The sequence below is a fragment of the Haliotis rufescens genome, unplaced genomic scaffold (genome assembly GCF_023055435.1).
Source record: "Haliotis rufescens isolate VD_foot unplaced genomic scaffold, xgHalRufe1.0.p SCAF_17, whole genome shotgun sequence".
NCBI classification, from domain to species: domain Eukaryota; kingdom Metazoa; phylum Mollusca; class Gastropoda; order Lepetellida; family Haliotidae; genus Haliotis; species Haliotis rufescens.
The window spans coordinates 29,299,989-29,555,081 of record NW_025963857.1 but is presented as its reverse complement, the minus strand read 5'-3'; the positions used below and the strand labels follow the sequence as shown (position 1 = coordinate 29,555,081).

The 255,093-nt window shown below is 41.9% G+C and overlaps 11 protein-coding genes across 14 annotated transcripts; 7 read left to right on the top strand and 4 right to left on the bottom strand.

Moving 5' to 3' along the window:
* Window positions 1-21,814: 21,814 nt before the first annotated feature.
* Window positions 21,815-65,186, bottom strand: LOC124119447 (protein FAN-like). The gene is made up of 32 exons (XM_048397853.1): window positions 65,105-65,186; window positions 63,060-63,158; window positions 61,107-61,185; window positions 59,906-59,961; window positions 59,029-59,122; window positions 58,657-58,770; window positions 57,429-57,481; window positions 54,301-54,433; window positions 53,740-53,811; window positions 52,737-52,845; window positions 51,977-52,070; window positions 51,317-51,399; window positions 51,128-51,207; window positions 49,554-49,644; window positions 48,245-48,308; window positions 47,742-47,844; window positions 47,074-47,143; window positions 43,870-44,001; window positions 43,679-43,721; window positions 41,262-41,455; window positions 39,750-39,849; window positions 38,109-38,167; window positions 36,706-36,773; window positions 34,835-34,902; window positions 33,533-33,594; window positions 30,115-30,176; window positions 28,396-28,452; window positions 27,448-27,583; window positions 26,049-26,087; window positions 24,562-24,664; window positions 23,846-23,955; window positions 21,815-22,918 (listed from the first exon to the last, which is right to left on the bottom strand). Exons 1-32 carry the CDS (start codon window positions 65,140-65,142, stop codon window positions 22,830-22,832), a joined length of 2,754 nt encoding a protein of 917 aa, XP_048253810.1. The 5' UTR covers window positions 65,143-65,186; the 3' UTR covers window positions 21,815-22,829.
* A 205-nt stretch (window positions 65,187-65,391) lies between these two features.
* LOC124119435 (dolichol-phosphate mannosyltransferase subunit 1-like) lies at window positions 65,392-72,938 on the top strand. Its single transcript, XM_046481927.2, has 9 exons — window positions 65,392-65,536; window positions 66,240-66,339; window positions 66,735-66,768; window positions 67,909-67,985; window positions 68,452-68,477; window positions 68,786-68,881; window positions 70,163-70,231; window positions 71,775-71,889; window positions 72,792-72,938. The coding sequence occupies exons 1-9, from the start codon at window positions 65,436-65,438 to the stop codon at window positions 72,894-72,896; spliced, it is 723 nt and encodes a 240-aa protein (XP_046337883.1). The 5' UTR covers window positions 65,392-65,435; the 3' UTR covers window positions 72,897-72,938.
* A 2,227-nt stretch (window positions 72,939-75,165) lies between these two features.
* On the top strand, window positions 75,166-92,826 carry LOC124119446 (RING finger protein 212B-like). Of its 2 annotated transcripts, none has more exons than XM_048397852.1 (14): window positions 75,166-75,487; window positions 75,974-76,103; window positions 77,228-77,289; window positions 77,686-77,760; window positions 78,001-78,057; window positions 78,690-78,757; window positions 84,549-84,606; window positions 85,779-85,798; window positions 86,625-86,686; window positions 87,524-87,599; window positions 89,988-90,012; window positions 91,024-91,111; window positions 91,838-91,889; window positions 92,671-92,826. In XM_048397852.1, the coding sequence occupies exons 2-14, from the start codon at window positions 75,995-75,997 to the stop codon at window positions 92,723-92,725; spliced, it is 807 nt and encodes a 268-aa protein (XP_048253809.1). In that variant the 5' UTR covers window positions 75,166-75,487; window positions 75,974-75,994; the 3' UTR covers window positions 92,726-92,826. The 2 variants fall into 2 exon arrangements, with proteins under 2 accessions (XP_048253809.1, XP_048253808.1); XM_048397851.1 differs by having other exon boundaries at window positions 75,170-75,487; window positions 91,021-91,111.
* Window positions 92,827-97,085: 4,259 nt separating this feature from the next.
* LOC124119432 (protein arginine N-methyltransferase 7-like) lies at window positions 97,086-119,040 on the top strand. Its single transcript, XM_046481922.2, has 14 exons — window positions 97,086-97,445; window positions 97,901-97,937; window positions 98,643-98,792; window positions 99,348-99,456; window positions 100,328-100,440; window positions 101,478-101,698; window positions 102,355-102,538; window positions 103,647-103,774; window positions 104,093-104,219; window positions 110,921-111,001; window positions 111,188-111,325; window positions 113,645-113,881; window positions 114,764-114,918; window positions 116,475-119,040. The coding sequence occupies exons 1-14, from the start codon at window positions 97,279-97,281 to the stop codon at window positions 116,713-116,715; spliced, it is 2,088 nt and encodes a 695-aa protein (XP_046337878.2). The 5' UTR covers window positions 97,086-97,278; the 3' UTR covers window positions 116,716-119,040.
* A 1,554-nt stretch (window positions 119,041-120,594) lies between these two features.
* On the bottom strand, window positions 120,595-133,872 carry LOC124119652 (phosphoenolpyruvate carboxykinase [GTP]-like). Its single transcript, XM_048397261.1, is given in 12 exon segments — window positions 120,595-120,848; window positions 121,019-121,131; window positions 121,873-122,035; window positions 122,175-122,265; window positions 123,875-124,001; window positions 125,207-125,254; window positions 125,257-125,380; window positions 127,073-127,290; window positions 128,390-128,491; window positions 131,466-131,669; window positions 132,083-132,267; window positions 133,847-133,872. Coding segments are annotated over 12 exon segments (1,545 nt in total). The 3' UTR covers window positions 120,595-120,704.
* Window positions 133,873-133,882: 10 nt separating this feature from the next.
* LOC125381071 lies at window positions 133,883-135,588 on the top strand. The gene is made up of 2 exons (XM_048397260.1): window positions 133,883-133,992; window positions 134,925-135,588. The coding sequence occupies exons 1-2, from the start codon at window positions 133,883-133,885 to the stop codon at window positions 135,586-135,588; spliced, it is 774 nt and encodes a 257-aa protein (XP_048253217.1).
* Window positions 135,589-137,896: 2,308 nt separating this feature from the next.
* On the bottom strand, window positions 137,897-151,664 carry LOC124119646 (phosphoenolpyruvate carboxykinase, cytosolic [GTP]-like). 2 transcript variants are annotated; one of them, XM_046482237.2, is made up of 10 exons: window positions 151,509-151,664; window positions 145,688-145,948; window positions 144,663-144,847; window positions 143,452-143,655; window positions 142,398-142,585; window positions 141,301-141,514; window positions 140,600-140,804; window positions 140,370-140,473; window positions 140,070-140,165; window positions 137,897-139,504 (listed from the first exon to the last, which is right to left on the bottom strand). In XM_046482237.2, exons 1-10 carry the CDS (start codon window positions 151,550-151,552, stop codon window positions 139,050-139,052), a joined length of 1,956 nt encoding a protein of 651 aa, XP_046338193.1. In that variant the 5' UTR covers window positions 151,553-151,664; the 3' UTR covers window positions 137,897-139,049. The 2 variants fall into 2 exon arrangements, with proteins under 2 accessions (XP_046338193.1, XP_048253807.1); XM_048397850.1 differs by lacking the exon at window positions 151,509-151,664 and adding an exon at window positions 150,270-150,409.
* Window positions 151,665-191,545: 39,881 nt separating this feature from the next.
* LOC124119650 (small nuclear ribonucleoprotein Sm D1-like) lies at window positions 191,546-194,568 on the top strand. The gene is made up of 4 exons (XM_046482245.2): window positions 191,546-191,696; window positions 192,257-192,333; window positions 193,151-193,348; window positions 194,261-194,568. The coding sequence occupies exons 1-4, from the start codon at window positions 191,683-191,685 to the stop codon at window positions 194,347-194,349; spliced, it is 378 nt and encodes a 125-aa protein (XP_046338201.1). The 5' UTR covers window positions 191,546-191,682; the 3' UTR covers window positions 194,350-194,568.
* A 475-nt stretch (window positions 194,569-195,043) lies between these two features.
* LOC124119649 (probable arginine--tRNA ligase, mitochondrial) lies at window positions 195,044-211,751 on the bottom strand. Its single transcript, XM_046482244.2, has 18 exons — window positions 211,592-211,751; window positions 211,005-211,102; window positions 210,079-210,169; window positions 207,753-207,833; window positions 207,126-207,226; window positions 206,443-206,582; window positions 204,957-205,033; window positions 204,588-204,687; window positions 203,829-203,902; window positions 202,731-202,834; window positions 201,513-201,626; window positions 199,347-199,407; window positions 198,430-198,634; window positions 197,952-198,129; window positions 197,395-197,490; window positions 196,610-196,684; window positions 195,632-195,695; window positions 195,044-195,184 (listed from the first exon to the last, which is right to left on the bottom strand). Exons 1-18 carry the CDS (start codon window positions 211,625-211,627, stop codon window positions 195,098-195,100), a joined length of 1,782 nt encoding a protein of 593 aa, XP_046338200.2. The 5' UTR covers window positions 211,628-211,751; the 3' UTR covers window positions 195,044-195,097.
* Window positions 211,752-214,136: 2,385 nt separating this feature from the next.
* Window positions 214,137-234,813, top strand: LOC124119679 (aspartate aminotransferase, mitochondrial-like). Its single transcript, XM_046482272.2, has 11 exons — window positions 214,137-214,277; window positions 216,480-216,636; window positions 217,269-217,397; window positions 218,697-218,756; window positions 220,243-220,316; window positions 221,768-221,855; window positions 226,787-226,855; window positions 227,871-228,057; window positions 228,890-229,055; window positions 230,112-230,262; window positions 232,332-234,813. Exons 1-11 carry the CDS (start codon window positions 214,192-214,194, stop codon window positions 232,452-232,454), a joined length of 1,290 nt encoding a protein of 429 aa, XP_046338228.1. The 5' UTR covers window positions 214,137-214,191; the 3' UTR covers window positions 232,455-234,813.
* Window positions 234,814-238,155: 3,342 nt separating this feature from the next.
* Window positions 238,156-254,795, top strand: LOC124119662 (beta-1,3-glucan-binding protein-like). Of its 2 annotated transcripts, XM_048397294.1 has the most exons (13): window positions 238,156-238,300; window positions 239,593-239,694; window positions 240,991-241,113; window positions 241,634-241,836; window positions 242,550-242,624; window positions 243,693-243,753; window positions 246,410-246,577; window positions 248,575-248,742; window positions 249,622-249,699; window positions 250,966-251,068; window positions 252,252-252,323; window positions 252,874-252,991; window positions 254,522-254,795. In XM_048397294.1, exons 1-13 carry the CDS (start codon window positions 238,195-238,197, stop codon window positions 254,735-254,737), a joined length of 1,593 nt encoding a protein of 530 aa, XP_048253251.1. In that variant the 5' UTR covers window positions 238,156-238,194; the 3' UTR covers window positions 254,738-254,795. The 2 variants fall into 2 exon arrangements, with proteins under 2 accessions (XP_048253251.1, XP_048253252.1); XM_048397295.1 differs by lacking the exon at window positions 248,575-248,742.
* The last annotated feature ends 298 nt before the right edge of the window (window positions 254,796-255,093 follow it).

The window sequence follows — 255,093 nt, the reverse complement described above, 5'->3', positions numbered from 1 at the left end:
CTGGGAGGAATTCGATCGACGTGTACGTCAACGTCAGAACACGCCGCAGACACTCCCACAACTGGTCATCGCAATACAAGCAGAATGGCGCAGAATTCCGCAGGACAGAATTCGTACACTTATCCAGTCAGTGCCGAGGAGATGCAGAGCCGTGATCGCTGCCCGGGGCGGTCACACGAGGTACTGAGTTTAGCGCACCCTTGTGGCCTTATGTGACATGACAATGATTTTCAATGCCTTTGCACAACGACAACATGTGACTATCGAGCTCCAAAATTTCATATTTGTATCTATGATATTAAATTAAATATATCGATTTTATTAGGTACAATACATTTCCTAAAAAACTACCTGTGCGTTTCATTTTTTGAAGAGTGTATATAAGAATGCGCGTATGGCTTGAAGTACGGTCAACGAATCGATTTTTGATTTGACTTATGTCTTGCATTTAAAAATATACCCAAGTCAAATGTGTTCAATCGTACTGTATTATACTGTAAGTCCCGATGTGTTTTCAACAGCATCTGGAATATATATGATATATGGGGGAACTATACGTGAATCATTAGGCAAACGAGTTGACAATTCTTTTAGCTATGCCCGTTTGCCCTTAGACGGAACCAAGTCGCAAAATGGCCACGAGAGGGGCACGAGTCGCTGTTCGGCTTGTCCCGGAATAACACTCAAATCGCTGAACAGGCCGAATTCTCTTTTCGTTGGTTACGGAAAAGGGCGAGTGGTTACGATCTCACCCTTCATGCCCACACAGACCATAAAACGTATTAAGAACGGCATTAGATGCGGACAATCCGCACGACACGTCTGTCATGGACCTTGACTGAATGAATGTTGATTGATGCCGCAGCCAGCCAGTCAGTCACTATCACGACGGCCTGTACATGATTCAGGACGAAGTAAACCAGTGGTTGACAACATGAGCATGGGACCACACCATCTGGTAACGCTGGTACACAGTCAACCACATTGTAAATCCACCAGTCCTCATTTAATCCGCTCTTGCTCTGGGGGTCCTTAGTCTTTGAAGTTGATCAATCTCTATATTTATCCTCTTTTACTGAATGTCTTAACCTGTTCGCTGAACCGAGCTGCAGTGTCATTTCATGGCTTTTACTTACAAAGCACGGGCAGCAATCAACTCAGACGTCTTGTTACTCAACAACAAGAGCGTAATACTACCCTATTCACACCTTACCTGCGTTTCTTTCGAAATGATGATGATGATGATGATGATGATGATTATAGTGCTCAAAATTCTCACCATAAGGCCTGCTCAAGGTCTATATAATTACCCCGGTCAATGGACCAGTGTGCACTCAAGTTTTATTCTCAGCTCCCTGGAGAGTATTCAACCCATGCTTTGTGAGGCGCTAGAAAGGTATAAGATGCATAACCATCTCTTCTTACCGGGTGCCTATTCACTGCTGAGTGATAAGAGGCATATGTCCGCAGAAGTCACTTGCAGAAGAAGACAGCACATGTGCCACATGTGCTTCAGTGTGGGACTGGACCGAAGCCCTAAAATCTTTCAAGAGTCAAGCTGCCGAACGCATCGAACTTTTCGCCTACTCTCCGGGTCCGACGTTGTCCACCTGATGTGGGAATGTTTGGGGTTTTGTTAACAGCAAAGGTCAACAGTAATCGGCGCATGCGTAGATTAATTCACTTACTACACGTGCGAACCATAAATCGAAAACATTATCAATATGTCGCATTGTCGCGTTGTCACGCATTTTAACGCCCTTTACCCACATTTTTGAGTGGGCGACAATGCGACATATTTTTACTTTGAAAAATTTCGCGTTGTTGCATTGTCGCCCTTTGGTAAAATAAAAAGGTTATTCAAAGTGCGACAAAGCGACAAATGGCCAAAATGTCGAGTTTGTCGCATTGTCGCGCCTTGGTTCTTGTGACCCCTTTTTTGTTTTAGTCAAGGCGACAATGCCGGAACGAGACAATGTCCCTTCTAGGATTCCAAAGTAATCGGACAATAAATAATCGAGCCTCGATCAGGAAAACTAGTGACTTAATGTACAAACAACGATCCAACGCAGTCAGTCCAGGCACTGAACCTGGCCAACCGATCCACCTAAGTCTGAAGTTACGACAGAGAATGCGATCCAGGAGAACTTAACCTCACGGGAATCCCCACAGCCGTACACCTGAATGAGAGTGACCTGACTCATTTTCGAGGTTTGTTTGTTTGTTTGTTGTTTAACGCCGCACTCAGCAGTATTCCAGCTATATGACGGCGTTCTGTAAATAATCGAGTCTAGACCAGACAATTCAGTGATTGACGCAATCCACGCGATGATACTGTCCAAGGGCGTTGATTCGGCCCTCGGATGGTAGCTCAGGGTGATGACGGAAGACAAAACTCAGGGGTGAAGTTTAGACGACAGCAGCCATATTTATTGTTGATGGTTGAAATGAGTCGAAAAGGTACATGTTGATAATAACGTGACAGAACGCACACCGGGACCTAGTGGCCAATGTTCCCGGGTGGGAGAAGCGTTCTGTCACTTACCTTCTGGCTGTCTCTCTCGGCTGTCTTCCTGACTGACAATGTCAGTCGGGTTTTGTAGAGCGAGGTATTACGTAACGTGTGGCAAGGTCATTGTCCCACGTGTATGTATAGACGTAAGATCCGGCGACGTTAGGAGGTGTTAATTGAAAATTATAGATAGCCCTGGAGATTAAGGGTCCTGCCCGGAGGGGCTTTTGATAAGAGGGGATACGTCGAATGTTTGCTGAATATATTAAACAGACAAAGGGCATAGAAATTTCGGTGCACTTGGAAACATATTGAACCAGTTAGGTATTTAGATAAATGAAATGTAAAATAAAAGTATTGAAATGGTTTGCACTATTTTAAATAAAAGTATTGAAATGGTTTGCACTATAACAATACCATGACATGCGAACCTAACCCCCCCCAATCCCGATACTCGCCTCTTACGACAAGCATGGGTTGCTGTTTCATTTTAGAGGTACAGTTGACACGCCGCTGAATTATAGATTAATGAGGCAGAATAGATTCCAGAACCCAATACTTGTAAGAGCCGACGAAAACGGGAATCGGGTGGTAACAGTGTGTGATCAGCTGTCTGATTGTGTGTTACCGTTTCTCCCGCGTGATTAGCTGTTCTTGTATCAACCATTGGTTCTTCAAGTCGAGGCTCGATTATTCACAGCCCGCCATGATATAGCCATACTGTCCCTGACTGCGGCGTCAAACAACACTCCCTCACTTATCCTACATAGCAACAAACCACATATCATTACAGTGTGGCAGTTCAACGTTTTACAACGCTACACTGCTAGCTGTGTTTGCATGGCGTTTAATGCCACACTCAACATCATTCCCACTAAATCAAAGCGGCCTGTAAATAACTGAGTCTAGTGCCAAGTGTCATGTGGTGACACTAACTCATTACGTAATTATGGTAATCATTATTTGCAAAAACTGATTAACATATAACGATTTAGTTTGAAGTGTGTCGAATGGCTTGACTAACACAAGCATGTTCATTTGAATTCATAACCCGATATAACGCGCTGTTTAACCCGCGACCCGTGAAGATCCGGTGACTATGCTTGCCGTAAAAGGCGACTAACGGGATCGGGTGGTCAGGCTCGCTGACTTGGTTGATGTCAGTCACTGGATTATCTGGTCTAGACTCGATTATTTACAGACCACCGTCATAGAGCTGGAATATTGCTGAGTGCGGCGTTAAACAACAAAAAAACAAACAAACAAAGTTTAACCCGCATTGCGATTAAAAAGAAATGTCACATTTCAAATCTCCTTCAAACGGCTGCACATCTACTACAGGGTGAGGTGAGGTGAGTTGAGTGAGCTGAGTTGAGTTGAGTTGCCAGTTTTATAGTGCTCGACCACAGAGATACCATGCCGCTGTTTAACATGGGTACCCCACTCAGACACAGTATACTCACCCCGAGCTGACTAGTCCTTCCACACTCCAGGCAGACGCTCTACCCACTACACCCCAAAGGCGGTCCACTATTGGGGGTGATCATTACCAAACGTGTTATCATCATAACCGTTTCCGGTGCATACCGGATATTGACAGGTAAAATATGACTTGTCCAGTAAATTCAAAGGCTGTCGTGCCCTTTGTCCGGTATTGTGTACCTTTTCAGTTGTAAGAATTAGCTGACCTCTTTCAGTTAGCCTATATGTCGGAAATAGATCACCAAACAACATAGACGGATATATTAACAGAGCGAAAAAACACTGGACATTTCGGTCTAACATAAACATCAGACAGATGGATTATCGTCATTGGTTGCTCTGTGTAGTTTTACCGACCTCTGATTCCTCGGCACTCCTTATAGGAATAACCTAATGAGATCGTAATGTGCCGACATAATCCGACTGGTCCATGGGACTCCTTACGAGGACATGGCGACTGGTAAACTCAGACAATGGTGGAACATTTCGTTGGGGAAGAGAGTGAGTGAGTGGGTTGGGTACAACGCCGCTTTTAACAGCATTCCAGTCATATCACGGCGTGTCAGCTTAATGTGGGAGGAAAGCCCGAAGTGATGCAGGTCTCAGACGTTTACCACTTCGGTGAAACCCAAGAGCACGGGTATGGTGCTGACAAACCTAGAAACATAATCGTGGCGAACCGGGATTCGAACCCACAATCATAGGTTTCTGGCGTGCAACTCTGCACAGCGAATCGCGGCGCCTTAGCCGACTGGGCCACCCGTGTCCACGTTGGGGAAAAGAAGTAATCTGATAACTAAAGATGCAAAAAGTCGAAATCATCCTCAATTACCGAGTGTACTGTCTCTAACTAACCCAAACGATATCTCGTCCATGAGATTAATTTAATTGGACGGCTGTGGTGCCATTCAAATAGGGCTCTAACCGAAGTTACACAGCCACAGTGATCTAGTGAATACAACGTCTGCCAGGAGAGCGGAAGGTTCAATTCACGGCCACGTCATACTAAAAAACGGTACGTGTTGTCACCCTGCCTGGTGATCGACATTGTGGGGATAAAACAAGGACTGGTCGGCTCGGAGTCTATGCACGTCGCTATGTTAGTTTAGTAATTTCAAACGCGAAGTTAAACCACATTTCATCTCACCACTAAACGAAGCATTTTTTTTTTTATCGTAATACTAATATATTGCAGATATTATACACTGGATTATCGAGGATGGGTCGGAATGAAACTGACAGGCAAAATTCAGCAATGTATTTTTTGTCCTACTAGACCCAATGACCGAAAGATAAAACACAAACACTCACAAAACACAATATGATAAAAATATATATAATCAGCATCTTTAAAAAAAAGTATCAAAACGTTACCGGGGCGGTCGGGGAGCCTAGTGGTTAAAGCGTTCGCTCGTCACGCCGAAGACCCGGGTTCGATTCCCGACATGGGTACAATGTGTGAAGCCCATTTCTAGTGTCCCCCGCCGTGATATTGCTGGAATATTGCTAAAAGCGGCGTAAAACCAAACTCACTCACTCAAAACGTTACCAGGTTGAAAACAGTCGCCGAAACACTGCAAACTTAAGGTCCAAAACACAACAATGATACCCGTATCAAATCCATCACCATCGGATAAACATTTCTTGTTTGTTTAAATTTAACCACCATCAAAGAGTATATACTTTAAGTCTATCTTGGACACACCCGAGCAAACTTTAGAGGTGTTACGGTAACCGTAATAACAATCACGATTGAGCTGTTGTGTTTGGCACGGTGCGTACCTGACATTGATAGTACAGGAAATCGCAATATGTCGCCTTCTTCATCTTTCCTTACACGTCAGTTTGGGTTTAATGGTAAATGTTTTTAGTCTGCATCTTCGCTAGACCTCACACCAGGAACTCCGGTTTTTATCTTAGACCATCTGGCTTTTCTATATGTTTTTACAGCATTTTACGTTATAGGACGTTCTTAGCATACATCAATCAAAGGTAGGGTAACGCCCTAAGGTAACGTCTTAACGTGTTCCCTTGATAGTCTTTAGATTGGGAGGAACAAAGGGAAATATGTGAGCATAACAGCTTTTTCACATGTCGGTATCCCTACGCGTGCACCGGTTTCAAAACCATGAGTAGTTAGCAGTAAGAATCCGTGACAAGAAATAGTTCTGACAAAAGAAGGAAGCTAACAGACATATTAGTAGCAAATGAGTCATAAATTCCCCTTCTTCATTTGCAGGAATTATCTTGAACCAGGGATCGTAATAACAATCACGTGACACAGAGCACAAAGAGGTGATGAGTTTAACCTGTGTTCCAAAGGAGGGGTCGATATTTTCAAACTTAAAAAAGTCGCGATGGAACAGAGGAGGTATAGTTTAGTTTCCCCCAGGGCGTTGATTCCTCGGATAACTAGAAACATAAACAATGTACTCTGTTGACAAAATGCATGGGCCTTTTATCATTAATACTTCTAAAGTCGAATATATTTTCAAAGAAGTCTTCTCTTTGCGTATTTACATATGTTTTTCACTTGATAAAAAACATCAAACAAACATGCAAAGATACAACCTTTATAAAGAAAAAAGGAAGTTCCTGACTTCGCAGCGAAAACATGTTTTTAATCAAATTAAACATGTTTCTTTATGAGATAACACTGTGTTATCTGCTCCCAAGGTGTGGGAAGCGCTCTCAAATAATGGCGTTATGACACAGACACCTGGTACGCCATGCATCCCCGGCCGACTAGCCTCATCAAACTGTCAAGTAACCAAAGTTATTGTTTCCTTGGCTTATTAACAAAGTAACAAAATGCTGTATGTGAATGATATTTCAGCTTAATTTCAGAGACAGTTATATTCACGCTGAGTGAGTGAATGGTGTTTATGTCCGATTTCAGCAATATTCCAGATGATTCTTGTTTTTATATGTACCCGTACATATTCCGGTTTTTACACAAAGAGCATGGAGAACAACAAAACTATTACAAAAAGTCCACCGTGGAACTAAAAGTAGACACGTCGAGGCTTTTAGTGCCTTTTACCGATATTCTCCATTAAATGGGTTACGAGCTGACTAACTGAAGGCAATGGGTGACTTGCCACAATATCACGGCGGCCAGTAAATAAATGTGGGCCGGGAAAGCCGGTGACCGAAAACATGGACAAGAAGCACCACACGAATCTGACCACTTGATCCTATTTATATGGTCACCTCTTTCGACCAGCAGTGTTGTGATCGGGACTTCAGTATACACATTTGTAGTGATCTTTCGTAATATCAATATACGAGTGAGTGAGGCCATTTTTGCCAATTATCAGCAATATCACGGGTGAAATGCATGAAATTGACCTCGCACGATATGCCCATGTCGAGAGTCGAACAAGGGTCTTCCGCGTGAAGAGTATGTGCTTGAACTACTGGACTACCCCATACGGACAGTGTATGACAGTTAATGAAGGTGTCAACCCCTTTTCGTCTGGAGGATGTCGTCTGCTGATATGTTTATCTGGTACGCCATTATTTCAGTGTTTTAATTTGTTTTTGGATTGTTTTTCCTGCAAAGCGTGACATATCAATACAATATTTAAGGGGATTTGGGTTGGCACGCTCAGTTAATCCGACACAAATCGATGCCCTATGTTAAGAGTCAAGTGTGCAGCGTGTGCCCTTACTCTGTGTAATTTCAATAACATCAGATCGTTATGTTCGACAAAATAGATCTGATGGTCAGGTTCAGTGGCTTGGTTTACTGTGTGTCATCTTACCCTGACGGCAGGGGTCGTTGAACACATTATTGATCACTGATTTTCTCTGCAACAGGCACCATTATTTACTGTTCCTTATAAGTTTTGATTAAACAAAATAGTGGAAAAAATCGCAAACACACACAACCTTAGTACCCCGACAACCAACGCTGACAACCAATCTTTGGAACCAATCTTTGCTACCAACATTGACATTTCACGTACCAACCTCGACTACCAATATTGACAATATTCCGCAGGTTCCAGCCTCAGCAACCAACTTCAGGTACCACCCTCAGCAACCAACTTCATGAACCATCCTCAGCAACCAACTTCAGGTACCAACCACGACATACAGCCTCGCGTACCAACCTCGACAACCAACACTGTCGATAAACCCCAGATACCAACCTCGAGAACCAACACTGTCGATAAACCGCAGGTACTAACCCCGACAACCAACACTGGCAATTAACCGCAGGTATCAACCCCGACAACCAACACTCAATATAAAGCCCAGATACCAACCCCGACTACCAACACTGTCGATAAACCCCAGATACCGGCCTCGACAACCAACACTGTCGATAAACCGCTGATACTTACCCCGACAACCAACACTGGCAATTAACCGCAGGTATCAACCCCGACAACCAACACTCAATATAAAGCCCAGATACCAATCCCGACTACCAACACTGTCGATAAACCGCAGGTACCAACCCCGACAACCAACACTGACGATAAGCGATAAAGCGCAGGTACCAACCCCAACAACCAACACTGATGATAAAGCGCAGGTACCAACCCCGACAACCAACACTGAGGATAAAGCGCAGGTACTAGCCCCGACAACCAACACTGACGATAAGGCACAGATATCAACCCCGACGACCAACACTAAATATAAAAAACCCAGATACCAACCCCGACAACCAACACTGACGATAAAGCGCAGATATCAACCCCGACGACCAACACTAAATATAAAAAACCCAGATACCAACCCCGACTACCAACACTGACGATAAAGCGCAGGTACCAACCCCGACAACCAACACTGAGGATAAAGCGCAGGTACCAACCCCGACAACCAACACTGAGGATAAAGCGCAGGTACTAGCCCCGACAACCAACACTGACGATAAAGCACAGATATCAACCCCGAAGACCAACACTCAATATAAACCCCAGATACCAACCCTGACTACCAACACTGACGATAAAGCGCAGGTACCAACCCCGACAACCAACACTGACGATAAACAGCAGGTACCAACCTCGACAACCAACACTGACGATAAACCGCAGGTATCAACCCCGACAACCAACACTCAATATAAACCCCAGATACCAACCCCGACTACCAACACTGTCGATAAAGTGCAGGTACCAACCCCGACAACCAACACTGACGATAAGCGATAAACCGCAGGTACCAACCCCGACAACCAACACTGACGATAAAGTGCAGGTACCAACCCCGACAACCAACACTGATGATAAAGTGCAGGTACCGATCCCGACAACCAACACTGAATATAAACCCCAGATACCAACCCCGACGACCAACACTGAATATAAACCCCAGATACCAACCCCGACTACCAACACTGACGATAAAGCGCAGGTACCAACCCGGACAACCAACACTGACGATAAGCGATAAAGCGCAGGTACCAACCCCAACAACCAACACTGATGATAAAGCGCAGGTACCAACCCCGATAACCAACACTGACCATAAAGCACAGATATCAACCCCGAAGACCAACACTTAATATAAAAACCCAGATACCAAACCCGACAACCAACACTGACGATAAAGCGCAGGTACCAACCCCGACAACCAACACTGACGATAAAGCGCAGGTACTAGCCCCGACAACCAACGCAACAAACACTGACGATAAAGCACAGATATCAATCCCGACAACCAACACTGAATATAAACCCCAGATACCAAACCCGACAACCAACACTGACAATAAAGCGCAGGTACCAACCCCGACAACCAACACTGACGATAAAGCACAGATATCAACCCCGACAACCAACACTGAATATAAACCCCAGATACCAACCCCAACAACCAACACTGACGATAAAGCGCAGGTACCAACCCCGACAACCAACACTGACGATAAAGCGCAGGTACTAACCCCAACAACCAACACTGACGATAAAGCGCAGGTACCAACCCCGACAACCAACACTCAACATAAAGCCCAGATACCAACCCCGACAACCAACACTGACGATAAAGCGCAGGTACTAACCCCGACAACCAACACTGACGATAAAGCGCAGGTACCAACCCCGACAACCAACACTGACGATAAACCGCAGGTACTAACCCCGACAACCAACACTGACGATAAACCGCAGGTACTAACCCCGACAACCAACACTGATGATAAAGCGCAGATACCAACCCCGACAACAAGCACTGACGATAAACCGCAGGTACCAACCCCAACAACCAACCACAGACACCAAGCACGCACGCACACGAAATCGCACACACACATACACAATTATGGGCTGGCGTACTGTTTGTATGTTTGTTGTTTTACGCCGCATTCCAGTTATTTGACGACGGTCTGTAAATAATTGAGTCTGGACCAGACAGTCCAGTGACTGACATTATGAGCATCTATTCACGCAATTGGGATACGATGACACGCATCCACCGAGTCAGCGAGCCCGACCACCCGGTCCTGGGGAAAAGGTGTTGTGAAGACTTCCATTCAGAGAAAAAGAGATGTAAGTCTTGAGTGAGTGAGTGAGTGAGTTTGGTTTTACGTCGCTTTTAGCAATATTCGAGCAATACCACGGCGGGGGACACCATTGTACCCATGTCGGGATTCGAAACCGGATCTTTGGCGTGACGAGCGAACGCTTTAACCACAAGGCTACCCGACCGCCCCTGTAAGTCTTGAAGCAGCTGACACCGAATAATAATCTGTTCCAGTCCCCAACCCGTACACACCCCTACAGCCCACACCCTACACCGCTAGACCTCTACACACGTCACACACTCACGAATACCAAATGGTCGGTACTAGAGCTTACACCCCCGGTTTCAGGTACAGGGCTGTAGCGAGACGCCCCCAGTAAACCCACGCCTGGCTGCAGGTATTCCCAGAAGTCTTTAACATACAACTAATACGTTTACAACTATTTTGCTCCTCTGGTTTTTGAATTGAGGAATCTTTTCAAGTTTTACGAGGAAGACTGAAATACCACTTTAAAAACGGCCGGTGTTTATCTAACTGGAACTGCTTCATGGAACTAGTTAAGTACGCTATGGCGATGTTATCAAAGAGCCCCAGAAGTAACCAAACGTTTGGCGTTTTGAACTACGATTTGTAAAAAAACTTTGGTTATGTGTTACATTTGTTACATTTTATGTCTAAAAACTGATTCTAGTCTTATTGCCCAGAACAATGGAGTCTTTTATTCCCCTTGCGGTTGCTTGTCGAGATTGGTTCCCGGGGGTGGTGCCTGCGGTTTATTGTCTGCTTTGGTTGGCGAAGCTTGTACGTGAGGCTGCTTGTAGTGGGTGGTGCCTGCGGTTGGTTGCCGAGGTTGGTATCTGCGGTTTATTGTCAGTGTTGGTTGCCGAGGTTGGTACGTGAGGCTGCATGCCCAGGGTTGGTATCTGAGGTTTATTTTCAGTGTTGGTTGTCAAGGTTGGTACGTGATGTTGCTTACCAAGGATTGGTATCTAAGGTTTATTTTCAGTGTTGGTTGTCAAGGTTGGTACGTGAGGTTACTTGCCCAGGATTGGCACCTGAGGTTTATTGTCAGTGTTGGTTGTCAAGGTTTGTAAGTGAGGTTGGTTGCCCAGGGTTGGTATCTGCGGTTTATTTTCAGTGTTGGTTGCCGGGGATGGTACGTGAAGCTGCTTGTCGTCGTTGGTACCTGAGGTTTATTGTCAGTGTTGGTTGCCGAGGATGGTACGTGAAGCTGCTTGTCGTTGTTGGTATCTGAGGTTTATTGTCAGTGTTGGTTGTCAAGGTTGGTACGTGAGGTTGCTTGCCCAGGGTTGGAATGTGAGGTTTATTGTCAGTGTTGGTTGTCAAGGTTGGTACGTGTGGTTGCTTGCCCAGGGTTGGTACCTAATTTTAATTGTCAGTGTTGGTTGTCAATGTTGGTACGTAAAGCTGCGTGTCGTTGTGGGTACCTGAGATTGGTTGCAATGGTTTGTACCTGTCAATATTGGTTGTCTGTGTTGGTGATCGAAATTAGTACCAAAGTTTGTGAGTGTCGGTGGCAGAGATAAGTACCTAAAATTGGTTGTGAGGGTTGGTTGCCGAGATTGGTACCTGTGGTTTATTGTCAAGAGTGGTCGTCAAGATTGGTGCTTGAGATCGGTTGCCAATGTTGATGGCAGAGACTGGTAGCAAAGATTGGGTGTCAGGATTCAATTTGGTTGTCGAGATTGGTACATAAAGTTGCTGGCGGAGTTTGGTACCTGAGTTAGGCTACCGAGATAAAACAAAGAAACTGCCGTGAATCCCGTTTCATGTCTGGGCACTATTGCAGAAACAGTAGGTGCCACTTCCGGTCAGCCCGTGCTTGGCTACTGCGTGTCCGGCTAACAACGCACCTGACGGCAGACACTACACTTCTGTATTTCCTGAGCGCCACCCCTTCCTCCCTGGAAGAGGATAACACTGAGACCGCTCAAGGGTCTCTTCCGGTTCATGACATGACAAACCGGAAGTACACTGACTGCCCTGGTGTAATGTCGACCCGCACGACGCACCTTTCTCCACATGTTTAAGATGTTACATCCACATTATCCACTTGGATTATCATTGGTGCAAGTTTCTAGGATCTGACACTCTCAGGACGGCTAACGACCTCGTCTACCTCAATGTGTTATAGCCTTTTGCTGCAAGTGGGTCGAGTTCGAATAATCGTGTCTGTGTTTTCACTTAAATCAGACAAGCACAGTTAAATCCGGACTACTCAGCTTCTCAAAATAACAATGTCTTAAGATGATTCTTGGTTTTCATTGCCTTCAGAACAAATGACCTCAGGTGCTGTTAAGCGAGGATACAGAGCAAGTCTTTGTGGAAGTGTTGTTCCCCGCTGCGGTTGGAATCTTAACAGATTTTTAGTTTACTGTAATTTGAAAATTATTAAATAATTCTGTCAACATATGGTATGCCCTGATACCACAGTAGTAAGGAGTTTTTAGATTATCATATTACACTATCGCATGGCTAATCTTCCACTATATAAAGATAAAGCTATTTTGTAGTGTCAACATATGCTTTCTCTGCTTGTGTGGACCTGTGTGGATTTGTGTGTATGTTTGGACCAGATTGTTCGTGTGAAGTTGTGAAGGTGTGGGTCTATGTGAGGTGAGGTGAAATTGGGTTTAACGTCGCGTCCAAGATTATTGCACATATATAACGACGTGCATGCACGTGTGTGTGTGTGTGTGGTGCTGCTGCTTGTACTAGTCCGGACTGATGCCGATTTATAGTGCTAGCTCACTGAAATACCATGCCGCAGTTTAACATGAATACCCCACTCAGACACAGTATACTGACTCCGAGCCGACCAGTCCTTGTTTTAGCCCCTTAATGCCCCTTAATGCCAAGTGTATGCACTTGTGTGTATGTGTGGAGCTGTGTGTGGGTGTGGAGATCTATGTGTACGTGTGGAGATCTGTGTGTACGTGTGGAGCTTTGTGTACGTGTGGAGCTGTGTGCATGTGTGGAGCTGTGTGTACGTGTGGAGCTGTGTGTATGTGTGGAGCTGTGTGTACGTGTGGATCGTTGGTGTACGTTTGGACCTCTGTACGTGTGGAGCTGTGTGTATGTGTGGAGCTGTGTGTACGTGTGGATCTGTGTGTACGTGTGGAGCTGTGTGTACGTGTGGAGCTGTGTGTACGTGTGGAGCTGTGTGGAGCTGTGTGCATTTGTGTGTACGTGTGGAGCTGTGTGTACGTGTGGAGCTGTGTGTACGTGTGGAGCTGTGTGCATCTGTGTGTACGTGTGGATCTGTGTGTACGTGTGGAGCTGTGTGTATGTGTGGAGCTGTGTGCATCTGTGTGTACGTGTGGATCTGTGTGTACGTGTGGAGCTGTGTGTACGTGTGGAGCTGTGTGCATCTGTTTGTACGTGTCGATCTGTGTGTACGTGTGGAACTGTGTGTACGTGTGGAGCTGTGTGTATGTGTGGATCTGTGTGCATCTGTGTGTACGTGTGGATCTGTGTACGTGTGGATCTGTGTGTACGTGTGGAGCTGTGTGCATCTGTGTGTACGTGTGGATCTGTGTGTACGTGTGGAGCTGTGTGTACGTGTGGAGCTGTGTGCATCTGTGTGTACGTGTGGATCTGTGTGTACGTGTGGAGCTGTGTGTATGTGTGGAGCTGTGTGCATCTGTGTGTACGTGTGGAGTTGTGTGTACGTGTGGATCTGTGTGTACGTGTGGATCTGTGTGTACGTGTGGATCTGTGTGTACGTGTGGAGCTGTGTGTACATGTGGAGCTGTGTGCATCTGTGTGTACGTGTGGATCTGTGTGTACGTATGGAGCTGTGTGTATGTGTGGAGCTGTGTGCATCTGTGTGTACGTGTGGAGTTGTGTGTACGTGTGGATCTGTGTGTACATGTGGAGCTGTGTGCATCTGTGTGTACGTGTGGAGTTGTGTGTACGTGTGGAGCTGTGTGTACATGTGGAGCTGTGTGCATCTGTGTGTACGTGTGGATCTGTGTGTACGTATGGAGCTGTGTGTATGTGTGGAGCTGTGTGCATCTGTGTGTACGTGTGGAGCTGTCTGTACATGTGGAGCTGTTTGTGCGTTGAAAGATGACTGTACGTGTGGTTCTGTGTGTACCTGTGCATCATAGGTGTACGTACGGAGATGTGTGCACGTGCGGAGCATGGGTGTACGTATGGAGATATGTGTACGTGTGGAGCTGTTCGGATCTGTGTGTACGTGTGAGCTGATTGTAAGTGTGCATCATGAGTGTACGTGTGGTTATGTGTGTACCTGTGCATCATAGGTGTACGTATGGAGATATGTGTACGTGTGGATCTGTATGGATCTGTGTGTACGTGTGTATCCACATTATCCACTTGGATTATCATTGGTGCAAGTTTCTAGGATCTGACACTCTCAGGACGGCTAACGACCTCGTCTACCTCAATGTGTTATAGCCTTTTGCTGCAAGTGGGTCGAGTTCGAATAATCGTGTCTGTGTTTTCACTTAAATCAGACAAGCACAGTTAAATCCGGACTACTCAGCTTCTCAAAATAACAATGTCTTAAGATGATTCTTGGTTTTCATTGCCTTCAGAACAAATGACCTCAGGTGCTGTTAAGCGAGGATACAGAGCAAGTCTTTGTGGAAGTGTTGTTCCCCGCTGCGGTTGGAATCTTAACAGATTTTTAGTTTACTGTAATTTGAAAATTATTAAATAATTCTGTCAACATATGGTATGCCCTGATACCACAGTAGTAAGGAGTTTTTAGATTATCATATTACACTATCTGTCCAGATGTTCCGGACACCCCTCCCCCAGCTTTGAAAACCAAATTAGTATGCTGTAGGCAGTCAATTGATTGAGAGTGGATTTTGATATTGATGGACCCCTCTCTTTTAAAAATGCTGGACCCGCCCTTGCTGAGATATGTGGACCTTCATGTTCAAATGCTCATCAATCCCTTTAATTCAATATATTTACTTTTCGGAACAAACAAACTGTTTACTTATATTTTCCCTCGAAAAATTCATGGAATTCAAGATGTTTATTCTCGGGCATGCCACTTTTGAGACCCAGATCGATTAAGTTCACCCTGAATTATTTATTACATGTAGATGCGCGAATAAGGTTAAGACATTACTTCTTAGGCAGCTGCGATTTGAGTGTTGAATGAAAACCCACGACAGTTTTAGATTATTATATTTCACCCCAGTAAAAAATAGTTACGAAATTGAACACCGTTCGCACTCGACACGGCAGGTGCGGCGACTGCGGTGAAATGGGGGTTAACATCGCGTTCAACATTGTTACCATTCCGTACTCGTGCTGGTTTAATAGTGCTAGTCCACTGAATACCATGCTGGAGTTTAACATGGATGCCCCACTCAGACACATCATACTAACTCCGAGCCGACCACTCCTTGTTTTTTCCCCTTAATGTCGAGCGCCAGGAAGGGTAACAACAAGTACCATATTATGGCGTGGCCACTGGATCAAACCACCACCTTCCACTCTCCTGACAGACAACCAATCCACTAGCCCACAGAGGCGGTTCGAGCAAACGGAACGTTGATAAATCTTTTGAAATTAATGTTTTGTATGTTTATATGATGTCATGATTATAAATTAGTTATTGTAAATAAGTTTTACACGCGTTGTGTTGAGTAATTATGTGTTTGTTTGAGGTTTTGAACGCCAAACTCAGCATTATTCGTTATATTATGGCAGTCTGTAAATAGTGATGGATATTATGAGTAACGTACTACGCCCTTGGGGTACGATGGCACGTGACTCTCGACCACGGGATCCATTGAGACGCCTCGCACGACAAGCAAAGTTAGTGCCAGAGTGAGTTGGGTTTAACGCTGCTTTGAACGTAATACAGGTCTCCACGTTTACCACTTTGGTGAAAACCCACGAGCAGGCGTATTGTGCTGACAAACCTGGAAACATAATCGGGGCAAAACTGGATTCGAACCCACGACCATAGGTTTCTGGCGTGCCCATGGAACGAAACTCTGCACAGAGAAGACGACCGAGGCACCCGTTCCCCCGGTCACTCAGAAAAATCCCATGCGATAGAGCTTGGATTCAGAATAAATCACAGGAAATGTATATGTTCTTCTAGTCTTCTAGAACCCCATTTTATCCATGGGGTGAGTGAGTTGTGTTTAACGCCGTTTGGCACAGTATTTCAACTATAGCACGGCCTCCCGTCGGCTTTGTGGTGAGGAAAGTCCAAGGTGATGCAGGTCATTTACCACCAACTTTGGTTTGGTGTTAACAAACCAATTATCATGTTCATTTTGAAACTGGGATTCGAACCCCCGATCTTAGGGACCATGGGACAAACGGCGCCTTAGTCGATTGGCCACTCGTGTCATTCCACCCAATGTTTGTTTGTTGTTTTTACGCCGCACGCAGCAATATTCCACCTATATGACGGCGGTCTGTAAATAATCGTGTCTGGACTACACAATCCAGTGATTGACATGAACATCGATCCACGCAATTGGTATACGATGACATGCATCAACCAAGTCAGCGAACCTGACCACCCGATCCCGTTAGTCGCCTCTTACGACAAGCATGGGTCATTGTAGTCAGCTGTTGTCCAGGGGACATTGTACTGTCGTGGAATCGAACCAACGACTGTTGCAAGGAGATCCAGATCCCCATTGTGACATGATTATGTTCGTTTGGTTGTCTTTCAAACGTCACACTGAGCACTATTTCGGTGTTTTAGGGCGGGCGTAGATTATGGAGTCTGGTCCAGACACACCGGTGATTGACCTTTGCGCACCGTTCTGTGTCGTGGAGTTAAGATGACACTTTATCAACCAAGTTACCGACCCTGACCATCCGATCCATTTAGTCGGGCCTTGCGTCAAGCATAGGAAATCAGTTCAAACACGGAATCACCATTAATCTTCCAACGTATTTGTGTATGCCCCGATAGAACTCAAATAGTTTGTGTTGGTAGATAGCTTAAATAAGATCGAAGATTGACATGAGATCGGCCTTGTTCACAGACACACGTTCTGTCGCCCGAGTGCTAGCCTGCCATTTTACTGACGTTTCACTTCCTTCGGTGTTGGTCGAATAACTACAACTGGATAATCTGATCAACAGTTAACATTTTTGGATGACAACAAATCGCGATCACCCCCCAAGGATCATAGTCACGTCAAATTTGGGACGTAAACCCATCACCAGCTGATTTGGACGAAACAAAACACTGCAATGTGAATTTAAACCACTGAGCCACACATTCCCATAAGTGAATTGCAGAAAAATGAGAGAGAGAGAGAGAGAGAACTATCTTCCTTTGGTTTGAAGAACCACTGACCTTCTCCACTAAACCACAGTCAGGTCTCATCTTTAAGTAAAAAACCAAATGCACAAATCTCAGTAGTGCTAGTTTTTTTCCTTATATGGCGTCATCTCTGTAACCATATCATCTTTTACAACAAAAACAGATGCTCCATTAGTGATTATATCAGCTTATTTATTGATCTCCATATGCTAAAATATATAAACCTGGTACAAGTCTGCTGAAAGACATCCACTTGTGAGGGAACACATGATGACATGTACCGTGATGCAGTGAGTGAGTGAGTCTGGTTTTACGCCGCTTTTAGCAATATTCCAGCAATATCACAGCGGGGGACACTGGAAATAGGCTTCACACATTGTACCCATGTCGGGAATCGAACCCGGGTCTTCGGCGGGACGAGCTAACGCTTTAACCACTAGGCTACCCGACCGCCCCTACCGTGATGCATACACACCAGTCATGTTCTACGTGCGATGGATGAAGAAACACACCATATTCTGGACAATTAATTATTGAGTATCATTAAGTTTAATGTTTGATACGAGTTTGAAAAAAGAACATTCTACATGAGAATAATGAAGAAACACATCATATGCTGAAGAATTAATTATTTATGATATTATTGACTATGATAAAGTTTAATGTTTAATATGTGTTTCAAAAAAGAACATTCTACGTGAGAATGATGAAGACACACACCATATTCAGGAGAATTAATTATTTATAGTATTATTGACTATCATGAAGTTTCATGTTTTCTATGAGTCTTAAAAAGTACAAGTCCATCATAACCAATACCAAAGGGAAACCTGAAAGGTTACAAGCTCCAGGGGTTCGCGGTTTGAATTTTGCCAATTTCATTGGTTAAATGTCATCCATAGTTCCGAGATTAAAAACATTTGAGTCCCTGCAGAGTTTATGGCAAAAGGTTAGGTCAGCAAATAGGAATTAAATTTGGCATATATATAATTTGTATTAGAGTGACAATCACTATCGGACAGCTGGCAATATCCCCCTACCATACTTTGCCAATAACAATACCCTGTTAATCCAGACACCTCTCTTGCTAAACAAATTGATGGGGTGGATGCAAATCTAGGACTTCAGTAAGAAGGGTTACCGGACAAACAGGGTGTCACGATCTCAAACAATCAACCAAGATACAATGAATACAAGGATGAGTTATTGACAATGAGCAAGCACTAGTGGCACGATCCAGAGTGGGGTCCACAGTCAAAAACACATTTGGGACCCCCTGAACATACAAATAAAACTTTTTACCGAATACAGATAAATCCTACCCCTAATTATCCAGCCCAAATTCTAAAGTTAAGAATTCAGAATTTGATGACCCATCCCCCATCCCACCCCTTATAAAAGTCCTGGATCTGCCATTGGATCATTGCCATCGTTTCAAAGAATTATTCCAAGTCATTAAATAATACAAGGCTAATTTCAATGTGTGGTATACGTAACATGTTGAAGAGTGGGTTTACCCAGCCATATGCACTATCATATGTCGGGACATCATGTGGGAATCGACCCCATGCCTTACATGACAAGGTTGTAGCACTAGGCTACCCCATCGCAACACAAAACATAGACTAAAAGAATATAACACAATCTAATTGTTCTTATCCCCAACACAAGGACAGGCTCTCCACATCAAAGCCATCATCTATCCTTTACAGGTAGTACAGACTGTGTTCCTCTTTTAATACATACAGCCAGGTGTAGTCGCTATTTGTATCTGTATCCCATCACAGCCTGGTTCCAGCAGGGGATCTGACCAATGCGGGATCAGATTATATCACACAAATGACACTATTTCTCATGCACATTGTGCTACAGCCTTACAACTATCACTCTACACATTGCTTCCATATAAGGCAATGTAGGGTTCGCACATGATTGACTTCCATGAGATGACAGAGCCTTGATCCGTTGATGTTTCACGACTACACTGCATTTCGGCCCTGTGTATTTACGAATTGACTTTCACTTTGTGTGAGTTCATTGGAGTGTGAGCAGTCATAGAATGAATGTCCGATCTTGCTATGTTTGGATCTGCATTTCTTCGATTTGTTCACTAGGATGGGTTGTAGCGAAGATATTCATGAGACAATCATCAAGTCAAACTCTCTTATGTTTCTCTATGTATGCTAAAACGCTGAGTTCAAGTATAAAGAGTCTAAATGATCAGAAAGAACGCTTATGCATGTTTTCGTGCTAGGGAATTCCCAGGGGTTTCCCCAGGAATGTGGAAGTAGTCTGTCCGTGTTTATGTCATTTCAAGAACACAGTCTCCTGAAAAACGAATGAACGTCAAATTGTGTTGTTTATACACTAATAAACGTCAGTTTTGCAGGTCATGTCCCCGACCTCTCGTCCAATGGAAAAGACGTATATCGTGTAAACTTCCATTAAACAATCATACATGGATGATGGAGGAATGCAGTGTATACAAACCTGTGAAGTACTGACGAGGCCTTAAGGCGGAAACAATTCCGACATCAGACGCTGTCTGAAGTCACAGCACTAACTCAGCCTTCTCAAACAGGGCCGCAATAATTCTTTCATTCATCATTCAAACACCTTCAAAATAAAATACATGGAAAGATTGATGAATATCACAGTGTATATTGTGTGAAGAGAGAAGGAAAAATGATTAACATGGGTTATCAATTTGTTGTCATAACAAGTGTTTTACTCAGCCAATCACGGAAGACAAGGTTCAACAGCTGGTGCACCATTTCAGTGAGTGAGTGAGTTTGGTTTAATGCCACTTTGAACAGTGTATCAGTCATGTTACCGCATGACAGTTTGATAGGAGAGGAAAGCCTGAAGTGATGCAGGTCTCCGACATTTACCACTCTGGTAAGGCCCTTGAGCACGGGTATGGTGCTGACAAACCTAGACACATAATCGGGGTAAATACGGGATTTTAACCCACAAACTTAATGGGGGCATTTCTGCAAGGGAATTGATGCACATTCTTAGATGACTTAGGCAAATGCATCTCTTCACTACTAATAAAGTCACTACAGGATGTTTAGATTTTTCAATGGATGGTGAATTCTTTGAGACATATTTGGCCTTATAAGTGAATATTTAAACACAAATCAATTATCCATAATAAACATAAACATAATTTCATTAAGTAACAATTACCACTTACCAAGGGGCTATGTCAATTGTTTGCACATTATAACCAATTGCATCTACAGGATTTTATTGTTAGATCTTGCCTCCTCGGAATATTTCAATAAAATTTACACAAAACAGAACTTACTGATGCCAGATCCAGGATTTCGAGAAGAAAGTTCCGAATAAACCTTTTGTGATGTATATTTTTTAGTTGATTCAGGTTGATTTCAAAAGCCGAAAGTGGAATAGGACTATCATTCTCCCTGGATTCCATCATCTGAGTAAGTTGCTTACAACTCATACAGCTAAATCAAGATGGAAGACAGATCAATCTTATTACTGGTAAAATAGATCTTTTACACCGATATGATATGTGACTGTGTGGAGATTTGACAACCCCTCTACAAGAGGATGCGTTGGATGAACATTCTTATCAGCCGATCAGCATTCAGGCTTCTATGTTCTCAGTTCAATGAACGAAGAACAATCTCATTAAAATCAGATCTTAGTTTTCGCTACCGCTAAAACATCCCATTACGGGTCACGTCAGAACAACCTTTCGCAAACTTTGACCGATCAATGAAATGAATGACAAGAAATAGACATTAGCCAATCAGAAGGCAGCTTTCTCTAGCTTTACGGCGCTAGGTTCAAACTGGCGACTTCGCTTCGAAACATATTTTGACATATTCTCGATTTAAAAAAATCAAAACTGTTAAAAAGAACATTCTGGAATGGCTCACAGATGGCCTAGATTCTATGGATATAATCATAAAACCCGTAACTGTCGTTTGGAATACCTTCTGTTCAATATTTCGAGGTTGCATGATTAGAAAACACATTCCGTCTGTCACTTTCATGATCTGGTAAGCGAGGCTCCGATTGGTTGGATGAAAGGTCGTTCTGACGTGACCTGTAATGGGATGTCCTCAGATCTTTGTTCAGCGATAACGAGAACTAAGATCTGATTTTAATGAGATTGAACGAAGAATAATCATTTATTATCTGTGTACAAACGAAACTGCCATATACACATCAACACCAAAGTGACACTTACATTCTAAAAAGACATGGAAACTTTTGACACAGCCCCTCACATATACTCATATTCCAATAACCAATATAATACAATAGTAACACAAAATAAAAGCAATTTATATCTTTTTACAAACAAATTGAGATATAACCATCAGCATTAAACTGACCGGTACAATGTACATTTGGAAATGATATGGTTAACCTTTGATCCGGCCCCTCACATATATGACACATAAACATATTAAAAATATCATCCAATGGTCATCATATACAATTTTTGTACAAGCAAAAAGAGCACCAGTGGGATATGTTAATGCTGTATCACACGCGTATCGGAATGTTGTGATGATGGCAAAAATTCAACAGGATAACAAAGGGTATTAGCAGTATTTGAGAAACCTTGATGTCTACATCCTCGATTATCATATTTCAATAAAATCATAATAAATACCTTGGACCCATTCTCAAATATAGCTTTGTCATGGACGTGCCATCTTTACATCCATCCTTCCTCTCTCTAACTTATCACAGACTAATTTGACTGGAGGGCTTTTTTAGCATCATGCTCTCTAAATCAAGCTCTTAACAAAGCTATCATAGCCAATGGATCCAGAGAATTTATCAAAGTGGAATGGAAATATAATATCCTGGATAATTAAGGATGTAGATCAAAGACTAAAAACCATATGCGAATTTTGGACCTGATATTTCTCAAACCACTGTGGAAGAAGATCCACATATTGGCCTTCAGAGGATCCCCAGAGAGCTGTTTTGATCACCTACGATCCCAGCACTTCAGCAGTTGTTGGTGATCCGTCTAGCCACTGTGGGACTAGTTATCCACACTGCCACACTATGACAGTCTTGTCATATCCTCCTGACAACAGCCTCCCATCCTCAGCAACATCAATACTGGTCACAGCATCTACAACAGAGTTCAGTCTCAGGATACCCATTTCTTGAGTGAGTGAGTGACAGGTGACCTATTCTATACCGGAATACCCACAAGAAGACCAGCATAGGAAACTGGGGCCCTATTCTACCCTGGAATCCCCACAGAGACAAGAGTGGGGCACTAGGGACCTATTCCACCCTGGAATCCCCACAGAGACAAGAGTGGGGTACTGGGGCCCTATTCCACCCTGTAATCCCCACAGAGACAAGAGTGGGGTAGTGGGGACCTATTCTACCCTGGAATCCCCAAGGAGACAAGAGTGGGGCACTGGGGACCTATTGTGTCCTGGAATCCCCAGAGACCTAGAATGGGGCACTGGGGACCTATTCTACCCTGGAATCCCCAAAGAGACAAGAGTGGGGCACTGGGGACCTATTCCACCCTGGAATCCCCACACAGACAAGAGTGGAGTACTGGGGACCTATTCCACCCTGGAATCCCCACACAGACAAGAGTGGGGCACTGGGGACCTATTGTGTCCTGTAATCCCCAGAGACCCAGAGCGGGGTACTGGGGACCTATTCTACCCTGGAATCCCCAAAGAGACAAGAGTGGGGTACTGGGGACCTATTCTACCCTGGAATCCCCACAGAGACAAGAGTGGGGTACTGGGGACCTATTCCAGCCTGGAATCCCCACAGAGACAAGAGTGGGGTACTGGGGACCTATTCTACCCTGGAATTCCCACAGAGACAAGAGTGGGGTACTGGGGACCTATTCTACCCTGGAATCCCCAAAGAGACAAGAGTGGGGTACTGGGGACCTATTCTACCCTGGAATCCCCAAAGAGACAAGAGTGGGGTACTGGGGACCTATTCTACCCTGGAAGCCCCAAAGAGACAAGAGTGGGGTACTGGGGACCTATTCTACCCTGGAATCCCCACAGGGTTGTCTTACCTTGATGAGCCTTTGACTGGTGAAGTAACTGTCCCTTGTCCATGTCCCAGACCTGCACGAAGCCTGCACTGTTCCCCGACATCACCAGGCCCCCAGCCCACTGGAGACATCTGAAACAACAGAGGCAATGTGCCATCAGACCCGACCCGGCATGTGCAACATGCCGAGGTAGGACAATTCAATTCAAACAACCAAATCTTGGTTCTTGGAAGAACGAGTCTTGGCTGATACCTCAAGCATTGAAAATCCATATCGCCCTCGAGAAGTGCGCTAACCTATACAGAACACAATCATCTGGAGGGTGAGGTTTCCGGACTACTGAGGTTTCACAGTACTTTCACTTTATATTCACTGTGGGCATGGATTACTTCACAATGTCTGTGCTTCTGGCAACATGACTAGAGAACAGGTGGCTGACAAGTGTGTGTTGACATGTTTGTATTGGGTGCACTAAATATGTGGAAAATGGTACAAAGTTTCCAGACGCAGAAAAGTGGGAGCTTATGAAGAAAACTATCAAATACTGCTTTTAAATATCACAATGACATGCCCTACAACTCCACTGGACCTATGTTTCATAAAAAAAATTAATCTTTCATCCCACCTAGTCTGTAAGTAGGTCGAGATTGAAGGGAAGCAACTATGATTATATGTGTTATTTGTGTTTTCTCAAGCTTGCACTAATTTTCAGGTTAAATATTAAAAAGAGTCCTTACAGTATTTCATCTTGGACATCCTTGGTGAAGATCTCGGTGCCAGTTCCTGTGTCCAGCACTTTGATGTAGTTGTCTTCCCCACAGGACAGGATCCGTCTCACATCTAGAACACACAGACACAATACACACATCTAGAACACACAGACACAATACACATTATCTATAACACACAGACACAATACACACATCTAGAACACACAGACACAATACCCACATCTATTACACACAGACACAATACAAACATCTAGAACACACAGACACAATACACACATCAATACGAACAGACACAATACACATTATCTATAACACACAGACACAATACCCACATCTATTACACACAGACACAATACACACATCCATAACACACAGACACAATACCCACATCTATTACACACAGACATAATACACACATCTAGAACACACAGACACAATACACACATCTATAACACACAGACACAATGCACACATCCATAACACACAGACACAATACACACATCTATAACACACAGACACAATACACACATCTATAACACACAGACACAATACACACATCTAGATCACACAGATACAATACACACATCTAGAACACACAGACACATTGCACACATCTAGAACACACAGACACAAAACACACATCTATAACACACAGACACAATACACACATATATATAACACATTTACATAACTGCATTTGCAGACACAATACAGAGTTTGCAGACACAATACAGCATTTGAAGACACAATGCAGCATTTGTGGACACAATACAGCATTTGTGGACACAATACAGCATCTGTGGACACAATACAGCATTTGTGGACACAATACAGCCTTTGCAGACGCAATACAGCATTTGTGGACACAATGCTGCATTTGCAGACACAATACAGCATTTGTGGACACAATACAGCATTTGCAGACACAATACAGTCTTTGCAGACACAATACAGCATTTGTGGACACAATACAGCCTTTGCAGACACAATACAGCATTTGTGGACACAATGCTGCATTTGCAGGCACAATTTAGACTTTGCAGACACAATACCGCATTTGAAGATACAACACAGCATTTGCAGACACAATACATAATTTGAAGACACAATGCAGCATTTGAAGACACTATGCAGCATAAAAGGACTCTTATATATACTCTGCCCTTAAGGCTACTTTTAACCAAAGAAAATTGTTTGAGTACATCAATCTTGTACGATGTTATGCACATATCATTTGTGCAAGCGCTTAAGGAAATCTGCTGGATTGTTTTGTGTTTTGTGGTTAAGAAGTGCACCTTGCCAAAAAGGATTCCCACTAAGCCTTTTCTTTGTTTGGACAATTAGATTTAATAACAAAGATAATAGAAAAAGATAAATACTCCAGACCAGCGAGCAGCCTTAAACTACAGAGTGCGGAAGGTGAATGTTATGCCAGACATAGTGGGCAAGGAGTACAATATTAGACAGGGGTGTATCATAGGTGGATCAGTTACCTGGACTGATGAGGACAGCATTGATTCTCCCATGATGCACTGTAAATACAGGAAAAACACTGAAGAACCACCACTGAGGGCTGCATGTACTATTGTTGGAACATACTGGGTCCAATATTTATATATTCATGATATAAGCATATTTAACCCCACACAACATACCGGTAGTGCCAATTCCTTATCTCTTTAATCCTATAACACAGAACCTAAATCATGTCTCTTTAATTAGGGGGCGCTCTCCACCAGGTCGCCATTTAGAGTTACCTCCCTTCAAGACCTCACTTTCCTCTCATTTGAAAACTGTGCAAATTTCAGATTGGGGAAGGTTGGGTGATCTGTTGTATCAGGATAGATATACTAATATCATAAATATTCTAGTGCAAAGGTTATCACACAGTTGGTGGCTGTGTTTGTAGTTGCAATGCTGGTCTGTCGGTAACCTGGACCAGAATATGTCATGGACTAGACTTGAGGCCTCCTCAAGCACCCCATCTTCACTAATCTGTCACCTGTCACATGCAAAGCTATGCTTCATTGTTGATTACCTGTGTTGGATACAATATACATAGAATACTAAACTCGCTCCCTTGTAAGACCAATTTTTATGAAATGAGTGAACAGTTGTGATATCTGACGAGTGAAAGCTCATAAAATTCATAAAATTGGTATTTCAAGGCAGCATGTTCAGTATTTTATTTATTACTTGCCGTTTATAATTTTGTTTTAAAATTTAACTGTTGTGTGTGAATAGGCAGACATCTACATGATCCACAGCTTACTCCAATTCAGATAAAAAGAAGAATGCTTCAAACAAATAAAAAATTGATACTTATTAATCAAATACCATACAACAGCCCCGCTTAAGAATTCAGGCATCCGTTCCACAAAGCTATCATGACACTAAAGTTACTGTTACTCCCATACTTTAACATAGACTTACAATCGCCTCGTGGAATGGGGCCCTGCACTAAAAAGTTACAATCACCAATGATGTAATTTGTTGCACCAGCTAAAACAGCGCCATGTGACGTCAGCCTAGCCACAGGGTTGTTGGGGTCATGGAGTGTGCATAAGCTCCTCTCAGTGATGTATCATCTCTACACGCAATGTCATTGAAAAAGCCCAGGGATGTTGGGAGCTTTCAATAATTGTTAGTGAAACTTGTTCCCACATTACCTTAACATGCATTTAGTATTACACAATGTGTAGTACAGCTGTATGTTATTAAACGGGTGATCTCTTCATAGGCAGGTAATAAATGATGCTGAGGGATCGGAACACCTAGTCACCTGTGTCCTCTGCAAACACTTTGAGACCTTCATTTACTGGCCTTTGGCTAGCATACTAGTGTTAATTACTAATTCTGACAGTGTTAGTCATGACTGTACTCCTTGTGCACCTGCTAGTTGGTTGCTGATGTACTGAGTGTAGAGGTCCCACACACACAGATGGCCATCCTTGGTGCCCGTCACCAGCAGGCGACTCTCGGCATCCAGGTCCAGACACGTCACCCCCTCGTCATGGTCCAGCTGGCCCTGCAACATAGACGCAGTCACACTGACCATTCCACATGGCTAGGGGTAAACAGAAGACTTGTGGAACATTAGTTGAAAGTTTGTTTGTTTGTTTGTTTACTTGTTTACCGCTGCATGCAGCATATTCCAGCCATATGATGGCGGTCTGTAAATAATTGAGTCTGGACTACACAATCCAGTGATTGAGTGAGTGAGTTTTTATGCCGCTATTTATATTTTTATTTATTTGTATATTTTTAGCAATATTCCAGCAATATCATGGCGGGGGACACAAGAAATGGGCTTAACACATTGTACCCCTGTGGGGAATCGATCCCGGGGTCTTCGGCGTGATGAGTGAACGCTTTAACCACTAGGCTACCTGACTGCCCCTTATCCAGTGATTGACATTATGAGCATCGATCTATGCAAATGACCATCAACTAGGTCAGACAGCCTGACCACCCGATCCCATTAGTTGCCTCTTATAACAAGCATGGGTTGCTGAAGACCTATTCTAACCCAGATCTTCACTGGTCACATCAGTATAAAGAGAGAGATGAGTGACAAGCAAATGCTTGACCCAATAAAACTACCCTACTACCCTACCACCCTACCACCCTACCACCGCTACCACCCTTCCACACTACCACCCTTACCCAGGGGAAAGTCACGTGACAATTTCACGTTTTAAGCAAATGACCATTATCATATAGTAATAGATTCTATGAGATGTCAAAATGGTGTGAGTGCACCCTTTTCGATAACTGCTCGTGACATAGAAATTGTTATTTTGGGTCTTGAACCACAACCAATGTGGTTCCCAAACTCACCAGATATTTGGCCGATGAGAGAGCCTGGCCTTGTTCTGGTTGTGGCAGCTTCCAGATCTGTAAACAACAGCACTGTACTTGTACATCATCCACAGTAGTGGACAGTTGACATAAGTCAGCTCTTTTACAGTATCATGTAATTCAATGTGTCTGACTCCACGCTATAGAGGCAGTGTACAGGGAGCCTGACGTCCATACAATAGAAGCAGTGTACAGGGTGTCCGACCTCCATGCTATAGAGGCAGTGTACAGGGTGCCTGACCTCCATGCTATAGAAGCAGTGTACAGGGTGTCCGACCTCCATGCTATAGAAGCAGTGTACAGGGTGTCCGACCTCCATGCTATAGAAGCAGTGTACAGGGTGTCTGACCTCCATGCTATAGAGGCAGTGTACAGGGAGCATGACGTCCATTCAATAGAAGCAGTGTACAGGGTGTCTGACCTCCATGCTATAGAGGCAGTGTACAGGGTGTCCGACCTCCATGCTATAGAAGCAGTGTACAGGGTGTCCGACCTCCATGCGATAGAAGCAGTGTACAGGGTGTCCGACCTCCATGCTATAGAAGCAGTGTACAGGGTGTCCGACCTCCATGCTATAGAAGCAGTGTACAGGGTGTCTGACCTCCATGCTATAGAGGCAGTGTACAGGGTGTCCGACCTCCATGCTATAGAGGCAGTGTACAGGGTGTCTGACCTCCATGCTATAGAGGCAGTGTACAAGGTGTCCGACCTCCATGCTATAGAGGCAGTGTACAGGGTGTCCGACCTCCATGCTATAGAGGCAGTGTACAGGGAGCCTGACGTCCATACAATAGAAGCAGTGTACAGGGTGCCTGACCTCCATGCTATAGAGGCAGTGTACAGGGAGCCTGACGTCCATACAATAGAAGCAGTGTACAGGGTGTCCGACCTCCATGCTATAGAGGCAGTGTACAGGGTGCCTGACCTCCATGCTATAGAAGCAGTGTACAGGGTGTCCGACCTCCATGCTATAGAAGCAGTGTACAGGGTGTCCGACCTCCATGCTATAGAAGCAGTGTACAGGGTGTCTGACCTCCATGCTATAGAGGCAGTGTACAGGGAGCATGACGTCCATTCAATAGAAGCAGTGTACAGGGTGTCTGACCTCCATGCTATAGAGGCAGTGTACAGGGTGTCCGACCTCCATGCTATAGAGGCAGTGTACAGGGAGCATGACGTCCATTCAATAGAAGCAGTGTACAGGGTGTCTGACCTCCATGCTATAGAGGCAGTGTACAGGGTGTCCGACCTCCATGCTATAGAAGCAGTGTACAGGGTGTCCGACCTCCATGCTATAGAAGCAGTGTACAGGGTGTCCGACCTCCATGCTATAGAAGCAGTGTACAGGGTGTCCGACCTCCATGCTATAGAAGCAGTGTACAGGGTGTCCGACCTCCATGCTATAGAAGCAGTGTACAGGGAGCCTGACGTCCATTCAATAGAAGCAATGTACAGGGTGTCTGACCTCCATGCTATAGAAGCAGTGTACAGGGTGTCCGACCTCCATGCTATAGAAGCAGTGTACAGGGTGTCTGACCTCCATGCTATAGAAGCAGTGTACAGGGAGCCTGACGTCCATTCAATAGAAGCAATGTACAGGGTGTCTGACCTCCATGCTATAGAAGCAGTGTACAGGGTGTCTGACCTCCATGCTATAGAGGCAGTGTACAGTGGCAATGGTACAGAAGACAGTCTTACCTTCACCGAAGAGTCCCACGAGGCTGTGTACAGGGTGCCAGACCTCCAAGCTATAGAAGACACTGAAAGCACAGATTTAATCTTCATATGATAGAAGACAAAAAACAATTCGCTTGCATGCAGCCTATTTTTTCAGTGACCTTAAAAGTATGATCCCCAAAGGCAGAATGCCCATTTGGGCTGAGAGAAGAAACATGTTGCTAAAACACAAGTAAGTATGAACCAAGATCCTTTAAGTTCAACACAAAGGTAAATATTCCTCTGAGAGAGCTGTGTTCAACATGACTTGGTGAATCCCCTGAGGGAGGTTATGCATGTGGTGCTAACAAATCAAGTATCATAAGAGTGAATTGGGATTCGACACTGCAATCAAAGGATCCTATATATGCAGGAATTTGGCCTGGTTCCCCCCAAAACAGAAATGTGTTAACATCATATCCTGCAATGTGTTTGTACCTAGTTTACAGCATATAACATGCAAGCTCCATGTCAATGCATGACACGTTTGTTAACCTCCCAGTATAGAGCACAAGCAACTAGGCATCAGTGTAAGGAGCTTGGTTACAAAATTTTGAAGTAGATGTGAAACAGTCCATTGACTGGCTCTTATCTTCTATGAACATTACAAGTTTATTATCCAAGGTCCAAGGTCTGGCGCCTTGTCCACACGACCAAGAGTTAAATCCCATCACCAAGCTGACAAAGCAAGGATGTCATCTGTTGGATGACTCCATGCCCTGCTACATACTCTCCTGTCAACAGAAGGCACGTCACAGGCTGCATAGAAGGGTACCAAGTTTTGTTCAAATTTGACATTAACGTAATCAGCCCCAGTCTGGGCGCCAATGTCCTGTGATGGGATTAAAACAACAGACCGGGCACAGATCACATGACCAAAGAGGTCAACCCACGTCAGCAAGCTGACAAGGTAAGGATGTCAAATTCAAAATCATGAAATTAATGTGAGTGTGAATTAAATGCACAAAATGTTAGTTGTCTTGGTTTGCACTACTTAAACATCGCAATTAAGTCTCCAAAATGACCATCGACAATAAGGCAGCCTCACTGTACACTTTGGATAGCGGAAATACCAACTTCAATATGAACACAAATACGGTATACAACAATGTCATTCAAAGAATAGGAATTACACAATAGGCATGTGATAAGTTATCACTGCTGGGGTCAAGACTTCTACCCACTCGTGTCAAACTAGGCATCACTGAACACTCCAGCAGTAAAGACAGACGCCACCCATGCAACACTTCGTCAGAGGCTGACACAACCCAATGCGCACCGATAGGCTTCATCACACTCCTCAGATCTACAGCCTTTGTCTTGTCATCTGCCTTCCAAGTTTGTTGATACTGGTGAACTGTTGTTAGTTAAATTATTTTATTGCCTTTGAACTTCCTTTATGGAAAACACCATTATTGCTTTTGGGCTCTTAAGTAGTAAGCAGTGCTATTTGCTGTTTGAATTGATTAAGGTAAGGATATCATTCCATTTGGGATGGGGGGGGGAGTCGCATTGATATTGAGTCACATTTTTGGCTAGGGGTCAACAATCGTATAACTCCATGCTCTGCTACACTGACAAGACAAGGATGCCCCTCCCCGCTACACTGACAAGACAAGGATGCCCCTCCCTGCTACACTGACAAGACAAGGATGCCCCTCCCCGCTACACTGACAAGACAAGGATGCCCCTCCCTGCTTCACTGACAAGACAAGGATGCCACGCCTCCCTACACTGACAAGACAAGGATGCCCCTCCCTGCTACACTGACAAGACAAGGATGCCCCTCCCCGCTACACTGACAAGACAAGGATGCCCCTCCCTGCTACACTGACAAGACAAGGATGCCGCTCCCTGCTTCACTGACAAGACAAGGATGTCACGCCCCCCTACACTGACAAGACAAGGATGCCCCTCCCTGCTACACTGACAAGACAAGGATGCCACGCCTCGCTACACTGACAGACAAGGATGACACGCCCTGCTACACTGACAGACAATGATGCCACGGCCCGCTACATTGACAGACAAGGATGCCACGCCCCGCTACATTGACAGACAGAGGATGCCACGCCCTGCTACACTGACAGACAATGATGCCACGCCCTGCTACACTGACAGACAAGGATGCCACGCCCCGCTACATTGACAGACAGAGGATGCCACGCCCCGCTACACTGACAGACAGAGGATGCCACGCCCTGCTACACTGACAGACAAGGATGTCCCTCCCCGCTACACTGACAGACAGAGGATGCCACGCCCTGCTACACTGACAAGACAAGGATGCCCCTCCCTGCTACACTGACAAGACAAGGATGCCCCTCCCTGCTACACTGACAAGACAAGGATGTCCCTCCCCGCTACACTGACAGACAGAGGATGCCACGCCCTGCTACACTGACAGACAAGGATGCCCCGCCCCGCTACACTGACAGACAGAGGATGCCCCACCCCCGCTACACTGACAGACAAGGATGCCCCTCCCTGCTACACTGACAGACAAGGATGCCACGCCCCGCTACACTGACAAGACAAGGATGCCACGCCCCCCTACACTGACAAGACAAGGATGCCCCTCCCTGCTTCACTGACAGACAAGGATGCCCCTCCCTGCTACACTGACAAGACAAGGATGCCCCTCCCTGCTACACTGACAAGACAAGGATGTCACGCCCCCCTACACTGACAAGACAAGGATGCCCCTCCCTGCTTCACTGACAAGACAAGGATGCCCCTCCCCGCTACACTGACAAGACAAGGATGCCCCTCCCTGCTACACTGACAAGACAAGGATGCCCCTCCCTGCTACACTGACAAGACAAGGATGCCCCTCCCTGCTACACTGACAAGACAAGGATGCCCCTCCCTGCTACACTGACAAGACAAGGATGCCCCTCCCTGCTACACTGACAAGACAAGGATGCCCCTCCCTGCTACACTGACAAGACAAGGATGCCCCTCCCTGCTACACTGACAAGACAAGGATGCCCCTCCCCGCTACACTGACAGACAGAGGATGCCACGCCCTGCTACACTGACAGACAAGGATGCCACGCCCCGCTACACTGACAGACAAGGATGCCACGCCCCGCTACATTGACAGACAAGGATGCCACACCCCGCTACATTGACAGACAAGGATGCCGAGCCCTGCTACACTGACAGACAGAGGATGCCACGCCCTGCTACACTGACAGACAAGGATGCCCCGCCCCGCTACACTGACAGACAGAGGATGCCCCGCCCCGCTACACTGACAGACAAGGATGCCCCTCCCCGCTACACTGACAGACAAGGATGCCCCGCCCCGCTACACTGACAGACAGAGGATGCCCCGCCCCGCTACACTGACAGACAAGGATGCCACGCCCCGCTACAGCTGCACCACATCTCTCACCTGCATCATCATGGCCATGAAGTGTGTCCAACACCCGGCCGTACTCGATGCTGTAGAAGTAGCTGAAACACACAACAAGGACACTCTGATGTCACCGCTAGAAATGATGTAAGCTTCATCAAATTATAATTCTAAACACTCAACATATTCAGCACATAAGCTTTTTTGACACCTTGTTCATACTGAGTGACCTTCACCTTCAATGCCATCCAATAATGTCAGATACATTCCCCAGGAGTATGTAGAAGGCATGTCAAGTCTCATTGTTTGTCACAAGCATGCGGTTGAGAAAACCAATGACAGTGGGTTGCCTAACTACACAAGTCATAACTGAAGAGGTGTAATGAAAGATCCAACTATTGATGCATTGCAATTTCCCATGCACTGATGGTAATCCATCGTTGACAAGTGAATAAAAAAATCATCAATGCTACATGAAATACACTGCCCCTATAGCATGGAAACTAATTACTTACATTTCCAAAACAGACCTTGTTTAAACAGACATGGGAATACATTGCGAACATATTCATGTGCTTCTGTTAGATACATCGTCGTAACTTCACAGATTTGTATACACTTCGCTCCTTCATCACCCCAGAATTTGTTTGTTTTTGTTTGTTATTTAACGCCGCACTTTGCAATATTCCAGCTTTGTGAAGGTGAATACATGAAACTTTTATTTATGGATAGCAACTTCTTTTATTCTTTGTCACGACGTTACAGGGCTACTTCTTGCTCCTTCATCAGTTGCTATCCATAAAAAAGTGTCATGTATTCATGTTCTTCCAACCTATAAATGCCTTAGTATCAAAGACTTTATAGGGCAGTAAAAAATCAAGTCCAGACCAGATAATCCAGTGATCAATATTGTGAGCAACAATCCACGGTTGGGGTATGATGACAATGTGATCAACCAAGTCAACCAAGATTGTATCAAAATTATAGAATTTCAGCTTTGACACAGGTGTGTGGGTCGTCTGAGATGCCACAATTCGTTGTGCAGAGTTGTATCCTTTAGTTGCTATCTAATCTCAGTTCCCCCTGATTATGTTTCTAGGTTTGTCATCACAATATTCATGTTCAAGGATTTCAACAAAGTGGTGAATGTCTTAAGACAGCATCATTTCGGGCTTTTCTCCCACATCAAGCTGACATACCATGATATAACTGAAATACTGTTCAAAGCGATGTCAAACCAAACTCACTCACTCACTTATTTCAGCCTTAGATTTCAATGTTCAAACAAAGAAATAGCCTGTTGTAGTCATGGAGACAGGAGGATGAGGCACAAGTACTCACACATTATTGTCCCAGGAGCCCACAATGATGGTCTTGTTGTCTGGCATGGCTAAACAGGAAGACAGGGCCTGCAGGAGACAAAGAAAGGATCAGAGTGTTTCTGTTTCTGTTGCTCATACTTTCATGGTCAACTTTTCATGCAAACTTCCGTGAATTAGAATCAGTGTAAATAGTGAAAGGCAGTTTGCTGTCAACCATCACCCAGCTTCATTTACAGTTTGATGTCTTCAAGGTGAGATGTGTTAGTTATATGAATCTCAAACAGCCATCTGTGTCATTCTGCTTGTGTTAGTTATATGAATCTCAAACAGCCATCTGTGTCATTCTGCTTGTGTTAGTTATATGAATCTCAAACAGCCGGCTGTGTCATTCTGCTTGTGTTAGTAATATGAATCTCAAACAGCCATCTGTGTCATTCTGCTTGTGTTAGTTATATGAATCTCAAACAGCCGTCTGTGTCATTCTGCTTGTGTTAGTTATATGAATCTCAAACAACCGTCTGTGTCATTCTGCTTGTGTTAGTTATATGAATCTCAGACAACCGTCTGTGTCATTCTGCTTGTGTTAGTTATATGAATCTCAAACAGCCGTCTGTGTCATTCTGCTTGTGTTAGTTATATGAATCTCAAACAGCCGTCTGTGTCATTCTGCTTGTGTTAGTTATATGAATCTCAGACAACCGTCTGTGTCATTCTGCTTGTGTTAGTTATATGAATCTCAAACAGCCGTCTGTGTCATTCTGCTTGTGTTAGTTATATGAATCTCAAACAGCTGTCTGTATCATGTCTGCTTGTGTTAGTTATATGAATCTCAAACAACCGTCTGTGTCATTCTGCTTGTGTTAGTTATATGAATCTCAAACAGCCGTCTGTGTCATTCTGCTTGTGTTAGTTATACGAATCTCAAACAGCCGTCTGTGTCATTCTGCTTGTGTTAGTTATATGAATCTCAAACAACCATCTGTGTCATTCTGCTTGTGTTAGTTATATGAATCTCAAACAGCCGTCTGTGTCATTCTGCTTGTGTTAGTTATATGAATCTCAGACAGCCATCTGTGTCATTCTGCTTGTGTTAGTTATATGAATCTCAAACAGCCATCTGTGTCATTCTGCTTGTGTTAGTTATATGAATCTCAAACAGCCGTCTGTGTCATTCTGCTTGTGTTAGTTATATGAATCTCAAACAGCCGTCTGTGTCATTCTGCTTGTGTTAGTGATATGAATCTCAAACAGCCATCTGTGTCATTCTGCTTGTGTTAGTTATATGAATCTCAAACAACCGTCTGTGTCATTCTGCTTGTGTTAGTTATATGAATCTCAAACAGCCGTCTGTGTCATTCTGCTTGTGTTAGTTATATGAATCTCAGACAGCCGTCTGTGTCATTCTGCTTGTGTTAGTTATATGAATCTCAAACAACCGTCTGTGTCATTCTGCTTGTGTTAGTTATATGAATCTCAAACAGCCGGCTGTGTCATTCTGCTTGTGTTAGTTATATGAATCTCAAACAGCCGTCTGTGTCATTCTGCTTGTGTTAGTTATATGAATCTCAACCAGCCGGCTGTGTCATTCTGCTTGTGTTAGTTATATGAATCTCAAACAGCCGTCTGTGTCATTCTGCTTGTGTTAGTTATATGAATCTCAAACAGCCGTCTGTGTCATTCTGCTTGTGTTAGTTATATGAATCTCAAACAGCCGTCTGTGTCATTCTGCTTGTGTTAGTTATATGAATCTCAAACAGCCGTCTGTGTCATTCTGCTTGTGTTAGTTATATGAATCTCAGACAACCGCCTGTGTCATTCTGCTTGTGTTAGTTATATGAATCTCAGACAACCGCCTGTATCATGTCTGCCTGTGGCGGCATGAGGACGTACCATGCTGGACAAGTTGACACTGCGGAGTTGACGCTGTTCCTCCAGTGAGTACATCTTCAGTAGGCTGTCTGCAACAACATGGGGCACATTACTGACAGTTCTGTAGCATCACAGGTGCACATAACTCACAGCTTTGCAACATGAGAGGGGCATATAATTCACAGTCCTGTAACATCACAGGGGCACATGACTCACAGCTCTATAACATGAGAGGGGCACATGACTCACAGCTTTGTAACATGAGAGGGGCACATGCTCTGTAACATGAGAGGGGCACATGACTCACAGCTCTGTAACATGAGAGGGGCACATGACTCACGCCTCTGTAACATGAGAGGGGCCCATACCAAACCAAGTTTGTATAAGTTTATCATAGTGCTAAACAACTGAGATACTATGCCGCAGTTTAACATAGATACCCCACTCAGACACAGTATACTGACGCTGAACCAACCAGTTCTTGTTTTTAGCCCCTTAATGACAAATGCCAGGCAGGGTAACAACAAGTACCATCGTTTAACATATTTTGGAATAACACAGACAGGAATCCAATCCTGGACCTTCCGCTCTCTGGGCAGATGCTTTACCACTAGACCACAGTGGCGGTCTGTTATTTCTGTGACTTCATGACATAAAATGTTCCATTGCACTAAATCAGAATCAGTTGTGCAGACACCCACCTTGTAGAGAAGATGGAGTGTGCAATGAAGACCATAGCTGCTATGATTGGATGACATTGTTATGAAGATTTTTTTGCATCTACATCCACCCAGCAATAAAAACCTACCGTATTTTTCAATATTTTGTCGCATATTTTTAACATCATCACTTATGCTGCATGTTTCGATACTTGCATATGTTCAAGCAGGTGACATTTGCTGCAGAACTTGGTTGGTGTGTTTAGCTTCCTGTCCTCGGAAATCGAGCTGGGAGAGCTTGCATATTTTGTGATTTTACTGCAGCTTTCAGGCCAGCCTATGCATACATATACATTGATTGGCTGTTAAATGCCTAATTACATCTCTTAAAAACATAACATTAGCCTAGTCTTTGGAAAAACATATATACAACTTCAAGTGTCACTGATCTAAGGGGAGACAACTCTCAATGGGCATCCAAGACAAGTCAGACTTGTTGTCTAGTATTTACATATATGTCGTCTCCATGTTTGTTTGTTTGTTTGTTTGTTGTTTAACGCCACACTCAGCAATATTCCAGTTATATGACGGCGGTCTGTAAATAATCGTGTCTGGACCAGACAATCCAGTGATTGACATCATGAGCATCGATCCACGCAATAAGGATTGCAAACCCCGGATCTTCACGGGCCATGTGCAGGCACTTGTTATTTAATCATACTCTTGGTAAAACTATAAACTATCTGGATTTGAATAATGCTTTACCTTGTGAGACTGAGAAAACATTCTTCCCATCAACTGAGAGCTTTGCATCAGTAACAGCACTGAAACCAAAATATGATCCTGAATCACAATGTTGTAACGTTCAGTCTTGCTGCGCATTAATCACGACACCCAAAGGGAGAGGTAGCGGATAAGAAACCTTTGAAATATTGGCTTGAAAATTATCAGACATGTTCAAATTTCTGACACTAGCCATTTTACTTTCTTACACGTGCAAGTTTTGGACTTCTCACATGATCAGAAGTATGGCTAAAAGGAGGGGAAAACTTCACATGAAAATCTAAGTATGAGCAAGTCCAAGATGAATTCTTGCTATATGTTTTTACTGTTTTCATCTACATTTCCTATTAAATGCAATTTGAGCAAAGACCCAATATTAGACAAAATGCTTCCTTGAAGGCTTCTAGAATTAACCATTTTGCCATATTTTATCCTTATGGATGCACTTAGGTTTTATCATAAGTACAAAACATACAAGTCTGGAAATGAAGAAAGTCTAGTTACAATTCGTAATAACAGAGCTGATAACTTTCCAAACAATTTCTAAACATTTTGATCAATCAAAATATAATCAGTTAAAATATGCAGATCCAGTGGGCCAATAAGTACCCTTATTCTTCCTTGTCCGTTCTCATACAAATGATTCATAATTCTATATACACCGACTCACAAAATGGTGCTTGGTTGTTGATGGCAACATATAACGATCATTATGAGATTAAAAAAAAACACGAGAAACAGCTTCCCACATTATGAAAGTGGATGACTGGTTTGTTAAATCTTTATTAGAAATAATAATGACTTTTTCAATATAATTACAACGTTTTTCATCTTATATTTTTTAATATCCCGCGAGTACCGGCACATGTCTTTCAGCCCGACTTCGCAGTGTTTTTTGTCTTTCAATTCCTGATTCGGCTTATCTGCGGGTCATATCATTTTCTTTCGTATTTCAATGGTCAAATTAACACCTCGGCTTATCTACGGGGTCGGCTTATCCGCGGTCATATACGGTACAACTGGTCTTATTATTAAAAAAACATATTAGGAAATCTTTTCCGATTTATTTTTCATCTGGTAATTTCACAAAATGTGTATCAGTGATGCTATAAACTGTACTTAGCTTACTGCTATGTTTTTGCATAAGAGCAATTGATTAAAAAAATATATTCAATTCAACATCAAATTTATTCAATTTTATTTTCACATTCCTGATTTTAAGGGCAAGTGGGTTCAATAAACAAGGTGATGAAAAAAATACCACCTATATGTCTGGTAGTGCAGGATGAGAAGATAGGGGGTGCTAATGAATTTAGTGACCAATGGTCAAGTCTTTCATAGGCATTTAGCATTAAGTGTTAAACTTAACTCAATACACCTACAGTTATCTGAAAAAGGGGCAAGACGTAGCCCTGAAATGTTGTTCCAAACAATAAAGAATTTGTTATCATAGTGTGTGAGTTCAAATTTAACATCACATCGGCAATATTTCAGCCATATCGACACGAGTTGTTATCCAAGTTTCATGACAATAACAGCTGTTCTCAGTGTTCAGTTAACAAAAATCATACACAAAACAACAATATGGAGAACTTAAAACTGATGTGACAACAACAGCCTTACTCCTTATGCAGGGTGTACTTGAGATGTGTTTTGATTTTGCTGAAGTCGACAGTTTTGATGACTGGTTCAGCCACCTCCAGGCTTTTCTCCATGGAGGACTCTGAAACCAACAATCATGACAGTCTGTTATTCTCAATAAATATCACATGATTCTCTTCACTTTTCCAATGTTATGCCATAGGCCATATATAGATACGGTCTTTGGTTATGCCAAAAAATATTTTTGTGCAATGTTTTTGTGACATCCCTATTAACTGTTGTACAGTTGCTTCCTGATGGTAACTGTACAGTGAGTGAGTGAGTGAGTCTGGTTTTATGCCGCTTTTAGCAATATTCCAGCAATATCACGGCGGGGGACACCGGAAATGGGCTTCACACATTGTACCCATGTCGGGAATCGAAACCCGGGTCGTCGGCGTGAAGAGCGAACGCTTTAACCACTAGGCTACTGGACCGCCCCTTAACTGTACGGCGTCATTGTCACAAAGAATGACATGACAGAACAGCATTTTTCAGTTTTTGTTCTACAGCACTCAAGAACATTAGAGTGCAACATGTGCCTGTATTCTCACTGAAGTGTTAGACTGAAGTGTTAGGCCCTTGTCGGGCACTTAATTGAACCAAGACAAGGTGTGGTCCATATGATGGAATATGACTGGAACCAGACATTTTATCATGCCTCCATGTCAGAATGACGAGATCTGATTGGTCCACCTGATATTGATAAAATACTATGTATCCCGCCTGCGAGGGAAATAAATTTTGGAGAGGGAGAATAAATCCCTTATACCCCGCCTTGGGGAAAACAGGCTGCAAGCAAATTTCTCAGTGGGAGAATAAAACCCTTATACCCACTTCAAAGCAAAAAGCCGCACACTTTTACTAAGTCAATGAAAGTCACATGACAGCACAAGTTAGCCTCAGCTCCATCGAAAAGCTGTTTTCTATCAATTTTGAATTTGTTTAAATTCTTTCACAATAAGAGATAAAAACATGTCGTAAGATATGTAGCAATATCACTTGGGGTACATGGGGTTTTATGCGTCCCTCTGGCTCATGGTAAAAAACTATCGGGGGACGCATAAAATCCCTCGTATCCCACATGATCCTAGTATTCAGTGTTCCCGACCCAGTCATCATCTTGACGTTCACAAATATCTCTGTCATCTGACCCGATATTCAGCCCTAAGTCTGCAATAAATGTCAGTAAGCATTCTCAAGCTGGAATAAAAACATTCCCAAATCATGTTGCAATAGTTACAAATAGCTATTGTTTTGTCGTGTTCATAAAGCTGACTTGTACTACATGGATATCAAGGCCAGTAAAGAGGAAGAGGACTTAATGCATTGAATGCAGTCTTGAAATACAATGTCAAATGCCTCCAAATTTTAGAAAATAAGAAATGTAAAAAAATCCCAATTTTGAACAAAATGACAATTTTTTCTTCATTTGCTTGCATGGGGCACTTAGTTGGGAGTCCTACCCAAACCCCAGCTGGAACATGAACTCACCTAATGAACGTTTGTCTTTGTTAGTGTCAGAGTCTGCCCTCGCTGCCACATGTGCCTCCAGTGTGGGGACCGGGCGGGGCACCGGTGTGGTACACAAGCGCCTGGGATGTGGGGTGGTGAACAACTGTTTGGGGACCTGGCCAAATTCCATGATTTGTGTCTCCAGGCCTGCCCTCTCATTAGGGTCCTCGATACTGAAGCAGGTAGAAAAAGTGGCGACTATTATTTGATTAAAGAAAAGCGTGACAAGTTATGTACATCTTCCCACTCTCTCTCCCCACCTTTAATTTCCACCTTCTCTCCCCCATTCTCCAGCACTCTCTCCCCAAATTTCTACACTCTCTCCCCACCTTCCTGCTCTGTCCCTACCTTGCCCCTACTTTACCACTCTCTCCCCACCTTTCCCCTCAGCCTCCCTCACTCTCTCCCCCCATTCCCCCTCTTTCCCACACTCTCTCTCCATCTTCCCACACTCTCTCCCCCTTTCCCCACCTTCCCACACTCTCTAACCTCATTCCCACCCCTTTCCCCACTCTCTTGTCACCTTCCCCCACTCTCTCCCCCTTTTCCCCCACTGTCTCCCTGCCTTCCCACACTCTCTCCACCTTCCCACACCTTCCAACACTCTCTCCACGCCTTCCCACACTCTCTCCCCCCTTTCCCCCACCTTCTCACACTCTCTCCCCGCCTTCCCCCACCTTCCCCAACTCTCTCCCCCCTTTCCACACTCTCTACCCGCCTTCCCCTGCCTTCCCACACTCTCTCCACCTTCCCACACTCTCTCCACCTTCCCACACTCTCACCACCTTCCCATGCCTTCCCACACCTTTCCACACTCACTTGCCACCTTCCCCCACTCTCCCATCTTCCCCCGCTCTCTCCCCCTTTTCCCCCACTCTCTCCCCACCTTCCCCTACTCTCTCCCTGCCTTCCCCCACCTTCTCACACTCTCTCCCTGCCTTCCCCCTTTTCCCCCACCTTCCCACACTCTCAGCCCCCTTTCCTCCACCTTCCCACACTCTCTCCCCCCTTTCCCCCACCTTTCCACACTCTCTCCCCCCTTTCCCCGCCCTTCCCACACTCTCTCCCCCCTTTCCCCCACCTTCCCACACTCTCTCCCCCCTTTCCCCCACCTTCCCACACTCTCTCCCCCCTTCCCACACTCTCTCCCCCCTTTCCACACTCTTTCCCCTTTCCCCCACCTTCCCCAACTCTCTCCCTGCCTTCCCCCACCTTCCCCAACTCTCTCCCTGCCTTCCCCCACCTTCTCACACTCTCTCCCCGTCATTCCCTACCTTCTCACACTCTCTCCCCACCTTCCCCAACTCTCTCCCCGCCTTCCCCGCCTTCCCCCAACTCTCTACCCACCTTCCCCACCTTCCCCCAACTCTCTCCCCACCTTCCCCCAACGCTCTACCCGCCTTCCCCACCTTCCCCCAACTCTCTCCCTGCCTTCCCCCACCTTCCCCCAACTCTCTCCCTGCCTTCCCCCACCTTCCCCCAACTCTCTCCCCGCCTTCCCCCACCTTCCCCCAACTCTCTCCCTGCCTTCCCCCACCTTCCCCCAACTCTCTCCCCGCCTTCCCCCACCTTCCCCCAACTCTCTCCCTGCCTTCCCCCACCTTCCCCCAACTCTCTCCCCGCCTTCCCCCACCTTCTCACACTCTCTCCCCGCCATCCCCCACCTTCCCCCAACTCTCTCCCTGCCTTCCCCCACCTTCCCCCAACTCTCTCCCTGCCTTCCCCCACCTTCCCCCAACTCTCTCCCCGCCTTCCCCCACCTTCCCCCAACTCTCTCCCTGCCTTCCCCCACCTTCCCCCAACTCTCTCCCCGCCTTCCCCCACCTTCCCCCAACTCTCTCCCTGCCTTCCCCCACCTTCCCCCAACTCTCTCCCCGCCTTCCCCCACCTTCCCCCAACTCTCTCCCTGCCTTCCCCCACCTTCCCCCAACTCTCTCCCTGCCTTCCCCCACCTTCCCCCAACTCTCTCCCCGCCTTCCCCCACCTTCTCACACTCTCTCCCCGCCATCCCCCACCTTCCCCTACTCCCTCCCCCTTTTCCTCCGCTCTCTTCCCACCTTCCCCTACTCTCTCCCCACCTTCCCCCACTCTCTCCCCTACTTCCCCTACTCTCTCCCTGCCTTTCCCACCTTCTCCCTGCCTAACCCCTTTTCCCCACCTTCCCCAACTCTCTCCCCACCTTCCCCAACTCTCTCCCTGCCTTCCCACACTCTCTCCCCCCTTTCCCCAACCTTCCCACACTCTCTCTCCACCTTCCCACACTCTCTCCCCCCTTTCCCCCACCTTCCCACACTCTCTCTCCACCTTCCCACACTCTCTCCCCAAATTCGCCCACTCTCTCACCGCCATCCCCCACCTTCACGCTCCCTCTCCCCACCTTCACACACCCACCTTACCTGTCCAAGTCGATCGCTCCCTCATATGTCAGGTAGAAGAACACTGTAAAACAACAAACAATATGAGAAAACCAAACGCAGGCACATATACAATAATTGTCTCAAAAGTAGCAATGAATGAATTCAAGAAGAATTACACATATCAGAGCGTCAACAACATGACTTATTTCTCCCGGGATTATGCATCTTACAGTTGTCTGCCTTCTCTGCCTCCTCGCCACGCTGCTGGAAGCCGAAGATGAGGTCGATCCAGTGATGGATGTTGGAGGACACGTACTCCGACTCAAGAGCATCCTGTAGCTTACGGACAAAATCTGCTGGACCTATGAAGACAGACCAGCTTGAGACATGTGCATAATACACAAACACATGATGAGTACACAGGCTTCACCTGGATCTGTCTATTTATAATAGAGATAATCTGGGGGTCCATGACAAGAAAATAAGCAGCCAAGGGTAATCTACAGGCTAGCCCCATGTGGCACACCAAGCTCCACTTCCAAGAGTGTGTTGTTTCAATGCCCACGTCAGCAATATTCTGGCAATATGATGCAGCCTGACCAGGCAATCCAGTGGTTGATATTAAGAGCACCAACCCATGTCATCGAGGTACGATGACATACCATCAAGTCACCTTGTTTGACCACCTGATCACTTTATTTGCCTCTTACGAAAAGCACAGGTAACTGAGGACCTATTTTAACCTGGAATCCCCACAAGAACTTCACACAGACATTGCATTGCACATGGATTGAAGCCTAATGCTAATTGGTGATATGCTTGTATGTAAGTATATTGTGTGAAGAAAGTTTCAAAGATAAACATTTTTGAAAAATTGAATGGTCAAGACACAGTTGAGTCATACAGTCATGGGGTTTCCATGGGACTTGCAGTGCAAAATTTTGCATCCATTCTTAAGTTTTACATCTTCAAGCAGCTGTATTTTGTATCCAATAAAATCATGTAACTGATACATTTTATTCAACCTGATCAATCCATTTGGATCATAAATGACAGAGCTGTCCAACTCCTTGTATGATAAAGAGAGGGCTACAGTCTCACACCTTCCTTCAGGTACACATGTGCAAACATTTGCACTGATACAGGGTTAGACAAGGCCAATAATGTGCTACTCCTTGTATGATAAAGAGAGGGCTACAGTCTCACACCTTCCTTCAGGTACACATGTGCAAACATTTGCACTGATACAGGGTTAGACAAGGCCAATAATGTGCTACTCCTTGTATGATAAAGAGAGGGCTACAGTCTCACACCTTCCTTCAGGTACACATGTGCAAACATTTGCACTGATACAGGGTTAGACAAGGCCAATAATGTGCTACTCCTTGTATGATAAAGAGAGGGCTTCAGTCTCACACCTTCCTTCAGGTATACATGTGCAAACATTTGCACTGATACAGGGTTAGTCAAGGCCAATAATGTGCTACTCCTTGTATGATAAAGAGAGGGCTACAGTCTCACACCTTCCTTCAGGTGTACATGTGCAAACATTTGCACTGATACAGGGTTAGACAAGGCCAATAATGTGCTACTCCTTGTATGATAAAGAGAGGGCTACAGTCTCACACCTTCCTTCAGGTGTACATGTGCAAACATTTGCACTGATACAGGGTTAGAAAAGGCCAATAATGTGCTACTCCTTGTATGATAAAGAGAGGGCTACAGTCTCACACCTTCCTTCAGGTGTATATGTGCAAACATTTGCACTGATACAGGGTTAGAAAAGGCCAATAATGTGCTACTCCTTGTATGATAAAGAGAGGGCTACAGTCTCACACCTTCCTTCAGGTGTACATGTGCAAACATTTGCACTGATACAGGGTTAGTCAAGGCCAATAATGTGCTACTCCTTGTATGATAAAGAGAGGGCTACAGTCTCACACCTTCCTTCAGGTATACATGTGCAAACATTTGCACTGATACAGGGTTAGACAAGGCCAATAATGTGCTACTCCTTGTATGATAAAGAGAGGGCTACAGTCTCACACCTTCCTTCAGGTATACATGTGCAAACATTTGCACTGATACAGGGTTAGACAAGGCCAATAATGTGCTACTCCTTGTATGATAAAGAGAGGGCTACAGTCTCACACCTTCCTTCAGGTGTACATGTGCAAACATTTGCACTGATACAGGGTTAGAAAAGGCCAATAATGTGCTACTCCTTGTATGATAAAGAGAGGGCTACAGTCTCACACCTTCCTTCAGGTGTACATGTGCAAACATTTGCACTGATACAGGGTTAGAAAAGGCCAATAATGTGCTACTCCTTGTATGATAAAGAGAGGGCTACAGTCTCACACCTTCCTTCAGGTGTACATGTGCAAACATTTGCACTGATACAGGGTTAGTCAAGGCCAATAATGTGCTACTCCTTGTATGATAAAGAGAGGGCTACAGTCTCACACCTTCCTTCAGGTATACATGTGCAAACATTTGCACTGATACAGGGTTAGACAAGGCCAATAATGTGCTACTCCTTGTATGATAAAGAGAGGGCTACAGTCTCAAACCTTCCTTCAGGTATACATGTGCAAACATTTGCACTGATACAGGGATAGACAAGGCCAATAATGTGCTACTCCTTGTATGATAAAGAGAGGGCTACAGTCTCACACCTTCCTTCAGGTATACATGTGCAAACATTTGCACTGATACAGGGATAGACAAGGCCAATAATGTGCTACTCCTTGTATGATAAAGAGAGGGCTACAGTCTCACACCTTCCTTCAGGTATACATGTGCAAACATTTGCACTGATACAGGGATAGACAAGGCCAATAATGTGCTACTCCTTGTATGATAAAGAGAGGGCTACAGTCTCACACCTTCCTTCAGGTATACATGTGCAAACATTTGCACTGATACAGGGATAGACAAGGCCAATAATGTGCTACTCCTTGTATGATAAAGAGAGGGCTACAGTCTCACACCTTCCTTCAGGTGTACATGTGCAAACATTTGCACTGATACAGGGTTAGAAAGGCCAATAATCTGCTACTCCCACGAAAAGTGAAAATTCTGGAAGGATTACTGTTCAGACAAAGAAGGTCTCTCAGGTATTGTATATCTGTTGGTTTGTTTCTTTGTTTCTTTGTTTGTTAAATGCCACACTCAGAAATATTCCAGTTATATAATGGCAGCCTGTATATATTCAAATCGGGACCAGACAAACCAGTTATAGATGCTGTCAACAACAATCACTGTGGTGAGGTACAATGACATGCACTGATCCAAATCACCAAGTTGACCACCTCTTACTACAAGCCTAGGTTCCAACAGGGTGGGTCTGGACTAGATCTCAGACAAAGAAAGTGTTTGGTTTATTTCTGAAAGCAGAATTATCTTTTATAACCATCATGGATGCTACTCACATGATGCCCAGGGAGGCAGCTCTACATCGGCGACAGGGCGACCGTCTTGTTTGATGCCAAAGTTAATGATCTGAAAAACGAATATTTCCTTTGAACAATGAATCTTGTTTCCAATTGCTGTCATACAAAATTCTAATATGAACACCTGACAAAGCAGCTCATTCCCAGACGAGTCAAAATCAGGAAAGATTACACTTGACTGTAAGTCTAGTTATGATCAATAAACCACTTTTGTTTGTGTTGTTTTGTTTGTTTGCTGTTCAGGCCCTGGAGACAACAAGCCCTTACTGCAGACAACCCCTCTGTGAACAAAGAAGTCTGTGGAGCCGTTATAGTCTGTCTTACAGACCCTGATACAAATATATATCAAATACAGCCCATGCAAGTCTATAATGTTTGGCAAGTCTAGATCACTGCAGTATCAGGATGAAGAGAGTCACTGGGCTCCTTTTTATTATATTTTTATTAAGATAACTGAACAAGTGTTTTTTTTATGTACGATATGTTCATTTCAGAGACTAGATTTTAGTCTAGAGCCGTTATAGAACTCGGGTATCAGCTCCTTGAAGCCAAGTGGAGACAACTCACCCCTTTATGAACAAAGAAGTCTGTGGAGCCGTTATAGAACTCGGGTATCAGCTCCTTGAAGCCAAGTGGAGACAACTCACCCCTTTATGAACAAAGAAGTCTGTGGAGCCGTTATAGAACTCAGGTATCAGCTCCTTGAAGTCAGCAGCTCCCTGAAGGCAGTTGTTCCAGGTGTCTTGGAGGCTAGGGAGTACATATGCACATAGACAACAACATATACGAACTGAGGAGGTAGAGACTACAAGTCTTAAGTGTAAAAGTGTTGTAAGACAGGGCTCCAGGTCATAATTTTTAGCCGATGAGTACTTACGCACATGTTGTCTTCCACTTTGGGTTTTGGGTATTCAGTATATTTTTACACATTTTTCCATTGATTATTTTTAAACCAATTGTGTAGTGTACACTGATATTCTGCTATTTTACACGAACATCTCCTTCCAACAGCACAAGTTTTGTATGGAGACGGGTGGGCATTCCAGCAAGACAATGATCCAGAACAGAGAGCGAAGTATTCTCAGGAATGGTTTAACAAGCAACATTTTACACTACAGTCCAGACCAATTGAAAATTGCAAGATACTTACAGGTTGAACATTCTGTCTGCATGGTCAAACTTCCCATTCTGTAGACAGAGCACATACTCCGGACCTGACAAGGGCAGAACCATTGTTGTAACCTTTTAACTATACTGAAGATGTTATGACACGTATGGACATGTATGGTGAGGTGAGGTGAAAAGGAGTTTAACGTGGCGTCCAAGATTATTGCACTTATATAGCGACGTGCATGTACGTGTGTGTTTGTGTGGCTGCTTGTACTAGTCCAGACTGATGCCGATTTATAGTGCTAGCTCACTGAGATATTATGCCCCAGTTTAACATGAATACCCCACTCAGACACAGTACAATGACTCCGAGCCGACCAGTCCTTGTTTTAGCCCCTTAATGCCGAGCGCCAGACAGGGTAACAACAAGTACCATCTTTAAACGTCTTTTGGTCCTTCCGCTCTCCGGGCGGACGTTCTACCACTAGACCACTGAGGCGGTCCCGACAATCTTATGACATGTATGGACATGTATGGACATTACCAGGCCCATTAATTCATCCTTACTGATACAGATTGACTTCCAGACTCCTTATGATGTCCATCCTTAATGCCCTTGTTTGTTTGTTTGTTTGTATAATGCCGCACACAGCAATATTTTAGCTATATGACAGTGATCTATTCTACCCTGGATCTTCATGGGTCCATCCCAGCAAGTGTAGTCAATGAATAACAATAATACCAGTGCATTTATAATCTGCCAAATTCCATTCACTAAGTGGATACACGTTACGCCACATTATTATTATCCATCAGTGGATCAGTGTGGCCTCGATTTTCATTCTCAGCTCCCTGGGGATCATATAACATACTGTGAGGCGCTAGAAGGCTAAGAGTCACATCACCATCTCATTGTAATACATCTGGAATTTCTTTTTCACATTTTGATTGTGTAGTAGGTGACCAGGTGTTTGTGCATTTGTTGTTTAATGTCACACGCAGCGATATCCCAGCTTCCTGATGGCAGACTGTAAATAATCGAGTCTGGACCACTCGATTCATGAATTTACCTAGGTGATAAGTCAGCTATCAGACCCAAATGATTTAATCAAGGCATAGACAATCATATCATATGTACCCCAAAGAAATGCTCTGCAATACATCTGTAAGATTCACTGCTGGTGAATGTCCTGAATGAAAACAACACTTTCTTTCCCTTCCCAACCCCCCCCCCCCCCCCCCCCCCCCATTGGTATGGCGTGGCCTGGGATTGGACCATCAAACTTCCTCTATCCAGGCGGACGCTGTATCAACAAAAACCTGGAGGGCTGACAAGATGAAGGACTTACATATTCTGGCAAGGAAGAACAGCACATATCCTGGAGTGGAGTAGTGGGAGCCGTACATGAACCGCGGCTCCGGCATGTCAATGAACCGTTCCTGGAACACATCATCATCATCATCATCATCATCATCATCTGCTCTCTGACACAGCAGCATCACAGAATGGCACATTGAAAGCATATGAATACATTACCCATAGAGACACTGTTTTTCCAAAAAGACACATTCATTAAGACTCTCTACCCCTTTTCTAATCACTCACCCTAATCCTATCTACCAATTCACCCTCATCCTAATTGCTTCAAACAAAATGATGGCAACAAGTCAAGACGATCTGATCGAAAGTCAAGATCTATATTGTAATAAAACAGCCTAACACTGCGAAGTGCATCAAACCACTTGAGCACCTTGATGAAAAGGATGAAAAGATTTGCAAAATATCTGTTGACGTCAGTTGGCGGTACACATGCTTTGTAAATCCTTCCGTCGACCAAAATCTGCACATTGAAATCCATGTTGTTTACAAACCAGATGTTTAGTTCATTATGCGATTTTGGTTGGACTATGCATAGATTCGTTAGTCTAGCCGAAATATTACTCCAGAATTCCAGCCTAGTTCTGCAAGAGTGGAAACCTCGGGAAAATGCCCCCAGCCCACCCTCATCCATCTTCCCGAGGCAAGCGTGTCCACTAGCCTATATCAAAGCCTAGTTTCTACATCTTCCCGAGGCAAGTGTGTCCACTAGCCTATATCAAAGCCTAGTTTCTACATCTTCCCGAGGCAAGCGTGTCCACTAGCCTATATCAAAGCCTAGTTTCTACATCTTCCCGAGGCAAGCGTGGCCAATAGCCTATATCAAAGCCTAGTTTCTACATCTTCCCGAGGCAAGCGTGGCCAATAGCCTATATCAAAGCCTAGTTTCTACATCTTCCCGAGGCAAGCGTGTCCACTAGCCTATATCAAAGCCTAGTTTCTACATCTTCCCGAGGCAAGCGTGTCCACTAGCCTATATCAAAGCCTAGTTTCTACATCTTCCCGAGGCAAGCGTGGCCAATAGCCTATATCAAAGCCTAGTTTCTACATCTTCCCGAGGCAAGTGTGTCCACTAGCCTATATCAAAGCCTAGTTTCTACCAAGGCCACACCAAGGCCACTTTTCTTGGCTCGACCCTGGCGCCACCTCGCATAGATCATGATTGTGCCCCTTGTAATGAAAACGCGATATCCAATCAGATTGCTGTCACAAAGATGGCAACTACCATAGGCGATGACAATATCGATCAGACAACAAAAACATTCGCAACGTTATCCCTGACACAAAAACATAGGCAATCGTTGGGGGATTTAAAAGATGTAAAAGACATATTCCAGGGGAAAATCACTTTCATACGAAGGCGAACCAGTCGTGGAGGTTGATTTTGTGAAACCTTCTCAGATTTGACTATCGATATGTGCAATAGTCCAATCATATTTAGCACAGGAAAGTGGGCTTGATGTGGCAAGGGTGGAAACAAGACTTCGATGAAAAGGCTAGGGGACGTGCTTGCCTCGGGAAGATGACCCTCATCCACCAACTCACCTTGATCCTGTCCAGCCTCTCCTGGTTCAAGGCTCCGATCGGCTTCTTCAGATCGCGGTAAACTTTCTCATCTTGCAAGTCTGTGGAGGAGATGAGAGACTGTCAGATCCAAAACAGCAAGAAACTACAGCCAAATACAAATGAATGCCAAGACTCAGATAAGACACCAAGCAGTAACTCATGACTGACCTAAATGATCGCTGGTGTAGTCGGATATGACCCATGGCATTACTGGATATTGCGTCAAGTCATTGAAACTGCGGTCCGCCAAACTGAAACATATCAACATGGCACCATTAGCATTTCAAAGCCATCTCATCTTAGCAACTGATCATTGTATTCTTGGGGGCCTGGTTGTTTGTTTATTCATAAAATAAATGTCCAGGTGACACGTCGTCTTGTGTTTCTGTTCGTTCCCTTGATGTCCTAGTCTAGTCTTTCATCCAGTATCGCGTCCTGTCCAGACAATGAATATAAACAACCCATCTACAACATTACCAGTCCTATTATAATTTTCATATTTTCTATGCCAAAGTGCCATGATCAGATTATCTTGAAAACAGTTAATCATTCTGATGTTACTTAATCATTAATAGGTCAACGTCTGCGCTTTACACCACACTCAGCAATATTCCAGCTATGTGATGGGAGGTTGAAAATAGTCAAGTCTGGACCAGACAATTAAGTGATTAACATTATGCACAATGATCCAAGTCATTGGGGTACGATGACATGCAGTCAGACAAGTCAGCCTGCCTGACCACCTGATCCATTAAGTTGCCTCCAGTCTTACGACCAGCATAGGCTGCTGGGGACCAATTTAAATGCAGAATCCCCATGGGGGCCTACCTGTTGAGATAGAGGAGGTAATCATAGTTGGAGATGTAGCCACTCTGCCACCGGAGCGTCATGTCCTCTTGTCCCACCTCGTCAAGATGCAGGTCTGCAACACAGAGAGGACATGTGGGCTTAACACAGACTTGAACTGTACTTCGCGTACATCACAGCATGTCAGCTTAATGTGGGAGGAAAGCCCAAAGTGACGCAGATCAAAGACGTTGTTGACTCATCTTAACTTGCTGTTGTAGGATGTGATCATAAGGCTGGTGACTCTTACCCTGCTGTTGTAGGATGTGATCATACAGTTGGTGACATGTCTAACCCTGCTTTTGTAGGATGTGATCAAACAGCTGGTACCTTGTCTTACCTTGATGTTGTAGGATGTGATTATACAGTTGGTTTCTTGTCTTACCTTGATGTTGTAGGATGTGATCATACAGTTGATGATTTGTCTAACCCTGCAGTTTTAGGATGTGATCATACAGTTGGTTTCTTGTCTTACCTTGATGTTGTAGGATTTGATCATACAGCTGGTACCTTGTCTTACCTTGATGTTGTAGGATGTGATCATACAGTTGATGATTTGTCTAACCCTGCGGTTGTAGGATGTGATCATACAGTTGGTTTCTTGTCTTACCTTGATGTTGTAGGATGTGATCATACAGTTGATGATTTGTCTAACCCTGCGGTTGTAGGATGTGATCATACAGTTGGTACCTTGTCTTACCTTGCTGTTGTAGGATGTGATCATACAGTTGGTGACTCTTACCCTGCTGTTGTAGGATGTGATCATACAGCTGGTTGCGTATCTCCTCTGTCTTGAAGGATAGATACAGATGTGTAACTGGTGCATTGTCACTACAGTAGATCTCCAAACCCTGGCACAGAAAAGACAAAACTCAATATTTCCTACCTGAATGATCCTGCTTCAGTTCTAAATGTGTGTGGAATGAACATCAGCATCAGATTATCTGACATCCTGACAACATTCTGTTGGTATTAAGTACACTTGCAGTAAGGAGAGTTAAGGTGATGATTTGAACTGAGGTTTAACATCACGTTCAATTTTATTGCACTTACATATCGTGTGTATGTGGGGGGGCACAGGTGGCCCAGTTGTCTAAGGCGCCGCGATTCGCTGTGCAGAGTTGCGTCCCTTGGGCACGCCAGAAACCTCTGATTGTAGGTTTGAATCCTGGTTCGCCCCGATTATGTTTCTAGGTTTGTCAGCACCATACCCGTGCTCGTGGGTTTCACCGAAGTGGTAAACGTCTGAGACCTGCATCACTTCGGGCTTTCCTCCCACATTAAGCTGACACGCCGCGATATAACTGGAATATTGTTAAAAGTGGCGTTAAACCCAACTCACTCACTTGTGTATGTGGCTGCTTGTACTAGTCCGGACAAATGCCAATTTTATAGTGCTAGCCCAGTGAGATACCATGCCATAGTTGGATACCCCACTCAGACACAATATACTAACTCCGAGCCGACCAGTCCTTGCTCTATTCCCTTTAATGCTGAGCGCCAGGCAGGATATCAACAAGTACCATCTTTTAACTTCTTTTGGTATGACATAGGCATGGATCGAACCCCCAACCTTCCACTCTCCAGGCAGACTTTCTATCCACAACACCACAGAGGCAGTCAAGGATTAAGGTAACAAGGATTATGTAAACACTGTTTCATGTCAAAGCAAGCAACCAGCTATCACAACAAATTATTTGTCTATTCCTGCAACAAAATGTGACTTTGTTTTTGAATCTGCTTACCAGCTGTCGGAGCAGGTATCTACGTCTTATAAGCCTCTTGATTTCTTTGAGTCTGATTTTCAAAACTGGCCACTGAAAAAACAACATTCATTGGCATTCAAGTATTGTTAAATTGCAAAGTGGATGATGAGAGACCCACAACTCTTAGATAACACAAACGATCATTGCATAATTCTCATCATTACTTGACACTGTGTCATCACCTTCTGACAGGGGGTACCACCATTACACCAGCTTCTGCCATCACAGACACACCAAGGCTGTAGTTAACTTTTTTTGACGGGGGGGGGGGGGGGGGGGGGGGGGGGGGGCAAATATTTGTACAAGTATCACTTGTCCCCAACTTGTATTTTCATAATTCAAATAAAACTGTCTAAAACTTACTAAAACGGAAACACCTGGTTTTATTTTTCACCAGAAATAATTATTTCTTTTAGGAGTACATCCTGCTTAAAGACTCAAATAGAATGACTTGCGTTCTAATTGCAGATAGAGTACATCATTCATGCCAGGAGTTTGGATAATTGTCATTTCAAAATGTTGAGTGTTTAGGCCACCAACCCTGTCAATGTTGTTGAATGGCTGGAAGTAGAGTCTGGAGGAGGTCAGCATGATCCTGCCGGGGTTCTTGGCCAGGGGAGTGTTCCTGTCTCCCTGCGTCTCTAGCACGATCTTCTCATACAGGTCCTCCAACCTGCAGTCAACACAACACACCACATCATACATGCCCTCCAGCCTAGAATCAACACAACACACCACATCATACATGCCCTCCAACCTGCAGTCAACACAACACACCACATCATACAGGTCCTCCAACCTGCAGTCAACACGACACACCACATCATACATGCCCTCCAGCCTAGAATCAACACAACACACCTCATCATACAGGTCCTCCAGCCTAGAGTCAACACAACACACCACATCACATAATACAGGTCCTCCAACCTGCAGTCAACACAACACACCACATCATACAGGTCCTCCAGCCTAGAGTCAACACAACACACCACATCATACAGGTCCTCCAGCCTAGAGTCAACACAAAACAACACACCACATAATACATGCCCTCCAACCTGCAGTCAACACAACACACCACATCATACATGCCCTCCAACCTGCAGTCAACATGACACACCACATCATACATGCCCTCCAGCCAAGAATCAACACAACACACCACATCATACATGCCCTCCAGCCAAGAATCAACACAACACACCACATCATACATGCCCTCCAACCTGCAGTCAACACGACACACCACATCATACATGCCCTCCAACCTGCAGTCAACACAACACACCACATCATACATGCCCTCCAGCCTAGAATCAACACAACACACCACATCATACATGCCCTCCAACCTGGAGTCAACACAACACACCACATCATACATGCCCTCCAGCCTAGAATCAACACAACACACCACATCATACATGCCCTCCAACCTGCAGTCAAAACAACACACCACATCATACATGCCCTCCAACCTGGAGTCAACACAACACACCACATCATACATGCCCTCCAGCCTAGAATCAACACAACACAACACATCATACATGCCCTCCAACCTGCAGTCAACACAACACACCACATCATACATGCCCTCCAGCCTAGAATCAACACAACACAACACATCATACATGCCCTCCAACCTGCAGTCAACACAATACACCACATCATACAGGTCCTCCAACCTGCAGTCAACACAACACACCACATCATACAGGTCCTCCAACCTGCAGTCAACACAACACACCACATCATACAGGTCCTCCAACCTAGAGTCAACACAACACACCACATCATACATGCCCTCCAACCTGCAGTCAACACAACACACCACATCATACAGGTCCTCCAACCTGCAGTCAACACGACACACCACATCATACATGCCCTCCAACCTGCAGTCAACACAACACACCACATCATACATGCCCTCCAGCCTAGAATCAACACAACACACCACATCATACATGCCCTCCAACCTGCAGTCAAAACAACACACCACATCATACATGCCCTCCAACCTGGAGTCAACACAACACACCACATCATACATGCCCTCCAGCCTAGAATCAACACAACACACCACATCATACATGCCCTCCAACCTGCAGTCAAAACAACACACCACATCATACATGCCCTCCAGCCTAGAGTCAACACAACACAACACATCATACATGCCCTCCAACCTGCAGTCAAAACAACACACCACATCATACATGCCTTCCAACCTGCAGTCAACACAACACACCACATCATACAGGTCCTCCAGCCTAGAGTCAACACAACACACCACATCATACATGCCCTCTAACCTGCAGTCAACACAACACACCACATCATACAGGTCCTCCAACCTGCAGTCAACACAACACACCACATCATACATGCCCTCCAACCTGCAGTCAACACAACACACCACATCATACATGCCCTCCAACCTGCAGTCAACACAACACACCACATCATACATGCCCTCCAACCTGCAGTCAACACAACATACCACATCATACAGGTCCTCCAGCCTAGAATCAACACAACACACCACATCATACAGGTCCTCCAACCTGCAGTCAACACAACACACCACATCATACATGCCCTCCAACCTGCAGTCAACACAACACATCATACATGACCTCCAGCCTAGAATCAACACAACACACCACATCATACAGGTCCTCCAACCTGCAGTCAACACAACACACCACATCATACAGGTCCTCCAACCTGCAGTCAACACAACACACCACATCATACAGGCCCTCCAACCTGCAGTCAACACAACACACCACATCATACAGGTCCTCCAGCCTAGAGTCAACACAACACACCACATCATACAGGTCCTCTGGCGTGTAGTCAACACAACACATCACATCATACATGCCCTCCAGCCTAGAGTCAACACAACACACCACATCATACAGGCCCTCCAACCTAGAGTCAACACAACACAACACATCACATCATACATGCCCTCCAGCCTAGAATCAACACAACATGCCACATCATACAGGTCCTCCAGCCTAGAATCAACACAACACAACACATCATACAGGTCCTCCAGCCTAGAGTCAACACAACACAACACATCACATCATACATGCCCTCCAGCCTAGAGTCAACACAACACAACACATCATACAGGTCCTCCAGCCTAGAATCAACACAACACACCACATCATACAGGTCCTCCAGCCTAGAGTCAACACAACACAACACATCATACAGGTCCTCCAGCCTAGAGTCAACACAACACACCACATCATACAGGTCCTCCAGCCTAGAGTCAATACGACACACCACATCATACAGGTCCTCTAGCCTAGAGTCAACACAACACACCACATCATACAGGTCCTCCAGCCTAGAGTCAACACAACACACCACATCACATCATACAGGTCCTTCAACCTAGAGTCAACACAACACACCACATCACACCACACATGCCCTCCAACCTAGAGTCAACACAACACACCACATCATACAGGTCCTCCAGCCTAGAGCAAACACAAATATACTTTATACTTGCACATGATTTTCACACCAACCACTTCATTCTCCATTATCAGTTCGACACAATGATGTTAATACATTTATATTTGCAGACAGACACCATTAGATCATGTAGTGGAAGAAATAGGTAAATGACTCACCAGCTGGTGTTGAACTTCACCCTTGACTGCCTCGACAAAACAATGGCATTTATCTGCAAGAGTAATCATTATTGCCATCACACATGACCAACACAAACCAAGACATCACACCAGCTGGGCCTTTAAACAAATAAAATGGTGCCATGACTGTAGCTCACCTGGATATGTAGCCAATAGTATAAAAAAAATGTCAAATAAGATAGCCACTAAAAATTGCTGTCAGCATTGATATTTAAATATTTTCTGAATAAATACTCCGGACTAAAAACTGAAACTAAAAACTAATGATCAAAACTAATCTAACAACAAAACATGATGTCATCATAAGGAGAAACATGAGAAACATACCAAAGTTCAGTTCCTTAAGTCAGGGGAGAAAACTTGGGAGAAAAATTTTGAGAAAATGCAAGATCATGGTCATATAAAGGTCAAACATTAAACTTCAGTAAAATATGGTTATAATGAACACGCTTATAATGAACTGACGGATATAACAAACTTACTTTTTTGGTCCCAGCTATTTGCTGTAGTTATGTTGTATATATGATCATAACGAACTACGGTTATAACAAACTAAAATTAGTAGTCCCTTTGAGTTCGTTATGACCGTAGTTTACTGTACGGCGAAAAATGTGTGTTGAGTCCCACAATTAACTGAATAAATACCAAATTGCATTATATTTGGTTAAAAAAAGACAGAGTAACAGCCATAAATAGAGTTTCATTTGTCCACTGGTTGGGACTTGTATGTTGAGTCCCACTACGAACTACACATGCACCAAATTTGAATACAATTTGAACTAAAATGGCTGTGTAAGGGACATAAATAGTTTTTCAATATGGCTGCCACGGTGACCATTTTGAAAATCAGATTTGTCCCTCTTGAACAAATTTGTGTGTCATCATTGGAAAGAACAAGCATGTGAAGTTTCAGCTTCAGTGGTCAAGTGGTTTCTTCGAAGAAGATTTCTACAGTGCGACAAAATTAATTTTGAGGAATATAGGAGCATGGCCAAAGTGCAAAGGTCAATTAAAAGGTCAAAATTTTAAATATTGCAAAACAAACAAACAGGTATTTAGCCTCTTTACGATCTACACACATACCAATTTAATTAAATTTTGAACAAAAATGGGCATGGGCATAAATAAGGTTTGACTGACATGTTGAAAATCAGATTTGAACCTCTTGAACATAGGGAAGGGGACCCCGGGGGGCTGGTTGACGTACCATGTGAGACTGGTCGGCTGGCGGGAGGGTGGAAGCTCTCTGGAGCTGACAGAACAGCGGCAGGCAGTCATCCAGGGTGGCGTAGTTCAGGGAGAATCGGTGTTCCGCTGAATCCTAACAAACAGAGCACTCTTCATAACTGTCAACACAGTCCATGTTTTCATAATAATCTGCACAGAATGCATTTTTATTGCTACACATTTATTTAAACCCTTTTTAATGAGCATACAGTGTCAATCTTTTTGTAAGATGCTTATTGTATGTCATGCCCTAACTTTCATGCAAGTTTCAAATTCTTTTCCGTCCTGATCCTGATCCATTGTTTAAAGATATAAATGAAAGGTGGTGTGAGAAGACCTGGCATGAGCCTACCTTCCTGAAGACAAAGGGTGCTATGATATTCTTCTCCTTCATCTCCACAGCCTGCTCCGACACCACCTTCAGCACCCGGTCCTTGATGTCCATCCTGTAATCATGATGATGAAGACAATGATGATGATAGTAGTGATAGTAATACAGTAAATACATTTATGATGAACTCAAAGGGAACACTTATTTCAGCTTGTTATAACCGTAGTTTGTTATAAGCATATAAACAGCAAATGGACAGGACCAAAAGATCAGTTCATTATATCTGTCAGTTCATTGTAAGCGTGTTCGTTATAAACATATTTTACTGCAGTCATAATATCAATAAAGTGAGTGAGTGAGTTGGGTTTAACGCCGCTTTTAACAGTATTCCAGTTATATTGCGGCGTGTCAGCTAATGTTGGAGGAAAGCACAAAGTGATGCAGGTCTCAGACGTTTACCACTTCGGTGAAACCCACAAACATGGGTATGATGCTAAAACATAATTATGAAACATAATCGGAGCAAACCAGGATTCAAACCCACAATCAAAGGCTTCTGGCGCAACTCTGCACAGCGAATCGCGTTGCCTTAGCCGACTGGGCCACCCATGCCCCCATATTAATAAAGAAGGAGAAAACTAAGAAATATTATTATTATCATCATCATCATCATCATCATCATCATCATCATCATCATTATTATAAACTGCATGACATCATAACCAATGGTAACAGATCAGTAAGCATTCAAATTAGATTCTCATCTCGATGGGAAGTGTACAGCCCAAGATGAAATCATAACCTTGAAGTGCTGCATTAATATTTCCTCGGTCAAAGAATTTTTTCATTCTCAGCTTCCTTGGGAGCTCCCTTGCCAATTAATATAAACTGTTCTTACTTTGAAAATAGTCCTCCGGACCACTCATCAATCGTTGTGATGCACCGCATCGGGAACTGAAAACATAACTAGGGTTAGTGTGATCTGACTCAAGGTCACAAGTAGTGGTCATCCATATGATCCATGTCTGGTCAGATCAATAAGATCAATAAGACAAATAAGTCAATCAAGAATCCTAAAGATGGATCTTGTTCTGACAATACTGCTTGCAGTGAAATCTTGTACAGGTTTAACTTGCAAGACCAGGTAGTTATCAGAATGGGTTAGACATAGTAAATTTTGCTTATTGAAAACTGATATAGAACTAAAACATGAATTGAAACATTGGCAGGTGTATCATATATCACATAGTCGGGGCTATACAAAACTTGCACCTGTGCAACCTACTATTGAAAAATGCAACCTTCGGTAATATTTATCTCTACATACAGCAAGAGCATGTAAAACATTTTCAAATATGTGTCTGACTAACCCTTACTTTTACACCCAACAATGATCTTTGAACACACTCAATACCTCTAGTGAGTGAGTGAGTGAGTATGGTGAGCCACTTTTGGCAATATTCCAGCAATATCACGGCGGGGGACACCAGAAATGGGCTTCACACATTGTACCCATGTCGGGAATTGAACCCGGGTCTTCGACATGGCGAGCAAATGCTTTAACCACTAGGCTACCCGACCGCCCCCTCAATACCTCTAAGCTTTATGTACCATACTACATTACTAATCCCTGTATAGTGTGTAATTTGTCATGTTTTCTTGATCCTTTGCTTGCATCTTAGTGATTATGAAGCATGATATTTTAAGAGACTGCACAGGCCACTTGTAAGGTTGTCATTGATTCAAAATGTTAATATTGAAATACTGATTCATATGTTTGTTTGTTTGTTTGTTTGTTTGTTTGTTTGTTTAATATTCCAGCTTTATGGTTGCGGTGCTCACATGATTTGATGCATTTCGCAATGTAAGACCCGTTTTATCAAAATAGAGACTTGGCGCCGCTATGTTGTTGAAGCAAATGCAAATGATACGAGAGGTGGAATCTGATTGATCCATAGGAGAGGCTCAGAAGGGACATAACTCATAATAGCCACCAGTGACGCTACGATCGAGGCCAGGGATTCCAGCCTGGTTCGGCAACGGTGGACACTGGACTTTTATAGTCGGTTAACTCTCTTGCCTCAGGAAGATGCACGTACCTTGATAATAGGGAACTGTATGTCCTTCGGGACGAAAACAATGGACTTGGAGCACATCTTGAGATGTCCCCTTTGTTTCCTACAAGAGAATGAACATTATCCTTTAACACTGCTCAAATCACATCAAGTAGGTTTCTCCATAAGCTTAATATAATTGTGTGTAGTAAGAGAGGAATATGAGTTGTACAGGGAGTGAATGACCTCTGCCTATTCTATACACCTTGTAACCTCTCTCTCCGAGGGGAGGAAGGTTTTACTAGATGCAAATGTTGCGTCCTATACATACAAAAATTAAGAACGAATGCAAATAATATCCACTGCGAGTCCCAAGAGATACATATTGGAATGATTGAGTGAGTGAGTATGGTTTTATGCGCTTTTAGCAATATTCCAGCAATATCACTGCAGGGTACACCAGAAATGGGCTTCACACATTGTACCCATGTGGGGAATTGAACCCAGGTCTTCGGCATGACAAGTGAATGCTTTAGCCACTAGGCTACCCGACCACCCCAGGTATGATTGAAACTAAGGAAATTTAAGCATGTACGTAAGATTTATCAGACGTTTCTGTTCTAATAAGCAATACAAACATTGTTCGGACAGACCATGTCCATTTTAGTTACTCAATCATTGGACATAAGGCTTCACACATACAGTTGGTACAGTTGTCGCCCTGGGACCCCATTTTTATGCCTGGGACCCCAAAAGTTCATCACCAAGAGTTCCTGGGACTTGCAACTATTCAGACCAAGGCAAATCCCTGGATCAGGTTGGCAGTGTCAGAACTGCAAATTTCACAATAGCATTGAAATAGTCAAAACACTATTGTGAGTGAGTGAGTTGGGTTTAACGCCGCTTTTAACAATATTCCAGTTATATCGCGGCGTGTCAGCTTAATGTGGGAGGAAAGCCCGAAGTGATGCAGGTCTCAGACGTTTACCACTTCGGTGAAACCCACGAGCACGGGTATGGTGCTGACAAACCTAGAAACATAATCGGAGCGAACCGGGATTCGAACCCACAATCATAGGTTTCTGGCGTGCCCAAGGGACGCAACTCTGCACAGCGAATCGCGGCGCCTTAGACGACTGGGCCACCCGTGCCCCCCAAAACACTATTGTGACACTATTTGACAGTATTGTGCTATCTTGATAAATACCTGTACCACCCCACAGTGTGAAAGTCCTTGCATTATTTAACATGATGGCATTATTTAACATGATGGCAAAGCCGAGTGTGTGAGTAAAGTCAAACACAGCAGATTGCTACCTCTGATTATTGTCTGTCATATGATCAGGAACGTATTATTTTGTCTAAAGGACATCCTTGTTTCTACACGCAAGATGTGCATCTTACCATGTTTATTAAAGGAAACACTTGTTTCTTCAAGCAAGGTGTATTTCAAATGGATGACTTACAAAAGTGGGGGTCCAGGGGACCCCCAATAACAAATTTCATAGGCAATATGAGGGTCCTGTAAAGTAATGAAATGGTGTAGTATACTGTACGTTTTGATAATTGCTTCAGAGCCTGGAATGAATCAATGATCACGTAGACAGTGGTCTTGATTGATATATGAAATGACAGACACCCTAACTGCTCTTGATGAGCTGTAGGTACAATAAATATTATTGTGTATCCCTCGGGACGAAGTGTATTCTTTTTCTGCATCCATTATGTACAAATATTTGTACATAGGAGTAAAGCCCTGAGGAAATATGGAAAATAATTAACATTATTATTATGTGCATGAACATTGTGGCCCAGCATGCTTGTCAATTATTGATATCATAATAGACACACAGAAAACAGATAACTGATCAATCTTACCATCCTATCACACTTTTTTAACAATGTATTCGAGTCTTTCTTCCTTCCATAATATATGACAGGGTAAATGGTGTTAGGTTAAATAACTACACTGAAACATTATGTCTAATGTGACCTCACCTTCTGATAGCATCTTGTTCTGATAATCCTGCTGGGTAATAAAACACACTGAAGTCCTCAAAGTAGATCTCTCCAGGTTCCAGCAGGAGGAGGGAGAATCTAAAATTGTATACAGAAAAAATACTGTTTACAATACTAAAGCAAACTACCCCTGTCTACTGTGACTTCAGCCACAAGTCAAATACAAACTACATGTATATATTAAAGGTTTAATGATATTCCTATCAACACAAGTCACAAAACCTGAATTACTTAATCAATGCCGTTTTTGTACTTCTCTGTTTCATGTGGCATGCTAAACAAGGAGTGAGTGAGTATTGTCAGCTGAGATAGCACAAAAAACAACTATGTTCATGGTGCACTTGGTTCTTCAAAAAAATCCATTGAGTTATATAACAATGAGCAATCAATCAACTTATTATTGGTTAATCCTTTGAACGTACATACATGAATGTTCACGCCCAGGTGTGGTTGTATTCCATCTGCTTGAGTAAACCTACATATATAAACACTTACTTTTGACAAATCCATTTCGCAAGATAACACTGATTAATCAATGTATTATTAGTTAATCCTTTGATCGATGTTATTTTGCTACACAACTGATCATTCCTCTCTTGCTGGGCTGACACAGGCATGTTACATAACATGTAATACATTCACCACATCAGACCTGGATTAATAACCCAATCTTAGATTGAATAATTACCCCAGACACAAGACATGCTAAGTGGGGACCCCTGATTGCTATCCTTGATTCCCTCAGAGGCAGAGATGAACGTTATTGTGTGATTTTGCAGTCTTTGTGAGGTAATCTGAGTGGTTCTACCACTAATAATATTGATGACTTTATCTTCGTGTTTATTCTACATCCGATAGTAAATAGTATACAAAAACCATCCAATGGGAAAACAGGGTTTTATTAACAGCCTCAAATAAATCAAATGGTTATTTTTAATAGTATGTGTCTATGCACAAGCGATATTACATGATATAATTGAGTATCAGCCTATGAAACAAGGAAATGGGATATAAATCAATCACAGTCATCTTATCATCCATGCATTAAGGAATCCGAGCATGCTTTCACTACAGAGACAATTTACTTTTATCAAAACATAACCATCAGGCAGTGCCAGACAAATTCTGCTGTCAAATTATCAAAATTCTGCGGCTAAAATTACAAAACTCTAAATTCTAAGTAAAATCATAACCATTTCCCCCTAAAAAATTGATACAAAATCATTTTTCGTAAACTCGAAACCAAATCCGAAACAAAATAATTCCACAAACCATCATTACAACCAGTCAACATTGGATAAAAAAAACAATAATGCAAACAAATACACAAAGTGTCACTGATACTAAGGTTAGATGTAAACACTGTTTATGTAGTCATTCAGTTTTATTGTACGATTCATACTTTTTAAGTATGAATCACTTGTTAATTGTTTTAGCATCTTTTGAGTGAAAAATGTGAAATAAAAGTTTGAAAATAATGAAAATTAGTGTAATGATTGGTGAGAAAGGAGACATTTAGAATTTGTTCTGCAGTTCCTTAGTAAGTTATATTTTCTGCAAATCTTCATGCGATCATGGAATTGCAGAATTTGTTTAAGAATGATCATGGGTATTTCCATTTAATGGCATCCAATGAGCTTTTCAAACCCAGAATTTGCACAGGGTGTTATGGAGATTTTAATTTTGTAAAATAATAACCGGACTTAAATTTTACTGATATTAGGCGTCTAATAGTTTGTTTATACGATTGTATGCTACCTTATCTGATCATTTTCAAAATATGTCCTACTTTTCATACCGATAAAGAGACAAGTGATACGTTACTGTTACGATGAAACAGAAACAAAATAATGATAAAACTGATATAGCGTGTATAGCCTCGGGCCTAAAGTTACGAGTGCAACTGACACTCTCAAACGGATGTGATTGACTTTCAAAAGTAATGACATGTGCTTCTTATGACAGGTTCCGATCTTGACAAACAGACATGAATAGATAAAACCATAGTACACACAAAAATATACCTTTCCTGTCCAAGTGTATCAGTTTCCAAAAATGCCATCACCGTCAAAAACGCCCTTTTCTTTCTACGGAAGACCGAATTATCTGCCCTTCAAAACAGGAAATCACGTGATTGTATATGGGGGATTATTCATTATGGGGGTATCTACGAATTAAAGACAACGTAATACTTATGACATGTCTGTCAACAACTGAGTTTACATGACACATATGAGTATTTAATAGTTCTATGAAATAATTCTTTGTGTCTAAAAGGTATTTAGGTTGAAATTAATGCAATATGAAAAGCTATGAAAATGAAGAGTCCCTTATGTTGACCTTGAACCCACAAACATGGCGTCGAAGAATAAATACACGGTATTGCTGCCAACATACAACGAGCGAGAAAATCTCCCATTGATAGTTTGGTTGTTGGTTAAATGTTTTTCTGAAAGGTATGACTCCCTTTTGTCAAAACAAGTGTCAAACATGACAAGATTGTACATATTATTCATAAAAATAGGAAGAACACTTCACGACTAAGTCCTGTCAAATGTGGCATGATTTCATCAGAAAAGTTCTACTGTTCGCAATGTTAGTTTTCAGATGCCAACAGAAATATAAATTGATACGAAGTGTGAGGTAGTTGTCGAACATCTCGAATGTCATGTTTGAAAATATTTATTGTCAGATGTCGTGTTAAAAGATGGACTAAGATTCGAACAGATGTGAGGTGATAGTTCAAACATGGATACGTGGAATTCACTCATATCGATTATCATGGGGTCTGCATGATCTGTCCCACATTAAGCTGACACGCTGTGATATAACTGAAATACTGTTCAAAGCTGCGTTAATCCCAACTCACTTACTCACTACAGCAATATCAACCTAATCATGCTAACAACATGAACATAATCGTGATAAAGGTGTGACAGTGAAATGGGGATGTTGTAAACACATATTCCATCACTGATCCATAAAGATTTCTATGATATTAACAGAAACATTTCTAAAATATTTATATGATTATGAATCATGAGAAAAATTGGCATCACTTCCAAATTGAAAATCTGAAAGAACATGACCTGCTTTTCTGAAATATTCGACATGCTTGGCTGTACACATGATATATATTACTAACTGTTTGCTCAACAGTGGCCATGACTATGAGGTGATTATCATTGATGATGGCAGCCCTGATGGAACACTGGATGTTGCAAAGGATTTACAGAGAATATATGGGAAAGAAAGAATTGTAAGTTTTACTGTTTCTTCTACTGCAGCTGCTGGTCATGGCACAATTGTACAGCTGATTTGTGCAGTGCAATAAACAAATGCAATGTTGTTATATTGGCTTGTTAGGGTGATGAGTATGATTAACCTTCTTTCAATGAAAACTTGGAAAACCAGGAAGAATTCTGTTTCAGGGTGGTGATGCAGGCTCTGCTAAGTTTAAAGCAGTTCAACCTTAGCATTTGTGTCAAATTCTGTCACTGTCTTTACTTTTACAAATGTGGGATTTCCTTTAAAAAAAGAACCACATTTGTTTGTTTGATAATCTTAAACTTCTTTAATTCCTGAAATTATCAGTTATGTACTACATGATTAATACAAGATGTTTACAACTTTTACAACCTTTTATTTCTTCAGGTCCTCCGGCCGAGGGAAAAGAAACTTGGACTTGGTAGGTCTATATCAGTCAACTTTTCCAGTATCAAGACATTTGTCTACTTTACATTGGGGTGTATCTAGCAGCAGTATTATCAATTGTCCTCCGAAAATTCCAGTCCCAAATTAAAGTTGCCTCTCATATTGAAATTCTTGTTATTGCATGAATGAATGTTTGATCCAGTGTCCTCCATACAAGTAGGAAGGTTATTTGTCAAAATCCTTTACATGTTTTTGTTTATAAACTCCATACCACTTTGAATTTAGTGATACATCACATGATGTTTTTAGGCGACACATTTTCAATTTTTTGTTTACGATTAGAAGATTTATCAGAATGACAGGAGCCCCAAAACACGATCACAGAATCTAATAAGAAGTATTCAAGTTTTTGGTTTTTTTCAACATTGGTGGAATAGACAAATAAAAAAGACGACTAAAAACACTTTTTGAATTATAATTGATAAAATGCATTGGTATAGTCTTTGTCTGAAGCAAAATCCTTCTGAAGAGAAGGAAGCACTCTCTAACACATATATTCTTACTGTAAAAATAGTAAATAGCCTTCACTTCAATACATAATTTCTCACTTAACCTACATGCTAGTGTAAAAACTATTAGATTGATAAGGAAACTGGAATTTTGTGATCTTGATACCAACAATAGGGTACTCAAGTTTTACTCATATATTCCCCATCCCAATTTAAACATGGCAAGCTTACTGTATACCATTGTATGTATCATTGCACAGTGTGATAAACAGTAACAGTCTGCAAACTAAGTCACTAGTCTGACACCCAAGTCTAGTGGAATGTGTTTCCGTCTAGTAATCTCAGCTAAGAATAGGCAATATATGAACACTAAAGTGCATTTAAAATTATCCAAAAACCCTTGACGCAGACTGTTATATGTATGTTTCAAATTTGTGTCCTCATCAACAGGTTGTGATAATTTTGCCTGTCAATCTTTGTGGTATGACCATGAAACTGAAACTGAAATTGACAAAAACTATTCATATTTTCAACAGAACTTCCTCATTAATTGTGAGAAAATGAAATATGTTATTGTAATGTCTTTTTGACCAAGCCCTCAACTTTGTATTTGGACATGATTTGAGAAACATAATTATTGTAACCAATGGGTATTATATTTTCAGGGACAGCCTACATCCATGGCATCAAACATGCTACAGGAAACTTTATCTTTATAATGGATGCTGATCTCTCACATCACGTGAGTGCATGTTGTTGTCAGCCTGTGTTCTGGCGGTATATGGCACATAGTGCACAAATTATTATAGCAGTCGTCAGTGCACATTGCATGTATATTCATGTGTTTTGCAAACTTATTAAAAGTCTTTTAGGGATAGGTATCCATGTTTGAGCTTAATTTAATTTCACAACACACTTATCAGTTTACTGTTCTCTTAGTAGGGAATGCAGGAACATGTATAATGTTGCAATCATCATTGCATCTATCATCATTGCATCTCAGTGAATTTGGATTGGGGTCACAAATTTATTAAATGAAATAAGTTTCTACATTTTACATGTATTGTTTGAAAATGCCAAAAATAAACATGATAAAATGAGCTGTAAAAGTCCACACATTGTGATCTTTCAAAATGCAAACCTGTTTGGATTTTTTCTGTTTACTTTTGTGTTTCTAAAGAAAAAATCACTATGTCTTCTACTTTCAGCCCAAATTCATTCCACAGTTCATTGAGTAAGTATACACATCAGAACAGGATCACATTCCTATTCAGTTTATACCCACAATAATCTGCATACATATACAACTGGTAATGAAACAATAACAATTTCAAAAGGAGACTCCCTGAAAGTAATCTGTGAATAGTCAAGGGGAGGTAATTAAGAGAATTGCTTTCATTATTATCTCCCCTGGATTATACATTGTGGAGCAATCACAGCAATATGCTTAAGATACCATGATTACATCCTTTACTGGTCAGTTAACAGCTGATACAGTTCCTATTTTGCTAAATAGTTTTTTAGGAATATTTTCCCTTATAGGAAGCAAAAGACGAAAGATTATGACATTGTGCTTGGAACCCGCTATGCAGGTGATGGTGGTGTGTTTGGCTGGGATTTGAAGCGAAAGTGCATTAGGTAAGTCACTGTGTCAGCAATACCAGAATTACATCCCTTCATATGTGTAGCAGCCACACGTCTGAGCTGTCAGATGTAGACTGAGGCAGTGGGTTAGTCCAGGGGTTAAAGCACTTGTTGGTCACACCAAGTGCCCGGGTTCGATTCTTAACATAGATGTAATATGTGAAGCCTTTTTCTGGTTTTCCCTGCCGTGATATTGGTGGAATATTGCCCAAAACGGCAGAAAACCCAATTCACTCACTCATGGACTTAGTGCCTGAAACCATGGTAACATCACTTACACTTTCTTGGCCAAACCAATTTGATGATTTGGTGATGCAGGTTTTAGGTGTTTCCGTGCAGAAATTCTCTGCTTTCATGTGGGTTGTCTATGAAGGAGGTTGTACCTGCAACCAAGGTTATTTTGTTGTCATTTGATCGTGTCTTTTTGTGTCTAACCATAATAAATATACTGCAAGCTCCTCTCAGAATTATTTACAACTTTGTTCCAAGTGTACATGATTGATGTGAATGTTTCAGTCAGGATGTCACGACCTAAGATGTTAATGTTTTAGTCAAGACATAACAGACCTAAGATGTGATTGTTTCAGTCAAGACATAACTGACCTAAGATGTTATTGTTTCAGTCAAGACATAACAGACCTAAGATGTTAATGTTTTAGTCAAGACATAACTGACCTAAGATGTTAATGTTTCAGTCAAGACATAACAGACCTAAGATGTTAATGTTTTAGTCAAGACATAACTGACCTAAGATGTTAATGTTTTAGTCAAGACATAACAGACGTAAGATGTTAATGTTTCAGTCAAGACATAACAGACCTAACATATTAATGTTTTATTTTAGTCAAGACATAACAGACCTAAGATGTTAATGTTTCAGTCAAGACATAACCTACCTAAGATGTTAATGTTTTAGTCAAGACATAACTGACCTTAGATGTTAATGTTTCAGTCAAGACATAATGACCTAAGATGTTAATGTTTTAGTCAAGACATAACATACCTAAGATGTTAATGTTTTAGTCAAGACATAACTGACCTAAGATGTTAATGTTTCAGTCAAGACATAACTGACCTAAGATGTTAATGTTTCAGTCAAGACATAACTGACCTAAGATGTTAATGTTTCAGTCAAGGCATAACAGACCTAAGATGTTAATGTTTCAGTCAAGACATAACAGACCTAAGATGTTAATGTTTTAGTCAAGACATAACTGACAGATAATGTGAATATTTCCGTTGTGACTTTCCTGACCGATGATGTTGATGTTTCAGTCGCGGTGCTAACTACATCACACAGGTGCTGCTGCGTCCTGGAGCCTCGGATGTAACTGGCAGCTTCAGGTGTGTTCCATGCTTAGCTTGCAGAATTTATGGTCAATTTTAGTGATGATAACCATATGATATGATGAGTACTTAATCTGTTCGTAATAGACTATAAAAATATGAAACATGATAATGCTATTACTTTGTCATGAACAATATCAAAACTTTGTGGAACTGTTTCATAATTCACCATCATGTCAGGTCTGTCCCTTGCTCATCCCACATCCAAATGACACTCCTGATGTTCCCTGTTGTGGTATTCATGAATTTACCGGACACAAAATCCTGCATCCTAAACATGCTAAACACATAAAAATTGAAAACAGATGCATAAAATAATACAGTTTATCTACTGAAATGCATACAATTTATGTGAATGTTTGAAAATAAATGCTGCTAGTTCATAATTTGGTATCACTTAAGATTAATTTCTGTATACTTTGAATACTTCATGATCATCCACTATCATTTATGGATGCATTTTGTTTGGGGAACTTCATATCTATTTTTCTCTAACAGCCTCTGAGCTGACCTTACAGTTGTGGTGGAGTACTGTATTCAGGTTTTGACATTGCTAGCACCCCTACAATTATAGGCACTGAGTCCCTGGGATTCCACAAATAACTAAGCCCTGTAACTCCCTGGGTATTGCCCAAATGTTGCTAAAAGATGAGTGAAAACCAAGCTCTCTCTACGAACTTGGAAATGTGAATCAAAGACTTCTTGAGATTCCTGTGTAGAATTGATTTACTGAAACATATATGTGTATGTATGAATAGAGGTGTAATGATTGGTAACTGAAATGCATCAGTAGTTAATCAATGTACCAGTGGAACTACATCAGTGTTAGAACATCAGTCCTCTCGTCTGAGACATAAAATTCAGGACTTGTGTGTCATTGTCTTATATAACTTCCTACCCTGACACAATGATCACATTGATGAGAATTTATAAATCCCAGTAGTCAACGTTCATATTTCCCTACAATGGATCATGCTCTATAGTATCAATGGACAACGACCATAAAGTACTGATAACAAATGACTTTATTATTCTTTCTCTCAATTTTATTTTCTTATTTTAGAAACATGTAGATGTTCATTCTGACACTGAACATAATATTTATGAATAAAGAGATCATATTTAATAATCGACAGAGCTATCTCAAATACCAAAGAATGAACCTGGTGAGCCTTGCATGTAATGATTTAATGTGAAGAAATCAACATTGTTTGAAGCAAAATGCTTTCAGCATACTGTCTTTATAATATGGCAGCAGTGATCAGCTTTCGACATGGTGACTTGAGCTATAGTGAAACCTCGTTAATCCATACCCTGTTAGTATTGAAACCCTGCGTTCCGGGTGATTATTATTTGAAACATCTTTCCATTATCTAAAATATATTACAAGCTACCCTTGATTTATTTATCCAGAAATTTGATAATCCCAACGTTTTCCCTGAGAATGGTACTGTCTGGATAAACAGGGTATTTCAGTCAGTGGTAATTATGCCCCCGTGGTTGCCCATGTGTGTGAACATGCCATGTGTTCCGGTTGCAGGCTGTACAAGAAGGATGTGCTGGAACGCCTCATCCACTCGTGTCTGTCCAAGGGCTATATGTTCCAGGTGGAGATGATCATCCGAGCCCGGCAGTTTGGATACACAATAGGAGAGGTAGGGGAGACAACTCTGTGATGGGGAGATAACTCTCACTTAACCTTGCCTTCTATAGTAGTCTTTGGGAGGCAAAGGTGGCATATTTGTCTGAGGCTCTGAAATTCGAATCGGTGGGCCAGAAATCTATGATGGTATGTTCGTGTCCCATATTCCCGAGGCAGGAGTGTCCACTAGCCTTTTTATCAAAGTCTTGTTTAAACCTTTGCCACATCAAGCCCACTTTCCTGTGCCAAATATGATTGGACTATCGCACATATTCATAGTCCAATCAGAGAACGTTTCACAAGATCAACATCCACAACTGGTACACCTTTGTATGAAATTGATTTACCGCTGCCTGTCTTTGTTGACAGGAATATGTCTTTTTCTTTTTCATCTTTTAAACCCCCCAATGATTGCCATTGTTTTTGTGTCAGAGATAAAATTGTGAATGTTTTCGTTATCTGATCGACTAGGTTGTCGCCTGTGGTAATCGCCATCTTTGTAAAGCTATACAAGTTAAGAACAGCGATCTGATTGTATATAGCGTTTTCATTACAAGGGGCACAACTCGTGATCTATGTGAGGTGGCGCCAGGGTCAAGCCAAGAAAAGTGGCCTTGATGTGGCAAGGTTATAAACTAGGCTTTGATATATGCTAGTAGACACGCTTGCCTCAGGAAGATGCCCGTCGTCCTGATTATATGTTTCTAGGTTAGTCAGCATCATGCCCTTGTTGGTGATGTCACCAAAGTGGTAAATGTCTGAGACCTGCATTACTTTGGGCTTGCCTCCCACATCAAGCTGACACACTGTGATATAACTGGTATACTGTTCAAAGTTGTGTTAAGTTAAACCTCACTTCCTCACACACTCACTGAGGTATTACTGATGACAACACTGTTGTATTCATTTCTACAGGTTCCCATCTCATTTGTTGATCGAGTGTATGGAGAATCGAAACTTGGAGGGAGCGAGATCGTTGACTGGATCAAAGGCACTCTCTACCTGTTCGCAACAACATGAAAATGATGTGGTCCTTGTTAATAAATCTATACTATGCTGTTATTTTGCATTCTGCTTGTATTTCAACATGACGGCAAGGAACAAGTGTCTCTTTTGACAAGAGGGGTGGTCGGGTAGCCTAGTGTTTAAAGTGTTCGCTCGTCACGCCGAAGACCAGGGCTCGCTCGCTCACTCATGAAAAGAACGAACGAACGAACAAAAGAAAGAAAGACTGCCAAATTTCACAGGAAAATCATTGAATGTGTTCATAAGGCATCTAGCAATTTTCATGTGCCTTTGTTGTCAGGGGAACAAATTGTCTTTGGCCAGCATTTTTTATAAAATCCCTGGTTGGGGGCCTATTCTAATCCTCACGGCGGCATGAAGTAGGTATTTCAAGGGTGTAAACATACACCTTTCCTTCTGAGTTTGTGTTTGATGATCTTTGATTAAAGAATATTGTGGAAATTAGTTGGGATATTTCACATGCTGGTGCATTTTAATACCATCACCAATTCCGAGTCAGGCAACTGGAATATGTGTTGCCTGGTACATAAACTTTGACATAATGCCTATTCAAACGAGATATAGAAATCTCCATGAAATTCATGATTCCGAGCTGAGTCGCCCATCCTTATTTATCGGCTTTTAGGGACATACAGTGGATGCTGGAAGGTTGTGGTACCTTGGAATTTTTAAGAAAAATAATTCACATTTGACAGATGAAATTGCTGGGAAATAGTTTGGTCAACCTAACCGATGAGTGAAAATGCTCGATTTCGTCCAACCACGCTACACCTATGCAGGAAACCGTGGAACAGAATCACAAGGAGACAAGTGCTGTCTGTCTGTTGTTTAGCGCCAGAATCAGCACTATTCCAGCCATATGACGTCGCTCTGTAAATAATCAAGTCTGGTTATCAATCCAATGAATTAATGAGCATCGATCCGTCCACTTGAGATGGAATGTAATGCTATCAACCAAGTCACCGAGTCTGTCCACCAACTGCAAACACCTCTCGCAACCAGCACATATATGATGCTAATGAACACCGAAGACCTGGGTTCGATTCCCGACATGGGTACAATGTGTGAAGCCCATTTCCGGTGTCCCCCGCCGTGATATTGCTGGAATATTGCTAAAAGCGACGTAAAACCATACTCACTCACTCACTCACTCACTCTAACCCTGACTTCCCACGAAGCTGTTGTGTATTTCATGGCCTCATCTGTGGAAGACAATAGCAAATATTTTAGGAGTCGGGACACCAAATGAGTGGAAGGGTGCTGGTATTCATAATGTCTGGGCTTCTATGTCAGACATCATAAACACGTCACCTGTTGTGGGTTATCGTTGTTATAACGCATGTAATATCGCCTGTGATACCCGTATCAAATACATCAGCATCAGCGATGTCAAGTTGTTGTTTGTTCCATCAACACGAGTGTATACCTTTTTTGCACGCCTGTCTCTTTTACATTTCAGGTCTTATACTTAAAGATGTTCATGACATATATATATGAACACACTATTGAGGTGCACTAGAAGAACCTGTCATTATTAAAGCGCTTAAAATGAGGCAGTTTGTTGACAACACAAAATTATAGCAATTAATTTCACTCAGTTACTTTTGCGTAACCTCTTTTAATCATGCATACATACTTCCGGAGTCGTGAGAAATATACTGAACCTCACTATGTGTACTCACGAATACTCACGTCCTTAATGTCTGCATGTCTGTAGATAGACACCCGGGTAGTGTCCTTGAAAGTTATACTTGGAGTAAGTGAGTCATGGTTTACGCCGTTTTGAACAGGACATTCTGTTAAGCGTTCAGCTATTTTGGGAGGAAAGCCCGAGGTAATACATGTCTTTTCCTCTTTGGTGAAACTCTAGAATATGAGTATGGCACTGACAAACCAATTAACATAGTGAGAGTGAATCTGGAATTCGAACCCAGGATTTTTGCAGACAATATACGTATAATCATGTTTTCAAGCATCGGACATGATGTGTTTTTTGTGCTCAAGGCCATCTCGAAACACTCACCAAAATGCTAAACGTCAGATTCCATTCCCACGTTAACTAAAACGCAGGTGAAATAACCGAATGAGTGCGTGTGTATAGATATCTATGTCTAATTTGGTTTAGGTTTACCAGGTTAGGCTGTTTAATATCCATATAATTGTTCTATCTTGAATAAAAAGTATATGTTTATTGCCATATGCACTATTTACCTAATGTTATAGAAATATATCTTATTCTGTTTTAAAACGACCAACATATATACTGAAACAGTTTTGTTAGTTGTTGTTTTACTTTCGGATCAGAAAATAAATAATGTTGAGTTAAGCTTTTCTTACAAGTTCCCTAATAACCGCAAAAGTAAAAAAAACGTCAATCGAAAGTCACACGAGACGTTCTGATTGAAGTGTGCCGAGTGCTTATAAGGGGAGATAATTCTAAAGATACTTTAGCTTGGCGGGAACGTTGATGCTTGAACACAAGAAGTTTCGGGATTCGCCAAAGGCCAAGTCTCAGGAGCTGACTCCATTAAAAGCTGTTGCGTATTGCTGCGAAAAGTCAGGCAACTATATAACCTTGCGAACATGTAAGTATTACAGATGCGTTGGCATGCGTCATCAACTTAGACCAATATGGGCACGATAATTCATTCGTATGAACAGATCAAACTGTCGTTTCAGTGGAGATAGTTTTCACGTTTTGTACATGAAATTTCAGTTCACACCAAATTTCATTTTATACAGCATCGTTAGAAATTGGCTCTAGTCCAGTATTCCTTGCCACACTGCCCAATAGTTAAGGTATCATAAAGACTAGAATCTAGTAGAAATTTGCCATATGTAAGGGTTTTGCTATATGATATCATTATAAAGACTAGTGGGCTTAAACTGTAAGCAGAGACCATATATTATATGGTCTCTGCTGTAAGTTTCTACCGCTGTACAGATTATATACTATGAGATGAGATGTGTAAACGTCTGCACAACTCGGAGCAGATGGAACATAAAGAAATTGATAAGTAATTTCTTCCACGGATTGATGTAATGTGGAATTGATATTCTTTTCCTTACAGAATCACATCCTCGCTCCACAAATGGTGGACTGGCTCCACTGTAACTTGTGTTTCATACAGCCTGGGGCAGGAGCCAACTTCTCCCTCACCAACTGTGGACATATCTACTGTGAAAAATGTTTGATAGAAGGTGAATCAGACATTTTGTGTGCAGGACAGGTTGTGTGCATTGTGTGACTAGAAAAATGTCATGGGGGTAGGTGAAGTGAAATGGAATTTACAGTGCTTGACACAAACACTGGTCCGCTGGTCTTACTCTAGTATATTTCCATAAGGACAAGTTAAATTAGATAAATGTTTGTCCAGTGGTGTTGTGTTATTTTGGGGACGAACAATGTAATTTAAGTTTGTACAACTTTTGAAATATAGATCGAGCCTGAACTCTAAGCAACATTGTGTCTAGTTGAGATCCAACATGACCAGTAGATATTTTTGGGGAGCTGGTCCTCTGGACCACTGACAAATTGTGGTCAGTGTCAACACAAAATTGCTGTCATATTGCGACGTGCATGTACATGGATATCCCACTCAGACACAGTACATCTACTGACTACTGACTTACCAATGCTTGTAACAACAAGTATGATCTCATAACATCTTTTGGTATGAAATGGCCAGGGATCGAAACACCGACCTTCTTCGTTCCGAGTAGATCCTCTATCTCCAGACCACAGAGGTATTACGGAATGTCATATGAAGCAGCCCATATGTCCTAATTATCACTGATTAGTTGTTCACTGTGTGTCAGTGACCTGGATAGTTGCTGCTCATGCCTTCAACTATATTTGGTGGCACACACGTATTTTAAAAAATATTTGAGGCTCATGTCAAACAACAGGAATCATTTCAAACTATGACAGTGTTAAAAGTAGAATATTTAATTATATGCTTCAGCAGCAAATGACACCCTTTAATTTCTAACACTGCTGTAAAGCAATATTCAATGTCATGTCAGTGCACAAACTGCAGGATGCACACCAACTGCAAGAGGCATGCAGTGTCGTTTTTTCCTCCCCATTTCAAAATCCAGAAATCACCAGCTTTTTCAGTGTCAGCCCCATTCATGTGTTTTTGCTGACGTGGGGGATAGATCTTCTTTTACTCTTTTTTGGAGTGTGGGTCGGGGGAGAGTGTTAACCCCGGAGGCCCTCCGTACATGTTCATACATTTATGAAAGGTATATTTTATGTTGGATAAACAATTTCTGAAATAAGGTTAAAGGACAAAAACCTGCAGCAATAGTTTGAGTTTCAGGCTGCAAAGAACAGTGTCGGATGTGTGGATCCAGATGCACAATCATCAAGCTGTCAGCAAATGTGAGTCCTATATATAATGATACCTAACGTATTGTAAGCTAGCTGTATCATTTCACCCCTCATCTACATCCTGACTCACTTTTGAGAATAGTCCTTGGTTGCACAACTGATTTTATTGTTTAAATGTCAACAGGGATATATTTTTTAGGTGATAACTCCTATCTAAATTCAGTCTTGTTCCTGTAATTTTTTTAATTGAGTGATCATGCAGTAAATTGTAAATCAATAAATAGTGACAATTGTTTGCTTTAGGAGAAAAACAACCTGGAATACAGAAACATCACAAAAACAGAAATGTATTGTAATGGCTGTTGTTAAAAACTTAAATTACTTCCGTCTTATATTTTTTAATCACAAAATGTTGAGATGGAGCTTTATTATAACGCCACTTTTCAGATGAAACCAGAAGTGGAATTGTTTTTCACTGATCCAGTGGACATCTTGCGGAAATGTTTAAAGCAAGCCATTCAGGTAAGCAGATTTCCTTATCCAGGATTCAAAACTAACTGGCAAACAAATAGAGAATCTCACCCGAGTGTCTTTTGATATATCAACACGAGTTGATAAAAGTGGAAAAACCCTGAGGCTTGCTCGCACTTTGAGTTTTCACTTGGCGATTGGAATCTGGAGCTTTATAAACAGACATTATTATTTATTATTTTGATGTTGGAATTCATCGTGTTTCCTTCAATATGATGCATTGTGTTGCAGGTGTTTGACTTCCAGAAGAACCATCGCGGGAGGATGCTGAGTCATTTTAAAGGAAAGGTACAGTTTTAGCATCCACATAGTAAACCACAGTAGGGTGTTCCTAAGTCTTCATGTGTTCACAAGTGTGCTGACCAACCAGACAAATACTGCTGGCCACAACTTCCACATCTCTCCTGACCATGTTGGCTAGTACTATAAGTAGGGACCATGCACTTACCTGAAAACTCCCTTAAATTTTGGGCTGTCCGAACAACCTACTGTCGATAAATAGAATTTAGTGGTTTCAAACAACATGAACCAGAACTGACAAATATGTGGTTTACTTAAATAATAGTAGGGTCGGTGGGGTAGCCTAGTGGTTAGAGTGTTTGCTCGTCATGCTTAAGACCCAGGTTCGATTCCCCACATGGCTACAATATGTGAAGCTCATTTCTGGTGACCCCGAGGTAATATTGCTGGAATATTGCTAAAAGCGGCGTAAAACCATACCCACTCACTCACTAAATAATAGTAAAAATCTGATCAATTTAGAGTCAAGGTGATCCAACTTGTTCGAGATAAATTTGAAAAATTAGTCACAATGACAGCCTGAATGGACAGAAATTTGGAATGTTTGCAGAATCTAGATTGCTAGAGGTTTGATAGCTTTTGCCCTTATCACAACATTTGTTGAACCACTTTTGTCTCAGATCTCCAAGCAACAGGAGGTGTTGGACAAGGCCCAGCATTCTATACTCAAGTACCAGCAGGTGGAGAGGTGAGGTTTGGAAGTTACAGTGTTAGTTAGGAGTGTTTGAATGTCTGCATTATTACTTGGGAAAGAAATTGCCACTCTCCCAATATTCGAGGCAGTTAGAATAGTAGAATCTTCCAATTTTAACGGTTTTGCTAGTAGACTGCCACTCATCCCAATAGCCAAGGCAGTTAGAATAGTAGAATCTTCCAATTATAACGGTTTTGCTAGTAGATTAAAAATATTACTTTCTATCTCTGTGACTGGTTTAGTGGTTGATACCATGCGCACCAAGTCCTCGTTAATCAGCTCATGTGTAGTCTGGGGATCTATCCGCCCAGAAATCTCCGCAGGAGAATTTCCCAATAAAAAAAACAACACATATTTCAGCCAAACTGAGAAGAAACATTTCTATCATCTTTATATGAAATATTATGTGATAGTAACTGACATTAAGTTTTGCCAATTGTGATGACTTTGGCAGCTACAACAAACACTTGGCTTTCCGGGGAAAGGTTGTATTCTCTCATTACATGTCAATACACTCAGTCAAGTGTAGTCGGCAGCCATGTGGTCTGCTAGCGCACAACACACACACTTCCGGCGCTGTTACACGTGCGCACTCATTTATATAGAGACATCGTATGGATAAAGCGAGTGACTGGTTATATGATACTAAAACGCTACATTCCTCCCCCTTTAGTTAACAACTTGTTGTTTAAGCAATTAGTGAACAATGTTACTAACTCATCAGTCACTGAGAAAGAAATAGTGATCAACTCCAGAGGTTCAAAGGAAATTTTCCCATAAAGTTCACTGAAGTATTCTTGAACACTGAAATTCACAAACTTAATGTTCATTCACTTGGTTTCTGAAATAAATGAATTGAGCAAGCACCTTAAAGTTCAATCTGAAAAAAACACCAAAACACTTAACAATGAAATACAGTAGTTTACAGATTTAGTCTATCTGGAGCTCGACGCTCACGAGTCGATCTTCTCAACTCAACAGATGAGGACAGTTCTGGACTAGTGTCACATGTAGGTAACCTGGTACGCGGAAATGGCGTGTCTGCGGGTGATACTGGTACAGAACTAGGCTCTGGGAGCTCTGGTGAGAAAGTGATGACAGACTTTGACACTTCACTTTCTTCCAACAATTCTGGGGATTCTGGTTTCACAGCATCGGGGTCCACATAACGCTTGATGAGGTGATCTACATGTCGCCTCGCAATTTTGTTATTTTCCAAGCTGACTTTGAAGGAGATAGGACCTGTACACTGGATTATCTCCCCTGGTAACCATTTAGGCTTACCAAGAAAGTTCCTGACGTAAACAAGATCACCGACAGCGAACTCCCGTGACTTTGTATGTCTATTGTGGTAGTGTGCCTGCTTCTCTTGTTTATGTTGAACTTTAACACCGATGTCAGGGTGAAGCAAGTCAAGATGGGAACGTGGACGTCTTCCAAATAGTAACTGCGCTGTTGATGACCCTGTCGTAGTCTGCGGAGTGTTACGATACCTGAACAGGAATCTTGACACCCTGGTGTTGATGGAACCGCCGCTGAGCTTCTTAAATACCTGTTTGAACGTCTGGCAGTCCATTGGACGCTGGATGGTAAGGGGATGTACAGATGTGTTGAATACCATTTCTCTTGATGAATATAGCAAATTCATCACTTGTGAAACATGTCCCATTATCAGACACTATTGTCTCAGGTAGACCATGAATGGAAAATGTTCTCCAAAGACACTCAAGAGTGGCACTCGTAGTTGCACTGTTGACAGGGAAAACATCCATCCACTTAGAGTGAGAGTCTACGATGATGAGGAACATTTGACCTTGTAAGGGACCTGCATAATCAATGTGCAGACGTGACCATGGTTTGGACGGCCAGTCCCACGGATGTAACTTTGCTTCGCAGGGTGAAGAACGACTCTCCTGACATATGGAACAAGTCCTGACCTTGTTCTCCAGCTCTGAATCAATGCACGGCCACCATACAAGACCTCTGGCAATAGCTTTCATCCTCGCTATTCCAGGGTGAGCTTCATGCAACACATCTACACACTGTTTCCTACCCTGAGGTGGAACCACTACTCTGTTACCCCACAGAATCACACCATCCTGAACACTTAGCTCAGTTTTCTTCTGAATATATGGCTTTAGCTCTGTATCTGGCTTCAGGTTTTCTGGAAAACCACATTCCACTAACTTCTTCACTCTAGCTAACAAGGGATCCTTCCTTGTCCAAAACTGAATTTGTCGCACATTCACTGGGAATTCTGCCATGTTCTCGAGGAGCATTATTGTGTCTCCTGGAACAGGCGGCACAGACACAGAGGTTTGCAGAGGCAATCTGCTCAAACAATCTGCGTTTGCTAACTTTGAGCCTGGTTTATACACAATACTGTAATCATACGCTGCCAGCATCAAGGCCCATCTCTGGAGTCTGGCTGACGCCATCACTGGAATGCCTTTCTCTGCATCAAGTAGACCCATGAGGGGTTTGTGATCTGATAACAGCTGAAATTTTCGTCCGAACAAATACTGGTGGAATTTCTTTATGCCAAACACTATTGCCAGTGCTTCTTTATCAAGCTGTGAATAGTTCTTTTCTGCAGGTGACAAGGAACGTGACGCAAACGCCACAGGCTTCTCAGTACCATCTGGCATGATGTGTGACAGGACGGCACCTACTCCATATGGAGAAGCATCAGCTGCTAAGTTGAGAGGAAGGTCTGGATTGTAGTGAGTCAAGACCTTACATGAAGACAAGTGAGATTTCACCTTTAGAAATACTGTATCATGCTTCTTGGTCCATGACCATGGAGCGTCCTTTTGTAGTAACCCATGTAGTGGCACTAACGTCGTGGAGAGATTTGGCAGGAATCTCTGGTAGTATTGTACCATCCCAAGGAATGACTTTAACTCTGTCACATTCTGAGGAGCTGGTGCGGACACAATAGCGTTTACCTTCTCCTCTAATGGATGCAGTCCCTGTGCGTCAATCCGGTGTCCCAGGTAAGTGACTGAGCCTTTCTTGACGTGACACTTTGAAGCGTTTAGACGCAAACCTGCTTTCTGCAATCTGTCAAGGACTTCATTCAGATTCTTGTTGTGTTCTGCATCATCAACACCTGTGACGAGAATATCATCGAGGTAGACGCACACATGTGGCAAGTCGCTGAGAAGACATTCAATTGTCCGCTGGAAGATAGCAGGAGCTGCCGACACCCCAAAAGGTAATCGTTGGTACTCGTATAGACCTTTATGGGTGTTAATTGTGGTGAGTTTCTTGGAATCATCGTCCAACACTATCTGCTGGTAGGCATTACTCATGTCCAATTTCGTAAACTTGCGACCACCTGAGAGTGATGCAAATAAATCCTCAATCCTGGGTATTGGGTAACAATCTGGTTTAGCAACCTGGTTGACTGTTAGTTTGTAATCTCCACATATGCGCACTGAAGACTGATCCGACTTCAACACTGGTACGATGGGTGCTGCCCACTCTGAGTACTGCACTGGTTTTATGACACCCTGCTGCTCTAACCGTTCAAGTTCATTCTCAACCTTGTCCCTCAAGGCATAGGCCATGTTCCTGTGCTTGTAGAAGCGTGGTTGTGAAGGAATAGATATGTTAATCTTCACTTTTGTATCTTTCAACTCACCAAGTTCCTCCTTGAAGACATCGGAATGTGAGTTAAGGATACTTTGCACATCATCACAATCTACTCTGAGGATTGTTCCCCAGTCTAGACGAACATGTCGCAGCCAGTCGCGACCAAAGAGATTAACTCTTCTCCCTTTCACTACAATCACTGGCAGTTCTGCTGACTGTTTGCCGTAGTTCACTTTCACTGAGCATGAACCAAGCAGAGGTATCTTCTCACCTAGGTAAGTACGTAACAAGGTATGAGGAGGTCCTAGTTTGGGTGGATCTTTCCCTAACGATCTGTAAGTGTCCTCATTAATCACTGAAAATGTTGCACCTGTATCCAGCTCCATGCTTAATGGCTGACCATTAAGTGCTAAATCAATAAACATTGGTGGTTCCTTCTCTCTCCTCCCAACAAAAGGTGTAGAGCTAGTCTCCATCTTGTAAATGTCATATATTTCACTTTCAACATCATCATAGTTATCAGGAGTGACCTGATTTGTCGCCGAACGCTTGTGCTGACCCCGACTTCGACCTTGACCTCTAGATCGATACGAGCCACGTCCACAACGAGAACCTTTACTATTCTGTGACTGACGACATACCTTCCCAATGTGGCCAATCTTACCACAATTGTAACACTTTGAGGTACGAAAATGACAGTCCGGAGATTTGTGATTTCGTAAACCACATCTGTCACATGGCGGGTAGACAGGAGCATGTTGAGATGATGACATCTTGTGCATGTTACCCCCTGTAGCTGCTGAAACACTTGAAGCACCAACTTTAATATCTTCTACATTCTTTGCTGCCAATTCCATTGACTGTGCTAGTGTAAAAGCCTTATTGTAATCCAGAGCTTTCTCTGCTAATAATCTCCTCTGTATTGCATCATTATTAATGCCACAAACTAGTCTGTCTCTAAGTGAATCATCAAGAGTAGTACCAAAGTCACATGTACTTGCCAGTTTGCGCAACTCGGAAGCATACGCTGCAACACTCTCTTGAGACTTTCTATCCCTCTTGTGAAATTTAAGTCTTTCAACTATCACTGACGGTGTTGGGTGTTGATGATCGCGCATGACTTTCACTATCTCAGCAAACCTCATTTCCTTAGGTTTCGTAGGAGCGCACAAATTCCGGAGAAGTGTGTAGGCTGTCTTACCCATTTCACTAAGCAGAATAGCCCGTTTCATCACATCATCCTCGTCATCAACACCTCTAGCCGTAAAGTACAAGTCTAACCTCTCACAATAAATGTCCCAGCTGTCAGTCTCTATATTAAATTCGTCGATCTTCCCGGAGGTAGACGACGCCATGTTTATGGAGCGAGTGAAACACGACGGACGTTAATCACACAAAATGTCCACAAAAACGCTAAGACATCCAGTTTTACCTCGTCGCCAATTTATGTGATGACTTTGGCAGCTACAACAAACACTTGGCTTTCCGGGGAAAGGTTGTATTCTCTCATTACATGTCAATACACTCAGTCAAGTGTAGTCGGCAGCCATGTGGTCTGCTAGCGCACAACACACACACTTCCGGCGCTGTTACACGTGCGCACTCATTTATATAGAGACATCGTATGGATAAAGCGAGTGACTGGTTATATGATACTAAAACGCTACACCAATGTATGGTTCTTTTAATCTGATAAAGTCAGATCGTTTACTCTGATTTACTACCTCTCTCAGATAAGCTCTGAACCCTGAATGAACTTTGACCGACCAATCAAATTGAGAGATTCAAATGTCAGCTTCCTATAATGATTCAGCTTCATGTTCTTATTTTCTCAGCGCAGTTCTGTACCAAAATGAGAAAATGGAGGGTTTGTCAGACCTTGATGGACTGTAAATGGAACATTCATCATTAGAGATTATTAAACCCCTGACCTAAAAGGGTGGGGTATATAGTTATACCAAGGAAGTCTGACTGTGTGTCCATCCGAGGACATTTTTGTGTGCGACCTATAACTTGAAAACTACTGAATAGATTCTTTTCAAACTTGGTTAAAACTCTGATTTTGATAAGTGGATTTTCTGAGAAAATATTGTTTTTTTCATAGTTTGAACTTAAAAATTTGTAAGGAGTCGAAGTATAGGGTATTTGTGAGTCCTACTCAATTTTTGTCATGTATTTGTTCTTTCAGAGAATTGATACGATTGAGAGAAGAAAATTCCTATTTGAAACGATTGATATCAGAAAAGGTAATGAAGGTTGAACTTTGTATCAAATATGGACCCCAAAGAATCATGATATATACTGATAATAACAAAATTACGCACATCAAACTCTCTCCATCTTCCCCAGGCAGGAGAGTTAACTGACTTTAAAAGTCCAGTTTCTGCCCTTGCCGAATTAGGCTGGAATTCCTGGGCTCGATCGTAGCGCCACCAGTGGCTATTAAGAGTTATGTCCCTTCAATGCCTCTTCTATGGACCAATCAGATTCCAACTCTCGTATCACTTGCATTTGCTTCAAACAAAATTGCGGCGCTCAGTCAAGACGTTCTGATCGATAATCAAGATCTATATTGTGATAAAACGAGTATTCCATCGTGATGTGCATCAAATCACGTGAGCATCTTGATTAAAAACATGAAAAGATTGAGAATATATCTTTTGACAACAAGTTGCCGGTGCAAATGCTTTGCAAATCTTGCAATCGACAGAAATCTGCATGACAGTTTACGAACCGGATTTTGATTTTGTTGCGCGAATTTGATTGGACTATGCATAGACTTGTTCGTCCAGCCAAAATGTAACTCCATAATACCAGCCTAGTTCGGCAAGGGTGGAAACTGGACATTTATTGTCAGTCAACTCACTTGCCTGGGGAAGATGAATTCTCTCTAGACCTACAATTTATGAATTTCATGGTTAATATGAACTTGAATGATCCAGTATATGTTTCAAATGATTTTTCACTCTTCTGTTCATTTTAACATGGTAATCTTAACAGGTAATGTTTTGTAGCAGTGAATTATGAATTAAGTATCAATATTCATAAATTTGTATCAATGCAGTATCAACATAATGATAATATTTTTATCGATATCACGACAGTGTTTGAAATAATTTTGAAACCCAACAAGTCAGTCGAGCAGGTGACCTATAAGTGTTGCCGGCCTAACTTGCAATAATGCAAACAATCATTTGAGAATCTACAAGGAGTTATAAAAATGCTGAATATGTAGTAGTCTTAAAAAAATCTGCCAGACAGTTGGGCAGGAGGAGCAAAATTTCATGCAGCCCGACAAAAACGTTACCAGCCGCGGGCAGGCAGTTATTTCAGACACTGTATCGCGATATACGATGACATCCGTAATTTCTATATACAATTTACACGTAGTGAAATATATTCTTTTCTTTATTTTTAGGGACTTGGGAATCATTCTAGGTAAGTAACACGCATTTGATATTGTGGACATGTTTATGAAAACGGAGTATTTACGATAAAATATCATTTGGTATGCCGTGATTGTCAGTGGTGTGGACTCTCAGTGAGTGGCAGAAAGAGTCAAAAGGATGTATTTATCTAGTTTTGACATTTACAGACAGGGGTGTTTCCAACAAGGGAACAAGATCTGTATCCTTGTTTCATTAGTCCTCAGTGTTTGTAACTATAGTCCTCGCCACTTGAAATAGAATCACGAAATATCCCAATTCAGGGTTTTACCTTGACTTACAAAAGTGGGGGTCCCTGGGCAATCAATAAATAATCTCAAGGGTTCCTACAGGAAATATGAGGGTCCTGTAAAGTAATGAAATGGTGTAGTGTATTATACTGTAAGATTTGGTAATTACTTTAATCATTTATATTTCATGTCAAGAATTTGGTAAATATTCAATACTTTATTCTTTTTTCTGCTTCCATTCTATACATTTGTGCGTACTGGATGCACATTTATGCGTTATGTAAAACCCAGGCGATTATTAATTTTCTAAGATGGTTGCGTGTGTGCTAATACTTATAATGTGAAAACAAGCAATTACTACGATGTGGAATATCCATTTTGCTAGCGATAAACATCATCATTGAGTTTTGTCACATGGTTACATCTGGGTAAGGGTCGACAGTGTTTTAACAGTGAAAAAAACATGCACATGTTGTATTGAAAGTGCTATAGACATAGTTCATAGTGACCTACATATTGTTGTTAGAATAAACAAGTCAATTCCGGTGGCAGTTTGTACTTGTAGTGCCTTTTGCTCCTGTTCCACAGACTCGGGTCCAGCATGGGGAGCATGCGCCAAGCATCATCATCATCACCGGGGAGCTACCGAGGTACTGCTTCTGTGTGTCACTTCATGTCCAGCTCTCCTTGTTAATCAAGACACTGTTGTTATTCTCATCAAGATGTTTGGCTAGTCTTGTCAAGCATATTTAGCTAATTGACTGACATGAGCCCGAAATTTTCTTGATTAAAAGTATGAACTTTATCAAGTCACTAGATGTAGAATTTCTTCACTAAATATATGTTTAACATGTACGGTGTATTATCAGGTATCATATACAGTGAAATCATCCTGTTAATCCAGAGACGGCCTGTGGGGATTTTGTGTTAGAAATGGTCTCAAGCAACCAATGCTGGTCATAAGAGGTAGCAAAATGGTTCAGAGGCTTTTATTTGGATGAGATCATGTCATCATACCCCGACGATGTGCATCGTTGTTGATAATACCAATCACTTGATAGTTTGGTGCCGATTTGATGGGGGCGGTGGGGTAGCCTCGTGGTTAAAGCGTTTACTTGTCACGCCGAAAACCTGGATTCGATTCCCCACATGGGTACAATGTGTGAAACCCATTTCTGGTGTCCCCCCACCGTGATATTGCTGGAATATTGCTAAAAGCGGCATAAAAACATACTCATTCACTCACTCACTCCAGACTTGATTATTTTCAGGCTGCTTTCACGTTTATAGAGAAACACAACTACACAACCGTTATTCGTTAATGTGGAAATTGTAATTGTTAAATTAAATGTTACAACCTTGCATAGGTGACATGTTTTTCATAAACAAGAAGAGGCTCATATGTTTAATTTCACGTTTTTTCATAATCGATCTATCAATCTTAGATCATGTTGATGATGAGATGCTTTTTTTCCCTGTGGGTGCAGCTTCCCCGACCAGATCCCCCGGCAGCCAGACCTCACCCTACCATTTCAGGGGCGGGGCACACTCAGCTTCTGCACAGTAAGTCTACCCTCACAGGAGAAATATGAAACTTCGACGAGCAAAGTGACATGTTCTGTGGTTTTAGGATAGGGACAGGACACATACTGACTCTGTGGCTTTAGACAGTAGTCCGAAGCCGGAGTTTCAGCCTAGTCCTTGCCTGATAACAGATTAATTTTATCTGAAATGGTGCTACAGGACTACTCACAAGCCCTTCAGACTGCTGTGAGGTGAGGTGAAAAGGGGTTTAACGTCGCGTCAAAGATTATTGCACTTATATAGCGACGTGCGTGTGTGTGTTTGTGTGGCTGCTTGTACTAGTCTGGACTGATGCCGATTTATAGTGCTAGCTCATTGAGATACCATGCCACAGTTTAACATGAATATCCCACTCAGACACAGTTTACTGACTCCGAGCCGACCAGTCCTTGTTTTAGCCCCTTAATGCCGAGTGCCAGACAGTGTAACAACAAGTACCATCTTTTAATGTCTTCTTGTATGACGTGGCCAGGGATTGAACCCTGGACCTTCCGCTCTCCGGGGGGACTCTCTACCACTAGACCACGGAGGCGGTCCAGACTGCTATGAATAGATGCTTAATGATGTACCTTGTCTAAAGTGGCCTGCTGAACCTGGGGAGAGAAAAAAAAACTCATTCACATGCAGCATCAGAAAGTAGACTAACACTAAGTCTCTGAAAATATATAATTTTGATGGAAACAAAAGGAGCCCCTTTGAGATGGGAGATTCAGAACCTGAATCTGAAGAAAATCTAGACTTGCTTTATTTAGGGCTTTTGCATTACAGGAAGAGCTATGCAAAAGGGAAAATCATATGGTTCAGGGACTGTGAGACAGACTAGATCAGAAAGCTATGGGTGATTTTGAGAAGAATTTTTATAAGTTATGAGTTAACTTTACAAGAATATCCCAGATTTGAATAGATAAAAATAACTTTTCCCCCAATTTGTCTGCTAGGGGGCACTTAGTTTGGAATCCTTGATAAATCCCTTTATCTCAACTTTCATTAAAATACTAGCTTTGATTGGTTGAGGAGCAGGCAATTATTTTCCATGTAGCCCACTGTGAAATCAATCGAAACATACTGTAGGTAACTCGCTTATCTCACATTGGTATCGTTGCGCTGAAATAGACCAATGTTTATCGGAATGCATTGGGTAAAGGGAAGTAACTCGGTTCGTTTTTATCGTCTGCTAGCTGTCAAATGGCTCCATGAAAATGTTTTACTCAGTGAAACTTTGGACATATATTCCCGGTCTGTATGAATGAATGTCGCCGACATAAATTCGTTGTCCACCAGTCCCTAGGGGCATATGGTGTGATGTATCCTCTGTGTGAGCCTATGTACCCCGAGCCGCTGTTTACAACTTACAATGTACCACATGAGGCCCAGGTGACGCACATCCATTAGATCAGTAATTGTTACAGTTGGCCTACGCTCCCATCTGTTATGCTGATACAGTGAACTACAGTATAACAAACTCAAAAGGACCACTAATTTTAGTTATAACTGAAGTTCATTAAAAGCATTTCGACTGTCAGATGTCTTGGATGAAGTCACATTTCTTCTCTCTAGTCGTCGCATTTTATGGACAGAATATATTCAATTCAAAGGCTATAGCCTAATCACTATTGTTATTATTGTTGAGGACAAGGTGTCAGTACTTAATCCAGTTAATCACTTGCCTTCATATGTTTATTGCCACTTTGAACAGCCACGGATGTTTTGATTGGCTGATTAGTGACGCCTGAGCAACTCAATTTTTAACAATTCGTTATAAACATAAACATTTTCAATTTTTTTGTTATAAGCGTGTTTGTTATATCCATCAATTTTATATGATAAAATATACAGCAAATGGCTGGGACAAAAAAACAACAGTTTGTTATATACCGTATTCGACGTAATAAGCACCCTGCTCTAATAAGCGCCCATGGCGATATTGGCTAATACATTGGCTAGTGAACAATCCCAATTAGCACCCCTTCCGATTGATCAATTTACACAAGATTCATTTATTCGTGTATAATACGCACCCGTGTGTTTTATGCACCCTTAATTATGGGCAATTAAATTCTGGAAAATATATCTGTTGTGTATGATACGCACATACTTTTCTTTTGTATCATTTCAGGGTCAGCATAAACTGCGAAATTTACTATCTTTCAACTCTTTTTTTTCACCAAAAATTATGTTCTAATAAGAGCCCCTATTTCTAATTTTGAGAGCGCCCCGGGCACTTATTACATCGAAGATGGTACTTCAGTTTGTTGAAACATGTTTGTTATATACAAAGTTTACTGTATATCCACCTCCATTTTATACTGCAGTTGTCGATATAAAGGAAATGCAGAATCTTTGACAATGAAATGCTCTGATTTTCAGTTACTCCAGCTCCCAACCTCAACCGGTGAGTTTGTAACTAGAGGAGGAATAGTGAACACTTCAACAGGTTGTCATTCATGTTTTGACTTGACTTGCACAGGAGTGAATAGGGCTTTACGCCGCTTTTAGCAAAATTCCAGCAATATCATGGTGGGGGACACCAAAAATAGGCTTCACACATTGCATTCATGAGGGGAATTGAACCCGGGTCATCGGCATGACGAGTGAATGCTTTACCCTGTAGGCTACACCACTGCCCCCCTGACTTACAAGACAACCATACAGAGGTACTTTCTTCACACAAATGCAGGATTCCTGTCTTTCATGATTTTCATTTGTGGAACAGTCAAAGAATGGAAGCTTTTATTGGGAGGTGTGGACAAAATGTATTATAGTTACACTTGTTTTCTTCTTCAAAGATATGGGCTCTGTGGGGATTCTGGGTTTTAAAAGTTATTGACTGTCTCCAGTGAGTGAGTGAGTGAGTGTGTATGGTTTTACGCTGCTTTTAGCAATATCATGGCTGGGACACCAGAAATGGGCTCCACACATTGTACCCATGTCGGGAATCAAACCCGGGTCTTCGGCGTGACGACCGAAGGCTTTGACCACTAGGCTACCCGACCGCCCCTGGCCTTCTCCAAACAAACACGGATAAGGCATGAAATCTTTACTAGACAGACGGCCATCTACTTTACGTTTCAGCAAGCCCTTTGTAATTTTACCTGGCCATAGGCCAACAAGCCAGCAGTTAAATCGACCCCTGGATTAGATCTGTAGCTTGATCGGTAAATATTATTGAAACACTTGAATGTGTTTTTTGTGTTGCTTGCAAATGGAACCATTCCATCAATGAAAGAAAGTAGTCGTAAGAATGTCCAAATAAACCCCTTTTGAATTAAACTTGGGTGCTAATTTTAGCCTGGAAATGTGATCATTGGCTGTAAGATGTGTTAAAAAGGCCTTGGGTTTTGTAGCTTCAGTTTATTATGGACCGTGCATTACATTGTGTTATTCTGTATCCTTCTGGCAGCAGATGTCCGGAACCTCACCAATGACATCAGGCCGCATCTCTGTGAGGACACCACCCTCTGATGGCAGAATTGGTACACTCTTCCACCAAGGTACTTCTGTAGCTTCTTTTTTATATGATTTATGATTACCCTGCTGTACTGACGATGATTATCCTGCTTTACTGACTATGATTACCCTGCTGTACTGACGATGATTACCCTGTTGTACTGACGATGATTACCCTGCTGTACTGACGATGATAACCCTGCTGTACTGACGATGATTACCCTGCTGTACTGACGATGATAACCCTGCTGTACTGACGATGATTACCCTGCTGTACTGACGATGATTACCCTGTTGTACTGACGATGATTACCCTGCTGTACTGACGATGATAACCCTGCTGTACTGACGATGATAACCCTGCTGTACTGACGATGATTACCCTGCTGTACTGACGATGATTATCCTGCTTTACTGACTATGATTACCCTGCTGTACTGACGATGATTACCCTGCTGTACTGACGATGATTACCCTGCTGTACTGACGATGATTATCCTGCTTTACTGACTATGATTACCCTGCTGTACTGACGATGATTACCCTGCTGTACTGACGATGATTACCCTGCTGTACTGACGATGATTACCCTGCTGTACTGACGATGATAACCCTGCTGTACTGACGATGATTACCCTGCTGTACTGACAATGATTACCCTGCTGTACTGACAATGATTACCCTGCTGTACTGACGATGAGTACCCTGCTGTACTGACGATGATTACCCTGCTGTACTGACAATGATTACCCTGCTCTATCTGGTTTCAGCCAGCAGCCAGGTCACACCCATCCAGGACTTCCACAGATCACAAACACCACAGTAGGTACATCCACACTCACAGATTCAGCCTCAGTTTTTCTTGAAATTTTAATCAAAGTTGCAGTGAAATATTTTTAATATGAAAAAATTCATAGGTTATATTAATTTTATCACCCTTTTCAAGACATAAACTTGGTATGTCCCATAAACTATGGGGAAAAAACAGAAAATGTATTTCAGAGAGAGCAATACTTAAATCTACTTCAGAGCCAAAACAGCAGTTTCCTTGCCAAACATTATTGTGTCCTGAAAGCCTTAGTATTGCATAGACCATAGAAACATTATAGGTATAGATGTATATATTCACAGACAAAAGAAACGTGAATACCATACATGTTGGCTAATATATGAAGAAGTACTTGTATACAAGAGATATTAGATATGCACAAACGAACATACTGTTATGTTGTTGGAACTCATGCTCATGAACGCATCACGAGACGTTATAGATCTATGATTCAAGATGCACCATTTGACTTGTGCAGGATTAGCGTGTACATTGTGGAAATCAGGTGCAGCATATCGTGATAAGAATAAAGACAGGCTGTGGTAACACTTGACTGATTTTTAGTTTTGTCATTAACCACATTGGAAACATCTCTTCTTAACGTCCATACTTCTCTACATGTTTCTATGGTTCGTGTATATTTTGGCGGTGACTATATAATGTACTTACGAAAAACTGGTTGATCACCCACCAGATGTGACCTGTCTATCATTACTTAACACAGCAAATTTTGCAGGAGTAATGTTGGTTGCTGTGTGACATTCTGTGTTTTAGATCCCTCCCACACCCCATCAGTCTGCCAAGTCCTTCACCAAAACGTCCATTTTGAAGAAGAGCAATCACTGGCAAGTTGATGTGAAGATTGTCCACCTTGAGCTTGTATGTTAGGTTGTACAAAGTCTATATTGTTAATAAACTGAACAAATACAGGACAATTGTTGTTGTGAATGTGAATAACGGGAAAGATTGTGGAGAATGGGTTCCCAGTAACTTATGCTTGTCCTTGGAGTCGGCTTAGTGGATCACTCTAGCTATGTGATTTGGTTTATAAGTGTCTTGTATTTTAACATCATAATATAATGTCAATCGCTTGTTCAGACTCAATTCTTTGCAGGCCGCCTCATAGCTGAAATATTGCATGCTGAATAGGGCTGAAAACAGTACAGTATTCGACGTAATATGCGCCCGCTCTAATAAGCGCCCACGGCGATATTTCTTAATATATCGGCTTGTGAACAATCCCAATCAGCACCCCTTCCGATTGATCAATGTACAAAAGACTTATTTATTCGCGTATAATACGCACTCGTGTGTTATATGCATCCTTAATTAAGGGCAGTTAAATTCGGGACAAATATGTATGTCGTATATAAACATTTCAGGATGTCAGCATAAACCTTGAAATTTATCTTTCAACTCTTTTCAACTCTTTTCAACTTTTTTCACCAAAATAGTATTCTAGTAAGAGCCTCCTATTTCTTATTTTGAGAGCGCTTATAACGTTGGATACGGTAATACGATTGTTACAATTCTGGTGGTTTGTGGGGATACCAGGATAAAAGTGACCCCCAGTCAGTATGCTTGTAACAGGAGATGAATGGATGGTCAGGCTTGGTGACTTGGTTGGTTGTTATCTTAATTTACAACGCCAGCATTAGTGGTTGTCGCTATCAATCACTAGTTTGTCTGCTCCAGATGCCATTATTTACAGGCCAGCTGTGTGGCAGAGAACAGTATCAAACTGATCTGGTTGTTCTTTCTATGTTACAAGGAGATGGGGGTTGATTTTAAGTTGCTTTGTTGATTGGTTTGTTGTTTAATGCCGTACTCAGCAATATTTCAGCTATATGACGGCGGTCTGTAAATAATCAAGTCTTGACCAGACAATCCAGTGATTGACATCAAAAGCATCGATCCACGCAAGTGGGATACCATGACATGCATCAACCAAGTCAGCAAGCCTGACCACCGGATCCCGTTAGTCGCCTCTTACGACAAACATGACAAACATAGTTTCCTCTTACGGCAAGAATGGGTTGCTGAAGACCCCTTCTACCCTGGATCATCAGGGGGCTAACTTTAAGTACTGGCGTGAATGTGAATCACTTGGTTAAAATAGCCTGCGCTCTGCACCATACCGAGTTCAGTTCATATGGACTTATGCCATAACCTGTGGCATCTCGCAGTCCCAAATAGCAATCATCATTAAAGCACTTCGACTCTCCTGTGCATCTTCCGTAGTCAAGGGCGTTAACTGACTGAAAGTGGAAACTGGACTTTTACAGTCAGTTAACTCCCGTGCCTCGAAAAGCTGTTTCTGTGAGGATTCTGGGTACATGATTGTTGCAAGTAGCTAAAGTGTGGATTGGTGTGGTCACACTCAGACTCTGTTGATAGCATGTCACATACAAGTCTGTGGTCACACTGACATATACTGGACATGGAGAGTGTATCCTTCAACTACTTACACACCTTTCAAGAAGAATAAGGTCACTTTCAATGTGCCACTTGACATATTCATTCCTAATGTTTGATTTACTGTCGGGCAAAAGAAAGTACATGTATACACCCTTTGAGGGTGGCTAAAAATATAACAAACAAGAACTGGTTAGTCGATGGTGATGTATTTCTTATGGGTATCATAGTTGTGTTTTGGACATAGGTTTGCAGATTTTCCGGACTGTTTTCAGTGTAGTAATGTTTTGATCAAGTTTGTATTTGTTTGGTCAAATCCCATTTTCAAGTGTATATTTTCTTTTCCTTGTCGGGGGAACTTGAACTTGTGAAAATGATCACTGCTCCAGTAAAAGTTGACAGCAAAATGACAAGGTGAGCTATAATACATTGGTACTATTCCTTTTGATCCACCTGTCCTGGGTATGCATGATACCATAAATGATTAAGAACTTATGGCTTACCCAGTCGATAGTTTTGAACCCCCGATCAAGAGTAGTACAATACAAAGACACTGGGTAGTTGTATGTACGATTACAGAGTTCAGCGTCGACTCCAAATGTTTAAATACTAACTTGGGGGCACGGGTGGCCCAGTCGTCTAAGGCCCCGCGATTCGCTGTGCAGAGTCGCGTCCCTTGGGCACGCCAGAAACTTATGATTGTGGGTTCGAATCCCGGTTCGCCTTGATCGTTTCCAGGTTTGTCAGCACCATACCCGTGCTCATGGGTTTCACAAGTGGTAAACGTCTGAGACCTGCATCACTTCGGACTTTCCTCCCACATTAAGCTGACACGCCCTGATATAACTGGAATACTGTTAAAAGCGGTGTTAAACTCAACTCACTCACTAAATACAAAATTATTCATTTTTGATAAGTTCAAATATTAAAACAGTCATGAAGTAACATCCTTTCGAGTGGGTAAAAAAGTAATGTTGTTTGTGTATGAGGAAAAGGCGCGTCGTCATCAAAGTATAAATCTATATATATACTACAGAGGGTTAGCCTGGAGGTTAAAACGTTCTCCCGTTGCTCCACAAAATAAAACATGTGAAGCACATTTGTGGTGTCTCTAGTTCGCTCTAGTTTCGACCCTTGGACACGCCAGAAACCAATGAGTCGATTCTCGGTTCATCCGCATTATGTTTCTGTGTTGGTCAGCGCCATAACGGTGCTCGTGGGTAAACGTACGAGACCTGCATCACGTCGGGCTTTCCTCACTCATTAAACTGACACGCCGTGATATAACTGGAATACTGTTCAAAGCGGCGTTAAATCTAACTCACTCACTCGACCCGTGAAGATCCGTTTTAGCATTGGTCTTCTGCAAACCATGCTTCTCGTAAGAGGCGACTAACGGGATCGGGTGGTCAGGCACTCTGCTTTGGTGGATGCATGTCGTATTCCAATTGCGTAAATCGATGCTCATGATGTCAATCACTGGATTGACTGGTCCAGACTCGAATATTTACAGACCACTGGAATATTGCTGAGTGCAGCGTTAAACAACGAACACTCAATCAACCTTGTGTCCCTCGCCGTGATATTGCGGGAATATTGCTATAAAGCGACGTGAAACCACATTCACTCACTCATACTACTAACAGTTGTACGTACCCGTGAATCCGGGGTGGAATAGGTCTTCAGCAACCCTACTTGCCGTAAAAGGTGACAATGCTTGTCGTAAGAGGCGACTAACGGGATCGGGTGGTTAGGCTCGCTGACTTGGTTGATGCATATCATCGATCCCAGTTGCCGTCATATAGGTGGGACATTGCTGAGTCCGGCGTTAAACGACAAACAAAAACAGTTGTACGTTCTATGTGGTACTCATCTTAAGTGTAATAAGACAGCTATTCTAACTGTAGTAGTTCCAGCACACGTATAAACATAGCCATTGGTTGTACATTGATTATAAACCTACTGCTATTTAAGTGTAGGTATCTTCCAATTTCGTAATAACATCTTGGGAGGTTTTACTTTTTCCTAGTAAGACCTCATCCCCGGGTATGAAGTGTTACTTTTTCCTGGTAAGACCTCATCCCCGGGTATGAAGTTTTACATTTTCCTGGTAAGACCTCATCCCCGGGTATGAAGTTTTAACTTTTTCCTGGTAAGACCTCATCCCCGGGTATGAGGTTTTACTTTTTCCTGGTAAGATCTCATCCCCGGGTATGAAGTGTTACTTTTGTCCTGGTAAGACCTCATCCCCGGGTATGAAGTGTTACTTTTTCCTGGTAAGACCTGATGGTAGTAGATGAGATTTGTACTTGGTGTTTCAAACGTCCAATGTTATAATATCGAAGACAAGACATGAAAGTTTCCATTATGGATGACGGCAATAGAAATTGCAACCTCACACATCGTGTTTACTTTTGTAACCAACTGTTTTCCCACTGATCCACCGTGGCAGGTGATGAGAAGTTGTTCAGTTTTAAGTTCTTCATGCTGCAAGATATCATTACACAATTCTGAAAGTTTGTTGATTTACCGTCTTCAGAAAAGATCCCTTAATTCCCCTCGCGCAGGAAATTCGATGTCTGTGTTCTCATACATTTTATTAATTGAGATCCCCAGTTCCCAAGTTTGATACCAATCAGATCGTGTTTCAAATTTTGAAAAAAACAACCCACAAATCGGAAAATAGAAATTGGATCAATTACTCAAACAGCTTCAGTATGTAATGTTAAATCATCTTATTTGTGACATTATAAAAGAAAATGTATCTTTTCTGATTTAGTTTAACTATGGACACTTCTATATTTAGGGTCCATGGTTGAACGCAACATCGTTTGTCACATTATTATATTATTGGGGTCTGCAAAAATGGGCGTTTCATTAGAGTGACGTCCCTTAGATAATATTACAAAATGGCGACTTCCATGAGCACATGAGTTCGCTGAACATCTCAGTTGTGTGAACTATGCAATGCTAATCGGTTTTGGACTGACGCGCCTATTTTGTTCAACCGAAAAGTCTTTGTCGCGATTTGTGTCTAAGATGAGCACTTTCGTCTCTCATGCCAACCCAGTTACAGGCAAAATGGACTGGATAATTCAGGACGAAAATTATGATTACCACCAAGAAATAGCCAGGTGAGCTAAGTCTTCATGGAAACAAAACTAACATTCAATTTCTCGTTTTTAATTTCTGTCCTTGATATGCCGTTGATGCTTAGAATCTTTAAACCTACAGACGACTAATGAAGTGCAACTGAATCACACATTTTTTGAGAAACAGCTGATGATTGCCAATTTGGTTTATTGTTTGTGCTTGTACAGTCCCAAATGAGAATCAACTTTTGAGATTGTATAATTTGGAGGAAACATATTGTTAAAGCTACCGCACGTTCGCTCCACTTAAAATTCATAGTCACTTATTAACAGCTAATTAACTAAAGGGGCGGGAAAATATGATATATTCTTACCAGTATTGCTGTTTTGTATGTTTCATATATGGGCGTATGTCACTTGATTTCATGTAAAGACATTAATAAGTATAATTTACATGATTAGCATCTGGGTTGTAATGAAGGTGAATCATGTTTCAGGTCAGCTTATGCAGATATGCTGCATGACACGGAGAGGGTAAGATGTTCACTTGTCATGGTCATGCTTAATTATTACTATATAGTCATTCTGATAATGATATAAGGAGATATTGTCAAACTTCAATTACCGTTTTTGCTGTAATAAGCACCCAGTCACTAAGAAAATGGACAAAGGGGTTTGCTTATCATGCTTATGACACAAGCAAAAGTTCGTTGTTAGTGATTGAGCAAACTCGAGTGGGGTGCTTATCAATGCACTGACCAGTTGCAACGATGTTAAAGGGCCATTATATCGACTTTTCTGATTTGCTTCAAACAAATTAGTGATGCAATCTATAATCGGGATCTATTTTGTAATAATGTACACATGCTCTGCAAATCCTGCAAACAACCTAAATCTGCATAGCTGATGCCATATTTGGGGGGGGGGGGGAGGGGTATGAATCAAATGTTGATTTTCCTACGCAATTTTTATCGGACTGTGCATGGACTTGTTAGTCCAGCCAAAATATGACTCTGTAATTCTGGCCTAGTTTGGCAAGGATGAAAACTGGACTTTTACAGTCAGTAAACTTCCTTCACTCAGGAAGATGGGATTGTCAAGCAATATTGCTCATTTCATATTCAACCAAATTCGCTCCATCATCTGTGAAGATAATGTCGGAAGAGGTAATAACTACTACATAATTCATACATTATTGTAGTCAGTTTATTTGTACATTTATCTGTTTGATCCTTGCAGAACCAAAAGTACTATGATGCCTTGAAAATAGCCATTAAGATGCTACATGATCGAGGGGAAAAAGCTCATGTCCTTGACATTGGAACAGGAACTGGTCTTCTGTCCATGATGGCAGCCTCCGCTGGCGCTGACTCTGTAACTGCATGCGAGGTGAGGATGTAGCATGGAAATAACAGATGTCGTACATAGGAACTGATATTCAAGCTGACATTTTCAGTTAAAGGATGTTGTTTGAGTTTTCTCCAGCAAATTATTATCTTTAGTTCACAGACATGATATGAGCTGATGAGTAATATACTATTGAAAGATGAATTAACTGAGGAGTGAGTATCCTGTAGATGTTTCAATTTAGGACATGTAAATTATATATAATGACATATTGCCAATGTTAGGATGTGATGGATTCCGTTTGTATTGTAAACTAGGTTTGAATGTCAGTAAGTTGTACATGAGGCAAACTAGAAATGTATGACCAACCAGCTATAACATTTCCCAAACCATGATGTGCTTCAAACCACAGACCTTCTGATCCGAGGTGGGACACCTTGTCCACATGACCAAAGAGGTTAACCCCATCGTCAAGCTGACAAGGTTAGGATGTCGTCTTTGGGATGACTCCAGGCCCTGTTTTACTGTTGACATGAGCAAAAATATAGATCTTGTCCTTGATCACGTTGATATGATATACATTTCTTGATTTTCTAGGCATTCAAACCCATGGCAAAGTGTGCTAAAAAGATCATGCAGAGAAACAAGTTGGGGGACAAAATTAGTCTGATTCCAAAGAGATCAACTGAGATGACAGTTGGTCCAGGTGAGTTGTACTCTGTGGGGTTAGCAGGGGAATGGAAATCAATGTCTGATTTGTCCGACCTGTTATGTGAGAATGCCGGACAAGCAAAAGATCCAGCATCTGTAGATTTGTTGTAACATTGTGAACTGATCGATCCGTTCAGAGACATGGTGGCTTGCATTCCACAGTTCATGGTTTTGGCTGTTGATAAGGGCTCAGATTATTGTTGCCAGAGCATAACAACATTTGTTCTTCAAATTGCCTATATTTAATGACTCGGGACCACGGAAAAGTTCTACTTTGTATTTTGTCTCCTTACATGACTCTAAGTTATCCATTTTCAAACAGTGTTAAATGATGATGTACTTATTCATGTCTTTTGGGTTACCCAGTTTCTATTTTACCAGAATAAACTGTATACATGATATACACAAGGTTTAAACATGATAAACACAAGGTATACACATGGTATAAACAAGGTATACACATGATATAAACAAGGTATACATTATATAAACAATTTCTACACATGGTAAAAACAAGGTATACATGATATAAACAAGGTATACACATGGTATAAAAAGGTACACATGATATAAACAAGGTATACAAGATATAAACAATTTCTACACATGGTATAAACAAGGTATACACATGATATAAACAAGGTATACATGGTATAAAAAGGTATACACATGATATAAACAAGGTATACATTATATAAACAATTTCTACACATGGTATACACATGATATAAACAAGGTATACATGATATAAACAAGGTATACACATGATATAAACAAGGTATACACATGATATAAACACGTACACATGATATAAACAAGGTATACACATGGTATACACATGATATACACATGACCTTTATCTGCAGATGGTGATATGCCCCACAGAGCCAATATTCTGGTGACCGAGGTGTTTGATACGGAACTGATTGGTGAGGGCGCCATAGGAACATTCAACCATGCACACAAGGAACTGCTGGTGGTATGTATACAGCAGCCATGCATGCAGCTGATTGTTCAATTCCTCCAGTCACTTGACCACAAAACATGCTGAATATTGTCTTTTAAGTAAATGTTTTAGTCAATAAGTAGGCAATCTAGTGTTTGATAGTGTGTGCATCAGTCCACGTCCCATCATGGCGTAGTGACACTCGAAGCCAGATCACACATTATAACTACACGATCTTGACAGTCGGCTCTCATCATAACCATGTGGTGCTGGTGAACGTGGATCTAGAGGGTGGTGTAGGGTGCCCAACCCCCAAGGTTGAAGCAATACAGAATGTTAGATGCTTGGAAGTTTTATATGTAATCCAGACCCCAGTGAGATTCTGACTTGCCCATAGTAACCTATGGCTGTTGTACATGGTGAGTTAATTGATCGGATAGACTCGCTTGGTGACTTGGTTGATTGCATGTTTCTGGAGTGGATCATTAATCTTGACATCAATCACTGATTTGTCTGGTCCAGACTTGGTTCAGGGTTTTACTCGACGCAGAAATGTTCTTCCAGTACACACAAATGTATAGAATGGATGCAGAAAAATATAAAATGTGTCCCGATGTGGGTACAAAAATATTCATGGTACCAAATTCTTGACAAAAGATATTTAGTTCCTTTAATTAAAGTACTTATTAAATCTCTTACAGTACAAGTACTTATTAAATCTCTTACCATGCTTACAGTACAGTACACTTTACCATTTTATTACATTACAGGACCCTGATAGGACCCACAAAATTAGTAATTGTAGGTCAAGGTAAAACCATGCTCGATTGTTTACAGGCCGCCATATTGTTGGAATTTCTCTGCCAGGTGTTATACATCAAACAAACCTTACATGTGATCGGATGAGGCAATGATGCATGGATTGTGATGCTGCCCTACTTTTCCATAAGACCTGTCTCCATGATTGTACTGGGCACCTCCACAGAGATATGAACCAAACTCTATTAAGGTGAAGGTCCATACTTCACAGTTGTAGTGCAAAGGTGTCAAGATATTTCCTCTTTTCCCAGGAAGACTGTTTAGTCATCCCTAGAGCTGCCAACATGTTCGCACAGCCAGTGTCTTCAGAATTGGTACGGCGCTGGAACCAGATTGACACCTCGAACATGGATGGCAGTGTTCCAGGTGCAGTGTCGCGGTGTGGTGGAGCGCCGTCCCTGCATGACCTCCAGCTGGACCAGCTACCACCACAGCAGTTCACGCCGCTGTCGGCGCCATTGATGGTGTTTAGGTAGGAGCCCTCAGGAGCAACCCAACATTCACACACTTGGTACCAAACTCTTACCTGGGTGGACTGCAATGTCAGGCTAAAAAAAATAGTCTTGGTTCTCAAGCACCGCCCGAATCATTATAAAGTCAGCCGCATGTTTTGTTTTTATTTCCATTTTCAAAAGAATTAAAAAATCCTAATACCCGGTATTTAAAAACAGTGCAATCCAATATAGCACACAAGTTACTCCCCTTACATATGCACTGCTTTACTGTGCATCTTGTTTTATGGTCATAGTGGCAATTGGAGTTTGTATGCTTGTTTGTGTAGGGAGGCCCTTTCCCAGGGTGATGGTACACAACTGTTTATTTGGTCACATACTAGTTTGAACAAGCAAAGAAAAAGAAACAAACACCACCTGCCCGCACTATATTTTCAAAAGACGTTATCTGGGAACCAATTTTTCATTTAATTTTTTTTAAGCCTCAGATTAACTGTATTTGTCTTCAGAAGGGTTGTTGGATAAACAGTGTTTTTTTTATTTCTCTTTGGTAGGGTTGTTGGATTAACAAGATTTCACTATATTTCTCACTGGCAGGGTTCTTTAGGATTTGACTGTAATTCATAGTTGTGAGGTTGTCAGATTAATCAGGTCACACTGTATATGACATTGACAGGTTTGACTTCAACTGTAAAGGGGGTCTGATGTCTGACCGGAGGAGTGAAGTTACGGTGTCTGCAGACAATGATGGGACTGTGGATGCTATCTTCATGTGGTGGGACTGTGAGATGGACCCTAAAGGGGAGATAACTCTTAGCTGTGCACCTCGATGGGCCCATCCAGATGGAAGTGACTTGCCGGTAAGGTGATATATCTGGTGATATTTGTCACTTTGTAACCATGACAAACTGCCCTCAGTGTTGGCATCAAGAATCAGGTTCCATCTTCCCGAGGCAAGGGAGTTAACTGACTATAAAAGTCCAGTTTCCACCCTTGCCGAACAAGGCTGGAATTTCTGGGCTCGATCATAGCGCCTCCAGTGGCCAATACGAGTTACGTTCCTTCTATACCTCTCCTATTGACCAATCAGATTCCACCTCTCATATCACTTGCATTTGCTTCAAACAAAATGGCGGATCCCAGTCAAGACGATCTGATCGATAATCAAGATCTTTATTGTGATAAAACAGGTCTTACTTCGCAAAGTGCATCAAATCAAGTGAGCACCTTGATGAAAAACATGAAAAGATTTATGAAAATATCTGTTGACGCAGAGTTGTTGGTACACATGCTTTGCAAATCGTGCGATCGACCGAAATCTGCAAGTCAGTTTACGACCAGATGTTGATTATGTTACGCGATTTTGATTGGACTATGCATAGACTCGTTAGTCCAGCCAATATAGAACTCCACTATTCCAGCCTAGTTCAAGGGTGGAAACGGGACTTTTATAGTTAGTTAACTCTCTTGCCTTAGGAAGATGATCTGGTTCGTGCTTCATTAGATTCTGTGAGGGAGAAGAAAACAAAGAAGAAAATATGTTTCAGATTAATCATTTGTAAAAATGTTAGAAGAATATATTGTCATGTGTACAGTGTTGGTTAAGCTTGACTCATAGTTTAACAAATTGCACATTTGTTTTGTTGTAAATATAAGTAAGTTTGTATTATTTACCATAAAAAATGTGTATTTCAATTTTGTTTTTTCAATTTGATATTTTTCGTAAAGAAAATATGGACAGAAATCATTTTACAAAAATAACCAGCATTGGTTGGTACGAGCCTGGGTAAATCGGTAAACCCACATACACAAACATAAACATTATGTTGATGACTGTCATTCAGGACAAAATGTTTTGTAGTCAATCATTAATCGACTGAATTGGTAGCATGCTGAAGATGAGGATGTTGACTTGTGATTATAATGATGATGGTGATAATGGTGGTGATGAGGATGTCAATGTTGTAGTGGCGGGATCACTGGATGCAGGCTATCTACTACCCCAGCAACCCCTTGACCGTGTCCCGGGGTAAACCTTTCAGCCTCGTCAGTTGCCATGACGAGTACAGTCTCTGGTTCGATGTCACTAAGCAGGGGTATGTTGTGTAGTTTTGGAATTTGTTTGTCACAGATAATCATGCCTTTTTTTGTTTCTTGATCAAGTACAAAGGCATGAGGTATTTCTAGTACTACTTAGCCTATGATGTTGATGTATAGAGGAAAAAAGGGTCTAAATTTCTTTTTCGGTTCTGTATCTAAACTATTATCACACATTGTTGATCTGAGTTAGATATTTATCTCCTTGAAGTTGTTGGTAATATCCGCTTTAGCTTAAAATAGGTCCCCAGCAACCTTGTTGTGAGGCTAAGCGATGTATTGGGTGGTCATGCCACAAGATCTTTTGTATGTTCCAGAGATACCTCGCATGTATTGGAGCGGCCATTGTGTACCTGTGGGTTTCACACGACCCTGAGTCGGACGCGAATCGGGATGATGGGGGACCCGCACCGAGTCAGCATCTACCAGGCTGCTCTCAAGAAGGTAGGCACTCCATCTACATCTCACATCTTCATCTCACATCACTGTATCAGAATGAATATGAAGCTTGTTTGATATGTGAGATGACTTGACTTATTTGGTGGTCATACTCGGTGACTTGGTTGCTAACATATCACTGTCCTCGGATGTCACTTAGTTATCTTGTCCAGACTTGATTATTTAAGACAAACAATCAATTTTCATGATTCATGTAGATTCATTTCCAGTTTAATGTGTGTATGTGTTACCATGGTTACAGACACAACTCTTCTATTTACAGAATTGCCCATTTATTACAGTGATTCTCGATTCCTTAACAGATGCTGATATATACACTGGTGGATCATGACACTTTCTGCTTGTCTTACACGGGTGGATCATGACACTGTCTGTTTGTGTTACACTGGTGGATCATGACACTGTCTGTTTGTGTTACACTGGTGGATCGTGACACTGTCTGTTTGTGTTACACTGGTGGATTGTGACGCTGTCTGTTTGTGTTACACTGGTGGATCGTGACACTGTCTGTTTGTGTTACACTGGTGGATTGTGACGCTGTCTGTTTGTGTTACACTGGTGGATCGTGACACTGTCTGCTTGTGTTACTCTGGTGGATCATGACACTGTCTGCTTGGGTTACACTGGTGTTTCATGACACTGTCTGTTTGGGTTACACTGGTGGATCGTGACACTGTCTGTTTGTGTTACACTGGTGGATTGTGACGCTGTCTGTTTGGGTTACACTGGTGGATCGTGACACTGTCTGCTTGTGTTACTCTGGTGGATCATTACACTGTCTGCTTGGGTTACACTGGTGTTTCATGACACTGTCTGCTTGGGTTACACTGGTGGATCAGGACACTGTCTGTTTGTGTTACACTGGTGGATCAGGACACTGTCTGTTTGTGTTACACTGGTGGATCGTGACACTGTCTGCTTGGATTACACTGGTGGATCATGACACTGTCTGCTTGGGTTACATTGGTGGATCATGACACTGTCTGCTTGTGTTACACTTGTGGATCATGACACTGTGCTTTTGTTACACTAGTGGATCATGACACTGTGTTACACTGGTGGATCATGACACTGTGCTTGTGTTACACTGGTGTATCGTGACACTGTTTGTGTTACACTGGTGTATCGTGACACTGTCTGTTTGTGTTACACTGGTGGATCATGACACTGTCTGTTTGTGTTACACTGGTGAATCGTGACACTGTCTGTTTGTGTTACACTGGTGGATCATGACACTGTGCTTGTGTTACACTAGTGGATCATGACACTGTCTGTTTGTGTTACACTGGTGGATCATGACACTGCTTGTGTTACACTGGTGTATCGTGACACTGTTTGTGTTACACTGGTGGATCATGACACTGTTTAAGTTACACTGGTGGATCATGACACTGTGCTTGTGTTACACTAGTGGATCATGACACTGGCTGCTTGTGTTACACTGGTGGATCATGACACCGGCTTCTTGTGTTACACTGGTGGATTATGACACTGTGCTTGTGTTACACTGGTGGATCATGACACTGTCTGCTTGTGTTACACTGGTGGATCATGACACTGTGCTTGTGTTACACTGGTGGATCATGACACCGGCTTCTTGTGTTACACTGGTGGATTATGACAGTGTGCTTGTGTTACACTTGTGGATCATGACACTGTCTGCTTGTGATACACTGGAGGATCATGACACTGATTGTGTTACAATGGTGGATCATGAAACTGATTGTGTTACAGTGGTGGATCATGACACTGATTGTGTTACACTGGCGGATCATGACACTGATCGTGTTACACTGGTTGATCATGACACTGTCTGTTTGTGTTACACGGGTGGATCATGACACTGATTGTGTGACACTGGTGGATCATGACACTGATTGTGTTACACTGGTGGATCATGACACTGATTGTGTTACACTGGTGGATCATGACACTGTCTGCCTGTGTTACACTGGTGGATCATGACACTGTCTGCTTGTGTTACACTGGTGGATCATGACACTGATTGTGTTACACTGGTGGATCATGACACTGTCTTCTTGTGTTACACTGGTGGATCATGACACTGTCTTCTTGTGTTACACTGGTGGATCATGACACTGTCTGCTTGTGTTAAACTGGTGGATCATGGCACTGTCTGCTTGTGTTACACTGGTGGATCATGGCACTGTCTGCTTGTGTTACACTGGTGGATCATGACACTGTCTGCTTGTGTTACACTAGTGGATCATGACACTGATGGTGTTACACTGGTGGATCGTGACACTGTCTGCTTGTGTTACACTGGTGGATCATGACACTGTCTGCTTGTGTTACACTAGTGGATCATGACACTGATGGTGTTACACTGGTGGATCGTGACACTGTCTGCTTGTGTTACACTAGTGGATCATGACACTGATGGTGTTACACTGGTGGATCGTGACACTGTCTGTTTGTGTTACACTGGTGGATCATGACACTGTCTGCTTGTTTTACACTAGTGGATCATGACACTGATGGTGTTACACTGGTGGATCATGACACTGATGGTGTTACACTAGTGGATCATGACACTGATGGTGTTACACTGGTGGATCGTGACACTGTCTGCTTGTGTTACACTGGTGGATCATGACACTGTCTGCTTGTGTTACACTAGTGGATCATGACACTGATGGTGTTACACTGGTGGATCGTGACACTGTCTGCTTGTGTTACACTGGTGGATCGTGACACTGATGGTGTTACACTGGTGGATCATGACACTGATGGTGTTACACTGGTGGATCATGACACTGATGGTGTTACACTGGTGGATCGTGACACTGTCTGCTTGTGTTACACTGGTGGATCGTGACACTGATGGTGTTACACTAGTGGATCATGACACTGATGGTGTTACACTAGTGGATCATGGCACTGTCTGCTTGTGTTACACTGGTGGATCGTGACACTGATGGTGTTACACTAGTGGATCATGACACTGATGGTGTTACACTAGTGGATCATGGCACTGTCTGCTTGTGTTACACTGGTGGATCATGACACTGTCTGCTTGTGTTACACTGGTGGATCATGACACTGTTTCTTGTGTTACACTAGTGGATCATGACACTGATGGTGTTACACTGGTGGATCGTGACACTGTCTGCTTGTGTTACACTGGTGGATCATGACACTGATGGTGTTACACTGGTGGATCATGACACTGATGGTGTTACACTGGTAGATCATGACACTGTCTGCTTGTGTTACATCATGACACTGTCTGCTTGTGTTACACTGGTGGATCATGACACTGATGGTGTTACACTGGTGGATCGTGACACTGTCTGCTTGTGTTACACTAGTGGATCATGACACTGTCTGCTTGTGTTACACTAGTGGATCATGACACTGATGGTGTTACACTGGTGGATCATGACACTGATGGTGTTACACTAGTGGATCATGACACTGATGGTGTTACACTGGTGGATCGTGACACTGTCTGCTTGTGTTACACTGGTGGATCATGACACTGTCTGCTTGTGTTACACTAGTGGATCATGACACTGATGGTGTTACACTGGTGGATCGTGACACTGTCTGCTTGTGTTACACTGGTGGATCATGACACTGATGGTGTTACACTGGTGGATCATGACACTGATGGTGTTACACTGGTGGATCGTGACACTGTCTGCTTGTGTTACACTGGTAGATCATGACACTGTCTGCTTGTGTTACATCATGACACTGTCTGCTTGTGTTACACTGGTGGATCATGACACTGATGGTGTTACACTGGTGGATCGTGACACTGTCTGCTTGTGTTACACTAGTGGATCATGACACTGTCTGCTTGTGTTACACTAGTGGATCATGACACTGATGGTGTTACACTGGTGGATCATGACACTGATGGTGTTACACTAGTGGATCATGACACTGATGGTGTTACACTGGTGGATCGTGACACTGTCTGCTTGTGTTACACTGGTGGATCATGACACTGTCTGCTTGTGTTACACTAGTGGATCATGACACTGATGGTGTTACACTGGTGGATCGTGACACTGTCTGCTTGTGTTACACTGGTGGATCATGACACTGATGGTGTTACACTGGTGGATCGTGACACTGATGGTGTTACACTGGTGGATCGTGACACTGTCTGCTTGTGTTACACTGGTAGATCATGACACTGTCTGCTTGTGTTACATCATGACACTGTCTGCTTGTGTTACACTGGTGGATCATGACACTGATGATGTTACACTGGTGGATCGTGACACTGTCTGCTTGTGTTACACTAGTGGATCATGACACTGTCTGCTTGTGTTACACTAGTGGATCATGACACTGTCTGCTTGTGTTACATCATGACACTGTCTGCTTGTGTTACACTGGTAGATCATGACACCGGCTGCTTGTGTTACACTGGTAGATCATGACACTGTCTGCTTGTGTTACACTGGTGGATCATGACACCGGCTGCTTGTGTTACACTGGTGGATCATGACACTGTGCTTGTGTTACATCATGACACTGTCTGCTTGTGTTACACTGGTGGATCATGACACCGGCTGCTTGTGTTACACTGGTAGATCATGACACTGTCTGCTTGTGTTACACTGGTGGATCATGACACCGGCTGCTTGTGTTACACTGGTGGATCATGACACTGTGCTTGTGTTACATCATGACACTGTCTGCTTGTGTTACACTGGTGGATCATGACACCGGCTGCTTGTGTTACACTGGTAGATCATGACACTGTCTGCTTGTGTTACACTGGTAGATCATGACACTGTCTGCTTGTGTTACACTGGTGGATCATGACACTGTTCCTTGTGTTTCAGCATGTGGAAGAGGCCAGTATGTGTCTGTACATCATGACACTGTGCTTGTGTTACATCATGACACTGTCTGCTTGTGTTACACTGGTGGATCATGACACTGTCTGCTTGTGTTACACTGGTGGATCATGACACTGTTCCTTGTGTTTCAGCATGTGAAAGAGGCCAGTGTGTGTCTGTACATCATGACACTGTGCTTGTGTTACATCATGACACTGTCTGCTTGTGTTACACTGGTAGATCATAACACTGTCTGCTTGTGTTACACTGGTGGATCATGACACTGTTTCTTGTGTTTCAGCATGTGAAAGAGGCCAGTGTGTGTCTGTACATCATGACACTGTGCTTGTGTTACATCATGACACTGTCTGCTTGTGTTACACTGGTAGATCATGACACTGTCTGCTTGTGTTACACTGGTAGATCATGACACTGTCTGCTTGTGTTACACTGGTGGATCATGACACCGGCTGCTTGTGTTACACTGGTGGATCATGACACTGTGCTTGTGTTACACTGGTGGATCATGACACCGGCTGCTTGTGTTACACTGGTAGATCATGACACTGTCTGCTTGTGTTACACTGGTAGATCATGACACTGTCTGCTTGTGTTACACTGGTGGATCATGACACCGGCTGCTTGTGTTACACTGGTGGATCATGACACTGTGCTTGTGTTACACTGGTGGATCATGACACCGGCTGCTTGTGTTACACTGGTAGATCATGACACTGTCTGCTTGTGTTACACTGGTGGATCATGACACTGTTCCTTGTGTTTCAGCATGTGGAAGAGGCCAGTATGTGTCTGTACATCATGACACTGTGCTTGTGTTACATCATGACACTGTCTGCTTGTGTTACACTGGTGGATCATGACACTGTCTGCTTGTGTTACACTGGTGGATCATGACACTGTTCCTTGTGTTTCAGCATGTGAAAGAGGCCAGTGTGTGTCTGTACATCATGACACTGTGCTTGTGTTACATCATGACACTGTCTGCTTGTGTTACACTGGTAGATCATAACACTGTCTGCTTGTGTTACACTGGTGGATCATGACACTGTTTCTTGTGTTTCAGCATGTGAAAGAGGCCAGTGTGTGTCTGTACATCATGACACTGTGCTTGTGTTACATCATGACACTGTCTGCTTGTGTTACACTGGTAGATCATGACACTGTCTGCTTGTGTTACAGTGGTGGATCATGACACTGTTTCTTGTGTTTCAGCATGTGAAAGAGGCCAGTGTGTGTCTGTACATCATGACACTGTGCTTGTGTTACATCGTGACACTGTCTGCTTGTGTTACACTGGTAGATCATGACACTGTCTGCTTGTGTTACACTGGTGGATCATGACACTGTTTCTTGTGTTTCAGCATGTGAAAGAGGCCAGTGTGTGTCTGTACATCATGACACTGTGCTTGTGTTACATCATGACACTGTCTGCTTGTGTTACACTGGTAGATCATGACACTGTCTGCTTGTGTTACAGTGGTGGATCATGACACTGTTTCTTGTGTTTCAGCATGTGAAAGAGACCAGTGTGTGTCTGTACATCATGACACTGTGCTTGTGTTACATCATGACACTGTCTGCTTGTGTTACACTGGTAGATCATGACACTGTCTGCTTGTGTTACACTGGTGGATCATGACACTGTTTCTTGTGTTTCAGCATGTGAAAGAGACCAGTGTGTGTCTGTACATCATGACACTGTGCTTGTGTTACATCATGACACTGTCTGCTTGTGTTACACTGGTAGATCATGACACTGTCTGCTTGTGTTACACTGGTAGATCATGACACTGTCTGCTTGTGTTACAGTGGTGGATCATGACACTGTTTCTTGTGTTTCAGCATGTGAAAGAGACCAGTGTGTGTCTGTGCATCAGCGATGGAAGTGTGCTGCCTGTGATGGTCGCCTCGAGAGCAAGGAAGGTAACAAATCTAATCCACTGGCCCGCTAAGTGAGTGAGTGAGTGAGTGAATGTGTTTGCTTTTGTATTTCCCAGAATATTAAATGGCCAGCCCCATGCAAACAAAAACCTTTCATCAGGACTGTTGAGGATTTCATGTTATTTGTTGCTGTTGCAAACCCTGATATTGAGAATCGTTTGTTGTCAGGTGTTTGTGATTGAGACGAACCCCATGTACAAGAGGATCACTGATGCCCTCATCCAGCATAACAGTCTCAGAGACCGAGTCACCGTCATCAACAAACAGCCAAACGAGATCAGCCGCGACGACCTTGACAATATGCAGGTACAAAGTTCACATCCTCAGAACGTCTGTGTACCCGTGAAAATCCAGGGTAGAATAAGTCTTCAGCAACCCATACTTGCCGTCAAAAGCGACTATGCTTGTCGTAAGAGACGACTAACAGGATCGGGTGGTCAGGCTCGCTGACTTGGTTGAGGCATGTCATCGTATCCCAATTGCGTAAATTGATGCTCATGATGTCAATCACTGGATTGTCTGGTCCAGATTTGATTGTTTACAGACCGCTGTCATATAGCTGGAATATTGCTGAGTGTGGCGTTTAACAACAAAACAAACAGAACATCTGTGAGTGAGTTAGTGAGTTGTGTTCAGTACTGCTGTGAGCAATTTCAGTTCTATTAGGGCTTGGCACCGGCAAGCAGGGCTATAGCGCTGATAAACTGTTTCCTGATCGATAAATCTGGGATTGGCGACTGTAAAGTAAGGACCACCCAAACCAGTGATTGACATTTAGACCAGCCATTGTCACTTTGTATGACATATAGGGGCAGAGTGGGCAAGTGCCAGGCTAGCAAGCACGAGGTGCTGAGATTGAATCCTGCTAGTGACCAGGTTGTCATTCAGCCTTGGGACCAACAATGTTTACAGGTCTTTACAGTGTTGTCACAACCCTAGTGTACCGTACATACACCCTGTGCACTCAAAGCATCCACTCGTCCGATGGCCAGGTGATGGAAACACGAATACATACATACACCTGAAACACAAGTGTCAAAACATGTGACTTAGCTCCAATGTGCCTCTGTTCACCCAGCAGGAAACAGGTACCAGGTATGTCAGGTGGGTGTAAAAACATTCTAGCGCCCGGGTAGGCAGCTTGGGTTGCACACTCCAAGGGAGTTAAGAATGATACCTGAAATGCTAATGGATCCACTGGTCGGGGAACAAATAAAACCACATTTGAGCAGATACCAGTACCTGGGTACCTGCTGTATGTATAGGATAAAACAGGTCCGAGGGTTGTTATGACATTTAAAACCTTGCCCCGAGGGAAAGGGTTTTAAATATCACTAACACCCCGAGGGGAAGTGTTTTATCTAACTTATGAACCGAAAAAAGAAACTAAAAACAACATTTATCAACATTTTTATGTTTCGACCATACTTTCCATGAACATTAGGAAACGGGCGTAAAATATCTGTTGCTGGCATACGGATCTTGAAAAGGACATCCTAAAAACATTGTGATTTATCAGCACCTCTGTAGCCTTGTGGTACACTTACTGGGCTATAGATACGAAGGTTGTGAGTTCGATCCTCAGGAATATAAAGAAAATATTTGTCATTTGATTTTACATTTCATTACATGTTACAATTTGAACCGAAGTTATATAAATAAAATACCCAGGACATTATATAAAATCCATTTGATATTATTACACATGATATAGCAAACATGACTTGAATATCCTATAAAAGCCCCAGGGATATTATATAAAATCCCAGAGATATTATATAAAATCCCAGGGACATTACAGCGTCCCTGTTTATGAGATTTAACCCGACCAGAGAACAATAGGATGACGTTACTGGAGGTTTATAAGTAAATGTATAATACAATAATGACAAGCATCAGTGTATGGGACTACCTCTATCAAGGAATCCAACAGAAGGTGGGACACAGAGACTTGCAGTGTCAGAGACTTGTGTGTTTTGAGAATCTTTATTGTTCTCTTGTCGTAGTACAGCTGTTCCTGTTTTGGTGTTGAGAAGTGAAAAGACTAAAAAACAGAGCCAAAGGCAGAGTTACTTCCCTTCTTTGAATACCTTTCTGGAAATATACAAAGTGGTCTTGGTTGATTAAAAGTGAAATTCACTTACCTTTTTCCAGGAGGGAAAACAGGTATTCAAGCAGGCAAAGGGTGGATGTGAAAAGCTTTTTTAATTTTTTCATGCGTTTTTGATTGTTTTAGGATATATTTAGTTGTTTTAATCTTTCAACTTCAGTTCAAGATACTCAGTTGTCTTTGGGTATTGATTTTAGTCATAAGGTAAAAAATAACAGCTTTGGTTGTCAGGTGCCAAAAACAGTGGCTTTTGAGTTTCTTTTTCACCTAAGAGGCAATTTGAATTTACTTGTTTCAGTCTAATCTCTTTTTTATGTCACCAATCAAGATAATATTGAAACTTATTGAAAAGCCTAAAAAAGAAGTAAAAAGTAACATACAAAATAGGTTCAACATTTTTTATTTACCAGGAGACTATCAGGACTGAAAATATTTCAGATAAATAAAAAAAGTAATGAACCAGTATTTATATATTTCTTAAACATTTGAAGTCAAACTAAATATTTCCTTTGCAGGTGGATGTAGTTGTAGGGGAGCCCTACTTCTCCTCCTCCATGTTGCCATGGCACAACATCCACATGTGGTACGCCATTTACGACCTTGATGCTCACCTTGCTGCTAATGCCGTTGTTCTGCCAGGGAAGATGGTGATGAAAGCTGTTGCTATGGACTTCAACCACATGTGGAAGATTCGGGCTCCTGTTGGTGTCTGTGAGGGCTTTGATCTTACCGAGTTTGACCGGTTAATTGAAGTAGGTACCAAGCTAAAGAGAATCTCCCCCACCCCTAATCATTAGGCACTACATTGTATATGATAAATGGGGCTGTTTACTCAGGCATTGTATTCATACATAGATCCTATTGTGTCCTGGGTACTCACAGGACTACCCAGACATGTGGTTAGTCACGTGATATATTGTTTAATGATGATGATAGTCAAACTCCAAAGGTTACACAAGTCACTGAAAGTTCGCATTCCTATGCACACATTCCTTCCGACTTTTATTTGTTTGATTAAAGATAAAGCTTCAGTCAACTTCAGAGTATACACGATCAGATTGTTTTATTCGTGTATCTAAGCTGCTTTTGCCAGGACTCCAGTAAAACTTGAGACCTACAGCGGGTACCCGGCTAGGGTCGGGTAATAGGGAATGGGTACCCGGGAAGACAATTTGGACTCGCCCCAGCCCTGTATGTTAGAGGATGTTACGTGTATGTGTCTACCTGAGAGGCTCACTTGTACACAGGACTGCCTGTCAGTGGCTCACGGAATTCTGCATGTGGCACAAAAACGTCTCCACAAGTGTTATTTATCTTATTAATAAATCAAAATTATGTACAGTTATTGATAATTATTATCATGATTATATCCATGATATCAGTTATCGAATGATATGAAATAAAATGTTAAAAGAACCAATTAAACGGTCAAATTTGGAGATAGATGTTCAGAAATTAGAGCAAACAAAGCCAGTTTGGGATTGCCAACTTCACCTTTGTACTTATATCAAAATCTGTACCTTGGACGTCAGGAGACAATTCCGATTATGTCTTTACCATAGGGTCGTGAGTCAGGTGGGGTTTTTTCTGTCTGATTCAGTACAAAGTGCTCATATGTTTGTTTATTGTGACAGAGTTCGTCGGACATCTCGGACAGTAACATTGAGCCACAGCCGCTGTGGGAGTACCCTGGTAGGGCGCTCTCCTCCGCTGTTGACGTCATCAAGCTTCAGTACAAAGACTTAAAGGAGAAGAGTGTTCAAGCCAGTGTGGAACTACAAATGGAAACGTAAGCAGTGCCCATGTTCCAAATATTAACAACTTTTGTGGCAACTAATTGAATTTCCCCTGCTCAATGAAGTTTTGCAATTTAGAATTGTACTCTGTATGTCCATCATGTTTCATGGAGCATAACTTAGAAACCGTTCAATATTCATTCATGAAACTTTGTATACGCATCAGGCAGGCATTTAACTGGTGACTTTTCACCATAGCTCGCTGCAGTGTTATTCCTAATACAGGACATTTACCATCTGAACATGCTGAAAACACATGCGTGGGATAACCTCTGTTTACAAATATTTAATGGAACAAAAATCTTTTTTTCACTCCATATATCTATTTGGGTAAAAAAGCTCTTTGCAGTTTGCAGAAAAAACAAGAAATACTTTATTCAACATGTTCAATATCATGCTAGTTTGGTGCATCATCGTCATATCCAGTGTGTTATATATCGCCATTCTATTATGATAAATATCCTGGACCCATCCAATCTCATTCAAATCAGACCAATGAAGATCCGCCTCAGAATTGGTCTTCAGCAACTGATGTCTGTCGTAAGAGGCAGCCAATGGGATTGGGCGGTTAGACTTGCCAGCTTGGTTGATGCATGAGTGAGTGTGTATGGTTTTACACCGCTTTTAGCAATATTCCAGCATTATCACTACAGGGGGACACCAGAAATGGGCTTCACACATTGTACCCATGTCGGGAATCGAACCCGGGTCTTCGGCGTGACGAGCGAACGCTTTAACCACTAGTCTACCCGACCGCCCCCATCATCACCCATGAACCCATCACTTGTCCTCCGACCCGTGAAGATCTAGGGTAGAATAGGTGTTCGACAATTGATTATGCTTGTTAGAAGAGGCAACTAACGGGATCGGGTGGTCAGGCTCGCTGACTTGGTTGATGCATGTCATCGTATCCAAATTGCGTGGATCGACGCTGATGTGTCAATCACGGGATTGTCTGGTCCAGACTTGATTATTTACAGACTGCCGTCATATAGCTGGAATATTGCAAAGTGCGGCATTTAAGAACAAACAAACAAACCTGACTGAACATAGACACTCATAATGTTTACACCTTATAGCAGTCTATGCATAGTCCAATTAAGATCGCGCAACGAAATCCAAATCCGGTTTGTAAACTGTCTTACAGATTTCGGTTGATTGCAGGATTTGCAAAGCATGTGCACTGCCAACTCGTCAACAGATATTTTCAAATCTTTTCATGTTTTTAATCAAGGTGCTCACGTGATTTGATGCATTTCGCGATGTAAGATCTGTTTTATCACAATATAGACCTTGATTATCGTTTGAAGCAAATGCAAGTGATACGAGAGGTGGAATCTGATTGGTCAATTAGGAGAGGCTTAGAAGGGACATAACTCATAATAGCCACTGGTGGCACTATAATCGAGCCCAGGAATACCAGCCTAGTTTAGCAAGGATGGAAACTGGACTTTTAAAGTCAGTTAACTCTCTTGCCTCGGGAAGATGGTGATGTTTTAACATGGAGACGAGTGTGGATGTGAGAAAGTCAGGCTTGTTTTATTTGCAGGGACGGAAGCCTGAATGGTGTTGCTGTGTGGACGGAGTACGAGTTCGGGGAGGAAGGGACGGTGACCACGGGTCCACGGACGAGTCTCCGCGTGGGAGATAATGTTGACTGGGATTACTACACCAGACAGGGGGTGCATCTGCTGAAAACTCCTCGCACCGTCAGCGCAGGGCATACCATCACACTCCATGTCCAGTTTGACCCCAAAACAGGGGAATTTGACTTTTCTTTTAAAACTTGAGCGCAGTTTCATTATCTGAGCGAGGTCCAAAAAACTAACAGGAACCATTTTACCTATCTATAATTTGATGTTTTACGTCATTTTTTATCTGTGTTTTCGTTTGAGCAGGCTGTGATGAGCTTCAAGGTCGTAGGGATTAGATCCGATGTTGGATGTCTCGACTCAATGACGAACACAGGAATGGTGGGTGGAAAAGGGCCTCTTCGGCCCACAGGGTCTGCATAATTCAACAACTGAGCAAAACTTTTTGAACTTGATATGAATGAGAACTAGACTTTGTTCATTCCAACAGCTGCATGTTTGGGACAGATACATAGATATGGATCAAATGTGTCAGCACGGCTGATTTTCAAGGTTTTCAGGAAGCATTTTCTGATATTTGAACAGGAGCAAGGTTTTTACCCAAACTGATTTTTGTAGATGTAGATAATAACAGTAGAGTCACATGATAAAAAAGATCCTGTTGGGTCATGGACTGGCTCATACATTTTACTTAGATTTTCATTTGAAGTTCGAAAATATCTGCCTTTTTCTCATTTTAGCCATACTTACGTATTTGATCTTGTCAGAAATCCAAACTTGCAAAACTAAGGAAGAAAAGATACTTGATGTCAGTCATTTGTGCATGTCTGATATGTTTTAAACCGATATTTCAGGTTTCCAGAACTGTAAAATTTGACATTCCCTGTGGGTCCAATAGGTCCCTTATCCTACCTCAGTCTCTTCAAGATCAGATCTTAGTTCTGGCTACCACTAAACATAGTCTGTAATGAAGTCCCCAGTTTGAGACTAGTGCTGTAAAGCTCGAGATAGCTGCTTCCTGATTGGCTACCTCTGTCTCTTCAAGATCAGATCTTAGTTCTGGCTACCACTAAACATAGTCTGTAATGAAGTCGCCAGTTTGAGACTAGTGCTGTAAAGCTCGAGATAGCTGCTTTCTGATTGGCCGATGTTGAATTCTTGTAAGTTATTTCATTGGTTGGTCAAAGTTGGCGGTCGTCGTTTTGATGTGTACCCATTATGGGATTTCCTCAGATCTTTGTTTAGGGGGTAGTGAGAAATAAGATCTGATTTTAATGAGATTGATCCTAATTCACCATATTTACGCACACACTCACTCACTAGCTGTTCATCACATTACATGCTGAAAGGAACAAAATCTAATTTTATACATATGAACATCTCCTCTAACTTTGATTATATCCAATAGTTTTGTTTATTTCTAAAATAATATAGATCTTGTGAACCAAAGAGGGCCCTCGTTATACCCCCATGGGGGTTCAACAAGATCTCACACAAATTTTCACAATTTCGTCTTCGCATAATTTTATTGTAGTTGTAGTAGAGTGTTCCCTCGCTATTGCGCTCTTCAATATAGCGCTAACTCGGGTATAGCGTGCGGTAAAGCGTAAAACGTGGCTCCCAAAATTTACGGACATTCTTAATAAACTCAAGATTAACAACTTCTATTCTAATCATTTTTTAAACTCTGAAACATGCAACGTAGATCGTGTTAGGTAGGCAGAGCATGTGTACTGCTTTGTTGGTCATCTACCACCTAAGACTCGACCTCGGTTTAACCGCTGATCATCTTTAACGCTCATCAATTATTTGGACCCCAAAGGTAGCGTTGTAGCGAGGGATCAGTATAATCACATAAGCTATTCAAAGTCCGGGGATGGAGGGGCTGAGTTGCATCTCTTCAGCGGGCCAGAATCGAAGGTTCGCCATGAATGTTTCCTTGGTAGTCATGCATCATGCCTGTGAATAATCCCAACAGACAGTCTGTATTGACATTATTGTTGAGAGTTCTGGGAAGGTCCTGTGTGTCTGATAACGGTTCCACAGTCTTGTAATGGTGCTTGGTGCTACATGGGAAAACCTGGGTACAGGTGAAGATGATTCTCCCATTTGCAGTCAGCCGATGGCGTTGTTGTGTTGGGCTTCCGTCAGTCGTGGCATGTTTTTGCTGTTCACTTGCTGTAAGATTGTGATGGCATGCAAATGAGAACCCAATGTTTTTAGAGTATTACAAGTGGTGTTGCACGTGCATGTCATGTTGGTGTGTTTCAGCACCAGGCTCTCACACGGTTGTGTTTTTTTTTATTTTTCCATCTTTTCATCAACTTTCTGCGGTACCTCATTTTTTCCACACAAATCAATCCCAAGTCATGCAGAAATGACCAATTCATTTTTTGTATTAATTCTGCATGGATGTCGGCAACACTATGTCAGATATTTACGATTTTACCACTTTTGCATTTATTTTTTTGCAGAGCATATATCACCAGAAATATATTGATGGTATAAAACAAAATCCATGGATTTGTAACAATTTTCTATCATTTTTTTCAAAACTATTCCAGGGCTGGGAAAATCAGACCCTTACGAACTGTGGTTTAATACCACTTTGAAAGCACGTCAGCAAACTCTAGTCTTCAGTTTCCCCCAACAGATTATAGCCTTCGCTTGTCACACGCAAGGCCTTGTTCAATTTCACAAATGGGTACAACGCATGATTGGTTGGTTGGTTTGTTGTTTAACGCCGCACGCCGCAATATTCCAGCTATATGACGGCGGTCTGTAAATAATAGAGTCTGGACCAGACAATCCAGTGATTAATAAAATGAGCAAGGACCCACGCAATTGGGATCGATGACATGCATCAACCAAGTCAGCGAGCCTGTCCACCCGATCCCGTTAGTCGCCTTTTACGACAAGCATAGTTACCTTTTACGGCAAGCATGGGTTGCTGAAGACCTATTCTACCCCGGAATCTTCAAGGGTGTACAATGCATGAAGCCCACTACTGGTGTCTGCCTCTGTGATATTTCTAGAATATTACTGAAGCGGTAAACGCAACTTACTCATTTTCCCAAATTGATGTCAGGAACAAAATAAACATGATAAATGTCCATAGATTAAAGAAATGTCAACACAAAAGAATTTTTTAAATTATATTTGGGCTTGAACAGAAATACACCAACTAATTTAAAATATGTGCCAGACATTTTCTGACAGTTAGATATAGCAAATGGATAAAAGAGTGTCACAGCACTTTAGCTCACCTGGATGTGGAGACAGACACTTAAAAAACTGCGCACAGCAAATATTTTCTGCATAAATACAAAGAACAAACGTATTAACAAATATGAAACATAACTATTCACAATTTATGAATGTACTACATGTATTTTGGAACATTGTTATTTATCTTACACAGCGAACAGTTTTTCGAATGCTATGCAATATATCCAATTGTTTCACAAGAAACACAGTGGAACCCAGGGCTTGATTTAAGGAACCTGATTTAACTTGCACCAGGTGCATATTGACATTAAGCTTAGCTGCACCAGACAAAACCAGGTTGCACCCTGGTCCCATAAAGTTATCAAAGTTGACATACAAATGCATTAACTGGTCCAAATAAATAAGATCTTAGCTCTCTGTTGACTGTGTCATGAGATTACATAAATTAATGACTATTGCTGTAAAACAATGGCCGGGGAACATGTGAACATAACAAGTACCCACAGTTTGAATACGTCAAACGCGAGAAAGCATGACAAAGAACATGTAACACAGGGATTAGTGACGTAGTCTGGTACGTAAACCTTTGAGTGTTTTCAAAGCTCGTTGTGTGGAAAAGAGGGTAAGGGTTAGTCAGACACAAATTTGATTTTTATTTACATGAACTTGGAGGCGTAAGAGGTCGTAAGAGGCGTAAGAGGCGACAAACGGGATCGGGTGGTCAGGCTCGTTGACATGGTTGATGCATGTCATTGTATCACAATTGCGTGGATCGATACTCATGATGTCAATCACTGGATTGTCTGGTCCAGACTCAATTATTTACAGACCGCCGTCATATAAACAACAAACAAACAAAAAACGTCATCTCTAGAACAATACGGAAAACCAGGACATACAACATCGCTATTAGTTACAAAGCTAATGTACATATTGCAAGAGACATATTTTGCTATTCTTCAATTGCGTCTGATCATTGGACTCGAATGTCTGCTGGGCGTGACGTCCTCTCCACACCACTTGTCTGGCATGTCAGAGAAGGCCTTCTCTTGTTGGTCCAGCAGCGTCCACATGACCTTGGGCAGGTCGCCGCCCACCTGGTCCTCCAGGAAGCGGGGGGCGGTCGGGTAGCCTAGCGGTTAAAGCGTTTGCTCGTCACGCCGAAGACCCCGGTTCGAATCCCGACATGTGTGAAGCCCATTTCTGGTGTCCCTCGCCGTGATATTGCTGGAATATTGCTAAAAGCGGCGTAAAACCATACTCACTCACTCACTCACTCCAGAAAGCGGCGAGACTCGCGGGTGTCTTCCAGCCAGCACTGCCTGGGCAGACTCAACAGCTCCTCCCACAGTGCCGGCTTGGCCAGGCCCTCCAGGTTGAAGTCCCCTGCAACACAGCACCTCATGGATGTACTACACACAGGAAACTTTTGTTGTTATTACATGTACATATTTATCTGCTCTCTGCATCCTAGCATCCATTCACCTGATGAAGGATGACTGCCTCCGTGGTCTAGTGGTAGAGCGTCTGCCCGGAAAGCCAAAGGTTCGGGTTTCGATTCCCGGCCGCGTGACACCAAAAGAGGTTAAAAGACGGTACTTGTTGTTACCCTGCCTGGCGATCAGCATTAGGTGGCTAAAACAAGGACTGGCAGCTCGGAGTCGGTATACTGTGTCTGAGTGGGGTATTCATGTTAAACTGCTTCATTGTATCTCAGCGGGCTAGCAAATAAAAATTCGGCATTAGTCTGGAGTAGTACAAGCAACGACACAAAAACGCGCAGTAATCTTGAATGCGAGTTAAGCCCCATTTCACCTGACCTGATGGAGTAAGTATATACTATAAACTGTTGTGTTCCTCCTTATAAAGAAGTTAACATCCATGAATTATCTCCCTTATCTATCTGCACTTATATCTATCTCTCTCTATGCATGAATGCAACCACAGATACCCCACAAACACAGTATACTGTCAAGCGCCAGGCAGGGTAACAACAAGTGCCTTCTTTTAATGTCTATTACACGACGGAGACAGGGATCGAACCACAGACCTTCACTCCAGGCTTATGCTGTCCACTACACCATGGAGGCAGTCTACATCAGAAGAGCTCATTAAGACATGACATACCTTTGTGAGGCAGGTATCCGACCGGCATCTTGATGGCGTCCACCTCGCCATCGCAACGCTTCAGGATCCAGTCAAGGACACGGATATTGTCACCGTACCAAGGCCACAAGAGCTCGTCATTGTGATCAACACGGAACCAGTTAACATGGAATATTTTGGGCATCTGGATCATCAAAGCAAAACTTTTGAGACATTTAAACTGGTTAAACAGCATTCACACCAAAGAGCCATATTAAATTTTGCTCAAAACATGGGCCAGATATTGTATACCGTAAAGAGATTGATCAGCAACTTAAAACTACCTTTCTGTTTGGCTTGTCAAGGTCCGGCCAGTACTGTACATAGTTCCCGAAGTTGTAGCCCATGAACGGTTGCATGGCCATTGGGTCATTTCTTGAAAGATGACATTACTGAACTCTGTTGTCCACAGGTAACTAGTAACTACACACATTGTGACTTCAGAAGGTTATTTGTTTGTTTGTTGTTTAACACCGCCCTCAATATTCACACAATATTCCAGCTATATGACGGCGGTCTATAAATAATCGAGTCTGGACAAGGCAATCCAGTGATTGGCATCATGAGCATCGATCTACGCATTTGGGATTCGATGACATGCATCAACCAATTAAGTCAGCGAGCCTGACCACCCGATCCCATTAGTCGTCTCTCACGACAAGAATGAGTTGCTGAAGTCCTATTCTATCCCGGATCTTCGCTGGTCAACTTCAGGAGTAAAGTACTGACAAAACTAGCCACAATTTTTAAGTCTCAAGCTTGTGAAATTCAAGCATTACGTACCTGTGTTCTGCCCTGGTACAAGACGACGTACCTGTGTTCTGCCCTGGTACAAGACGACGTACCTGTGTTCTGCCCTGCTACGAGACGACGTAATTGTGTTCTGCCCTGTTATAAGACAACGTACCTGTGTTCTGCCCTGGTACAAGACGACGTACCTGTGTTCTGCCCTGGTACAAGACGACGTACCTGTGTTCTGCCCTGGTACAAGACGACGCACCTGTGTCCTGCCCTGTTAAAAGACAACGTACCTGTGTTCTGCCCTGGTACAAGACAACGTACCTGTGTTCTGCCCTGGTACAAGACGACGTACCTGTGTTCTGCCCTGTTATAAAACAACGTACCAGTGTTCTTCCCTGCTACGAGACGACGTACCTGTGTTCAGCCCTGCTACAAGAGGACGTATCTGTGTTCTGCCCTGCTACAAGAGGACGTACCTGTGTTCTGCACTGCTACAAGACGACGTACCTGTGTTCTGCACTGCTACAAGACAACGTACCTGTGTCCTGCACTGCTACAAGACGACGTATCTGTGTTCTGCCCTGCTACAAGAGGACGTACCTGTGTTCTGCCCTGCTACAAGACAACGTACATTTTATCTGCCCTGCGACAAGACTACGTACCTGTGTTCTGCCCTGCTTCAAGACAACGTACCTGTGTTCTGCCCTGCTACAAAACAACGTACATGTGTTCTGCCCTGCGACAAGACTACGTACCTGTGTTCTGCCCTGCGACAAGACTACATACCTGTGTTCAGCCCTGCTACATGACGACGTACCTGTGTTCTGCACTGCTACATGACGACGTACCTGTGTTCTGCACTGCTACATGACGACGTACCTGTGTTCTGCACTGCTACATGACGACGTACCTGTGTTCTGCCCTGCTACATGACGACGTACCTGTGTTCTGCACTGCTACATGACGACGTACCTGTGTTCTGCACTGCTACATGACGACGTACCTGTGTTCTGCCCTGCTACATGACGACGTACCTGTGTTCAGCCCTGCTACATGACGACGTACCTGTGTTCTGCACTGCTACAAGACAATGTACCTGTGTTCTGCACTGCTACAAGACAACGTACCTGTGTCCTGCACTGCTACAAGACGACGTACCTCTGTTCTACCCTGCTACAGAACAACGTACATGTGTTCTGCCCTGCGACAAGACGGCGTTCCGCCCTGTTACAAGATGACGTACCTGTATTCTGCCCTGCTACAAGACGACGTAGCTATGTGTTCTGCTGCAGCTGTAGTCTCAGACTTGACACAAGCTCCCAGCAGCACTCCATGCTCCCAGCTGAAGGACTCCAACACCAGAGGCACACCTACACAAGACATGGGGGTTTCCTTCAAGCCATTGTTACTGTCATTTTATCCTAAATAGGATTCGATTTCAAGGAGTTCATCTTCTGTAACCAGAAAATAAATATGCATGGGCTATATTGGATATATTGGTTTCGTGGTTTGTATGACAGACTAGAATCACACAAAATGCTGCCTCTTAGGAGCTGGTACACTAAAGCTTGCTCTCAAAATCGGTTTCTGGACATTTGACACGTACAGCCCTCAAAATTGCCTACCACTGACAGTAGAAGGGGCAGTAAATATTCCTGTCACACACACTTTCAGTGGCATGTCAGAGATGGGTGATAGGAATCTGTGAAATCCCAACCAATTATAGATTGGCAGATTTGTTTAGTCTCTGAAAATGAAGAAAGTCTCTGGGCTTCTATAACTGTTTCTTTTCTGTAAAATATCATTTCAGAGACTCAATGTTAGTCTAGGGATTACAGCGCGTGACCTAATTGATGAGGTGGTGGGATGTCTTCGGGTGAAATGCTTTTAAAATCTGGAAACATGGTTTAAGCACGTTTCCACATAATGGTCGAAAGAAGAAGGAAGTAAACAAGAGTGAGATAGGATAAGTTTAAGAATTCAATTTTTTTTCCCAAAGCAAAGACCATGAAGACATTGCTGTGAGCATGTAACACTGGAAATACCATGTCAAGCAAATCTGTACGAAGTACAAAACTAAATTCTGTAGTTCCACTATCTGGTGAAAAATATTCATTGCATATCTGGACTAATGTTTGTAATCTATTTTATTAATTTTATTTAGAATATCATTCAACATTCTTTATATTAATTTCGATTTGATCGTGTGTTCTGTGATCGGCAGATCTCATCAACTAATCGTAATCCCTGCATATAAAACTATGCCCTGCAGAACAGTAAATACAATTGAAATGGTAAATCATCATGTCCAATGACGTTTTATTGCAAATTTCACATTTCCCTTGACCAAGTTATCTCCCATTCATTCGAGGCGATACCATGTATTGTTTGACTGCGCATAATACTAAAAAAAATAGTTTTTTTTTTACGAAAATACCGAATCCCCTAGAAGTGTGTGTGCATCATGCTTGGGTGTGCACTGAAGTCAAGAAAATACATTTTTTTTAATACACAAATATTGTCCCTCATATAATATGAAATCATAAGAAATGCTTTGTTGGTTGTCAATACTTACCTGTGGGTCTGCGGCCCCCAAAGATGATGGCACTGATGGGTACGCCTCCTCCCACTTGGGGTGGATGACGGGGCACTGAGTGGCGGGTGCCGTGAAGCGAGCGTTGGGATGAGCAGCCAACCCAGGATTTCCGATATGCCACACCTGGTTCTTCCATGTCTTTATGCTGATGTTCTGCACAACATTCACACAGGTATGTCAATGCGCTTATCAAATAATTCGACCGCCTCCGTGGTCTAGTGGTAGAGCGTCCACCCGGAGAGCGGAAGGTCCGGGGTTCGATCCCCGGCCTCGTCATACCAAAAGACGTTAAAAGATGGTACTTGTTGCTACCCTGTCTGGCGCTCGGCATTAAGGGGCTAAAACAAGGAGTGGTTGGCTCGGAGTCAGTATACTGTGTCTGAGTTGGATATTCATGTTAAACTGCGGCATGGTATCTCAGTGAGCTAGCACCATCGGCATCAGTCCGGACTAGTACAAGCAGCCACACAAACACACACACGTACATGCACGTCGCTATATAAGTGCAATAATCTTGGACGCGACGTCAAACCCAATTTCACCTCACCTCAAATAATTTTCCATTTGGAAGTGGATAACTATGTTTGTGAGATAGAGAAATCACCTATGCTACTCTGAATGCTTCTCTCACTCACTCATACCAAGGATTTAGAAGCCTCTACACCAATTGGTTGATTAGAAAGTTCACCACGCGTGACCTCCTTTGCTACTTTGTTTGTTGTTTAACGCCGCACTCAGCAATATCCAGCTATATGACGGCGGTCTGTAATTAATCGAGTCTGGACCAGACAATCCAGTGATTGACATCATGAACATCGATCCACGCAATTGGGATACAATGACATGCATCATCCAAGTCAGTGAGCCTGACCACCCGATCCCGCTGAAGTGAGCAAGCTGAGCAGGCATTGACACCTGTGTATCATGAGGTCTGCATGGACCAGAGGTTGCAAAAAGTTCCACCGTGGCCGTAGGCTCATCAGGTAGTCATCGCTGTACGAGCTAAATGGGATCCCCCACCTGTGTAAGAACGTCCTGAGGGATTTGGTAAAGGCCATGGGGATGTATAGATGCAGGACTTTCCATTGGAAACGTTAGCCGTTGAAGATAAGACAGAGATACCGACGATAGGCTGGAAAAAATTGGGGCATGCAGGTTGGCATTCTGGAGGTTGAGTGAGGTCAAGAAGTTGCCAGGTTGAATGGTAGACATGGAAGTTTTCCAAGAAATTGAGATTGTTAATCATAAGCAATTTCAACTAATTTTTCTTTGGAACCAGGAAGATGCAGATGTATGAATCCTGGTGTGATGGCCTCTGGGGAAAGGTGTTTTATTGCTTCCTTGTCCAGAAGAAGCCGGATATTGTCTTGTAACGACAGTTGAGCGGTGATACAGTGAGCGGTGGTTGCACTGTTAAAGGTAAGATGTACCCGTAGCGCGGAGTCTGAATGACCCAGCAGTCCGGGAAGAGTTGGTCCAAGTTTTGCCAGAATCGCTGGAGGCGTGTGTACTGGGTACCAAGGCGGGTAACACACATTTGTAAGGCCTGAACTGTACCTTCGGCCTAAGTGGTGGATAGAGATTTCTAATAAACCTCCTGAACCCAACTGTTAAAGAGTTTCTCGGATGAGCGAGCCTGACCACCCGATTCCGTTAGTCGGCCCTTACGACAAGCATAGTCGCCTTTTACGTCAAGCATGGGTTGCTGAAGACCTATCCAGGATCTTCGCGGGTTCCTTTGCTATTAGGCATATCGGAGTAATAGATGTGTTAAATGACGTATTCTGGGACTTAACAATAATTAACCCTCAAATAATGTTTACTTCAACAACACCCATCACTGACCCGATTCACTTCATCTTCCATTTCTTCCCAGAAGAAGCCCCCATCAGCAGTTTCCGCAGCGTTTGTGAAGATGCTGTTCTTCTGGAAGGTGAGCATGGCATTTTTATTCGTCTGCATGTTGGTCCCGGGCGCCTAACTGAAGAAGCCTGCCTCGGGATTGATGCCACGAAGCTCGCCGTTTCCTGCATCATCAAACTTCATCCAGGCGATGTCATCCCCTACACATCATACACAAACTGTCATAGGTACACCTGGGAATTGTCTATGGTTTCAACCTTGTGAGGTGAGGTGAAATGGGGTTTAACGTCGCGTCCAAGATTATTGCACTTATATAGCGACGCGCATGCACGTGTGTGTGTGTGTGTGTGTGTGTGTGTGTGTGTGTGTGTGTGGCTGCTTGTACTAGTCCGGACTGATGCCGATTTATAGTGCTAGCACACTGAGATACCATGCCGCAGTTTCACATGAATACCCAACTCAGACACAGTATACTGACTCCGAGCCGACCAGTCCTTGTTTTAGCCCCTTAATGCCGAGCGCCAGACAGGGTAACAACAAGTACCATCTTTTAACGTCTTTTGGTATGACGCGGCTGAGGATCGAACCCCGCACCTTCCGCTCTCCGGGCAGACCCTCTACCATTAGACCACGGAGGCGGTCTGTTTCAACCTTGTGCCCATGGCAGGAGAAGAGAGGAAAAATGAAATATAAGTATTGAAGCCTTTTATTGGTCCTGTTGTTAGTGAAATAAAAGGCACAACAATAAATTGTACGTTAATAAATATTTATCCCATCCCACACGGTGGGCGTTTAGCATGTGAAATAGGATAAGTATTTATAATGTACAATTTATTGTAAACGTCACACATTTTTAAACTTATCCAGTCTCACAATGTGCATTTATCCAACGGTTGGTACGGTGGGAGCAGGTACCTAAGCCTGTAAACAAGGCCTCAAATGTGAGATGTACACGAGGAAGCTGGTTCTAAAAAGATCCGATCTAATGATCATAACATCACTCAGAGTCATTTTAGTTGCATTATATTTTGCTATCATGTTAGTTGATCTGAAAACCAACTAAAACAAAAAAATTAATTGCCTTACTGGACAATATATATATGATAGCTACCATAAAGAATTAGTGAACTTAACTTTTGCCGCAGACCTAATTCTGAATATTGGTCTATGAAAATGCCCAGAAAAATCCCTGACAGCAGATGGTTTGTCATGTGAACTTCATTGCAAAATGGCACAAAAGATAACCCTCTGAAATATAAAAGTCCTGAACAAACATTGGTAGCAGAGGAGACAACCTACCAACGACCTTGACCTTGTAACCAGGGACGGTAGGCGTGATCATGGCCAGGTTAGTTTTCCCACACCCACCGGGGAATGCAGCAGACACGAATTTCTCCTTGCCTTCAAGGTCATTCGTGACCAACTCGTGTTATTCCGGGACTAGCCTTCACGGAAAGGGGCGAGTGGTGACGAATGCTGCAGGGTTTGTGATGCCAATGAACTAATGAGGAAACAACTCTGTACATTCCCCTCAACATACGGGCATTACAGGATTATGCTGCAATAACTTGCATTTCTGGAGTCGTTACATCATCACTGATTAAAAACTTATTTCAATATCTGCATATAACTCAGCATAAAAGCACTAAAGTTCTTCACAATACATAAAGCACTAATAAAATTCTATAGAAAATGAATATGAATTAAACCCAGTTCTAAGCATTTGAGACCTTCAAGGTCGGACTGCCAATCCCTTTTAAAAGCCTGAGTGAACCTTCTTGGAAACGAGCCCGAAGAGCTTCTTTACACTCCGTGTATCTCAATTTCTTAATTATCTCCTGCAGGACTGAGCGTTAAAACTGAAGGCAGCTATATTCCAGCTGAGCAGCCGATCCATAATCCTCATCAGTTATAACAAGCAAGCTTGTTTGTTTGTTTGTTTGTTTAACGCCGTTCGGCAATATTCCAGCTATATGACGGCGGTCTGTCAATAATCGAGTCTGGACCAGAAAATCCAGTGATTGACATCACGAGCACCAATCCACGCAATTTGAATACGATGACATGCATCAACCAAAGCAGCGAGCCTGACCACCTGATCCGCCTAGTTGGCTCTTACGACAAGCATAGTCGCCTTTTACGGCAAGAATGGGTTGCTGAAGACCTATTTCTAGTAAAACCATTCCCAATCGGACATTTTGTACCCAACTCTTGAGGTCTACAGCGGGTTCCCAGGTTGGGTCTAGGTAATATGGGCTCGGGTAGCACATGGATGCTGGGGATCTATTCTGCCTTAGAATCCAGATAGGGACATGCAACATATCACAGTGTTGAACAATGTACAGCAATCACCCGACTACACCCTCCGACCACCTCGCTCCAAGCATGTATTACTCGTCACAAACAGAAGGACAACATATTCTTGGAGATATTCCTGCGACTATCCTTGACGGAGGAAGAAACATTTACATTGAAATTACTTGAGACATCAATGCAACGCACGCACTGGGCAGTGGCCAACGACACCAACAAGTTTTCTGAGTAAGACGTACCAATCCCACCGCCATGAAAGGAGCGTATAGAGAAACGAGGAGGTGGCAAAAAACCAAACAAAATCCAAGGCCAGGGGGCAAAACTTTAGTTGCTGATTATGCCTTACAGTAACTCCGTAGTATAGATGTGAGTTCCCGAGCAGTAGCGATACCGGTAGATCAGAAGGCGCCATGACCGAGTAAATTCCTGAGACGTAACTGGTGCTGCCTGACAAATGCTTCGTCTTCTGTAAGTAGATTAATTAGTCGTCGACAAAGAAGGATCCATAGCATGTTGATGGCAATAATTCTTGAAAGAGAACCATTTCTGGTCATACAGAGATTCCGTAGATGGGTGGTGAGAGCTGCCAACCTTGAGAAACCCATGGCCATCAGTGTGTCCTGCAAATAGACCCAAAGTGTAGATCCTATGACTGGGCACCGGCGTGATTGACGAGTGTGCTGATTTCTGAGCAGTCCTTGAAACATGGGGAGTTCTAAATGCTCTCCTGTAATTTGGACTGGGCCAATAAGGCGGACGTTGATGTCCACTGTGGTTGCCGGTTTCTGCAAGGAAGGAGCATCAGAGGTGAAAACTTAATGGCGAGAACGTTGTGATCCCAAGCCAGATCATCAGGCATCAGTGATACGAACGTCTGAAGCTGGTGGTTGTAGCGTGTGTCCAACGAGTCAACATTTGGGTGGCCCAAAGAGCTGGCAAATCCATGGGTGCTGACCGACTGGGGCGAGAGAGAGCATCGTCGAGAATGTTGGGAGACGCTCGTAATGTGGCGAGCTCTCATCTCCAATGGGATGCTGTTGATGAGGCTATAGAATGCAAATGTGAGATCCAGGAGACTGTGAGTGAGTGCATTCCAGCCAAATGATGTATTGAACGACTGTGATATTGTCCGTCACCATCATGTGATGAATTTCCTGCATGATCATCAGCAACGTCTGAAAGGCCAACAGAATTCCTTGAAACCCCAAGCAGTTGATGTGTCAATGGAGAAACGGGGCAGTCCCTAGTCTGGAAGCCCAGAGGTCCCTGAAGAAGAGGTGATGTGTTGGAACGAAGTCGTCCCCGCCGAAGACGTTTGACTCAATGAACCACCATTGGAGGTTAGGCCACAGCAAGGTCGGGCGTGATAACGTGGTCGAGCGTGTCTTGTTCGAAGGGGGGGTGGGGGTGGGGGGTGGACGGTTTGGGGCGCAAATAAACGTTACTTACGGATTAATCAGACGGTACATATTGGAACAGGGCAATTCATACGGTAATTTACAGTGGCAATATTCGAGCAATACCGTGTTGAGGAACCCCCAAATGGGCTTTCCCATGCAGGGATTGGATCTTGGAGGAGCACATCTTCCATTAGCTTTTGCTTCAGTTAACATGGTTATGAAGTTTTGTTGTTAAAATTAAAGTTTTCTTCTCCTCTCTGATTTATCAGGGCAATTTGAAAATCAGGACGGGCAAGTAGAATGTTTAAGTTTACTTGGGCAAGTCGGAAATATTTGAATTTGAACACTCCTTGACTTCACACATTGTACCCATGTAGGGAATTAAACCTGGGACTTCGACACGGCAAGCTAACGCATTGACCACTAGGCTCTTCATCGCAGCCAACAATAACTCATTTGTTCACATCTCCAAGCTCATAAAAAATTACCGACACTATTGAACCCATTAAATCAGTGCTATTAAGACCCGTTAATCCCACAGTCTCGTTCTCCGACTCGACACACCTAATTTGCAACAAAATACCGTAATCTATCAATTAAAAAAGTTCAGGAAATACACAGACCTAGTGGAAACAAGCATATGCACTGCCCTGAAGACTTACTCGTTACCGGCAGAGGGCATCCAATGGAATGCAGACACTTGACAAACTTGTTGTCTTTGAGAACCTCCGGGACCTTGGGGGATACTCACGTCATGATCCTCATACAAAGCAGCACGTAGTTGGAGTCCGTTCACTGGATTCCGATCTTGGACAGTGGAGAGCCAACTGGACCCATGCTGAAGGGAATCATGTACATTGTGCGACCTAAAACAAGACAATTCAGTTTTGCTTTACCGACTAACCCAAATGAATCAAAAGATGGATGATTAGTTTGTTGTTGTTTTTTTATGTTTAACGCCGCACTCAGCAACATTCCAGCTATATGACGGCGGTCTGTTTATAATCGAGTCTGGACCAGACAATCCAGTGATTGATATCATGAGCATCGATCCACATAATTGGGATACGATGACATGCATCAACCAAGTCAGCGAGCCTGACCACCCGATCCCATTAGTTGCCTCTTCTAACAAGCATAATCGACTTTTACCGCAAGCATTTGTTGCTGAAGACCTATTCTACCCTGGATCTTCACAGGCGGAGGACAAGTGCCGGGTTCAGGGTATTGATCCCAACGGAACTGAGAACCGGATAATTGAGGTTGTTCTTGTCCTCACCTTTCATGCTCCCTGGAAATCGGTCATCAAGTTCCACTTGCATGTCCTCAGGTCTCTTCCACCGTCCCAGAATGCCCTTGACCCCAGCTCGGACATGCGGCACAGTCTTGTACTTTTCCTTGGTGCAGATCCACGTCTTTGCCTCCTCGCGAGCCACATCTCTTGGGTCGGTACGGCAGAGGTAGCTACACCAACAATTAAAAATCTACCATGGTTCCACCTTTTAAAATAAACATTGAACAATTCCTCGTAACCATGGTAACATTCTTTATTATTTGTTTGTTTCTTGTTTAACGCTGCACTGTTCCAGACATAACATCGGTTTGCTAATTGAGTTTGCACCAGACAATTCAGGGATTGACATAATAAGCAACTCCTCGTGCCTTTTAAGTTAACGGCAAAGTGATATTCAATCAACTAAATTACCGAGCATGATTCAGTAAGTCGCCTCACAACCTAGGAACCTATTCTAATTCTGGAAGGCACACTGGCACAATTGAAAAGATTACAAGGTTTCACAACTTGTTCATAATGTCGCTGATTTATGTTAACCCTGAACACCATAATGATTCAAACACTAGTGACAATCTCTTAGAAATCAGATCTTTTTCTCCGATATGAAGCTTCTCTGTGTGAAAATCTGAGGTCACGTCCATAGAAAGTCGTATCAGGTGAATCCGGAGTGAAATTTGACTGCCCAATCTAAATAAAGGACCTGTGGGTTCTTGAGCCAATCAGATGTAAGCTTCTAAAACAATTTGGCTTCATTTCCTTGTCACCTCCATTCGGAGATTTCAGTTATTTTAAGTGTAGATAGTGCTCAGAAACGACAGGAAGTATGAAACATGCAACCTTAACCCTAAATCTAGGGGCTAACTGATTATAAAAAAAGTCTAGTTTCCACCCTTGCCCAATTAGGCCGCAATTATGGAGTTACATTTTGGTTGGACTAACGAGTCTATACATAGACCAATCAAAATCGCTTGAGGAAATCGATATCCGGTTCGTGAACTGCAGTGCAGATTTCGGTCGATTGCAAGATTTGCAAAGCATGTGTACCGTCAACTGGACGTCGACAGACATTTTCCAAATCTGTTTGTTTTTAATCAAGGTGCTCACTTGATTTGATGCACTTCGCGAGGTAAGACCCGTTTTATTACAATACAATCGCCGCCATTAAGTTTGAAGCAAATGCAAGTGATTTGAGAGGTGGAATCTGATTGGTCAATAGGAGGGGCATAGAAGGGACATAACTCGTACGATCGAGCCCAGAAATTCCAGCCTTAGCTCGGCAAGTGTGGAAACTCCCTTGCCTCGGGAAGATGTTCCAGACTATGCTTTGAAAAAATACTATAATATTTTGACAAAATTTTATTCAAAATGTGACAATTGAATGAAATAAAATTCTGCAATATCGAATAGACGAAAGCCTCTCCCATTTCAAATGTTTCTACCATTGAAGCGAGAGGTAAAGGATTCTTTCGACGGAATCAGTCTCACAACTGTCGTTCAGAATGCCCTGTGTTAACCATTTGGAGGTGGCATGATTAGCAAACACATTCCGACTCTCACTTTCCCTATCTGGCAAGCGACACTCTGATTGGTCTGATGAAAGGTCATTCTGACGTGACCCATAACGAGATGTCCTCCGATTGTTGTTGAGTGGTAGCGAGAAATAAGATAAGATTTTAATGGGATTGTATCTTTGCCATGTTTAAAATATAAAACACCATCTCGTGAATGATTACTAGGAGATAGACATACCGATTGTGCCACCCAGTCTTTAACATCCTTGGGCAGATGATAGAAGTCGCCCTTGAGGATGGGGACATCACCAACACGCTGGATGCTTATCCCATGCACGTCAAGGTCCTCCATCTTGGCTCACTGCAGATGAAACACGACAAAATGTGAACTTATTGTGACTCATTATTATATATGTCAGGGGGCACAGGTGGCTCACTCGTCATTACACATGTATCATGTGTAGAATCAGTATGATAATCTCTATAAATTATCCACATGTTTTTGTGATAGGGCAGGTGAAAGGGGGTTTAAGATTATTGCACGTGTGTGTATGTATGTGTGACTGTCTGTCTGTATGTACTGGTCCGGACTAATGCCGGTTTTATAGAGCTAGCCTATTGAGTCAGGTCAGCGAACCTGACCATCCCATCCCGTTAGTCGCCTCTTACGACAAGCATAGGCGCCTTTTACAGCAAACATGGGTTGCTGAAGACCTATCCTACGCCGGATCTTCACGGGTTTACCCTGAGTGGAAACTGCATGCTGGGAGGGCCAGGTATGTTAAGGATAATTTCTGTTGCAACGAAGTGCAAATCTAAAGTTAGAAACAGTTCAAAGGAGTGACAGAGGGCATTTTTCATTTTCACCTATCAGGTATTAGATTTATAACATAAAACCATGTGGAACAGCTACAATGATATAATTTCGGCATATTTGGGGTTTAGTATATTAATCAATAAATTGCCTCTTGTCACAGATCAAAGTAAACTGATTCCAGTTAGACACTTGACACATATTAGGTTGACTCACATCACAGGGTAGGTTGACTCACATAAAATGCAAGGCTGACTCGCGTGTGTGTGTTTGTGTGTGTGTGTTTGTGTGTGTGTGTGTGTGTGTGTTTGTTTTTGTTTGTTTGTGTGCATGTGTGTTTGCGTGTGTGTATGTGTTTGTGTGTTTGTGTGTGTGTGTGTGTGTGTGTGTGTGTGTGCCTCGTTATAGTACATGCAACCTCGTACTACCAACAGATACACGACCCATGGGATCCCAACTCTCTCCTATCGTTACTGAAATCTACATGACCTACTTCGGACAGCAAGCCCTCTACCACATCACCCATCCAACCTATTTCCTGGTACCGGAAAGTTGACGACACAAGACCCATCCTAAAACAAGACCAAGACCCAGCCCTGCTACTACAACATCTTAACCAACAACACCCCCGAGTACAGATCACCATCGAAATAGAAAAGACCAACCAACTACCCTTCCTAGATGTCCTTGTCTCCAGAACCCAAACAAACAGAATCTACACCAGTGTCTATCGGAAGCCCACCCACACCGACCAGAACATCCACTTCAACTCCAACCATCCCCTCAGAACTAAGACTGGCATCATCTCCACCCATACTAAACGAGCCATCAACCTTTCTACTGCTGACCCCAAACCTGAGATCAAACACCTCCGCCAAGTCTCCATGCACCTCAACAACTATCCACTCAATCTCGTCGACAAAGTCATCTCCTCAGTACTCCATCCCACACCCAGATCTGCGACCCTTAAACCCGAATCAGCGCCCTTCCGCATAGGAAAATCCTCCCACATCATCAGCCGCCTACTCAAACAGCAAGCCAACATTGACACCTTCTTCACCAGTTCCACCCTCCATATCCTACTAAGAGCCAGAACACAACCAAACCCCAAGAGCCTAAAGGTGCAGTTTACAAAATTGACTTCAACTGTGGACAATCTTATGTAGGTGAAACATCTCGCCCCATCAACACCAGAATCAAAGAGCACATAACCTCAACCATCAAATCAGGCAGCAAATAAGCAACAGTCCTAATCACAACATCAACTGGGACAACGTCCAAATCCTCTCCAACAACCTCCATGATTTCACTGAAAGAAAACTAACAGAGTTTGCCGCCATAAGCCATCAATCAACAGAGATCAAGGCTATTTCATCCCATCCGCCTACTATGAATTCATTAAGCAATAATCACCACACCTATGTGAACATATCCTGTTTATTTGGCTTCATGTCCCATTGGCTTCCACCTATGTGTTCTCTGTCCATCATGTTGTCATTACTTACTCATGTCATCCCACTCATGGTATGCAATTGTTGTTACTATTAATCATCGTCTGTTAATCCTCCACCAGACCCGTGAAAATCCGGGGCAGAATGGGTCTGAAAGGCGACTATGCTGGTCGTAAGAGGCGACTAACGGGATCGGGTGGTCAGGCTCGTTGATTGGGTTGGAGCATGTCATCGATCCCAATTGCGTGGATCGATGCTCATGATATCAATCACTGGATCGTCTGGTCCAGACTCGATTATTTACAGACCGCCCTCATATAGTTGGAATATTGGTGAGTGTGGCGTAAAACAACAAACCGACCAACCAATCCTCCACCACTCTATATATTCTGTACAATATTCCTCATTCAGTCTTGCATGACAGCGGTATTAGGATCTATACCGAAACATCGTCTTTACAGTATTAAAGAAGTTGTTATCCATAAATGTCTACTTTGTAATTGTTACTTTTGTTGAAATGTCATCAAATTATTTAGTTATATGTTTCATTATACGTCAGTATAATCAGTATTCTGTATGGAAGTATCTGCAATAATCTATGCAAGTATGAAGTCCTGGCACGCATGTTCTCTCAACACCACGATTCTTCACAAACAAAACGTGAGTCGGATACACAGGCCGTAGCTGAAGGTAATTTTCCACATGATTCGATGAATTAAAGGACAAGTTGATGTTTTGTTCCAAATTTAGTACAACTGCATGCGATGATTCATTTCAAGCAAAGGTCTATGTAGACACCTGGGACGTGGTCCAATTGACGTTTGTGATCCCAATACGGACAATTACATTTTAGGACATGATCAGTGTTTGTTTAATTTGAGGCGGAGAGGGGGATGCTGGAAAATCTGTGCTCAGGGGATACCCTCAACCCCTACCCCACGTGTCAGAAGAGGCAAAAACTTCAGTACTTCTTGGCATTCAGTTTTTCTACAATGGGAGAGGGATTATGGTTCTAAGTCATTTTAATCAATATTCCAGATGCAAAACAAATGGAACATCAGCAACTGGTTCCACACCATCTTCCCGAGGCAAGAGAGTAAACTGACTTTAAAAGTCAAGTGGAAACTGGACTTTTGTAGTCAGTTAACTCCCTTGCCTCAGGAAGATGGCTCCACACATTGTACCCATGTGAGGAATCACATCGTCAGCTTCACAAGGCAAAGCTTAAACATGGCTCCCCCACTGCCACATGTCATCAATATGTTGGCAAAAGTCAATGATGCATAACACCATTACATAGAATACCAGACATACAAAATATTTTTCATCTTCAATATGCTATTCACCATGTTTCTTTCCAGCGACCTTCACAAAATAGTTGTTTTACATAGAAGTCTTTCTTAATTTTGCAAATTAAAAAGTCTTTCTTCGTTTTCAAATACATATTTCCATGAAACTTATTTTTAAACTTGTTTTCAGGAAAGTAACCCTATATATTATTAATCTTGCCTTCTGTTTATTTGTCCAATGACAAAAAAAACGTTGGATTCTGGGTTAGAATTGGTACGCAGCAACCAATGTCCTATAGGGGGACTTAATCATTTTTTTCACTTGTTTGAATGATCCACATTTGTCTGATTAGAGGCCTTCAATATTGCTGCAGGGGGCACGGGTGGCCCAGTCGTCGCGATTCACTGTGCAGAGTTGCATCCCTTTGGCACGCCAGAAACCTATGATTCTGAGTTTGAATCCCGGTTTTCGAGGTTTGACAGCACCATACCTGTGCTCATGGGTTTCACCGAAGTGGTAAACATCTGAGACTTGCATCACTTCGGTCTTTCCTTCCACATTAAGCTGACACTGCGATATAACTGGAATACTGTTAAAAGCCTCGTCAAACCCAACTCACCCAACTCACCCACACCCCTCAATATTGCTGCAGCATTGAGGAATAACATGAGTCTGGCTTTTTATTCATGTGAGCTAAAAGGTGTCAACATATAAAAGAAAACGAGAACACACATTAAAACAACCCATCAGTTTATTGTCATTGCATTGTGGTCATAGATCCACATTCTCCCAGTTAAATATTGTCAACATGTTATAAAAAATACACCTATATGAAGTAGAACACATTTTTGCATACCGACACATGTTAAAAGAATGAACACATACACTCACAGATTCACAGCCATCGTCTCTGTTCAGAGATTATCACACAATTCTAGTTTAATATTGATAAAACACATTTCATTCAGTCAAATGAGTAAGACACCTGAAACGTGAGTTTGTACAGAGTTGAGTCTGACAAAATGAATGCCATTTGGATAAATGATATTGCAATTTCCTGGATAATTAATGTATGGTTTGTATAGTATCACAGGCACCGTCAGCGGCAAGGCACATGAACCGTTTCCTTAGACCACAACAGAGATGTTATATTTACTAGGAAGAATAACCTCATTTTCTAAGTTTCGCAAGTGTTGCCAAAGGAGCAGACAGGGAGACATTTAACCATTACTGACTCAGAGCCGAAACTATTCGTACAGTAAAATAAAAGGCTGTGGCCTTACAGTTTTCAGGTCAGAAACACTGGAGCTTATCTGAATCTTGATGAGATTAAGCACATATAGTTTGTAACTTGATATGGAATGTATTTGTATTTAATTGACCAGAGCAGTGACATAATTAGATGTATCTAAATGTAAAAGAAACATTGGATAAAACATACAGGGCACTAAAATAAGTTTAAAAAAATTAAAAATCTCTGCACTGGTACAATAGATGTCTACATAGTAGACATTGTGCATAGAACCTTATATTGAATATCATGACACACCATGATATACAAATGCATTAAGAAGAGACGTATTTATACCAACTACAAATATGACGACTACCATGCTCAATAATAAATTCTATTCCTAACAAGTTTACCATATTGCAACATCCTCACCTAAATGTACAATGTACTTCCTCAACGATACAATGTATTTCTCTTATGATACAGTATCTTCGAATGACTGTCTCAATGTTGCAACCATACTGGTACTGTCAGGCTTTGAGCAATGGGTGATCAGCTACAAAAGATGCTCACTGATAGTGGAGTGATGCAGTCTCATGTTCGTGAAATGGTCACTGCGGGTCCAGCAGGTTGGGTGATGAGGATGAATATATCACAGCTGAGAAACTCGCTTCTCAAGGGCTTTCAATTCCTCCATGATTGCAGTAGGCAGGTCATCGTTCACCTGCTCGTCAAAATACTTGTAGATGGACTTTACCTCGTCCTGCCAAAAATCGGCAGGCAGTCGGAACAATTCCTGGAGATCTACTGGCTCCTCGAGACCACTGAGGTTTAAAGAGTTAAATTTGGGGATGTAGCCAATGGCAGATTCATTTGCAATGTTCTCTCCGTCCACACGACGGAAGATCCATTCTAACACACGAGCGTTTTCGCCAAATCCTGGCCACAGAAAGTGTCCTTTGTCGTCCTTGCGGAACCAGTTAACATGGAAGATCTTGGGAAGCTTCTCCTGGCGTTGCTGGAAACTCAACCAGTGCTTCAGATAATCCCCAAAGTTGTACCCGAAGAATGGGCGCATGGCAAAGGGATCATGCATGATTTGTTTGGCTGCAAGAAAAAATAGACAAATTAGAGGATTTCTTAAATCGTTTGATTTATTTTAGACTTTTCAATAAAACTGTAGAGAGACTATATAACTACCATAAAAAACTTGTGTTTGAAACTGAGTGAGTCAGGTGTAATGCTGCTTTGAACAGTATTCCAGTTATACCACAGCGTGTCAGCTTGATGTCGGAAGAGTGAGAGTATGATTTTACGCCGGTTTTAGCAATATTCCAGCAATATCACGCCAAGGGGACTCCAGTAATGGGCTTCACACATTGTACCCATGTCAGAATCAAACCCGAGTCTTCGGCATGACGAGCAAACGCCTTAACAACGAGGCTACCCGACCGCCCGTGATGTGGAAAGAATCTTTTAGAGATGCAGGTATTAGTTTCTCATGTACCATGACTAGGGGTTGCCGCTAACAAACCTGGCAAGATAATCAGGGTAAATCTGGGATTTGAACACATGATCAGAGATTTCCCCTCCTGCCTACTGGACTCAAGCTAATTGAGATGTCTGAGACATCTGCCCTCCCAGGTGATGCGACACCATATACACTACTTACAGCTATGTTCTGCTGCAGCTGTAGACTCGGATCTCATAGCGGCACCAAGGAAGACGCCATGCTGCCAGTTGAAGGACTCGTACACAAGCGGAACTCCTGCGGACAAGTTGGCAAGTGAAAGTTTATCGCTGACAAGTGACTAATTGCTCGTAAAACAAGTAGAACATCAAATGGTTGGTCTCTTTCAATTCATATTCAGCAAACATTTTGACCCCTATAAAATTATTGTACAACAAGAATAGCATTTTGACGTACTCATCACAGGAGTTTACATAATCTGACAACCACAAAGGTTCTTACCTTCTGGTCTTCTGCCCCCAAAGATGATGGCCTCGATGGGCACGCCCTCAGGGCTCTCCCATGCAGGGTCCATTATGGGGCACTGTGAGGCTGGGGCACAAAACCTGCAACATGAAAAACATACAGGTTACTAAACAAGGTCACAGTTCAGACACTGCACAGAAAACTGCGTTCCAGCAATATGATGGCAGCCTGTCAAAAAGCGAGTCTGGACAAGGTAACATCCTGACCTGGAGTTAGGGTGAGCTGCCGGCTTGCCGCTCTCCTTCTTCCAGTCCCCGTCTCCCAACCACGACTCCACCTTGACGTCATTGGTCATCTCCTTCTCCAAGCCCTCCCAGAAGAACCCTCCATCACTCGTCTCCGCAACATTCGTGAATACTGTGTTGCTCTTGACCGTCTTCATGGCATTTGGATTTGTTTTCATTGAGGTACCTGATGAAGCAAAAAGAGATAATAATACACAGCTACACAACTAAGAACATGCATTTCAAAATAACAAAGGAAAGTCTCATCACCCCCCGCAATTCCATAACTCAGAAGCTCTGATACGTTTCTCTAACACATCAAACAGATACAGTTTCTTCACGGTAAGATCTGGGGTAGAATAAGTCTTCAGCAACCCATGCTTGCTGTAAGAGGCGACTAAAGGGATTGGGTGGTCAGGCTCACTGACTTGGTTGATGCATGTCATCGTATCCCAATAGCATAGATCGATGCTCATGATGTCAATCACTGGATTGTCTGATCCAGACTCTTATTAACAGACCGCCGTCATATAGCTGGAATATTGCTGAGAGCGGCGTTTAACAACAAACAAAAGAGATGTAGATGTACAGGTACTACATAATTGAAATTTTAAGTTATCTCCAATTGAAAACTAAAATGACAATCAAAAACTTTTTATCTACAGAAAGACGAAGACACTGACCAGGGGCCACTCCGAAGAATCCAGCTTCGGGGTTAATGGCTCTGAGCTTGCCATTGTTGTCGAACTTCATCCACGCGATGTCATCACCCACACAGGTGACCTTGTACCCTGGCAGCGAAGGGGTCATCATGGCAAGGTTGGTCTTGCCGCACGCACTGGGGAACGCAGCGGCCATGTACTTCTTCTCCCCCTTGCTGTTCTCGATGCCCAGAATCTGACAAAACAAACAGTTGCAATCAGATACTGAAATACACTGAGGGAAAAAAAGACGAAGACCTGGAAGTGTTTGGTGTTGGAGTCAGTGAGCGGGTGGCGAGTCTGGTTTATTAACGCTCTGAACTGTATTTCAGTTATATCATGTCATGTCAGCTTGATGTGGGAGGAAAGCACAAAGTGATGCAGGTCTTGGAGGTCAACCAGTGAGTGAGTGAGTGAGTGAGTTGGGTTTAACGCTGTTTGAACAGTATTCCAGTTATATCACGGTGTGTCAGCTTAATGTGGGAGGAAGCCCGAAGTGATGCGAGTCAGACGTTTACCACTTCTGTGAAACCCACGAGCACGGGTATGGTGCTGACAAACCTAGAAACATAATCTGGGCGAACGGTTATTTGAACCCACAATCATAGGTTTCTGGTGTGCCCAAGGGACGCAACTCTGCACAGACGACTGGCCCACCCGTGCCCCCTAGGTCAACCAATGAGCATGGGTATGGTGTTGTGAAACCCAGAAACACAAGTAGGGATAATCGGTATTTGAATCCATGATCATAATGATCAAATCTGAGATAAAAAATACAATGTGTACCATTTTCCGACCTATTTAGGTAGGTGGGGGTGTCATGAACAAATGACACTGTTTAAGTTTATCAAATACTTTTTTCATAAATTTGATTTTTAAGGGTGGGGTTCATGAAGAAATTGGTGGGGAAAGAGGTGTATGTGTGAGTGTGAGTGTGAGTGTGTGTGTGTGTGTGTGTGTGTGTGTGTGTGTGTGTGTGTGTGTGTGTGTGTGTGTGTGTGTGTGTGTGTGTGCATGTGTGTGTGCGTGTGTCCAATAAATAGCCAGTCTCTAATCCAAGGAAAACAATGGACTCCTACCAGCATGTGTTCTGCCAGCCAGCCCTCTCTCTTGGCCAGAATGGAGCCTAGACGTAGAGCAAAGCATTTCTTGCCAAGGAGAGAGTTTCCGCCATACCCACTGCCAAAGGACGCGATTTCGTTCCTCTCTGGGATGTGAGCCACCAAGGTCAACTTGGGGTCACACGGCCAGTTGTTACGGAGAGGACCTGCAACAGTGAGTTTGGGAATGAATAATATTCCATTTCTTTGCACAGTGACAGATAAAAGAATTTGTTAAAAAGTTACATTGAGTTTGGCCTTGAAAACAGAAAGGGCTGAAGTATTTAACACATATTAAAGTCACAAGTATCTTTGCTGTTGACTTATTTGTAAACTTGTTGACTCGTATGCAAATCCACAGTCAACAATAGTCCAGTTTTATAACAACAACTCATTCATAATCAAATTTGGGCCAAGCTCACTAGTGGTTAATAGCACAAGCAACAATCCACATCATTGCAATGGATACACAATCAGACATGTAACATTTCATATGTCACATAACCACAGCCCGTTAATAGTCAAGTTTTGGAAAAGCAAACTAATGGATGACAGCAAGAGCAAGATATGCATACCTCGTCATAGTGATTGTTGTGAATTCCTCAAAGTTTTGTTTGTTTGTTAGTTGTATAACGATGCACTTAGCAATATTTCAGCTGTATGACGGCAGTCTGTAAATAATCGAGTCTGGACCAGACAATCCAATGATAGACATCATGAGCATCAATCCATACAATTGGGATACGATGACATGAATCAACCAAGTCAGTGAACCTGACAACCCAATCACATTATTCTCCTCTTTCGGCAAGCATAGTCACCTCTTACGGCAAACACAGATTGCTGAAGATGTATTTTAACTCGTATCTTCACACGTCAATCTCCACTAGTCAACACATATACCATGTATGGTGGGGGCCTATTCTCCAGAAATGGAGACAAGAATGTCAGTAAATCCTTGTATACTGGAACTAATGTTTATTAACGTTTCGGATAATATTTCTATCATCAAGCAGTTCAATCATCCACTTACTTGTCAAAGGTAGAGGTCTTCCGACGGAGTGCAGACACTTGACGAAGTTTTCATCGTTCAGGGCATTCAGCACACGTGACCCCATACGTGTCATGATTCTCATGCTGGCTACCACGTAGGCGGAGTCTGTCAGCTGCACGCCGATCTTGGACATGGGCGATCCAATAGGGCCCATGCTAAACGGAATCACATACATGGTGCGCCCTGAAGACCACAACAGTAACATATTAGTCAACTGTCTCACAATATTACATATATAATGACCGGCACTTTCTAATGTATACCAAACAAAAAAAGCTAGAGATCATGAATACTTTGGGGGATACTTTTATGAAATTGTGTTCTCTGCCTTCACTTAAAAAAAATATCCCCCCCCCCCTCAGAAAAAATAAATAACTGAACCCCCAACTGTATCTACTTCTCAAAAAAAGTTAAGAACACCTGAATCAGTTCTTTAACATCTTTTGAGTTGTATATAACAAATAACTTCCTCCACCTTGGTAGCAAGGCAAAATTATTTTCATTTGCTCTGTAGGCTCTGCTCTAACAATTTGTTATAACTTTCTGCACTATTCATGTAGCAAGTTTGTCAAACAATATTGAACAATATGTGTGTGCATGAAGGTTGAGAAGAGGTTAAAGTTGTGATAGAGGATACACAAGATATGTTCAGTTTCATTTGTACAAATGTACAAAGGAAAATTTCCTAATCAAGGCGGTAAAGAAATGAAGGTTGAATTATATTTCTGAAAGCCGACATCTGATTGGCTCAAGAACCCATGCACCTTTCATTTAGAATACGTGGTATGTTCAGTGTTCACCTGAAACAATCTTCTAATGGAGACTGTCATGCAGAAATGTATTGGATCAGAGTAAAGTGAGCGATTTGAGTTTCACGCTGTTTTGAACAGTATTCCAGTGATGTCATGGCATGTCAGCTTAATGTGGGAGGAAAGCCCGAGGTGAGGCAGGTTTTACATGTTTACCACTTTGGCGAAACCTCGAACACGGGTATGGTGCTGACAAACCTATAAACATAATCAGGACAAACTGGGATTTGAGCCCACGACCACAGGTTCTTGGCATGCCTAAGTTGCTCAACTCTGCACAGCGAATCGTGGTGCCTTAGACAACTGGCCAACTGTGACACTGGTTAAGAATCAGTCACCTAACGCCGAGACACATTTTGGCATGTTCCACCATCAACCCACCTTTCATGCAGTTAGGGAATCTCATGTTGAGTTCATTGTCCATGTCCACTGGCGACATCCAGTTGCCCAGCTGGCTCTTGGCACCAAACTTGGGACTTGGCACCGTATCCCGCTGTTCATCTGTCGATATGTAGGTCAACTTCTCAACTCTCGCAACATCTGCAGGATCCGTCCTGGCCAACCAACTGCAACATGATTGTCAAGTGTGTTACTAGGCAACACACTTCATGTGTGTGAGTGAGGCAGGTTAATGCTGCTATGAAAGTTAGTTAAGTTATACCACAGCACGTCAGCTTGATGTGGGAGGAAAGTCTGAAGTGATGCAGGTCTTAGACGTTAGATATTTGCTTAAACCAACAAGTATGATATGGTGCCAACCAACTAGAAAAATAATCAGGCCGATTTCTGGGATTCAAACTGACGAGCATAGAATTCTGGCGCTGTTAACCCCTTTCGGAGCCAGAAGTATAACTGATCCATGACAAACCCAAACAAAGATGAGCAAAAATTTGTGCAATATATTCACAAGATTTCCATCATTTTTGTTCACAATTTTTTTAATATATTTATTTATTTCAATTTTTTAAACAGTTCAAGGAATCTGTGAACACTGACTGTAAAGGCAGACAGGGATGAAAATCTAATAATTGTAAAAAATCAAAATAATCATGAGATATGAGATTTAAATAAAGAATCCAATCAAGGGATTTATTACAGTGGCAGGGGGAGGTGATGGGGTCAGAGGATGTTGATGCATTAATGTACCGAAAATAAGGACCTTCCCCTCATGGATGTGATATTTTGGGATGACCCTCCATATGTCCTTGACATTTTTTCATGACCTTCCCCGAAATAAATAAATGCAAAAGCACTTTGTATTTTTTTTAAAATGACAATTTTTAATGAGCCCTTATTTGACCCTCCCCTCTCCCCAAGAAACTGCTTTATTTGGGTGACCCTCCCGATTTCCTCGGAAACCCCGACATGATTCCCTCTGACTTGGAGCCAATCACTGTGTCACCTACCAGTTATCATATTTTGGTAGACTTTTCAGGATGCCATCTTTCTGCAGCATGTACGTGAGAAGCTCGTTCTCCCGATCGGAGCCATCACAGATGTGCAGGGTATCGGGCTGACAGACACGGGCATTCTCCTCCACATAGCTCCGGACTCGGTTGGGGAGGCGCTCCAGATCGCCATAGATGACCTGGAAGTTCCGTCGGGGGACATCAAACACAGCTCTGCTCTTGATGGAGGGCGAGTGCCTCAAAACACAGGAACTGAATCTGTTGGGAGAGAGAGAGAGTGTCATTATTCATGTTAGTGATAGCTTAAGGACAAACAGGCCGTTATGGAAATAAATTGTTCAAGCGGCAAATATTCTGAAGTCTGTATTTCATCAAAAAGATTGTTTTACCAGCTTTTCAGCCTGACTTATGTCACTGGCCTGAAGCCCGAGTCTAGTAAGACATTGTTTGGTCTTATGCCAAGAGGCAGTTTGGGGGTAGTAGACTTTTCTAACAGAGACTGCATTTTTACAGAATGGAGAGATGGAATCTTTTGCCAGTGCCTATCCTTCATGGGTCTGTGTAGTGGAATATACAAACCAATGAAGTATTGACAATGATGCAAGGCACATGAGGAATCAACGTCATAGCGAACACCAAACCGACCTTCTGACCCAACTGATTATTTTACAGGCTTTTGTCATATAGATGGAATTTTCAATGGATGTTGGAAAATGCCCAGTCTGTGAAATGGGAAGCCATCAATACCTGTCAGACAAGTGTCACTCACAGGTCTATTTCAGTACAAGCTGATGAATGTTCCCATGACAACCTTCATGCAACAGTTAATTGAGTCTAGCATATTTGCCTTCTCCCTCATCACAACAGCTCTGTGAAGCATGGAGAGTTCTAATGGTTATGTTGGTAATTGAAGATGAGAATGACTGATAAGATATATAATTATCCTTTCGGCTGACATGTTCCAAAGCAAATTACATATAGTTTTATAAGTGGACAGATATTACATTCAATATTTCGAGCTCAAACATGAATAATTTTTCTTCAGGGTAAAAATTCACGCAAAATAAATCAGACTAAAAGACTTTGCTTTTTTAAAATAAGCAATACAATATGACATGAGATTAGTCATGCTTAAAACTCGGGATGGGACGAGTCCAAATTTACTACCGGGGTACCCAACCCCCTACAATCGACATTTACCGGGTACCCGCTGTAGGTGTCAAGACAAAACGTCTGATTTGGAATACTTTGACCATAGCCCTGGACAAAATGTATTTAGGTACACTATAAAATGATCTGGTCATGCACTGAAGTTGACGGAAGTTTTATCTTTATTCAAACATATAAAAGTCAGAAGGAATGGGTGCATAGTCAGAAAGAAATATGACCATTAGTGACTTGTAAGGTAACCATATAGTTCTAGATCATTTTTGTCATTAAACAATATATCACGTGACTAACCACGGGTCCAGGTAGTCATGTGGGTACCCGGGTCCTTCTCAGTACCCACCCAACCCGAGTACCTGACCCAAGTACCTGAGTTACCCGACCCAAGTACCCAAGTTACCTGACCGGAGCTACCCATCCCAGCCTTAATTAAAACTATATTTACCACTAAAAAGAAGTTGAAAAACCACCCTATGTTTTTCATAAGACTATTCAATCTTTCATGGCCATGACAACTATGGTCATATGAAAGAAACAGGTGTTCCTTAACTTCTTTCGAGTAGCATATGATGTGAGCATTACTCAGAACAAACCTAATTCATTAAAACTATACCCAGCACTGACCATGCACTTACGCTGTAAGTATCATTAGTATGAGAACTTAAGCAGGTTTTATTACATCAGCTGGGTACTGCCTCAACATTGTATTGCGCTATCTCACGACTTGATACCACTTGATCCACTTTGAGAATCAGCTGATTTCTCAGATCTAGGTCATCAGTAAGGAAAAATACCTGACTGGACTTTGATCGAAATAACAATGTTGAACATGTCCTTTCAATTTTCCATTACTTCTTGTTTTAAATTTGAGGCCATAATATCAGATGCAGTAGGAATAAAATGAATAAAAGCTGGTAATAAAGAAGTGAGTGATTGAAAGTAACAGTTTTATTTCCTGAAAATATTTTAAATGTTAAATTTTGAAACTATATACAAGCAAGGGTTGAAAAAATCCAATAAAGACAGCATTAACTTTTTTCAGATGAGCCTTGCAAAATTTAAGGTAAGACTATTTTAAAACAAGTAACTTCTACAAACATGGTGTGGATATTTAAAATAATAATTGGGGTTTCAACCTGTATACGAATATTGATGAAATTTTCAGATATAACCCATACTTTGGAGTATTAACCAACATACTTCGTCCCCAAGGTGATAGTGTGACACATGTGAGCTTCCACAGTGTGATGCAGCCATGATAACTGCTCTATAAACAAGTTATATGTGGAATAGTTAATTAATACTTTTAATTTGCTAGCCAGCTGGTCTGGCATGGCCCTCGATTTACTGACTTGGATTGAATATCTCTTGAAACCTGAGCAGCAGGGAAAAATTTAAGCATGAGAATCTAACGTCCTTGTCAAATCAACAAACATGCAGATGCTCTACCACAAGACCACGGAGGCGGCCTTATACTATAGCAGAAAATTTTAAAGGTCTACGACTTTCCTTGATATCTGACACAGTTGAGTCTGGTTCATAGCAGTTAGCTACTAGTCAAAAGCCCATGTCTAGTAAAAGTCTGTTTGGTCTAGTAAGATCACCTGATACTACAGGAGTGTGAGTTGGGTTTAACACCACCTTTAACATGTCAGCTTAATGTGGGAGGAAAGCCCCAAGTGATACATGTCTCAGAAGCTAATGACACTACAGCGATGCCCAGGTATGGAGCTGACAAACCTAGAAACAAACCGGGATTTCAACCCACAATCATAGGTTCCTGATGTGTCCAAGGGATGCAACTCTGCACAGCAAATGACTGGGCCACCAATGCCCATTTACCAAAAATTACAATTTAAAGCTATGCCAAGCGCCATCTCCAGGGTTGTAGACTAATTATTTTGGTCAAAGACTGACATTTTTCAGTATTAAAAATAGTTCAGTGAAACAGTGGGAAGAATAAAGACTATCAAAATTTGAATCAACGAATCCTTATAACAAGTCATTAAAAATAAAACATCTGTTTCACAACTTTGGAAAAACCCAGGATTTTCCCGAAGCATGTATTCCCAACAGATTGTATAACTGGGCTCACTGAATAGAGCAGCTGAAACACTCAGACAAATAGATAAGGCACAGGTGACCCAGTTTTTTTTGACTAGGTGAACATCTGAGGCGTATTTCTCCATTCTGCTGTGCAGAATCTTAGTCAGATGAATTTACCAAGATATAGAAAAATTGGCAAAAGTAAATCAAAATTGCTCTTTTGATAAAAAAAATTAATATAACTGAATATGCACCTTATATTTCACAAACTTTTGTTGGATGGGTAATCTAATCTGACCATGCTGACAGAAACCTTTAAATATTTAAATTTATTTATTATGGCCTGTTGACCAAGAGATTCTGTAAGAGAAAAATTGGCCAGTGTAACTGTAAGGATTAAATTTTAAAAAATCTTTTGAAGTAAGTATATTTATCAATGAGTAAATGTTAGATTATCTTGTATTTTACACAAATGCAACTGTTCTCTCCTTGGCATACATTTCGGTTCAAATATTTCCGCTAAAAGTGTCCCCTCTTCAACATGTTGGAGTTCTGTAACGGAGCTAGGTGGGTCCTGTTTCATAAAGTATTGCTTAGCCTTACGTTTGTTTAAACACCCTCGTACAGAGCCCCGCCGGAATAGTTGTCAGCTCAGCATTCAATCAGTGTGGAGCTTGTTGAGAGATGCTGTTATCACTTGTCGCACAATTCACTCACTTTGACATTTCACATTTTATTTCTCCACGATGTCAGATTATACACCCATATATTTCTCTTCACCAGGAGGAAATTTTACAATACTTAACATTTTACCATTTAATCATGTCCTGATGGAATTTTATAAATAAGATGACACTTTAAATAATATGCTTTTTTAAGTAAAACCATTTTTGAAAAAAAATAATATATGAGTAATAATGATAATACTTTAATAAAATTCAGTTTATTTATGTAGATCTAAATATTATTAGTGCAATGAAAACAAATTAAATGCATATAAAACTACTGAAGCTCAACATTTTATGCAATGGTGGAGGATCTAATAGTATGACAAGCGTATTCATGTTCGCAAATTTGAGATATTACAGATTCAGAGGCAGCACGTTGACCTCTAGTTGAGCGTGCCCTGTCAAGCAAGGTATGAACCCAAGTCTGCAGAAGACAGTCGGCCGACCACTGGTTATAAATCGATTGACAAACACGTGGCTCAAAGGGTTTCACTCGATTAATTTTCCAGTTCAACATTTCTTCCCCACGAAAGGAAAACAAATTCAAATATAGTCGAAAAACAGTTTGGAGATAAGTGATTAGATAACAGTATAGTAATTTTAAAAAGCAACTGAAAACATAAAGTAAATTTTGTCACCTGATAAACTTGAATAGACCAACCATTATGACGACCCTGCTGACCCATCGACAGTCCAGTGACAACTGTTAATTTTAGTAACCGCGTAAGGATATGACATGTGAAATCTTGCCGCTAAACTAGGTTATCGCAATACTGATAATAAACCACAACGAACTACTTCCGCTTGCTACTATGCACTGTAGTGTTAGTTTTTATTTAAAATGTATTTTTTACACATATGATTCCCATGAAGTCATATAATTATGCACTATATGTTAAAGCTAAGTGATATATGTGCGTTGCGAGGCAATATGGGGGTGTGTCTGAATACTAGATTTTCATTGGTCAAACAAATCCACACGCACCGACTCACTTCTTGTAGTCAGCTGATCGTGTAAACAAAGAGAAACGGGCAATCTCCCACGCTCAGCTATTAACATGTCGTTGGAGTTTAGGGCGGTTTTGAGAACAAAATGATTACAAATGAGCAGTCACGTTGCTGATCATGATGTAACAATCCCGTTGAAAGATTATTTGTACCATTTTGGGGAGGATGACGAAATCGCTGGCTGAGGTAATTCCTAATATTCAACCAGGAAACGGAGAACGGAGAACAATTATACGTTAAAATTAATTTCCACACAATACAAACACCACATTGACGTCGCCATTTTATCATTAACCATTATGAAACAGATGTACACATGATATGAATATTCATTTGTCTACCTGTTCATGGTATGTGCTAATATACATCGTTATTCATGACACGAATTCTAGAATATATCTAATTTCCACTGCATTATCACTGTTGGTTTGAATGTATTTGTTCCTGGGAACATGCCGAAATGCCCACTAAACGTTAGAACAGTAATGAAATGTCAAGTTACACTGATTATTTTGAAGATACCCATGCATGTCAATTATCATATATTTATCAATTATGGCGAGAAAGTGGCACGATGCGTCGAAATGAAAAAGCACCCACATTAATAACACTCTTCATTCACTAAACTAAACATATGAAACCTTATGTTATACTAAAAAAAGACAAAAAGTAAAATTCTGGTAGTATTCAATTTACAAAACGGAGTATTATATTTCTACTTGAAAGAGAAGCAGATCACGAAGCTACATTTAAAATGGGTAATCAAAGAGCCTATCTTCAGTTGATAAAATCAAAATGATATGTTATACATATATCAGACATATTTAACATATACGCATCAAAGTGAGATACTTATACAATGTACTTACTGCTCTGTCTCCGACATCGATTCCATTGTATCTGTCTCAGGCATATTGCGGATCTAGCTTCAAACGCAGTGTTCATAGATACTTGTTGTCTATCGAGAGTCATGCAGATTCTGGGGCAGCTATTCGCCCCGCGGTTCCTTTATACGCTCGGCTGATGCGCGTCATCGATATGCACATGTTGACGAGAGCAGAATAACATCTATTTTTAGACAATCGGTCAAGCAACGCTTCTGGAAGTCAAGCTGGCTGTACTTTGACCTCGGAGGAACCCATATAAGTGACGTATATTAACACGATACAAGGTGTGTGTTTTTCAAGGACAAGTAAGTACACTATCAAATGTATAACGTACAAACTTCGCCAGGCTTGCTGACTAGTTATAGCTTGGTTACCTCATTTATACGAAGCAAGGAGTCTACGGGTATATTAAAATAAGAGGGTGGATTATATATTCCGCATTATCACTGCTTGTTTAAATATCGGATTTGTTTCTGATGCATAGGACCATGTAACTACTACTACTAATAATAAACATACTCGCAGACCTGTTAACAAATTTAACAAACAACTTGTTGTTTTCTCATGACAACACTCCCTAAAGTCTATTGTTACTTTGAATCGTTAGTTGAACGATCGTATATCACTGAACAGGTTCTTTTTAAAATAGGAAAGGATCTTTTGAAAAAAAAAATGAATTACAATTATTTTAAAGAAATGTTTTCATAGACTAAGTGTTAGTCTAGCTCATTATCACTTCTTATTGTCACGGTTGAGGGTCGGGTCGAGGGATTACGTTAGAGTAGGTCACACCCGTGTTGCAATGCCACTACATGCTTGTGCACCCATCAATGTCGAACGACCAACCAGACCAAACAGAAATAATTCTTGTATGAATGTTAGCACAGCTAGAATACAGTGGTGTAGGAACCAACTGGGCAGATTTATATTAAAATCACGAGCTGCCGGGACATGAGAATATTACACAAAAACGCAACACAGTAAACTGGAATACCGGAATCCGAACTTATGAGTTTCTGATATTGAAATTTTATGCGTGTTTATTTTTTCTTTTTCAAACTTCTTTCTCCACGAATATATACAAGCCGAACTATCATGTATTATATCTCAAATAATGATAAATATTTTTTATAATATTAATGTCCTTTTTCTTTGTTCAAGTGAATGAGTGTGGGTAAGTTGACGTTTACGCTTTTTTAGCAATATTCAAGCAATATCACGGTGTGGGACACCATGCATGGGCTTCACACATTGTACCCATGTGGGGAATCGAACCTGGGCCTTCGGCGTGGTGAGCGAACGCTTTAACCACTAGGCTACCCCACAACTGTCTCTCTACACCGACCTACATAGATTATTATTAAGTTAAATTATCCATGTACATTGTCCATAAGAGTAGAATTATTGTGTGTAATGACTTTCCGATTCTTGCTCATGTACAATTTGTCAATTCGGAATGCTGATTGGTCAATTGAACCATATGGCGTCACAATGCGTCAGTGATGAGACAGATACGATATGACGTCATCCATTGTTCATGACGTCACGATAGGTTTCATGACGTCATGTGAACAAGGCTTTCATACCTTTTACTCGGGATTACGGATAATCTGTAGTTCCTCGTAGCTCAAGCCCCTATCTCACATACACGATTTAAGAAATTGCGAACACGATTTAAGAAAAGTTGAAAAACCATGTTGATTCGTGCTCGACCTTGTGTTTTATGCAAATTTCTTAACCAAACACGACCCTCATACGACCAAAAACGACCCTCATACGACCCTCATACGACCGTCATACGACCTTCACACGACTGAACACGACTTTTCAGCTCGACGTCCATACGACTCCACGCGACCGACCACGACTTAACACGAATGAACACGAATGAGTGCGCGACCTTCATACATTCTAACACGATTGAAGGAAAAACGTAAAATCGTGTTCAGATTCCTGAATGTGAGATAGGGGCTTTATGGGTTAAGATTTTTTCATGTGTTTCTGGTTTCACCAACTAACCATCATCAACCGAATCAGAGAGTCTGACCATCCTAGACTCGCAGATCGCCTCTTACGACAAACTTGGATTGCTGTAGACCAGTTCTGACCCGGGTCTTTACGGCTCTTGAAATCGGGTTAGAACAGGTCTTCAGCAACCCATGCTTGCCTTAAATTCCGACTATGCTAAGCTCAAAAGGCGACTAACCGGATCGGGTGGTCAGGCTCCCTGACTTGGTTGATGCATGTCATCGTATCCCAATTACTTGGATCGATGCTCATGATATCAATCCAGACTCGGATATTAAGAGACCGCCGTCATATAGCTGGAATATTGGTGAGAGCGGCGTTAAAAAAACAAACAAACACACTTTAGGGTTCCTTTAGTGAAGACTTGATTTTGCGTTTAACATTGTTAACACATATGCAGCTTTTGCATAACACTATTCACTGGCGATTATGTTAGATAAGACGAAAAAAAGGTGTATGTTAGGCTGACCGTTTATCACAGTGTTACGACGTTGGATTGTCATAAGTAATCTCCCGTGAAAACCTAATCTCGCGTAATCTAAGGACGTAATTAGTGATGGCGTCCAAATACTGGCTGTATACATAATATATATTCGTGTTATATAACAGTTTGTTAACGTGAATGTTTTAACGCCCGAGCTTTCATAATACCCCATGCTGGAGCCCACCCGAAGAGCGGAAGGTCGGTGATTCGAAACCCGGTCGCGCTATGCCAAAAGACGTTAATAGGTGGTATTTGTTGTCACCCTTCCTTGCCCTCAGTATTCAGGGGATAAAACATGGAGTCATTATTACTGCGCGGGGTACCCCAGTTACACTGCTGTGTGGTATCTCAGCGAAATGTCAGGAATCGAGGGTACGAGCAACGACCAGATAATGTGTGGATGGTGTGAAATAGGCGTGTGGCAGCTGCACATATGTACATATGTCGTTTGCTGCAAGATCGCGTGACACATTGTACAAATGAATGTATACATGAATTGAATGAGGCCTAGATGCACACATACACTGAAGTATACACTGTATATCTGTCAAATAGACAGTTTTGAAATCGATATATCGTTCCCGTATACGAGAAACTGTGGTCTGTCTCCCAGACCCAAGAGAACACCCAAGTCTAGAATGATTTGGCAAGTCAAGATTGCCTTAGCTCCAGGCTGAAATTAAGTATTGCCCTGGGCTCCATTTGAAATTTTGAATCATTTGAACCCGATCCGGTTAGTCGCCTTTTACGACAAGCATGGGTTGCTGAAGACCCATTCTACCCCGGATCTTTACATTAACACTAGTGTATGTATATGAACACATTAGTGTATATGCATGGACTCTTAAGTGTATGTGTTTGAACACTTTAGTTTATGTGTATGCTACTTTAGTGTATGAATAACACACCTTAGTGCATGTGTATAAACACATTGGTAACAGTTTTGTAACGTTATCCGCGGCTTGAGAGGTGATGAAATCACTGACGTTCAACCTGTTAGTACCCAGTGTTTCTGTAGGAAGATCACAAATGTAAGGAAGTATCGAGTTCACATGTGCTTGGTATGTGTTTCATCATCCTAGTGTCGTTCAATAACATAATGAACACTGATTGCATCATCTGGACCAAACCAAATAAACAGATGGTTTTTTTGTCCGGTGGACGGATCCGGGTTGGCACATAAATCTAACATCCGGAACAGAATAAGATGTCTTCTGTAAGTCACGCAAGTGTGACCTGCAGATGTATGATTTGTTCATAGAATATTTGAATCGAACAGAACAAACACAGTGACGAAATGTACCGATTGCCCTCGCGCTAGATAATCACTTTGTAATTTTCTGCTTCCCGAATTTATATCCCATTGAGTCTTAAATGCCCCACGCCCCTTAGGTGTGGGTGTCAGGTGACTGGGTGTAAATACGTAGGTATACTTGTATTTTGAAAGACACTGATGCAACCTCCAATAACAACCGATATGACCTGGGGTTAACGTCGCGTTCAATGTTATTGAACTTATACAAAGACATACATGCATGTTTCCGTGCTTGCGTGCGTGTGTGCTTGTATACTAGCCCGGACTTATACCGAGTTTATAGTGCTAGCCCAGTGATATACCATGCCGCAGTTTAACATGAATACCACACCCCGATACAGTATACTGACTCCAAGCCGACCAGTCCTTGTCCGTCCCATTAATTCCGAGCATCAGTCCGAGTAAGGTGGGATTGGGTGGGGTGGGGTGGGGTAGGGTAGGGTAGGGTAGGGTAGGGTAGGGTAGGGTAGGGTAGGGTAGGGTAGGGATGGTATATTCTGGTTTCGCGGGGGTCCTGACTACGGAGGTTTCGTTTTACTGAGTTATACTATGGTTATGCTGGACGTAAATGGGCGTAAACCAAACGGTGTGTGTGTGTGGGGGGGGGGGGGGTTCAGTTCTCTGCTCCTGCCCCCTCCAAGACAAGACGCGCTCCTTGAATAAACGACTGCGAACAAAACTGAAAAAAACTCTCTGAAAGATTATCTGTCTTTGAAACGTCGGGTGGCAGGCCCTTGTGAAAAAAATATCAGCACTTGTTTAAGGATTTATGGTACTGATGTCATCGTGGTCTTTTACTGTGTTCTCGTATTCATTAGATTAAATCCGATGTGTGTGATGTTACAGTCGTATTTATTTATTAACTTGTCGGTTAAAAAACCCGGCTCTTTTCATATAAAAACACAGCTCTATTCATTTCATGTTGTTTGTAAGTGCACGTGTAAATTTTCCGAAAAAATGCAACGATAAAGAAACCGACAACTTATAAGTAGACAAGGAACGACTGTCGTCATCTTTTGACGGCCTTCACCTTCGACGGAGGTGTGTCCCAGTACTCGTTTCTGATTGGTTGAAATAGAAGCCATGACTCCTTTTGTTGACGATCAGCTGTTCATGTAGGTCGATCGCTGAATTTTTGTGTGACTGCATTGCATCAGACGTTTTAGTCATTCCGGGTGATAGTTGTCACTTGATCCGTGAACAATGCAGTAAATTGGGTTAATTTCGTCAACCGTTTCCCTTTTCACAAAATATCGCCATGTCACGTCATGGATCAAAGGAATTCGTAGCTCCACACAACATTATATAGATACTTATTTATTGACCATACATCCACGGGGGTATGTGGGCCAATAACAAATAAATGTATTTGAATACAGCTACGAATACTTGTGCATGGGTGTTATTTGGAGGTATATCTCTCACGTGTCTATACAGACAACTAGTGCGTAGAGGTACACATGCACTGGATCACAGCCTGAACGACGTGGAAATTATTTTTATAATTTATCAAAATATATTTTACGCGTTAAATAGTATGCATGTATATGTTACAGTCAATGTGCAATTGTGATTAATTTACAAAATGGCTAAATATTTCAGTTATTTTTGAAAATTGACTGAAAAATATTTATTTAACAGATTGACTAAAAAATATTAAGAAGTTCAAAAGGGCTTTAAAACATCACACATAGACTAATTATGCTAGGATAAGAAGACCAAAATCCTATAATGTTCAGTTACTGGGTGATGGAATTCAACATCAGAGTGTTTGGAATTCGTTATCACAGTAAAATAATGGAAACTAATTGTACAGTTTCAATCATTTTACACATTGACTGTAACATATATATCGTATACAACGACAGACAAACTGAAGTCAGAAAGTCTGAAGTCAGGAATAAATGTTCATTGTTCATTGTTCATCTGTCTTGAGTGGACCCATGATGACCGCTTGGTCACGTGACCATTCCATCTATTGTCTTGTACGATTCTTGTTGAAGTGACACAGTTTGACATGCTTGACCTAGATCTATGGCAAAGATGTCTTATTGTATATCGAGGTTCGACTGAAAGCCGAAAGCGTGCACTGTTCGGGGTCAAACAAGTCGATACTCGATCATTGATAATGGGAAGTAACACCCTCGATAGTTTAGAGGAGCATGTAGGCCAGTATGTGTGAAAGTGTATTTTAAGCCATTCACTGTCTTACCCCTCTTTTTGTTGTTTTCTTACCATGTGTTTAAAAAGGGGGGGGGGGGGGGGGGGCACCAGAAATGGTCTTCATACACAGTACCCATTTAGGGAATCGAACCCGGACCATCGACGCGAAGGCAGAACGCTTTAACCACCCGACTAGCTATGGTAACTCCCTATAAGCGATTTTGATATTGACTTGTCGCTGTGTACCAACCCGAGTAGCTTCTTACAAGCTCAAGCTGTTGGGTACAAAAACTAACCAACCTTTTTTAAAATATTGAAATTTTAAGATATGACTGTTTTGAAATTGTCAATTATCAAAGATAATTACATTCAAACGTTTCATAATAATTTTGTTTTATGATTTTAGGAATATTCACATGTTGTATTACAGACACACACGTGACCGGTCAGACAATGCCTATCTGTTGTGCAAGTAGCCACTATATCATCGCTCTGGCTCAGCAGGTCGCGATGACTTCGCAAATATGGGTGTGTGTCTCCAACACGGAATTTGATTGGCTAACTATGGGGGTATGTTCTCTACGAGTGCGCCCATTGGCTGAAATAGAGGTTGGTGACCGAGTTTGACCTTGTGTTTATTTGTCCCAACGAGATCTAACCGGGGATGACGAAAGCTGGGTTATCTGGGTATTTGGGTTGTAAAGTGAGATAATGGTAGCCAGGACCACCGTCCCACAGACTGATTGTGTCCAGTCAGCAAAAACACCACGGCATACCGGCGACGCACAGTAGCGCTGAGGAAGTGGTAATTTGTTAGGGGGGGGGGGGGGGGGGGGGGGTAACGCACCTAGTTAATGTTATAGGTCGAGATGCTAATGTTTCTCAGTTGTAAACTTGATTCAGCAGAAAGTATGAAACAAAAGTAGTCCATTATCCCAGAAAGTTTGATTTTAAAAGAGTGAGTGAGTGAGTGAGTATGGTTTTACGCCGCTTTCAGCAATATTCCAGCAACATCACGGCGGGGGACACCAGAAATGGGGATTTTAAAAGAACCATATACAGTGTCAATGTGAGAGAGTGAGTGAGCACTATGCTCTTTTCACTATTTCGGGGGGCACGGGGCCACGGGTGGCCCAGTCGTCTAAGGCGCCGCAATTCGCTTTGCACGCCAGAAATCTATGATTGTGGGTTCGAATCCCGGTTCGCCCCGATTATGTTTCTAGGTTTGTCAGCACCATACCCATGCTCGTGGGTTTCACCGAAGTGGTAAACGTCTGAGACCTGCATCACTTCGGGCTTTCCTTCAACATTAAGCTGACACGCAGCGATATACCTGGAATACCGTAAAAAGCGGCGTTAAACCAAACTCACTCACTCACTCACTATTTCAAAATCCACAGACTCTCAGCAGCGCTTATAGTTGTTACCTCCAGCTCTTAATTTTACTGATCACACTACTCCCAGTTCAGGTACAGCTAGCCTTGTCCTCACTGATTTTGCTGACTACCATGTTTTTATGCTCCTAGGCCTTATAACCCTAGCTATTGCTTCCAGCCTTCTTCTTCGTTCAGGTCCTCGGAATGGTCTAGTTCTTGAACTAACATCAGGTTCACAATGTGTGGCTGTCCTAGTCACATCTCTGACCCTCTGTCCTTCATATTGGGATATTCAGTCACCTTCAACTGTGGAAACTCTGCTTGCTTCTTCCCCAGCCTCTCAGCTGAATGTACGCGCTACATTACAACTAACCAGCTTACTAAAACCCCATCACTCTTCCCATACCATTAGGAGTTCTTACTTCAATGGGGGCGGTCGGGTAGCCTAGTGGTTAAAGCGTTCGCTCGTCACGCCGAAGACCCGGGTTCGATTCCCGACATGGGTACAATGTGTGAAGCCCATTACTGGTGTCCCCCGCCGTGATATTGCTGGAATATTGCTAAAAGCGGCGTAAAACCATACTCACTCACTTACTCACTCTTATTTCAATGATCTACGAAAGATCTCTTTAAGCAACCTTTCAGTGCCTACCTCCGACTTGTCCATAATAATGTGTATACGATTCTTGAACCACCTACCCCAGTGCATTTAAGCGTGTGGGCAGCACTATTGGAGCAATGCATCATGTACAACTTGTTTCTAGTGTTGTCATATTTCATAATATTGTGTTTTTTTTATTTGATTGATTGTCATATTTTGTATAATTTCAATTGAGGACAAAAGCTTCACGCCGCCCAGGAGTATTGTATTTTCGGACTACCAATTATTATTCAACGTCTGTGGACATTCACTTGGTCAAAATTCTTAGGAAAACCGCGAAATCCATCTCGGCGCACGAACGCATATTACCTTATCAAGCGGATGATTGAACATGCAGTAAATTCGTGACCATTCAAGGTGGCTGGAGTATATATATATACTGGCTAGTTAAGGGTTTGAGTCTAAAAATTTGGCTTCAAATATTACATATTGTGATGTCACAAATTGTAAGGATATATAAGTTGACTATTTCGACAGAAAAATAATGAAGGAAGATGGCAACCAAAACCTTGAAGTATGTATGATAAACTGTCCGTTATACGATCGAAGTAAAGAAGATGACTATATTTTTTAATTGTATGTGAGTGAGTGAGTTGGGTTTAACGCCGCTTTTAACAGCATTCCAGTTATATCACGGCGTGTCAGCTTAATGTGGAAGGAAAGCCCGAAGTGATGCAAACCTAGAAACATAATCGGGGCGAACCGGGATTCGAACCCAGAATCATAGGTTTCTGGCGTGCCCAAGGGACGCAACAGTGCGCAGCAAATCGCGGCGCCTTAGACGACTGGGCCTAATTGTATGTACTACTTTTAATGATAATGGAATTAAATATTTACCGAAGACATGTATCACTAATGTAAATATGCATACATTTAAAAATATGATTGCCACAAAGGATCCTGAGTGAGTGAGTGAGTATGGCTTTACGCCGCTTTTAGCAATATTCCAGCAATATCAAGGCGGGGGACACCAGAAATGGGCTTCACACATTGTACCCATGTCGGGAATCGAACCCGGGTCTTCGGCGTGACGAGCGAACGCTTTAACCACTAGGCTACCCGACCGCCCAAAGGATACCGAACAAATCAAATCCGTATGGTTTTCTTTTAGCATGCTTATGAAAGAAGAAAAAATGGTTAAACAATGTTTAAAATGATGTATATTGTCATTCATACTTGTAAGTTGTTATTTGTATATGGGCATATGTCCTTACCGAATAACGTACTGAATGATTGAAAAAATGAATAGGTCTTCTTATTATCGTTAAGATTATATGACCTTGTCGCTATCGTTAAGTATTATATAATTATATTCAAAGTATGAAGGTCATCGTTATGACCTCAATAAAGGTCGTTATTTATAGCACCAGGGAAACCAGACACCCTTCAACGTACTCATGAAAATAAAGTCAAAAGGTGATTATCAAAAGTACAAACATATATGTCAAGTTAACCCCGGGGATATTATCGTTTAAAAGGATGATTATTCATATTAGTTTAATTGGGCCTCATATGAGAAGTTTCCAGTGACCTGACCGACCACAGATGTTTTGTAATTGTCGAGCCGGTCACGTTCATACGCATTTGATAGGAATTTACTGATAAGAAAACCGAAAAAATAATACATGTACAAGGAACTAGTTTAAGAAATATACCGAGTAAAGTCCACTGTATCTGCTTTGGACTTTGACCCCAAGAAGGTCAACTGATAAGTCGTTATTCGGATCATTACCCCAAAAAAGTATTTACATGAGCTCAACTCATGGCTCAAAGATGTCAGAAATGTTGAGACCTAAATTTAATTTGCCATGCATATCATGTTATTTTGGTATAGCATTCTCGCCTGTTGGCAATAAATATAAAAATGGTATATATCTGTCACACTTTGTTACATTCTCATCTATTGACAATGAGTGTGAAAATGGTATATAAGTGTGTCACAATTTGTTACATTCTCATCTGTTGACAATAAGCATGAAAATGGTATATATGTGTGTCACAATTTGTTACATTCTCGCCTATTGTCAATAAGCATGAAAATGGTATATAAGTGTGTCACAATTTGTTACATTCTCGCCTATTGACAATAAGCATGAAAATGGTATATATGTGTCACAATTTGTTACATTCTCATCTGTTGACAATAAGCATGAAAATGGTATATATGTGTCACAATTTGTTACATTCTCGCCTATTGACAATAAGCATGAAAATGGTATATATGGGTGTCACAATTTGTTACATTCTCGCCTATTGACAATAAGCATGAAAATGGTATATATGTGTCACAATTTGTTACATTCTCATCTGTTGACAATAAGCATGAAAATGGTATATATGGGTGTCACAATTTGTTACATTCTCGCCTATTGACAATAAGCATGAAAATGGTATATATGTGTCACAATTTGTTACATTTTCGCCTATTGACAATAAGCATGAAAATGGTATATATGTGTCACAATTTGTTACATTTTCGCCTATTGACAATAAGCATGAAAATGGTATATATGTGTGTCACAATTTGTTACATTTTCGCCTATTGGCATTGGTGTCGTCAACACAGGGTATGGCCTCAACTGCGATGGAGAGTTCTCTAGTTTAGCGACGAATCAAGATTTCTCCTCCGTCGGGGTCTACAGACGTCGGGGAGAACGTTACGTCGGAAACTGCGTACAGGAAGTGGGCAGGTTTGGTGGGGGTAGCGTTATGATGTGTACGGCTATCTCTCATCATGGCAGGACAGGTTTGGTCCATATCCACGGATCAACGATACATATTGCGGCCTGTGCAATTCTCGACTTGTTGTCATGCAAAAGTAGAATGCCACGTGTTAACATCCAACGGCGTTTCTGGCGAAAAGATTTTCGCAATTCTTTCATTACATTAGCATAATACTGTCCATTGATTGTAGTTTTGGTTGCATGTAATCAATCAGTAATATGCCTCTTGCATCCCAAAATATGGTGGCCATTACCTTGCCAGCCGATGGTTGAGTGCGAAACTTCCTCGGAGGCGGAGAATTGGGGTGCTTCCATTGCATGGATTCCAATTTAGTTTCTGGGTCCCAGTGGTTGATTCATGTTTCATCACCTGTCACGAGACGAGAAAGAAATCCGGCTTCATCAGCAGTATAGACATCCAGGAGGTCTCGACAACTGTCAATTCTCTGATGGCGATCTTGATCCCTGAGGTGTCTCGGTACCCATCTTGCAGATATCTTGGACATACCAAGATGCTCATGAATAATGGTTCCAACAGTTCCAACTGATATATGGAATTCCCAAGAAAGTTCAGATACTTTCACTCGTCGGTCTGACAAAATTCGTCTTTCTATAGCAGCAATGGTTTCCGGTTAGGTGGCATCTGAAGGCCTGCCTGACCTTGGGTCATCGTTTATGGACTCCCTACCCCTTTTAAGCTGGAACTTGTCATGACACGTGTTAACCTGATGTTTTGACTAGTGTGACGCCTGCCACAAGTTGACATTGTTTGTGTAAACACAAATGCCCAAGTTGCAAAACTTATTGAACGCCCCTCGTATGTAGAAATGTATCACCTTATGATTTCCACATCAAGCCCTTGTATCACCCCAAGACATTCATATCAGCCCGGGCACACACACACACCCACACCCACGCACGCACGCACGCACGCACGCACGCACGCACGCACGCACACACACACACACGCGCGCGCGCACACACACTCATACACACGCACGCACGCACACGCGCAAACACACATGCGCACGCACACACGCACACACAGACACGCACACCCGCGCTTTGCGCACACGCCGCTATTGAAGTATATCTCCACACGCCCAACCTTCCATACTTGGTCCCCACAATTATGTATGTTATACAATCATTAACCAATGAACTGTCGATTGTAATTGTATTGAATACGTGGTATTCTCAAATCCCTAGTAAAAGTTCTTAAATAACCTGAGGTTAACAATATAGAAGTTAGATGTCATCAGTTGGATTGGAGTAAACTGTTACCTATATATATATATATATATATATATATATGCTTTATGAAGCAGTCTATTTCTAACAAAATCGTAATACATCTGAAAAAATGAAACCATGACAGTCATATAATCCGGGGTAGAATAGGTCTTGCTCAACCCATACTCAAAGTGACTATGCTCGTTGTAAGAGGCGACTAAGGGGATCGGGTGGTCAGACTCGCTGACTTGATGCATGTCATCGTATCCCAACTGCGTGGATCGATGCTCATGATGTCAATCACTGGATTGTCTGGTCCAGACTTGATTATTTATAGACCGCTGTCATATAGCTGGAATATTGCTGAGTGCGGCGTTAAACAACAAACAAACAAACAAACAAATCGTACAATCCGCAGAGAAGTTCGGAATTACCACGGGACAGAATAACAATAATTAAAAGTTATTTTTGGTGATCAACTGACAGCATTATTCGGCGAGAAAACATACAGGTGACCATCGCGGAAGATCGACTGCCAGCTGTCAGCCGTTACTATAGTAACCTGGTACGTGGGTCGATGTTCAAAGTATCGACCACCGCATAGCATCGCCACCAGTTACTTCGCTGACCGCTACATGTAATATTGATTGCGGTCATCTCAACCTGTCCTTCGCTACATTATGTATGTGCTGTATCATCTGTCACAGCAAGACGGTCAACTTGTATAGGTGTGAGATAACCGGAGTCCAAGGTCCACGTCAGGTCGCCCGAACTTGACTGGATTACACGGAACAATATGTATATTAGTCAGTCTATGATAAGTAAGCTGTGGGATATTCCACCATTGATCCGCTTACACTGTGAGCTCGGGCTGGGGCAATGAAAGGGGTAATGGCCCTGTCACACTACAATTTTTAAGAGTAACTTGCACCTGTAAAAGACAATTAGTACGCTGTCATACGCCGAGCTTTCAGTGTGTGTCTGGCGTGTTCAACGTATGGCCAGGGTATGCACAGCGTATGAGTGACTAGCGCGCTAAGCGTAGGGGAAAGGCGTTTTGGCAAAAAATCTCATTCGTAGCTATACGTTACTGCTGTAGGTTGTTGTGGGACAGACAGGGCCATAAGGGCCGGGGTGAGACTCTTCACGGGGTCAGCCCGGGGGATTTCCTGGTCAGAATAGCCACCCAGATGTTTGACGTAAGAGGCGACTAAAATAGGAATTAGAGTGTGGTTTGTAACTGACGGCTTGTCATTGTGTCCCTAAGGCGTGGATCGTTGACCTGACTGCGGCGTTAAACCACATTCACTCACACACTTCAAAGGGCTACACAATCTGTTGCTGTATTAATGAAGGCGGCTCCTTTTGAGTGAGTGAGTGAGTGAGTGAGTTGGTGAGTGAGTGACTGAGTGGGTGGTTGGGTGAGTGTGTTTGTCGCTTTTTTGCCGTTTGCGCCCAATGGAATCTGTTTCAGCGAATAGGCGAGACTGGTTATTATCTGGCGTTGACATTATATATATATTATATATGGTTTAACGCCCTTCGGAACTTTATTTTGTTTTTCCACGGCATGTCAGCTTAGTGTGGCAGGAAAGAAAACCCCGAAATGAAGTAACTCATTAAGACATTAGACATTTACTACTTCGTTGAAACTCACGGCACGGTCTGGAGCTGACAAACCAAGAAACGGCATATCTGGGATAGGCCATACGTTAAAATCTGATATTAGGCCCGAAGAAGATGCTTGCCTGTACCGTTCTGAACTAGTGCTGCTGGACTGTCGAGTCGACGTGACCTTGACCAGCATACACCGGCAGTCCATGTGTCATCGGGGTGACGTCATTGTGGTTGACATTGAAAAACGCTGAAATAGATAAAAAGCGTGCACTTACTGACACACCACTCACAGGATTCGCTCTCGCTCTCTCTCTCTTTTCCTGGGTTGTCTGTCTCCCCCTGCGTAGCTCTGTCTCTCTCTGGTTCTCTCTCTGTGTCTTTCATTCTGTCTTTCTTTCTGTGTGTGTATGTCTCTCCCAGTGAATCTCTCGCTCTCTCCGTCTTTCTTTCATCCTCTCTCCGTCTGTCTTTCTTTCTCTCCCCCTCCCTCTCTCCGTCTGTCTGTCTGTGGCTAGTTTAAACGAGGCGACTTGAGTAGTAGCAGTTGAAACTAATGCTGTTACTCCTACGTCTACTGTTGCTGAGGGGTGGTGGGGTAGCTTAATGGGTAAAGTGTTCGCTCGTCACACCGAAGACCCGGGTTCGATTCCCGACATGGGTACACTGTGTGAAGCCCATTCCTGTGTCCCCCGCCGTGATATTGCTGGAATATTGCTAAAAGCGGCGTAAACCCATACTCACTCACTACGGTTGCTGATGCAACTGGTCCAGAAGAGCCGGTATGCTGAACGTTGGCCGTATCATTCGTGAATCCGTCATTCGTTAGCTCAACCGTGAGTCCATGAAGAAAGATTCGATGTCAGCCAATGTTTGCTAGCTGGAATATCTATGTGCCCTATCACTTAACGGTGGATTAGCCTAGGGGTTAAAGCGTCCGCTCGTCACGCCGAACGCACGGGTTCGGTACCCCTTTAGGGTACTGTGTGTGAAGCCCATTTCTCGTGTCCATCGGTGGCCCAGTCGTCTAAGGCGTCGTGATTCGCTGTGCAGAGTTGCGTACCTTGGGCACGCCAGAAACCTATGATTCTGGGTTCGAATCCCGGTTCGCCCCGATTATGTTTCTAGGTTTGTCAGCACCATACCCGTGCTCTTGGGTTTCACCGAAGTGATAAACGTCTGAGACATGCATCACTTCGGGCTTTCCTCCCACATTTAGCTGACACGCCATGATATAACTGTAATACTGTTAAAAGTGGCGTTAAACCAAACTCAGTCTCACTCGTGTCCACCGCCGTGATATTATCCGCTGAAATATCGGTGCACGTATGAACGAAGTTAAGATGTCGGACAACGTTGGACGGGCCTTAACGTAGAACATTTACCTACGAACATTTACTAAAGGGTGTGTCCTATAATATTCCACAAATCAGTTCGGTGTAAAGTCCATTTTTACAATCTACAAGTGAGTTCTCTAAGTGTAAGTATATATTTCACCGTATTTTAAAGTACATTTTAAGTACACTTGAGTCAGCCGTATTAGATCATGCAATGAGATATGACTCAGATAACGTCACATTTATTCCAAGACAAAGCCCGGCAACAGCTGGTGGATATGATCACGTAACACCGGCTGAAGACCTATATACCACTGCGTACTGACTTAAAAAGACTCCAGTTACGAAGTGACCTATTTTGTCAGGTTACGCATAAATCCGTGTGACATCATTACAGCGCCACCTCACCTGACATCCCGCTAGAGACCTCCCCCACCCTACCCCCCACCCCCACCCCCACCCCCACCCCCAGCTGTCAGGGACAAGGTCCACTGAGAGTGACCCAACGCCAGCACATGTTCACGTAACAAACTTACCAACATAATCCAAGGTCAAAAGAAAGTATACACTGAGAGTGGTTAAAAATTTAACAAAAAATATATGGTTATTCGATGGGCAAAAGAAAGTATACACTGAAAATGGTTAAAAAATTTAACAAAAAAGAAATGGTTATTCGATGGGTAAAATAAAGTATACACTGAGAGTGGTTAAAAATATAACAAAAAAGAAATGGTTATTCGATGGGCAAAAGAACGTTTACACTGATAGTGGCTAAAAATGAAAGGAATAAGAAAAGGCCATTCGATGTATTTCATACGAGTATGATAGTTGTGTTTCGACCTCGCGTTTCCAATGGTTCGGCGACTGTTTTCAGCCTAGTACGTTTTGATATGGTTTGTAATTTGTTTTATCATGTTCAATTGTCACTACCGTCATGTTGAAAGGTAAGATAAGCTTATGTACATTAGAAATGTTCGAAAACAGTCGGAACGGCCGATAACAAGTGTCTCCTGTATTTAGTATCATAGCACTTCACTGATATCCAAAATGCTTGTCGTATGAGTTATTCAATGAGGCTTTGGTGGTCACAGTTTGTTGGTTGGATGAAATTGTTAACATATCGCTGCGATATATAGCTGAAATACTGCTGACTGTGCTGTAAAACAACATTCACTCACAACATCAGTAGGAACATGAAGTCCAATATTACGTCCCTTGGATGTTCTCAATTCAAGGTTCGCTATATGAGTGAAATAATACCGATGCCACGATTTCAACTCACGCACTCTAAATTCAACGAAGGCCGCATCCGTGGTCTAGTGGAAAGAGCGTTTGCCCGGGGAGCGGAAGGTGGGTGGTTCCATCCCCGGCCGGGTCATATCAAAAGACTGGCACTTATTGTTACCCTGACTGCTACTTGGCATTGGGGTAAAACATGAACTGGTCGGAGAATACTTTGTCTGAGTCGGGTATTCATGTTAAACTGCTGCATGGTAACTCATGAGTGAGTGAGTGAGTTGGGTTTAACGCCGCTTTTAACAGTATTCCAGTTATACCACGGCAAGTCAGCTTAATGTGGGAGGGAAGCCCGAAGTGATGCAGGTCTCAGACGTTTACAACTTCGGTGAAACCCAAGAGCACGGGTATGGTGCTGACAAACTTAGAAACATAATCGGGGCGAACTGGGATTCGAACCCATAATCATAGGTTTCTGGCGTGCCCAAGGGAAACAACTCTGCACAGCGAATCACGGCATCTTAGACGACTGGGCCACCCGTGCCCCCGGTATCTCATGATAAGTCCGGTCTCGTACAGTCGCGCAAATTAAAAAAAATATCTTGAAAACGACGTTTAACCCCATTTTACCTCGCCTCATCTCAATTCGTTGAAACCAAGAGTAATCGAGACTTGAAGCAAGGCGAACTACAGGCCGCACCTTTCTCGAAGAACGCTGCTACGTTGTAAATAAAAATAAACCACATGGCTATCCCACACGTTATTAATACTTCCAGTGTCACACGTGTTCTTTATGCGGGTCCACATAAACGCGTAAATAGGCGATAACAGGTTATGTAGGCGTAGAAATGCGTGTTCACAGGAAATCATATACGAAGACAGTTTTGAATATCGACTGAATAGTTGTTTCAACGTACTGTTTCGCGTCATAGTTTATTCCGGTAGACGGATGTTGAGTGTATCTATATACTTAAGGTCCGTCTATCGGATTAAACTATGATGTGATCTGTAAGGAAATCGTACGTTCTATACACATCATAATGTTCTTACATTATGTTGGATTCGGTCATTAATTATTCCCTTTGTCATCAACGCAAGATCCGCTTGTTATATTCACTCTTCAAAAAAAGAAACGCACAGGTAGATTTTTACTACATTTATTGTACCTAATGAAGTCGATATATTTAATTTAATATCACAGATACAAATATGAAATTTTGAAGCTCGATAGTCACATGTTGTCGTTGTACAAAGGCATTGAAAACTGTTCATTGTCATGTCACATAAGGCCACAAGGTTGCGCTGAACTCAGTATCTGGTGTGACCGCCCTGGGCAGCAATCACGGCTCTGCATCTCCTCGGCACTGTCTGGATGAGTGTACGAATTCTGTCCTGTGGAATTCTGCGCCATTCTGCTTGTTGGCAGTTGTGGGTGTGTCTGTTGCGTGTTCTGATGTTAACGTAGACGTCGATCAAGTTCATCCCAGATGTGTTTGATTCGGTTGAGATCTGGAGATCTCGACGGCCAGGGCAAAACGTTGATGTTGGCATTATGAAGATAGTCTACCGTGACACGAGCTGTGTGCGGTGAAGCGTTGTCCTGTTGAAACAACTCCCTCTGGCGGTCAATGATTGGAAGAAGGTGAGGTTGAAGAATTTGATCCATGCAGCGATTTGCTGTGAAATTTCCCTGAACAACAACCAAGTCAGATCTCGTGGTGTAGGATATGGCCCCCCACACCATGACACTACCGCCACCGAAATAGTCGAATTCACGTACACAATGTGGGGCAAAACGCTTATTTCGACGACGATAAACACGTTGTCTTCCATCTCGCCGGTGAAGAAGAAATCGTGATTCATCGCTTAACAACAATCGTCTCCAGTTTCTCAAATCCCAAGGCTGTAAGGTATGGCACCAACGCAAGCGTCGCTGTCGATGGATCTGTTGCAAAACAGGGACGATAACTGGTATTCTGGGTCGGATTCCAGCCTATATACCGGATTTTTTTTGTAGTTAGGTTCAGTGAACTACATACTACCTGTGCGTTTCTTTTTTTGAAGAGTGTATGTACATATATACTAGATCCGTGAAGATCCGGGGTAGAATAGTTCTTCAGCAACCCATGCTTGCCGTGAAAGGCGACTATGCTTGTCGTAAGAGGCGACTAACGGGATCGGGTGGTCTGGCTCGCTGACTTGGTTGATGCATGTCATCGTATCCCAATTCCGTGGATCGATGCTCATGATGTCAAAGACTGGATTGCATGGTCCAGACTCGATTATTTACAGACCGCCGTCATATAGCTGAAATGTTGCTGATTGCGGCGTTAAACAACAAACAAACAAACAAAACATATATACTAAGGCAGTTGGCGAGTGGTTGGCGATGGTGACAGGATGAACTTAACAGGGCCCACTTGCACAAAGGGTTATGAATCTAAGAGCTAACATTTCTTTGTGCATGTGGACCCTGTGTGGCCGTGACACCATTGATGGATCCAGTTATATTCCATCTTGAGCAATGAGTGGATGAGTGAATGTTATTTTACGAATACAACAATGTACGACAAGATCAACAGACCGGGCACACCAGCGGATAACAGTGTGATCGTTGAACATTTGTTTGTTTGTTGTTTAACGCCGCACTCTGCAATATTCCAGCTATATGACGGCGGTATGTAAAAAAATCCAGTCTGGACCAGACAATCCAGTGATTGACGTCATAAGCATCAGTCTCGGCCAATGGGATACGTAAGTTATACTTTTATCGACGGAATGGCTTGTTTTCACTTTATAAATATCATCACACGTGCAGCTATCTTCGTTAATTAATCATCACGATATATCGGGATTCTATTTCATGCAGCAACGACTTGGGACCTAAAAATGTACCCGAAATCCCCACTTATACAAGTGTAATGAACCATTAAGACAAGTATAGGATACGTGTGACATATTCCTGGAATGTTTACGGATACAGGATCGATAGAAAAGGATACATTTGACGCTTTGCACAGTATATATACCAGTCAAAGTTTGCTAAGGATCCAGTTTTGATGATGTAAAAAAATATCCAACAACTAAAGATTGAAATATCCCGGTACACAATGATTGGGTTATCCATATATCACCTCCATTTCACGACGAGCGGACAGAGGCATGCAACCGTGGGCACGATGTGCACGAGATGCTTGAAAACCTGTGTTTGGGGTATTGTGACAGAATCGTCGCTCATCATTATCAGGGATCACAACAACATTAGCCACTGAGGATTCCAACAACCGAATGCATGCCCTCGGCGTCAAAGACGTCGTTTGACGACCGAAGAATTAGGCAGATCCACAGGCATGCTTAAAACTGGGTCAACACAACGTCACGTTGCAAACGTCTTTGCTGTCAGCCATAGTATGATCAGCAGGGCATAGAATCGATACCAGACGTTTGGATCAGCTTCACAGCGACATGTAGGTGATCAACAGCGTTCCATCACCAAGGAAGACGTCATCACTTCGTGACTGCCACAACGTTCCGAAAAACCTGCGGAACGGCCTCCGTGAGGTTGGATTCCGGTCACGGAGGTCATGTATTCGCATCCCACTGACCCGACCTCACAGGCAGACATGTTTGGATTGGGCTGAAGGCCACGTGAATTGGACAGACCTCCGTGGTCTAGTGGTAGAGCGTCCGCCCGGAGAGCGGAAGGTCCGGGGTTCGATCCCAGGCCGCGTCATACCAAAAGACGTTAAAAGATGGTACTTGTTGTTACCCTGTCTGGCGCTCGGCATTAAGGGGCTAAAACAAGGACTGGGCGGCTCGGAGTCAGTATACTGTGTCTGAGTGGGGTATTCATGTTAAACTGCGGCATGGTATCTCAGTGAGCTAGCACTATAAATCGGCATCAGTCCGGACTAGTACAAGCAGCCACACACACACATGCATGCACGTCGCTATATAAGTGCAATAATCTTGGACGCGACTTTAAGCCCCATTTTCACCTCACCTCACTGATGAGGTGGCCACTGATGAATCGAGATACTGTCTAGACTTCACAGATCGTCGTGCCCGCGAGTGGCGTAGACAAGGAGATTTCAGGATTCCATGTAGCCAAACACTACTATGCATGGTGGGGGATCAATAGAGCCATGTCCCATGGACTAACCTCAGTCCCTGGAAGTATGTATAATTTTGATAGAAACAAATAACTACATTTAAAATGAAAAAGAGACCAGTGAGCTTGGAAATTCAGGTGCCTGGCTGCCATCGCACCTCGTGGATCACATACGCGCTACTTAGAGCCGTTTATATTGAACAATGAATTTGGTTTCGTGATTTTTTAAACTTCAGTTTTGGTCAGTCATTTTGACGGATGATCTGATGATCAGATGTTGTTTGTTGGCATTGTGTGACACATGACATCTGCCCGAGAGAAAGTTAACTCCCGTGCATCGGGACGATGGTCACATGAAAACGGACGTTTGTTTTTTAAACATGTCTTCACGTAATATTGTCTTTGGCTATTTCAACAGATACACGCACTTTGACGTATACTCGTTTCAAGTGGGGATACTTAGCAAACTTTGAGTAGTACAATCCATGTCACTTGTGAATGTGTCATAAAACTAAGTAAAAAAAGGAAACGAGGGTAAAAAAATGGGTTAATATCATGTGCTTTTCAACTAACATATTGACAGATGAAAATTCACGATAAGGTGAATAATTAACATATTTCGTGGTTGCGAGTTCCAAACGATGACTAACTATGAGCATAATTACGTTTTAATATTGTATAGATACTTTATATTCTCTCGTTTGACTCAAGGTTCCTGAACCACAGTATTTTCCCTTCCTCTCAGCCCAAACTGTAATGCTACAGTCCTAAATCAAGTCTAGGTTCTCCACAGGTTCTGCATATCCCACCTCCCTGGGGGTCCCTTTCAAGTTAAATTGAGTTAAATAGTGAATAGGTTTTAATTTCTTGCTAAAGGAAAATAAATGACGTCACACTAGAAACGACGTCATAGCTGAAGATTGTTGATGTCATTCGACAATTGTGTTTTTCAAAGATGGCGGTCGTGATCAGTGCATTTTTCTAAAGGGGAGCTAAAAAGGATTAAGAATTCGGCGGTAATAAAGAGTGAATGAGTATGGTTTTACGCCGCTGTTAGCAATAGTTCAGCAATATTACAGCAGGGGACACCAGAAATGGGCTTCACACATATTACCCATGCGGGGAATCGAACCCGGATCTTCGGAGCGACGAGCGAACGCTTTAACCAGTAGGCTACCCCATCACTCCGATAATAAAGAAACTATTTTACTCGCAATTGCGCCATACTGATTTTACGAAACTAGTGTAATAAGTCACATATTACTCTCGCTCGGGAAACACAAATCTTCTGACACTCGTTTTCGTAAAACCAGTAAGGCACACATACGTGAACTATTCTCTTAAACATACATCAATTATATGTTAGTCATGTACTAGCCACCAGTTGTGAATTAATGAGGCCAAAGGGAAACCCTGTAAAACACTAACGGCATGTATGCTAGAGGGAAATGTTTCTGTTAATCACTAATAAACAATGAATATTAATTAATAAACGACGAGGAGAGTTGTTTGTCGCACAATAAACTATGAGAGCCGCGGTCCCGAAAGATGTATTCTCCCCGGTAGTGTTATATTGTGCGATAAACAACGACTACGTGTCGTTTATTTCTTATTATGAGATGCATACATCATTTACAACCTCAAAATTACAAAGTATATAGGCATTTCTTTTTATGTGTTCTTGAGCCAGTCAGCGAACCAGTTTACTTTATTTCTGTACCACCTCGAATGAATACCCACGCAGGAAAAATAAACTAATGTCCAAAAGAAACGATACCACGTGTTTGAAAGGACATTACAAAAAAACTAAACGATACAGACATTTCAAATTGGTATATGACTTGTGAGTAATGTTTTCACAGTATGTGTACAAAAATTCATTGTAATCAATCCTTTACAATCAGGGTGATTCCTGACTTTGCGGCCGAGAATGTCCCACATGTGTTCGATTGGGTTCATGTCCGGTGAACATGCCGGCCATGGTAAAACGTGAATGTTGGCGTTTGCTAGGAAGTTCTCGGTCAGCCTTGCCATGTGAGGCCTCGCATTATCGTGCTGGAAAATGATACCATTAGGCTGTTGTTGGATGAATGGCACCACAACTGGCGTAAAACGTCATCATGATAACGCTGTGCATTCAGGTTTCCTCGAATAACGACGAGTCTCGTTTTGACGTCACCGCAGATTCAACCCCAAACCATTAAACCTCCGCCTCCATATGGCCTGACTTGATGGATGCAGTTCGGTGCCAAACGTTCACCTCCTCTTCGGTACACACGTTGCCGGCCGTCGTTCCTGAAGATGCAAACTCTGCTTTCGTCAGAAAACATGACACGTGCCCAGTTCCACCGTTGCCACTGTCGAGGTCGCCTGGCCCATATCCGTCTTTTGAGTCGGTGTTGAGGTGTCAGGAACGCTCCGCGGTAGGGGCGACGTGCTCGGATACCATGTGCCCGCAGTCTCCTGTACACGGTTTGTCGACTTATCACGTGTCCCAGTGACGTCCGTGCCGTTAACGTCGCCGTTACGAAGCGGTTCCGAAGGTGAAGTACCCGGATGTGGCGGTCTTCAATAGGCGTGGTCAACCGTGGTCTCCCGCTTCTCGGCCTGTCTGCTGTCCGACCTGTTTGACGCAACCGCTGCATTAACCTGGTAACGGTTATGCGCGCGCATCCTAACCTTCTGGCGACGTCGCGGTGCGTAGCTCCCTGTTGGAGCATTCCTACGGCTCTCTCTCTCTCAATCGCTGTCAAACGTGGCATTTCTTTTGTGTGCTTTTTGTTGCTGTGATCCCAACGTGTCGGGTCAGCAGTTTTATACAGAAGATATGCACGTGCATTTCGTGTTACGGGCAGAAAGTCATTTGGGCAAATTGCACGCTTTTTTCTCAATTGATCAAATGTTCCCGGTTTTATCGACCGAATACGTTTGGTTTGGAACGTAGGATACGCAAAAGTACCTTTTCAGACGAAAATTAACTCTTCATAAAAAAATATTTAGAAAAATGTGTGGTATCGCTTCTTTTGGACATTAGTTTATATGCCTTCTTTGGAACCCCCTATTGGCTGTACAAGTGACGGAACTCTGGAACAATGGTGTATAAAACATCCACGAATATGTACCGGTAATGGCGCGGCCTTTGTTATGTATACATTCGGGAAAGGTTGTTTAAACTCGACATCCAGGAATAAGAGATGCGCAATGCTTCGCTAACTCGTGCCGAGAATTTAGAAGCCTCGACGCTAACTGACAGGTGAGAAATTTCACCTGATCCGACCGAGTTGTTCTCAGTGCAGAGAGTTGTCGCATCTGAGTAAAAGATCTGATTTTAAAGATATTTCCAACAAGATTGAGAGGTTTCGGGAAGACTAGGGTCCGGACTGGCGAAGTTTCTCTGAAGGTTTCTGTGATACCTTTATGCATTGTCATCATTGTTTTATTGTCGGGGTTCGGGTTTTTACAAATATTGTCATACGCCGGCCACGCCCGTTGTTTAGTCATCACATGGGCCTGAATACACATTCAAATTCCAATGCAAGCACGGGATAAACAACAGGAACTGTTTTCGCCTTTATAGGCATCAGAGGCCGAACCATCATTTTGGGTGCATATAATACCCAAGGTCGCAGTTGTGTAAGGTTTTGTTTTTTTGTTTATTTGTTTAACGCCGCACTCAGCAATATTCCAGCCTTATGACGGTGGTCTGTAAATATTCGAGTCTGACCCAGACAATCCAGTGATTGATATCATGAGCATCGATCAACGCAATTTGGCTGACATGCATCAACCAAGTCAGCGAGCCTGACCAACCCATCCCGTTAGTGGCCTCTTACGACAATCATGGGTTGCCGAAGAACATTTCTTATCCGGATCTTCGCGGGTCAGATGCGTGAGGATGTAAGGACATTGATGATGTGGCATCATGTATGTGAAATACCCTATTGGTTTGGAAAACAGAAATGCAGCGAATAGGACACCATACTATACAAATAATTTCTCTTGACGAGGAGCGGTGGGGTAGCCTAGTGGTTAAAAGCGTTCGCTCATCACTCCGAAGACCCGGGCTCGATTCCCCACATGGGTACAATGTGTGAAGCTCATTTCTGGTGTCCCCCGCTGTAATATTGCTGGAATATTGCTAAAAGTGGCGTAAACCCACACTCACTCACTCTCTTGACAAGGTCAATGTGGGAAAACAAGGACCCGAGAACCCGACCCCTGAGGTGAGACCGCCACTGATCATGTGACGAGTCAATATTCGCGGTCAGTGTCAGTCACATGAAATGTATTGTTTCGTCAAGTGGTACGGATTCACCAATGGAATTGCACGCTTCTTAATAGAGATATATGACAAAGGCTACATTGCTCTCTCGTGATAGCACCCGTGTGGATAGACTGGAAGTATCTCGAGTCAGTACCGTGAAGTGTCAGCCCTGACTTGGAGTCAGTATGCGCTTCTGTCGAATGACATGTGACCGCTTCTCGGCAGATGAATATGGTGGAAATCTTACATTATAAAATAAATATATTTATTACTTGCCCGTGAAGAGATCACCCGTTTAATAAACATACAGCTGTATTTACACATACAGCTGTATTACACATTGTGTTGTACCAAAACGCGTGCTTATGTACTCTCGGAACACGTTTCACGAACAAATATAGAAAACTCTCAACATCCCTTGGCTTATTCAACGACATTGCGTATGGAGTTGATAGATCACTGAGAGGAGCTTATGCACACTCGATGACCCCAGAAACCTTGTTGCTAGGCTGACGTCACATGGCATTGTTTCGCCGATGGATCTTGCAACAAAATTCCACAAATTACGTCATCGGGTATTGCGACCTTCATGACCTTATTGTAAACTTTGAGGTGCAAGGCCGTTCCACAAGGCGATCGTATTGTAGCGCAACGACAGTCGTTAGTCTAAGTTAAAGTATGTGAGTTGCGATAGTCTTAGCCCTACGATAATTTTGTGAATTCTAAAGGTGGACCGTTGTATGGTATTAAATTCATACGTTTCAACTTTTGACGTGTTTGTAGTATTATTCTGTTAAATTCAATTGGACTATGCCGTGGATCGTGTAGGTGTCAGCCTATTCATACTCAACAGTATAATTCTAAAAACGTTATTATAAATGACAAGTAATAAATAACTGATAAACTCGTAAATAGTTGTGGTATCTGACTCACTTTCGCTCGTCAGATACCACAACTATTTACTCGTTTCATAAAATTGGTATTACACGGGAGCTTGTTTAGTATTCTATATTTATAGCTAAAATGGATAGAATTATCATTAAACCGCCCGCATGTTATCAGAAATGAGCGGGCCACTGTAACTTGAGATTCCCCTCATATTACTTGACGACGGGCCATTATCACGCCCGTTGTTAGGTGACGTCAAAGGATAGGATCGGTGACGTCACGTTCAATAGTGACATCATCTGATTAGTTCTATGACGTTTCCATATAGTAAAAGTGGGTAAGTGACATTCGTGTTGATTGCAGTAAATGTTTCAAACACGATATTGTTGTTTCTTTTTATTTGATAAAAATTTCATCCATTTTAGCTATAATAACGGTAACGCTATTTTTCTGGGCATTATCATTTGCAGAAGCCCTCGGTCTTTTCAACTGCCCTCCTTCGTCGGGCAGTTAATGGAAGACCTCGGGCTTCTGCAAATGATAATGCCCTGAAAAATAGCGTTTCCCTTATATTATCATCTCAAACTGGTTCCACATGAGAAATCGTTTGGGTGACATCACAGTGCTTTGCAGACCATTCTGACGTCATCAGTTACATGATGTCACAATTAAATGACGTCACTAATCTGTGACGGAAGCTGGTTTGCTGCCCTTTTTTACACCCAAGACATTGCGTATTACTGTCTACAAACTGAAAAAGTTGGAAGAAAGATTATGGATGATAAATAGAATCTTAACCTTGTCTCTTTTTATATCAAATATATAAACACGCATCGATACAGGCATAAAACTCCTCAGCAAACCTCATAATTTTTCACTTTTATCAACTCGTTTATATATATTTGATATCAAAAGACACGAGGATGTGATTCTCCCAACGTGCTCATAATATCAATCACTCGATTTTCTACTGTCGATTGTTAACGGACCCCCGCCATATATCTGGAACACTGCTGAGTGCGGCGTTAAACAACAAACGTAACGTAGATCTGGTGGTTACATGCTGGATATGTGGATCGGTGATCATGCTATCAACCACTGGTTTGTCCGGCTTTGGCTTCACTATTTATCAGGCTGCCGTGATAGTACTAGAAAAACTGCAGCGAGTTAGGAGTAAACAATATAGTGCAGCAATTGGCTACGATGTAGACTAACATCTAGTCTCTGAAATAAACACATTTTTATTGTTAAATTATAGTTATGAAATATGATTAAAGCCAGCCCAGATCGAGACCATCTTCATTTTCAGATACTGCAGTAATCTAGACTTGCTAAATATTATAGCTTTGCATGGACTGTATTGGGTATATTTGTTTCGGGGTCTGTATGATGTTTGTTTGTTTGTTGTTTGACGCCACGCTCACCAATATACAAGCTATGTGACGGCGGTGTGAAATTTAATCGAGTCTGGATCAGACAATCCAGTGACTGACATCATGAGCATCAATTCACGCAATTGGGATACGATGACATGCATCAAGGAAGTCGCCTCTTACGACAAGCCTTTTGTAGCGATCATGGGTTGCTGAAGACCTATTCTACCCTGGATCTTCACGGGTCGGTCTGTATGAAAGACTAGCTACGTTGCTATACATGCATTTAGACTTCGGGGGGCTAATTATATACACCCTCAGCGAAAAAATACCCTACAGGCCTGCGGGGTAACTTACAGAACATTGGGTTGATGGTGTATGAAAGATTACATCGGTCAAGTCGTAATCGCATATATAAATACACCACGAAGCAGGCAGTAAAAATGAATTATTCTACGAAGAGCATACCATCAGGTCACGTGGTTGCAGTGCACATGGTCAGTTTGACCCTGGATTAGCAGGTCACGTCCTTGAACGGAAATCCCCCTTCTCCTTTAAACTGGTTCCGCTGTCGGTACGCGCCGCATGCAGATGGCCCGGAGACCAGTCAACATCTCCCTCACGTGTGATAAAAATACCGCCACGATAGCAAAGCATGCAAGTCCAGCTGATAACGTGGTTGTATTAATTAAACGACCTACTGTTTTAATTACACGCATGGAGGTCAGCTTAACCACAGGACGCTCATTTCTGATGATTTAGTACAACCGAATGACCTGCATACATTACCCTCTTTTCGGAAGGGCAACACTGTGTTGACTGCGGGTGAAAGATAGCAAGGTATCTCGCTCCTTGGGAAATTCGGTCAAGTCTGACGATAAACGACATCGTTCTCTTCTCACATCGACATAAATATTCTGTTGTTCTTTTGGTAGAGTACATACTTAGTGCACCAGGTTAAGATCATGCATCTAGATATGCAACATACAAACAAGGTGAAGGTTGGTGTTTTTACGTGCGCTTTTCGACTTTAACGTATTTCGCACACGGGCCCGCCAGGCCATTTAGTGGTTTCACCGAGGAGGGTAGGACCGAAAAGAAAGGGCAACCTGGGGGACTTTAGGGCTGCTTAATTTAATTTGGGGGAAATTGGGAATTTTAAAGAATGCTAAGGGAGTTTGTGTGGTTGTGTGGGTTTAAAAAAAACAAAAAACATTTTTTTTAGGGTTTTAAAAAAAAATCTTTTCAGGGTTTAAACAAGGTACAGAATGTTTCTGTAGTTTATTAGATCCGGCCTAGTAGACCTGTTTTAATTAGGAAAATGCCTAATGCCTTGAAGTTTTGTAGGTCGTTTAGTGGGTTTAGAGGTGTTGTCAGAGACATGTGTTTGTTACATGCAGTTTATTGTGGATTTGAGGGTTGTTCTGTGTTGGTGGTGTGTGTGCAGTGTAATAGTGCGTGTTCGGGTGTAACACTCGATTCTTTTATATAACTGTAGTTAAGCTGTTATGTCCGAAGTTAAAGGGCACTCGATTCTTTTATATAACTGTAGTTAAGCTGTTATGTCCGAAGTTAAAGGGCACTCGATTCTTTTATATTACTGTAATTAATCTGTTATGTCCGAAGTTAAAGAACACTCGATTCTTTTATATTACTGTAATTAATCTGTTATGTCCGAAGTTAAAGAACACTCGATTCTTTTATATTACTGTAATTAATCTGTTATGTCCGAAGTTAAAGAACACTCGATTCATTTATATTACTGTTATTAATCTGTTATGTCCGAAGTTAAAGAACACTCGATTCTTTTATATTACTGTTATTAATCTGTTATGTCCGAAGTTAAAGAACACTCGATTCATTTATATTACTGTTATTAATCTGTTATGTCCGAAGTTAAAGAACACTCGATTCTTTTATATTACTGTTATTAATCTGTTATGTCCGAAGTTAAAGAACACTCGATTCATTTATATTACTGTTATTAATCTGTTATGTCCGAAGTTAAAGAACACTCGATTCATTTATATTACTGTTATTAATCTGTTATGTCCGAAGTTAAAGAACACTCGATTCTTTTATATTACTGTTATTAATCTGTTATGTCCGAAGTTAAAGAACACTCGATTCATTTATATTACTGTTTTTAATCTGTTATGTCCGAAGTTAAAGAACACTCGATTCATTTATATTACTGTTATTAATCTGTTATGTCCGAAGTTAAGAACACTCGATTCATTTATATCACTGTTATTAATCTGTTATGTCCGAAGTTAAAGAACACTCGATTCATTTATATTACTGTTATTAATCTGTTATGTCCGAAGTTAAAGAACACTCGATTCATTTATATTACTGTTATTAATCTGTTATGTCCGAAGTTAAAGGACACTCGTGTCTTTTATATTACTGTTATTAATCTGTTATGTCCGAAGTTAAAGAACACTCGATTCATTTATATTACTGTTATTAATCTGTTATGTCCGAAGTTAAAGAGCACCCGATTCATTTATATTACTGTTATTAATCTGTTATGTCCGAAGTTAAGGAACACTCGATTCATTTATATTACTGTTATTAATCTGTTATGTCCGAAGTTAAAGAACACTCGATTCTTTTATATTACTGTTATTAATCTGTTATGTCCGAAGTAAGAGAACACTCGTTTCTTTTATATTACTGTAATTAATCTGTTATGTCCGAAGTTAAAGAACACTCGATTCTTTTAAAATCTGTTATGTCCGAAGTTAAAGAACACTCGATTCTTCTATAATCTGTTATGCCAGAACTTAAAGAACATTCGATTCTTTTATATTACTGTTATTAATCTGTTATGTCTGAAGTTAAAGAACACTCGTGTCTTTTATATTAGTGTAATTAATCTGTTATGTCCGAAGTTAAAGAACACTCGATTCTTTTATATTACTGTAATTAATCTGTTATGTCTGAAGTTAAAGAACACTCGTGTCTTTTATAATCTGTTATGTCCGAAGTTAAAGAACACTCGATTCTTTTATATTACTGTAATTAATCTGTTATGTCTGAAGTTAATGAACACTCGTGTCTTTTATAATCTGTTATGTCCGAAGTTAAAGAACACTCGATTCTTTTATATTAGTGTAATTAATCTGTTATGTCCGAAGTTAAAGAACACTCGATTCTTTTATATTACTGTTATTAATCTGTTATGTCCGAAGTTAAAGAACACTCGATTCTTTATACAGATCAGTGTAGTTAATCCGTAGTGGCATATTACTATAGTAATATGAAAGAATCGAATGTTCGTTAACTTCTTTTGAGTAGTATACATTGAACAATAGCTACAGCTACGGGATAAAACTTTCCAGTGTACGGGATAAAACTTTCCAGTGTACGGGATAAAACCCGGATCGTCTGTGTGGAATGCCAAGACACTTCCTGCGAAGCTAACCTACCTCCTAAAGCAGATGTTCACTTTCCAATGTACAGGATCGAACCCGAAGGAGCTGTGTGGTGAGCCAACGTTCTCCCTGCTAAGCTAAACCACCGCATGTTGCAAATGTTCAGCTACCAATGGACGGATTCGAACCCGAATGAGCTGTGTGGTAAGCCAACGTTCTACCTGCTAAGCTAACCACCACATGTTGCAAATGTTCAGCTTCCAATGGACGGATTCGAACCCGAATGAGCTGTGTGGTAAGTCAACGTTCTTCCTGCTAATCTAAACCACCACATGTTGCAAATGTTCAGCTTCCAATGGACGGATTCGAACCCGGATCATTTGTTTCGCATGCTAATACTCTGTCTACTAAGCTAACCTACTTCCTCAAGCAGATGTTCACTTTCAAAGGCGAGCGATCCATCATGAGACACGTTTGTTAATCGTCGTTTTCAGAAGGTTTCCTGCTGTATCGCGGCAATCTGTATAAAATCGAGTCTGGACCAGACACACCAGTGCCCGAAAGCATGAACAAAGGTGCACGCCACCAGGGCACAAGGCCACGCAATTAGCCAGGTCGCCGAGCCTGATACCAAGATCCATTTTAGGCGACACTGCCCATTGGGCTAACCTGCCATATTTGAAGTAGGATGTAACCATATTTGTGATCAAAGCAGGATCCTTTATGGGATAATATTGACATCCTTGCTCATTGGGGTAGTCTAGTTGTTAAAGCGTTCGCTCGTCACGCCGGAGACCCGGGTTCGATTCCTCAAATGGGTGCAATCCGTGAAGCCCATTTCTGGTGTCATCTGTCGTGACATTGGAATATCGCTCAATGCGGCGTAAAACCATACTCACCTACTCTACCCACTGCGTTAACTAATCAGCTATATACTCTGCAAAAAAAGAAACGCAAATGTAGTAAAATCGTAAATATCTGACAGACATCCATACAAAATTGATACCAAAAATGGGTTGGTCATTTTTACATGGATTGGGATTGATTTGTATGGAAAGAATGAGGTACTGCAGTCATTTAGTGAAAAGATGGAAAAAATCACAAAAACACAATCAAGTGATAGTCTTGCGCCCTTGCTGGGCTATAAAAACAATTGTTTTGGTTTTTTTCAACCTCAGCGAAAACATGCTGCGACTGAAAGATTTGTTTGTTTGTCTGTTTGTTTGTTGTTTAACGCCACACTCAGCAATATTCCAGCTATATGACGGCGGTCTGTAAATAATAGAGTCTGGACCAGACAATCATGTCATTGACATCATGAGCATCGATCCACGCAATTAGGATAAGATGACATGCATCTACAAAGTCAGCGAGCCTGACCACCCGATCCCGTTAGTCGCCTCTTACGACAAGCTCAGTCACCTTTTACGGCAAGCATGGATTGCTGAAGATCTTTCTGACCCGGATCTTCACGGGTGCGCGACTGCAGGAAGCCCAGCGTAGGACCAAACACGATTACAAGACGGTGGAGCCGTCATCAGACACACGTTACAACACGGGACCTGGTCGACCACGTGTCACTACTAGAGTACAGAGCAGATTCATATGGCTACATCACTTACGTGAAAGACCAACCTGTATAACTACGGCAATACCAGGATCTACCCAGACAGTATGGAAACATTTAAATGCTGAAGGTATTCGCGCTAGACGATCAGTTCTAGCTGTCATTTTGACGGACGTGCATGGGCGGCTGCGGCGACAATGGTGTCAAGGTCACAGAGTATGACCACAACAGCGATGGAGACAAGTTTGGTTTAGTCACATGTCACGTTTTATGCTTCGCCGTGCGGATGGTAGACGTCGTGTTTACACGCGGGAAACGTTATGCACGGAATTACATACAGGAAGTGGACAGATTTTGGTGGCGATAGTGTGCTGATGTGAGCAGCCATCTTCTTCACTAGTAGAACAGACGTTCTTAGAAATGTAACGGCACAACGTTACAAGGATGAGATTCTGCGGCCACACGTCCTTCTCATTATGCAACAAGCGATCGTCATTTTCACAACAATCAGGAATCACAACATCCAGGTTCTACCATGGCCCTTCAGGTCTCCAGATTTAAACCCAATCGAACATTTATGTGATGCACTGGATCAACGACTACGAGCACGTCAGCAACCACCACAGAATCTCTGACATTTGGCACAAGCGCTGCAGGCAGCGTGGGTGAACATTCCCCAGGCCACAATTCGGGCTCTGATTGCTTCCATGGTACGACGATGTCAGTCGGTTGTGGACTCTAATGGTGGCCATACAAGATATTGAGCACAGATGACCTTCACCTTGAAAATCTACTGTTCCTAGTGTGCCATAGGGACCTGGGTCAATGACAATGATGTGTGCACATTTTTAACATTTGATTACCATCTGCTGTGTTATATAAAATATACATATACAAATCCCTTTTGCGTTTCATTTTGCAAAGTACATATGTCTATACTCAATGCCCGAGATCCAACCTGGATATTATGTAGGTGACCAGCCACCACTGTGTATACCTAACTTTCGTTACCATATACAATACAATACATAAGGATCCCAGCAGTGGATGTGGTCAGACTTTATTCTGACCATTGGCACATTACCAAAAAAAACATTCTATGTACAGGATACAATTTGTGATTAGTCAGTCTACATATTGCCATAGACCTTATACCAACACCGCATGCAATATACAATAATCACGATAGAAACCGAGGGGGCGGTCAGCCTATTTATTGACCACTGACCTTATACCAACCTCTCGCGCAGCGGTCAGTATAAAACATACAGATACAGGTCGTTATCGTGATATATCTATCACGCATTCAAATCTATATGTGGTTAGAACGGGGTTGATAATTGCTGTGAACTGCTGTAGTTTAAAGGAAGAGAATTTATGGATGTCAACTTCTGTATTGTGAGGAACGGGTGCACGGGTGGCCCAGTCGTCTAAGGCGCCGCGAGTCGCTGTGCAGAGTTGCGTCCCTTGGGCACGCCAGAAACCTATGATAGTGGGTTCGAATCCAGGTTCTCCCCAATTATGTTTCTAGGTTTGTCAGCACCATACCCGTGCTCGTGTGTTTCACCGAAGTGGTAAACGTCTGAGACCTGCATCACTTCGGGCTTTCCTCCCACAATAAGCTGACACGCCGCGATATAACTGGAATACTGTTAAAAGCGGCGTTAAACCAAACTCATCATTATGAGGAACACAACGTTTGGGGGTATATGCTTACTCCTAAAGCGGCGTTAAACCCAGCTCACTCACTTATAAACATCTCAACTACCACTGCTATATAGTCGTTTGTATGCAAGTAGCATATTTTATTGGTTATTAGTGACCCTGCCATGATGTATGTGATTAGTCGTCAGTATCGGTTGGTTGGACACGCCCAAGCGCATTCGCTGTAAGTTAAAATAGGTTATTAATAATTATTGCTGGATTAAAACCGTTTGTGTTAACCAGAGACCCTATCTGATGAGATATTCGCTAGATTCTGTGAGTTAGCATGGTTCTAAATAGCTGACATCTAGGTCCCGAAGCTATCCTTATGTTGGCTGCTGACAAACACAGAATTGTTTCACCTGCGCCAGAGTCGGGGCAACACTGGCATGGCCGAGTTTATTGAGGACTGCGTATGGTTGGATTATGCACGCCGAGCACGATCTAAATGTGCACGTGACAGCCTCGCTGGGTGTTGTACGAATACTCTTAATCTGGTATCGCAACCGTTGTATCAATTTCTCGGCTCGTCTACATCCAGCTATGAATATATGTGAAATGAAGACAAAACTATATTTAGTCAGTAGAGGGTTGATTCAGAACTCGTCAAGTTACCGCTATAAAACGAACACATACCTAATGTGCTTATCCCTACCCACCACCCATGGAACGTAATTGGACTCTGCCGCTCATGTTTTTAACAATAAGTGGCTTTTATGTGTTTTACTTCTTGACCGGTGAAATATCCATACTACATTGTGGCGATGCTGAGTGAGTGAGTGAGTGAGTTGGGTTTAACGCCGTTTTTAACAGTATTCCAGTCATATCACATCTTCCCGAGGCAAGTGAGTTAACTGACTGTAAAAGTCCAGTTTCTACCCTTGTCGAACTAGGCTGAATTCCTGGGCTCGATCGTAGAGCCACCAGTGGCTATTACGAGTTATGTCCTTTCTATGCCTCTCCTACTGACCAATCAGATTCAACCTCTCGTATCACTTGCATTTGCTTCAAACAAAACGGTGGCGCCCAGTCAAGACGATCTGATTGATAATCAAGATCTATATTGTGATAAAACGAGTCTTACATCGCGAAGTGCATCAAATCAAGTGAGCACCTTGATTAAAAGCATGAAAAGATTTAGAAAATATCTGTTGACAACGAGCTAACGGTGCACATGCTTTGCAAATCCTGCAGTCGACCGAAATCTGCATGACACTTTACGAACCGGAATTCGATTTCGGTGGGCGATTTTGATTGGACTATGCATAGACTCGTTAGTCCAGCCAAAATGTAACTCCATAATACCAGCCTAGTTCGGCAAGGGTGGAAACTGGACTTTTATAGTCAGTTAACTCACTTGCCTCGGGAAGATGGTCATATCACGGCGTGTCAGCTTAATGTGGGAGGAAAGCCGGAAGTGATGCAGGTCTTAGACGTTTACCACTTCGGTAAAACCCACGAGCACGGGTATGGTGCTGACAAACCTAGAAACATAATCGGGGCGAACCGGGATTCGAACCCACAATCATAGGTTTCTGGCGAGCCCAAGGGACGCAACTCTTCACATCGACTTGCGGCGCCTTTAGACGACTGGGCCACCCGTGTCCCCGGTGATTCTGAGACAAAACATTCCCACAGTAACCCATGTTTAAGAGTCACTGAGGATCGGTTGGTTACAATGGCTGACGGTGAGTGAACGTGCCATGACTGCGGGGATCGCTGCTCATACTATCAACCACAGGTTCAGTCTCGATCATTTACACCAGGGATAGAAGTGAATGTAGCGTAAAGAGTATTCACCAACTCACACACAGATTCCCGAGGCAAAGGAGTTAACTGATTATAACAAGTCACGTTTCCACTTTTATAGTCAGTTAACTCCCTTGCCTCGGGAAGATGACTCGCACATAACTACCAGAAGATAATTCTGGGCTGTAAAGAATATTGAAATAAACTGACCCTGTTTCGGGTGAGAGGTAACATATATATATATATAACTTTACGACAGCAGGTGCATGGTCCCACGACTTGAGCTAAAAATCTCAAAAAAATTCAAGGCCCCCCAAAAAGAACAACTGTCAATGTGTTAAGTTGTAAATAGCTGTAAGTAAAAGTGATATACAACAGAAAGATAACGTTGGACATGAAGTAAATTGATTTTTTTGTTCTTGATTTATTGGAGAATTGTGGAAAAGACACTTGTCTTATTACCAGTACACCTCGACCATGAACTTTGAAACTCTAATGGGCGTGTTGAAACGTGCGAAAATCAACCAATTTGGGTAAATCGAAGGTTTAATATTGGCTCTTGAGAGTGTACGTGCTAGCTGTTGATGATTGTCACGTTTGAAGTCTTCCACACAAGTTCTCCATTGGGCCTCGGGTTGGACTTGGTCCCCAGAAATCTAAATGTTTGGTGAACAGCTGAGTAGTCTACTCGCCCAGAAATAGTCTCTTAGCTTTATATTCACTTGATTCAAGTGGTTTATAATATATAGACATTTTTCTATCAAATCATACTGGACCAAACGAAATCTGACAAGACGCGGGCTTGAGACTAGTTTTTGTACAGCGAACCAAGAGAAAAAAACAAACTTTTGGATATGTTCTATATCCATTTTAAACTGCAGCATGGTTAGCACGCACTGTTAGCCAACAGTGCGTGCTAACCATGCTGCAGTTTAAAATGGATACCTCACATCGACAAAGTTTACAGAACCCGAGCCGACCACTCCTTGTTTTATCCCCTCAAAGCAAAGCGCCGAAACGCTCTATCCACAAGACCACGGAGCCGGTCTTTAAATAGAAGTAGAATTAAAACTAAAAACCTGTGTTACAGCAGTTATCAACCCTGTTCTACATTACGTTCTGCACAAGAGGTATTGGCATCAACAGATATCAACATTATTTTACACCTATTAAGACAAATGTGTATAAGTCTCAAGAACAGACATATGTAGTCAATGTGCTCTGTAATATTTCTGGGGATTTCTGGGTTAGAATTGGTTCTCATGCAGCAATGTATACCTATGCTATATCGTTGCTCACAATACAAATCAACGGATTGTCTGGTAAGGCTCAATTCTGTTCAGGCCGCCGTCGTGTTGCTGGCTTAAGTGCGGCGTTAACTACACGCACGCGTTATGTCACAGCTATTGTTGGTTCTAAGAAACAGTGATAATCATTAGAAGAGTTATAAACAGGCCATGACTGGATGACTGTTGTTTGTGACAGTTCTAAGGATATACGATATGTAGTGTTTAAGATTTCGTATAAAAAAATCAATAATTTTTTACATCATTCTCTAAACTCGTTTTGATATCAGCCTAAATTTCTTCACTTGACACTATTAGTTCAACAGAGCGTACTAACTGAAAGACGATGGTGATATCAAAAACATTTTGATCATATAACTGTCGTTGGATTTTAGGAATGTCAGGCGGCACGATTGACGATTTTACAAGTGCTTCACTCGCTATTTGATCAGAGAGAAAACTACGAATGTTTCTTAAGAGTGCGAAAACCAATAACACGGGGGTATGTATCTTTATATGTGGCGAGATTCAGATAAAGATACCAGTTGCATCATAAGCATTCTACTGGGGAGAATTTCTTCTTGACATGCTTGCTATACACAGCATGATGCGGACAGGAATGTCTTACATTGTTTGTGCAATACGCTGTCCAGAGTTGCGTCCCTTGGGCATGCCAGAATCCTATGGACGTGAGTTTGAATGCCAGATGCGCCCTGCTTATATGTCTAGGTATGTCTGCACCATTTTGTGCTCGTGAGTTTCAACCAAGTAGGAAATATCGAAGGCCTATGTTTGTGCTTCCTCAGACATCAAGCGGTACACTGTGAACTGACTCACTCATTTAACCCCCGTGAAGATCCGGGTTAAATTTGTCTTCAGCAACCTATGCTTGTCGTAAGAGGCGACTAACGGGATTGGGTGGTCAGGTTCCATGACTTGATTGGTGCATATCACTGTATCGTAATTTTGTAGATCGATGCTCATGATGCCAATCACTGAATTGCCTGGTCCAGTATCGATTATTTTCAGCCGAGTGCGGCGTTAAACAACAAACGAACAAAACATAAAAAACACTCACTCCATTGTACATTTCCTTGTTATTATGTGTGGGCCTTCTAGGTAAACTGACGGGCAAAAGAAAGTAGACCCTTGAAAATTGGGTTAGGCCAAACAATTACAGACGTTATCGACAACAGACGCCGATACTCGGGCAACTTAAGGTCCAAACACAACTATATATGATACCTGTATCCAATACATCACGGTCGAAAAAACATTTCTAGTTTATTTCATTTTAGACCACTATGAAAGATAGGTGTATACTGCCCGCCAGTGTATGTATAACACCCCAGATCTTGAGAATAATAATCGGAATTAAACCGAGTAATTAGTGAACCATCCAAACTTCTACCTCATGTTGAAATCCTTTCAGTAGGGCTTAATGTTCAAAGTTTGCCGGTCTTCACATGAGTAGACTTGAAAATTCAAGCGAGACAAAAATATTCAGATCTACTGCTGCTTAACTTTAACGATGTTCGTGTTTTTTTATACGGTGGCCCATAAGGGACATGGAGTCTGTTTTTCCATATTTTGATATTTCACATACTTTTATCGTAAAATCAGCCAATCAGCATGAAAGAAACAGTGTAAACTTCAAAGTATGAAATTAATGAAAAACAAATCCTCTGTCTCCGTGACTAGAGAATAAATGAAAAAATGAATCCAACCGAAATTTATTATGATTTGGCACGTTAGTTTTATAACTTGAATTTAGAGTTCTGGTCTCCATTTGGATTTATTTTTTTAAAGTATATTATTATAAATGTATATATAAATTATAATAATTTCATACTTTGAAGTTTACACTGTTTCTTTCATGCTGATTGGCTGAAGGGGTAGTCACGTGATCTGATAATTGGAGTTCACACACCTGTGAACGGACAAAACAAGTTCACACGATGTGAACATTTTTATGTGAACCTTTGCCGGAACTACTTTCCGGGGCTTCCCCGAATTCTCGATCTGTGTTTACGATCAACTCGTTTTTCTATTTTCTTTTTAATCCCTGCATTTATCAGCAATATAATTAATTTAGTATTTTTGCCTGGTCTTGTAACATTTCATCTGAGTTATAAATAAGTAAGTGCTTTGGTTCTGGTGTTTGATGTCGTCTAGCTGCTAGATGAAACAAAATGGATTGTCCTTACGGTGATTTTGATATGGAATGGCTATCTTTCAATACTAATAACGCAAGTAAAGAAAATTAATTCTTTAAAATTACTGAGGTGAACGAAATTGATTTATTGAGCGATATTGACTTTGATGCCTTGTTTTCGGAAATGACACGAATATCCGTACACGGAATTAGAAATCTACTATTCCGGTTTCGGAATTGGCCGACCTTCTCCGTGCATTCTAGGCCGAGAAGCAGCAGCACATGAGGAGTGACGGGGCGCAGTAATGAAGCTGGCATCAGGTCATACAGTAGGTCCATCTCAGGTGACAAGAAACACCAGCTAAGCAAAGTATTACAGCACACGCGACAAATCCCAAACTCCAAATATACACACCCTGACGTTGAAAATTAATAAAAAACACGCAAGTTTCAGAGCAGTTGGTCCAACCCCCCACCAGTCCATTCCGCATCGTCCGAATTGGTTTGCGATTATCCAGACACAAGCAACACATTCATAAATCGGTGAGAAGGTTCACGCTTCGGGGTGTTTTCCATAACTTCTCCATAAACTTCATTTTCAACAACAGAAAGTATAAATTTCATCCTCATGCTCCCGTTCGACTCGAAATGCACCTCTTTACAAACTTATGTGACGTCATATATAAATCCGCGCTTGAAGGCTGACCTCGCCTCGGTGCATCGAGGTCATGTTTATATTTTTGTTCACCTTCCTGTAACCCATGTTTAAGATTTGATTTATCCCAAATATTGTTTGTAAATTTGTTGAGAGAATGAAATTATGTTGACATATTTCTAGATTATGCTGTATATATTCAAATAACTATTTTTCTTTGCGTAACTGGGTAGCCTAGTGGTTAAAGCGTTGGCCCGTCACGCCGAAGACCCGGGTTCGATTCCCAACATGGGTACAATGTATGAAGCCCATTTCTGGTGTCCCCCGACGTGATATTGCTGGAATATTGCTAAAAGCGGTGTAAAACCATACTCACTCATCCTGGTGTCCCCCGCCGTGATATTGCTGGAATATTGCTAAAAGCGGCGTAAAACTCACTCACTCACTCTTTGCGTAACCCATCCAAACTGACGTTCAATTCGTACACGATGTTACAGAAAAGCTTTTGACAAATGAAATCACACACATCTGACTTTGCATTATGATCTATGAAATGTGATATGTTTATTTATGTCTGTACCCAATAAGACAAAATCACAACTATAACAAGAGAAAGATCCATAATTTTTTGTCGGGCTAATGTTAAATCCACCTCTAGCAGTCATTTAGAAACAATAAAATCTAATGTAGCTCTTTCCCGCGAAGGTAAAATTATTTAAAGCTCCTTTCATAGATGGGGGAATCGCTTACCTACAACTTGACGCGCAACGCAATGACTGGAGCTTGAGAAAGCGTCTGTATGTCGTTTACCCGCCATTGTTAATGTTTAGAGTGACTTTGTAATCCATTCAATCATGAAGCTAGTAAGGTAAGAAACCGCCTCAATTAATTCCATATCGATACAGGAATGCACAACCATTATATTATTTGCAGCATTTTTGGTATTAGACGTGAGATATTGCGTGTTTTTTTGGATTGACTGAAGCCGGCCTCCATGTCAACATTGTTTTCCTCGCTGTTCAAAATTTTACTCGGATACTGGTTCGAATTGATGTCGAAATAATTGAAAATGTCTCAGTGATTGTGTGTATTTTATACTTCCATTGGATGATTTTATTTACATTCGTTTTAACAATTGGGTGTTAGATAAGCGATCGTAAGTTATCTGTGATCAATTCAAGTTAAACAACAAAGCTGCAACGAGTTACTGGGCAAAGTTAAATCTAAATAATCTTCAGCGGATATTGTTTGGAGACTTGCAGTTACCATAATTACTCCTGAAACACAACAGCAAGTACATATACTTCTATGTGACATAGAAAGCTTTTTTTTTTACAGTTACACAATAAATAACGTTCAGCTTTGGCTGAGGTTTCGAGACAACTGTGACTGCTGAGTACTGAATGTAACGGTATGTTTCCTTTTCAGATTCTTGATGAAGCTAAGTCACGAGACAGTAACTGTCGAGCTGAAGAATGGTACACAGGTTCATGGAACCATCACAGGTGAATGTGCTATCAAATTAACATTTTCTTGGTGTCTTACAAGTTACTTTGGCCTTGCTTACCAGAAGACTCAGAAGCCAGGTTGGGTACATCCAACAGGGATATGTCTATGATTTTAATGCCTGTGGGAAGCAAATGTCATCCTCAGATATCTCGAGTATCATATCTCCATTCTGTGATTCATTGTCATAAATCGATTCAGCATTACTGTCAATTTTTGGGGTGGGAAAAAATTCATAATGTGATATAAGGTTCTTAAACTTGTTAAATATTCTTACATAAAGAGGTATTCCAACTTCCAGTGCATGACTCGTGTTAATGACAAACTGTCACATGTGCAGACGTGATGAATATACAGTAAACTACGTTTATAACGAACAGACAGTTATAACAAAGTGGTTTTTTTAGTCCCAACCATGTGCTTTATATATGCTGTATATATGTTTATAATGAACTAATATTTGTCGTCCCTTTCAGTTCGTTGTAACCGTCGTTTACTGTAGTTAACATGGTCAATCAACGATTTGTCTGGTAGAGACTTGATTATTTAAAGGCTGCTTTGACGAATCTGGAATATTACAGTGTGGGTCAATGAATGAAGAAACAAAACGTGCCCCATACCCATGCTTTATGTAAGAAGGATCGGAGGGTTGCAATGTGTGACATTGGTGATTGTGTGTCAATCAATTTTCTACACTGAACATGTTATAGCTTGTGCATCGTCCACCTATTGCAAAAAATGACCACTACAAGTGAGCAAGAATATTTTTTTATTCCAAATTCATTTTATGATAATATGGTATATTTTCATTTGCAGGTGTTGATGTAAGCATGAATACACATTTAAAGGCTGTCAAAATGACAGTGAAGAACAAGGACCCAGTACAGATTGACTCTCTCAGTATTCGTGGTAACAACATCCGTTACTTCATCCTCCCCGACAGTTTGCCTCTTGACACACTTCTCATAGATGACACACCCAAGGCCAGAATCAACAAGAAGAGGGACGGCAAAGGTAAATTTGGCATTCCAGTGCTTATGATAATGATAACAAAAATATTTTATAATAATAATAATAATACATGTATTTATGTTGTGCTATATCCACATTATGACCCTGGTCAATGGATCAGTGATCATTGGAATTTCATTCTCAGCTCACTTGGGAACATACAACCAAAGCTGCCCTATGAGGCGTTAGAAGGTTAACAGCCACTAACTAACTCACTCACCCTACCGGGTACATGTTCACTGCTATGTGAACAGGCATATTTTGCAACAAGATCTCTTGCCTGAAGAGACGTCACATGTAATATGTGTTTCAGCGTGTGGCAGGACATATGCCCTAGAAACTTCCATGCCTGTGCAATGTACACAGGACTATGCAACTTGTTAAGTTACATCTAATGATCCACCACCGTCATATTGCTGAGTGTGGCGTTAAACAACAAACAAACATCTTTATCACCCGTGAAGATCCAGGCTAGAATTGGTGTTCAGCAACCCATTCTTGTCGTGAGAAATGGCTAACGAGATCGGGTTGTCAGACTCGCCGATTTGGTTGATGCATATTATCATATCTCATGTGCGTAGATCGATGCTCATGTCAGTCACTGGATTGTTTGGTCCAGACTCGATTATTTACAGGCCACAGTCATGTAGCTGGAATATTGCTGAGTGTGGTGTTAAACAACATACAAACAAAAACATGTCATTATACTTTGATGGCTTGGGCTGTTCCCCATTATATCAGTCAACGGTTTGTGTGGTTCCGATTCTACTATTTACAGTTTGCGGTGATATATTGAGAATATTGCCAAGTGTGGCCTTAAACAACAAACAAATAGATCACTACTTGTGTCCTAACTAGACTGAATGATTAATCAGATTGTCTTTCACTGCAAATATTTGTTATTCTTTGATTCAGCTACTATGGGTCGAGGTGGCCGGGGTCGTGGGCGAGGACGAGGTGGACGTGGACGAGGGAGAGGAGGGCCACCCCGAGGGAGACGTTGAGTGTACTGTGTATATCTGCCGGTTGAAATGTGGTTGTCGAGCCACTCGTGTTGTATATAGACTTGGAGGAAGTGAGGGAGAGTATTGCTCTCTGGACCTCGTCTTCACATGGATCAGTGAAGGACATCATAAATCAATCATGAACATTGACCATTTCTTTTATTTTCATCACTGATATTTTATGTACGAGGAAAAAAAATAAAGTCTTTATGTATAAAATACATGTAGTTTTTATAATGTAAGCCAGCATTGATGGTGACTGATGTTTTGTTCAAGTATTGATTCTCATAACGACAATGTCAGTATTATTTGAATAAATATGGAACACCATTGTACTTTTTACCAAAATAGAATTTTAATGTTATAAGTGAAGCGGATGGGATTAGCACCACGGACCTGATGCCTTGTCCACATGTCAGAGGTTTATCACCATCAGCAAGCTGACAAGGCAAGGATGTCATCTGTGGGATGACTCCACACCCTGCTACATATTCCCTACTCATTCCGGGACGCATAGTTGGGTACTGAGATCACTTGTACCCAAATTTATTAACATGCTCTGTCCCATTGTGGGCGACACTTTGTCCACACACCAAAGAGGCTACACTGTCAGCAACATGACATGGTCGGGGTGCGACATAAGGACCTTGAGTTATGGTCTACAACTGTCCTCTCAATAAGAACTACACCAGAATCTAAGTACATGATTTTATTGTTTGTTACTACAGGAATGACAACAGCAGGTTTGTTACATTTTCTGTAGTGGTGTGATGCCCAGGAGCGTGAGGCCATTAGAGAGTGTCTGGCGGCTGCAGTCAAACAGGGCCAGTCGGGCCTGCAGTAAATCAAAACAAATAATTTAGGTTTCATGGTCTTAACACTGATCAGTCGCCTTCAATACTTACACATTTGTAGAAAATACCTAGGCTTTTGTCTGAGCTAGAGCATCCGAGAACACAATATTGATATAAATATAAGGTGAAATCCCTTTCAAATTCCGGATGGGGGAATAAGAATGTACAAAGAAACTTGAACCATGCTGATGGACCTGTAATGGGATGTCCTCAGATCTTCGTTTAGCGGTAGCGAGAACTAAGATATAATTTTAATGAGAATGATGCTAAGTAAAACACTTTCACCTCGCCTACTTTAGCCGGCCCAAGCTAATTGGGAAACAAAGTTCTGTTAACCATAAACAACAAACTGTGTGCCCTCTTTGGACATGACAGAAGCATCCATATCAGATTCAAGTGAGTGTGAAAAAGAGCGATGCTGTTCTTACCTGTGCAGTGGCAGCGTCTTGACCTTTCACTGGTAGGTGTTTGTACGCTGCATTGACCATATGCCTGAAGAATGCAAAGTGAAAATAGATTGTCCTTTAGTAGGTTCAGAGAGATTCGGTGGTCCAGGTGTGTGGCTATGTAATACTGTTACAATACACCTTGATGCATTCCTTCTAGGAACTGAGTTACCATGGTAACCACCACAAATTCCAGTTCCATTTTATCCAATGCCAAACAGACCATTATGAGTTTAAGCCAATTCTCCATGATATTATTTGATATGTCTTCTCAAAGTGTTCTGAGTGAGTTGAGTTTAGTTCTGCTTTGTATTTAGTCTTTTATCACTGCATGTCAGCATGATGTGGGATGAAAGCCTAAAGTGATACAGGTCTTAGACGTTTACTATTTCAGTGAAATAACGAATATTGGAGGTGAGGTGAAATTGGGTTTAACGTCGCGTCCAAGATTATTGCACTTATATAGCGACGTGCTTGTATGTGTGTGTGTTTGTGTGGCTGCTTGTACTAGTCCAGACTGATGCTGATTTATAGTGCTAGCTCACTGAGATACCATGCTGCAGCTTAACATGAATACCACACTCAGACACAGTATACTGACTCCGAGCCGACCAGTCCTTGTTTTAGCCCCTAAATGCCGTGCGCCAGACAGGGTAACGACAAGTACCATCTTTTAATGTCTTTTGGTATGACACGGTCGGGGATCGAAACCCGGACCTTCCGCTCTCTGGGCGAGTGCTCTACCACTAGACCACGGAGGCAGTCTTGAATATTGGAAAGATGCTGAAAAACATTGGAATATAATCAGGGCAATTCTGTGATTCAAACAGAATTCCTGTCATGTGATTCCTGGCATGACAAAGGGATGTAACTCTGCACAACCCAAGATTACTTGGCTCCAATTCTATGAGAAAAATGAAAGCATAATATTCATAAATAATATTCAGTTTCACTACGTACCCTAATCTGAAGAGATAATGGACAATGTGGTACGGCTCAAGACTTCGGAGTGATTCTTGTACGACATCAGGATAACTGAAACACACAGAAAACAATTGTAGGAACAAATAAATGCCTTGTTCACAGAAATACCCTAACCTTAGAATTGGCATAGACAGTAGTAAATGAAAAACACCATTGCCCAGGCTGAGATAGGCTCAACCACATGATCATGCCAAACCAACATCATAGGTTTCTGGCATGCCCAAGGGACGTAACTCTGCACAGCGAATTGCAGCGCCTTAGACGACTGGGCCACCCGTGCCTCCCCACTAGCACACAGCATATTGGCCCATTACATTCATATGTGAGGGAGGGACATAAGTGTCCAACAGAAATGACAGGAAAGACAATTCTGAATGAGGAGCAATGCTAAGTTTCTCTATTCCTCCCTTTTTGTTTTCTGTCTCTTAATGTATTTATTAAAAATAAGCATACAGGTAAATATATGGGAGGCCTGATCTCTGAGTTGTGATGACGTGGTCCAAAGCCTTTTATGGGAATAAAATAGGTTTCAGCTAAAAAAACAAAGAGAAAAGATTTTTGACTTCCAACAGAAGAAGCAGCTTCACGAGGCAAGGGAGGTAACTGACTAATGGACGTGTATAGTCAGTTAACTTCCTTGCCTTAGGAAGATACACAAGAAGAGTACTCTGCAAAAAGCTGAAATTATTTGAACCCAGAGCTGTTCAGCCAGTACCTTCAGCCGTTGTCATCTGTCGTAGGTTGGACTACCAGTTACTGACCTGGCTAGATGCAGGATGAGTCGACCGGCGGTGTCTTCTCTCAGTTGTTGGCCATCACCAACATCAGCATCTTCGTCACTGAAGGATCTCTGTATGCTGAGGCACAAATTGAAACAATGGTGGATACTTCAATCTGATCAAACTTAGATAAGTACTAAAGCTGTGGTTTACATTGCATAAAACATGAATGTTACTATCTACCACAAACTTGGAAAGTTCTCGATTCTGGTCAATCGGAAGTTTGTTTGTTGGTTGGTTAACGCCGCACTCAACAATATTCCAACTATATGATGGCGATCTGTAATAATTGAGTCTGGACCAGACAGTCAAGTGATTGACTTCATGAGCATTGATCCACACAATTGGGATACGATGACATCCATCATCAACCAAGTCATCGAGCCTGACCATCCAATCACATTATTCGCCTCTTACAACAAAGCAATAGTCAGCTCATTTCAGACAAAGTAGGGACCTCGGTTTACAAACACTTCAACCACTAGACTACCCTGCCGCCCTTCAAAGCCATGTATAGCCAGGGTCCATGGTTCACAGACCTGCAGAGTCTGGCATGACAATACTGTAGAAAGACGCCGGAGTCTGACTTAAAGTTGAGCATGCGCTCCCAGCTGAACTTGTAGTTGCTGGTCCGTCTCTCCTTCAGGTCCTGGACGATGATGGAGGAGATCCCCAAAGCATCCGCAACCCCCTCCACGTCAATGTCCGCCCGAGTTGCTGGAACACACAAGTGTAAGAGATAGTGGTGAAACTATGAAGAAATTAGAAGTGACGATTGTTACGCCTCTTTTTCATTTAAAAAGACAACTTTAATATAGACCAATTACTTCCAAGTTTTGGTGTACCATTAATAATGGAAATATTCCTATCAAAATTTGGGTAGTGTATTTTCTCCTTTGATCACATCAGATCCTTGTACAGCCAAGGGATGCAACTCTGCACAATAAACTGCTATGCCTAAGACATCCTGGACACCTATGGCTTATATGTACATAGAACACCCTATGTAGGACCTACTGTCTTTCTCAATCAGCGTTTGCCTCATCCGGCCCTGGGCCTCATCCAAGAGGTCACGCAGAAACACGACCTCCCCACGACGAGTACTCATCCCTTCCACACGACCAAACGGGATGTGGAAGTGAGACTGTTGGCTCCATTGGTGACCCAGAAGGTCAAGGACGCTCTGGAGCTGCAGGAAGTGGTTTCTCTGGCTGTGGTCCACCTGCAAATCGTGTTCCAGGTGACTATTAATATTAATATAAAAAAATATGTTTAAATTTATAATGCTGGGTTCCCATCCGTATGGGATGTACTTTGATATAGACCAATTTCTTCCAAGTTTTGGTAGTGTATTTTCTCATTTGATCACATCAGATCCTTGTACAGCCAAGGGATGCAACTCTGCACAGTAAACTGCGATGCCTTAGACAGCCTGAACATTAGCAGTAGTGAGAACTAAGATCTGATTTTAATGAGATCGGATGAATACACATAAGCATCGATGTACGCAATTGGGATACAATGACATGCATCCACCAAGTCAGCAGGCCTGACCACCTGATCCCGTTAGCCGCCTCTTATGACAAGCATTGGTTGCTGAAGACCTGTTCTAACCCATATGTAACATATGATATATTTGGGATTACACTTTCTCAGTAAAGCACAGATTCTAGTACTTCTAGTACTTGCCATCCAGGACCAAATGACCAGCATACATCATCAGCGATCTGACCCACTAAGCCATCAAGGCTTAGATCACTGGCGAGTAGGTGCCCCACTCTGTGAGTGTGGGTTCGAATCCCGGATGGCCCACAACCCCCAAAATGTACAGGAATTTGTACTTTACTAAGAAAATGTCATCCCAAATATAACATTTGTTATAGCATGTAGAAAAAATGCATCTTGAACCTTCCTATAGTGTTGGGAGTGCTTACCACATAGTGCATCCTGTCAAATCTGTACTTGTTGACTCGGTCGACGGCCGCAGCTATATCCCTGTACAGATGGAATCATAGATACATCAGACAGACGATATCACAGACGATATCACAGCTGATATCACAGCTGAATCAGATAGTTTGCCTTAGGTTTGGATAAAAGGCTTGAAGTTTAAAACTCAAAAAGTGAAAATATGCGAGCCATCATAGTTGACATCAGACAACTGATGTCGGACAGATGATATGATAACTGATGACGGACAGATGATATGATAACTGATGACGGACAGATGATGTGATAACTGATGACGGACAGATGATGTGATAACTGATGACGGACAGATGATATGATAACTGATGACGGACAGATGATCTGATAACTGATAACGGACAGATGATATGACAACTGATGTCGGACAGATGATATGATAACTGATGACAGACAGATGATATGACAACTGATGTCAGACAGATGATATGATAACTGATGTCAGACAGATGATATGATAACTGATGACGGACAGATGATATGATAACTGATGACGGACAGATGATATGACAACTGATGATGGACAGATGATATGATAACTAATGTCAGAGGGACGATATGACAACTGATGACGGACAGATGATATGATAACTGATGACGGACAGATGATATGATAACTGATGACGGACAGATAATATGACAACTGATGTCGGACAGATGATATGATAACTGATGACGGACAGATGATCTGATAACTGATGTCGGACAGATGATATGATAACTGATGTCGGACAGATGATATGATAACTGATGACGGACAGATGATATGATAACTGATGACGGACAGATGATATGATAACTGATGTCAGACAGATAATATGACAACTGATGTCGGACAGATGATATGATAACTGATGACGGACAGATGATCTGATAACTGATGACGGACAGATGATATGACAACTGATGACGGACAGATGATATGACAACTGATGACGGACAGATGATATGATAACTGATGATGGACAGATGATATGATAACTGATGACGGACAGATGATGTGATAACTGATGACGGACAGATGATATGATAACTGTTGACGGACAGATGATATGATAACTGATAACGGACAGATGATATGACAACCTATGACAGACAGATGATGTGATAACTGATACGGACAGATGATATGACAACTGATGACGGACAGATGATATGACAACTGATGACGGACTGATGATATGATAACTGATGACGGACAGATGATGTGATAACTGATGACGGACAGATAATATGATAACTGATGACGGACAGATGATATGACAACTAATGACGGACAGATGATATGATGACTGATGACGTACAGATGATATGACAACTGATGACGGACAGATGATATGACAACTGATGACGGACAGATGATATGATAACTGATGACGGACAGATGAGAACACGGCTGATATCAGAGAGACAGTGTCAGGTATGGAAGACTGATTTGATTTGGAAGTCAGACTTGGAGTTCAAAACCTAAAAAGTAGAAACAATTTTTGTGTATGGTTAGCTGAGTGAGTTCAGCTCAATGCCACATTAATTAATAAAATTTAGTTATATATTAAACAGTGGGTCAGCTTAGTGTGGGAGTCAGGTCGGAAGCAGTGCTTACACTTTGATATGGTTCATTTGTTTGTGTGACAGCTGTCTGTAAATAATCAATTCTGGACCAGACAATCCAGTGACTGATGTCATGAGCATCGACCCGCACAATTGGGATACAATGACAAGCATCAACCAACCAGCCGATCCCGTTAGATCTGAGGACATCCCGTTACAGGTCATGTAGATGGCAGACATTGTATGGCAGTACTTCCCATGGGCTAAGCAAAGTATCTTCCGTTTCAAGTGTTTATCCTATTGAAGCAGCAGATAGACAAAGATTTGGATGGAATCTGTTGTATAGCACTTAACTGTCGTTCCCATGTTAACCTTTTCGATGTTGCATGATTAGAAGACTCATTCTGACGGTCACTGTCCTGATCTGGTAAGCGATGCTTCTTGTTAGTTGAAAGGTCGTTCTGACATGACCTGTAATGGGATATCCTCAGACCATTTATTAGCAGTAGCGAGAACTAAGATCTGACTTCAATGACATTGGTAAGTTGAATGAACTCAATTACCGGGACAGATACAGACTGGTGCCATCACTCTTGACTAGTTTCACCTTCTCCATCTCCTCGGTCTTCTCCTCGTTCTTCCTCTTGGCAATTTCCACATAACCAACTCCAGCATCACTGAAATAGTAACCGGTTGATTACTTTAAGAACACACAACATTTGATATTTATTGAAACTTACACAAAGTTTGGCTAAAGGATGGATACAAAGGCAAAACTGATTGCTTCTCTCTTCTGTAATATTATTGTGGAAGGACAATTCAAGTATGTTTAATGATACATCATCTGGCTGCATTATGTAGGGACAGAGATTGCAGTATGTGTACCATCTTCCTGAGGCAAGGGAGTTAACTGACTATTAAAGTCCAGTTCCCAACCTTGCCAAACTAGGCTGGAATTATGGAGTTTTATATTGGCTGGACTAATGAATATATGCATAGTAGACAGACAGACTAGACATCAGGTTCGTAAACTGCCGTGCAGATTTCGGTCAATTGCAGGATTTGCATAGCATGTGTACCACCAACTCGGCATCAGCAGATATTTTCCTAATCTTTTTAATCAAGGTGATCACATCATTTGATGCACTTCACAAAGTAAGATCCGTTTTATTACAATATAGAATTTGTTTATCAATCAGATCGTTTTGACTGGGAGACGCCATTTTGTTTGAAGCAAATGCAAATGATATGAGAGGTGGAATCTGATTGGTTAATAGGAAGGATATAGAAGGGATGTAACTCATAATAGCCACTGGTGGCGCTACAATCGAACAGGGGTTCAGCAAGGGTGGGAACTGGTCTTTTACAGTCAGTTAACTCCCTCAGGAAGGTGCATATGGACATGACCTGCAAAATATTGACGGTACAAACGTATGAATAAATTAGGTATGTAATTCTAGACCTTAACTCTCCTTGTGAATAAAAAAATCAGGTCTTGGCAGGATACATCCTCAATTATCCAGTGTTTCCTATCTCCATTCTATCATCATAAATACCTGGATCCACTCTCCCTTTCATTTCAGAAGTGGCAGTCATCACCACCTCCATTGTTCTTACACAAACTTTGCACAAAATGTCTCTCGTTCAAGAAATTGAAATAAAAAAACAATAAAAATGCTTCTCCTAAACGAGAGGTTAGCACAGAATGAGATATGACATACTGTATTATTGAGGATGGGCATCTTATTGATGCTCAGTGTAGACATACATCTTGTACTTACTCTGTGTGTAATATGTTAGCTTGAGTGAGATGCTTCATCAGGGTCTTGGTCGCCTCGTCATACATGGACTCAGTGTGGGTTTCACTGAACCGTATCCCGAGCCTCTGTCAAGGTCAACAGAGAGTTATCGGGGTCATGGTCCAAACAATCCACATTCCAGGTGATCTGTGTTTTCTAACCTAAGGGACTGGTCATAAACTACAGCATAGGTTGCTGGGGACCTATTTTAACTATAATCCCTACAGGTTCTAAACATGGTATCAATATACAAAAATTACGCTTGTCGCAATCTCATTGAAATTAGATCTTTGTTCTCGCTGTCGCTAAAAAAAGGTCTGAGGACATCCCATTATGGGTCACGTCAGAACGACCTTTCATTCGAACAATCAAAGCGTCGCTTACCAGATTATGAAAGTGACAGTCGGAATGTGTTTTCTAATCATGCAATCTCGAAAACGTTTAAATGGGGCATTCTATCTCTCGCTCCCGTGGGATAAACATGTGAACGGAGGAGGCGTTGCACAGTACGTGGGAAGCACTGCCATACAATCTCAACCATATATTAGACATTCCGGAATGTTCGTTTGCTCAGTTTTCAAAATTTTAATCGAGAACTGTGTCTACATATTTTTCAAGCGTAGACAAAATGGAAGTTGCCAGGTTGAAACGAGTACCGTAAAGCTCGAGAAAGCTGTTTTCTAATTGGCTGATGTCGACTTCTTGCTAGTCGTTTCAGTGGTTGGTCAAAGTTCGCGAAAGGTCGTTCTGACGTGACCTGTAATGGGATGCCCTCAGATCTTTTTTGTTGCAGCGAGAACTTAGATCTGATTTTAATGAGATTGCTCTTGTCGATGTCAATAATTGAAAACAAGGACCCAAGAACCTGACCCCTGAGGTGGCCTTCTCGTATTCCAGCAGATGAGTCAATATTCATCACGTGACAGGTCAACACTGATCACGTGATGAGTCAATATTCAAAGTCAGTGTCAGTCACATGATTTCGGGGTCTACATAAAAACTTATTGTTTTGTCACATGGTACAGATTAATCAATTATTGCAAGAATCTTAATACTGGTATAACTAAACAGAGTAATGACCTGATATATCTTGTTGTATTCTGCCAGACTGACTTGTCGAAACTCTTTCCACATGTTCACGACATCAGCATCACCTGTAACACAGCATAGATGTGCACATGAGTAATTCCCATCACTATCTTATTAACCTACAAGAGCACTTACATCTGATTCTGATGAGACTGATGCTCATGGCACTAAAGTATTATTACCCCTGTCTTTGGAACAGTCTGCACTCAAATGTCATGCTCAGTTCCCTGGTGTGATGGCAGATTAGGTATTGTCATTTGAAAAAAATCAGGTGAACTTTAACTTTTTTAGTAGTATATTTCACGTAAGGTCATTCATTCATTCATTCATTCATTCATTCATTCATTCATTCATTCATTCATTCATTCATTCATTCATTCATTCATTCATTCATTCATTCATTCATTCATTCATTGAGTAAAAACTGCAGCTGGCCCCGTGAATCACTGATGAAGACATGGAATTTATATGTGAAAATTTTGATTGAGAGTCTACATGTGTATATTACTGTCAGGATGTAATATAAATAAACATCTTTATGTTTAAATTTTTTCCCGGCTTCTTTTCAGTAGGGGGTGCAGGCCCTTGAATCGAAAAGAAATAATGTGTGGTCTACTCTTATTTGTGGAACTGGGTTCAAAATACTGTAATTATTCTGCCCAAATTGTAACAATTGGCGTCAATGCAAGATGTACTGGGACCGGGAAACTGCATCCCCAGATGTGGGGAACATGTGGAGAGGTACATTACCTGTCTCTAGACGAGAGAACGTTGCCAGGGCTTCTTCATATGTGTGTCTCTCCCCCTTGGCTTTCTCTGCTTGAACATCATGATTTATCTTGACGTATACCTGCGGTAAACATACAGAGGCTTGCTCCAATACTCCATATCATATCGTTCACTTGCTCGTTTGTGTGCGAGGTTTAACGCTGCTTTTAGCAATATTCCAGCAATATAATTATCATGGCGGGGGACAACAGAAATGGGCTTTAAACAATGTTCCCATGTGGGGAATCGAACGCTTTAACAACTGGGCTACCCCTCCCCTCTTTGACAATGACTGTCACTGGTCTTCACCTACTGGAATTAACACTACATGTATTAAACAGAAACCCTCACCTCAAACAGATGGAGCAAGGGGTCTACAGACAACTTGTGTGCATCTCCGTATCTATGGTAACCAGTCAACAATAGGCCTGTCAGGACAAAATAAGCAGAGACATCTATTAGGCCAGGCTTTTTTTATTTTTAGGATTACGGATTTTTCAGCCCAAAGTCCAGGGTTGGAGGAGGGAAAAAAAAAGAAAAAAGCCAGATGCATTTTTTTTAATGCAGAATGCCTCTGGCATACTTTATGAACATATTCTGTGCTCAAAAGACTGCCATTTGTGACGATAAAGCCCCTTGTAACAATAAAAATTCTACCACTTACAACATGGACAATGCATTGTCATGGGAGGCTATTCATGTTTGACTTTGAGATCAACAAAGATCGATTATGTATCTCTTTACTAGTTTACAATGGTAAATTCATATGTTTTTTATTAAAAGGTGATGGTAACAAATAATAATAACTGACTACATGGCTATCGGTGGGAAAAAAATGGAAATCTAATTTACATTTTCTCAAAAATTAGAGTCGGCGGGTCCGTAATATGAAAAATATTAAACGCCTGGCCTAAAGAATTGACTTCAAAATTATTTCCGTTTATGGAGGTATGAATGTAAAAACAAAATCAATGATACTGTTCAGAGCAATAATGCAAAACCTGCTCTGCCCATTCTTTTATCAGATAATCCCAAAACAGTAGTGTGGAGTGTGTGGCCAAACTCTTTTTAGATTTTTGAAACATAAACACACCAAAGTTTGCTTGGTTAGCCAATCAAATGCTGTGGAATCCCTTGCAATTTACTTATGGAAACCATGTACTTAATCGAGGGTATGTGGCTGAAAAAATAACAATTAATTGTATGTTATGAAGGTAAACTGTATTCTGTTTGCTGTCTAACAGTCAACAGTGTATACAACATTAGGGGTTTAAAAATGATAAATAAATAAACAAAATGTCTACTTAACTATTTTTCTTTTCATCTGTTTTCTACTTGTAGACATTTGACTGTATACATCTCTGAAAACATTCGTCACCTATCGCTCCTTTCCGTAACCTGCAAGAAGACTCGTCCCCCTATCGATGAATGTAATGTGCGGAAATATGACAAACCAATCAGAATGCGTGTGATTTCAAGTTCTTCGTCAAAGAATCCCTCAGGAATAATTTTTGATTTTACATATGTCTTGCATGTAATAATATACCCAAGACACAGTTAAATATGTTCAATCATACTGTATAATTCCGCATGTGCCAATGTGCTTTAAAATGCATCTGAAATAAATATAATACATGGGGAAATAGTATGTGAACCATTACGCAACGAGTTGATAATTGTTTTAGGTATGCCCGTTTGCGCTAAGACGGAACCCGGTCACAAAAATGGCCATGAGAGGGGTACGAGTCGCTATTCGGCTTGTCCGGGAATAACACGAGTTGGTCACGAATGCTCTGAAAATACTATTCCTTGTCCCACTATTGGTTGTCATAGTTACCAAACTGAGTTCCCCAGTCACCGAGGTAGTTGAGCCGAGTGACCCTGTGACCTACAGCTTCAAACAGATTGGAGACAAAGTTTCCTATAATGGTTGACCGCAGATGTCCAGTGTGGAAAGGCTTTGCTATGTTTGGTGAACTGAAAGTAAGCAAAAATCAAACTTGACCACTTTGATTTGGTTGGTTGGTTTGTTGTCTAACGCCGCACTCAGCAATATTCCAGCTATATGACGGCATTCTGTAAATAATCGAGTCTGGACAAGACAATCCGGTGATTAATATCATGAGTATCGATCCTTGCAATTGGGAAAGATGACATGCATCAACCAAGTCAGCGAGCCTGACCACCTGATACCGTTAGTCGCCTCATACGACAAGCATAGTCGCTTTTTACAGCCTGGGTTGCTGAAGACCTATTCAACCCTGGATCTTCACGGGTCTGACCACTTTGAAATCAAAAGGGAAGAACAATAGCTTTACTCACTGCAACCATGTGGAGAATCAAACCTGGGAGTCTCATGTTGGAAGAGCAAACACTTTAACCACTGGGCTATCCCACTGACCCAATTATTAAATCAATATGTAAAAGAATAGGCAAAATACACAAAAAACGTTGAAAAAAACAACAAAAACCTGTGATCATCTTATAGTGTGATGACTTGTGTGCTACAAAGAGACTCACCTGTACTCTACAACCATTTGCTGTCCCGTGACGGTGCTGAGATCATCTTCAGATTTATAACCATACAGCTCTTTCTGATGCTGAATTGTCCTGAGGATGTGCTGAAACATCAAGGGTGGATCCAGCATTTTGAAAAGAGAGGGGTCCAAAATATCAACATTCCCTCTCAGATATTTTACTGCCTACAACATAGTATCAACAATTGCTATCCCCCCTCCGCTATCAAAACGATGCTGACTGTCAAGGCAAGTTCACTGTAGGTATGAATAAACCTAATCATTCTGATTTTTATTTTTTTTCTATTTTTTTTAATGTTTATTTTATTCATAAACAAAGCAAAAAAAACCCCAACAAAATGTAAGGCTTTATTAATATTCCAGCAATATCACGGTGGGGGACATCAGAAATGAGCTTCACACATTGTACCCTTGTGGGGAATCGAACCAGGGCCCTCAGCGTGACAAGTGAACGCTTTAACCACTTGGCTACCCCACTGCCCCATAAAATATAGGAAGAAAAAATATGCAAAGCCTGTATGAGGAAACAAAATCAGGTGATTGTGATGAGTGATATTCAATCGGGACAGATGCATTTCCACTCTCGGTGTTTCAAGAGAGGGTGTTTTACCTGGTTAAACTTGTGATTCTTGATCTTGATGTATAGGTTTCTCTTGTCTGCTGTCACTGCTTCGATGTCTGTGTGTGCATCCTGTAATAAAAACATAGACACAATCTTGGGCAATCCCCAGCAAAAACTGATTTATTTATAATGATGTCTACTCAAGTCTGAGCTATATATTTTCTTATTTGTTCAGGCAAAATTTTATTCACATAAGTTTGATGAAAATATGCTCAGATAATTACTTTAAAAATAGTCATCAAATCCCGCTAAAAGACCAGTGGCTGCATTCATAAAAGAACATTGCAGGTGGTCATACAATCTCATTAAAATCAGATCTTAGTTCTTGCTATCGCTAAACAAAGATCTGAGGACATCCCATTACGGGTCTTGTCAGAACGACCTTTCATCTGACCAATCAAAGCGTCGCTTACCAGATCATGAAAGCGACACTCGGAATGTGTTTTCTAAACATGCAACCTCGAAAACGTTAAAACGGGGTATTCCAAACAACAGTTACTGTCAAAATTATCATCTGTCTCTCGCTTCCGTAGGATAAACATTTGAACGGAGGAGATGTTGCACAGTACTTTGGAAGCACTGCCATACAATCGTAACCACATATTAGACATTCCGGGTTGTTCTTTTGTTCAGTTTTCAGAATTTTAATCGAGAACAGTGTCAACATATTTTTCAAGCGTAGTCTGAAATGGAAGTCGCAAGGTTGAAACGAGTGCCGTAAAGCTCGAGAAAGCTGCTTTCTAATTGGCTGATGTCGACTTCTTGTTCTTCTTTTCAGTGGTCGGTCAAAGTTCGCGGAAGGTCGTTCTGACGTAATGGGATGTCCTCAGATCTTTGTCTAGGGGCAGAGAGAGCTTAGATCTGATTTTAGTGAGATTGGGTGGTCATAATACGTCACATTGGAACTGCCCGTTTCCTCATGTCAGCAGGGTCAAGACATTTTGACAGAATGTACTATTATTATTAATAAATTGTATATTTATTTACTTATTCAATCTTTTCTTCCTTCTTCTAAGATCCTGGTGTGAAAAAGGCTTAGAACAAAGTTTCCAGTTTAAAAAAGCAAATCACCCTAACACATCCCATTCATCACCATGGTCATCACCTAGACACCGGGTCATGCACTGCTGTACGATCTGACCCTGTGCGACCTGGTCACCTGAGATACCCTGCTCTTTCTTAGTGCAGATAGACTGGTGTAACTGTTACTCGGGGATGGCTGGGTGGGCATATAGCGTGTGACATAGATTAAGTATATAAATTTTCAAGTTTTGCGAGTTGCGAGTTTTTCTGTCAAAGTGTTGACCCTCCTGATATTCTAATGGCATCTCCTTTAACACTTCACCAAAACTATCAAACACACCCAGAGTGCAAAAAGCATGCTGAGACGAGTAGAGGAAATGACTGACAACACCCAGACAAGGGTATTCAAACAAATACTGAGACAACATGCTCAAGGCAGATGTTAGCAGGTAATGGTTTGGGACACCGGCGAAACAGCCGTGCCTCGTGGTGACTTCAAAGTTGAAGTCTATGTACCCTCCAAGGCTAAAAAAAATAATAGTCTTGTTTCTCAGGCACCGCCCACATCATCATAAAGTTTGCCGCACGTTTTGTTATTATTTCCATTTTTAGAAAAAAACAACAAAAATCCTAAAATAAGTCAAACGCCAGTCCAATATTATAGTGGGAGGTCCTTTCCCAGGTTGATTGTACAAGGCTGTTTGTTTGGTTACACAACTGTTTATTTGGTTACATACTAGTTTGCACAACCCCCCCCCAAAATAAAATAAAAGGCACCACCCACCCGCACTATATTTTCCAAAACCATTGCCTGAGAACCAATTCTTTTATTTTTTAAGCCCAATTGGTACTAATTCTGGGAATGTTGTAGCTTGACCGAAGCCTTCAGGCATAAGGAGATGTCTTCATGCTCATCTGGATTCAAGATGGATGCTAAGAAGAATGGGATGGAGAACAACCATTCTGAGTGTGTCCGAAGAGTCGACATTATCTAAATTGTCTGTCGATGAAAGGGGGGATGCCTGACTCTACTGGTGTTGTGTCCAAGAGAACCGAATCTACTTCATGGAAGGATGACAAGGTATCAGTAGTGGTATTCCGAGGACGTTCGTCCTTAGCTACCATTACATGTCTAAAGTACTGTTGGTATTGTCATGCACTCTTCCTCTTCAATCACATCGTGTAATGTTGTTTATCAGTTGTACATTCATGCACATATTCAATCAAAAGAAATATTTAGGTAGAAACCACAAAATAACACAATTCTCTTTCACAGCCTGCTGTGACATACCTGCTGTAATTCTGTCTCAACACTTGCCACATCAAGCTGCCTCCCTCCGTCACCTGCCCCCACTGACACCTGCAGCTGGTGATCAGTACACCTGTACAACGATGGTATATTTGTTTGTTTGTTGTTTAACGTCGCACTCAGCAATATTCCAGCTATATGATGGCGGTCTGTAAATAATCAAATCTGGACCAGACATTCCAGTGATTGACAACATGAACATCGATCCACGCAATTGGGATTGATGACATGCATCAACCAAGTCAGCGAGCCTGACTCGCCTCTTACGACAAGCATAGTCGTGTTTTACGGCAAGCATGGGTGGCTGAAGACCTATTCTAGCCCCGATGTTAAGTAAGATCATTAAGAGTGATGCAGCTCCTAGTTGCTTACCACTACATACCTCATCAGTAGTATGTGGATCATAAACTTTTTTCATAATCAGGGAGAATCTTAGATTAAATTCGACAATCATAGTATTCTGGCATGCCCAAGGGAAGCATTTCTGCACAGTAAAAAGAGCGATTTACTCTGTGATAATAAATTGGCAAAATTAATACCTACGTCTGTCTAGAAACATCTTTCATTCATGATATGTATACTGTTACATGATTAGTCTTTGAGAAAGAGATAAACCTAGTGTGTTAAAAATTACAGGTATGTCTTGAATTGCTCATGTTGATATGTGTGCTCATAATTTTCATAATAACCTCAGTGTGAGACTTCAAAGGAATAAAATAAAGGCTTAAGAAGGCAAACTAAACAAGTAGATTAACAGGTTTATCTCCAGCCTAGCACATGGCAGTGATGCTGCCTAGTGGTTAAAGTTTTCGTTGTCTCGACATGTCAACTTTGTAGAAGAGGGCTCTGATCACATATCTCAACATTTATATATAACTTTTCTTAGACCATGTAGACTAGCTCGATACCGATATTTCTTGGTAGCTTGAGAGAGCTTGATGATTTGACGGACGTCTCTCTGCAGGTCAGCTGGTCCGGCGCCTTTCTTGTTGAGGGTCTGGACAATCTGATATGAAGACATGATCAATGTGTTAGACACTTTCATAACAATAATTACTAAAAACACCCATGCTGACAATATTACTTAATGGCTTTTTTAATTTGAAGTCATACTTATAACTTGTATTTGTGTTTTCGCAACATTTCCTCCATCTGCCTCTGCATCAAGTTGTCCTTAACCTTGACCCCATTGGCTTGTGTCACTGTCAGACCAAAGACGTATATATACAGACAGAGTTTGTGAATAACCGAATGCTGTTTTACGCCGCGGTCAACAGTAGATCACGGCGGTCATTAAATAATCGAATCTGGATTAGACTGACAAAACACGAGCATCGTCCAACGTTGTGGGCTTACGATGACATGCTATAAGTATAAACCCGATCAGAGAGTCTGTTGTTGTCAATTGTTGGGTTCGACCGGCTTGGTAGGCGAATGATCGACGCTTTGCCACTTTGGTGGATTGGAAAACTATGTAATTATCATGTTCACGTACCCTTTTAATTACATAGTTCCGGTAATACGCTGCCATATTTGGTTTTTCAACATTAACATATAGCTCGTCACAGTGGACAGACACTGGTTTCACCGAATCACGTTGGTGTATGAAATGTCACATTGAGAATCATGGAAGCTGACATATTGGCAAAGGGAGATAACTCGTAATAACAACACGCATTTGCATACCGCAACACAAGGTGTGGTGAAATTGGGTTCAACGTCGCGTTTAAGATTATTTTATTGCATTTACATAGCGACAAGGCATGCACACTGAGATACTATGTCGCAGTTTAACATGAATACCACCCAGACACAGTATTTACTATCTCCGAGCCGACCATCTGGCAGGGTAACAACAAATACCATCTCTTAATGTCTTTTGGTTCTACGCGGTCGGGCATCGAACCCCCGAGCTTCCGCTTTCCGTACACTCGCTCTATATCACTATACCACGGAGGAAGTCACCGCAACGCAAAATATGAAGTGTCAAAACTCATGCGCCCTTTTCAGAAAATGAAAAAGAGGAAAGTGTCGCATATATATAAGGTCGTGTTATTGACATATTGGCAGTCCCAACCAAGTGACGTCATTAAAAAACAAGTTTCTTGCAATGACCTAAAGCCTCACAACAAAAACAAATGTTGAGATCTAGACTTGATATAGGCACCAAATCATAGCATCCGATAGTCCTTCACCGATTTAAATCTGAGTTGGGTTTAACGCCGCTTTCAACAGTATTCCGGTTATATCACGGCGTGTCAGCTTAATGTGGGAGGAAAGCCCGAAGTGATTCAGGTCTCCGACGTTTACCACTTCGGTGAAACCGACGAGCACGGATATCGTAGTATTTTGAAGTCACTGGCTTTGAAGTGTACTATATGTTAAAGTCAATGGTTTGAAGCGTATTGTTTTGAAGTCAGTGTTTAGATACGTATCCGTTCCGATTCAATTAAAGCCTATGGCTGCTTTGCCGAATACAAGGACATAAAAGCATATATAACGGCATGTTAGCTTAATGTGGGCGGAAGCCCGAATTGATGCCGGTCTCAGAGTGAGTGAGTGAGTGAGTATGGTTTTGCGCTGCTTTTAGCATTATTCCAGCAATATCACGGCGGGGGACACCAGGAATTGGCTTCACACATTGTACACATGCGGGGAATCGAACCCGGGTCTTCGGCAGGACGAGCGAACGCTTTTACCACTAGGCCACCCCACCGCCCTGCAAGTCTCAGACGTTTACCACTAAGGTGCTTTAGTTATGGAGCTGACAAACCTCGAAACATAATCGGGTGACACTCGGAGACGAACACCGGATCATAGGTTTATCAAGTGCCCAAGGGACACAACTCTGCACAGCGAATTGCGGCGCCTCAGACGACTGGGCCGCCCGTGTCCCCTGATATATCTGAAGGTGATCTCAATGCTGTCACATGCCAGCCCGTGAAGGGTGTCAGGTTTCCTTCATTGTTTTTCGGCCTATGTGTTTTTTGCCTACTCTTTCAGATATTAAAGCCTACCCATCGATGCATGAATATTTGTATATCATCTGAAGTCTGTTTAACAAGTCTCATCATTCTATTACAGGGCCGCTGGGATACATATACGGTTTCAATTATCTCCAGCTCGGGAGTAAATGTAAAAAACAACAAAAAAACATATCAAAGGATATAACTACAACTACGCAACATGTGATAAACAAATAATATATCAAACGATATGTTTAATTTAAAGTTAAATCCTATTACTAAATAAACACTTTCTTTTTACTGTACATGAAATTGTGCACCAACTCAGCCAATGTTAAGAATGATTGAACAAACGTGTAGAAGTCATTGTGACAGAATGACGGCGATGTTCTTTACAAATGAATGAATAAATGAATAGCGAATACTTGCCAAGGAAGACAACTCTCACAGACTATGTGTCTCAAGATACTGAGACGACGTGAATCGTTCCTCACGCTATCGATCATTGGGTTATCAGTGCAGGAAGTCGTGGTGTAGATTTCAAATCTCCGAGTACGTTACGTACGTAATACTACGCATTTTCGCCGAATACTCTCTCTCCCGAAATCTAAGCAAGAAATGCACGTCCAGATGTGTCACTCGCTATGTCTGATTCCAACACATGGCATTGTAGCAAGTCATGTGGCTGTAACCTTAATCTGTGTAACCTAGTTTTTATTCCAACACATACTTAATTTGATTGCAAGTTTAAGCTAATCGTTAATTTCAGTAATTGCATTACGAACGATAATTAACTGATTATCTTTGAATTTGTTTGTTGAAAACAGGCAGTATATAAAGAGACTTTTAGGTCACCCGTTTACCATAACATGAGTTCGATAGGGGTAGCGCAGACGCATGAACGTCGATAGTTCGTCGATATGGGTGTCCATCCTGGAAACCAAACTCACGGTATTAACGTTAGATTGGACATGTTAGAAAACCACTAAACCGGAATCATTGAAAAATTATTCTTTAGCGGATAGATCGAGGGCGACATATAAGAGTAACCCCCCTTCGGAATGCAAGCTCCGCGAATGTGACATCGCTGTGAGGAGCTTGTATCCTGGCTCGACCTTGAACTCCCAAGATGGCACTGCAGGCGCTTCGTTGTCGTACCGTCTCTAACATCATCGGCAAACATGCCGGTGCTGCTGCCACACTGGCACGGTCAAGGTAAGAGTAGGACTTTGCAGGTGTTGTCAAAAACATATATCTGTCTGTCATTTCATCCATTATCTAATTCAAAATTATCTGAAAGTAGCCGTGATCATGCATCAAGAACGTGCGGTAAGTTCACCTTCGCTTATAACTGTTAGTATCCTAGAGATGTCCTTGAATTCGTGTCTTACTTTGTTGATTATCTTATATCTCATGGAGTAACGCGTTGCATTATTATCAAGTCAAGCAATATTGTATATTTAAAATCCTAATTTACGTATTTCTTTCGCTGCTATCACCTGTTGACAAACATAAAGCGAATCAAAACGAATGTATTGTTTTTTGTATCGTCAGGTGAACATGTATATGTAATGTACATGCAAGATGCTAATATAACAGGGTCAATGGTCGTATTCATCATGTTCAAACAACTATATTCAATGAACCATTCAGAGCAGCAGAGCTTTTGAAGATGAAGTAACTCAATATCTCTGTCAGAACATTGGATTTTGTTGCAGGCATAAACTATGGGGGACATGGTGCTCTTATTTGTCCTAAAAGCAAGATCTGTCAGTAGCTGTTACTAAGGGTGAAACGATACACCGATATTCTGATGCATCGCGATACTTTACCCATGAAACAATATTCGAAAAACGCGGGCCCATTTATCGATACGCCACGATACGGAACGCAAGTCTCAAGTACAATGTTTCCTCGTTATTGTGCCTTTCAATAAACTGCTAACTTGGTTATAGCGCGCGCTAACGCATGGCTCCCAAAAACGTACTTACATTTTTAATAAGCTCAGGTTTTACAACGACATGTTTTTCACCATCTCATAAAACATTATCAGCTGATCACCACAAACACATAACACCAGTTAAATGAGATTGAGGTAATCTAGGCATGTGATTAATCCTGTTTTTTGTTTTTTTAAGCAGTAATTGTTTATTGTTAAGCAAGTTTATCTCTGCAGCCGTTGAAATATGCAGCTACTCGCCGACTCGTCTAGCATCAAAACACGGGGCTGTGTACTTGCGGGCAGATGACCACGGAGTACGCTGATCACTGTGTTGGATTAATGAGACTGATTAATGAGTGATTTCAGCAATTTGTTGCAAATTAGGTGTGTCGGAGTTGGAGTGCGAGACTGTCGGATTAACAGGTCTAAATAGCACTGATTTAATTGGTTCCCCTCATTTGTGTCGTATAAAGCCGATTGTTGGATAAACGATTGTCGGATTAACGAAACTTGACTGTATGAGGTGAAATGGGGTTTGACATCGCGTTCAAGATTATTGCAATTATATAGCGACATGTGTTGTGTGTGTGTCTTCTGAACAGCCCTTGGGAATTCTTTTGGGACATGTCATGTTAAGTTCAAGGTCACAAGATTAAAGTGTCAATGCATGTGAGTGAGTTAAAACTTTACATCACATTGTCAGTATTGCAGCCATATTGCAATGAGAACAAGTTAGTTATTATTCCATACCTGTCAACAAAGGACAGTAAAACAGTAAGGAAAGTATCACAGTTTAGGTATAAAACAAACCAAATCAATATTAAAACAAATATTTTTTCAGTGTATTATTTAGATTAAATTAAAACCAGGCTATCGAACTATTGCATGTATCATCATACATGGCATATGCCTTCTCAAGGATAAGGCCTTGCTTTGAGAAGGTTTTGTTCAAACTGAGTCAAAGGTCAAGGTCAACATTCTAGTTTTTTACGTGTTCAAATCATCAGTTTCTTTGGCATAATTACCTCTACAGCCATGAAACTGTATTTGTGCATATATCTTTGCAAATCTGTCTGTCATAGGTCAAGGTCATATTTGAGATGTAACGTGAACCACCGTTGTATTAGTAATTGTCAGTTGCTTTTGCTTGTACATTTCTGAGATTTGGTTATAGGTCAAAGTCTGGAAGTAAAGTAATCATATTGGACTGGAAATACATGGTGGTATTTTTGGGCTTTAGAAGCTTTGAGGCTGTTCCAGTTTTAACAAGTACTTGCAATCACCTAGTTATGAGATTATTGATAATGTCATGTTTAAGTGATTTTACTAAAATTGCTGGGAATGTGTAAGGATCAGCATGTCTTCTACCTATAGGCAGTATTTCAGCCTATACGCAAAGCTAACGCTGCGATCATGGCGATATAATTGTAATCCTGAAAGCTGTGTTCAATATGTTAAACACAATTAACTTGCAGCTCTTGGTGGTCAAATGTTGAAATGGGACCCCCAGATGCGATTCTTGGAGTTACCGAGGCTTTCAAGCGGGATACAAACCCCAAGAAGATGAACCTTGGTGTGGGGGCCTACAGAGACGACAACGGCAAACCCTTCGTGCTGCCTTCAGTTACTAAGGTTAGAAGACTTGTCATTGTTCCAAAAGTCCCACCCCTATTTCCCAAACTCACTAAAATCAGTTCTTTTACTCTGATACGATAAGATCTGACCTCCCCTTCACATCAGGTTGCAGGGGATAAATTTTCTAGTCAGCCAATCAGAGTAGGGACTTTCTCATTATCTCATATCTGATTTCTATCCCTTGAAAAAAAGCATAATTGGGCAGTTCTGAATGCAAATAATAGTTACTGACATCTGAACCCAAGCATCCTTCATTAAGACCGGCAGGTCAAAGTTGGCATAGGGTTCCCCCGATGCAACATTCTTTGGAGTGGTTGTCAGTTCTTCATTATGTTGATGTAGAGGTGTTGTATCAGAGCATAAGATCTGATATTAATGTATAAGATCAGATATTAAGGAGATTGTATTGTTCTCAAGACTCTATTTGTAGGCCTTTCTTAGAAGTTTAAACATTTATCATGTTAATGGATCATTGTGTTGACAGTAAATGACAACCAAACTTCAAGGAAAGTAATATTGGGATTGTTTATTTTTTTATCTCACCGAAACTGGATGACAATACTATGTGTAACAAAAAAAATGTTTTTTTTGTGTAAAATGTGTTCATTGTTTGTAATCATTGGTTTCAGGCAGAACAGAAGATGCTTGCAGCCAACCTGGACAAGGAGTACCTGCCCATCTCTGGTCTAGCAGACTTCTGTACAGCTTCGGCTCAACTGGCTTTCGGGGATGACAGCCCAGCCATTAAAAACAAGCTGGTATGTTTTGCTGGAGTGTGTTCTGCTGGTGTGTGTTCTGTTCGAGTAGGTTCCTTGTGAGTATGTTCTTCCTGAGTATTTCTGGTGTCCCCCGCTGTGATATTGCTGGAATATTGCTAAAAGCGGCGTAAAATGAAACTCACTCACTCTCTCCCTGAGTATGAGTGGGTAAAGCGTTAACTCGTCACGCCAAAGGCCTGACATGGGTACATTGTCTGGAGCCCATTTCTGGTGTCCCCCGCTGTGATAATGCTGGAATATTGCTAAAAGCGGCATAAAACCCAACTGACTCCTTCCCATTGCAGAGTTTAGTTCCCTAGCTGTGTCTGGATATGCTGTTTGTGGTTTCAAAGATTATTATACTTCTTGGTCTATGAGCACCTTACCCATGCTTGTGTTTTTTACCAAGGTGGTAAATGTCAATGACCACTTTCATCTTTCCTCTACAATCAAGTTGCCACACTGGGATGTAACTGAATATTGTTCAGAATGGCAAGTATATGTACAATAATAGTCACTGCTCATCACAGACAACAATCAACTAGTTTGAGGTCAGTGAAAAATTGTAGAAATCTTTTTCCCAAAATTAAGTAATATTACTTTACATAAACCACTTGTCCAAAATAAATGAGTGAGTGAGTGAGTATGGTTCTACGCCACTTTTAGCAATATTCCAGCAATATCACGGTGGGGGACACTAGAAATGGGCTTCACACATTGTACCCATGTCGGGAATTGAACCCAGGTCTTCGGCGTGACGAGTGAACACTTTAACCACTAGGCTAACCGACCCCCCCCCAAAAAATTAATGAACTGGTTGAACTAAAATCATGGTGCCTACTCATCATGTTCCCATGGTAAATATAGCATGTATAGTGACATCCTCTTGCCTTCTGAACAACACGAGGACACAGGTGGCCCAGTCAAATAAAGGCGTTGCAATTCACTGTGCAGAGTTGCATCCCTTGGCCACAACAGGAACCTATGATTGTGGGTTTTAGTTCCGGTTTTACCCGATTATGTTTAGTATTTCAGCACCATACCCGATGCTCGTGGGTTTCACCAGAGTGAAATTCTGTTCAAAGCAGTGTCACTCACTCATGCTGAACACCACACATTTAGAAAAAATAATTCCATTGAAGCAAGTATTTCTTTGCATTTAGGAAAGTGTCCTTGTGAAATGCCAATGCTGACAGTATGTTCAACACAAATAATTCTTTTCCGTCAGCTGATCATGGGATTGGTAATCGATTAAGGAATTCACATTATTACCAGATATATTCATATTCTCTTTTTCAGAATGTAACTGCTCAGGGTATTTCTGGTACTGGTTCACTCCGTATTGGCGCAGCTTTCTTTGTAAGTAAAATATTATCAATACTATCAAGAAGTTGACCTACCCAGTACAAAACACATGAAGATGTAATAATATCACCCCTTTATGAGCTGATCTGTCTCATCTCAACGACAGGGTGTGAGTTGATTGTTTCTCTACCCTGCCTGGCACTCGGCATTAAGTGGCTAGATCGAGGACTGGTTGGCTGGGAGTCAGTATACCATGTCTGAGTGGGGTATTCACACACCCCCACCCCCACATCCCCACCCACAAATACACCCCCTCACACACACACCCCCACACACACACACACCCACACACACACCCACCCACACACACACACACACACACACACACACACACACACACACACACACACACACACACACACACACACACACACACACACACACACACACACACACACACATTTGGCTAACACATTTATAGTGAAGATTGGTGATCTGTAATGTATAAAAACAGGATCTTGTATACATAAACATTGTGCAAAGTGAAAGTAATTTCATTTTAATATGTTTCGATCTTGTATGCATGGTATACATTTGCTGCAAGTAATATTTATTAACCTGTCTGTGGAAGGGTTTACCATTTACACTGTGCTGTCTGCTTATGAACATCACACCTTTCAAAATCTTTCTTGCATAAAGCTATGAGATTGGTACATCTCTGTTCCTTCACTATTATGTGAATAATTATGTCTATGAAAATGTTTGTATTATGATTTATTGATTAATTGTAGGGGATTTTTAATATTTTTTTTAAGGATGTTTGTTGGCATGCTTACTGTAGTGTCTTTACATTGGGGGGAAAAAGTATCAGAACTCAATGTATGTGTGTATTTGACCCCTCTCCCTACCCCCCAGCTGTAGTTATCCCCCGCCCCAACGAAGTTGGCGGGGGATATAGAAATGGGTTCCGTCCGTGTGTGTGTGCGTGTGTGTGTGCGCGTCCCGAAATCGTTTCCGGAGCATAACTCAGAAACCGTTAAATATTTCAAACTTTGCATGTCTACTAGACTCATGCTGAACTGGTGCCTTTTGCTTTTTAGGAATTTTATAAATTTTTATTTTTTACGTTTCCATGGCAACAAGTTGGACTTAGGTTCTATAAGGCTGCTGTTCGTTTCCGGAGCGTTACTAAAAAAACGTTAAATAATTTCTTACAAAACTTTGCATGTTTACCAGACACATACTGAACTGGTGCCTTTTGCTATTTAGGAGTTATATCAATTTTTATTTTTTACGTTTCCATGGCAACAAGTTGGACTTAGGTTCTATAAGGGTGGTGTTCGTTTCCGGAGCGTAACTCAAAAACCATTAAATACTTTCTTACAAAACTTTGCATGTCTCTAGGCACATACTGAACTGGTGCCTTTTGCTATTTAGGAGTAACATGGAGAATGGTTTTCCAAATTTGCCTCTGCAGTAAAGTATGTAACTAGTGCAGTACCAGTGGACTTCCTCTATCTGTATGATGCTTATATTCCAGGCCAAATGGTTCGCACCCAGCAAAGTCTTCTACATCCCATCTCCATCTTGGGGGAACCACACTCCGATTTTCAAGTGAGTTTTGTGTTGTGTAGGGTGTCTTTAGCATGTTCCGTAGTTTACAAATGTACTGTATATTGTAACTTGTACAAGGATAGTGCACATTGTTGCTGTTGTTGTCGTGGTGAGATAGATTCTAGTAGCATGGTACGCCATATTATCGCGGTAATTAATCAACAATGGACTATAATGGTGTACACTTACCCACCTATAATGTTTGTCATATGTTAAGTGTTTCTACTTATTTGTCCAACTTTAATGACACATCAATTAGGATTTGTCTTCGCTGATTTTCTGTCGTGAGATCGGTAAACAAACAGGGTAAGAAACTAACAGTTTTCGTCCACTAGTCCTTATAATGATAACATACAGCAAAACCCTTAAAAAGGGCAAATTTCTACTAGTCCTTATGAGACCTTTACCATTGGGAAGTTTGGCAAGGACGATTTCTAACGCTGACAAATTATCTGTCATTAGCGACTCAAGGGCGGGCAACTCTGTGTTATCACGGTATAACTATTTTTTGGGATGATGCGTATGGAATATGTGCTTTTCATCACTTCCTGTTATGAAAAATGCTTAATCAGTATGCATACGACCTAGGTTGGGTCAAGGGACATCGTCCAAGGAAATGTTTTGTTTTCTAACAAATTACCAATTGTGGTAGGGATAATGCCCATTCAAAAACATTTCAGAAACTGTCCTGGACAAGTTAGTATGTTTACTTACGAGTCGTCATGACATTCACAGCGAGTCCTGTATTCGATCAAGCGATGAAATATCCATGTTCCCGAGACAAGGGCGTTAACTCCCTTGCCTTGGGAAGATGTGAAGTATCATGCTTAGGTTAAGTACACAGCCGACTGGGGTGTGGATTATGTGATAATATAGAGCACTCGATTATATCGAGTCAGACTATGACATGTCATGAGATCCTAATTGTCACAAAAAACATTGTGTGATAAAGACATTTAGGGTTGCATTTATTGTACTATTTCCAAAGTTGATCCTTACAGAGATTGTCGAACAAAGACCAGTTACTGATATCAATGTTGTTATTGACATACGACATGATAGATGCCAGTTGGGTGATTTTGGTGATAACGTTCCTCTGCTGTTTTTTTTATATATGGAGTTGGGGGTGTTCATAGTACAAGCGGAATGAAATGTTATGATCAGACCTTCAGATTTCTGTGATAAAAGTATGTATGAGTTTTTTCTGGCTGACTTGGTCCCAAATACTTATTACAGCGCATTCTTAGTGGATGGGTCATCAGACTGGCTGACTTGATTCATTGCCTGTCATCGTACAGAGTGGGATGGTCCTCATAATATCAGTCACTGGATTGTCTGGGGCAGGCTTGATTCATACTTGCCGCAGTGAGCGCAGTCATATAGCTGGAATATTGCTGAGTGCTGCTTAAAACAACAAACAAACAAACATTGTGTACCATTGTGTTTTACAGACACGCTGGTATTGAAGTGAAGTCTTATCGGTACTACGACCCCAGCACATGCGGTTTCGACTTCAGCGGAGCCTGTGAGGATATCTCAGTGAGTAGTTACCTGATTCTGTAGGGGATGATTTTCACTCGTTCTAAGTAAATACCTGTTGTCATTGTTTGTGCCTAAAGTTGCCTGTCAAGTGTTCATTGTTCATGTGAGAAATGTAAAGCAGTAATGGTGTAAGACCAGAATTGTTGCTGTAGTATCCAATGTCTGTGCCAAAGAAATTTCCTTTCCTAACCAGAAATTTGCTTTTGGCATCATTTTCTGTATATACTGGTGTCTTTGTGTAAAATACTATGTTGATTGTCACATTATTTATCAGCTCAACTTAGTAGACAGAAAGCAGTGTTAGAAACTAACAGTTTTCGTCCACTAGTCCTTATAATGTTAACATATATATATATAGCAAAACCCTTAAAGGCCGGGATCCAAACATGAAAAAACCCCATGGGTTTCCAATTAGCATCTGATTGGCTACTTCTCTGCTGGGAAGATCTTATCTGCCTGTGACAGACAGGACTGTAACGGCTATTGGAACCAGGCAGGGTCAAAGGTGAAGCATGGAATTTACTACAAAAGTAAACACAAGTGGTTCATAGTAAATTTTGAAATGTGAACTTGAGACTAAAATCCCATTTAAAGCATACAGCATTAAGGTTTTCAGTAAAAATGATAAGGCTAACACAAATCTCTGCAACATATCATCTTTTATATATTTAATACAACACATTAGAGACTATATACACATGTGAAACACCTCAGACCATATAATACATAAAACACTAACAAATGGATGTGTGGATATAGTATATGACCATACAAAGAAACATTTAAATATTTAATATTTATTAATTTAACTGTTGAAAAGGTCAGTTAATTTCATGTACATGTACTCAATATCTAACGTCAATATACAAAATATCTTGACTTTTCATGTAATGAGGATTAAAAAAATAATTCCTCACATCATTGAATCATTTAGCTTGTATTCCATATCAGAAAATAAATGCACATTAAACATAAATATTCAAACATCTGTCTGAAACTTCCTGGGAAACACCGCTGTGCGTTAAGATGTCATTCCCACAAATGTCCCATATATGGTTGATCATGTTGGTTAGGTAACCAAGTACGAACTAACGTTGTGACACAATGTGGCATCAAATCACGCTTGTGTCTGGTTCCACTCCATACATACTGTTGGCGGTTAGCTTGCCTCTCCAATGCCAGTCTTTTTCTGTCTAGGTAACGGGCATCCTTCCACACACCTCTATGCATCAACATTGTCCAAAATCGTCTATAATGCCCCTTCCTTAGAAATGAATTTTGGACATGTACCGGCATTGTGCCATCCTCCCACCACATTTGCTTGTTCAATGGGTTGGTTATGCATGGTTTACATAAACAATGTGGACACTCTTCCTCTTCCGCTCTGTGCTGCACAATGAATTCTTGCTCATCATCACGATCATGATCTGGTGTTGTTGATATATCAGTAGCTGATGATACAGCCACTACACTGGGCACCTCTATGATATCCCAGTCGTGGTGGTGAAACAGATGATAAATAGTCTCTCTCTGTAAAGGGGTTACCATCAATGTCAGGGACTGGTGTTCCGATGCTTCTCCCATCGTCAATAGTTGTAGAACTATAAAATGCATTTTAGAACAATTCTCCACAGAGTACAACTGACAATAAATTACAATAGACAGCTGCCATAAGGATGGCAATAATTAAAAGTCTGACAATTAGCACAAATTTCCCACATAACGGCTCCAAATATTTCCTCGGTAGTGATAGGTGACAGATTTATAATTCTTCTTCTGCCTGGTTCGAGATCTTGGTGCCCCAGAGTTACTGGCATGCCATTGCGAGGTAAAGTCCCGGTCAACATTCTCATTCCAATGACACACGGCTAACTGAGAACGCATATTATAGATAGTGTCAGAAAATGATAATCTTTTGTCTTGGAAGACATTCATCACATTATTAAAACTTTCAACATAAAAGGTATCTTTTGCCAAATTGAAATCATCCGGATATTTGTAGACAACCGAATTTTCAATAACTCTCGTCAATAAAGCCACAGCTTTTTGACTGGTCAAGACAATCCGTGATGGTTCATAATTTTGATCCAATTTACATCTGGAAGATGCATCACAATCGGAATGATTGTTCTTGTAATGTTCCACAATATTTGATAGTGAAGACCTCAGTTTGGCACTGTCACCATTACAATTCCGCATTGCAAAATGAAAATGAGTGGTAATTGGTTTGACTTTGTCTGACAGCTGCTCATGCCAGGTGCTCCCATGTTTGTAGCGAGGCCCAGTGGATACAGCAGTCAACAATTTGGTAACAGATTTCACACCATGCCATAAGTCATTCTGGTTTGTCGTTGATCCAGTGTCTCGAACAAATTTATTAATTGACAAGTTCCGGTCATGGGTGTGCACATTTATTTGGACATTCTTTTCTTTCAAAAAGTTGTAAATTCTTTCAGTCCCAATGCGTTCATGTCTTTGAGATACTGGATCATGTTGTTTGGTGACATGCTCACACACTAATACTTTGTGACTAGCATCTCCAATAGCAACAACGCTGCTGTCCTTGGCATTCTTCCGCCAACCATGTCGGGCATCGGACATAATGTTAATACCATCTAAATGTTCATATCCAGCTACTTCTTCCAATAAGGCTGTGTCACAGGAATCTTCAAACTCAGATTGACCAATGTTCTTGTAAGAATTCAGTTGATCCTTCCTATATCTTTGTGAGAGACTTCCAATACCGGCAGCTGAACAAAATCTTTTATACTGGACAGGTATGAGACCACTGCTGTAAAATGCATGTCCAAGCTTCTCATTAACCAGGAATTTGTTGTTGGGAAGATAAGGTGACGATGCTAAACGGTACTGGTGTGACCTAGAACACCGCACTTTCATCGTTACAGCATGTCCTTTGTAGTTGGTCTGCTTCAGAGACAGTTTACTTGAACATTTACGCCCATGCTGCTCTGCTACATCTAGGCACATTTTCATGGATGACTCGGATATGATGAAAAACCTGTCATCAGTGTCCCCAGCTCCTGCTCTGAGGTGTGTCACGGGAGGATCTTCTGGGACAGTCAGGCAATGGTTTTGGAGGTAGTACGTCAAGACACGATCGAGGACGGCAGCATTATTGGCAGGCATATTAGTTTCTGCCCGCATATGTATCTTCACCTGTTTAATCTTTTGAAGAATGCCTCTCTTCACATCATCATTACCAGGTACTTCAATAGTAAAGCGCGCTGATCGCCCACTTGGATCCGCCATAGTAGATCACTTTTATCAGTTAGATAATTCAGAAACAAGAGATTTGTTGTCGAAGGTCAGTAGTCAATTGAAAACAAAATGATAATGAAGTCAGTGACTAAGACAAGGCCTGGCCAGAGTCCACTTTTTAGAGGTAGGGGAGGAGATACATGGCAAAACAACCATGGTACAGAAAATGGTAATTAGAGTGTGTCCAGAATCATCAGTGGTTGAACGTGGGGGTTAAAGGAAATATTAACATTAAATTTACTGAAAGATGACCCAATACCAATAACAAATAATCTTGCACAACTGTCTCCACCCCCACTGATATAGAATGAAGGGTCCCCCAAAGTGTGCCATGCTATCATCATAGAGCGGGAGGTCAGTGCATGGGGGGTCAGTTTCACTCCCAGCTGATGGGAGAATGTAATGTGAAACCATGAATGAGATTCTCCCTTCCATCCAGGGAAGTTGCTATGGATACTCACCGCCCTCTGGCTGTCTGACTGACAGGAGGGAAATTCAAATTTGAATCACAAAGTTTATAATTTTTTTCTAAATGCAGACCTATTTGACTATCTGTACTGATGTTTTTCACAGTATGTATTCCTATCGCCCTTGTGCATGGTCCTAACAATTATCATCTTGAAATATTAGATAGTATTCGAAATATTTCATAAAATGTATTTGAATGTTGCTCTGCTCTTAGCATTAAGACAGTTGGTGCAATACTGGGAGGACACACCCCCTGCCTCTTTTATACCCGCATGCCGGCCTTTAAAAATGGCAATTTTCTACTAGTCCTTATGATACCTTTACCATTGGGCAGGTTGGCAAGGACTATAGGACTAGTGCCAATTTCTAACCCTGAAAAGACATTATACCAAACTAGGCATTCTGTGGGGATTTAAGGTTACAAATAGAATAGGTTCCCAGTACATAACAGATAAGAGCTGTATTTGGGTCAGGTAATCAGACATTGATCAGGCTGTTGGTGTGCCTAGTCCAGATTCACATGTTGACAGGCTGCTGTGATGTGGCTGAAGTGTTGCTTCAGCTTCAGCTGTGGTCTAGTGGGAGAGCGTCCGCCCGGAGAGCGGAAGGTCAGGGGTTCCATCCCAGGCTGTGTCATTCCAAAAGACGTTAAAAGATGGTATTTGTTGTTACCCTGTCTAGCGCTCGGCATTAAGGGACTAAAACGAGGACTGGTCGGCTCAGAGTCAGTATACTGTGTCTGAGTGGGGTATTCATGTTAAACTGCGGCATGGTATCTCAGTGAGCTAGCACTATAAATCTGGATCAATCCGGACTAGTACAAGCAGCCACACACACACAAACACGTACATGCATGTCGCTATATCTTGGACGCGACGTTAAACCCCATCTCACCTAAAATAACAAAGAAACAATTACTGGACTTGGCATTCTGATTAGTGGCTGAAAGGACAGAGTCAGCAATAGAAACTTAACATTCTTTGCCCACTAGTCCTTATACAATCTTATAATGGTAACATACAGCAAAACCCTTAAAAACGGCAAATGTCTAGTAGTCCTTATGATGCCTTTACTATTGGGCAGTTTGGCAAGGACTACATGACTAGTGCCAGTTTCTAACGCTGCAGACTGCATTAAAGTTTGTTAAACTCTGTGTGTGATATTTGATGTTTTGTTTACAGAATGTTCCCGAGGGGTCGGTCATCGTCCTGCACGCGTGTGCTCACAATCCCACAGGTGTTGACCCCACCGTGAGTATTTGACTGGGCTACCATGCACCTACATACCTTTCTATATCATCTTGTCATCCACCGAACCGGAGAAAGTGTGTGTGGAAATGTTGATACGACTCCCAAATATTACGACAGCAATTTGCTTCTGTTTTGTTGTCAGAAATAAATGTTTAAACCGTATTTGTCGTATTAAGCGCCCTGTTCCTATATAAGCACCTCCCGAACCAACTTGTAGATCAGTTTGTAAGTCATCAAGCACCAGTTTTAAGAATGAAAATTAACACGAGTCCATATTTCTTTGTGTGTATTATAATTATTTTTACAAAAATACATAAGTGTAGAAGGGGTGTGTATTATCAAAATGGTTTTAGTTTCTCTGATGTTTGAACTAAGTTTCTTCACTACTGTTTGATCTCTGTCAACAAATCTACAAATTGAACATATATATGGTTTTAATAAGCACACCACCTTCTTTTAATCCCCCTTGTTTGAAAAATAGCGTTCAGCATGTCTGTCTCTCCGTCAGCTGTCTGTTTTCTGTTTCCAGAGCAGAACTCCAAAACTGTTAAATACATCTTGTTGAAATGATCTACATAGATCAACCTAGTTGGTAACTAGTGCCTTTTGATGATTTGGGATTTTGAAAAATACTGAACAGGAATATTTTCTTCTTCACTGAGCTGAAGGTATCTAATGGCAGTGGACCTAAAGTAGGGTATAAGTAACCAAACCTCGATTTCTGAATTGTTCCTGACCGGGGGATATGTCATCTCCTGATGACTCTTGTTCAACTTTCTAAGTGCCCAGGGCACTTGTTACGGCGAATATTAATGCAAAACTTATTACTAATATCAGAACTAAGTTACATAAACAGCTTTAAACCAGATGAAATAAAAACACATTGATTTCAGAAATTGTTTCGTATATTCCTACTGAACCTAGCTAGTTGGTGGGGAAAATTCCGTAAACCATGAGATTAAAAGAGTGTGGCCCTAACAATGTGGATTGCTAATATTGTGTTGTTTCCTCCCAGCCTGAGCAATGGAAGGAGCTGAGTCAGCTGATTAAGAAGAAGAAGCTGTTCCCGTACTTCGACATGGCCTACCAGGGCTTCGCTAGCGGTGACACTGTCAAAGACGCATTTGCTCCTCGATACTTTCTTCAGGATGGCCACCAGGTGGCTCTGTCACAGTCCTTTGCTAAAAACATGGGCTTATATGGTGGGTAATGTCTACATCATAGCTCATTTCACAGCTCCTTTAGTAAAACAGCTTCAATGTTTATGGGAGAAAAATACAGTAGGAAACTTCAGGAATAGTGGTGAGGTGAAATGGGGTTTAATGTCACGTCCAAGATTATTGCACTTATATAGCGACGTGCATGTGTGTGTGTGTGTGTGTGTGGCTGCTTGTACTAGTTGGACTATTGCCGATTTTATGGTGCTAGCCCCCTGAAATACCATGCCGCTTTTTAACATGAATACCCCCTCAGACACAATATACTGACTCTGAGCCGACTAGTCCTTGTTTTAGCTCCTAAATGCCGAGTGCCAGGCAGGGTAACATCAAGTACCATCTTTTAATGTCTTTTGGTATGACGCGGTCAGGGATCAAACCCCAAAAGTAGTTTCCCAATCTGAATTTCACCAACCTTGGTACATGGATAGGTCTAGTGATGAACTTGTACCTTTCAATAGTTTGGGACTTTTGAAAATTATGTTGTTTGAATTTCAATGGCAACAACTTTGACTGCAACTGAAAATGGAGATAGGGCTTGTTTCCGGAGCAGATCTTGAAAAACGTGCAATATTTCTTCACCAAGCATGGCACATTGGTCAAGTGGTGAAATAGTGCCTTTTGATAGTTTGGTATTTATTACTTATTCACAACAAGTACTTACCATTGCAGGGGATGTCAATGACTTTGGCCTCTTGTTTCATATCACCCACAGCTTTCAAATTAACGTTTTCTTTGAGATCAAGTTTTGGCAGAAGTCCAGATGTAGTTGCCAGTTGTCAGTCTGTCACTCAGTGTGCTGTTGTTGATGCTGCAGGTGAGCGTGCTGGAGCCTTCACCATCGTATGCAAGGACACTGACGAGGCCAGCCGCGTCATGTCACAGCTGAAGATCATCATCCGGCCCATGTACTCCAACCCCCCCATCCACGGTGCCCGCATCGTGTCCACCATCCTCAACTCACCCGACCTCAGGAAGGAGTGGTAAGTCAGGAGTAGATCTGTGTGAAGTGGGATTCACTCAGCCCCCAGCTTCTGCCTTGACATACACCAGTAGGCTGGGGCACCATCCCCATAACCTCACCCTTATCAGAACAAGTCTTTGTACCTCCTGCAGAACAGGTCCCCACAACGTTATCGTACTCCAGTACTCCGTACAGCATGATACAGTACTATGCTGTATAACGAACAAACCTTAGCTCAGTATATTTCATTCATTGATTCACCACATTGTGAATTCAGTACTTAACACAATAATCTCAAGGCTCTCTTGTGTGGATGAAACATCTTCCTGAGGCAAGGGAGTTTACTGACTATAAAAGTCCAGTTTCCACCCTTGCTGAACTAGGCTGGAGTTATGGCGTTACATTTTAGCTGAACTAACAAGTCTATGCATAGTCCAATCAAAATCGCACAATATCATCAACATCTGGTTTGTAAACTGCCAGTTTGGTCGATTGCAGGATTTACAAAGCATGTGTACCGTCAACTTAGCGCCAACAGATATTTTCCAAATCTTTTCATGTTTTTAATCAAGGTGATCATGTGAATGATGCACTTTATTACAATATTGATCTGGGCGCCAACATTTTGTTTGAAGCAAATGCAAGTGATATAAGAGGCGGAATCGGATAGGTCAGTAGGAGGGCCATAGAAGGGACATAACTTGTAATAGCCTCTGGTGGCTCTACCATCGAACTGAGAAAATCTGGCCTAGTTCGGCAAGGGAGGAAACTGGACTTTTTACAGTTAGTTAGCTCCCTTGCCTCTGGAAGATGGGATGAAGATGATGATGAAAATAGTGCAGGGTGCTTGTATTTGTTAGAAATCTAGCCTGGACCAGATTCATGCTGTTTATATATCAAGTCATTCATCACGTGAAATCCATAGTGTGTGTAATTTGCCCTTCTATGGTGGCAGTAAACGAATTTATTTTCCATCTTTTCCATCAGTTCAAATTCAAATGTTCTTCCTTAAATTTACCCAGTAAAACTCCACCCCCGTCTCGACAGTTGTGATTGTTGAATCTGTTGTTCACAGGTTGGTGGATGTCAAAGGAATGGCCGACCGTATCATCAGCATGAGAACGAAGCTGTCAGATGGTCTGAAGCGGGAAGGGTCATCCCGCAGTTGGCAGCACATCACAGACCAGATCGGCATGTTCTGCTTCACCGGACTCAAGCCAGACCAGGTGCAGTCCGTGACCCGTGGAGACCCGTGGAGACCCGTGGAGACACGTGGAGACACGTGGAGACACGTGGAGACCCGTGAACATCCGGGGTAGAATAGGTCTTCAGCAACCCACACTTGCCGTAAAAGGCGACTATGCTTGTTGTAAGAGGCGACTAACGGGATTGGGTTGTCAGACTCGCTGACTTGGTTGATGCATGTCATTGATCCCAATTGCGTAGATCTATGCTCATGATGTCAATCACTGGATTGTCTGGTCCAGACTCGATTATTTACAATCCACTGTCATATAGCTAGAATATTGCTAAGTGCGGCGTTAAACAACAAACATAAAAAACAAAAAATCTGATTATTGTCCATTCAGCCGTATATTCACAATTTGGGGTCCCAGTAGTCTTAGGCGCTACAATTCACTGTACAGAGTTGCGTCCCTTGGCTGTGCCAGAATTTGATGAGTGGAGGCATCACTTCATGCATCCCTCCATTGTTCAGCTGAGACATGTGACATAACTCAGATACCGCTCATCCAGTCAAAGTTCAAATTATGGGACACTGCTTCCGTGGTCCAGTGGCTGGAGCCTCTGACTGGAGAATGGAATGTCAGTGGCTCGATCCCTGGCCTCATCATACCATAAGACATTAAAAGACCACAAGACATTAAAAGACCACAAGACTTTAAAAGACCATAAGACATTAAAAGACCATAAGACATTAAAAGACCATAAGACATTAAAAGACAATAAGACATTAAAAGACCACAAGACTTTAAAAGACCATAAGACATTAAAAGACCATAAGACATTAAAAGACCATAAGACATTAAAAGACCATAAGACTTTAAAAGACAATAAGACATTAAAAGACAATAAGACATTAAAAGACCATAAGACTTTAAAAGACAATAAGACTTTAAAAGACAATAAGACTTTAAAAGACCATAAGACATTAAAAGACCATAAGACTTTAAAAGACAATAAGACATTAAAAGACAATAAGACATTAAAAGACAATAAGACATTAAAAGACCATAAGACTTTAAAAGACAATAAGACATTAAAAGACAATAAGACTTTAAAAGACAATAAGACATTAAAAGACCATAAGACATTAAAAGACAATAAGACATTAAAAGACCATAAGACTTTAAAAGACAATAAGACATTAAAAGACAATAAGACTTTAAAAGACAATAAGACATTAAAAGACAATAAGACATTAAAAGACAATAAGACATTAAAAGACCATAAGACTTTAAAAGACAATAAGACATTAAAAGACAATAAGACATTAAAAGACAATAAGACATTAAAAGACCATAAGACATTAAAAGATGTACTGGCGCTCGACAAAACAAAGACTGGTTGGCTCGGAGTCAGTATACGACTCTGAATGACCTATCTGCCCTAGACTGTGGTATGGTTTCACAGTGGTCTAGCACTATATAAGACCGGCATAAGTCTGGCTAGTACGAGCAGACACACATAGACACAGACACACACATATACATGCACGTCACTATATAAGTGCAACCTGTGAAGAATCGGGTTAAAAGTGGTCTTCAGCAACCCATGCTTGTTGTAAGAGGCGACTGTTGGGATCTGGTGATCAGGCCTGCTGATTTGGTTGGTGCATGTCAATGTATCCCAATTAGGCTTAAAAAAATAAAGAATTGGTTCTCAGGCAATGGCTTTTGAAAATTTTGTGTGGGCGGTTGTTATTCATATTAGTATGTAAGCAAATAAACAGATGTGTACAATCAACCTGGGAAAGGGCCTCCCTACATAAATGTATTCCTTGATGAGTGAAATACTGGAATACAGTATTTGACTACTGTTCAGCTTGGAATATTTATGGCTTTTTTAATTTTTTTATTTAAAAAAAAATTGAAATAAAAACGAAAAGTGCAGCAAAGGTTATGATGATGCAGTGCCTGAGAACCAAGACTATTATTTTTTTAGCCTCACGTAGAACGATGTGATTCACTCGATTGTCTGGAAATGAAACAGATTGAACACAATGTCAGATCTCACTCACCCAACCTCACCTTACCATCCCATCTATTTGTTTCAGGTTGAGCGATTAACCAAGGAGTTTTCGGTGTACCTCACCAAGGATGGTAGGATCTCCATGGCCGGCGTGACATCCGGCAACGTCGACTACCTTGCCCAGGCCATCCATCAAGTGACCAAGTAGATGGAGAGAAGATGGAATAATTGTCTCTGTCTTTCAAGCTGTACATTGGAGCTTTCCCTCCAACCACACTGTAGTACCAGTACTTTGTGAATCGGTTGTCAAGGGTATACAAGGGTTGTCTGGTCAATTTGTCTTGTAAATATGAGAAGTGCTAAATCAAATAAGTGACAAAGCCAGGATGATGTGTCCATATGTTTGTGACTTCTGATCTCCTTGCTATCAGAAGTTAGAATTATGCTAGGCAGATTTGAAATCGTCTACAGATGTGGAGTTTACCATACTTTTTTTCCGACAAGATCTTTCAAAAGTTGAATGGTCACCTATAGATTATAGTACAAAGTAAGGGTAATATATATGGACTGACAACATTTTTAGTACAATTAGGAACCATGTTTCGGTGTAGGTTCTAACATCACTTTCTTTGTAACTGTTAGAACCTACATCGAAACGTTGTCCTAATTGTAATATAGAACATGTTCATCCATATATCTTATCTTTACCTATAAATCATATCGGTTTTTCAAATGCAAATCGACAGACTTCATTTATTCTTTGAATTGTGGTGTTTCGCATTTAGAAGATTGTGCTGTTTCCTGACTTGCAATGATAGGTCTTTCTGTGTAACCAAACAGGGTCTATCTACTCAACAATTTCATTAAAATCGGATCTTTTAATTCTCCATGCATTATGATATGAGGACTGGTTGTGTGAGGTGAATCATGAGTGAACTGTGTCCGCCCGATCTCAATGGAGGTGAAGGGGTTCCTGAGCCAATCAGATGTCTGCTTTCTTAGAACTATTTCCATTACACATTATTCAGAAAATTTGATCTTAGCAAAGGAAAACCCACACGGAACACAAATACGCATTTGATACTTTATTTATCTACATTTAGAAGTTGTTGTTTTAGTTCGTTTTTAAGATTCAGAAATCAGATATGCTGGTCTGAATGCTTTGCTTATTTGTACTGAGAGTTTAAGGCTTACGCTGATTGATTGATTAGAAAAATCACCTGATCCTATGGAGGTGTCCTCAGATCTTAACACAGAGAGGTATCGTATCACAGTAAATGATCTGATTTTTTTAAAAGAATGCAACCAATCCCGGTCTGTCTACAGTACTCATCAAATTTTGCTTAATTACTGTATTCTGAATATCTTGTATCTAGATGTACAAGTTTATCCTTGTTATGTCAAAGTGCTAGCTTTTTGTCTCGTCATAATTTGATAAAGACCTTGAATTATTGTACATTTGTGTATTCAGTAATGGGTCTTTGGTGATTTTTTTTGTTAACCCTTTTGGGTGTGCTATTTGTCTGTTTTTGGATGGTTTTGGTGCAGTACAATATGTTAGGGTCACACTAACTTTATATATCTTGTTTTATAGATTTTACCATTATTAATACTTCCCTGGTTAGTATGCACTACGTTCCTCCATCACTGGTGAATAACAACGACCAATATGCGGCGTATGCCCCTATGAAAATCACAGAAAGTATGTGAGAATCAAGTAATCAACTACCCTGCCTTGACTCTTCCACCACAGCGCTGTCCTGTTCACAGCAGGTGCCTGTCTCAGCCCATTAGAATGTAGATTTCTGTGATGCAAACGTAGTTCTGCGTTTGAAATTGGCACTAGTCCTGTAGTCCTGGCCAAGCTGCCCAGTAGTTAAGGTAACTTGTAGATATTTGCTATTTTTAATGGTTTTGCTATATGTTATTATTATGAGGACTTATGTCTGAAAGGCTGTGGCACATGTTGCGCTAGAAATATTGCCATGATGTGTGAGCACTTAATGGTTTCTGTCGCAGAAAAACAGGCAGTCACTTGATTCATTGGTTTAAAATACACTACACTGAAAAGCGAGCGATTGTTTTGACGAGTGATGGAGAAACATTGGGATACAAACCTGCATTGTTGATTATGATGATATTTGTTTTCCTGAAAATTGAATTAAAATTTAAATATTTAAAGTTAGGTTTGTGAAAACTATTGGCTCACTTGAAAAGAGAGAAAATTGTTTTTATCTTATGTAGCACAGGATTGTTTGTTTGTTTGTTTGTTCAAAGGAACAAAGAAACAAACAAGTGAATGAATACTCAGATAGGAATTTTACTTAGTTCACACACAATTTAGATTATGTGACAAGATACTTACGTAACGTGTATCTGTCTCATTTAGAAGAATTTAAGAATATCGGTTTGGTAGATTTAATATGTTATCATTGAAAGTATTTATTCTACAGATTGCTCAGTGAGGCTCGGAAAGAGTTATTCTGCCCTGTGAAAGTCACTGTTGACAAATAGCCAGTATACCATGATGTTGATCATTGACAAATAAAATGAGGAATATTTGTAAATACTGAAATTGTGTCATTTTTGGCTCACCTGCGTGGCCACAGTCTGTGCTATTTGTCAGTGTGTGTATTGTGAAAACCACAAGGCCCATAAGCTGCAATCACAGCTGTCTCCAGAAAGATCTCACAGAATTCTTATAAGATTTTTACACATGCCAATCGTGGCAGCCATCTTGAAAGTGTCAATTTGTCCATACCCAAACATTTCTGGATATATATTACTCAAAATTTGATAAGGATGACCAATTTAAACGGCAATACGTCAAATTGTGTGCATCTGTTGAAAATTCCAAAGATAAGATTGTGTGAAGACATGTTTAATGAAGAAAAGTCTGTTGTCTTTTGCCACACAATGCCAACAAACAACATGTGACCAATAATCAGTCAGATCACCCATCAAAATGAGAGTGTCCAACCAAATTGAAACATCTAAATGTGACGAAAACAAATTCATTGTCCAAAACAATAACTCCCGTGATCACAACCTGGAACTGTCATCTCATGGTCTCAATAAGGGTCTGGATGGTTGCCAAGGGAAGATTGTTCCACTGTTCAGTTCCTGTGGAGTTGCCGGAAGGACAGGCATCCTAAGAGGGTGATGTATAGCTTATCCACATGTATTTGATAGGGTTGGGGTATGGACACCCCATGCGGACAATGGTCACCTGCTCTAAGTAGGCATCAACAGACCTGGCATGATGCTGTAGTGTGTAATCGTCCATGAATATGAAGTCTGGTCCGATTGCTCCAGCATACAGTCTCATGTACACCTGTCATCGTGTCCGCCCCGCTGTAGGACATGGAGATTGGTGCTGCATGGAATCCTGAAATCTCCTTGTCAACGCCACACTCTGTGAATTCTAGATAGTAGCGACGTGCATGCACGTGTGTGTGTGGCTGCTTGTACTAGTTCGGACTGATGCCCATATATAGCGCTAGCTCACTGAGACCAGTCCTTGTTTTAGCCCCTTAATTAATGCTGAGCGCCAGACAGGGTAACAACAAGTACCATCTTTTAACGTCTTTTGGTATGACGAGGCCGGGGATCGAACCCGTGACCTTCCTCTCTCCGGACGGACGCTCTACCACTAGACCACGGAGGCGGTCTTAAGAAAATGAAGCCGAATCTTTACAGAAAGGTGACATCTGATTGGCCCATGCATCCTTCACTCGACGCGACCTTCAAAGGCTGTCTTCAGATTTTAACGCCGTTTCGATACGACATCTTTAAAAAAAGATCTGATTTAATGACATTGAGCAGAGTAAAGGGTAATATCTTTCGGAAGAGCCGTTTCAAAAGCAGATCTTGAATTTGTGTCAAAATTCACGTGAAGTCAATCAATTAATATATCACCATGAATAAAACCGCATCATTTCTTATTGTGACGTTAAACAACGTTCCCCCGCTCACGGTCCTGAGGGCATACTTTGTTGAATGGTGACGTCGACGTTGTTTGTGGCCGAGTTGGTGCCGTGGAGGTCGATGTTGATGTTGTAGTGGATACCAACCTCCTCTAGGCCCAGTCGTTAATTCTCCAGCGATAGTGTATGTTTGTGTGGGGATATGCTCAATATATAATGTAACGCAACATATAATGCACATCACTGAAACGTCCTATAAAAGCTAAACAATTACCCTTCTCTAAACCTTGAAGTGTTTATAAAATCTATATTATCTCCACTATGAGGAAGGACTTTATGTATTTCAGTACCAAGTTATACTCTGGTATTAAAATATATGGACAAGGTCTTCTGGTATTGAGGTATGTGGAAAGATCATTGTCAGGTACATGTCGAGAGCGCCAAAACACTAAAACGTGAAGCGATAGTTCGTTAACCCACATTCGATCTCGTCTGTTCGAGTTGACGTTATCTGGTCCAGGTCAACACGTCTGATCTTTTGTGTTCATCTTGGCACACATTTGCCACTGCACTGTGGCGGACACACTGACGCATGGTAAATATCATGAATCCCTCAGATGACGCGGCGCAATCATAGCCAGGAACCGGTCTATCGGATTGACGTCACGAGCATCGATCTCTATAATTGGGATACGATGCCATGAATCAACCATGTCTGCGAGCCTGACCACCCGACCCCGTTAGTCGCCACTTGCGACAAGCATAGTCGCCTTTTACAGCAAGCATGGGCTGCTGAAGACCTATTGCACAGCTGTGTAAAGGATGCTTTCTTGATGGGTAATAGTCAGTATATTGGGTCAAAGTCTTTTTGTTTTAATATGATGTCCATCTGAAACGGGATGTAAATAACCAGATTCACAGGAACAAAAATTGAATTTGAACTTGGAATTTTAGACACAGTGGTCCTTTACGACAAGCATGGGTTGCTGAAGACTTATTCTAACCTGGATCTTCACGTGTACATCTCATTTGAAAGACAGTTGCTCAGCACAACATTCTGTTACCGTTGTGCAAGCCATAACGTCAACGCCCGAGAACTCCCAGCCTCACATAGCTGCCGAAACAGCTTCCATACGGCAGAAAAGTAAAAATAGTGATGAAAAAATATGAATAGACCACTGAAAATCAGGGGTTCTTGAAAGATAAGCATGTCCTTCTCTACCGGTAGCACCCGCCACTCACACTCTTTCCATCAATAAATAATTGCCAGTGAGTGAGAAAGTGAACACGGATGACCATTTTATGTACATCATATCATGGCATTGCCAAGAGATATATGAAAATATTCTTACCTTTGACCTTGATCTTGAAACCACAGGCGGGATAGCTTATGACCTCTGACTCAAATCCTTGACCCGAGGCCGAGGTTGTCGCCAGACATACTGCAGGAAAAGCTTAAAATATCATGGCCGTTTTTGACATGGAATAGAGATTACGGAGAAAGTGTCGCATGTCTTTTTATACGTCTGATAAGACCGAGCTAGTAGGATAGGTTGAGGCTACCGGTACATGTCTTCACTCTCATTACATAAGGTTGACCTCCTAACAGTGTTAAGCTCGCATTATACAATCAGCGATGACACAGAAACGAAACTTTGGAAGCGTGTTAATGCCACAGTCTAAAACAATATCATCGAACATCATGTGTTGAATGCAAATAAGGCGTGTTGTGTCAATGGTTTAGAGGCGCATTGTTTTGAAGTCAGTGGCTTTGAAGTGTATTATGTTGAAGTCAATACTTCAGAGGCGTATTGTTTTGAAGTCAGTGGTAGGATACGTATCCGGCCAAATCCAAAATCATAAAAAAATCTCGATTCTACGATTGATTCGTCTATATCATGAGCATGTGGTTATGAATCACAAAAAAATGACGATTCCCTAGCTGTCATTGATAGTATGTACTGATAACACAACTGGCCTCTATATAAAGCAGTGAGTGGGGTACACGTTTCACGGATCACTATGTTGTACCTGTTGTATATCCTGGTGTTGTTGCGGACGGCGCTGACTCAGAACCCAGATGGGGAGGTATGCCTCTCCGGGGGAGGCATAGAAATCAGAGTCAAGGGTAGGTGACGGTGCATTTATTCCAGCCAAAAAGGTCGTATCATATGTTTCCGTGTTTTTTTCAGGTGAACAATTGACTTGCCTTGGCATGTGTTTGTGACGAGTGTCATCGATGGGTAGGACATGCTCACCTTTTCGCGATGGTATCATCACTATTTGATGGTGATTCATAAACACATGCTCAGAATCCTTCAATCGATGTTTTTGGGGGGAGCGATTTAATTATTGAATGTGTTAGCTATCTCTTGCATGCATAAGTAGCAGACATAACCTCAATGCAATTCAGAAAATACTCTTGGCACTACAAATATTACAACGCCACTAATATTACATATTTGATATTTAAGTGAGGCCAGATTACGCTTTGAACAATATTGCAGTTGTATTACGACGTGACACTTAAATGTGGGAGGAAACCCCAATTGATGCAGGTCTTTGACGTTTACCACTTTCTGTGAAATGCAAATGGACCCAAGCAACATAAACCTGTCCCATGTGAAGATTCGGATCAGAATTTTTCAACTTGCAAGAGGCGACTGGGATCTGGTGGTCAGACTTGCTGACTAATCAAGATCTATATTGTGATAAAACGAGTCTTACATCGCGAAGTGCATCAAATCACGTGAGCACCTTGATTAAAAACATGAAAAGATTTGGAAAATATCTGTTGACAACGAGTTGGCGGTGCACATGCTTTGCAAATCCTGCAATCGACTGAAATCTGCACGACAGTTTACGAACCGGATTTCGATTTCGTTGCGCGATATTGATTGGACTATGCATAGACTCGTTAGTCCAGCCACAATGTAACTCCATAATACCAGCCTAGTTCGGCAAGGGTGGAAACTTGACTTTTATAGTTAGTTAACTTCCTTGCCTCGGGAAGATGCTTCTACCCCGGATCTATGAAAACATATGCAATGTTACACCCGCATTTTGACAAACCAACACAGTTGTGTTGCACTATATTGCCATTTAAGTATGAACCGTGTGAGGTTGTTGTCAACTCTTTCTAGAAACGAGGACACGGGTAACCCAATCGTCTCAGGGTCCTCAAGGCCCTATGCAGAATAGTGTCCTAGTATATTCTGATTCTGGGTTCGAATCCAAGACCTTTACTAAATAATGATTCTTGATTACTCAGCACAATACCTGGGTTCTCCAAAGTGGGGAAAGTCTTACACTTGCATCGTTTCTTTCCACTATAAAACCACACATCGTGACCGCATAATATGATTGATATGCTATTCAATGCTCGCTCACTCCCTCACTCACTCACTTTACTCTATCCAGATTTCAGCGGTTTACAAGAGGTGGGAGTTCATTATGATGTCAACAAGCCCCTAGCCGGCGCAGCAGGAGCCGACAGCAACTATGAAATCACCCACAAGACAGGTGAGGGGTCAAGGCGATATGTATAATTAAAATCCGATACGACCCCCTCTGTGTTAGTTCAGCTTGGAGGACTCCTCCGCAGGAAGTCGCGTCAGGTGGGCTTTCTAATCAACCAATCAGCGTTGAGGCTTCAAATTCTCGGTAGGAGTTAATAAAACATTGAGACAAGCATGTCTTAATTATGTAATTTGAAAACCCATTGCAAAAAACATCGTTATGTTAGAATTGTTGATATTTTATACATCCTGTCTTAGTCACGATATGGCGGAAATATTGCCAATGTGACTATAGATCTTAACTCTTCACATTCTGTCATGGCATCTACAACCAAGAGGGAGCACTATCTAGGGTATAGTTGTGTACTTTGTTTGTTTTCAATTGCTGTGATCGAAATTTCCAAATCGAGGCGACGCATGGAGGGACAGGGAGGTGAGTATCTTCATATAGTTGTGTTAATAATTTGTTCAGTAAAACTCAATGCTTCTCTCCCCAATCGGGTCCATTCGGGTCTTTCCGGGTCCATTCGGCTCAATTCGGCTTATTCCGCTTCTTACCTTCCGCTGAAGTTCATTCGTCATTACTGGTTTCATTCATCTCCAAGAAGGCATGTCACGAAGTTGCCCCCTCTATGACAGTGGCTAGAGTGCGGGAGGTCGGTGGTTAAATCACCGAGCGTCATACCAAAAGACGTTAAAAGATGGTACTTGTTGTTACCCTGTCTGACATTCGGCATTAAGGGGTAGAGGTCGGGTCGGAGTCGGTAGGCTTTGTCTGAGTGTGTATCCATGATAAAGTTTTGTATCTGAGTAGGCTAGTACTATTAAAGTTCGAATTAGTACAGGTAGCCAAACACACGTGCATGCACGTCACTATTGAAGTGCAATAACACTGAACGCGACGATAAACCCCGTTTCACCTCACCTTACCCGTCATACCTGGGTCATCACTGCACTGGTGTAGTAATTTCACTGTCATGTAACCGCCAGAACCTTCCGCATAAAGCCCCTCGCAACGTTTTGGAAACAGGTTATCGTATGCTTATATGAATTAGGTAAAACTATACACTTATACTTTAAACAGAAACACGTTATGTAAGGTTCACGCCGTCAGCATGTTGTGATATGTCATGTGCACGAAAGTAGTTCCAATATGGATTCCTCTTAGTGCAAGCCGAGATGTGTTAGTGATTGAGACGATCCGAGGGCTGATGGGAAGGCAGTTGCTCTGGAATCAATGACTTAAGTTATGTTTTGTGAATATGTTTTATAAAAAGATTAAATACTGTCGCCCATGTAGGTTCATACTGGGTACACAAGAACCCCAACGTTCACGTGAAGGTCGGGGACACCGTCAACTACTGGCTGTATTTCAAGGTCAACGGACAGGGTCGAACAAAGACAGACTTGCACGCCACAGTTGGTATGTTGACAAGTACATCGTCTCTGGATAGACAGCACCACTATGATATCATCACTATATCATTATGCCAAAGATATAGGACTAAGCTATGATTAATTACGTACATGTGGTCACGTGTCGTTGCTATAATGTGAATATACGATAATATTATTACATATTTCTCATGATTACTTATTTCTGAATACTGCAAGGTATGTTTGATAAGATATAATTCCTATCAGAGAACATTACTACTAAGATAAAACATAAGGACAAATTTATGTGTCTGGATTTAGTTTGTTAAAATAAAAATAATAATAAAAGAACATGGGTATGTAGCCACGGGGCCAGGATCCGCAGATTGTGGCTCAATTTCAAGATTCACGGATTATTATCCTTGAATTGTTAGCACCTTACCCGTGCAAGTGACGCCCAACAAAGTGGTAATATTTAAATATACTTGATACATATAACATACTGAATAGTTAGAGGCGTTAAGCCCGACTCACTCACTCACTCACTCACTCACTCACCACAACAGGAAGCTCCTGTAGCGGCGGCAGCTCGGGCACTCATACGGGCACAGGGACAGGAACCCACACAGGCACAGGCACAGGCACCCACACAGGCACAAGCACTGGCACAAACCTCGGTAACATGAAATTCATCTTCAGTGACGACTTCAGTTCCGGCACTATCGACAGCAGCAAGTGGAAACAGGAAGTGTCAGCGTTCGGGGGCGGGGTGGGTCACTGTACTAGCAATGTGTATTTCATCGCCAGGGACATGTCTGAAACAGTATTAACAGTTTTCTGTTGAATGTAATTTTTTTCATGTATATAACGACATTGTACGTGCAAGTACTTGACCCATGATAATTTTTATACCAAATGTTTATACTCTTCTTATGATTATGGACAGGATTTGGCACTTTTTATTGATTATATATATTCGTATGAAAATCAGCGTGTGACAAAGAGTTGCTCATGTTCTAATATTAGAAGAATCACTTCTGAAAACCTAAATCATCAAAAATCAAAATTGATTTAGTGTTTTAATATGTCCCCATAAAAGAGCCCTTTCCATTCCTTGCCCTCAGTTTAAATTTTTACAAAATATTTGTACACTTTAAAAAATAAAAGAAAATGATAAGAGGTTTCAGAAATGTGTTTCTCACAAGTCACAATATGATCACTACGAATATGATCCTTATTATGATTCCAATGTAATCGGATCATACATAACTGTAGACAAGTTGAACTTAAATGTGATATTACGTTTTAGCTATGTCATGTAGTCCATGCAGAACCTGTGTTACTTTAGGAGTCAAAGCATCATTTAACAACTGCAGTCGGAGATACTAATCTTCAACATAACGAACCATATTCTCCGATACCCACTCACTGATAACTCAAAAGGGATACCCACATGCCTAACATGTGTTTTTGTTCCACCAGAACTGGGAGTTCCAAGTCTACACGCCCGACAAGGAGAACACCTACATCAGGAACGGCGTCCTCTATATGAAGCCAGTGAGTCGTCGACAACTGCCAGTCTCTGCAACAATTATACATACAGGAAACCATCAAGTAACATCCAAAGGCTGGAAGACCCGAGGCAGCACGTGACCAAATTCCCAATGAAATTCCTTTTCTGTACAGGGCTCAGATGTCATAATTGCTAGTTAGGACTTATGTTTATAAACTCCCGTGCGCATGAAAAAAGCACAATACGGATTAAGCAGCGCCTGGAGTGAACGCTCGATGACTACCAATATATCAGTATATCAATGATCTGATTTACTTAGGTTTCTGTTTCACTTCAAATGTTTGTTGTAAGAAAGGCGATAGGCCCAATACATGAAGTATACAATACAGTACAGCATCATTTTACAAATAGATTCACGTGTTTCATTTCTGTACATTTCTGATCTTGAACGCTATTTTGAAATATAAAATAACTTATTTGAACCTAATAAATGGACACGTTCTTAGCTATGGGAAATTAAATTCTGGAAAATATATCTGACGTATATAAACATTTTAGGCTGTCAGTAAAAAACACGAAATTTATGATCTTTCAACTGTTGTTTTTCACCAAAATAATATTCTAATAAGAGCCCCATATTCCTAATTTTGAGAGCGCCCTGGGCGCTTATTATGCCAATTACGGTACATATCCTTTTAGATTTTGGAATTTTGTGGTGTCTCCCGGTGTCAATATTAACATATATTTAATATTTAATATTTAAGTTAGACGTAGCTATCTGTTTCTGAGTGTGAAATTCAGCTCTAGCAGCCTATACTCATCCCCTTTTCGACTCTAGCAGCCTATACTCGTCCAATGTTCAGCTCTAGCAGCCTATACTCATCCACTTTTCAGCTCTAGCAGCCTATACTCATCCACTTTTCAGCTCTAGCAATCTATACTCATCAGATTTTCAGCTCTAGCAGCCTATACTCATCCATATTTCAGCTCTAGCAGCCTATACACATCACTTTTTCAACTAAGTCCTAAAACTAAGAGACTAAGAGAATCATTTTTATTTTACCTTTGTACATAATATTATGTCAGGGACTTTATGTTCGTTTATGCTTCAGACGCTGACGGCAGATAAGTTTGGCAACGACTTCCTCTACCACGGCGTACTGGATGTTCAGAGTGAGTCTCGGAGATTTACATTATGACCCCTGTCATAATGTGAATTAAGAAATATATGACCTTGAATATATTACGACTGTATTCTGATTTTACTACAAAGGGCTCCACAGTGTGACCTTCCCCGCTTTGATGACCTTATGTGTTTTGTGAAGTTAAATATGTATCATGACCTTTTGTGCATCACGAACTTCAGTAAACCATGACATAACCTGCATGGTGACCTTCACTGTACTACGACCTCCGGCATATAATGACCTTCAGAATGTCATGACCTACAGAGTATCACGACCTTCAGTAAACCATGACATAACCTGCATGGTGACCTTCACTGTACTACGACCTCCGGCATATAATGACCTTCAGAATGTCATGACCTACAGAGTATCACGACCTTCAGTAAACCATGACATAACCTGCATGGTGACCTTCACTGTACTACGACCTCCGGCATATAATGACCTTCAGAATGTCATGACCTATAGAGTATCGCGAACTTCAGTAAACCATGACATAACCTGCATGGTGACCTTCACTGTACTACGACCTCCGGCATATAATGACCTTCAGAATGTCATGACCTACAGAGTATCACGACCTTCAGTAAACCATGACATAACCTGCATGGTGACCTTCACTGTGCTACGACCTCCGGCATATAATGACCTTCAGAATGTCATGACCTACAGAGTATCACGACCTTCAGTAAACCATGACATAACCTGATGGTGACCTTCACTGTGCTACGACCTCCGGTATATAATGAACTTCAGAATGTCATGACCTACAGAGTATCACGACCTTCAGTAAACCATGACATAACCTGATGGTGACCTTCACTGTGCTACGACCTCCGGTATATAATGAACTTCAGAATGTCATGACCTACAGAGTATCGCGACCTTCAGTAAACCATGACATAACCTGCATGGTGACCTTCACTGTACTACGACCTCCGGTATATAATGAACTTCAGAATGTCATGACCTATAGAGTATCACGACCTTCAGTAAACCATGACATAACCTGCATGGTGACCTTCACTGTACTACGACCTCCGGCATATAATGAACTTCAGAATGTCATGACCTACAGAGTATCACGACCTTCAGTAAACCATGACATAACCTGCATGGTGACCTTCACTGTACTACGACCTCCGGTATATAATGACCTTCAGAATGTCATGACCTACAGAGTATCACGACCTTCAGTAAACCATGACATAACCTGATGGTGACCTTCACTGTGCTACGACCTCCGGCATATAATGACCTCCAGAATGTCATGACCTACAGAGTATCGCGACCTTCAGTAAACCATGACATAACCTGCATGGTGACCTTCACTGTACTACGACCTCCGGCATATAATGACCTTCAGAATGTCATGACCTACAGAGTATCACGACCTTCAGTAAACCATGACATAACCTGATGGTGACCTTCACTGTGCTACGACCTCCGGTATATAATGAACTTCAGAATGTCATGACCTATAGAGTTTCACGACCTTCAGTAAACCATGACATAACCTGATGGTGACCTTCACTGTACTACGACCTCCGGTATATAATGAACTTCAGAATGTCATGACCTACAGAGTATCACGACCTTCAGTAAACCATGACATAACCTGATGGTGACCTTCACTGTACTACGACCTCCGGTATATAATGAACTTCAGAATGTCATGACCTATAGAGTTTCACGACCTTCAGTGTGTCATGACTTTTAGAGTATCATGACCTTCAGTGCACGATCTTCATGACCTTCAGTCCTTCATGGTCATTAGTTTCTTATTACATTGGTGGAGTCATGACCTTTATCATGACCTAACAATCAGAGTAGTGTGAACTTCATCGTAGCATGACGTATCTTATCCACCAAGACTGTGTGATAACAACGTAGAGTCATTCAAGAAAAATCATTACTTGATGTATATATGTTACAGGGAATATGTATAATCAGGGAATATGTATAATCCCTGAAATTTTCATGGAATATATTTAATGTCTGATTCGCTAAGGGAATATACATAATCCCTAAAATTTTCAGAATTATACATATTCCCTGATTTAACAACAAGTGTTTTAGACATATTCCCTGAAATTCATTTTGAGGCTCTTATATAGTCAAACTTGATAAAAAAAACAAACAAATTATTCATGAGAAGAGAAATTTATTTGACATGATAACAATTACCTTTCACTTAACTTAACAATTAGTCTTCACTGTAATCAAAACAATGCTACATCAAACATAAGATAGACTTAACAAACAATAGCACTTGTACAGTTTCTTTTCGGAAATTCTCCTCTAACTAATCCTGTACTGTACTGTTTTGGGGGTTTAACGACTGCTTCTATCACTGGAAATTTCGCAGTCGGGGTAGGTGGGGAAAATAAAAAATAAATAATATTGTAAAGAAGGTAAACACCATATCCAAAAAACCGTGAGAGGGTCATAAACCTAATCCTTAACAACTACAGCTATAATGTACAACAAAACACGGTTTAATGACCAAAAAACATCTTACCTGTAAAGGTCAATTCGAGATCTAAAACTCCATGGCACCAGTATATCGAGACACGAAACATGTTCAATATTTGACAAACGCACCACCTGTTGTATTTCGGATAATCTGTGCTCTATTACAGAACAGTGGGGTACCTGCACTGACTCTCGGTGGTACGGCTGTAAGCGGGACGCCAAGGATGCCCTCATCCCTCCCATCCTCTCCTCCAAGCTCATCTCGCTGGTGGACTTCAAGTACGGCCGTGTAGAGATCGTGGCCAAGATGCCAGAGGGAGACTGGATCTGGCCAGGTAGGCTTTGTTTTGTTGTTGTTGTTTACCGCTGCACTCAGCAATATTCCATGACATAACCTGATGGTGACCTTCACTGTGCTACGACCTCCGGTATATAATGAACTTCAGAATGTCATGACCTACAGAGTATCGCGACCTTCAGTAAACCATGACATAACCTGCATGGTGACCTTCACTGTACTACGACCTCCGGTATATAATGAACTTCAGAATGTCATGACCTATAGAGTATCACGACCTTCAGTAAACCATGACATAACCTGCATGGTGACCTTCACTGTACTACGACCTCCGGCATATAATGAACTTCAGAATGTCATGACCTACAGAGTATCACGACCTTCAGTAAACCATGACATAACCTGCATGGTGACCTTCACTGTACTACGACCTCCGGTATATAATGACCTTCAGAATGTCATGACCTACAGAGTATCACGACCTTCAGTAAACCATGACATAACCTGATGGTGACCTTCACTGTACTACGACCTCCGGCATATAATGACCTCCAGAATGTCATGACCTACAGAGTATCGCGACCTTCAGTAAACCATGACATAACCTGCATGGTGACCTTCACTGTACTACGACCTCCGGCATATAATGACCTTCAGAATGTCATGACCTACAGAGTATCACGACCTTCAGTAAACCATGACATAACCTGATGGTGACCTTCACTGTGCTACGACCTCCGGTATATAATGAACTTCAGAATGTCATGACCTATAGAGTTTCACGACCTTCAGTAAACCATGACATAACCTGATGGTGACCTTCACTGTACTACGACCTCCGGTATATAATGAACTTCAGAATGTCATGACCTACAGAGTATCACGACCTTCAGTAAACCATGACATAACCTGATGGTGACCTTCACTGTGCTACGACCTCCGGTATATAATGAACTTCAGAATGTCATGACCTATAGAGTTTCACGACCTTCAGTAAACCATGACATAACCTGATGGTGACCTTCACTGTACTACGACCTCCGGTATATAATGAACTTCAGAATGTCATGACCTATAGAGTTTCACGACCTTCAGTGTGTCATGACTTTTAGAGTATCATGACCTTCAGTGCACGATCTTCATGACCTTCAGTCCTTCATGGTCATTAGTTTCTTATTACATTGGTGGAGTCATGACCTTTATCATGACCTAACAATCAGAGTAGTGTGAACTTCATCGTAGCATGACGTATCTTATCCACCAAGACTGTGTGATAACAACGTAGAGTCATTCAAGAAAAATCATTACTTGATGTATATATGTTACAGGGAATATGTATAATCAGGGAATATGTATAATCCCTGAAATTTTCATGGAATATATTTAATGTCTGATTCGCTAAGGGAATATACATAATCCCTAAAATTTTCAGAATTATACATATTCCCTGATTTAACAACAATTGTTTTAGACATATTCCCTGAAATTCATTTTGAGGCTCTTATATAGTCAAACTTGATAAAAAAAACAAACAAATTATTCATGAGAAGAGAAATTTATTTGACATGATAACAATTACCTTTCACTTAACTTAACAATTAGTCTTCACTGTAATCAAAACAATGCTACATCAAACATAAGATAGACTTAACAAACAATAGCACTTGTACAGTTTCTTTTCGGAAATTCTCCTCTAACTAATCCTGTACTGTACTGTTTTGGGGGTTTAACGACTGCTTCTATCACTGGAAATTTCGCAGTCGGGGTAGGTGGGGAAAATAAAAAATAAATAATATTGTAAAGAAGGTAAACACCATATCCAAAAAACCGTGAGAGGGTCATAAACCTAATCCTTAACAACTACAGCTATAATGTACAACAAAACACGGTTTAATGACCAAAAAACATCTTACCTGTAAAGGTCAATTCGAGATCTAAAACTCCATGGCACCAGTATATCGAGACACGAAACATGTTCAATATTTGACAAACGCACCACCTGTTGTATTTCGGATAATCTGTGCTCTATTACAGAACAGTGGGGTACCTGCACTGACTCTCGGTGGTACGGCTGTAAGCGGGACGCCAAGGATGCCCTCATCCCTCCCATCCTCTCCTCCAAGCTCATCTCGCTGGTGGACTTCAAGTACGGCCGTGTAGAGATCGTGGCCAAGATGCCAGAGGGAGACTGGATCTGGCCAGGTAGGCTTTGTTTTGTTGTTGTTGTTTACCGCTGCACTCAGCAATATTCCAGGCCAGGTCGGCACCGTTGATGATTTGCAGTACACGTCACTATATATGTGCGTTAACGAAAACCGAACGCAGGATCCTGTACTATGATTATTGACTGCGATGATGTTGATATTGAGATTGGGGGCACACACAACTCTCACACTGATAATACTTGTTAGAGGATAGCTAATGCTCGGAACCAATAAATATTTGGGTACAGTATATTCTGATAATGTATTCCTCCGCCCGAGTTGCATGTACCTCGAGATTTACACAGACCCCTGGGCCCTGAGTTGGCTTGGTCGAATTGAAAGTGACGTTTGTGTCTATTGTGAATGATTTTTACAGATATGCGTTATTCATAAACTCGGGTACGTAGTTGTGCTCTAAAACAGACAGAGGGCTCGTACCAGTGCTTTAACGGGACAGGAAAGGATACATGTGATCACTCATCTCCAATTTATTACTTCGTGGTCTCTTTGAGAACTACTTGATATATCGTTGTTGAAAGTGATTGACAACCCTGACGAAGAAGCATCTTCCCGAGGCAAGGGAGTTAAGTGTCGGTAAAGGTCCAGTGGAAACTGGACTTTAATAGTCAGTTAACTCCCTTTGAAACTGGACTTTAATTGTCAGGTTACTCGCTTGTAAACTGAACTTTAATTGTCAGTTAACTCCCTTGCCACAGAAACATGACGAAGAAGCGACCGGTGACATCTATCCAGCTATTGCACCCGCATGAAGAAGCACGTGGACTTCATGTAACAGTTCATTGTGTTTATACACGCATGACGCACCCACTGCCAATGCAATTTTATCATACAACCCCGTATAAGCCTATATTTACAGCTATCTGGCTGATGCCCAAGTCCTTTGTGTATGGCGGATGGCCAGCTTCCGGCGAAATCGACATGGTGGAAGCAAGGTGTAAGTGGTGGAATAATATAACCTAATAAGTATGTTTTCCTACATCAAAGGTCTTTATTACATGAAAACCCTTATAAATTCAAATCCTGATAAAAAACAAAATAAATGAAAAAAAACTTCTGAAAAAAGCGTCTCCTAAAGATAACCTAAATCAATTGTTATAATGAATAAAATGCAAGTGATTTTATGACCTTTGATTGGATGACCAGTAGGTTATTTTATGGATTTTCCGATGTATGCTTGTGTGTGTGCGTGCGTGTGTGCGTGTGTGCGTGTGTGTGTTTGTGCGCGCGTGTGTTTGTGCGTGTGTGTGCGCGTGTGTGCTTTTGTTGACAAACATGGCTACATCTCATTTGGTACTATATATAAAATGTCATAATATACTGTCACTGTACCAGGCTCTAGCGTTGTTCTCATACGCGGTAGACTCTAAAAAGACACATTTGTATGCTTGTATTAAGAATATATATATTGTATTAAGCAATCAATTTTTTCTTTTCGACAACAGGCCACAGACCTGCTAACTGTATATGTACTCTGACGATAAATTAAACATACGTTTTTTTCTTCTAATTTTCTATATCAACATCCAGTAAATAATATATTTTCAGCAATTATGAAACTTGCTTTTAAAAGTTTATTTATGATCGAGTATAATTTCAAAATCATTTTGATATCACCTCTCAGGTAACATGAGTGTCACGTGACCAACATAAAGAGCTAATCAACTCATACTCAGTGGTTCAGATATATCTGAACTGGTTCAGTTCACCCAAGTACGAGTGTAGAACTATGATACCAACACATATTCACATATTAACTTTCAAAATAACCAGTTCGCTTGGGTTTCAGGTATTTTCATCTTCAAAACACACGCCAGCAACTATGGCGGCAAGGAAATAGTTCCTTTAAAACCCGGACATCTTTTTCGTAATAGAACCCATATCAAGACGGATTGAAACCGGGAAATACCCAAAACTGTTGATTAAAAACAAACCGTTATCAAAGCATGTTCTTTCCCCCTTGGGAATTCATATAGGACGGATAATTCATAAAGAACTTTGGCAGGGAAAATTCAGTTAAATTCCGGACAATATATATATTTATAGAACCCATATCAAAACAGAAACACTTTACCGGACAATATCAAAATTGTTGCTAGAAAACAAACCGGTTTGAGGGCATTTAAAAGCAAATTACCAGCACAATAATATTTTTTGTCACTTTTCCTTACATTGTCCTTACTAGGATGGATTTGACTGACAGGTAACCTTCACTATGGAAATATCGGGGTACAGAGAGTGATGTCAACACTACATTGGGGGCCCAACCCCGGGAGCGACAGCTGGCCCAAGACCACCCAGGGGAAGTAGGTGAATCATGGTTCCTGTTTTCTACCACTCATGTTGTTTTCGGTGATATCCCTGATTTCTTTCTCTTATTCAGATAAGTTATGACCTCATATATACAAATATAAACATCTATTGAGATGTGAAAGAAAAATGTGTTCACAAATTATATCACCATGTTCCTATAATACCCATCTCCATCTATGCAGGGGGCACGGGTGGCCCAGTCGTCTAAGGCGCCGCGATTCGCTGTGCAGGGTTGCGTCCCTTGGGCACGCCAGAAATCTATGATTGTGGGTTCGAATCCCGGTTCGCCCCGATTATGTGTCTAGGTTTATCAGCACCATACCCGTGCTCGTGGGTTTCACCGAAGTGGTAAACGTCTGGGACCCGCTGACACGCCGTGATATAACTGGAATACTGTTAAGACGGCGTTAAACCCAACTCACTCACTCCATCTATGCAGGATCTGATTGAAAGTGTATTTACTGAAAATGTTCTTATAAATTTCCGAAAATATTAACATATCTTATATTTTTTCTGAAGTTTTGACATGTGTTTTCGATATTAAGATAAACTTCCAAAATCTTCTTTGAATATTTGAAAATGAAATACACAACATACGATAATCTATTCAGCACATCATTTTGACAAAGATGATACCAGATTCAGTTTTGAGGACAAGATACCAAAATAGTTTCAAGAAATGTTCTATAAGTGAGTGAGTGAGTTAGTGAATGAATAGAAACTTACGTCGCCATTTACAATATTCCAGACACATATATGCAGGACCCGTGAAGATCGGGGGTAGAGTAGGTCTTCAGCAACCCATGCTTGCCATGAAAGGCGACTCTGCTTGTCGTAAGAGGCGACTAACGGGATCGGGTAGTCAGGCTCGCTGATGCATGTCATCGTATCCCAATTGCGTGGATCGATGCTCATGATGGCAATCACTAGACTGTCTGGTCCAGACTGGACTATTTACAGACCGCCGTCATATAGCTGGAATAGTGCGGCGTTAAACAACAAACAAACACAACATATATGCGGGGAACACCACCCTACCCTACCCCAAACCTTGTATAAAGTTTAAAGGGAACTAAACTGCATTTCTGATAGTCACACACGTGTTTAAGTTTCACTGTTCAAGTTTGAGTGAAACGTTATATTTGACCCTGTTTCAAGGGAGATAACTGTTTTCAGATACGCATCCGGCGGCACCTGGGCTGATGATTTTCACACGTACACTCTGGACTGGGATGCTAGTGGCATTGTGTAGGTTTGCTGCCAATTTAACTTTTGATATAGTCTAATAGTTAGGGATCGTAGCAGAAATCGTAATCTTTTGTACTTTCTAAAACACCGCTTCCGTGGTGTAGTGGATAGAGTGTCTGTCCCGAGAGCGTAAGGTTCTATTCCCGGTCACATCATGTCCACGTCAAGAGATGGACCATGATGTTACCCTGCCTGGCGCGTGAACTTATGATGATAAAACAAGGACTGGCCGGCTCGGAGTCAGTGTTATGTGTCTGGGTGGGGTATCCATGTTAAACTGTAGCATGGTATCTCAGTGGGCTGGCACTATAAAACCGACATTAATCCGGAGTAATACGAACCGCCCCAAATACATGCCCATGCATGTCACTATATAAGTGTCACCTCACCATAATTTCTGATCTATTCAGCTTTAACTAATATTCGTAAATAGTGGAATTGATTTTCTAGGTTGAATAAACCCTGACTGCTAATTGACAGGCGGTGTGCATCACCTGCACTTCGTGTGCTATACATGTATGTCCTAACGCTGGTTCCAATAACATTGCAGCATCTCCGTTGACGGGGACGCCATCCTCAACAGAACCACTCCCTCAAACGGATACGGGGGCTTCAGTGGGATCAACCCCTGGGCTGGACACGGCAAGGACGCCCCCTTTGACCAAGAGGTGAGGATGAGATATGTTATTTCAACAGAGTTACGTACCTTGAATATGGCAAGTGGCGAAATACGTTGTTAACAGACAGCGGGTTCCAAGGTGTGGGATTGGGAACAGACCTGAATGGTCCTGGTGAGGTTTGAGGAAAAATGGAGACTCAAAACATCCTCTATTCCTCCAGGCAAATAAAGCCCCAATGAGAAACGGCTTTACTACGAGCAGTACGACTGGATGGAATCCGAATCCCGGAAATCTGCTCGGCCTTGTTCCACAAAACGGATGTCAGACTCGCGACTTTGACGAGGCGATATGAATATTGTATTCAGTTCATTTTGAGTTGTTATTTATCTTACAGTTCAGCTTGGGTTGAATTTCCTCACGAATTTGCCAAACAGGCGGATTGGAAGTATATGAAGTTCCAATCTCATTAAAATCAGGCCTTAGTTCTCGCTATCGCTAAACAAAGATCTGAGGACATCCCATTACGGGTCACTTCAGAACGACCTTTCACCCGACCAATCAAAGCATCGCTTACGAGATCATGAAAGTGACAGTCGGAATGTGTTTTCTAATCATGCAACCTTGAAAACGTTAACACGGGATATTCCGAACGACAGCATCTTCGATTTCGTTGCGCAATTTTGATTGGACTATGCATAGACTTGTTAGTCCAGCCAAAATGTAACTCCATAATACCAGCCTAGTTCGGCAAGGGTGGAAACTGGACATTAATACTCAGTTGCCCTTGCCTCGGGAAGATGGAACGACAGTTACGGCCCGTACAACCGATTCCGTCAAACTTATCGTCTGTCTCTCACTTCCGTGGGATAAACATTTGAACGGAGGAGGCGTTGCACAGTACGTGGGAAGCACGGCCATACAATCGCAACCATATATTCGATATTCCGGAATGTTCGTTTGTTCAGTTTTCAAAATTTTAATCGAGAACATATGTGAATATGTGTCAACATATTTTTCAAGCGTAGTCTGAAATGGAAGTCGCCAGGTTGAAACGAGTGCCGAAAAGCTCGAGAAAGCTGCTTTCTAACTGGCTGATGACGACTTCTTGTTAGTCGTTTCAGTCGTCGGTCAAAGTTCGCGGAAGGTCGGTCTGACGTGACCCGTAATGGGGATGTCCTCAGATCTTTGTTTAGCGGCAGCGAGAACTTAGATCTGATTTTAATGAGATTGATGAAGTCCCAAACTGTATCATGACTTCATTAAATAACGAAGATAGGCCATGTCTATGTCGCAGCTGTTTGAGTACTCATGTCAAACACTCCAGATAACGTTTGTCTTAAAATGACGTTTGTTCCGAAGTATATTTTCAGGGTTTTTACTCAACAACAACCATAAATCTGAGAATATGTTTTTCTCTTGAATGCGCTCAATGAACCCTTCATCAGTTAAATTACTTTCTATTTATTAAAACCATCTCAGAAAGAATAATTGTTTGCAATACTTGACGTATATCGATGGCGTAGATAGTTCAAATGCAACAAATGACACAGACTGATGGTCACGTAACCGCTCTTTCAGTTCCACTTCCAAATGAACGTTGCTGTCGGCGGCACCCTCGGCTTCTTCCCCGACAACGTCCAGAACTCCCCCTACCCCAAACCCTGGTGCAACACGTGTCCGACAGCTGGTCAGTCTAACAAAGCATTCTGGGAGGCCAAGGACCAATGGTACCCCACCTGGAAGGGCGAGAAGGCCGCCATGGCGGTCAAGTCCGTCAAAATCTGGAGTCACTGATTAACGGAAATAGTTCTTGTTCGATAATCTAGCTAGTATAAATATATGGTAAGATGAAGTCTTGGATTATGCTTTTGTCTTGAACTCTTTCTGATATGTACAACCCACGTGGACCTTTGCAACCTTCAGTACATCAAGTTGATACGTAGCTGAAACGTTCTAAGCCTAACTAGGAAGGGGGAATAGTATAACCTTAATAATTTGCATGTCAAGGTGTCCTGGTTAAATTTTGACGTGACATGTATGGGATCAAGTGATTGAAAGACATGTATGGGACCAAGTGATTGAAAGATATGTATGGTACCAAGTGATTGAAAGATATGTATGGTACCAAGTGATTGAAAGATATGTATGGG

Excerpts from the sequence above, each read along its gene's own strand:
- LOC124119447 (XM_048397853.1), bottom strand. The coding sequence starts at position 65,142 with ATGGCATTTTTGGAAACTGATACACTTGGACAGGAAAG. Across the intron at positions 63,159-65,104 it reads GATACACTTGGACAGGAAAG|ATTCTCCCTCCTCCTGCTGG; the intron begins GTATATTTTTGT and ends ATACAATTTTAG. Across the intron at positions 27,584-28,395 it reads TCTCATCGGCCAAATATCTG|GGCCAGCTGGACCATGACGA; the intron begins GTGAGTTTGGGA and ends TCTATGTTGCAG.
- LOC124119435 (XM_046481927.2), top strand. The coding sequence starts at position 65,436 with ATGGCGTCGAAGAATAAATACACGGTATTGCTGCCAACATACAACGAG. Across the intron at positions 66,340-66,734 it reads TATATGGGAAAGAAAGAATT|GTCCTCCGGCCGAGGGAAAA; the intron begins GTAAGTTTTACT and ends TTATTTCTTCAG. Across the intron at positions 68,882-70,162 it reads TTGAAGCGAAAGTGCATTAG|TCGCGGTGCTAACTACATCA; the intron begins GTAAGTCACTGT and ends TTGATGTTTCAG.
- LOC124119446 (XM_048397851.1), top strand. The coding sequence starts at position 75,995 with ATGGTGGACTGGCTCCACTGTAACTTGTGTTTCATACAGCCTGGGGCA. Across the intron at positions 78,758-84,548 it reads AAGTACCAGCAGGTGGAGAG|AGAATTGATACGATTGAGAG; the intron begins GTGAGGTTTGGA and ends TTGTTCTTTCAG. Across the intron at positions 91,112-91,837 it reads TGGTACACTCTTCCACCAAG|CCAGCAGCCAGGTCACACCC; the intron begins GTACTTCTGTAG and ends ATCTGGTTTCAG.
- LOC124119432 (XM_046481922.2), top strand. The coding sequence starts at position 97,279 with ATGCTAATCGGTTTTGGACTGACGCGCCTATTTTGTTCAACCGAAAAG. Across the intron at positions 102,539-103,646 it reads CAGATGGAAGTGACTTGCCG|TGGCGGGATCACTGGATGCA; the intron begins GTAAGGTGATAT and ends TCAATGTTGTAG. Across the intron at positions 103,775-104,092 it reads TTCGATGTCACTAAGCAGGG|AGATACCTCGCATGTATTGG; the intron begins GTATGTTGTGTA and ends TGTATGTTCCAG.
- LOC125381071 (XM_048397260.1), top strand. The coding sequence starts at position 133,883 with ATGATAGAAGTCGCCCTTGAGGATGGGGACATCACCAACACGCTGGAT. Across the intron at positions 133,993-134,924 it reads CAGATGAAACACGACAAAAT|CAAGCCCTCTACCACATCAC; the intron begins GTGAACTTATTG and ends TACTTCGGACAG.
- LOC124119646 (XM_046482237.2), bottom strand. The coding sequence starts at position 151,552 with ATGCCTGAGACAGATACAATGGAATCGATGTCGGAGACAGAGCA. Across the intron at positions 140,474-140,599 it reads GCAGCTCACCCTAACTCCAG|GTTTTGTGCCCCAGCCTCAC; the intron begins GTCAGGATGTTA and ends TTCATGTTGCAG. Across the intron at positions 140,166-140,369 it reads TGGGGGCAGAAGACCAGAAG|GAGTTCCGCTTGTGTACGAG; the intron begins GTAAGAACCTTT and ends ACTTGTCCGCAG.
- LOC124119650 (XM_046482245.2), top strand. Across the intron at positions 192,334-193,150 it reads GGTTCATGGAACCATCACAG|GTGTTGATGTAAGCATGAAT; the intron begins GTGAATGTGCTA and ends TTTCATTTGCAG. Across the intron at positions 193,349-194,260 it reads CAAGAAGAGGGACGGCAAAG|CTACTATGGGTCGAGGTGGC; the intron begins GTAAATTTGGCA and ends TCTTTGATTCAG.
- LOC124119649 (XM_046482244.2), bottom strand. The coding sequence starts at position 211,627 with ATGGCAGCGTATTACCGGAACTATGTAATTAAAAGG. Across the intron at positions 207,834-210,078 it reads TTGAGACAGAATTACAGCAG|GATGCACACACAGACATCGA; the intron begins GTATGTCACAGC and ends TTTTTATTACAG. Across the intron at positions 198,635-199,346 it reads TTGACAGGATGCACTATGTG|GTGGACCACAGCCAGAGAAA; the intron begins GTAAGCACTCCC and ends CACGATTTGCAG.
- LOC124119679 (XM_046482272.2), top strand. The coding sequence starts at position 214,192 with ATGGCACTGCAGGCGCTTCGTTGTCGTACCGTCTCTAACATCATCGGC. Across the intron at positions 229,056-230,111 it reads CCCGACCTCAGGAAGGAGTG|GTTGGTGGATGTCAAAGGAA; the intron begins GTAAGTCAGGAG and ends TGTTGTTCACAG. Across the intron at positions 230,263-232,331 it reads CCGGACTCAAGCCAGACCAG|GTTGAGCGATTAACCAAGGA; the intron begins GTGCAGTCCGTG and ends TATTTGTTTCAG.
- LOC124119662 (XM_048397294.1), top strand. The coding sequence starts at position 238,195 with ATGTTGTACCTGTTGTATATCCTGGTGTTGTTGCGGACGGCGCTGACT. Across the intron at positions 241,114-241,633 it reads AGACTTGCACGCCACAGTTG|GAAGCTCCTGTAGCGGCGGC; the intron begins GTATGTTGACAA and ends TCACCACAACAG. Across the intron at positions 248,743-249,621 it reads GGGAGACTGGATCTGGCCAG|CTATCTGGCTGATGCCCAAG; the intron begins GTAGGCTTTGTT and ends CTATATTTACAG.